The sequence below is a fragment of the Poecilia mexicana genome, unplaced genomic scaffold (assembly GCF_051168715.1).
Source record: "Poecilia mexicana isolate PSO_F unplaced genomic scaffold, ASM5116871v1 scaffold_3, whole genome shotgun sequence".
Taxonomy (NCBI): domain Eukaryota; kingdom Metazoa; phylum Chordata; class Actinopteri; order Cyprinodontiformes; family Poeciliidae; genus Poecilia; species Poecilia mexicana.
Window position 1 is genome coordinate 32038947 of NW_028263372.1, and position 288358 is coordinate 32327304.

The 288358-nt window shown below is 35.3% G+C and overlaps 2 protein-coding genes across 2 annotated transcripts; one reads left to right on the forward strand and one right to left on the reverse strand.

Moving 5' to 3' along the window:
- Positions 1-60242: 60242 nt before the first annotated feature.
- Positions 60243-209048, reverse strand: luzp2 (leucine zipper protein 2). The gene is made up of 12 exons (XM_014978974.2): positions 208571-209048; positions 137119-137236; positions 132380-132450; positions 127465-127546; positions 122229-122291; positions 97517-97579; positions 85786-85848; positions 81292-81366; positions 80427-80594; positions 70696-70800; positions 68695-68766; positions 60243-61153 (listed from the first exon to the last, which is right to left on the reverse strand). Exons 1-12 carry the CDS (start codon positions 208630-208632, stop codon positions 61046-61048), a joined length of 1050 nt encoding a protein of 349 aa, XP_014834460.2. The 5' UTR covers positions 208633-209048; the 3' UTR covers positions 60243-61045.
- A 38999-nt stretch (positions 209049-248047) lies between these two features.
- Positions 248048-250411, forward strand: lingo1b (leucine rich repeat and Ig domain containing 1b). Its single transcript, XM_014978985.2, has one exon. The coding sequence runs from the start codon at positions 248048-248050 to the stop codon at positions 249893-249895; it is 1848 nt and encodes a 615-aa protein (XP_014834471.2). The 3' UTR covers positions 249896-250411.
- Positions 250412-288358: the final 37947 nt, after the last annotated feature.

Sequence of the window (288358 nt, forward strand, 5' to 3'; positions counted from 1 at the left end):
TTTCCAATTTTTGACCAAGATTTCCTTCTACACATTTAACCTTTGCACAATTTTGACTACCTAATATCAGGCACTTTTTATTGTCATCTTTGGTTCCAACTTCTATCCTGCAGTGTTAAGCTTTCTAAAATCATTGAGCTTTGCATAATCATGTCACTTACAATTATATTCATATCCCCGTGTTACTTAAAGTGTGGAAGTAAAGCCTATTTTAATAAGTAACCCAACACTTATGTTGATAATCACTGCTGCATTTATATTCTTCCATTATCTTCAGAAGCAATTGTTCCCCTGGGCAACATTTTGACTAGATGTTCAACATCACTGTATAATATAAAATATATATATATATATATTTTTCTTCGCATACATTTTGTATAATTCTGTAAATCTCAATGATACCTTCATTTCTGTTTTGGATTAAGATTTATACAAGTTTTATTCTCAATTCTGAAATGTTTACAACATTTGGTGTTTTTGATATTATTCACCTTCAATCACTACGGGATAGTGTCAGCAATTAATTCTTTATCTTTGTACTGTACTTTTTTTTTTACCCAGAGATCTAGTTTTATAATCAATGTTAAAAATGTGTTTGATAATGTATAAAGTAAAGCACTTTGGAATTCTCTGGAAGCCTAATTTACTTGCTACTTACTTACTTTTTTGGAGGAGTGAAAAGTTACAAGCAACAAAATTATGTCCTGCCCTTTCGCCTTAACCAAAATGAAATGTTGAGTGACTGACAGAGACAAAAGAGGCAATGGACAAAACCAGAACCACACATCACACTTTCTACCAGGTTTGAGAAATTTTCATTTAGAGTCAGGAGACATGAGAAAATAAACACACACAAACACCTGCACCATGTGAATAAAAATATGGAAGTTCTTGTTCTGAGGGGTCAAAAAATTCAAGTGGTTAAAAATGGAAAAGACCAGAGGGCAGGAACAGCTTAGGTTAGATAGCCGTGGGCTAAACACAAGAAGGGGAAAGTTTGAGACTAGCCCAGAAAGAGAAAAGCAAAAAAGGAAGAGTCTGTGTTCAAGGATGACACCCAGTAAATGATCTAAAATGAAACAGAAAGCTCGCAAAAATAAAGGGTAGGAGAAATAAAGCAGCGTGAGTGACAGGAAACAATTTTTGTGAGGAAGAGTCAACTGAAAAATTGAACAGAGAACACATCAGAAAAGTAGATCAGACAGAGAAGAATTGAAGTGGCAATATTTCACAAGTAAACAAAGACTCGTTTCATGACACTGGCAATGTTCACTAGTGAATGATGTCATTTTACTTGCAGTTCTTAAAATATGTAGACCGACTCCTTCAAAGATGAATCTTGTGTTGGATTTTTACTTAATTATTAACATTTCCCCCAAAAGATACTTGTACCAGGAATTCCTCTTGCTGACTGGTCTTACCACATCGTTTGTGCCTCAACAGGTCCATTACCATCTAAAAATGCTGCAGTGTACTAAAAGTTTTCAGTTCGTACTTCATCAAAAAAAGATGCAAATGTCATCTGTCAAACCTAACACGTGCACTGAGCTATGCTTTCTGCAACTTTACTTACTGGACGTCCACAAAGCCACTTCCATGAGATTGTAGGTCCTTGTGGAACCACCCATCATCCTGTGCATACATATGTTAGATGAAAAGTACAATACAGTAATAATTTGAGTTTGAGACTAATTTCATTTGTCATAAATTTAAAGATTCAGACATGTAAAGGTTCACAATAAATTAATAATATGCTCCAGAATTCAAAAAGATATTTTTTAGTAGAGAAAATATTCCTCTTTCTCATGTTTCACATCACTCTCTGTTGACCAGAGCAACACAGTGAATGTTTCTTTTTTATGAAGTCATTAGAATACAGTTTCATTCTATTAATTTATGTAATAGAATTAATCGAATTCTATTAAATAAAATAGAATTACATATTTCTACTTGTAAATATAGGAGTTAAAAAATCTCCTATTAACCAAATTTTGCTAATTAGTTTCAGCTAATTACTTGAAGCTAATTTGGATTGTCACCTACCAAACTTATCTAACACCAGGAAGCTTTTTGGAATTGAAAGATTTTTTTTTTTTTTTTTTTTACACAAAATTTGACAAATACTGCAGAGATGTAGTGAGCTACCCATTTCTACCCATTTCTTTATCTTTTGGTGCAAATTGTGCTGCTGCTGATTTTTTGTGTGAAACTACACTGAAGCAAGAACTGTTCCAAACAATTACATGCAGGCAAACAGACTCAAAAATAGGATCAATAAATGTAAAATGAAAACATAACTTCAATAGCTTCATACAGTTTAATTTTCTTGAGAGTTTTGATATTGTTCTATGTTCAGAAAAAAAAAATGTAAATCTGCAAGAGATTGGTAGAAAAAAGTAACAAAATACCAATAATTTTGAAAGTAAAAATGATCCATTCAGGGTGATTTCTGGATACTGAGAACATCTCTGTCACCTGATGTCGCAGTGGTTTGCTGGATAATCAGAACAGTTGTAACTCACAGATTGAAACACAGAAGCACGTTTCAAGGTGATTTGTTGAATCAGGTTGGACAAGGAACTTTTAAGAGATTCTGACAAGGATTCTAAGCCATTTTCATTCAGTCTTTCTGACCTTTTCCTTGAAGAAAACAACTAAGAGAAGCAGAATACAACTAAAGTAAGCATTCTAAATGAAAGTGGCTCAGCCTTATGTGTTTGAGCCAGATTAAAACTGTGACAATCAAAATTTTCATTTATAGATGCAGTTATAAATGAGTCATTTAAGACTTTAGCATTAGCAACAAAGTACAAAAGCAAAAAAGAACATATGTGAATGACAACTTTTAGAAAAAACAAATACATATACTCTGTTCTGCAAATTCACCTTCTACATCATATCTCAGTGACGTACACACTGCAGATGTTGATTTGATATAGGATATGAAATATGGAGTTCAGTTGCGTGCAATGAGGTTGACAGCTGGTGAGGCAATGACTTAATCAGATTCATAAATATAAACACCTTGCATGTTTGTTTACGTACAGAAATTTTGCGCATGTGCACAACACTAGAGGACAGAAAGACTATATCTTTACATCTCATCCATAGCCGCACTGCCATCATAGCACAATTCCATTAACTCAATGAAACTTGGAAATGTAGGTATTAATTCCATGCTATGCTCCACAGCAAAGGGAAAACCTGAAGTACAACCCGAAGCCACTTGTTTTTCGCTCTCTGTATCAGCCAAGCTACATACTGACGATTTGCCATAGCAACTGACAACAGTGTTTTAGAATTCAAACCAAAAATCACTAAAATATTTTGCACAAAGAACAGAACAGTGGAGGATTAGCTACTGCTCCTAATCCAACAGCAGTTTTCTTTTCTGAATTCTTTGCACATAAAAACTGTAGCCCACAACACGCACATTTAATTAAAAACCCAAAAAGTTACTGCTGTCTTACTTTTACTTATAAATTAAGCCCATGCGCAGCTCATTCTGCACAAAAATATCTGTTCACCCAAAGGCAAGTCTACCCTCGACATCACAAACGTGTTTACTGCGACTTGGTTTTAAGTATGAGTGGTCGACCGCTCATGTTTGGTGAGGCTTCTTTGCAAATTCTTTAAGTCACAAAATCCCATCTGAGTCCAAACAGCAACATGTTGAGAAAAGAATGCAAAGAAAGCAGAAAAGGCAGTTTCTAGAAGGACATCCACAAAGCCAGTCTTTTCTTGTATACCACTCTGTTTGAGAAGAGCAGTACCCTTCTGTTTTCAAGCAAATCTTTCAGCTCTGGTGTTGGTCTTCCTTAAGTTATTTCCTGCTTCAATTGAAAATCCACTTTAGAAAACTACAGTATTTAGGTGAAGAAATGTAGTCATCCATGTTAAAGTCGGAAGAGAGGAGAAAACAATATATTGTTGCACTTGACTTATTTACTGTATGGCTAGCTCACTGTCACTCTGCAGTTGTGGAAAATATCTGATATCCAAACCAATATATGGGACCATGAGCGCTCCCTCACCAGCTACGCTCCCCAGCATTTGAATGGAAATTGCGAAAACTCAGTGATTTTGAAGGAAAAAAATAATCTAAATTGGTTAAGCTAAATGAAAAATAAATAATTTATAGTACAAACCAAAGGGTGAAAATAATATAATAAATTATCTTTTATTATTTTCCAAGATGGCAAGCGAGGCTCTCCCTCATCTGCCTCCCCTGACCGCAAAACAAACTGAAAAACTAACTGGCATTTTGCAGGGAACAAAATCTCTAGCATGGGGTTGTTTTATTTGACATCAAAGACTGTACAATTAAAGAAACAAAATAAGCTAATGTTAAAAGAATGTAAAGGGCTTGGATATTGCAGCATATTTTGAAGTGCAGCTAATGCATCAGTTGTATGACATATTCTCAATATTCAAGTAGCACTGTTGAAAGCTTTTAGCAAGATATTTATAATGGTTTGGTGTCATACTTTCTGAAATGTTAAACTTTTATTGCAGGAGCATTAAACATCATTTATTTTTTAAATTCTACTGTTTCAGTAATACTCACATCGGGGTCCCTAGAATCCTAATGTTTGGCCAAATGAAAATTAGACTCCAACACCAAAGCAATAAATGACATTTTATTGTGTTTATTTATTAATAAGAGACCAAGGTCTAATTAGGAGCCTGGAGAAAAAGTGAATGGAAAGTCACAGGTTCTGGACACTAAATATAAGTTCAACAGCACTTCTGAAAATGTGCTTTTTTTTTGCTCCATTTCGTCAATCACTGTTTATTTTAATGAGTCACTTAAATATTTCCTTGTTACATGAATACCAAATACATGCATTTAGAAAAATCTTTAAATGTTGTCAAATATTGGTTCAGAAATATATATATATATATATATATATATATATATATATATATATATATATGTTCAAAAGGCCAGTTGAAAAATGACACGTGAGCCTAACTTTGTATGTTTTTGACACCAGAGTTTTTGATAAAAGCAGTAAGGCAAACCTTTTCAACCTGTGTGGATTATTTTTCGCAGATCCCCTTTGAGCTCTTTGGACTCTTTTTGGTTGTCAGAGCACCGAGTGCTGTCAAACAGCCTTTTTATGTCAGTCTGGAGAAGGTACCACAGCAGGCACTGTCAATTGTGATGACTAACAAAAAGTTAGGAACCAATGGCAAGTGAAAAGAAAAGAAAAAAAAAAACTTTTAGCACCATTATAACCAGTTTCTGAGTATACACATCTAGCTAATTTAGAAAATATTCATATGTATTTGTACAATGTTCGACATTATGTTTAAAAATGTACAGTAATTGTAACAAAATAAAATTGTATGCAAATTGCAAGAGCACAAACTTAGACCTAATGTTTTACCTAAGAACAACTGTGTGATTTATTACTTAAAGTTTACTTTATCTTTATTGCATCTTACTATAGCAATATATTGCATACTTATTTAACTGGCAAAACCTTATCTAAATGATAACAATATTTTCTACCTCAACAACACCCACCTCAAACACTTAGCAGCTTTATGGGGGGGGGGGGTGCATAATTAGACGCTAATTAGATGCTAGACTCACACCTGCTAAACACGCAACGACAGCGCAACACGGTCCTGCCAACATAAACTACCATTCAGATTAAAACCCAAACTCTGCTGTTTCCATTAATACCAGAATCACCATGTTATACTCACTGAACCAGCAGCCACGGAAGACAAAAACATAGCTAATTTCACGAAGCTAAAAACATAAATTTAGTCCTACCTTGTTGTGTCACGGCCATAATCCATGTTAGAGTAAATATTTCCACTGTAGGTCCTGTAATCCATTGTCCGTATCACATTGATGTGATTCCTCCCTATTTTCAACTTCTCTATCAATAAACTCAAAGGACTTCCTTCTCTTGCGCACAGCTGCCGCTTTCTCTAATTTACGGAAATACATTTTCACTCGTGATTGGTGAATGGTGTTGCGTTGGTATTTTGTAATACCCCCTGATTCTATTTGCTATTAGATGTGTCAATCACCCAAATCAATGGGCTGCAGATAATCTGCCCTGAATGTTTGGTTTCATCACTCAAATGCTCAATGCTTCTATAACCAGAGCTCCCAGGGCAGTACTTCATGCTTACATTGTTTCAAAAACCATTGTTATTAATTACAAAGAATATTTATGGAAATATATAAGTTGGGGGGGAGGGAAGGGTGAATAAATTAAAAGTGAGAAATGTGTAATTGCACACATGGTGCCAAATGTCCAAAAATGGCACATTTGGAATGTTCACCTGGAATTTTATCAACCAATACCGTTCCAAAATATCTATACTTAATTTTTTTTGGATTGACATTTGGTACAGTACATGGTCAGAACCTGTACTGTGAATTGCTAGAGGTTCTGGATTTCAAATGGCTTTAAAGGAAAATCCACAGTACTTAATATATTCTATCAGAATTTATAATTTCTTATTTTTTCACTGTGTGCCATATGTATTTGTATTTGTTCTTACTCGGTAATATGATTGTTGATTTGTAGATCTCTAGAGTATTCACTGGAATATTACCGTCTTGTAGTTCCTGAGACATATGGGATTCTTTTTGGGGTATCGTTTTCGAGAACTCTCCAAAAAAGAGGCTTGGTGTTCAAGGGGTTGACATTTCAAAATGCACTATTATGTTCAAATATAATCCATCCACATACATATTTGCTAACACTTCCTGGCTTAAAAATAAGAAGACATAAAAACCAAGATTTTTATGAACTTCATTGACTTTACTGCACTTGCACATTTCTTAATTTCTTGGCATGTCCCTTTTATCTTTTATAAAAGGAGTGTTAATTACCTTTTTGTATTACCTTTTGCTTGCCGAAACAGATAAAATGAGAATATTCTCATAAAACTATTACCTCAAAGAGCTTCTTGAAGAAATACTAGAACATTTTACTAAGGATTAAAATAACCTTTTCATACACTGCCAACTTTTTTAGTCTTTCACAGTGTAATATAATGAAACACTGCCTAATGAAAATGTACATGGAAAACCTATTTGGAATGTTTCATGTATCTCTTTATTTGATGAATGTATTTAAATGAACAAATAAAACACTATGGCGCCAGGCGTCACAGCACAACACAGAAAAACACAGTCAACTGGGAGGCATGTTTTGTAAAGCACCTTTTTTTCAAAATGAAAGCGGCATCCAAACTGCCACCCCTGAGCTGGTTCTCTGCCACTCTGTGACAGTGTGCCTGCCAACCCTCCACCACTCTATCACTGCTTCTCTGACACCCTCTGTTTAATTTCTGCACTCTCAGACACTGTGTGGCTGCCATGAACCCATTTCTTTCCCCCTTTTCCTAACCTCAGTGGAGTCCAGAGGTAAAGACAAAATATTTAATCTTGTAATAATTTTCTACATGGTGTGAGACCAGAAACGTGTTTGATCACTCACTCTGCAAACAGTCTAAGTGCTCTGTGACGACTTTAGTGCTGTTTGCAATTAACTGGGATTGATACAGCCCTTTATCAGTACGCGCAATTGGATTTTTGTACATTTTAAATGTCACCATTTTACATGAATTCAATCATGTAGATTTTTAATTGGAATTTGTCGTGATTTGTCTCTCAATTCATAAAACCTATTTATTGACATGAATTTGAGAGTACAAGCCAGTACTAACATGTGCTTCGATCACTTATTTTTGCATCTAACTGTTCTCAATCTTGAGGGGTTTTCTGCCACCTGTCATCTAACACCACTGTATCTACATGCATATATTATTAAGAATCGTATTGGGAAATTTACACAGAGCCACTTATGGCAATTGCCTATATGCATTTCACTTGCAGGATGCAAGTTGTTTTGCGTTTCATATTCACTGGTGCTTCAGTTGTAAATAACTTGATAAAATAGTCATACTTAATTGCATATATCCATTTGTATCAAGCAATTGTGAACAATTTATTGAAATAAACGTATAGCTTTTATCTTTTCAGAAGACAACGTCCATTTTGGACTAAGAAAGCTCTACATGCTACCTGAATCTACAGGATCACACCAAATTCGAAAATTATTACAGTGTTGAGGCGATGAAGCTACTGAATAGAATAGAGTTTTAGCTGTTTTATGATTTCCTGAATTTTTATTGATTTTCAGGAGGTATGGCTATTTGACCTTGTCAGTCCAACTGAATCCACTTTATATACAGTGCATATAAACTACACTGACCTTTGACATGCTCTGCCTTTATCCAAGAAGCCTTAGTGCTTCGTGTTATAGTTTACTACTGACCTGCTGCATAGCATTAGCATGCCTAAGGAGGTGATTTAAGATTTTGTGATGCAGAAAATGGGAGCTCTTGTTGAATTCTGTTTGCCATCTTGTGTTTGGTTTGATTTCCATTAACTTCTTTTGTTGTTTAATATTTTTTATGCATATTTTATATTATATATCATTATGTATTAGATTTTTTTAAAACCCATTAATTTTTTACCCCAACTCCACAGCCGTTATGCTTCATTTTGAGCAAAAATAAAATGCAAAGGAAATTATGATAAATACGAATAACGTGAGTCACAACAGTTTTTTCCATCTGAACAGAAATTTTAATGTTTCACCTTGACATTCAAACATACACAAAAAAGTAAACTTAGCTTTGCTTAACATGTAACATGTAAGCCGAACAAAATAGATGTTTTAATGACTGGAATTTTTCTAAATGTATAATCCAAGAAATTTCTCATCTGCACTGGATCCAGTAGCAATCAGGGCACTCAGCAATTCAAACTGAAAACAGAAACAAAAACTATTTGTCTCTTACCACTTCAGCACAGGTGTTCACATAACTCAAACACACTAAACCTGTGAAGGTCGTAGATAGTCTACTATTGTCTTAAAAGCACTTTTTTACAGCACACACACACTCAGATTGAAGGCAATTTGGGCCTTGGCTGTTTTCTCTAAAATCTTTCAACATATGGATTGGGGAGCTAGGATCAAACTTCCAACCTCCTGATTGGCAGACCACTCTTCCCCTTGAGTCACCACAGCTTTGATTCCTTTCAAAACTTGTTGACTGTTTTAAATTTCGCTTGCCAGAATTCAATACCTCTGTCTCACTAGATTTAAATGTTTTAGTGGGACTTTTCTCTTTTTTTAGCCAACACTATTGTTGGCTAAAAAAAAAAAAAAAGCCACGGATGTTTTCTAAAACAATAAAATCTGAAATGCTAAAACATGTTTAGTGTATCACATGGTTCCATTCATTTAAACATGTAAAAGGAGCACCTTTCATGACACTAAAAACTCACACAATAGGTACACTATAAATAGCGAAGACATTAATCTGGCTCCTGACATGGAACAAAAGGACAACATGGGCACAGTCATATTTTATCGTCCAACGTTTAAACCCCAAAAGAGGAGGGTTTTATCTGCAGACTTTTGTCTCCTGTCTGTCATTTTGCTATGTCTTTCTTTTTTTTCAGCCCACATAATCTCTGAAAAATACTAAATACCAGCTTTATTGCTTTTTTATAAGCCCACTATCTTTAATGTCCAGATAGATCTACATGTGTGTGTGGCTATTTGTGCTTTAGACTTTACTCATTATTGAAACAAAAAAAAGTTGCTTTTGCATCTCACTTTTTTGGGGGTATTTTATTATTTTGGAAAAACATTAGAGGCAATAAAACACTGTTCCAGATACAATTACCCCCAGTGTGGGGGTGGTTTGAAGAATGTCTATGATCACTTTGCTTGTTGATTTTTCACTTTGACTAATACATCTGCAGGAAAAAAATTATTATTAAAGTAGGATGGGTTCCTTTGCGAAGTCTTGAGGAAATTAAGAAAACAAACATCAGTGATGAATGGCTTTTGCCTTTAATGTCATTTTAATACAAAAAAAATCTGCACATTAATACTCAGTCCCACAAATGCACTCTGCTTCTTCAGTGGCGTTCTTAATCACCTGCCTGTGCTTCTCCTCCTATTTCAGCAAACCTCAAGATGAGTGATTGTAAACAGGTGCAGACTCCTTCAGAAAAAGTCCTCATTTTGCACAATGAATATGCAATTTTGTAGCACAAATCTTTAAAAAAAAATAAATCATGATTTGAATGCCTCTTCTGATGTGTGTCTCTCATGATGCTGAGAGTTACCAAAAGAAATTTTGCTACGTATGAACACATACTGACAACACAGGATTCTTAATTCATTTGATTCTCCAAGTTTCAGGAACAGTGTCCTTACTGGACCTTGTTTACTGAGTTCAACCATTTGATGAGTTATGTGAGCAATGCTTTTATATACACAGTAAAACATTGTGACTGCAGTCCAGCAATTCAGTTTAGTGTCCATTTTTATGTTTTTAAAATTAACTTTTTATTAGCACTATATTTGGTTTTGCTTTCAAATCAGCAAGGACATAAGCTTTGTCACAGTCTTGTTAACATTTCAAGAATACACATAGCAAAAAGCATTGATAATCATTGTATTTTGCTATTAAGATAGTTTCATTTTTCAAAATAACAGTTTGAACAAAGGATGGTTTGACAAATTTATATTTCTTGGGCTGCGTGACGTCTGGTTAACTTTAATACAGCACATTCTATCTGAATGTGTTAAGTAACGGTATCATGCACAACATTCAGGAAAGACATCATCACATTTTCCTATGTTTTGAATGACTGTTTTGTGACTGACAATCTGACAGTAATGACTATCATTTTCAAAAATCACAGTTTATGACCAGCTGTTGTGCAAGCTGCCATTGTCGCTTCTCAAATGGTTCTCTAAACAACAACCGACCCAGAAGCTTGTGTTGCTTTACCTTACATTTATTTGTTTATATTTTTACATTTTATTTATCTCAAAGGAAACTTTGGGCAAGTATAGCGACTGGAAATTGTACTTTATAAACCTGTCTAATGAGCTAGATTATAAAATAATGTAATGTTATTACTTATAATAATATATTTTCTAAATAGGATTAATCTTTTTACAACCTTACATGTAAACAACCCATTGGACTTTTCTTTTAAAATCTGGCTGGGTAATAGTGGAAAAATAATAAAAGCCAGTTTTCAATCTAAATTTCAAGATGAACATTTATGTTTTTCATTTTATCTAAGCCTTCCACAAGTCACCAACTGGAGCCAGATTGTTTCAGTATTCATATTTTCCCTCTAAATTAGTTGTTTTGTTTTGTTTTCTCAGTGAAACTGTACAAAGGTTGAAAATATATTGAGAAGATTTCTCATGTTCTCCTTTTAGTTCACAAACACCTGGCATTTTAACTATAAGGCCCAAATTAAAAGTATTATGTGAAAGATGCTCCAAGAATTCAATGAGTAAGTAACAGCCAGGTGCTGCTTATCTATACACAACTAGATAAGCAGCACCTGATCATCAGAAAGTGTATCCACCTGCAATAAAGCAAAAACTTTTTCAGTTTGCAGATTTAAAGCAGTGATGTCCTCTTTGATCTGAAAGAACTAAACAGCTGTTACTCATTGAACTGAGATGTATGATGAGGCCATTTCCAAATATAAGTCAGAAATAGTCAGGACCGTTTCATCTTCCAAGGAATTAACACTGAAGTCATTTTATCCTAAAGTGAGGAAGCTCAATGCTCAAATAAGTCCCAGTCACTCAACGAGGTCTAAAACTCCACAGGCCTCATATTCTATATTTCATGTTAAATTAAGGGCACGGATAAGATTAGGAAAAATGAATGACAAGTAACTTAACTGGATCAAGTGACAGAAGGAAGTTAAAATTTTTAGACTTGTAGATTTGTACTGTGATGATAATTAAAAATATGCTGGATTGTGTGGTCACCTCTCTAACAAGCAAGTCCAAAGAAAAGGAGGCTGAAAAGAAAAAAAAAAACTGGGCCATTTTGTTAAGCAAAAAGTGGCCCAGTTTATTTACAATATTTACATTGTGCTGTTAGGAATAAATAATTCTGTGTTTTCCTCTATCTGTTTTAGCTATTTGCATGCTAGTGTATATATACACACACAGACATAGAGCACATGCGCGCAAAGCTAAGGTTAAAGGAAATGACATGCTACGGAATGCCCTCTTTAGAGCGTTGCTTAGAGAGAGCCCGACAAAAGAAAGTAGAAACTACTGTTAGGTGCCATTTTGCTATGTTCGCCCATGACAGATGATAAATGGAATTCATGACTTCAACTTACTGACTCTTCTTCGACATCATACGTCAAGAACCTGAAATGTAGAAAGGATAATTATCCGACACTACCCATCAATGACACCTTTAAATTAGAGTCTAGGTTGGACCCTTAGTATGTAGGTTCTGTATAAACTGCTGTATGATATTCCAGTAATACAGTAGTAACAATTTTACATATGTTATTAAATAACACATTTCAAGGCAGTGGTATTACTTTGCAGTGTGAAGGGTAAATACTGATTAACTAAGGTTACACTTTTTTGGGGTTAAGTTTTGCAATTGGCAAAATACACCAGCACATAAAAGGGCTACAATAACAAATGGTCAGAAGGATTAAGGATGTTACAACAAGGCTGACTTGTAGATTAGCTTTTCATGAGGACTGGAGGAAGTCCAGCTTGTTGCTCTGGAAACAAAGTGCACATGCCAATGACCTGATTCAAACAAATAACACTGAATAACAATTATTTCAGGAAACTTTTTTCCCCCCCAAAAAAAGAATAAGCAAAGTTTTTTAGGGAAATTCAACTAACTGCAGTCAACCTGTTAAAGATTCTGGTGTATTTTTAGTCATAATCTGTAAAGTTGTATACTTCCCCATGTAAACACATAGAAAGACTTTTAGAGTCCCTTTGACAGAATAACAAGATAATAACTAAGGTCAAATGGAATGCATAAACAGAAATATCTACATCAGTTGTGTATGTAAAAGCATCATAGGTATGGACATTTATGGGTTATTTGCACAAGAATGACAGCAGAGCTAATTTGATTTTGCACAGACTTTTTCATCACATTTATTCTAGTTGGTTGCAGTCAGAACCAAAGTCACACCACATGCACTAACTTTACAAAAATCCTATTATTACACCTGCTGCTTCGTATTTGGTTGGGACAGTCAGTTTTTTCCTCAAGTTGTGAGATGGAGTGTTCAGTCTGATGTTTCCTGAGATGCACAATGTGTGCTGCGCTACAACTGGAGAACTGACTTACCAGAGACTGAATAATGTGTTTTCTCCATGTGTGAATTAAACATTTTGGCCAGGCTTCCTCCAAATAAGCAAATTGCTATGTGTCCTATTTTTTATTTTATATATGTAATACAATACAAGAAAAATGCCCCCAACCATGCCTCAAAAAAGAAAAAAAGGAAAATGAATTATTGTCCTTGTAAAGTTTCTTAGTACTCCAAATGTGAATGCATGGCGGTAGATACCTCACAGCTGACCGAACCACCGGATGAATTATCTGCCAGACTAAAAGTTATTGAAGGTTTTTATTACCACCTATTTTATGCTCTACAGGTACATCCACCTCCTGCCAAACAGCCAGAAATCCGTGAAAAATCATATTGGAGCTAGTCAAGTTTTAGCTTTTTAAAGTACAAACTGTAACAATCCTGTGCCAGTACGATGAATTAGTAAGAAAGTCAGTTCACTTTTTTAGAAAAATAAAATCAGGTAATTAACTTTTTTTTTTTTTTCTGAGGCACTACTATGGAAATCACTAACTGCAAATGTTAATTATATTGTGAAACACTGTACACATATAATTTTGCAAAATAACCAATTAATTAATTTGTAGCAAGGATGAGTGCACATTATTCAAATGCTGAGAAACAGAATGGATTAAAATGCTGCATGTCAGTGAAGAATACCCTCTGAGCAGGTTTTTGTTGGACAGAAAGAGAAAAGACAATATGTCTTCAATAATATGAATTTGAGTGTGAAAGGTGAAAAGAAAGTTGTAGAAAAGGATTTGGGGTTGATTAGCTAAACTAACCAAGCCTTACTTGCAACTCTGTGTGTCTATTAAATTTGGACAAAACCAAGGTGGTAGAAAAGTCCAACTTACAACATATTTTTTGTTGGCTAAACAAAGACAGGACCTGGACAACCCTTATTTTCCTTAAAAAATATCCATGCGTGTCTAGGTTTTGTTCTCTGAGTATAATGTTGTTTGATTTTGGGTTTTTACAAAAACACGAATGTTAATTCATGTTGTTTAAATACACTGCAGATATGACGAGTATGTATTTGTGTTTTGGTCTTTCACGTTAACCATTTGATGTACCTGAGAAGGTCATTTTCCACCTCTTGCCTGTAGACCAGTAGGGGGAGATACCTTCACCTGTCCACTTCCCTACCCTGAACCAGAGTAGATAAATGGGTGGACTACAGTGTAGTACATTGTACACTACACTGTACTAACCACTAAATTAAGCTTTATTATCAAAAGGGAAAAAAAAGCCCTAAAGCAAAATTGAAAGGAAGAAGTCCAAATTTAAGCACATACTGCCGAATTCTGGGTTGCTGCACACTCAACTTCACATTGTGGACTTGTTATAAACAGGTGTAGCGAGAAAATCCATGTAAACTTAAATGTTGACAATTTATTTCATTTTTTATATTATTGCACTCATGTGTGGCCAAAACCTTGTCAACACCATACCCTTCCTGGCATTTCTCTAATTTGTTACTTGGCCTTTCAAATGTTGGTTTAAGGGGACAGCAATGAGCAAATCATTTAATTTAAGTAGGACTGTAAAGCAAGTGTAGAAATCAGGCAGACAGGGAAATGTCCCAGATGTTATGTTTTAGATGATGAATATGCGGAGGGAGTGAGACTCCTGGCAGCTTGGCACAGGTTCATTGCCTGCTTTCGGATGGCCTCATTCCTGTCAGAGCCCCAGCCACACAATGTCTGTTTGCGGAACTAAAAATAGTGACAGAGGCAAAGGAACACTGGAGAATTGTGTTCCCAAAAGACTGACGCTGGCCTGAGAGCACTCATGTGAGCTGTACTGCCACACACCACAATGCTTTTTTAAACACCGTAATGTACAGGAAACAGTAAATGCATTCCTAGATTAGGCAGTGGGAAAAACAATACCTGTTTTTGCTGAAAGCTTTGTCTTCAGATAACTCCCTCTTGAACAATAAAATGGCTGCAGGTTTTAAGTTTTTGATGGTAATTTTATACCGAAGAGATGACTGTCAGGCTGTCAACCATCTACAGTCGTGACTGCCTGCAGCTCCCTTTCACTGGATTTTCACAGTAGTGGGCTTTCCTCCCATTGTTGCTGCTTCCATGCCATTTATGTACCACCTGCTCTCAAGTGTGAATACTGCAGACAGCTGTAAAATGTCCAGCCTGTCCAAGCATTGCTGCTACAGGGGGTTTTAGGAATAGAAGGTGCTTTTTCAGGTCAACTTAAGATTTTAAATTGGTATTCTTAACAGCAGAGACAGCAGCTTTCTCCTTGTTCCCCCCGTTTCTGCAGGGATTGTCTCTTTCATTGCTCACAAACTGTTTCAAGGTGCTTACCTGCTCAATGTTTGCTTGCCTATCTTATATAGATAAAACAAACATTTGGGAAGCCCTTAAGTTTTTTGCTATGGTAAGTCAATACTGTTCATCTTCACAATGGTACATTCTGACTGATCTAAATCGTGCAACGTTCTTCATGTTCTTAAAACTTAGACTAATATTTAGAATTATCAAAATGTACCAATAATCCTAAATGTAGTTTGAGAGTTAACTTGCGGAAGGTGTCGCTTTCAAAATCTCTTTGGAGAAATTTGAGACTACGCCTACAAACACTATGTGTGCATAGTGTGCAAGTAAAATAACAAAACAAAAACCACTGAGCTTAGCGTGAAAATACTATTATTATTCAAGAAAACACAAAAACATTTAGCATCAGAATATATACAGAGATCATCCTCCTTTGCTCACCATGCAGAATATGAAGAATTGCAAAATTCCAGCAAAGTCAAAACAAAATGCTTGACAGTAAACAAACAACAAGGATGAACAGAAAATGTGAAATATGAAACAGTAAGGCTCAGTATAAAGTGATTCCAAAGCTCTTTTTTTTAGTGTATAGAGCAGACCCAAAAGAGTATATGTGGTGTTCTTTTATTTTTTTTTTTGAGTGATGAATAATTCAGCAATCTCTCAGCATGATATTATAGCACATGTATTTAGGAACATGAAGTCTCTTTCTATTTTGTTGCATTTTCAAATTCTCAACATAGAACAAGGGCAAAAAGGGAAACCTCCTGTTGTTCCAATTGTGGAACTGGAATTCTTGATTTTTGCTCATCTGAGTCACACCAAGAAGGGTGAGATGATTTCTTTCAACCCAGAATATCATGTCACAGTTCAGCATGGCTGAGAAAATCTGACGGAGACAAGAAACAGGTAACCAAATTTACTAATTTAAACATAAAAAAAATAAAAAATAAAAAAATAAAATAGATTGATAAAATATGAGCACCACAAATATCCTTTACACTAAATGCCAACTGGCAGAATTGTGCTCCAGCATCTGTGAAGACAGCTGTGCACTTTCAACTGAAGCTGCCTAGTCTATATTAAACCGGGAGCCACAGAAATACTCTCAAGAGCTACAGTAAGTCTATAATGTTTGAAAACTCCATTTACCATATGTATTTTATTATCCATATGCAATTGAGTTCTTTTTCTCATAGCCAGGAAAGTGTAACCACCTGTTTCAACACCTAGCTGTGTTGCCACTTAAAATTACAAAAAGCTTTAATCAGCAGTGCTGCAGTTATTTTCTTTTTTTATCTGTACTGTGTGTTTTGGACTTTCTCTTTGGAAGGTAAACATGCCAGCACTGAAGACAACCTGCTTTCAGGCTGCTGTGGCAGTCAAGAGAGAGATGACAAGCACCTGAGACAAATAACTGAAGCTGACATAGTACAGTGCTTTGATCAAAGAAATGCTAGAAACATGTTGCTGGAAGGGCAGAGAGTACAACCCAAAAAACATTGTGCAAGTTAAAAATAAGTTTTATTCTGAAGTTTGAACTTATAATATGAAACCACATCCTTCTTAAAATGGCAGTATTGTCCATTTCCTTAGCACATAGTGGAATTTTAAAACACAAACGCTGTATGTGCCTAACAAAACTTAAAAGAAATTTGACATCACAATGTCATGTCTTGAAACTGTCTCTTTAAAGTTAGGGTATGTAACTTTTATGAAAAAATGTTTAAACTGTCAACATGTCCTGACAGTATGAGGAAAGAGCATCTGCTCGTTCTGACAGCCCATCATCACAAAGTGGCTCCATTCAGTTTTTACCAGTGCTTCACTGAGAAGTTCTTTTGTAAGATGAACACTGCAGATGCACAGTTCCACCAGGTGTCTGCTAATTGCTGCTACCACTAGTCTGGGGCGGCTGAGTGGGGGATTGGAGGAGTGGGTGTCCTCTATGAGGCAGAAGGTTGGCTTGGAGACTGCAGCTCTGGGGAGGAGCTGCATGGAAAAGACAGCGCTACCAGGCTACCAGGGGAGATTAAAGGATTTCTCAAACATGCATGGAAGAATGAAGGCAACACGCCAAGTGTGTTTTTGATGAGGAAATATGGTATAATATGATGTAAAGCTCAGAAAAGTTGATTTTACATAATACTGCTTCTTTGTCATGTACTCGTCTTATTATTAGCCACATCATACCCTAATTCTTTTATAATAATAATAATAATAATAATAATAATAATAATAATAATTTAATTTAAAACACACTTTTCATTAACAAAAATCTCAAAGTGCTTTTACCGTTGAACATAGCAGTAATAGAACTATGTGTGTACTGGTCAGCTGGCGGCTTCACCATTCCTGATGGTGGTTTCCCTGTGTGAATTTGTACCATGGTGTAGTTAATCAGGGTGGAGTTTATGAGAAGTGCATCTCAGCATGGAAACTAAGACTGACATGACATCATAATCTTGCAATCAGTACATTTAAACAGCTATTGTTAGCTGATGTTGCCTGGCATGTTTACTGCTTCACTGTTGCAGGTACTGTAGGCTTACTGACCTTTTTAAATCCCTCTCAAAAAATCTGATACTCGGATTGTCGTATCACTTGGCTGTGTTGCACTCACTCGGTGGCAAAGGTTGCTGATTTCCATCCTTTGTTGCTTCATGTTGATCTACCTCATAGGTCTCATGTACCAAGACAAGATCTCAAATAGAGAAATTCGAACAGCCTGCTCTTCCAAAGACCTATTTTTCTCTTTACTATGTGTCCCCACCAGGTCTGTCATCTTGGAACTCATTTCTTGTTTTATAGTCACAGCATTAATTCTGTCTCAAGAGCAGAATCAGTTTAAGAGTTAGTTTGAAGGTATGTCAATTTATCCAACAAGGCCTTTGTACTTAAACTTATTTCTGCTCTTCATTTAATTTGTAAAATGATTTTACACATATTGAAGAAGTTTCAAATTGCTTATCAGTCTATTTTTTGTCTGTCATAATAATCTTGTATTTAGGGAGGCATGCATGTTTTGAGGTCATCTGTGTGCTGGTTATGTAAACAAAATATCAGAAAAAAACCGTAGAAAGAAGTTAGAAGTGAAACAGAGAAATACAAGTCATACCTTGTTAACTTTCGAATTGTACAAATACGATCCAAATATGATTGCACTTGCATTATTCATTGATAAATCATACAACAAAGAGGTTTCATATAGGTAAAGTACATCTAAATATACTTCATAAAACCCCTCTGCAGCATTAACATGACTTATTATTCTCTGTTGCAGAATGTAATGATATGCATGAAGCAAATTCTGATGTTCTGATGCAAATCTAACTGGGCTTTTAGATAAAGATCAAAGACTTCACAACCTTGCATCAAATTCTCCCTCTCTCTTTCTTGCACACACACATAAACCGTGCATTTCATTTGATGCTTTGAACCACAGAGGGCCTCACACAGGAAAAACTTTAAGAAGGGCCTAAATATGAAGTGATGCAATTATCTGACACATCCTTCAATAGGTGAGACTTCACTCTTTTGCCTGCTTGAAGCTCCGTACTTGTGCCTCTCCGTTCTCCCCCAGTGCCGAATGATGAGGGTGCAGTGAGCATTAAAGGGCTCCTTTGAACAAAAAGATTCAATATGAAAAGGAATGAGATATTAGGCAGCAGGAGGGATCGTAACGCCACTGTTCCCCCTCCCTTGAAGCTGTCACATAATTAGATAAAGGTGACACTCTGTGGTGAGTCCTTTCCTTCAGAGAATTTTATGTGACCCACAGGTCAGCACATGAGAAGAACACCAGGCACCAAGTGTAGGTTGTTCCAACCTTTAAGTCAAGGTGACATCACATCACAACAATGGAGGAGAAAAAAAAATCAAAGAACACAAAGAATACTGTCCAAGGGAGATTTGATGTTGGGAAAAATTGTCACTAACAACATGCCTAAAATGTAAATGCCTGCATAAAATGTAAATGCAAGTTTCATTGTTTTCTATTATGTACACAAGTTCCAGCATTTTAAAAACTGCTGACAATTCACTATATACAATACATTATTTTTGCTAATTTGACCTGACTATAAAGTGAGAATTTATTTGTGTGAATTTTATGACAAGTTTATATGATGAACTACTCAGCTGAACTCAAGTGTTTACACAATTTTTATTTAACTATCTTATCACCAAATACATCTTTCATTCAAATCAGAAGCTTGATATGCTTCATCAAAGTCACAAAAATCACCTGACATTGTTGCTTTATTCTGACTTAAATCTTTCTTTTCCAAAACACTAAGTTATTTCATCCAAAATAACTCTCTTAACAGTAGATAGTGATTTATTTTCACAATTTCATTATGCTCCAAAGTTTAGCATAATTAAATTTAATCAAATTAAGTCAAGCTATTTTTTATCGCAACGCATGTTAAAAAAAACAAAAAAACAAAAACAAAACTCCACTTAAGCTAATAACGTTAGAACTATCAGGGCTTTCAACCCATTTAAAAAATGTATTACATGTAATTATTGTATTTTATTAAACACATTTTGATTTATTTCAGTCTTATTTTTAACTTAACTTATTGTGTACAAGTTTGAACAATGAAAAAAGTCTACATGGACAATAGGGTGTCGCTGAGTCTTTGATGCTTGGCCCTCTCTTAATGATCAAAAGCAGAAAGGCAGATCTGTCATATTGGCAAGGGATTGGGAGCACAGACTTTTCTGAGACTTTTCTAAGGCTTCTCCCACTGATCTTCCTTCTTTTGTTTAAAAAAAAGTTTTCCTAGTTCAGAGAGCACATAGAAGAATATGAGATCTGAAACAGAAAGATGTTTTTAAATGTTATCTAAAGCTTGAAAGTTAAAAAGGGAAAATAAGTTTACTTTAAGACTTTTACACTTGAATTAGGGTTTTGGTTTAGAAAGGAAATGCACAGCAAAAATAAAGAAAAAAAAAATATATTGCTTATCACTTTTTAGGTTATTTTGTTGAGGTTGCACATACTGGAATGTAATTTAAATATCCATTGATATTAAAAGAGATGAATGATGAAATACAGATTGATGATTTATTAAACAAAACTGAGCCAAAAACAAAAGAAGCTGGTAAAAGTAGTTAAACAATATAATGTAGCTCAACCATTTTTCCAAGACTGACTTGTTATTGAACTTTCATGTAAATGTGGCCATGTCATTGTAAGGCTTGGAAAAAGTGCTGCTGACAGGGATCACAACAATGTAAGCATACTTACACTGCAGATCCATTACATTGTAAACATGACAGGACTTGACATTTCACAAAATGTATGTTTTTTTATTGGGGTACATGTGAACAGTGACTATCAATATGTCAATATCATAAGAGACACTGTGAAGACAGCAGACTAAATTACCTTAAAAATATTAAAATTAAATACAGTAGATATATCATGTCAGTATGCAAAAACCAACGTGTCCTCAAAAAATGATGGAAAGTGTTGGGTAAATAGCGATGGCAAAGAGTAATAACTTTCTGAGACTCTGGCAAAGAAATAACATTTGAACAGTTGCAATCTCAGATGAACAAGACTGGCATAGCTGAATGGCAGAGCTGATGATGTGCTCTCAGGCTTCTTTCTATTTACACCCTAGCAGTATAGTTTGCCAAACATTCATTGGACAATCTGACATGCCTCAAATTGACGTGAGTCTTTGTGACAAACACTGTGACCAAGATTTTATTAGATCTATCTTGCACAGTGCCACACGCAGTACACTTAAATTTCTTTGCTGTGGCGCTGCTAACTTAAAAAATGCTTGAGGGAGAGGTCACTGTCACAGTTTTACAAAAAGCAATGCTGACTTTGGATAAAAGGAAGTGAGACTGTGTTCTGCTTTCACCTTTTCACTTTGGGTTCTGCAGATGAAACAATGTCCCTGCTGTACAACTGAACAAAACTTTATTTAAACAAGTGTGACACCTTATTTATTTATTTACTTATTCATTTTTTTAGACATGTAAGTATATAACTTAAATATTAGGGGAACTGCATTGCATAGCATAAACTAGGATGCCTTCTGTCGCTATCTCAAGCATTTAATCAACTAAAGACAGAGTGCAGTCTGGACAGGCCACCCATCCATTCCAAAAGGTTTTATTTTCATCTGATTTCTCCTGATCAAATGAACATGTAACAGCAACTTTTTGCAAAATTGCTGCACATGAAATGTGAGTCACAAAGTGCCTTCAAGGCAGTCTCAAAGCTGAGTTCTCATCCTTGTGAGCCAGGTTTCGTTCCAGTTTCCATGTGTTACGACACAACTAAAGAACTGCATTACATACACCAGCAGGAAGACAACGAGAAGGAGATAAATACTGCAGTTCCTGAAAATGTTTCACTTTTTAGAACATTTTGTCCATGTACACATGTACAACTTTCACAGATATTACTCTGAAAGTAATATGTTCTCTCTATGAAATTATTTTTTAGGGCATCAAATAAAATTTGTTGTAGAGATCATAAAAATTCAGAAAAGAAAGAAAACTTTGCAGAGTTAGAGTGATGTATGCAAGTCTTTTCTTATACTTCAGTTTCTTTTAACTAAAAGTTGTTCTAGACAGTTTTTTTCTTGTCTTTCTATCACTGACTAACAATATTGTGTTTTTTTTAAAGCTATGTGAAAGTTCTAATTATAAACTTTTTAATATGGTGTACTGCAGCACTGCAAACAGTTTGGAAGACTAGAAAGTGTCTTCTTAATACAAACCCCCTCTTCATCAAATTATGCTGAATAGGTCAGATATTTATGGCCAGAGTTTGAGGGTACTTTTTTTTTGGCAGCAAATGAAGAAGTGCTTGTGGCTTCAGCTGGAAATTTTGTAAAATCTATCAGGGGATAACAAAGATAGATGCTTCAACTAATCATTTGAAGCTACTGTTGCAACAGCTGAATTGTGTAGGCACTCTGAGTCTGCAGAACCAGGTATTTTTATCTATTTTACATTATTGAAGTGATTGTTTTCCCATACAGCCTGTGTCCCTAAATGCTGAACAGGCTCTTTTCAGACAGGGATTTAAGTTGTTCTATCGGTGTCCGATTGCCAGAACAAAGCCACTGTTACAAAGATTGATGTTGTACTCGTTAATAATTTTCAGTACATATTGGGAACCAAGTAGCCAACGTGGGATTCTGCACAGTTTTAGTATACTTTCTCTCATTTAGGTCATGAATCAAAAACGTGGGGGCTCTGTCTGTAATTCTGTGTGATCAAGATTTACTTCAGTTTTCAGATTAAGAGCAGATGCTGGCATTTATAATTCAAAGTTTCCCTCAGTGAGTTGGATCATAAGCGTATCTTTGTCTTTGTCCTGCAGCTTAAAACTAAAACTTAATGAAAATTAAAAGCAAAAGGAAAAGAATATGAAATGGTTTGTTTGGCTAAGAAACAGACATACCTAACATGATGTAAGAATTACATCAAGTCAATGGTCTGATCCTGTCATTTTAAATAAATCAAGTTTCACTATGTTTTTAATTTTATTTAGAAATGCAATTAAAAATGTACTTGGATCAATTTTATATATTTCTCTAGAGGATTTATTCACATTGATGGTTTCAAACATGCTTTTTTGCTGTGTCTTTGCTTTGTTTCACAAAAAGTGAGACTTCATAGAGCAAACCTCTTCTGGTGTAGACCAGAGCAACTACATTAATTTGGGAAAACTGGGCTGTTATAAAAAAGCGTACAGTCCTCTTGACAACACATGTATCTAATTAATGTATATTTACTTTTCTACAGAAGCTTTTCTTCTCAACAATCAGGAAGACGACTGCAGATGTTTTGAGTTTTTTGGATGCCCCTCTTCAGTGAAAATTGCTCTGTTCCTTCTAAACACTTTTTCCAAGGCTTCAACTTCATTATACTAAATGTTTTTGGTCATCTGGGTGTCAACTGCAGTATCTAGTAAGTTTCTAATTATTATAAATATCTACAGAAGTTCAAAAATTGAATCATATGTATTTATTCTCTATCAACTCCGGTACTAATTTCGTAACTGATCCGAAGAGAGTCAGATGAAATTAACTGTCTTTGTTGCAAAGATACTTCTGACTACTGTGGAGTTTATATTCCTAATGGTGACCACATTCAGATGTTAGCTGGATGGCCACTTCTTATTCAGTCACCACTCTGAACACTAATTACGCTTGCTGGTTGTCCAGTCCTGTACTTGCATGAGAATGAGTTCTCACAGTGGCAGTGGTATGCAGCTTAATTGCATACTTTTATGCAAATCAAGTTCAGCTCCAAACACTTGGTTCAACTGTGTGATTGCAGTAAAACTTTCACCTCTTGAATGCAAACTTGAAGCCCATTGTTACCCGTGGTTAACATGACAGCAGACAAAGCACAACATAAGCAGAATACAGAAGAAATGTGTCGCTGGATTTGTCTGTCCCAGAACTTAGAAGCTTTCTTTTCATCAAATGCTCAAACCATTTTGTAACTGAGCCACTTTAAAGCAGTCGAATGCCAAACAGCTTAGTTTTATTCGAGTGGAAAATGTATGGTTTGTCATATGCTTTTAGGATGAAAAATAACTTGGGAATGTGGAATAATTCATGGATTTCTAAGTAAGAATCATTCCTGGAAACTTTGATTGTAACAAAAACCCGACTATATTAAGATGGAAAACGTTCTCTCCTGTACTACATCACAACTGTGTGAAAGTATCTTAAAGTGCAGCACTTCATGTGGGCATTAGGTTTTGGATGTAAAATACACAGTCCTTCTATTAAAAGTGTTAGTTTTAATAATTTGACCCTAAATCACTTGATATTTTACAGGAAGTGTCCAAAATTCTAGACTTTGCTATATTACCTAGATAAGTTCACTGGTCTGCTGAAAACTACTTAAGAATTTGAGAAATGAATACATCAAAATAAAAGATACTTTGGCTCTTTTGGGATTTGATGTTTTTTAATGATATTACAAAACAATTTCTTGGGAACTTGAAACATTTTTTTTCTTATTTTATTATGGTTTTCCAAATTTCTTTAGTAAAATTCTGAAAATATATTTTCTCTGACATCTTTTACTGAACTACAGTGCAAGTAATTGCCTTCATAGCTCATCAGATCCAAAGATAAAATCCACCTCAAGAGATGTTGACAAGTCATATTTTCCAAGTTCAAGTCAAGTTTCAAGTCACCAAAGTACAAAATCCAAGTAAAGTCTGTGAAAGGAAAGTCTAAATAAAATCTTAATCTCCAATGGCTGAAATAAATGTATTCCCATCAAATCCTAGACACCTAGTGCATCTCTGACATTGCATCACTGCAGTTTACATATTGTTTATATACCTGTATACTGTTCATATACTTTAATATAAGTTAATGCAGTAATTTATTATTTTAAAATCTTTTAATTTCCATAAACAGTTATGTCATTTATCTAGGCATGCAGAAAATTGTAAAACCTTTCTTTACATCATTTGGAAAATTGATCAAATGTGATATTTACCCCATTAGAAATATAAACAGGCATTTCCTGTTGCTACAGCTTACATTGACAGATTGTTTTGAGCTATTAGGAGCCTATCCATGAATGTCATTATTTAATAATCAAGCACATCCAGGAAAACATGTAAGGCAGAGCATCACCTGTCAGGGTTGCAGCTTGCAGCTTACATACAGGTTTCCTTTCAATCTTCATACATTCTTTATTCTAAATCGTTACTTTTCAGCTTTGTATTATCCTGCCGAAGGGTAAACCACTACCCCAGTTTCAAATCTTTTGCAGCCTCTAATGACTTTTCTTCTAGGATTGCCCCGTATTTAGTGCTCATAATCCTATCTATTCTGACTAGCTTCCATGTCTCTACGGAGCAAATTATCCTCATAGCCTGATAATGCAAGCACGTTTCAGCGTAGTTTATTATGCGGCAAAACTGATGGTGGAATCGAGGACTGCCACAGGCTAAACTTGGAGGAACTTTCTGTCCGACGCACACTCCAAACAAACTTCAGACCACTTCTGCGTCAGGAGTGGTACATTTATTCTGTTTCAAATCTAAAGACATGGTGTGAGGATGAACCACTGACTGAGACACAGACTGACCAAGTCCAAGCAATTAATGTGGTCCAGGTACGGCACCATACGACACGGACAGCAGAAAACATGACATCCACCAAGGATGTCATGTTTCCTCATTCAGATAAAGTAGGTGTGCCAGAACGCAGGCCTCCATACCTCGTGACATACCCCCCCCCACACACACACACACACGCAAACACATCATCTGCTTCAGTCCCATTGCTGAGCATTCAGCTGTGACATTAGGAATCATATGGCTTCAACACTAGGGATGGTCTGTAGAGTGACATGCAGTGTTAGCATTTGCCCCACACAGCGTTTTGTATGGATAGCGAAAAGATGATCTTAGGTCTCCTCTGACCAGAGCACTTTCTTCCAAGTGTTAGATATGTTTTTGATATATAGCCAGTATTTTAACTTCACCATTCTCCCATAAAGACTAAGTTTTAGAAGTTAATAGCTGTCCTTTCAGCAGACTTTTGTTGGTCTCTGCAGCTCCTCAAACGTTACCACAGTTGCTTCTGTGATTAATACTCTCCTTCCTGTTCAGTTTAGGTGGATGACCTTAGTAGATGTGTGTTTTTTTCATTTTCAGATGATGGATTGAACAGAACTCTGCAAGCTCTTCAAAGTCTGGTATATTGTTTTGTATCCTAACTCTTTAAACTGCCCCACAACTTTATCCCTGACCTGTCTGGTGTCCATGTTGCTGTTTATTCACTGACACCCAATCAGGAATTTAAATTAGTTTTTATTTATTAGAGTCTATATTAAAGGAGGATGTTTTCTGAATTTTATTAAAGGTTGAGTAAAACGTAGATTAAAAAAAGTAAATCTTCTCAATTTAAATATGGGCTACATAGATATTACAGATGCCTTAAATATTAATATTAATAGTAAATAATCAATATGTTAAACAGTGAGATGGAAATATTTATTTCTTTTACAATTGTAGAATTCTTGAGAACTATGATGTTTTTAAACATTAGTAAGTTTAAATAGTTGTTCTTAGTAATACAGGAAAAATCATGATAATGGTAAATTTAGAGGTGTGTAAAAATTTCCTGGAAATAAGAACCTTTTATTATATAGCGACCAGAAATACCTTTGTTATTACTGAATAAAACCTTTAATTTACTGTATTGCCAGCTAGACAATGCTGCATTTCTGAGGCTGCTGTAACAGGTACAGGTTTGCACTGTTGTAAGGCTGCAGCACTACGCAAGGAGCCCAGAAGAGTACACTCCTTGTTTCTATGGTAACCATGAGAGTGTGTGAGTGAAGAGGAGGGGACCACGGTGAAGATGCTCGAGGTGAGATCATGATGCAAAATGACTTGACCATGTAATATTCTTCTCTTAATAAGTGGGTTGGTGTTTGGCATCTATGTGGCCCGCAGTGACTCCGACTCATTTTCTGTTTTTTCCTCCAGTTTTGAACCACGCCTACTGCACAAACTTCTCTTGGCACACTATAGCCAAGAGAAGTAATTCTCTTGGCTATAGTGCCAGCAGTACATGTAAGGTGGGAGACTGACAGGTCTGGTGAGGATATCTTTATGTTTTCTTTCTTTTCTCATTATTTCAAAAAGAAATGCTTTGAACTATGAGAGAAGGCCACTGGGGAATTGAGAAGTGCGAGAATGACGCATAACATGTTTAATCTTACAGTAGCTTCAAAGTCTCCATGGACTTCTTTGGAATCTTGTATTCTTTCCTATGACCCCCATAAAACTAACATGGTTATTCCATACCTTAGGGACTTGTGGAATACCAACACTGTAAACAGATCAAAGGTACAGGATTAAAATAGTGCCGCAAATGTAGACTGGAGTGCAGTGGTTAGAGCTGTCACCCCTCACTAAGAAGTTCCCCAGTGGGTTCCCCTGCATGAATTTAGATCTGGCACTCTCCAGCAGCCCATAAGCAGGCATCTGAAGTTAAGTGGTTATCAGATACAGGAGTTAGTGTGAATGTGGATGTGTTTTTGTCCCTTGTCTCTGTGTTGGACCTATGAAGTGTATAACTGTCTTGCATGTATCCTGCCTACTGAAAAATAATAGCTGAGACAGGCTCCATATAAACCTGAGCTGGGTGCATCATGTGGGAAAATAAATGGATGAATGTGGACAACATTTTAACTAGCATCCACTGACATTTTGTTAATAACTCTTTAATGTTAGAGTATTTATATTGATTTTCTCACTCTATTTTGAACTGAAAAAAATTAAGTTAACGTACTAGTAAAATTCAGATGAATTCAGCACTGAATTCCTGTTTGCTTAGAAGGTCAAGCACGCCTTCTTGTCTGAGCTTACTATTTTTTGAGAAAAAGAGGAGTGTGACAAAAAGAAAGCGTAAGGATGGTGAGATGGTGAAGGCCCGGAGGGAAGAAATAGGAGCACGATCACAAGGGAGAGACTAAGAAGAGCATGAAGCATGAAGCAAGCATGAAGAAAAGAAGAACAGGATAGAGGAAGACCAACTACATCAAATAGTATTATGTTCTACACTAATCAGCTATGTCATAAATTATGGACTGAGGATGAGGGATGCTAGTCTGGAAGTTTAAACAAGTGCTTGTAGATATACAAAGGTATAAGTCATTTAAACAGATTATCAGATTTATATAAAAAAATGTTTTCTGCTTCCAGTATAGTAATTAGTATCTTACCTCATCAACACTTTAAACCATGTTACATTTTACAGTATGTTTGTATTTTTTCTTTAGTTTACATAGGAACTCTAAGGAAGCTAAGTTCATACTAACCATGCCTGAGCTTGAGCACCATCATAATTGTAAGATAAAAATTTTGCCTAAAGGAACAGTGTTATGTAAAATTGACTTGTTTGAGCTTTACATTATGTCATATTGTTATTCAATCAACAGAAACCCGGAATGTTTCTGATGGTTATTCTTTTGTGGATGTTTGAGAAATCCTTTAATGTCCAGTGGCAATGGTTTGGGGGCACTGAGTGCTGCCTTAAAGGCCTAAGTTCCTCGTTGGAGCTGCAGATTCTAAGCTTCAAAGTATTAAGAGCACTCCACCCACCATGACTCCGCCACTCATGTCCATCAGACTAGCCAGCAGCAATTAGCAAACATCAACAGAGTGTTTGCTAATTGCTGAGTTCATTATATGAGCTACTTCTCAGTGCAACACTGGTAAAAGCATTACTAAAAGTTTAATAGAGGATGTAGTAGTGATTTCGTGAAGACAGACTGTCAAAAATAGCAATAGTTTCTTAAAGAGACACAGGTCCAGTATAAAAGGAATTTACTTATAAAGTCAAATTACTTTTAAGTTACATTTGATATAAACAGCATTTTTACAAATGAACATAGTAACTTGATTGTGCTATAAAATGGCTGGAAAACATACTACACTTTATATAAGACCTATCTTACAACAGGCAGGCTTTAAGTTCTCAACAAAAAAATCATACCATATTTTACAGAAATTTAAGAACAGATGAGAAACAGAGTGATTGACACCCAAAATGTGTTAGAACGAAACCGAAAAACCTTATTCACAAACCTACATAAATGTGGTGAACCATCCTGAGAGTGTCTTGGCATCAAAATCAGTCAGAGGGCATCCATAACTCATCCAGGAGGTCAGAAAAATCTAGAACATCTAAAGTACTGCAGGTCTCCCCTGGCTTCTTAAGGGTCAGTGTGCATGATTTAACAGAGAAAAAAAACAATCTGCCACAACAGCTTTGATTTGTTAAGTCAACTGATTGCAAGTCAGTTAGGATATTTTTTTTTGACACAGGAACATACTGTCTTAAATGCTGCCTGTTTGAAACAAAATCCAAACTCTACTGTCTGAAATGTCTCTACAGCAGCAAAAAACACTCATGCATCCTTAATGACAGATGTTGCTGCCAAGGGTGATGATTACTTTTTCACATTGGACCAGGAAAGTTTGGATAGCTTTTATCCCTTAATAAACAAAATTATCATTTGACACCTGCATTCTCAGGATATCTGTCTGTCTGTCCCATTTCAAAAATCACGAAGACACCCTGAGTGCCAAAAGTGTTTGGGGCTTTAGTAGATTGTGAAAACATTTCGCAAACAGATTTGTTTGTGTGTTCTGCTAATTATGTGTGTAGTCGTGCTGAATTACTGAGTGATTTCTGCTTTAAAAAAAATGCAGAAGCAATCATGGAAAACATATTCTACTTTTGAACTTGGGGTGGGTTTGAACTTAACCCTCGTTAATAACTTAATGTTTCTGTGCTTTTAAGATTTTCTTTTTCACAGAAGATTGAAAAAAAATAAATAAATCATTTTCTTTGTTTCATTTAGGGGGTCACTAGCTAGAAAGGTTAAAATTCACTAGAGAATTAGCCTCATGCCAATCAGCTGTCAGACACCAATGGCTTGCCCTTTAAGGTTCACTGAAATGCTGCGGTTTCACCCTTAGAGCTTCTCAAGAGTAATTTAGCTGTGCCTTTGATTTTTTTTTAAATTAGAGCATGGTAAATTAAACATGATTTCCCCACTTCTGTTGTTACTTCTGCCCATGCTGTGCAACAAATGTCCAAGTTTATATTGTACCTTTGTAGAAGAGCAATAGGATTTGCTTTACAAATATGGGCGCCTTGATGAACGTCAATCAGTCTTAGCAAAGAAGCCTTTCCTCTTGTGAAACGAGATCACATTTAGAAAGGTCCATCAGGAGCTAATGTAGCATATGATGATCTTTGCCTTGCCATTTGAGAAAAGACTGTTTCACACACCAGACGCAGCTAATATTTTGTGCAGAACTGATTGATTTGGGCAGGTGAACTAAGATCAAGGACTTCGCAATAACTCAGCCCTACAGGAATATGTTAAACAGAGTAGTAAAAAAATATTTAAAAAGTAAAATAACTTTCATTTTATTCTCTTTACACCTGCTTTTCTCTTCATTCCTTCTTGAGTAACAAGAATGCTGCCGACTGCCCTCACTACCACCCACTCACATCACAAGATATGTGTTATGTGCTGTAGATGTTTATGTTTATTGTTCTACCTGCTGGCCATATAGCACTAAAAATGTGTAACTAATCCTACAAAAACAACAAAAAATCCTATTTGGAATTCCAACTAGCATGTGCCCATAGGACTATACAACAACAGTAGGCATTTAATCAAAGACGGTGCTAGGCTATTTGGTGGCAGTGGGAATTTTATTCAGCATCATAGTAAAAACAAAACCATTGTGATCCATCTTTTGGTAAGTTTTAAAATCATTATGGACTTTGCAGAGTGATTTCATTACCACCCTGACCAACAAACAGCCTCATTTTAAAATGGAAACAAACAATAGGCCTAAAGCAACTCTGCAACTGCTACTCCTTCTTGGCCTCATTACAGGGCAAAATCTACACACAGGCTCCTCAGATAATAGAACATAATAAGTCAGATGAGACTTTATACCTTAGATGCCGGAGGCCTGTATTGTTCTTTTATGTTGTCCTTGGCCTTAATTGTGCCAATGCAGATAGATTTTTTCTCAAAATTGTTGAATGTTATTGACCAAAACCGAAAAAAAAAAAAAAAAAAGAGAGTAAGAACACATGGTCCTTGATTCATTTTTTGAAAACATCCATTCTTATCAACTTTGACAGGCCTGTAACTAAATATTGAAGCATTTAACTCTGAGAAATCAACGTTTTTTCTTTACTCTGGCCCAAAACTTTAAAACTTTTCAGTTTGAAACTTCAGTTTTCGTTTCTGCTTCCACTTGCTGTTTTGTTTTATCATTAAGAAATACCTGGCCTGGGCAGCAAAAAACATTTGGTGCCTTGTCTCAAAGCAATTCCTCTGACAGTGTATCCTTTTCGTACAAAGCCTTTTTCTGGTCTGCCAGAGATGAGTCTTGCTGCCTCTGCACCAGACACAAATTCTGACGCAAAAAAAAAAAAAAAAAAAAAAACTTCAGTTGAATAAATTACACCAAGTGTTGTAAGGAGTGTCACAAAAAGCACAATTTTTGTCTGCCAGCATACAATGATTTTGAACTGGTTTCTCCTTTTTCCACCAGAACAGGTCATGTTGGAGGTACGTGATGAATCAGGCTCTTTGCTCCAAATGCCAGACATTTCTTTTCACCTTACAGTTAAAGTTATCTCAAGTTTTATTATAGCTTAAGGGGTGTATTTTAGCAGCCTTGGTTCAATTACATTATCAAATCTGTTTTCTCCCAAAATCTTATCCGTATCACAGCTCTACTGCTTTATACAAAAAGTTGTTAGTGAGTCAATGACCAAACTTTCTTTGGCACGCTAATACTTTTTAATGAATCAAGTTGAATACAGCTTTGCTACTCTTTAGTGTGAGGGCTGCCCTGACTTGAAGGTTCTGGTCCAACTTGATATGCAGTAATTGCCTGCTGCTTTCATTAAGATCATTTTATCAAATTTGGCTGTCTCTCAAACACCGAGAGAAATTTCTTTAATGTTTTCTTTGATGATTGGTTGTGCAAAGGAATTAAATGTCAGGAAATGGTAGAAATATTTCCTAAAATTAAAAGAAATGGTTTACTTGAAGACACAGCGTCTTACCTAACTATGAAATTATACCATGCTTTTTATTGTTTGATGTTTTTTTAATGTTGCTAGTAGGAGTTCCTGGCAAAAGTATTCACACCCAATGCTATTTTTTCATTTTGTCACAGTACAGCCAAAAACTACAATGTACTTTATCAGGATTTTTTTAGAACTGACTGACAAAATGAAAACACTTTTGAAGTAGAAGAAAAATATTTAAATTCAAAATGTTTGCAAATAAATAAGTAATCCACTGTTACTCTGAAGCCACGCATTTGCTTTTGGAAGTGATCTAATTAGCAAATAGTCCACCTGGGAGTAATTTAATCTAATTCAAGTACATATTTTCTGTAAACAGGGAGACTGCTGGAATTGGTCAGAAGATGAACACACATACATTCAAGCTTTTGAAATACTATTAAAAGTTTTGTTATGCAGAAAACCTGATAACGGTTGCAAAAAGCTAGAGAACACGAGAGATTTACAGTGGCATGACCTTAAATATATAACAGAGTTGAAATAGAACGGTTTATCAGGGATGTAACGTTCCAATGGGGTCCAACACATATCAAAAAGCTGAATTGACTCCCCAGGATGCAATCTTGTTGGGCAGAGTCCTGCTAATTTGCTAATTATTTCATTCAGCGGCGTTGGAGCAGAAACACGTCTAAAGATGAAGAAAGTCCGGCCCATGAACTGAGAGTTTGACACCTTACGCATAGATCAAAGCTCATGTCTTAAATTGGCCCAGTCATATTGCAGAACTGGGGATCTGTGGCAATATTTAAAGTCGATGTTCACAAGTGCTCTCCATTCAATCTGACTGAGGTTGAACTGCCTTCCAATGAAGAATGGGGAAAGAAAAAAAAATCTGTATCCAGCTCTGTAAAGAAGAAAATTTCATATCCAAAAAAATGTAGAACCATCTTTCACTGCAATTAAAGTATTGATTCAGACCAGCTTTGTACAAATGGATAGAAGGCTTTTCAGGTTTTTATTTTTAAAAAGTTATTAAACCCATACATAAAAATGTACAAGGATGAATGGTGTTGAAAGGCTGTAATTATTAAAAGACAAAATACATACTCCTTACCTTTAAAAACATTTGACACAGCCAAAAGATCATGAAGAATTACTTTGAATGACCTCACTTCACATTTAAAATGTTCAATCAGCTTGTAGGATGAAGATCACCAGTTGCCAAATTCTAATAAAAATGCATGTTTACATGCCCTCTTCTTGTAAACAACCAGGGATTAAATTTGGATTATGGCACTTTTGTAGCTTTAAAGTAGAGCGGCAAAAACATCTGCTTGCTAATGTTTTGAATCATCCCCAGCAGCTAAAAACAAACCAGTATTCTCCAAGGGTTCTCATGACTCAGCAGCGGTCATGCACTTTCTTTCCTTTAAGCTATTTTTCTTACATTTTCAGGTTAACTGTCTGCAGTTGCTCTTATTTTCATGAATTGTATCCTAAAGACAGTGTTTAGCTTCACTCCCTTCTTCAAATGTTCGTTGGCACATTTTGTGAAAGTAACATAGGGTATGTTAGCAGGGTTACAGGAAATTATGTTCTGCAATCCAGTCAATGGAAAAGATACGTCATGTTGTGTAGAAGTATTTTTCTCTTAAATATGTCTTCTATTTTGTTGTGTTTTTTACACTCAAATATTTCAGATGAAACTAAATTAAGTCTTGGTAAAAATAAATATTGCAGGTAAAAAACTATAATTCTCCAGTACATTATAGTGATGATGTACTGGAGGTGCAGTGTCGAAAGAGTAGGAGCTTCTTAAAGAAACAAAGGCTGATTTCAAGGAGTAAAACTGCAGTCAAATTTCTTTTAAGTTATGCTTGACATATACGATATTTTTATAGAACCTGAAGATAAATGTTACTTGATTGTGCCATAAAATAGCTGTATGTGCCTGGAAAATACATAATACCATTCCTTTAAGAGTGTGGTTTACACAACTTGCGTTTTTCAGACTCGCTCACAGTCCATATCCCTTTTCCCCCACAGTGAAAAACAACTTCTCAAATGATGATTTTGCAGCAGAAAGGGAAGAGTACATTACACATACAGAAAGGACATAGCAGTGTTACTTAGCGACAGGTTTTCAAACCAATAAGAAGGCAAGTGTGAAATTGCATAAATTATCAGGGTGATATGACCTCATAGATAATTACTCATAATTATGTATAAGTAATTTTATTGATTTTTATACACAGAATAGTATAAACATCTAAGTGACTTGCAGATACTGCAGTTTTCATTTATTTCAGTAAGTTTTTCCACTGAAAAAAAGGATACATATTTATGTATTTCTTATACTTGATGTTATGGACTTGTTTTGATATTTCCCTTCCTTTCTGCATGCATAGATGAATGCCTGAGGCATTGGAAAACCAAAGCACTGAAACCTGACACCAATCAAGCTGAACATTGTTGGAAACGAATGAGTCAGGATGAATTACAAAAGCAGCTTTCAAAGTCAGGTTAACAGTGTATGAACAAGCTTCTTAGGCAAATCAAGCAGCTCCCTGTGACTTCATTAAGAGCTACATGTATTCAAAAGATGTCAAGGTATCTTCGTTTAGCCGTTTATTCAAGCATGTATTGAGAAATCAGCTGTCATTATGTATCACATAGAAAATAAAATCAAAAACACATTTAAAAATATGAGTCTATGAAACAAAATTAGTCTATGGATGCCCTTCAAATATGTCTTTTCATTATGACGCACTGAACTGCACATGTCTTCGAAGACATAGTTTCACAGTTTTCTCAGATTTAATAACATAGAAGCCAAGATTTTCAGTGTCTGCTTGTGAACAAAACAGACTTGGCACTTCTTCGTCTCCTCTCCCAGCAGCTGTGTTCGACCATGTCTGCAAGAGGTCACCGCACATCAGGGGTATCACAGAGCAAAACAGTTTCTCAGAGAAATAAGACTCCATTTCCACGATTGATTCACACTAGTTCCATTCTGAAGCCAAGAAGAACATATCCACACCTCCGCACACAATCTTTTTTCTTTAGTAAAGGCTTCACCACTCAGCTCACCAATCCGAGTCACTGTCATGCCGCCAGATGTGAGAGACTGACAGACAGATAGTTGACTGACAGGTGGATGGAAACAGGACACATCCACCCATCCATCCATTTTCTCTAATATTTTTGTTCTGCTAAGGGTGCAGAGGATGATCTGGTACAGCCTGGCCAGGCTGGCAAGTTCATTGCAGTTCCAAAAATGTGGACACAACTTAGAGGATATAATCACTAATTAATCTAATGCACATTTCACAGTGGGAGGAGCCTCACAAAAACTAAGTAGAATACAATTATGTTATTATTATTATTATTATTATTATTATTATTATTATTATTATTATTATTATTATTATTATTCCAATCCCCTATGCCCTAAGTTTCTTCGAGTTTCTTTAAGTTCCCCCTATCTCCTATTTGGCAGGAGGGAAATTTCTATGAGCTTCTTATGAAATAAGCAAAAATCATAGCATTTTATCAAATGACATCATAGTGTCATTATATAATCATCAAATGCACATCAAATATTTTAATCAATGTTCAAGTTCTTAAACAACTGGGTTTTTAGCTTTGTTGTAAAGGAGCTAAGTAGTTTGGCTCTTGTGCAGTTTTCTGTAAGTTTGATCAACATTAGTAGAGCATAAAAAAATAAATCATACGTCACCATGTTTGGTACTGGGAATGCTGAAGACCTGAGTGGTGTGTTTAACATATAAAAAATAAAACAAAGTTGCAATGCTTAGTGAAATGTCGTGCTGACCTAATTGTATGACGTTTATTGCTCCTAAAAATAGCAAATGAAAATCTGAATTAGGTTAATCCTATCTCGTTTCTTTACAGTGGCTTTGATTCTATAAGCAACTGAGGCATGCTGTGCATCATAAATGTGTTTTTAACTAGTTAAATACCTTCATTCCATGTGAGCACAACCTTTTTGTCAGGCTGTGAATATTTAACAGATAAGAATGACTCAAAGAAAAAAAAATATTTTGCTTCCCTCTGTGTTGGAATCCAGTCCTGAGAACATTTTGTTCTACCTTACCATAAACACTACTGCAGGTAACTGAACCACAGCTACAAATGTAAATGAAAGAAAGAGTTAAAAGTGACATGCCAAAACCTTTTGCCTGGACATACACAGACTGTGATGTTTGTGTGGAAATGATGGGACGGATACAACAAGAGTCACCGTCAAAAAGTTGACTTTTAGTTGCTTTCCTCATTGGAAGCACAGCAACACTAAAAAGCGACAGCTGTGTAGAGTTGAGAGTGACTAAGTTAGACAGGATCAGACAAGAAATGACACAAAGGTGGGCGCAGCCAATTGTAGTTTCAAAAAAGAGGAAAATGTCAGCAGCTATCTGAAAAACCGCTTACCATTCTGCAAGGTTCCGATTGTTGCATTCTAGTAAGCCTATAGCACACATTTTCAGTTTAAGTGTGTGTGTGTGTGTGTGTGTGTGTATATATATATATATATATATATATATACACACACTTAGTTCTAGTGTGAATTCACATGAAATTACAGAGTAATTACAGAGTATAACTTATGTATCACAAGAACAAACCTTTACAAACCAAATCTGTAAATGTATGTAAACTTAGTTTTACTGTATTTGTCTAAGTATTGAATATTTGTTTTTAGATTCAAAGTTTCAAGTTTAAGAAAGATTATTCGGCTGCATGGCTGAAGAATAAATCAAATTTTACAAGAAAAGCACCTTAAAATATGCAATAAAAATGTTGTGCTTATTGTGTGTTTATTGTATATGTCTGTAATTGGGTGTATTGTTGCAGCTGACAGCATTGTTTTATAGTTTGTTTCTAAAGTTTAAGGTTTTGAAAGAATAATAAAAAAGATTCTGACTGAAATGTCTCCTTAAAACACAAGGCATGAGGAGCAACAAAAGAACTTAGACACTGCCTGCTACTGAATCGATTAAACTCGAAAGAAAATAACGATAGAAATGATCCATGTCATACTGAATCATAACCCAGCATAGATATTTAGATATTCAAAGAGAGTCAAAATATGAGTAAGTAGTGTGCCCTGCTTTTAAACTGCATCAATTTTATCAGTAGTTTATGTACAAATAGAGCAGCAAGCATACCTGAGGTATTTTAGTTACTTGCCTGAACATTAACTCATTTGCTTTTTACTATAATAGTGGTGGAGTTAATTCATTTTATTGTATTTACTTTGTTAGTGTCAAGAAAAGCAAGAGAAATGCTGTAATTCAGCAAGGCACTACAGCTTTTCTTCTTTCTAAGCTCAAAGTTTATTTTGTTTCTGTACAGGTTGTCTTGGAATTATTTCTCATTTTTGCCAATCTAAAATCCCACAAAATTGATACATTAAAAATAGAAAAGCAAAAACTAAACACAAAATAAAAAAACTGAAGATTGAGGAGAACCCAGAGACTTGAAAGATCCCTTGATCAATAAAGACAAACCATTGCAAGCCAATGTATTTATTTTATTTCTTTAATTTAGATTGCAGAATTTTAAGCATTTCAGTGTTAATTTTGAAGATGTTCAAGTTATTTAAATCAAACACCAACCAACAAGTTACAGAAAAAAGGAAAGGGAAAAAATGCACTGGTTGAAATCTGAAAATGTATGCATTATGTTTGGAGTTTGTCGAGCGGCCCCAAAAGCAGCAGGCATGTAAAGTAGAGTTAAGTCTCTTTTATGAATTTTAATGAAAAAGTGAACAAATTTACATCATAGCCCAAAAGGCTAACATGATAGCTTTTCTATTTAGTTGCATTTATCTATTACAGCACTTCATCGGTGCATTTCACCACAGGTGACATTCTTTGACACATGCAGGTACATCTTGGTAGATTGGAATATGCATTCCAGTGAGTCTCATTTGTCAGATTAAAAGAACCTTTTGAAAATTATAACCTCTAAAAAGGTAATTAAAATGCTTTTAATTAAGCTTATATATGTATGTTGAAAATGCTGCTTACTGGTCGAATGTAATATTCTGATGGTCAACAAAATAAAAAGCAAAGTTTTCATTTGCTGTAGGCAAAAAAAAAAAATAATAATAATCATAACTTACAAAAGACAACAGCCTGCACAATTCAATTTAACCATGTAATTATATATGATGTGTTTTACTTAGTGAATTAAATCCTTTCAATAATATTCTATTTTATTAAAATGCACTTGTATGGATGGATAGATGGATGGATAACTGTATTTTAATCTAAGACACACAACTGTGCACTTGTGTGTCTTTCAGGTTACATATATGTCAAAAAGCTTGACCTCCTCAGGCAAAAAAAAGACTTTAACATACTGGGGCTTTAGCTATGGCTTCTCCGTAGGCTATGCACCATACTGTATGATATGTATAGGGCTAATCTGCACTATGCCCCAAAACAAAACATTTGAAGGAGTGACAGGGGTATTTTGTATTTTCTAGACACATAGTGCCATTTTATAGCACAATCAGTAATGTAACCCTGAGTTATAAAGATGCTACATCAAACATCATCCATTTTCTTACACCCCCATCCCATTGGGAGGTGGGAGTGGTCAATGGGCGAGAGGCAGGGTACACCATGGACAGGTCTTAAGTCTATCACAGGGCAACACAGAGACAAACAATCATGCACACACACACGCACACACACACACACACACACACACACACACACACACACACACCCCCGCGCGCACACACACACACACACACCCACACATACACACACACACACACAGCCACACCTAAGGAGAATTTAGAGAGATCAGTTAACCTGAAAGTCATGTTTTTGGGCTGTGGGAAGAAGCCGGAGTACACTGACTGAACCCACGCGCGCACAGGGAGAACATGCAGAAAGACCCCAGACCTGGAATTGAACACAAGGCAACAGGTCTACCAACTGCACCACTGTATGTCTAACATGACTCCAATATGACACTTTTACTTCACAATTTGATTCTTTGATATTTTGTCTCTTTAAGAAGCTCCACTTTCAGAATGTCATCACAATATCCACCAGATAACACAAGCCAAATTCAATACTCAAGTCTTTGCAATTTTGATCTAAATTACTAGTTTTATTAATAATTGCCTTAAGCAATTATATTTTTTCTATCCAAATTTGACTTCTATTAAAGCACAATACTTGGATTGAGAAGTTAAGTAGTTCATATGATAAACCACTAGTCTTCATAGTAGTAGTAGTCATTCAACAATTTCTCATAGCAACACTTCAGGTATTGCTATGAGAGAATAACATTATGATATTATTTAAAGCTAAAGAAAAAATACTTATTTTACATTACTTCTGGAGTGCAGGTTTTGGTTTTAAGGTAACATTCAACATGTATGTTTGGAGTTCATTTAAAAGATTATTGGAGCATTCTTCCCATAGTCTACCATAGAGTGTATGCCAGATATTTAGAATCTTAATGCACAGTTGCCAGGATATTTTAGACTGAGACCAAATAACCCTACAGAAGCTCATATTTAGTCTGGAGCTAACTGAAAAATAATGAAATTTACATTTAACGGTTCAATGAGCATTTAATTGGGATTTACTGCCTGGGGCATTGCCTCTTGACTTTGACACCTACCGCGATATAAACATAGCAAGGCTATGCTTTGCAGTCCTGGCCTCTGCAATTGGCAGAAAAATGATGCTTTTGTTGCACTTAGAGTGGCTGAGAGGCTACTAGAAGTGACTGATTAGTAGCATAATGGGATATAATACATTTATATATTGTGAATCATACCATAAGACAATACATTTTCTGTCTCCTCACAGCTGGTTGTTATTGCTGCATTTGAAAATAAAATGCAATGCTTACCTAAATGTGTTTTTTTTATTTTTATTTTATTTTTCTTTTGTATTTTTGTGCAGTACTCATTTATAGAAAAAATTGAGATAAAAGCCATAGGAGAAAGGGACTTTAATTCTGTCAAAATAGATAAAACCAGGCAAAGAAGGGGCATTAAACAACTAGCTCTTAATTATCCTCACTTACTTGATGTGACTTATGCAAGACACTTAAAAATGGAATAAGAAACGACTAAAAACAGGACATCTGTGCAGGCACCTGTTTCAGGTCAGTATCACCTGTGCATGTCAACCTTTTGTTGGTTAATCCTGATGGTAAGAAGTCCCAGGGGACTGTCTGCAGCTTGAAAAATTAGTTGCTTTCTGATCAGAAGTACAGCACAAAGTAACCATATTTCACCTGTTTGACAGCCTTCAGTTACCAGTGCACTCAGATTTTTGCTACTGCCTTTATTTTTTGCTCGGAGTTGTGCACTGGAGTCAATCAGATTATGTAATAGGTGTCAGACGTGTATGGTCAAAATAATATTTGTTTCTTTAGTTCTACACACAAACATTCTGCAATTATTAAGGCTCATAACAATGTTGAATTCATTCAGTATAGGTGTGACTACATTTTTTAAATCATTTTTGTCACATCACAAAATATAGTTTAGTCACATAAGTTGTTAAACATTGGCTAAACAATGAACCAATAAGCAGTAGGAGACTTTTCGTGTATTATTTTCTAGTAATGACCTTAAGATCCCTGCCATCACCTTACATTTCTATATTGAAGACATTTGGATATTTGAGCTGTGACATCAGATATGAGGATATAAGGATTATGGAGGAAAGATATCCACCATTTCCAGTGACCTTGAATGGTAAAAAGAAACCTATATCTATTTTTGTTTCTGCACCAGCTTTACAAATCAGTCAGTTTTTTCAAGGAGGTTAAGAGTTGTCATCAAGAACCAGAAACCGAATCTGTGTGCCTTTCCACTTGAAGATTTCCTATGTTTATAAATGTAAGTAAGGAAATGCTGATCTATAGCTTTTTATTTTCTGTGTTTTTGTGAATGTGAATGTGCGTGTGCGAGTGAAAGATGACATTTGGTGTAACCTACCTCAAAACCCTTGAGCTTCCTGAGTTGAGAGCTCTTCCAGGACTAAATTAAAATGTCAGTAGCTTCTGACCAGGACGATTATAGGATCTGTTTTTGACCTGGTCTGGTGCCAGTGGCCCTCCCACAACTAATAAAAATGACCTTTTAAATGCAATTTATCCCCAAAGTATTTTGAAAGGTTAAACATCTCCTCTCTGCTTACTATTCTGTGTGTGGATTCTTGACTATTTGCCAACTCAAATGAAATGTGAAAGTCAAAGCTGTCTTTCATTGAGCCAATTTGATGCAGCTTCTTTTTGATGAGAATGGGATGTGGGCTGTAGTTGTAGGATTTAATAATCCATCAAAGGTAAGAAATTGAATCCAAAGATTGTCAAGGGACTTCAGAGAGAGGACAGAAATTTGCATTTCATTCACCTGCAACAAAAGACAGAAAAACAAATATGCAAATACATAACATAGTAGCATAACTGAGTCAAATTTATGTTGATTTAAATCTCATCTAATATTTTAAGCAGCATTCAGTAAATCCAACTGAAAGTTTTTTTGAAAAGAAATGTTATTTAGTTGTAGCAATTTATGCATTTCATCAAATCCTGATTTCTTTAAAATAAGTATTGTGGTGAGCTGAAGAACTATGTGTTGGAATGTTTGCTACGTTTTCTCTCTCTTACTTTTAAGAATTTGATCCCAGATTCCTTATAATAGGTGTTCTCTGTATATCACAATAAAAATTTAATCATCAGGAGGTTTCTACAATGTCAGCATGTTGCAGTTATTCTGTTTTTGCCTTTCTGGCTTGGTTCCGCTCTCTGCTTTTTTCAGAGACTTGTGTTTGAATATAAACATTAAAAACATAATAAGGAAATCTTATACTTTGGACAAATCATTTTTGGTCAGCCTTTGGTTTTGATAGCATAGAAAGATACACAATTTATCGTAGATAATTCTCTATTTGTGAATGCCCAGCACATGCAAGTTCAGAAACATTTAAAACAAACTTTTTTATGCACATCAAGTGGGTGATGCAGAAAAGTGATGGAAACAAAGGGTTATGAAGGTTACCTCTTGCAGCTCAAGAGTAACCGCAAAGTAACCACTCTGACACTACTCTTGGGCCACAGAGGCCTTCTGCTCCCTGTAAGGGAAAGAGATCTTACAGAATGCCTCTGCAAAGACATTTGTAATCTAAACCTCCCTGCTTGTGATCTACTTCCATTGGGCTGTTTTATCTCCTCTTCAGTTGAAAGTCAGGTATTGCAAAAAGAAAAATAAAAGGTTCTTGGATATGGTTCATTATGCATATTTAAAAAGAGACCCTTGTTCTATGTTCTATTTCCCAGAGGATCCGGACCCTCGGTTACTGAGAAACATTTTTGCTGGAGGCATAGACTCTATTGAAGTTTTACCTAATCACTAATGTTTGGCTATGACGTATACAATGTGCCACTTTGACTGTGAAGTGAAAAGTGCGAAGCCGAATGAGATGTCAGCAAGGAAAACTGACTGGCTTTGCTCATTTCCTCGCTGCCATTACCAAACTACAGGCAGACTACAGTTCAGGCCAGTTCAGAAAATGTATGTCATCTTTCTAAAGTGCTCCTTTTGTATGCTGATTGGCCTGGTTGAAATTCAATCAGAGAAATTGTGTTCAATGGGAGAAATCCCAGACAGAGCACTGAAGAGAGATGAGAATAGACTCTATGCCATGCTGGCCTAATTTCTGTTTGAATCAACTGAAATTTTAATTTCACAGACTAAAGACAATCAAACTATTACTCCAAATGATCATGTGGGTAATCAAGGTACCTACTCTACATAGTGCGTTGCTTTCCAATCAAAAACACTTTCAAAAATAGAACTTCATCACTAGGTAAAAACATACAGAGTAGCTACATCACAATTCAAAAGAAAACTATCTTAATTTTTTAAGTTCCTTGGAAAAGAAACCCTTCAAAAGCAATTTCAGCTCTTGTTTAATTTGACATAGTTTGTCTTTTTCCTTCAGTCATTACTTTCTCCAGCTTGAGTTTAAAGCTTAATGGAACCAGACGTCAGTTTGATGTGAAATAAACAAGAATTGTTTCATATGTTAAAAGTTTTTAAGAACCTTGATTTTGGAAGGCATTGTTTCTCACTAACAAGTCAGTGTAAGTTTGATTGTATATTTTCATTGAAAACAAGATGTAATAGAAATGTTTATCCTGCTTTGTGATGTTTTAATTTATTCTCAGAACACTTCAAACTAGAGACATTCTAGCCTGGGGGATGCTGAGCAATAAGATGTTTCAGACCTTATTTTGTCTCATTCATCCAGTAAAAAGGGGTTAACATTTGAAACAGCAAATAATCATCTTTGTTTATTTGTTTTCCACATACCTTCTAATGTGACACTTCAGGGCTGCAGGCAGGCCTGTCAAGAACCCATTAGCTTTTTCTTTACAGCCAGCAAAGACTTTGCAATGCAGAAGTCTAGAATTCATTGTTGAAAAAAATATCTATACTGAGGTGAAATCTTCTGCTCTTAAGTATTATCAAAATGTACATTAGTGCTGGCATCAGAAAAATGTGCTTTACAAAGAGCACTCGTCAAATCCCATTTTATTAGATCTTAGCTTTTGGGTTCTTCCACTGGCAACAGTCTGAGAGGAACGTTTTCATCTCGCCTTTATTTTTTATTTTTCAAAAGGAATATGGAATATTAATTTAGCTAACCATAACACAATTCCACAAAGTGAAAGTCCACCCTGAATGCAAACTTCTTTTTACTGCAAGGCAAAATCTAAATTTGCATTTGCAGATGTATCTCTATTATTGAAGCTGATTTAATATGCAATTTAATTTCATTTTGCTGCTCTTGACATTTATAGACTCAGGTTTTCTGGTTCAAGTCTACTCTGAATCCCCAGAGTCAGATCCAAACATGGAGAAGCAGCATTCAGTTTTTGTGTACCACAAATATCTGGAACAAACTTACCACAAACTGTAATGTTTGGAGTAAGTGCTTTAGCTGTAAAACAGCTAAAATTCTGTCCTTTAGCTGTTAAAAAGCAAAAAAAAAAAAAAAAAAAAAAAAAAAAAAGAATATGTGTAGCAGTATGTGTACACATAGGTAATATCCTATTACCTATGTGATATTCTATTACCTATTCTATTAACTATGTGTAGGTAATAGAATATAACTGAATAAAGTAAATAAGATATAAGCAACTCTGCCTCTTTAAATTTGATGCAATACACCCTCAGCATATCTTTAACTCAGAGGGGTCTAAAGTCAATCCTCAAGGGCAGGCATATTGAATTTCTTTTGTTCTCTCTGGTTCAACACACCTGAATTAAATGATGGCTCGTTAGCAGGCCTCTGCAGAACATTGATACACTGAGGAGGTAGCTACTAGGTTGTTGAACTAAAACTAAAACATGCAAGTTGCCAGGTTTGGACGCTCCTGTTTTGACATCAACGTTTGAATCTGCGTCTAACTTTCCATATTGAACCCAAAGTACACAAAGAAAATGACTGAAGTTCCAAAAAAAAAAAAAACATTTTAATCAGCAATAGAGGTGGTGAATCTTTTTATCGGAGCGCTTAAAAAGTAACTCAGATTAAATAATCTGAGTTACTTTTTAAGCGCTCCGATTCAAATGAGGCATATTGTTTTTTCCTGCTTTTGGTAACTTGTGATTTTCTCTATTTGCTGTACATATTGTACCATCCTTTGACTGAGGGCTGTACTGACCCTGATGACTCTTGCAGAAAGCTTGAGAGAGAAGACAGTGAAAAACATTATTGAAGTCAACGGTGTTTACAGACTCAGTGAACCCATCCTTCTAGAGTCCATCGTGTTTCAAGCGAGTCAACCAACCAAACTCAGTGATTCTGCTACATTTCTGAGTTCTCTGTCTTCCTCTTAGTCCACATCTTTAGTTGCATCTTTTTCTTTTTATGTAGGAGACAGAAATATAGATCATCTGTAGTTTGACACCATCCTCTATAATGCCACCTACTTGTATGTTCATTCGGTGGTAGATACTGTTCACTGTCGATGGCTTAGTAAATGTTTCAGCTAAAAATAATGTAGCAACAGTCAGCATTAGGATTTAGGATCCAACTTAAGGGGGACCTCAGACTCATGATTCCTGAGTTAGCACAAAGGCTCAAGTAATTAATCTCGTTGAATGAGGAAACAGCCAGCTTTGATCAACATGGAGATAGCAATTTGGTTTTCCAAGTGCTAGATACACTGTTGGCTCAGAAAGTGAAGTTGTAAACAATGTAATAAATGACTGCAGTAACAAGCCTCTCAATTCAACACAAACAATTTCTGAGGAGAATGGCTGTATTTCTTCATTTTAAATTATTATTATTATTATTATTATTATTATTATTATTATTATTATTATTATTATTATTATTATTATTATTTTATATAGCTTTTCCCCCCAGAGTGAATCTGTACTAAAAAAACAAAAAAAACAAAAAAAAAAAAAAACATTTTTCTTGCGCTGCTAGACGGTGTCCTCCCTTAGGATGCATCATTTATGATAATTGTGTTTACCCTTTTGGACTTTTGAGTCTGCTTCATCACTCTCATCTCTCAGCCCTTGCGTTGCCAAGTACAGGATAGTTTCAATTATCCTCATTTCAAGGGTCTTTCAATTATTAAAGAGGCTCTGAAAATGGAGGTTGGTTCTACAGAGCCTTTGATGTTAGGGCTACATTTTTTTCCCTAATGATGCTTATGTACCTTTTAGGGTTTGTTGTGGTGTAAGATGTGCTAGAGCTGATGGCAGACAAAACCATTATTTACAGCCCACATGTGAGCTGCTTGTATAAACCCAGATGTCATAGAGTGTGACATGTGGCAGACATGCTACAATACTCTCTAGTCATGTTTAATCTCCCATCTAGGGAGACTGCCTGAACTCATAGCCATTTCACACTTGGAAAACAAAAACCCTGATACTGTCATCAGAACCCTTTTTATTTTATGCACTTTAGCTTTTTGCTGCCAGATTTTTAATGTAACTATTACTGAGGTCAGCATGAAGAAAACAAAAATAAACAATCTTTCTTGAAGGCCAAATAAATACATTCAAAGACACCATAATCAAATCTACACGACAAAGAAACAAAGACCTTGGCTTTTATCCACACCTTCACAGGTGCAACTGTTTAAGATAATTAGGATAACTAGCACCGTTAAGCACAACAAAGCTCTTCCAATATATATGACCTTCAACCATGAGGAAATGTGTACCTGATCTTTTTCAACATGTGTCTCTAAACATGTGTTGGAAAGAAAGCTACTAACCAGACATTTCTGGAAAATCAATTAAATTCATTTTGGAAATGTTTGTCACGTATAAACCAATGTGTTATGTTCAGTTTGTGGAGTTGTTTTGCTGTTTCATTGGAAATTAATAAAATCTACCCTCCCAAAAACAAGCCTCCACACAACTCTGTTGAAATATCATAAGACACAAGGCAACTGATTAAAATTCTACTAAATATCCATTTTTGTTTTTCCTGTTTTTTTCTTTTTTTTCCATTTTATTTGCATTATTTTAATCTTTAAGAAGTGTTCAATTGTATTCTGTATGCCTGCAGTAAAAGTAGTTAGCATGTAACTGAGGACACTGCTTGGATTTTGAATTACCACAACTCATCAAAGCCTTTATTTGGGATTACGAGGGCATATTTTACTGATAAGGATTTTCACTGAACATGTTAGGTTACATTAAATCCATATGCTCTGATCAATGTGTTCCATTATGATGATTTTCAAATCCCCTCAAAGTTTCCTGCAGAGCTGCAGGATTGTTTGTTATTTCCGCTGAAAATGACCAGCAGGCACATAGACTTATTACATGCCCAGTGGGGGGTCATTGGAGTTGAACTCTGCCTCAAATATAAAAACTTTGAGCCTTTAGTAACTCCAGTGCAACTTGAATGTTTCAGAACTCATGTCAACATTTGTCAAACGTTCCAGAGACACTATGGAATTCACTTCACTAATGCCAGAAGACTGGGTAGTTTCTTCTGTCATCTTTTGATATCAACCCAAATACACAATGAAAAATAATATTCTTTAACTGTAAATTTCTATTTTCTTTTAACAAACTTTATACCTGTGGAAAACCCTTCAGTGTATGTCCATTATCAATTGTTTAGCTGAGTTCATATTGACAGTGTGTATTTAGTGAAAAAAGACACCAATCAGCAGTATCAATAAAATTGTCTGGATCACAGCTTAAAATTATAAATTTGACTTATGAGCCATATTTTCTGCCAATTCTGAGTTTCCAGAATACCTGAAGATATTTCCCACATTTCCCATCCAATGAGGAGACAGATTAAAGTATAAATTTCAAATATGGAAAACTGTAGAGCTAAAATGTAAAAGATGCAAAGAAGTTTCCTGTTTCCAAAGAAAAGACTTTAATTACTACAGTACCAACACATCGAATCCACAGCAGTATCTTAATTTTGCTATTTGGAGATTGTCACTGCTGTAGCTTCAAAGATCACTTGATGGTAAATGTTCAAAGCATCATGGGTTACAAGATATCACAGAATTCTAATTATACCATTGACCAACCTCCTGCCACTTTTACTCACCTAATTTTGTTATACTTTTCTAATAACTCAAACAGTAGAAATTCCTTTGCAATATTTCTACTGGTTTCTGTAACGCCAGCACGTTTAGAATAATATTCACTGGGCTAATTTCATAAATTACATGAGAGCATGCTGTGTAGATCCACAATACCAGTGGGTCTCTGACATCCTTTTATTCATAACTGCAGTATAAAGAAAACAAAGTTAGATGCATGGTAAAATTATGCAACACCATGCCGTGAAACATCTGATTATGTCTAAGATTCAGATTAAAGAGAGGTAGGTGGGCTTTGTGTTGTTTGTTCTACTTTGATTCCAGTATGTTTACTGCTTTTAGAAAGGAACATGCGTTAATTGCAAAAGCTTAAATAAGAGAAATAATTGAAAGGCATGTTTTATTATATCAAATATCAATTATGGCAAAGGGCTGATGTTGGACTGCACAATCATCCTCTTCACAGGTTTTACAATGTCATCTTTTATTTATTCACTTTTCTTAATATTTACTGCAGATCCATTCAGTAAATTAAAATACTATGGAAATGTTATCATTGAAAAATTGCATTAAATAAAAAAAAACACTGTTCCAAATTCAGGCTTACACTTTGAGGAATGTACTGGAAGGTCACTAGTTTTTATTTTAAATGCACTTATTGAGTGAACCTTTTTATATGTAGACATATGCATTTGATTGTTTCTGCTTTACATCAGGCCAATAAGGGTTATACTGAGCCAAGATTAGTGGAAAATGTATTTTCATAACTTCAGCATTAGAGGAAATGGTGACAGTTGCTATATGTTGAGAAAAGCTGTGTGCTTTAATGAGCCTTTTTATGGCCTCTAAGATAGAGGTGGACAATTTTAAACGATGGCCCATGGAGCTTACTTCTAAATTATTCAAAAAGTGGTGTTTTAGCAGTATCTTCTTGTAGAATCCAGTCTATTGTTTATAAAACATGGTGTTCATTCAAATTTTAATGGTGCCCAGTTGTTAACTCAGAATATTTGAGTCTGCTCTCAGCAAGTGGGTGATTGTGCAACACTTTTTACTGAGAGCAGGCTTTCTTTGTAAGCTTTTCTGAAAGCAGACTACAAATTTGTCCTTCCTCAGAGGAATTGCATGGCTTTAGGAGGCAAATTACTCAAGGGCCGGTCGATTACAGAACACAAATATCAAGAAAGTAGTAGTCGGAGGTAAATTACACTGATTTATGCAAAAATGAAGCAATAAAGCATTTTAAGACTTTGTTCATATTATTTATATTTGTCATTGTTCAAGGTTGTTTTCAAATACAGAAACACACAATATCTGCCTTGCTCTGAGGATGATTCTTCTTTGTTTTGTTCTTTACTGGTTTCAGAATTTTTTTCCAGAACATTGATTTCTGTACAACTCTAACTTTTTACATCATTAAAATAGACCAAGATGATGTGAGACAGAGTTATAGAAAAGCCTTAAGCACCAGTGTAAAGACCGGAAAATGAGTGTTGTCAGCCAGAAATCTTACCCGTCTCATTGCTATTGATCAACTCTATTCTCGCTGGGCAGAAATATTAAGGTCATTTTGTGCTATGACGCAGTAAAACCTTGAATGATGTTATTTGATGAAAAGGCTGCCTCAGCCCTGTCAATGTTCCTGCAGTGATTTGGTCTCTAAATGAGGGTGAAACTTGTCTAACTTGATATTGGGCTTTGGTGCTAGAGCTTTGTCACATAAGAACAACTCCTCAGATTCCTCTTTTTTATGAGTCAATGCTTTGTCTTTCTCCATGATAATTTGCATTTTTGTTCCCCTTTTTCTTGTATGTCATCTATAACTGACTTTCTAAGTTCAATAACAAATATAACAGAATAAACCTCTGTGGCTGAACATATCTTAATGTTTTGGATTTAGGAAACCTAATACTGTTATCGAGCTCTTTCTTATGTTTAGTTCTACTTCTAATGAGCCTCGTATCACTCTTTTTTTTTTTTTTACCAAATATTTTTATTTGTGTTTCCCTAATAGCAGATCCTAACCATTTTCACTCAGAGATGCTTCTTCTGATTAGTCTCATCTGTTCCTCCCAAGTCATTTGTTCCTGCCAAATAGTATACCTTGCTCTTAAAGTTTCCAGATAATACCAAGAGATTAAAAAAAGAAGAAAGTAAAGTCAATGCTTATCTGTGATGGACATCTAACTAAAGCACTGATGTACTTGGGTCATGTGCTCCTTATTTTGGTATTCAAAACAACTTTAAAGCTATCTCCACCTGTTGTTTGACCCAGGTTTTCTTTCCCTGGGTGCTTAGAATTGATGGGTGTGTAAGCCAGGTCTTCCATCACAAGCCTCTACCTCATTAAAATCATTTACTCTATCAGCACATTAACAAGCTGCACTTAAAGAGCTGGGGATGAAAGAGCAGATGAAGTGGGTTATCCTGACACACTTGTGCATAGTCTGTAAAGATTTAGCAGTCATTCGTGTGTGTTTCAACGTGGCATCAGCCCCAACAGGACAAGTTGAGAAAGAAGTGGCTCCAGGCTGTGTAATTAGACTGAGAGCTTAATTAAGTTTGTGTATTTCAGTAGAGAGGGTCCTTCACTGTCACATTACAGCTGACCTTTGCAATTGTGAAACTTAGCTAAGGATACCCCCCACCCCAGTTTTAACTATACACTAATGTAATTTTTGATATAAACCTGAACAGGGAGGTGTAAAGAAACACTTTTTGAAAGACTATCGATGCTAATAAGACATTGTTTTATATTTGGATGAAGTGAGAAAAGAACTGATTTTATAGGAATTTATGAATAACACAGAGTCAGATCTAAATTATGCTGCAAGTGGACCAACCTGGAATGTATAATTGTATCATTTTTATAATCAAGGGATTGAGTGCATACTGGTTGAATTGCTTTTAACCAGCATCTGACTGGATGCAATTGTAAGAGAGTGATTTTGATTGTACTGTATATGCTGAATGTTAACAAAGAAAAGATTCAAAGAGATCATAGAATAACGCCTATTTTTTTTTTTTCATTTAAATAAATAGAGCAATCTCATGAAATAAATTAAATTGAATCACATTCAAACAGATTCTCCTCAACACAAATGAACAAGGTAGAAAGCTTTATACAAAAGATTAACACAAAAAGAATGAGCTCCTACAACAATGATTGTCTGTGAGAGTGTCATGCACTATGTAATGTGGGAATGCCGTTTTCATTATACATTGATATTTTATTAAACATAAAAAAAACAACACTTTTGCAACCTCTGAATTAATGGGACGTTCAATAATCTGTATATAATCCATTCATTTATTGCCTTTTGCTTATTTTATACTGGGCCTCTGGGGTAACAGGTCTCAATAGAAACACTCTTCAGTTCATTCTGGAGGATCCCAATGCATGTCCTTTCCACAATGAATATGCAGGCCCTTGTGTAATCTAGATCTGCCCTGTGGACCTCAGCTTGGTGAGACATGCCCAGAAAACCCTTCCAAGAGTTGTTGGGGATGTCTCAGAAACCCTTCTGATGCATGGTGGGCATGCCTCACCAAGCATATCTATTTGGTGAGATATGCCCAGAAAACCCTTCAAAGGGAGGCACAAAGGCTTATAAAAAAATACAAGTTCCCTGTTTATGCAATTCCTGAAAATGTTAGTCATTACCTAAGAAAATGTATAGCCAGAAAATCCTATTTGAAAACAATATAAACTATAAAACACAAAATTTAGATATAACCATTAAAATGCAAATACTGCATAAACAACAAAACAACATCCATCCATCTGTTACCTTGGGTTATCGGAGGCATGTGGCCTGTGTACCAGGTCCAGGAGAAAACGTCCCTCTGCCCAGCAGCACTCTCCAGCTTATTTTAGAGGACTTCAGCGTATTTCTATGCCAAAAAGGATTCTTAGTTACTCCAGCAGGTTTGGAGCCTGTCTTGTGGTCTCATCCTAGTGCAAAATTCCTGGAAAATCTCCACAGTGAGGTGCAGAAGGCATCCTAAACAGATTCCAGAACCGCCTCTGACTCCTTTTGAGGAGGAGCAATAGCTATAATTTGGGATCCTCAGAATAATCAAGCTTCTCTCCCTATCTCTAAGGTTGATTCCACCTGCCTTTCAGTCAATGATTATTTTATCAAGAGCTTTGCGTTTTGTCTCAGAACCCTCCTCCTCGCAACAAACTACCCACCTTCCTGCAAACAAGGCTCCAATCCATCCTGCCACTAGTGAGCAAGGCACCTAAGCCACTTCTTCATTGTCAAGTCAACTGCTCGGAGTAGAGCCTATTCCCCAACTCAGATGGTGCAGTTCACTTCTTTTCAGTTGAGAATCACGGCCTTTCACTGAGAGGTGTGGCGTGGTAAAGAGAAGTCATCACTCAGACTTGCCTGTACAGCAAACAAAGCTGGTTTATCGGTTTTCACAGCAACTTTCAAAATGACAGCCTTTCCATCAGTCTCTTTGCTCCATCCAGGAGTTCAGCTATATACACACACTTCAAACTCCACCTTCTCAATTCAAATCAGCCTATCACTTCAGGCTGATAGGCTGATTCTTGAAAGAACAGGAAAAGACAACATAGAAGTTGACGTTCACATGAGAAAATATTACTTCCAATAATGAAATATCAAACATCATATGTCTGCATAGTTTAAGTCATTTTATTATTTTAAATATTTAAACTTTTTTCAGACTCTCAACCAATTTAACTCTGGCTCTTATCAACTCACTTCGTCTTAAGAAGCTGGAGTCATACTGTGTTTCAGCTAAAGAGGAGTGTTTCTTTAGCTGAAACACGGTATGACTGCCACAGAAAGACATACCACAAAACAAATATCTCAGCAGTGCATTTACCCAGAATGTTCAAATTTACACATTGAATTAAAATAAAAAGGTTAAAGATGAGTGTAGTGCTTCCTGACACCTGGCCACTTCACAATGAGATGCCAACCAGTGCAGTCTGCAGATGAAGGCTTGAAGATGACTCCTTTTCTCAAATCCAGAGATCTCTTTCCATGACTATGCCTTACAATTCTACCCATGCAAACAGCATCACCAACACAGTCCTTAGAAAAACAAGGAGAAAACTGTACAATGGGCACAAAGCTAAAAATCAATATTGCATAGTATGGATTTTAAAGTCCTGAGATAGCATTAAAACAGACATGACTCTGCAGAGGAATTCATTTCATGGGCCCAGGAGCCAGTAATACCAGCATTTTTTCAAATGTTAAAAAAATCTGAAGTTGATTTCTTCTTCTCTCTGCACCTTTTCATTGTTTGATTAAGTTTTACTGTTGTCATGACTATAAGCATGACAACAGTCATGCTTATAGTATTATTATTATTTTATAATAATACTACTTGCAGTCACATTGTTTGTTGTTTTGGTTTGATATGAAAGCTAATTTTTGAAAGGCTGACAAAATTCTCATTAGGGGAAGTTAATTATTCAGAGTTAACAATCTCTTTTCTTCTCATGCATCCATTTTGCTTCAGACACAAGCAGACTCACAAACTGACAATGATCCTGCAAAAAAAAAAAAAAAAGCAAAATCTCAAAACCCTATATGTTTTATCCATTTTGTTCTTCAAGACATTCTTTAGAGCCCTAAAGTGTGTTTGGGTTCATCTTCCAGCTGGAGTCTGAGTCATGAAGCTGCAAACCAGGTGGTGCACCATGTTCTACAGGAAAGAAGCAATATCTCACTTCTGTCAAGACAGAGTCAATTTAGTGCAGGTGTCCAGCACAAAAATACGAAAGGATGGAATTATTTCTGCCGCCTTGTTTTATTCATAGTTTAACTAACTGCTGTCAAATCTGTGCTGTCAAATCTCAATCTTATGTAGACTCCTTTTTTGGTTCATCTGTGAAAAGGCTTGCAGATTATTCCTGGTGAAACATTTTTTTATATTGCTTCCCACTTCATTACTCTTGTCTTTGACTTTGTATAGAAAGATTGTGCAAAAAAAAGACAATTTTTGTCCACGAGACAAAACAATGCTCCGTTTTGCTGATCACTGCATTCCTGTTTTAGCATTTGTGTGAATGTCTGAAGGTGTTTTTTTTACACACTGAGAAATAGCTTGACATATTGGATTTCAAATAAATAATTTCTGTTACTAAGTATATATTCAATAATATGAATCAATGTTTATAGATACATATATATTTAATAACATATAAACGTATAATTCAGCACTGATGTTATTTGAACATCATTGCTGTGGAATAACAATTTTCTCAATATAAACTGAATACAAGAGTTTAACAACAAAATTTTATTCAAACTTTTACCATATAGTTAAACATGTTAATCGACAAACTTGCTGTGCTAATAAGAAAAATATAAAAGAATAATGACAGTAAAACTATGGAAGATTAAACAAAAACATATAGAAATCGATAAAGTGAAACCAATAATAAGATGCAATCATGTCACAGTTCAGAAAGAATTATGAATATTGAATTATGAATATATTGCATCAAGGGTTCTGAATGAAAACAGGATAAATGTTTATTCCTTCAACTGAATGATAGAGTCACCTGTTTGGATCCAGAGCTTCTGGGACCTGGAGTGGATCTTCTCCCCACCAGCAGGGAAAGGACTTTATGTGACACGCTGTGTTCCCGATGTTGTCCTCCAAATGAATGGGTGAAAAGAGAGACATCCATTTGTTTTAGTCCTTTATTATAAGTTCTCAATGATCACAGAGTTTCCTTCCTGAAACTCAGTACAGTGCATTGTTGAATCAATAGTTTAGTTATGCAAGTCCTTCATGGCTGGAGATCTAAAAAATATAAACATTCCAACTTTGGTACAGCTTGTAAAATAAGTTTTTTGAGTGTTTTTATGTGTTTTCAGCAGCAACTTAAAAATGTATGACTTGCTGTCCTGTTCTTTCAGGGGGTGGAGGCTTTCTCAGGAAAAAACTCTTAGGAATAAAACTAAATTTGTTCAGTCATTTTCAAATTTTACTGTCACAAAAATGTAAGATTCTAAAGATTGAAGAGTCTGAAATGTAGATTTTAAATTTTTCAAATGCATTATATTGCCCTCCACTTGAACTTCCGGGAAGACTGATCCAAGGTAAATTTGGTAACTGTCTGTGTTGGTTTTTTTCTTCTCTTTGCATCATTTCATTGTTTGATTAAGTTTTACTGTTGTCATGACTATAAGCATAATATTTTATAATAATGCTACTTGCATCTTTCTCACAGTGGTAAATTGTTTTTTAAACTGGTCCAGCCATAGCCATGTTGATGGATGCCAGCTACTTCTGTGAAACCTTTGCAAATCCTTCCTGTCACTATGCTGATACACTCCTCATTGTCACAGACTTGCTGAAGTGCTTTTCATACCTGCTGATCATCAGCTTGGTCAGTATATTGGCAAGACAACACTGATGTTCAAGTTCTAAATTCCTAATGGAACATACTTCAGTCAAAGTATTACATTTTTCAGACACTACTGTGATTTTTTGTTTAAAAATTGTCTCTCCTCTCACCCAATAACTGCTGGGATTCTTTCCAACCCTGAATAGGATTAGTGAGTATACAAAAAGAGATAAATGGTTTAATATACATCATTATTTATTGGAGGTTGAATATAAAGAGGTGGTAAAAACCACATTATTTTTTAGCAGTAATCATATATGACATAAATCTATCACTGTATGCTTGACCTCAGTCGTGCTGAGACTACAGTCTGCAAAATCTCCAGCTCAGAGTGAATAATACTCAAAAACTAATGAGCAGTTTACTTGTCATGACCAATCAAACTTGCAACAGACTTCAGTTACCAGCATGAACTGCCTCATCGGAAGATGCATGTTCATCCACTACCTACATGTGGTGTTCAAGAGTGAGAAAAAGGGTGGAAAAAAATATTACAGCAAAAAAAACCTAGAATACAACCTTTTCAAGTGTTCCTCAGGGGCATGCACTTCAAAATTATATAAACCATGACTACCCAATCCTGGAGCCGAGTCTGTCTGTATGCCATTACCCTGAAGGTGCACTCAAGTGAGAACACTCGTGCATCAAAATATCTTTTCCATACAACATACAGCATTACCATTTGCTTCAGCAAAGATGGTTTAAACATCTTGCACTTACTGGGAATATAAATTATATGAATATACTTAAAAATAACAGGTTCCTCATAAATTCTAAGACTTATACATAAAACAAATGATCTTGTAAATTATTTGATAATTTTTTAATGGCAAACAAATTACAGATTTATTTTATTGACACTTATCTGCTGTTGCATTGTATTAAGACAGTTCTTCTAATCCTATTTACTAATGATAACCTGTAGGATTGTGGCTCCAGCTCTCTTTGGGTCAATGACCAAGTTCTCCCATGTAACCTTTGTCATGATCATTGACACGCCACAAGGCAAGATCTTCCATTCAGCTCCAATCTGAGACAGACTGTCAAGCCTCTTTAGTCATCATTTTGCCTATTGTCCTGTAGCTTTTTCAACCTTGTGCAGGTTTACAGTTTCATCTCTGGTGTCCTTAGACAGGCTTTTGGTCTTGGTGGGGAAGTCTGTTCACACAACTGATTGTGTGAACAGATGAATTTTATACAGGTAAAAAGTTCAAATGAGCAGTAAATACAGTGGAGGGAAAGAGGGCTTCTTAAAACTGAACTAACAGATCTGTGAGAGGCAAAATATATGATAATTGGTAGGTGTTAAGGCATATTTCATGCACTGAAAGGAAAATTAATATTTAAAATTCATACAATATGATTTTCTTTGTTGAGGTGTACCTGCATTGACAATTACAGACCTCTCCCTTCTTTGTAAGAGGGAAAATGTGAAAAATAAGCAGTGTATGAATTCCTTTAATTATCTTGCCACAATGTAGAGTACACAGATTTTCTTATTGAATAAAAGCTACCCAGACCTAAAAGGAAATCTGTGGAGCCACATGCAGAGTTTTTTAGATGTTTAGATGAGTTAATTTATGCCACAGTGAATCATGCTGCCTTTACATTTACCATCATCAAGTTGATCTTTGTGAAAACTGATCTCTTGTGCAACTCGGTTATGAAGAAAGTCTAACTTTGCTTGAAAAGTACATCATTATTACAAGCAGCGAACAGCAAGCAGTAAATGGAGATGGCATACAAAAACCACACTGTCACTTTGATCATATCCCAAGCCTGCGTGCTGCAGAGCAAGCTTGACCAAGATCGTGCTCTCCCATTGCTTTGGCCGCTGGTGGCTCTGAGCTTATGTGGCAGAGTTTGAAAGATATGCTGTGGGTCTCCAAATCCTGGCGACGATCCCCTTTGTTTTCTTCTCAGCATGACATAGAGCCAACCTGGCGAAAGCTCTCAAACTTACAAAAAACATGGATTATAGGTCTCAAAATAGAGTGCAGCACCTGTCGGCTAAAATTTATCAGTATGGGCACGCTGGAATCTGGAGAGGAACACAAATGTCAAGAAAAAATACTGAGACAACAAAGCTGCTTAGCACAGTGTCTTTGAAAGCACATAAAGAAGTTTTTAAAAAAAGAAGAGTTGTTTTATCTGCTACAATGGACACAACACTAAACAGCAATCTTTGTCAAGATTGTACATTCAAAAGTTAACAAAGTCCAGTTTTTAACATGTTAACAGATCTGATTACATTTATGTAGTACTTTTATTGGAAATATTCATCTATAACTTCTTTAATGACACATTTAGGGGTATCTGACCACGATCTGACCTTCAACCTGTCTTATTTTTCTTTACATTCGGCATGTTTGATATTTATACTTGTTGGTTCACTGAGTAGTAAAACCGACTGTACTAAAATAATTTTTTGTTAGTAAATATTTATTTTTTTATTATTATTATTTTAAGGCCAACATTGTTCTTGTCAAATATAATTTTAATATTTTCTGAAGCAATCCAAAACTTAAATGTATTCAGTCATCAAAAAAAAAAAAAAAAAAAAAAAAAAAAAAAAAAAAAAATTATATATATATATATATATATATATATATTACAATATATATTTTACAATTAACTTGACACATGTGACAGATGAAAGTGGACTGCCAAAATCAAAGAGGTAGGTGAAAGTAAATGGTTTAACCAAGAACTTTAGCAAACTATGAAAAGATACATAACAAATATTCTAAAAAAACAACAACATTTTGCCTACATCAAACAATTTCTACAAAGTGAAATTAGTTAACACAGATATTTTCATATTGCTTCCAGTAAGTTAAAGGCTTTTGCCTCATTTACTGATGAGATGAACTGCCTCGTCTGAGGATGCATGGTCATCCACTGCCCACTACCTTACCATCCCACTACATCAGTTATGCTGGTAAAAATGATATGCACATTTCACACTGCTTGGTTTATGCTCATGTTCTCAGTTTACTTCACAATTTACTTTTGCTTATAGTTGCTATTTGGTTAGAGTTAAACAGCCCTGTTTCTTGATGTGACTTAGACACAGATTACTGTATGGCTAAGCCAAGCTATGTGGTAAGGCTATGAGAAGTTACCATAGCCAGAATACTTCCCATAGTGGTAAGTATTCTGCTATAAAATGTACCCATCAACAGCATTCAGTTTAGCACCGCATAGAAAAACATGGAAATATAACTCCCATTTACATCTTATTTTTCTCTTAATGTTACTAGCTAATGCTAAATTTTTTTCTCTGCTTCAAAATTTGATGTCACTTTATGGTTTAAAACATGTCATAAATTATAATCATGTAAAGTAATGTAATGTACCAGCAACAAGAAAAAACAAACAAACAAACAAACAAAAAACAAAAACAAAGAAAATTGCTAAGTGCTCATGCGTGTTTTTTTCTATGTCAGTGAATGTGAGGTATGGTTCTGCTGTAGCAGAGGGACAATCTGTAAATATTATAGGGATGGCCTCTTTATTGGAATCCCTGGTAAGACATGTTAAAAAATTTAATATATCTTCATCTTTTATTGTAGCAGCTTTATTGTCCCACTGAAAAAAAAAAAATAAATAAATAAATAAATAAACCTTTAATTTTAGTTCCTTTCTGAAGCCAGAGAAAAAAAGTCCCACAATAATAAATAATTGTTTTAAGAAAAACTGCAAACATAATTAAGCTCTAACTGTCTGCTAGTTTCTAAGATCTTTCTCTTTTCATATGATATGATAGATAGGCTTGCTTCTTCTAGGCCACTAAGCTGGATGAAAGTCTGAATTTATCTCGCCACCACATGCATTGAGCCGTAATAAAAAAAAAGAAGACAAAAGTCCCCAAATCTCACTGTTAGAGAACTGCAGTATAAAGCAGCTTTATAGGTCGCTATTCTTTTGGAATTCCAACAGGTTATTTGGGGGAAAAGCAATTTTTTTTCAATATTTAGCAAACATTTAGAGGTTGCTAAATTAACTAGAGTGGTGCGTTTCTGTCATATGAGCCTACAGCAAACATTTCAGTCCAGTATGGCATGAATATTTAGAAAAGCACCTGATCCCTATTGTTAAGTGTGGCTTAATATATTTAACAATTTAGGTCTGTATCTCCTCCAAATGTCACCAATGACAACATAAGTTATTTAAAAAACTAACAGTATAAAGAAAAAAATCTAAAAATTTCTTAGTAAACTTCAGTTCAATTCAACTGAAAATATTTTATTTTCAAAGCCCTGATTTACAACAAATGTAATTTAACGGCACTCTACAAAACAAATAAACCCAATTTATATACAGATAGGACATTGGCATGTTATATGTCATAACAATTTGTTAATGTTGTAGTTATAGCCTCATCTTAATAGGCACATTTTAGTGCTGAAAATATCTGAATAAAAGCACTTTACAGTCATTTATTTACCTACTAGACTTTGTCTTTTTCATTATGTTGTAATACCTACCTTAAATGTGAACATCTTTACCACTGAGAACAAAGGTTTTAAATGTAGAGTTAGAAAATTGTTTCCTTATCATTAAAATTTCTCCAACTCTTGAAACCCTATTTAGTGTGGAAATAGCTCTATGGGTAATAAGTAGACAATATGAAGACAGAAATAAACAGATGTTAATTCTGTCATTACAAAACAAAAATGCTCTGATTCATTCACAAATTCAACATGAACTTTCATCTTGTGTTCTTAGAGTATAAATGCCTATCTATGCCTAATTAGAAGCTTGAGACCTGACTCTGAATTAGACACATCTAAAAGTTATAGGATGCTAGAGCTCAAGGCCTGGCTTTGAAGACTCCTGGAACAATTCATTCTAAAATGTTTTGAAAAAAAATCAGATTTCCTTGACTTTGTTAGGATCATTACTCTGTATTTCTGTTTGAAAATATCTCTGAATGCTGCACAGTTAGACCATTACCATTTGGGAGAAGCGGTGACACCTTCTATACAAGCGCTTTTTAGCTGCATGCAAGAAAGTATGACATGCTGTTAGTATGCAGAGTGTGCAAAACCTGAGCCTGGATTCATTTATTGGATCACAAACAGGCTCACTCGTTTCTTTCCCACAAATCACCGTTTATTCTTCACACATTTACTGAAAATTACAGTTTATTTAAAGGACACAGGAAGGTCAGATAACACAGATACATGTAGCTAGGAGTTACTACTCAGTGCATGGCACATTCTCAGGGAGACGACCCATTGTGAGTCTTTGGCTCTTTGCCTCAGGAGTGTTAAAGGCAGAAAGAGTGTTGAATATTAAACGTTGAACAGTTGGCCAGCCAACTTGAGCCATTATATTTCAAAATGTGGAGTAAATTAACCTTGCTACAATGAGTGACAAACAATATTCTAAGTTGGGTAGTAGTAGTAGTAATAATAATAGGCGTACTTTTTTCGTCAATTGATATACTTATCACAGGAAACAGTGTCAGACCTCACCAGTGCAAAGGGTATTTCTAGAAAGATCACACATTTAGAAAGCAGTGTCCTCACTTATAATAAAACTCAGAGAATTAAACAACAAATGAACAATCATGAAACAAGTTACCAGTGCCACTGCTACCTTTGAAAAGAATATCTAAACGCATGCCATTTTACTATGACGGTTGTCAGATGACAGTTTGAAATTTGTTGACAGTTCCAGTGTCTCAGCTTTCTCTAACAATGCTCATATGCATATGTCTTGCTATTTGTGTGTTTGGTTATGTTTGTGTGTGTGTGTGTGCGTTTTAAAAAGTAAGCGTGTAAGTCAAAATGTGTGGGCGCACGTTTTTCCTTGTAACAGTGCGCAAGTGTGTGCTCTTAGAAAGATCCTCCAGGCGATGCAGGCTGCTCTGCGATGACATGCCGTCTGCTCAGTTGTATTCGTGGAGCTTTGTCTTTTTGCTGCTTTCGCCGTCTGCATCCTTATTGTCGTGTGACAGCTTTGTGTCAAGTTGTTCACTCTGCACCTGGTCCTGTTGCTGTTGAGTTAAGAAAAAAACGGTTTACATTAGAAAAGACAAAAATGATTCACTTCTCCAGAACAGAGGTGAATATAGTGTTGATTACAGGATAAAGAGCTAGAGTCAGACTCCTCTAAATAAGACTTGGAACACTGTGAATGAGGGGGAAAAAAACATATCAGGCTGCAGAGATAAATCATTTAGAAATTCCATGCTACCAAGATGTGAGGTGGAAGAGAAGTTAAAGCAGACCTGTAAAATAAAGGCATGTTCTTCTGTGAACAGAATTCTTAGAATAGTCCTGAAATGCTCTTGTTATGACCTAGTCATACCAATTACAAACATCCAGCCCTGATGTTTACAGGACATGAACATTACATTGTCGTTTTTTTTTGCTGCCAGAATTCAACTACAAAACATTCTGGAGCAAACTGCAGCAAAATCAGACCCTCAACATCTGAAAAGAACAAACCTTAATGTACAGAATGATGTTACAAAAAGGCAGATCTTGTTACAAAACTGGATTTCTCTGATTGTCTCTTTAATTACATAAATGAAAAAAATAATTTGTCCACAATTTTCTTGCGAAAAGGGGCACAAATCTGTGTTCTTTGCCATTTCAGTTAACTTTTAGTTCATCTTATAAAACTGATGAAAAGAAAAAAACATTATTTTGATAAAATATTTGATTCTCCATCAAAATCTTTTCTGATATGATTTTTTTAAAGATGGAACTTAAAGGTAAGAAATCAATCTTATCTCTTTTAAAGAGCTTCAGGAAGTGGGGTATTAGGTAATTATATCTATATAAAGTTAAACAAAACCTAGATGACATAAAACAAAAACAAAACAGACACTCATCATTTCACAAGTAAGGATGAATAATTGCCACAGACATAGATGGGTCTGATCTTTTGTACAGCAAATAAGTAGTTATGGATTCCTAAAAGCTGTCCTAAAATTTGTTCACAAATTTTCAGGAGGAAGACATAACACTCATATTTTGGACCTGATTGCAAGCCTGGAATGCTCACAATCTGAGAACAGTCTCTAAACCAGCTGCCAAACTGGAGGCTACAAATCTTTTGCCAACTTCATCTAGTAAAAACAACAGAACTAGCTTGATTTCCATTCATCCTCAAACCCTGACTTGAAGAATACATAAGAAAAGTTAGCATGCACCTTTCAAACACATACCTGTATCTAATTAGGTAAATTAGAAGAGAAAATCTAAAGGTGAATTTGTTTGATATTTTCTTAAAAGGTTCCATGGTTAGTTGTAACAATAGACTTTATTTGAGAAATATTTATTTAGATGTAAAAACAATACAGTAATAATACTGAAGGTTATTTAGTTGTTATAAATTTTAAGAAAATATTGTCACAGGAACGTCGCCATGTTATTCACACTGCGATGCATTCTGGGTAAATGATTTGTAGTGGTCCAACTGCCTCCCTCCAGCCAAATCAGTGATGAATAACATTATTAAGCCTTTTCGATTTGAATCGAAGCTCTTTGAAATCGACCGGAATGTAGAAATCACAGGAGGTGATGATGATGAGGGGGACCAAATGGAGGAAGAGGACAGAGTTGGTCGTAGGAACTTGCTGCAGCTGCTGCCTTCAGTTTCGTAAATGAAACAATGAATGACCGTGCACCTCTGGTTGGACTGTGTGATCCGGTAAGTAATTCTGTAGCTCTGTGTCAGTTCGGCAGCAGTTGTTTAGGGTTACTTTGGTCCAGTCGGATCGGTGGTGTCAGTACCATATACGGTATAGCTCCTGTTAGCATCTCAAAAAGTCTTTGTCAGTTTTGCTGGTACAATAAATGTAGAGGGCACAGATTAAGTCCTTCGGTAGTTGTTTTCCGCTCCGTCTCTCGCACTGCACTCTTCTTTCTTTCATGTGGGAAATTATCCGGATTCGCCTCCCTTTTTCGTTTCTTTTCTTTTTTTTTTTTAAATTGCAGCCAATGGTGACACATTGTGGAATTGTCTAAAATGACACCAGGCAAACGTGATATGATAAACTACTAAGATAAAGTTAGCCTTACTTTGTTTACTCTGTAGACTCCAGTACAGAATGGAACATTATGCATCATCAACCCATAGGTGAAAAAATGGCGACCTCTATGGGTGAAAAATATAACAAAAGATACACATTTGTGGAGTAATTATGAGTTTTGGCGTACCACAAACACCATTTTTTTAGTTAATACTGAAATTACAACGGGTTCAACCAGTTGTGGATCCCTTTAAAAACTTGATGATGTTTTGTAATGTCTGGTTTTCCATTTAGTTACTCTTAACTAAACACCAGGTACATAAAATTATTTAACTATTTTATTGTGCTTGTTAGGAGTTGTTTTGTTGGCTTACTGCATGGAAGCAAACCAACAGAAAGCACTCTCTTCTTGATAGACGGTGAGCGAGTATGAGAGGGAGAAAGAGACAGAGAAGAAAATGCTGCAGTAAAGCTGTTCCTGAAGGTCTGTAGGATGTGAATTACACAATTGCATTTATTTAAAAAAATAGGAAGAAATTAATAATGAACGCAATAGATGCTTTAATTAGTCTGATTCCCTATCAACCTTTCTTATGTATATATACGAATCTGTAATTCTGTTTGAGTAGCTTCTGCTTAGACATTACATTTTCATTTGATGGAATCAAAACGCTATTGATCAGTGCCTCAAATCTATGAGGACACATGAGCTAACAGGGCATTTTAGCAGGTTTCCTATAATTGTATCTTGAAAATTAGAGTAGCAAAGACATTTTATTTTTCTAGTATCGTAAAGACTGAACTGAATGTACTTAGTGAATTACACAGTCACATTACTCAAAGTTTTGTATATTTCAAGTGTTAATTAATTTGTAAATGAAGAGATCCAGAGGAAGATTCGAGAGGCACAGGACCCAATCTGCTTGGTATCAAGTATAAAGTTTCTATAGGAAATGATGATTTGGGGAGCATTAAGACAGAATATACTTCATACCTTCATATGTGCTTTGATAGCCACATGTTCACTGTACTAAATTCCCCAGCAAACTGACCTTAACCCCAAAAATAATCTATGGGGTATTGCGAAGAGGAAGATGAAAGGCACCAAACCTGAAAATGTAAGTGAGCTATTAAAGCAACCTGGACTTCTTCGACACTTCAGGAGTCCCAGAGGCTGATGCACTACAGTAATTCATGCAAATCCAACCCTGTCCAAGTATTGAATGTCTGTATTGTACAGTACATTTATATACATTTCAGTAAGTCGGAATTTCTGTGTAAAAAAATATATATATACATATATTTTAATATTGGTCTCATGTTAAAATTTTCTGAGAAACACAGTTTAGAATTTTCTTTAGCTATAAGCCAAAACCATCAGCACTAAAGCAATACTTGAAATATATCACTCTGTGTGCACTGAATCTATGTCATTTATAAGTCTTGCATTCCAAAACAATTTACTGAACCTTACACTGCTTTACCTAATGTAAATTATAGCATGGGCTGTTAGATTTGGACAATTTATTTCTCTTTGCTTCTCTAATTTTGCCATGTTCAGCAGTACAATGGAAATTTAAATATTTCTGAAATGTAAAGCAGTTTTTAAATATTAATTCAGGCTCTCTGATATTAATTGTTTTTTTGAAGTATGCATTTTAGAGCTTGCATTGATAGGCAGCATATAGGGACTGATCTCTCTCGCAGCTCCACATCAAGGCCAGTGGTATCGTCTCCTTTTGGTGAATGGCTTCCTTAGATAAATAACAGTTTGTGCAATGCTGTGTACTTTACTGTGGAGGGTGAGAAGTGTTTCACCCATAAATTATTGATGTGGAAACTCTGGCTGCTCCGTTTTTTTATTTTTTTATTTTATTGTTTGCTGCTTGTGTGTGTGAATGCTGTGCACCCAATTTAACCATCACATCCTCTTAGTGAAGGATGGAGGCAAACTTCCAAGCTGATGATGTGCAATTGTGTTAGGTCTTCATGTTATAGTTGTTTTCCTGGTGTGCTATGAAAAATCATAAAACTTGCACAAAATAGTGTTAATTCTGTTGAAGGGTTTTAATCTAAAGATGCAGTTATGCATGGACTTAATCTGGTTTACTGAAAAAAGAGGTCACTACTTGCTGTGTATTAGTGAACAGAACTCAAAGTTCTTATTAACGGATGTAACATCTAAACATTACAAATAAAATAAGTCACTTTGAAAACATGTGTTTCTCCAATTTGTGTCTATCGTTCACGACGCATTAAAACTGAATCTTTGTATTTTTGTGATTCGAGTTCAGGATCCAGAGCTGCCTTCTCTTCCATTTTAATAATTTAAGTCATCTTTGGCAGTGACAGAGATGACACATAGACTCTGAAAAAGAAAATTCTCCAAGCATCTGTTTAGTGCTCACCAGTGTCACTTCAGAGAATGCCTTGAGGCTTGCTGACTGCTAAGAAACAGAGTTACACACAGCTCTGCTTGGCAGTAGACTATAGATTAAATGTTCATCTTGAAACAAAGTGCCAGAAAAATGGCAAACAAAAATGAGTAGTATAGATCCTACCAAATGATACAAGCTAAACAGAAAAACAAAGAAAAAAAAGTACATTTAATTATCACATAACTGTATTGGAAAATTGGGCATTTCACTTAGTTATGAGGATTCCTGACAACAAACGGCCCTGTGTGCTTTGGTATTTCCTTTTTCTCTATATGTCTCATTTATCAGCAGTAAAACTCCCCCAACCACACCGGCGTATAAGTAGCTTTTTTCATTTATTCACAAAATAAATACACTGCAAATCCACATCGAGTGTGGCTTGTACAAAAGTATTCATAACCCTTTGATGATTACAGCTTCATTACATTTATGCAACACAAAGCAGCACATAACTGTGATGTGAAAGTAAAAAAAAAATCTGGAATGTGAATTGTGCATTTATTTTTTGCCCCATAAGTAAACATTTTTTATAGAGCTAACTTTTGCTGCAATTGCAGCTACAAGTATTTTGTGTGTTTCTCTATCACCTTTGCACAACTACAAACTTGCAGTTTTGTCACTTCTGCTCTGCCTGTATGTTTAGGGTTGTTCCCTTGCTGGAAAGTAATCCTCCATTTATTACAAAGGTCCTTTGCAAGTCCTGACTTGTGATTTAGTTACTTCTGAGTAACTAAATCTGGACAGAAATAACTTGGAGTTCTTCTGGATGCAGTTAATTATACCGAATCTTAGATAGAGATAATATGAGTATAGCTGGAGGCAGAGTGAAGGGGTCTTAACTCAGATACATGCTTCAATTTACAGACTGGTATTGATGAATAAAGAAAATGAAACTTTGTTTTCTCTTTTCGCTTCACAAGCAGGCCCTTCTTCTTTATAGTCTTCTAAAGTCTAAAATCTGTAAAATCACAACAAAATGCATTTTAGTTACCAAAGATTTAAATCAATTTGGAAGCAAAAAGCGCAAAGTTACTTCCAAAGTTATCATCACAAAATAAGGTGATGCCAAAAGTGTTTTTATTTTTTTGTTAGTTTTTTTCCCCCCTTAAATCATCTTGCAAAAATGAGGTGGTGATTATTTTTTTAGACTTAGGCCATTATTTTGGGAAAGTGACATAATGTTTCTGAGATAAGGAACTGCTGACAAATGCTAGGAAAATGTTAAGACTCTCAAATTCCAACCCATTAAATGGGTAATACATTTTACTGCAAAAGACTGAAGGCATTTTATTGTTCAAGCCAATAACACATGTATCCTTACAGGCAATTCATGCAGAATAAAACTCAAACTGAAAAAAATTATCAGAATTTTTATTAGTAAGAATGGCAAGTAGTTTATGTGGATCTTAAGACTAAAATTCACTCAATTTTATCTAGTCCCGTGTCACGCTATGCCATTTTTCTTTGTCCACCCTTCAAAGAACATCTTCACATCAAGCTAGGAGCCTCTCAAGTTTTCAGTCTCATAAATTGAACATGAGGACACATAATGAAGGTAGACTGACTGAAACGAAGAGCGCCTTGATGCAGATTGATCCGCAGGGACCGGAATGCAAATTACGACTAATCACATTGTTTACTACACCCTGAATGGCAAAAGGGCTGTGAATGAGGGATGTGGGGAAGGAGTTGATTGTAGGCTTGCTGTGGTAAGCCAATTTGAAAAATTTCCCATGCAATAAAGGAAGCACTGGAAAGGTTTGGAAAGCAGGGGAAGATGTTACGCATCACTTTTTCAAAAAGACGTAGGCATTTATATTTGGCAAAATTAGACTTTTAATGAATAGATATTTCTTTGGATGTTGTTTTTGACTTATACTAAAAAAGATAAACAAAACAGAATCACTTCATGTAGACTGACTCGTTTATGCTTCTGCATCACATAAAATAACATCTCTTTCTCCACACCGACTACCCAGGCTCCCATGACATGAAGACAACAACAACAAAAAAAAAAAAAACATGTTTTCTAGTATAAATCAAACCAACAGAGTCAAATGTGTCCATTGGAACTGTGTCAAAATGTTCTTGAATTCTAGGCATGTGTGTTCTAAATATGGACTTCTGCCACTTGGAATGGGAGACAGTTGCTCAGTTACAACGTATTGCACTGCATTTAAAATGAGATGCATTGTTTTGCCATCTGCCAAACAGGTGTGACTCAGTTCAATACTAGATTGACGGAGACAACTATGCATAGAATTTGGCAGACCATTGAAAATCACACTGCATAGATGTCACTGACACACTGAGTGTTGGATTTGACTGGATTGGTTGCCTTTTCTTAGCAATATGATGTAGGTGGTGTTTCTTCTTTTATTTCAGTATCTTTTGATTAGCGGTTGTCATCAATTATGTAGTCATCCTGCTAGATACGTTTAGGTTGTCTTTCTTAAAGAAGTCTTTCGAATTGAGTTTAATTGGAATTTTTGATCTTTGGAATTATATTTTTGTGTTTTGCTTTATTTTGGTATTTAACTTCTACTCCCACATTCCTTTTGTGTTCTGTCAGCCATTTCTCCCATTTCATCTCATCTCACTTCAGCTACTTGTCTTCCCTCACAGCTACACCTGGTTTCTAATCAACCACCTGCTCCTTGTCAGTAATCAACTCTCCAGCTTCAACATCTCTCATCTCATCAAATCCAACTGTTACATCCAGCATGTTTCCTGGTTCATGTTTTCTTGTTCAAGTTCTCCCAGGACTTTGAGTTTTTGATTTGTTTTTCTTGTCTAAACAGTTTAATTTTGGAACAACTTGTCTGATGTCTTGTCTCTACATTTGGGTCCTTCTCTTTACAATTTTTATGATAATATCATCGTCATGTCCTATAAAGGTTATGATGTAAATAGCCAACAGCCTAAATATGGAGGATATGCAATATAATAGCCACAAATTACCATCTCTCCTCTTTAAATAGCAATTATAAAAAAATGCACTGACTAGGCTACTCAATGATGCAGTAAATTAACCCAAAGCATAAAATAGTCTCTGTAATTAATAATTAGCCAAGTTTTCTATGAAAGTAATGACAGATGAAGTATTGCACAGCATACCTGAATGTCTGGTAGGCTTTTGCTTTCTGGGGCTGATCCATCCGTCTGATTCTGGAAGCATTCACCTGCGGTCTATTAGAGAAAAGCAAGAGCATATAAGTACATTGCAGATAGTGATTGTATCATCTTTCTGTTTAGATTAAAAACTAATGACGTGAGCACAGCCATGTCAGTGAGCAAAATGTTTTAGCAATCATAAACACTGATTGATTTTTCTTTCACCAGATAGAACTTTAATTTAAGAAAGTAGTCAATCTGTTGGAAATCTAAAATTAAATCTACAAATAATTGATTTTACAGCAGTCAATGTCTTCAGTTTAAAAAAAAAAGGTTGTTGCTAATTACAAAATACAAATGGACAAATGTATATTCTCTTTATTAAAATTAAAACAAAACAAATAAGAAGTGAAGGACATAATCTAAAGGAATCTAAAATCATCTTTCTTGTTTAACAGGGCTATATTTTATTGTATTATTATTATTTTCCAAGCTCAGTTATAAAAGGAAAATAGAAACAACTTCACAGCACTTGTGTTTGACTGTAGGGATAGTATTATATCTGCAGCTTTCTTTCCTCTACACACAGTGTAGGGAATTGTGGACAAATAGTTCAATCTTTGTTTCATCAGAAACGAGAATTTTGCCTCACAGTCTGAGAGGTGTTCAGCTGGCTATTGTCAAATTCCCAGTGGTCTCTCATGTGTCTTTACTGAGCAATGGCTTCTCCCAGGCCAATCTAACACAAAAGCCTGACTGGTCAAATAATGCATCAATGGCCATAGGTCTGTGAGGTTTCCCCTTCTCCACTGTGGGAAACCTTTTCACTCTAATTACCTAATCTGGCAGGGTAAGCAGATCTATTAACTGTTCTAGATTTATTTTGATTTCAATAAGGCACATTTTCTAGTATTCTTTTGAAGATCTGGACCTTCACACGGTCTTCCCCACGCCAATTTTGCTACATCACAGCTTGATTGTAACTCTGACAGTCATTTTCAGCTGTAAGATGTTACACAGGTAGGTGCCTGCCCTTTTAATTGTGCCCAATGAATATACAGAAGGGGACTCCTGTCAAGTTTAAAGAACAAATGCAAGGACTATTGACAAAAGAAGAGCGCTTATAACTTTTTGATGCTGGTTATAAAAAGATTTCTCTGGATTATCAGGGAACATACTGACCAGAGTGCAAACCCAATTATTCCCAAACAGGGTTATTCCAAATAAAACAATGATTGTGACTTTTTTTCTTTGTTTAATTAAGAGAGGCTGTGTGGGAGTAGACTTAAAACATGTCATTTAAACATGCGACGGTCTTATTTTCTCCACAGTGACAGGCACTGTTCAAGAGGAAGACAACAAAAGCTGGTGCAGCAGGACCCATAATCAAATAATAAGCATATAAAAAATGGATTTTTCTCATGACAACCTGTAAAACGATGAACATCCTTTTCCCCAAGGCAAAATAAACTGCTCATTAGAAAACGATTGAGTGCATGGCTCACTTCAGGACTACATTTACAGTTCTGATAATGTCAACTATGATTATGAGGTTAGAGCTTTTGTTTTTTACATCCTTTCATGTATTGTGTATTTATATTGTGTTTATATGTTATATTTTTTTGTCTACCTTAAGGACTACAGATGGAAATCAGCCAGTAACTAAATCTAGTGCAGTGCAACTCTTTTCTGATGAGGTTAATGTTCTTGTTTATGGTCCTGAATAAATACATTCAAACTCGACCATATGCAAAAAAAAAAAAAAAAATCTACCGTAATTAATCTTTAACAGTTTGAAAGAATTTCATGACCAAGGTGAAACTTGCTAAAGATCTTGTAAGTTAGCCAATTTGGCCGATTTGCTAACCCTAATGAAGGCACTTGAAGTAAATTGGTTGATCTGATTTCTGATGAAGGTGCTTGAATTTCATGAAAAGATGGAGCTCATGAATACAAGGCCTGTGGTCAAATAGACCATTACCATTAATTACTCCAAAAGCTCACCTTTTCCATCTGGCACTCTTTAACTCCAACACTCTCTCTTCTTATTTCACTGATGTTCATGGGTGATTTACTGGAGGAAACAATTCTCTGAACCTTGGAGATATCCTGAAGAGAAAAGTAGACACCTCTTTATGTTAGGTTTAGAAAAGTACATAGACATTTAACAGCTCTGATGAAAAGGATTTTGACTTACTTGACCAGAGTACTTACAATATGTATACTATTTAAAGCTAAATTTTGCCATTGCAGGTTGACTTGAAGTGGATATCTAACCTCAAAATTTCACAATACAATGGAGAGGGAATAGAGGTGCAATATTTCACAAAATCCACAGCTCAGTTTGCTTTAGTTTCAGGGTACACTTTTCAATTCAGGTTGTATCACATATTTTTTTTTCTCTTTTCTGTTTGGTCAACATTCCAGAAACGCCATACAACAGCATTCGATAATGAGCTTTTTTGTTGCTGCAAGAATGTGGGCTCCCAGGAAAATGTTTCAAACTCTGAGCCTTCACAGCAGCCATGCGAAAAAGCAAAACAGCTTCCTGACCTGGCTGTTGTGCTCTGCTGCTTCAACAGGTTACAAGTATAAGACGCTTGACTTGCAGGTGTGTTGAGCTAACATACACATGTCCCAAAGTGAGACAAGCCAACCAAAGATTAACAGCAAGACTATAGACATGCAATCACAACTGGGGTTTGGTGACCCTTACTGAATTTAACACAAATTACATATGGGAATGTTGAAAATGTTGCTCTTTGTCGGAGCAGCATTCAGTCATACACAAAAAAAAATATGTACAATAATAAGTGTTATTGAGTATATGTTGACCACAAACAGACATTTCCAGCTGAAATGAAGCTAGAGGGAGCATCAGGAAAAGGTAAAGTCAAGTCAAGCACATCCAAGCAACGGGGCAGTTCAAAGTGCTTTACATTATAAAATAGGTGCAATAGGGTGAAAAAAAGCACACATCCCTCTATACAAGGACACACTCCAGGCTAGAACGGGCCCCTGTGTCAGGTTTTCCCACTGCATAAACCTCCAAACTGTAAACCTCCAAACTGAAACTTGCAGAATGCATCGTGATCAGATGCCTGAACAACCTTAACTGACCTATCTTGACGCAGAGAATGAGTGCCTGTATGGCTCCTATGGAGGAAGCACATTTTCTTCCAATCTTAGTCAATATCAAGACTATTTGTGAAGTTATGAGGGTGAGACTTGAAGCCAGAGTGATAAATTGAGAACTTAAACTTTTTGGGCCAGCTCTAAGACAAACCACAGAAGCGCCTGCATTTCTGCAGATGAGGCCATAGTCAGTCGACCCATCTCCTTCTCCATACTACCATCATTCATGAACAAGACACCAAGATACTTAAAGTCAGACACCCTATCTGAAGGGAGCAATCCACTTTCGAAAGGGGACTTAAAACAATTTGGTTTATTTTTTTTTAATTTTTTTTTTACCTTATACTACAAGTTGTGTGGTGAGGACAAAGATTTGTGCTAAAAAAAGTAATTTTGGTATTCAGTATTTGTTTTCCAAACAGGCATACAGTTAAAGTAGGTCAGGTTTGGTCTCTTGAGAGCTTAAAGTAAGATAGCTGCAAAATGAAGGGAGGCAGTCTTTGCTTGTCACTGCCAAACCTCATTCCGACTTTGTCAGCTGAAGTAACATCCTTTTAGCAGGTTCAGTGGAAATGACTTTACTTGAGGAAGATACCACTTTTTAGCCATTTCATGCATAATTTTAAAACTTCTGACAGGATCTGTCTCAATCAGCCACAGTTTTTTGAAATGCAATGGAAAAAGGGAAGAGTTTTGCATGTCATTTTCTTGGAAGTGGTCTTCCAGTAAAAAAAAGCTGATGTTTAAGGTGAGAACATTTATTATTCAGCAGTTTCAAAGTAAATTGAATTCCACTGTAAAATCTAAAAAAAGTGAATAATGTGATATAATTTATAACATAATGAGTCAGTCTACATCCATTGGAAAAGCTGACTGATGCTTTTATAAATGGCATAGCTTGCAGTTATATTCACTCTCTACAATGGGTCCAGAAGTGTGTGTGCAGGCCCCAGGATCAAACTTCACACAGTGAGAAGTCACTCTTTATTCACAAACTAAAGCAGAAAGTAATGAAAATGTCAAACTGGGAAGTAAAACATTTTCCACTGTTAGAGCCTTTATACACAACAAAGCTGGAACTTATTTTCAGCATTTAAATGTCCTTCTGGATTTTTTTTCTTATGTTGAGAGGTACTTATTAAACAAATCAGAGTTGCCAGAGCTCTGCATTTTCAACTCTCAAGGATGTGAAGTACTTACGTGTTAACAATAAGGTCACATTAAAGCTGACCTTATTATTATTCAATGCTAACTGAATATTTAAGAAAGCAGACATTTTGGATCTTCAGGGAATCTGCAGGTGAATTATGTTGAGCTCTCAATCCTTATGTCATCTATAAATGACAAATTATGGATGTTTAAAAATTGTAGACAATTTCACTTGATAAATGTTCATCAGGAGGATTTCTGAGAATCATTTTATTTTTAAAAAAATGTATATATATATATATATATATATATATATATATATATATATATATATATATATATATATATATATATATATATATATATATATATATGTGGTTTATTTGTTTAATCAAAGAAATAATCACACCAGTGCACAGAGGAGAGCAAAGCAGTGGAATGTTTGAGTTATCTTCTCTGGCACGGTGCTCTCAGCGTCTAATGAATCATCTCCCATCACTTTGATGAAAATTGCATACTATTGGACCACAAGCCTTGGCTCTCCCCCCAAGACTGTTAAATATGAAGCAACTTCCATTTGAATGTTGCTGATCTCTGCATCCTCGCACGAATGAATCTTTCACCAGCTCGAAGTCTTCATGTGTGTCCGTGTGTGATTGTTAGTCTTATCTATGGAATTAAGCCAAGCTAAAGGGTTATGTTTATTCAGACTATATGATTGGAGCTCAAACTGGAAAGATTGATGGTACAAAACAAACATTCCTTCATGAAATGATTTTAAAGCAAAATTAGATTTTAGTTAGACAATACTCCCAAAAGTGGAACATCTATTTCGTCCTTGATTTATTTTACGTATTGCAATATAATTTTACTTTCTTCTGGCCTGGAAATACCTTGGAAGTCCCCAGGATTAGGGAGTCACTGGTTTGAGAAATATCTGGGTTTCCCATCCCCCTTCCACCGACCCGATATAACAATACATATATGGAACTATCAGTGATTTTACAATAATATCACTTTTATTTTAATATATGTAACTGACACATAGAAGGACTTGTGTTGAAAAGCAGCAAATGTAACACACAATATTCACAAAGTGCTGGACAAAATGAGCTCTCTATACAATAATCCATTATAATCATCCGGATGGTTAATTTAATATAAAATTCAGTGTATGTTGGGTTTTAACAAATGAAATGAGTGTTGACTGAGGAAGCCATTGTGTGATGCATTATGGGATCATAAAGTGCAGAGGAGTTTAGTCTCCACTGTATGAAAGGCTGTGCACTTATCACTGCCACAAATTGTACTCAGCTTTTTGAAAAGGTTTTTGTATGAGGAGGCTATTGGGATTGAATTGTAACCAAGTAACATTCTTTTCCATTCCATTGAACCCTAATTTTGAGACTCTCCAGATAAGACTCAATTCAATAGGTCTAGGTGTCATTAGCATATATAAACCTGTGTCTTGATTTGTTCCCTTTTGTGCTTTCAACTCCTCCACGTCTAGAACAGCCACAGCAGTTGACACAAAATGCTTACGGTTACACTCGGTGGTATGGGGTGGCTTGGTGCAGTTCGTTTAGCTATTTCCACTGCTAGTTGGACTCTGTCTAGCCAGGTGAGATTAAAACCAAATGCTTCACGAAGTTATACAAAAACAGTTAAACTATTGTATAAATGCAATTTAATGTGATAACTCTTAAAAATTGCTAATCACAAATGTTTTTTCAGAGAATGAGGTATTTAAAAAAAAAGAATTTGCAAAAAAAGAAATAAAAAAGTATTATCTTGATGTGCTATGCTGGCTAGAGACAGACCAAGAAATTGACATTGATACAAATGCAAGCCATATTAAAAAAAACAAGCAAAGAAAAAAACAACAAAAAGCAATTGATTTATACCTATTCATACCTAGAAAGTACAGTATTTCAATAAAATACTGTTTCGTTATACTTTTTAAGGCACTGTAGACATGTGTCAAGTGACATAAAAGGACACAGCAGTCTGGGCTACATTTATTTAGTTTGCCATTTCTTGTGAAATCTGCTCATTGGGGTTTTAACACCAGACAGGCAAAGACAGTTCAGAGTTGTTGTGGAATGTAAGCAACAACAAACCTCTTTTACAACATGATTTGTGATCCACAGTCTGAAAGCAGCTCTGTATGCCTTGGAGATCACTTCAGAAACAGAAGGTTGGACATCAAGGTTGATTTTTTGCTGTTATGGCTCTTAAGGTCCTCAGGACTTTGTCACTGAGCCGTAATGGTCATGCTAGGAATATCCAAGTCAAGATTACTGGACAGGAGGGATGTACAAATTCTTTCAGCAGAATCTGATGCATATAACCAAATGGTCAACAAGATGAATATTTTTTCTCTGAAATTTGTTTCCCTATTCTTCAGTTTCCTTGTTGATTTTATGATTAGATACTATTTTATGCTCTTGCCCTCTTTTGTTCTAAACATATACTCTCTTGCCTGTTAGATTATTTGAGTTATATTATTTTTGAAATATTAAAAATGCTTAAACTCATCATCTTAGAGTAACTTTGTTGAGTTCTTCATAGCTTGTAATAGGAAAGTGATCGTGTGATAATAATCACAAAGTCAAGTTCTGGACATTTGTGACTCAGCTGTATGTCACTTGGCTCTTCTAAGCTTAGTAAGTATTGTTTGTTGTTTTTCAATGCCTAATGTGAGTTAAATTTGGCAGTGATTTAAACGAGGCCTGACCCACCTCCACATGCACAGGCAGAGTGGACAGATGGAGCACAGCAACTTTTACAGTGGGGGTTAAGTAAGATTTATCAGACAGCCTGTCAAAGTAGCAAATGCTCACAACTGAAATTCTGCTATTTGTATGCTAATGAAGAGGAAAGTAATAACTCTGTTAGCATAAAAATCAAGCCATTGCTTTCTTGAGTTTTTCTACGTATCTTTGCTTTTTTAAGATGTTTATTTTTATCTGGTTTGAGCATGGAAAGGAGGATGATGGGGAAATATGATCTTTTCTACTGTATAATGAAACCTTACATTTTGCTACCAGAATTTACATGTACACAGCTCCTCAATTAGAGGTTACTGTGATCTAACATGCCACAACAGAGGAGCAGCAATGCCGCCATGGTAGTCATGGTGAGATCTGAATGATTAAAGATAAAGCAAACTTAGAAGGAACCGTTTAAGTGGTATGTCAAATTTCACCACCCACGAAAATAAGCACACAGTGAATTGTGGCAGCTCTGAGGGGGAAAAGCCTCTTAAAGCCAGCAATGCTCACCAGGATCATGGCAGATAAGACACAGCAATCCTACGGCCTGCTTGATGATTTCAAAGTGAATGCTTTTCAAAAATAACAAATAATACAATCTTTGTTTGAAGTTGACGTGGCTGCTTGAGGGGAACCAAAACGTCCACTGGAACCATGAACTGAATTTTTATTAAATAACAACTATATGTATATTTTTGTTTCTTCTGAATTGTATTTTTATATCAGCCAGAATGGGTATTTTTGAAGGCCCAATGTTGCTGCATGGATCAAGCCTAGACAGCTGATATTGGTCGTAAAATGTCAGTGTTTTCCAGAGAAAACAAAAAGCAATATCTACACTGAAAGCTAAATCCTATATTTACTATGACTCCCACGGCAGTCACCTTGTTTTATTTCTAAAAGGATTAAATCCTAAAGCCCCAGTTGAATCTGCTGTGACCTTGACTTAAAGAGACTCCCAACAAAGACTATTTGACAGGGAGTAATTTTCATGGCGCACGAACATAGCAAAACTCCCATAATGCTTGAAAGTAATTGTATTTTATATTAAAAGCTACATCACCCTCTACAAAGGCAAGTACAAACTTCCAAACTGCTGCCTGAGTTAGACATGCTATTATTCTGAACACCACTGAAATCATGTTGGCCCAACTCTTATATTCTGTAGTAATTATTTTGTGGCCTATTTCTCTCTAGAGAGTGATACTCAAGGTACTAAATTCACAAATAGCCACTTGAAGAAGAGGTTATAATTAGCTAACAATTTTCTGTTCATATGGCATCTTGTATATTATGTACACACTGATGTGCAGTGAAGTAAATGTTGTAGCAAAAAGGTATATTTCTTTATGTTCCAAAGCTCACTGTTTCAATTTGAAATTAATTTTAGTCTGGATGAATCTAAATAAACAGTGTGCAATGAAAAACGTAAAATTGACCTGCTGTAAAAGCTTGTGGGAGAATTTTGTACACAAAGACACACACAGAAAATTCTGCATATCTCTAACTCTGATCTAACAGACAAGAGCAAAGATTATTTTTGAAATTTGAAATATTTGGCAGGGACTTTGCACAATAATTAAAATTGCTATAAATGTGCCATTTGGGTTTTTCTCACGTGTTGTCCCTGAACATTATTTATTTATTTTTTTTAAAGAATCAAAGCCTTTTCTATTATCGGTACATTTCAACACAAGAAACCACAAGTATAACAAAAATCTAGTAAATGCTTTTACTATTTACACAAATCATAGTAAAAGCATTGTTACTTATAACAGAGCAATTGAACATGCTTGTTTAAAATCTGAAAGCACTGCAAAATTATGGGTAGTTTTTTTAACTTTTGTTATAAAATTAAATTATGCATTTTGAATCAAGATATTGAAGAGAAACAAAATGCTGATTCCATTAGTATAACTACGACCAGAATATGCAACTCGTCATGCACGAAGTATTTGCAAAAAGTTTTGCATGTTAATGAACAAGCAGCTCTTAATGCCTGAATAATAAAAACCAGGGCCCTGATGTATTAAGTTTTGCAAAGTTATTTCACTAAAACTATTTTGAGGAAAATGTATTTTTGCTGTCTTTGCATCAGATTTGTGATGTAAATGTATGCATGTTTCCCTTTGACGAAACTTTGTCACAAGGCACTTGCAAATTCTCATGTCTGGTTCCTGTTTTTAGACATGAACAGGGGATACAGGAAAATGATTGCAAAACAAAAAGCATGGTGGTTCTTTTCTTAAAGAGGTTTTGATCCAACCATGCATTTTCTTCTTTTTTTAAAAAAAGAGAAAACACATTTTAAAGCCAAACCCCTTACAAAAGCATTTTATTGTGTTTTGTTTTAAATGATGTATTTCAAAATTTGGTTTGAGGAAAAAAATATACAGTCCCCTTGTCATGTTGTTGAGAAACAATTGCTTTCCTTTTTTAATGTTGACTTGTTTCAATTTTCTTTGAACAAGCACTGCTGTAGCTAATCATACTCTGGTCTGTTGTTGCATCTCACTGATTTAGTAACCCATCACTAAACCTGTTTAACGATTATTGCTTTTCACACAGGGCCACTAGCAGAGCTACTCCTGCCATTGTTTTGTGTGTTCAGACATTTTTGCTAAGGGAAGCTCTCTCTGTGCATGTTTAGTGTTTTGAGTGTCTGCTGTCTGTCTTCTCAAACTCAAAGTTGGTTGCAGAAAATGGCTTCTGAAACATAGACTGATTCTGACTGGGGCTTTCTTACGGTGAAAAGGGAGTGACTTTTCATTGCTGCCACATGTTTGCTCTGTGTGAGAGATTGCTGTAAAGTCAATGACTGGATGTAACTGGCTATGTTTCCTCACACAGATAACTTTTAACTACTTGTAAACTGAATTAGATTATCTTGTATTACACTGCAGATGTGACGGTGAATCTTCTCTGTCTATATGAATGTGTTGGATTGGTATGAATGTAATTCATTGCATATTTCTGTATAACTGGAAATTAATTTAATCTGTTTATCTTGCAAAGTGCCTTCGGATGACGCTATGTAAATAAAAATCTAAGGTCTAAATTCCATGCATAAAGAGCTCAGTTATGCGGGTATTGTCTATGTTCATCCATTATATGTATCAGTTTTGAACTTTTTTTCAACAATATTGTCAAGACTAAGCATTTTCCAATACTGGCATTAACTCAATATTATCATGAAATTTGAATTTTAAATGCTCTTGCTATAAAAGGCTATTCTAAAAGCGGTGGTTGACTAACTGATCACAAAAAGTAAAGGAACAAAAATGCCGATATATCAATGCCCTTGACAACGCTGCTTTTACTGAGTGCATGTTGTTGCTAGGATACAAAAGCTATTGTTGCTGATAGTCGAGATCTATCTCTCCTTTGCTATTGGTGATTGGGTTCATATGGTGGGTCCTTCCTCCCTCTTGATTTTGCAATGGCAATGAAGGACAATAAAAAAACTCAGGAAATGTTGCAGTTCAACTATTTTTGACTGAGAACAATGTGAAGGCAGAACTTTTTTTTATTTTTTTTTCTCAGGGACCTACAATTTGTGAACTGCATTGAGATATACTTTTTATTTTCTCCTGGCAAGCATTAAAATAGCAAACCTGCTTCAATCTTTTAGTAAGATTTGGTCTTCTTGGCCAAAATTATTATTATTATTTTTTTAATATTAATGCCATGAATGGATTAGATACTTAGATAGAATGGTTTATTTGTGTTTCTCTGCTTTGCATACTACAGGGTCTGCAAGTTGTTCAAACCCGTGTTTGACCATCCATCCATCCAGCACAAATGATTACACTCTCTCGTGCCACTCTTCAGCTCTTCATGGGAAATTTCCAAGTCATTCACAGGCAAAATATATTTGAAAAATATTCAACATAAAAGTTATGTGTCAAATGTAACTCAGGTAGGCTTTGAGTCTACTCTTAAACCAGGACAAGTACAAAGTAAGGAGCCTGGTTGGTTTCCAAATCAAAATCTCAAGTCACCAAGTGGTTTCATTTAATGTGGAGATGTTCTAGTTCTTCATTTTCTTGTTTTTTTTTGTGCTCCAAAAATATGGTTTAAAACAGTAAGTTATTTAAGAATAAGTCATCAAGTTCATCAGTCCTGTTAAGGATACAATAATTTAAAAGGACAGTGTAAAATATTTAAGGAAATGTTGGACAATGACTTAGACACAGTGATAGATAAATGATATTAGGAGGTAAAACACGTTTTTGTAGTGAGAAATGTAATCAGTCTAACTCACTTAATGTTGGACAATGAAGGAAAATATTATTTTTACAAGTTTTCTTGAGCCTTTGTGTTATAGGTCTCCACTGATGAATATTTTATACAGTAAACAGTCTTTAATGTATAAAACACTAGTGAAAATAGCAACTTGTAATCTTAGAATGTTAAAATTCTAATTTTCTTCTCTAGAGTGAATAAAACGATTTATACAAGCCAGTGTAAAAGACAGCTTGGCAGAGTCTATATTGACATCTGAGAAAGAAACATCCTGCTCAAGGACAAGTGGATCTCATCTACAGCAGATGTAGGCTCAACAGAGCAATCTCTTTACTCATTCATCAATTATAAAAAGGTTGAGTTTCTTACAACGCCCAGGCCATCTCTTGGAATAACATTAAATCAGATGGAACTGTGTGAAATATTGAATACCTTAGCATGTGGCTGCTGAAAGGTGAGTCTGGAGCTGTTGATGAGCGATGAGTATCTGAATAGGTGGCTGGGGGAGGTGGGGAATCTGTGGCTGCTGCTGGGCTGGTTGTGCAGGACAGCTGAAAAGCAGATGTGAACTGTGTCCTTCAGTGCCTTCAGCTGTGACTCCTGTCCCCGCAAAAGATTACACACAGAAGACACCTGAATCTCTCCTTCCATCCGCATGAAAAATGTACGTGAGCCGTAAAGCCAGAGGTCATGCACTAAAGTGACTGCCAAACACCTAAAAGGCATTGTTAGGTAAGACACAAAGAAAAACTCGGCATAATAAATATTCAGTACAAAAAAATCATTTACATTTAATCAACAATAACAGACAGAATTATACATACAATTATTTTACAACAGCCCCTGATGTCAGTACTCCAAAAGATGAAGTGCAAAATTACCTTCTTTTGTAATCTGCATTTTTTTTTCTTTACGCAATTTCAGCTCATCCAACTAAACCCTGCTAACAGTATGTCAACAAACATATGTGCAAATGAAAAAAAAAAATCTTACCAATTAAACTTGAAGCATGTCTCTAAATGACTGAATCTAAACAGTATGAAAACACAATCTTGGGTGTGAAAACTAAGAGAAAAATCTGGGTATTTACTCCTCTGTTCAGAAACTACTTCTAAACAATGCTGCTTATTTTGGTGCACATGATTTATTCATTCAACAATTTAAATGTCATTTCTTTAATTTCTTAATTGCTGCATTTGAATGGATCAGATTAAGATATTCAAAGCTGCTTCAGACATTCAGAAAGGTTAAATAGGTATTATTGAGCAACGTAAACATCAAATCCTTATTATATCACCTTATCAAGGGCTGTCTTCTCTAATTCCTCCTTGGCGATAGTTAGCTTGTGCTCCAAGTCCAGAAGCTGTTGCCCCTGCAGAAATATATGACCTTAGAATAGGATTTCAGATTTTTCTGATTTCTGATTTTTAGCACAAATTATCAAACAACCACATATGTAGGGAAAAACAATACTGAAGGTCTATGAAGATATTGGAACTGTTATATTTAGCATTCATCAATTGCTACACAAAGCTATGATTAATTTGACCTCTACAATTAAAATTGACTTGATAATTCCTTCTCCAAGAGTCCAGAACTTAGTATGATTTAAAGAAAAATTGCTATAAAAACACAAGCACACACACACACACATATATATACATACATAATATACATAAAGACATAATCATTACGTCTGCCCCTCTTTGTCAAATACAAGAAATACGAGTTAATTCTTGACACTTCTAAGAACAGAGCCTTTGAAATCTAACCAGTCCCATAATGATCATTATTTTTTTGACTATATTCCCTGGATGGAAGAGAACACACAAAAGGGTCATATTCCATAAATGAGATGATTAACATGACACGAGAATCAACACCGGTTCCTCTGAGGAGTCTTTTATTATTGATAAACTCATCAGTAGGGCAGAAAAATACTCTCATTTTAGGATAATTTGCATGCAGCGTACGCTTGACCGGCCTTGATAGTGGACTTTTGAGCCATGAACTTTTATTGTGTGTCTTTTACTGGCCTTTCAAAGTGATAAACTGTATAAGCTTACATTCTGGAGCATCCAAGGTCAGATAGCACAACAGATAGTAATGGCAAACTCTGCAAACAGTCCATGACGTTAGAGATTGAGATGATGAGCCAAAATGAGATTTTTTTTTTTTTTTTTTAGAATTTTATCATTTTTAAAGACAGGTCCATCCATTCTACCATTTTTTCTTTAATAATCATATTCATTTTTTTTTTTTTTTTAGGATCAGTCATTCAGGGATGATAAATTATGATATATTATTAAATGATATTGAATTAAATTCAGTTCAGTTTATTTACCCGAAAGTGAAAATCCCCAGTATTACTCTTAAAAGTATCACATATTTCTTCCAGTAGGTCTCCTCTCACACAAAGCAGAGTTTGGAACTATTACAAAACTCATTTGTTACTGTTGTGCTGAAGAGAAAATCAGAGCTTATACATCTTCAGGAGCAGTTCTTTCATAACACACACTTAATTTCTACATCATGGGAGGGGGAGGGACTTAGATATTTTAGCAAAGATTATATTTTTGAGATTGAAAGATATTTAATTAGATATTTACCACTCCAGTCCAGACAGTGTTGGTCTAAACATTGTTCATGCTTAGATCTTCATGCTTTACATATCTTCACTCTTGCTTAAACAGTAAAATTATATTTAGTAAAGAGTACATTTTTGCAATATGTACTTTTGGTATTGAACAATGAGCTCACTATATATTTAAAGGATATGGACATTTTGTAGTGTGTTTTTGTGCTGTATCACAGCACACAGTGATTACATCTATTACACAGAGCATCATCACAAGATAGTCCATTGGGGAGGATGCATGCCTGACCACTCACCCAGAAATGCTGACTTCCAGGGTTAGTGCCTCCAAATCGCAAGCTTCATATTTCTGTGCTGAGTCCATTATAGAGGTTTGAGGTCAGTGGGCCACTAGCTTTTCGGCTATATACAGCATGCAGCTCCATCAGGCCATCGTTTTTCTTTAGCCCTTTTTCCCTTTCTACGCTCGAGGAAAAACAGCTCTGGGGGCAAATTTAAAACTGGACTGATGGAAGAAAGAAGATATGAAAGCCTGAAAAGAGCTCCTGCTCCAAAAATACTCTCTCAGGGAAATACTGCAAAGGCACTGGCGGTCCTTTCAACATTTTTGATGGTAAGTGTGAGCAGGAGAGGGGAGACCTGCGTCTTTGAGCTGTTTATAGCTGACACATGATGTAGATGCTGAGTTGGATTTCTGTTGCTGTCTTGAAGTTCTACATTCACAACAAAACCACATTAAGTGCAGAACTTCTAACAAGACAGTATGTCCCTATTGTGAATCTGCATTTCTCAGATTTTAAAAACTGAGTATTCCGTTTTTATAGCTCCAACTGTGTTACTTTTCAAAACATAATTCCACTGTGAAGACCCAATAGCGGCTTCACATCGATCGTGTTACAACAAATCTAATGATGTTACTAAACTGTAGTACTGTGTGTACACAATTGATTTAGCTGAAAGCACCGTGTCAATGAGTTGCTTTAACATTTTATAGAGAACTTTGAACTTAACAGGGTAGTTTTCAACATGACAATCTATTTTAGTAGTCTAAGAACTTTGCAAATAGGAGGAATTAAGAAAATATTTGTTTCAATTCCCCTCAGATTTTGAGGTCATAGTGACTCCTATGCACCTGATGTGTGGCTATTAGCTTCAGGCCATCGCAAATTTAAATTTTTGAGTAAATTTGTTGCTGATATATGGCTCTGATCTCTCTTAGCATTATAAACCTGAATGGCGGTAGAAGCTACGAAAAGTCGAGTGGTAGTTACTACATTATAAAATAATCAATGGGTGAACTGGCTCATGATATTTGTCGAAAATATTTTAAAAGCTAAACAATGTGAGCTGTTTCATGTTATGGGCATCAAGTTGGTTCAGAAAGATTAGGAGGTGAAACTAGTTCTTGCTGCAAATGGAGTTTCTAGACATCAAGGAAGGCAATGACAATCCTAAATGGTCAGCTTGTGAAAGGGTAGGATGGAAATGTGACACAAAAGGTTTGCTGTAGCGTTGAAACACAATCTGTGTGACAAGCTTGCACTTGAAGCACTGAATGCATTTGAAAGGCCAGCAACAATTTCAAGGCAAACTTCTTACTTTTATTGTTTTGACAAAGATTATTAGCTACACATTTTGTGTCTGGTGCCACAGATTAAGACTGCTCAGTTATATACCATGAGCACTTTCATTCCTTGGTGCTGGCTTCATTGTTCAAGTACACTTCATTGCAGAATACATTTGGCTCCACTGAAGCATCTGATTGACCAGAGACACCTTTAAAGTGGGATACATCTTTGCAGCCATATCATGAAGCTGTAATGTAACATAATATAACAGTCCATTAACCCATAAATTAGAATAATAAGTTCTGTTGAGTTCCTTGATCATTCTTATCAGCATGCACTGTGATGTGCTGCAAAATGCTCTTTGATATGGTACAGCAGCTGTCATAACCCATTCAGTTGCTTTCTGCTGGTAGGTTGACTCACATTCCCTCTATGATGTTGATGACATTTACATATCTCAAACTACTCTTTGCCACTTTCTGCTCCTTTGTTGCTTGCTGGGGTTTGGATTGTAGCACATAGGAATTACAGATGAGGTTTCAGCAACAGGAAGATCAGGTTCAGAAAAATGTGAATCATATCTGTTTGACCTTCCCACATGCGGAAAAGAAATCAGGTCGTACCATCAAACAAGGCTGACTATTTCAATGGAAAAGAAAAAAAAAATGCCCAAATTACTCTCTTGCCTTTATGATTGCAAACCACGTCTTCAGCATAAATATTAAATGTTTGACATTGAGAAATAAAGTTCTTTTACCTGAGTGACTGATCCAGTTTAGAGACAGTGATTTACAAGATCTGACAGGAGCTAAACAAGTCAATACATTCATCATTCACGGAACAAAAGCAGACCTAAAGATCAGAACACCCAGCGACAATAAATTCAGCTTTAGAGCTAATAGAAAATGTAGTCTGCTATCAATTCACCTTTTTTTTAAAATCATATCTATCTCCATATATTATAACTTTAAAGCATCAAAATGCACATTTATAAGGAGGCATTACAGGCCATTTTTGCAGAAATATGGACTGACATTTTACCACTGCAAACAAGGCCGGAAAGGTCAGTTCGTGTACCTGTGAATGCCGATAAATATTACGTGCTCACTCAGATATGAGAACATTTAGTCCTCACAATACAGAAGAGGCAGACAAGTAAGTGAAATTGGCCACCAGTTGTTTTTTTTTTTCTTTATTTACCACTGCTCATATTCTGCTAACAAAGGTAGCACACGAGTAATGGATATCTGATTCCTTGAAACAAGGGCCTCCCAAGGAAATACAGGAAAACATGGTGTCATATGTAATTTGGGTCAAGAAAATTTTCATTTATGAGCTTACGTAATTCTGCATTATCATCTGTTGTCGAGAATGGTCAACCACAAACCTTGTTTGATTGAAAGGGATGAGTCGTATCATGCAGAGGCAAAATCAGAGAACAAGATTTAGCAGTATGTGGTTTAAGAGACGGCCAATTGACTTTGCAGGCTGCTGTCTGGCTGCAGGCAACTTTGTAATTGCCAGCTGAATTAATTGGAGTACCGTCTGTGATGGGATCATATTTTTTTCAAGGTAAGTGTTTACCCCTGGTCTGTTACAAAGCCACCCACCTTCAGTTTGAGCTTACCTTAAAAATTAAATCCTTTTTCCCGTACCGCAGTTCTTTCAGTTGAGCCTGGATTTTTTTGGACTGCAAGGGAAAGATAAGAAAATAAGTGTTAGCTTATTTAAATAGCAAAACTGGTTTGAGATGTAGCTGGATTCTGCAAGCTGCAGCAGAAGAGTCCTTTGTGAGTGTTCCCTGGGCAAAGCTCTGGCTTAAAGAAAGGCCCTACTGAGAGGAAGAAAACATCAAATCTGCCCTTCACTGAACTGCATAGTACACAGAATAATGCAGTCATGCAGTGGCTTCTTGCCCACTGTCTAAGTCTGAATTCTTACTGCCCCCACACATGCGACTGCCGCCGTCGCTACATACTTGCGGGTTTTTACATTGTGACTGGGTCTGGCCCATTATTGGGTAGCAACACACATAAACAAAGAGGTTCTTCACTGCCAACTACCCTCAGCATGAACAGCGTCCAGAGCTGCCTGACATTCACTCTGCTGTTTCACATCACTGGGCACAACCTAACACAGGGGCTGTCTCTTAGTCATACTGCCATCCTCAAAACTGCTTATATTGTCAGGACACTGAAAGCCTTCAAATGGAGCCCTTTGGTTTCTGACAACAACTTATGACACCAAAATATTTTTAAGTTAGGTATGCACTGTAAACTATGGAAGGCCGAGGAGGCAAGTGTGAAAAGAAATTAAGGATCACTCTGACAAAAATGTTCTTTTTCTCACAGGTATAAATCATTTCAACAAGTAAAGAGTTCTAAAGGAGGGACCATAAGTCTTTTTTTCTAAACTTAAAAATCCTTTTTTAAGCCAAAAAAAAATGTTGTAAGATATAAATTGAGAGAAATTGCATCCATTCACAGAAGACCTTCCAAGTTCTAAATCCACTTGAAAACATTTGGGGATGAATGTAAATGAAGATTAAAAAAACAAATTTCAGTTGCAGAAAGTGAATGCTCTTTCTGAAGCCATAGTTGCGTCATGGAGCAACAGTTTGAGCAGCCTCCCGCAAACACTTAATATAAAACGTCCTTAAACAGGTTTTTAAAGTAATCAACAAAAACAGCAGGACTGTTCATTACTGAATTATTTTATTGACATACTTAATTGCATGTTAGAGGGATTTTTTTTTTCTAGAACCACATGCTTTTGTTTCATTCTGCATTTCAGAACTGAGAAAGAGGATTTGAGAAAAATCAATTTGCTTCTTTCAAAAATGAAAAAAATAAATTCTGCAGAAAGCCAGAAAAGCTTAAAAACGAAATGAAAGGCAAAACAGACTGGACTCAGAAGATGAAAAATATTATTTTTTTTCCTGCATGCATTTTAGGGCCAAGCAAAGCACAAGTAAATAATCTGTTGAGAAAAATGTACCATTTTACCTCAGATATGCAAGGAGTAATTATTTTAGGCCTGTTACAAAAAAAAGAAATGCTGCAAAATTATTTGTCTTTTTGTCAGTTCACTGTGTTGCGATGAGCTCAGTTGCAATGAACCATAGACATCTGCACCGAGTCTTAACTTATAAATCGGAAAGTCTGAATATACTGAGTTTTCTGAATTGTTTTGCCATCTCCTTTACCCTGGAGAATTACAGCAGTATTTTCCTTTATTTTTTGACTAAAATCCTTCACACACGAGGCCTGCATTCTCAACAGTTTTTCAAAAACAGTCAAAATACAGTGACACTGTGTTTTGGAGCTTGTTGTAGTTTAACATCTTTCCCAAACTTTTTTAAGAGAAGTCTCACGAAATGTGTCACTGTGAGTCATCATCCCTGGGAGGTCGATGACAGAGCTGTTAGATTTCAGCAGTCTGTCCAAAGGACAGACATAAACAGAACAAAGTGTGTCTTCATCTCTTTTCATCCAAAAGGTTTACTGTTTAATAATTAATTACAAGCTCTCAAATATGGAGACAGTTGTAGAGTTTAGTAATATCATTAATTTGGATTGTTTTTGGTGAAGCACTTATTGTTGTCTGTTCAGCCCCAAGGTTACAGGCTTATTAGGAATTGTTACTATAAAATCTCTAGTTTTCTGAAGCCACCCACTACAGTTATTTTTGTAATCAAATTAACTTCTATTACATTTTTTGGCACCTCAATTAACTCATGCAATAATGGTAAAGGAAACATTTTCCATTTAGTAGCTCTTTATAGGTTGTTACTTTTAGATATGCTTTTAATTTGACAAACAAGCCTCACTGGGATGTGTACTCTAAATTATTGAAAACGACTGCAGCTGTAATTAAACTGTTGCATTAAAGATGTGCTGGTAGTCCTACTCTTACAGGCTGTAAACCAGCCCTTTTTAAAGCTTTGATTAATATTATTACATGCAATTATAGATGTCAAGGATGAATAAAGTATGTATTTAATTGTTTTGATTATTTAGAAATATGTGTCTTTGCTGGAGACCATCCAACCATTCAGGTAAAAGCAAAATTCTAGCTGGAATTCATTAGAAATGAAATTGCAAAAACATGAATTTTTATTTACTGTGGAACTGGACCAGATTTATAAAATTCACCCAGTGGAAAACATTAAGAACAAGCAAATGTAATTCTGGAGGGTCCTTCAAGGTTTTACAATCAGAAATCTCCTTTACCTAGCAGTTTTAATCAAGCTTAAAATAACTGCTAAAACACTTCCCACATTCTATTTCATGATTGAAAACTTTGCAGATTTCTGAATTTAGTTTATATTTACATTTAAGCAAAGGAAAGTCATGTTAGCAAGTCTCTGCAGAAATGTTAGAAGGATCTAACAGTTTTATTTTTGATGCAGCCTCAGAAAAGCTGTTTCTTAAAGCGTTCTCCAGTATAAGCAGCAAAAACGGATGCTTTTTCTTTAAGACAATAATGCTTATTTTTTTCTATTGTGACTCACAAAAATGACCCAATTTTAGTTCATCCGTCTGAAGATGAAAAAGAGAAAAGAAATACTGTGAAATGTCCAAAGTACATCCTCCCAGAAGTATTGTGACTTGTCAACATTTATTTTAGGAAACTCAAGTCATACTCTTTTATGCCTCTAGTTCAAAAGTGGGGTCTTGCTGGGTCTTCTTCCTTGGAGCCCACTTTCATTCAGAAAGCAAAGAGACATTGTTGTTCCTTCATTTTGAAGTTGAGATTGTGTCTTGTTTTGAGGTTTTGTGTGTCTGTTTTCCAACAATTTAAACTATTCACTTGGGAGGCTCTGGATACAGTTTTTTTCTCTTGTTCAAGGAAGTAATAAAACAATGAACTCACAACAATAAATTCAAAGTGTTTTACATTTAAGCCAAAGTGAAAGCACAAACATACATAATAGAACAAAGATCACACAAGCAACAAAAAAGCAGAAAAACTGATAACCATTAAAGAATAATCTCAAACAAATTTACTATTGTATTGTGACTCCATGACAACCAATTTCAAATCTGTAGATTGTGGTGCTGAGTTGCAGTGTTTTTTTTTTCCTGCTGATCACAAAAGACTCAAGGTATTTATTTTACATACTTCTTAGGACCTTCTGTGGGGCTCAGTTCTATTCTACTCATGTGAAGGTCTCTATTGGTAACACAGCAAGATTTTAATGAGGTTGTAAGTATGGTCAATGCAATCATTTTAATTTCTAACATATTGCTTAAAAACATGAACAATAGTAAATTTGCAACAGAATTTACTTTTAGTTTGCATTGTCCTTAAAAGCTGAGAATAATGACACTAACTGAAAATATTTTGCAGGGAGAATGTTGTAAACTTAATGACTACCAGTGCATCTTGTTTCTCATGGTTGCTCATGATTAGTTTTTGAAAGTTGTGTCTTATAATAAATTGTATTTCAGAAGATGGGATTATAACACTTAAAGAAGACTACATGTAGTTTGACCCAAATATGTTCTATTTAATAAGGTATGAGTTGGGTTGGTTCGACTATACACAATATTCCTATTAGATGTGAACTAGATCAGTTTGTCTTGTTGGTGCATTTTGATTACATTTGCTGTGCATTTGTTCAAAATGGCACAGTATTAGCAAATGTTTTCAATCAATATTTTTGAAATGCTTGACATTTAACAATCAGATGATATTTACTGAAATCTATTTCTCAATTTTTGTATTTCTAGAATCATCAGGGGTCTTTATTTTATACAGAAAATTGGCCAGAGAGAAAAGCACAGCAAATGACCGCAATCTAAATCTCAAATTAGGGAAGGAAATATTCTAGTATCTATTGTGTCTAAAGTAGGACGGCATGACCAAAGAAAACCTTTCAGTGGTGAAAATACTGGTGAATATTGTGACAAAGACATTACTTGCCGTTTAAGCCTATTTTTGTGTTTTCCCTCTTTCTCATCTGTGCCTCTATTGCTCTGGGGCCTTTATTATTTTGAGCATTGTCATTTGTGTCCATAGTGAGCATCTGCTTCCATGAAACTGTCCAACTGAGTAAATATAATGTGTTGGCATGTAAAATGCAACTGTATCAGCCTGTGAACTATATAAAATGCATTTGAATTGTTCAGGTTATTTATATATCTTCTGTTTAACAGAATCTATGGTTTCCAAAAGTTTTTTTTTTCTTCTGTATCTTTCATGATGCAGTACCCTGGAGATGTGGGCCTTATAAAGCCGACAGTAATTATTTCTAACATGAATGGCTGGAAAACAACCACTGTCAGCAGGATTTTACATTATGTTTGAAGGCTGTCTTTTAGAAGTAAATGCGTTATGTTTCACATTCCTCCAGTGAATGCAGTGAGGTATGTTTTGTTTGTATTTCATTTGTATTACAAGCCTCTGTTCTTTTATGTGAATATGTTTTGTTGTTTTTTTTTTTTTTTTTTTTCAATTTTCAAGGTCATCCAGAAGACTTTATCTGTAATAAAGGGAGATGCTGAAATAAAAAGCTAAAAATCACCTATCAAGGCTTTGCTAAACTGTCTTCATGAGCTGGGGGTCTGATACAGAAAGTTTATTACACTTGGATTATACTGCCCAACAATTATTGCAGTCTAAACAGTCCTTTGTAAGATTAATATTGCAAACACTTATATGGCAATACTAGTATACAATATATTGTGTAGTTCAATTATCCAGTAAATGTTTTGTTCCTTTTATCTACACACAAATGTGTATACATTAACATAAAACATAAGTTTTTCCCTCAGTACACTTTCTAGAAAGAAGTGACTTCTCTTATTTGAGTTTGTTTTACCATAAATTGTCCATGTGGAACAACACAAACAATCCCCATGACAAACAGATCCAAAGGTGACAGCACACAAATTGGCAGTGGTACTTAATCAAAAAATGCAGTTATCCCCACCTTATGCTGAATTTTTAAATGCAACAGGAGTGCAGCATGGTCATAGACCTACACAGTCTAGCAGTGAGTAGCTGACGGCTAAATGCTCACAGACTCAACCATTATACTTCAATCATTTCTGTCAGAGTAATTTGATTTATTCAATATGAATAGTAAATGAGGTAGACAACCATAGCCATACATTTATATTAACCACAGATTCAGCCTTTGTACACTCCCTACGGATGGACAAATTGCATTGCAGGATATATCATACGGCAGTGAATGCACATTTCCCAAACAACGTGCTATCAAAGCTGCCAAACATCAAACAAACCATGGGAAGATCTTACTGTGATTTTCCTTTCCTGAAAGAGGCCTGGGGCATCCTAATGTTACATGGCATTTAACATTATCACTTATCATCATGTTGGTGCCTCCTGGAAGGCTTAATAAATCTGCAATTGGGCTAAAACTTGAAAGTGCAAACACACACAAAAACCCCACCTAAGACATAAATGGGGTAATGTGATTGACATGGATACTTATCCATTAGAGTTCTTAAATCAAAAGCAGAAAATGGCTGCACTATCCACTTTTTGTAATTGCACATTTTAATAATTCCTTTCAGCCATGTGTCAGAAATTAAATAGGTGTTAGTCTGAAAAAAAAACATACATCAGATTTCTACCCGTCTACCTATAAATTTACTGATAAATTACAACATTATTGGCAAATTAATTTATTTAAACTTTTTAAACATATGATAGATTCATTACTCACTGAGTGATTTTTTAAAATTGTTATTCTGATTTATATCTAATACAATTTTAAAATCAATTTTTCAAAACATTTCAAAATAAATCACTGAATACAATACATTTTTAATACAAAAATGATATGTCTCATGAGCAAGACTACTGACATGATTCCACTCACACCGTCCACAAGGCAGATAAACTTAGAAGTTTACCAATAAATAAGCTGGCTGCTTAGAGAGAAAGCTTGGGGGACATTTACAAGACTTGAACCATGACTGGAGTCGATCCCACAAAATTCACCAAACACAGATATATTTGAGCTGTAAATGTCTCAATCCTTATATTAACTGCTAAACCAAAAAAAATCATCTTGTGTTGGCAAAGCAGAAGTAAAACTAGATAGTTGTTCAGTGCTCCAAAGGAATCTTTTTAAAATGAAAGTAAAGAGAAAAGGAGGACACAGATTTAGCATTTCAACTTGAAATTCATTATCCCAGAGCCTAGAGGAGATGTAGATGGCACACAATCCAAGTTGCTTGCGGAGCAAATGTTAATCTCCATGATACATTAGTTTCACTTATTGCATTGAATAACTAAAACCAGTTAATGTTTTCTGTTATTCAATCTTATTGAGATGGAACAGTTTTAATGGAATAATTCATTGTTTTCTATCAATCGTTTGACAAACAAAAAGTAGTTTGTAAAGACCTTTCTGTCTCTCTGACAGTTATTCACCTTCTCTTTTTAATAAATGTGCTAGGAGCATTTATCAAAAAAAAAGTTTTGGGACTGGAGAGATTTTCTTCAAAGCTCATTAATTGTCCCCAATATCTAAAATGATAATGACATGAAGCTTCATTCAAAAAGCCCTGCAGAATTAATTACACAAGGCCATTCACCTTGGAATGTGTCATTACATGAAATCCTCCTAAATCTGCAGTTTTATATTTTAGCCCTTTTGTTGAAATAAGTGCTGTTGGATGGATGGATGGATGGATGGATGGATGGATGGATGGATGGATGGATGGATGGATGGATGGATGGATGGATGGATGGATGGATGGACAGATGGATGGATGGTTTCCATGGATGTTCCAGTTAAATCCTGATGCATGAATTCAACGTAATTTCAGTGATAACAGCTCTTACGCTGAAGTGTGAAAACATCATTCTTCACCATCATGACTGTGCAGCAACACCATAAATTTGACAGAGGAGGGAAAGGGGTGATAAATTCATGCAGATGTGAAACAGATTAAAGGGCATCTCAAATGCCATTTATCTCCCTCCTTTAGCAAATGGTTCTAACTTTGACACTGAATCAAGGTTTCTCAGCTATCAGATGTTTCCCTTGAGCGCATCAGCAGCACTTTGATATGTTCTGTGACATTTACATAATGAACTGATAAAACGCAAAATAGTCAGAAATGTATAGCAGGTAGTGCTGAATATCCTTGAAGGTTTTCTTTCCAGTTTGAATAAAGGAGCAGGATTTGTGGTTTTATGTGATTGCTAAAGTGAAATAACTGATTCAGGCGCCTGTGAGTGGCTTTCTTCGTTGTGTCTCTTTCAAATTTGGCAAGAGTTCTTTCTGACTCCGAGTCAAGAGATTATGTTTGAATACCATCAATTCTTCCACTTTGGTTTCAGAACTAATCATGAGTAATATATCAATTAAGTATCAGTTTAGTGCCAACACATTCATAAATGATCTTTCCTTTTGAGAAATAAGCATTGCTCAAATGTTCACAACTTTAGAACAACACTTTGTTTAAGAACCTTTTTTTAAATAACACCATTTTGTCTGGTATAAGTCTATCACCATCCCACAATTTGGCTTGGAAATATTAATTCATTTGTCCACAGCCTTTTTCATGTGATCCAACAGGTTTTGTGTCTTTTTTACTTTTTTGTTTAGGTCATTCTAAGAATTTAATCTATTTCTCATTAAGACATTTACCTGATGAGTTGGATGTATGAATCTGATACCAAAATATCTAACCCCATACAGAATAGTTTGTTATTTTACCAATCTTGAAAAAATAACCTCAGTTCCATTTAAAGAAAATAAAACAAAACGTATGATGTTGCCACTGTGAAGATTCCTGGTAATTATGATGCCCAGGCTTGTTTGTGTGGCAGACATACATCACTGAGTGGGAAAACAAAAGAACATCCCATGATGAGCATTTGATTAGATTCACTGTCTTTGGTTAAATGTGCAAACTCAACTGGACATCACACTTAATGAACATTTTACTGTTACATTATTTCACTCTACATTCACTTGTGCAGGACATGTGTCACATTAAAGCTGGAGAAAGGCTTGAAATTAGTTATCAAAGTGTTATATTTTAGCTCACATAGTGGTTTTTGTTGTTGTTTCTATTAGATGAATGGGTGAGTAAAAGGTTTATCCATGTCCAAATGACGACTCTCATTTCTTGGAGATGCACTTGTAGTCTTTACATTACTTTAAGGATTTTTTTTTCTGTTTGCTTTCATTTTATTTTATTATTTGAATTGATTAACTCTAATGCCTTGACAATATTCTCATTTAAAATTAATTTAAAATGTAAACACATAGCACCTAGACCACAATGTATTCAATGAATATAATAAACATGTAGAAGTGGCACTATGAACAGATGGTACGTAGCCAAAATGTGGTGTTCTAGTAGGTGTAGCTCCTTGAACAGCTCAAACAAACTTGAGGGAAAAAAGGTGTTGCTTGTAATTACCTTTAGCAATTGTTTTTCAGGCTCAGAGACCATCTCTTTCTGTCAGTCTGTGGTAATTACAGTGTGATTACAGGTTCAGTCGGTAACCCTTTCCCTTAAAACATAAATAACTTTCTAGGATTAAAGTCGAAGCATGGAACAATTTCCTCTCACTGATTTACTTCAAAAGCCAAAGTCTGGTAAGGGAATTGAAGACAGTGACCTCCATCTACCTGTTTTCAGGAAAAGTCTGCAAGCTATTTGCTGCCTTAAAGACCTTAAAGTCCAGCAACTGTGACTAGAGTTCTTTTGACAATAATCAGTAAAATACAGAGTGATTTTTCTTCATGATATCAGTTGAATAGACATTATCTGTATTAGCTACAAGGAAAATTTATCCCTTTTTCAACCATTTGCCTAACAAAAAGTTGGCTCAGTAAATAATGACCCGCAGATTCAGTCAGAACTTTTCCGTTGCCTTTCTACTCTTTCCAACACTTGAAGTGTTCCAATCAGCCGGGCTGCATCGCAAAATGTGCTATCATCTTCTCAGGGTTTGAATATGTGATGATAGCAAAGATAAGCTATCGCTGGCAACATGTCAGTGAGTTCAGCTTGAAGATTTTTGAAGGAAAGAGGCCAGAATTTTTAACTCCAATTTTCCATGTCTCAGTGGGAGTGTGGGAGCAACCTTAGCTTTGGAGCTGACTTCAGAGCTGATGAAAAGCTCCTCAACATCAAAAGCTCCCAAACTCAGTGTTCTCTTTGAGGGCTTTAGAGATCTAACTTCACGTGGTGTTGACTACTCAGATTAGTCCATTATTGCTGATGCATTTCAAGCCAAAGCAGGATTTTCCAGTCATACAATTCCCAAGATAATACTGATGCATGACCCAAAATTAATTATCCCCTCAAATTCCTTAATGCAGTGAGATGTGACTGCCACGATGGGGAATTGTAAATAATAAAAACATTTTTAACTCTAGAGCAAGAGTTAATGAAAAATATACCAGAAACCTACGAAGTTTCATTTAATCACTATAGAAAAGTTTCCCTTTTTTCTCTCTATTAGAAAATACCAAATTTATTATGAGTCACTAAAAGTCCAGCAACAATTTTCTTGTGATAATTTTTGATGAGTTTATTCAAGTACAAACAATTTACATGAATGAATAGAGAGTCACTATGCCTTGTAAAAGTCTTAGGATCCCTTGAATAAATTTCTCTTTTTTATGTAATCATAAAATATGTTTTTCAGATTATTGCTTTCAATGTTATTTTATTTTTTCACAAAGAAAAATATGAAAAGTGGGACATGCATTGATATTTAACTGCTTTTACTCTTTTGCCACTAAATAAAATTAATTTCAGCTAAACTCCTTCAAAGTTCACCTATTCAGTAAACCAAGTCCAACTGTGTGAAATGTATTCCTTGGTAAACATGAAAGAAAGTGTTCTGGTCAGACCAAAACTGAACCTTTGGCCTACATGGAAGAGAATATGATGGCTTAGGTCAATTCACATTCAAGTTTAAGTATGACCTAGTTAAAGTCCAGCCAAAAGTTGAAAACTTGTGTTTGCAGAAGCTCGCTGAGCTTGAACTATTTTGCAATTAAAGACGGGTAAAAACTTGTATGTATAAATGCACATTTTCAAAACTGTAATTGCAGTAAAAAGTTATTTTATAAAGTATCACATCAGCCTTTCCAAAGGTAGATATTTGAAGGACTCTCATTATTTATGAGTTTTTTTTTTTTTTTTTTTTTTGCACACTAACATCAGCAAACTGGTCACAATTAAAAATCGCTCAAACTTAGATTTCACTTCAGAGGTCTGACCTAGAGTCTCTCAGTTACAACAGCAGTTATCAAGCTGCCCACATTATCGCTGTAAAAATTTAAATAATTCCATAAACTCTACAAGAAAAGGTCGGGAGTTTCAACAAAACGACCATAACTATAAATGCTGCGATTACACAGCAAAAATCAGCAGTGATGTGAGCATGTCATCAGGATGCCTGCCAGACCCGCTGTCTTGTACAAGACTTCACGGCTAAATTACAGCATAAGCTTCGGTCAGCAGGAAGGTAAAAGGCAGCAGTCAAAAGCTCAAGGCTTCAATGAGGATGTGAACTCCCTGGACTGTGCTGACTATGGCAACTGGCAGCAGAGTCGAAGCACGAAGAGATGAAAAGTGACAGCGAAAATGACACAGACGAACCTCACTCAAAGCTGCTCTCGCTGCAACTATAGCTCCTCAGATTGCACTGCGCAGCAATCAAATGGCTGACAGTTAGGTACAAGTTGCTCTGAAATTCACTAGACAGGCAAAACCAAGCAAGTTTATGTCCATGTCTGAACTCTAGAAGAATGTATAAGTGACAGATAGAAAGAACAGAGTTAAGAGATGTAGCACTTGCTGAGATCGCCTGGAAAAAAAGACTGCAGATGCAAACAAGTACAAATTGTTATAAAACTACTGTTAAAAGTTACATTGTAAATGGTCTGGAGAGCAGCAATTTGAACCTAACTTCAGCTTTTATGAACATTCCTTCCTGAAAATGTGATTATGGAGCATGTTGATGTAAAAACAAACCTTAATTTTAGCAGCTAATGCTGTCAATACATAATGCTCACATTTAATATCGGTGGGTGGACAGCCAACAAAAAGTATGCAGATGTTATCCAAACAATAACATACCCAAGGCTGAGTAGAACCTCAAAAGAAATTCACCAAAAACAGATTTTTCAAATTTGTTTTGTATATATATATATTTTTGTTTACATATCTTAAGCTTAAGTTTGGCTAATTTTAAAGCTGTTATCTGTTTTGTTGTACTGTTTGCTTGCAAGAAAACAAGTACTGATCATAATCTCTTTTGAATTCCTCTAAGTCTGTTATCAGAAATAATAATATGGAGCTCAGAAATGACTGCCTTTGTAAAACAGAAAAAGCCCTTACCTCTTCAGCATATGCATCGCAAAGTTTGTTTCCAGAGAGTAGTTTATTCTTTAAGCTCTTGTTCTGAAAAACAGAAAAGAAAAAAAATGGCATTAACTTCTGGACAGTATGTTCTTTTAGCTTCCTTTTTTTTAGCTTACAAAAGCACTTTGACTCAGTGTGCTACCATTTGTCCAGACCCACATTTTGCTGCAAAGAAACTTTGGCAGCAAGTGCTTGGTTAGTTCTCATTTTCAGGCAAGACCAAAGAGCAGTCACAGATGCAATTGCTTAAAGGGTTCACAGATATAAAAGCTTTTGAAAGGAGGAAGGTGTAGTTCAGGGTTTCAACCTAGTTCAATCTAGAATTAAAATCATTTGCAAACCAGAGGACAGATGAAAGATGTGAGTTTGAATATTAAAATCTTGCAGTATCACATTGATGCACGAGAGCAAATTACAAAAGATTTGTTTCAAATATGAATAATCCTTTGTAAATTTCTGTAAACTTAAATAACTCATAAACATGTTGAGCTTTTTAATTGTATCCACCACCATGCAATGTGTGATTCGCAACAAAAGAATGCAACCCAGTTTTTTAAAAATGTGACTCTTGACTTTTTTTTAAATGTGTTATTTTCTCAGTTGGAATCATAGTAAAAACAAAAAAATTCATAGTTTAGTCAGGAAAGACCCTGATTTTGAAACAGGAAGGTCACATGTAAAGACAGCAGAGAATTCTGGCCACAGGCTTGATGTGAGATGACACGCCACTAAGATCTTTTTCTCTGAAGTTGGTCTGAAAAGATCCGCTCCACATTCTTTAAGGGGGAAATTTGCAAATGACACAGCTGGGAGAGAGCATGCTGAGGCAGAAGAAAATAAAGCCTGAAAGTGATAAGAGCAATTTAAGAGGAACAAAATTTTCCTTTATAATTGTTAGTATGAGTTTTGCTTAAGTAACTTAATGCTTAGCCTAAAACACATTCAGATCTTGAGATGACAATGACCCAATAAAACAGCACAATCAGCCATGACAAAAACTTCACCAGGGTATATGGGGAACTAAAATTGGACTGTTCCCAGCATCTGCATTAGGGAGAAAGCCTTTTAGACAGTCTCTGTTGTGATTTAAAACTAAACTGACTATCCCTCAGAAATCTTAGGAAAGAATGCTGCTTGGGAAAAAGAAGCACAATTCAGGAAATATGATATGTTAAACAAGCTTTACACTTGTTTATTTTTTCTTTAGTCTGCAGATAAAAAAACAGAAGAATAAAATCATATTACATCTACAAGTATCTGCATGCTTTTATAATTTTGATGCATTCTTTGAATGCTCTGTTACTCTTCTCTTTCTCTTGGTTAAAGCTGAAAAAAATGTCCATATGGATGTCTCTGTGGTGTTTCTGTAAATCCTCTAATTACCTTCTCCTAGTTAAAGCCCTTTTGTAGAAAAGTATGGGGCAAAAGATGTTGGGAGCTCTTTTGTTATTGTTTAATTCATCTCTATTCATTTTAATGTAGTCTTTCTGTATAGTGTGAAATTATCGCACATTATATAAAAGGCACAAATTCAGTTTATATACATAACTTTAAATTATGCATATAAACTGTATATAAACTGTGCCTGAATGACTGAATGAATCATACAGACAGATTCAGTCAATTACAAGTATTCATATTTGAGTCTAGTTATAAAGCACTGCATTCAAGTTCACTTTATTATGTCAATATGTAAAACATTAGGAAATCCAGCTGATTTCATAGAGTTGCTGATTTTGCAAACAATCCCTCCACCTGAACAAAAATATGACAACAGTGGACTGCTGTTTCCATCAAGTCATTAATTTTGCAGCAATATTATACTGGACCTTTATATTTTGACAACGGAGATGAGAAATAGGTTAGATTCATGTAGTGTCTGTTCATTGTTTCTCAGTTGCCAGCTTCATGCCAGCCTCAACAGCATACAAGAGATTTAGCATATGTGTTTCAGAACTTTGGATCTTTTTCTCGCTGAAGTGAGAGGGGTGTGAATAAAAACAGGATGTTAAGATGGCATCTACACACATACATAAAAAAAAAAAAAAACACTCAAGAGATTTTCAAATGTTTGTGTGAGAATAAGGACATCAAATAGAGCCTTTGAATACAAAGGTGAGTTGGATAGACATGCAATTGTGTTTTTTGAAACCACAGGGAGAAACAATGTTAAAAGAGATCAATTTGCCCCTAGAAATGTATATTTGACTGATGTGCTTTAAAGCTGTATACCACATGGACACAGCTACTCTGACATAAAATGAACAGTCAGAATCAGACTTCTGGATGAAACATATGCAGTAAAAATATGCTCTTGGTGGGGAAAGTGTCTAGAGATAGAGAAATAAATAAACCTTCAAGTCACAATTCCCAACAAAGATGAAACAGTCCAGTGACACTGTATTTGAACACACACACTCCTCACCAATATGTGCACAGATTTTTGGAAATATTAACAAGCTTCTGGAGAAAATTGAGTCTAGCTTTATCAATGTTAGGCCATATTTTTTTGAAGCTGTCATGCATATTGCACGTGACGATTTTGGAATGCTTCATCACAACTACACACATACGGTGTACCAGACTCCTCAACAAACACACTAGAGGCACACTGAGCTGAGGTAATGAGCTGCATTGGCAGCTGTTTTGTGATTCAGTGAGGCAAAACTGCTCAAGCATCACTTCCACACAGGACTACCTTCTATCGTCCCTACAGTGGGACCACCATCTGAGGACACGTGGAACTGGCAGCTATCGTAAAATGTGAGGTAGCTTAGCCTCAGGACATACCGAGAGTGAAAATTAGATCTTTTGGAGTCAGAAAGTCAAAGAGCATTATGCAAAATAAAACACACCGAGCTGCATGTGTCATAACGTGTTATTCTTTCAGCACTGCCATCCTCTGGATCTAAAAGATTTGGGTACTGCTTGCTAATTCATTTATTTTCTCTGCTATCTTTATCTACTTCAGGGCAACTGTGGGGTGGCGGTGGGATGTGTGTGCATATGTGTGAAACATATCCCATCTGTCATTGGGTGAAAAGCAGAATATATGGTGAACAGAAAGCCACCAGGTCACAAGACCGAGATAGAAGCACATGACACAACTTATTTACAAGCATTCAAAGATTAATCTAGAATCACAATTTACATGCATGGATTTGGATTGTTATGGAAAAATAGAGTAAGGACATGAACTCAATTAATAAATAATGGTCTTGCTAAAATATTGACTTGCAAATTCTTGTGCACAAACCTTTAAAAATGAGCATTTTCATGAATAGTGTTAACTTTTTGGAGACATTGTGGGAACTTATAAATGCTTGTTTTACATGACAAAGTTGATTTATGGAAAAAGGGCACCTTTAAGGTGAGAGACTTCAATGTGGGAATGTTTTAGCATGAGTGTGGTTCAGGTTGTCAGATACACAATATTTCTGTGAGGACCGGTTACTGATAATGCATGCTTCTCCTTTTTAAGTCCTCATTTAAACTTCTCATAAAACAACAGCTCATACCACTGGCCATCAAATCTTCCCAGATTATGCCGAGATGTTATTGTGTGGGAGCTTGATGCAGGCAAGAATTTAGACCAGTTGTGGAGTTGGAGGTACAGCACAAACAAGCAGAGGAATGAAGCCACAGCTAAATACATTGTCACTTCTAACTTGTCTCTCCAACAGGCAAATGTAGTCATGTTGACAGTGCAGAAGGTTTATTGCTTCATGTGAGTGACAGTTTTATCAAGAATTGTTTTTAACAAGAATTGTGACATTTATTAAAGAGGAATACCAACCGTGTAGTGCTTAAAGGGTGGCTGGAATCAAAAATGTAGATCTAATAGGGTAATCATAAAGGAAAGCGGTGTTGTGCAGAATTTACTATTTTGCGCTGCATATCATGTTCTAATATTATTCTCCCATCAAATACATACAGAAAAATTGTTTTGATTCTTTCAAGCATGCATGTTTGAAATATTCTTGAATTTCTGGTTCACTGTAGCAGTGCAGAACTAAGTGACCTTTGATAGTGAGCTACACATAACTTATTATCACCATAGTATGGTGATAATAGTATGGTGAATTTACCAGTAATTTGTCTTTACAGATTATAAAGTTCCTAAGTGTTTCTTACTGATCTTTCCAGTCAGATTTCACAGTGATCAACACTCATCAGTGTAGGGTCCTTTCAGCTTTACTGTGAAGTGTGAGAAAGTAACTCTTCAACAAACAGGTTTTTCATTTAATCTCAGTCAAGTTGTTCTGCCATTCGCACCACTGAGTGTGAAAGTCGCACGCATAATAAATTAATCCATTTATCATTTACATATTAAACATCCCTTCAAAGCTGTTTCCTCACAAATGTAGAAACTTTTAAAATATAAACACAGCTTCCCTGTGATGCTAATATTTCTATTTTCAGCAGTCAAATTCATACTATCGATGGCATGAACCTTGGTTGACATCACTTATGAGTGCCACAAGCGAGGCGTTTTTGTCACAACACATTTTCTCTTAAAAGGTCAGAGATACAGGAAACAAGCCTTCATCAAGATGTTTCTTTTGCTTTAGTGACTTAAAAGCTTGCATACTATGAAAATATGCCTTCATTATTCATGTCAATTAAAGCCAAATTAAGCACTGAATGAAAATGTTGTCAAAGTTTGTTTAGGACTGTCAAGCAAAACTTTTCCTTTTAAATGGCAGATATTAGCTAGTATGTTTAAACATTACTGCCAAGAAAACAATAGGCAGAAAAAAATATTATTTAACCAGACCTAGGAATCTTAAGCTGTTTACACCATGAAGTACAGCTACAAATTCTGGAAACAATAAAAACAGTAATCTGACTGTGAAAACCTGAGTTATTCTGAGAAGTATATAGTGACATTCTTAAGTCTTTGCAGAAACATTTCCTGGGCTATGTTGAAGGACCATAAACACTCTTATCATGCTACTGCAAAAGCAAAAGAGAGAATGTAGATCAACAAAACATGTGATTTGTATAAATGATGATCAAATGTTTAATTCACAAAATCCTAAGTGCTCCTTGCTAGTCTTTATTAGTAACAGTGAACAAAACGGTTGTGACGCCAGTGCAAGTGCTTTGGAGTGAGAGGTGAAAATGCTGGCATGCAATAAAATGGATGCACGACCAATGGTTGTCTTGTAGGCAGTAAAGATACATTTTATGGGGAATGGGCATCTCAGTTGTTTTTTAAGTTTTACTTCCTAAAGACACAGAGGATGACTGTATTGCTCTTTTTCAGAGTTCTCAAAGTGTTGATTTACTGTACTATGTTCCTTTCTCATCTTTTTTAATACTTCTCATCAGTTGCAAAAACAAAAACAAAAATGTTTTGCTTAAAATCCAGCAATAATTTTGGCTCACACAGATCCGACAAGTATTAATCTATTGGGATTGACTGCTTCTCTAATCAGTGTCCTCTTTGCCTTGTTTGTAAGTTCAGATGGAAGTTGTGGTTTATCAAGTTTTTAAAACTTCCACAATTGCTGCACAAGCCTGCTTTAAACTTATCTACAACTTTAAGGTTGATCTTCCTGGTGTGTTCCCAAGTCTTTGCAATGAGACTTTCACAGGGCAACTGTTTATACACTGATAATGAATTCCAAGCTTGTGGACTGTGTAACAAATATTTGCCTTGCAATTTATTAATGATATCATGGGGTATTTTTCAGATCTTTATTTGTAAATAAATACATAAGGATAATCATTTCTCATTTTTTCCACCGGCTACTTAAGAGTAGCTTTGTGCTGACCCATCACTTAAAATCCCAACACATTTCAGTTTGTGGTTGTAAAACACTGTGCGTTACTATTGTATGGCTTTTTCAATCCACTTGCTACTTGATATCTTTATGGAAAAAAGGCTTCCTTCAGGTGAAGAAAAAGCTCTTCTGAAGTTCATAAAATGATTTTAACATTTACATTTAAAATGGGTTTTCTTTATGCACAGCATGCTAATAAATAGTGCTACTGTGAAGCAACATCTACTATGAGGAAACTAACAATGTGACATCTTTTACTGATAAACCTCATGTTATGTACCATCCATCCTCACAATTGATATTAAATAAACAACATGTTTACCTAATTTTTACAGCCATGTATTTGTGTATGAATAAAGAGATAAGGAATCACTTTCTTCAGAGATGGGGAAAAAATCTATATGTACTGGTTCTGACATCTAAATAAATGATATAAAGCAATTGCTGTTATGCTTCTGATATGTAAAACTGGTGAGAATGACCTTATCCTTCACACTTTGAAAGCCAGTAAGAGTAATAATTAAGAGCAGAGAGATAGAATATTGGATGAATTAGCAACATAGCTTAAATTGAACTACAAGCTGCACCAAGCTGTGGTTAAAATTATTAACGTTCACACAACCTTTAAGCTGTCTCTCTGTCCTCAGTTGATATTAACCCTTCATCTTTTTTGTCTTCCTTTTCATCTTTGCTGTTCCCTGAACTTCAATATATGCATGTATAATTAAAAAAGAAACATGCAAAGTTCTGCCTGTTTGACAGCATCTGTCACATATTAATGAAGAGATTTCACACATAACAAAACCAATTACAATCTATGTCACTGCAGACCAAGAACCAATCCCAAAGCATTAAAAAATAAGACCCTCACAATGCAAAAAAAAAAAAAAAAACTCAGATGAGGCCCTCAAGTAGCAATGTATTTGAAGAACCCATCTAATATAGATTACTAACATTAGCAAAGCAAATGTTCGGAAAGGATAACCTATTAAAAATGACACATCTCCAGATATCTAAGAAGACGTTTGTCAGCTTCACATAAACTTATCTTGGCAGTTCCTTAAGGACTCCAGAGGTCAAGGGAGAGACTTTGCATAAGAGACGGTGCTTTTCTGTCACAAGTCCATTATTGTGGCACAAAACTTTATATAGGCATAGAGTTTCAAAACAGTTTTTTTTTAAACATAACCATTTTCACTTTCATTTTACTTCATGTATGCACCAGCAAATAGACTAAGGAAAATGAAAACATACAGCGCTAGTAGCTATAGCTTATTTTCAGCTTGTAAGGCCAGTTCAAACCATTTCATTACTTTTTCAAGTATATGTTCATATGCGCCATATCCCCATTAATATGCATTACATTCTGATTTGATGGAAATATTTCTCGCATCTTCCTTTGGCCTGACCATATGTGTCAGTTCCATTTTTTTCTGTATCGCCTTGGTGAAATTCTCATTTAATGAGTTCCAGTATAAGACATGCAACAAGGCTTAGGGCTATTCAAGAAAACAAGATAAGATGAACTGAAGTGATCCTCTTAGAAACATGGAGATGCTCGCTTCTGCTCATTCCTAAGCTGGCACACTGACCCAAACACTACTCATTCTGATCAATTTACTCGCATTAATCTTTACACAAGCTAAATAAAAACAGACTTCTGTGGGATTGTCTCTCCTTTTAACAGACTTTCTCTATTTAAATATAAATTTGTCATTCATAAGAGACATGAAATCTGAAGAAAGCCTAAACAAATGTGAATTAGTTTCATAGTTTAAATTGAACTACAAGCTGTACGGTTCAAATCCCTGCTTGTTGGCAGTGGTCAGAGGGCCTTGTGGCACTAATTAAATGGCAGCTCTGCTTCTTTCCTTCTACTCCAGGGCATCTGTGGCTGATAGGTAGTTTGCCAGCATCAGTGTGTGAATGTGTGTATGAATGGGTGAATGACTGACAGTAGTGTGAAGTTCTTGGACTTGACAAAGTGCTACACAAATTTACCATGGTAACATTTGCTGCTCCACTGTTTATTACTAAGAAGTTTCTATGAAAATTTAAGTCTTAATGAATAAAAGTGAAATTAAAATTAATGTAAATGTAACATACTAAACTCTGTGTTAAACCAGTACAACAAATTCTATTGGTGAAAAACATCTACAAATGAAAGATAAACTAAATTTTAACTCTTTAACTCTATAAGGTAAACAATTTATATTTTTCATATAAATTGTTGACCTAATTTGAGAATTTTAAAATTGGAGTCATTGCATACAATTCTGTCCATCTGTGTATACAGACATACATACAAATATACATATACTCTGATTATCAGATCAAATTTAATTTCCCCAGCTCCTGAAGGAGAATTGTAAGGAGTTCTCGGGGCCATAAGGGAGACACAGATAACATCTTTTCTCTGAACCAGAGCATTGTTAAGGAGGGAGCTCATTCTAGCGGTCGGGTCTCTTCGTAATCCCACTGAGATATGGTCATGCACCATGTCTCATGAAGAGTGGTGAGCGTTGAGACTTGGACTTGTAAAATAAAAAATAAAAATTTGTCTTTTGGCTCATCTCTTTCTTCCACATGAAAGGCTACAATACACCCATTGTGGGAAAAAAACAATAACCTACTCTATCTCTCTTTCCAACATACCATCATCGATGAAGGCCTTAACATAGGTAATCTACCTTACTTGGGACAGAAATTAATCCATCACCTGCTAGGAGGATTCCGCCTCTTTCCAGTTGAAAACTGCAGCTTTAATCTTGGAGAACCTGATTCTCATCCCACCTGTTTCACACTTAACTGCAAACTGCTCCATTGCATAATAATGATTGTGAATAGAAGACACCCACAAAATGGAACTTGAAGCCAGGGTTTTTAAACTCTTAATGTCTGTACTTCTCCATAAAAGCCACAAAATGAGCAAGGAAACAATGGCAGAATCCAAATAATCCCACACAAAAAGCTGGACTTTGCACTGAAGAAGTGGAGACAGCATTCTCCTCTGAGAGTATCCAAATCTGAAAATGATATATTCACATAAAAACCCACAGCAGACATAATTTTAAGTTTTCTTAATATTCAGATGACACCAGCACGTCTGTAAGGCTAAACAAAGTGGGTTCACTGTTCCTCACCCTTGGTGAAAGCAACTCTGCTTCCAATTCATCTAAGGTCTGACAGTTGGTTGACAATGCCACATCAATATTTTTGTTACAGGTTTCCCAACAATTTTTAATAGCTGTGATAAATACCGTTTTGATGTACCACATAGCTACAGTCAGTCAATAACTGTGGAGTGCACGACTACGCTAAGGTAGCAGTATTAACTGTAAGTGTGCTATGTTTATGTGAAACATATCTGTAGTCAGTGGGAGTAATATCAGCCGTCTACATGTTGCAGGTTGTTGCCTCACTGGCTTCTGACTCTAAGGTTTTCACTGCACTTTACGTAACAAGCATAGTTGACAGCTATGTCTGTTGACTTTGTGCTGTCCATTACTTTTTGGGTGTCCACGGTCAGACAGAGTGGGAAAATGTAGCTCTTGACCCCAACTGGAGTAAAACACTGCAGAACCTTGTTTTGTTCAAACACAAAAACAGCGTGGGGAGAAAAAAGGCTCCAGAATTTTGACATTTCTGTCATTTATTATGCAATCCAATCTGTTGGTATTGTAAGAGGTAGTTGTTAGTAAAGTAGATGCCAGTAATGGGATAAGGTTAATAATTATGTTGTCTGAATAAAACAAAAAAATGCAGACAAACAAGTAGTCACTAATCTCTTAGATGCATTTATACAGATTTATGTGGTGAGAGCAGTTATTTACATAACCATGGCACATCAGCAATTGATGTGCCATTAATTAATCTTTCCAACTATTATACATCTGAATTTTACAGCTAAAATACATATAATTCTTTTTTTTTTTTTTTTACTATTTTCTAACTTGACACTACCTCATAGTTTCAAAACAGTTTAAACTGAAACAAGCTCAGTTTTAGCCAAACGCTGGAATTTAATTTTATTTATCCCGAACAACAACAAAAACCACAATAAATCCGTCATCAGTCTCAATGGACTTAGATGTATTTTCACACACACAAACACACACGCACACACACACATATATATATCTATATATATATATATATATATATATATATATATATATATATATATTCTTTATGAAAATAAAGAAAACTTTATCATCCACTCTGAAATGTCACAGTTGAATATGAAAGAAAAAAAACTGGTCACTTGTCTAGAAACTGAAGGCCAAAAATCAATATCCGTGGCAGGCTGTGAGGAATAAAGCTGCCAAGTGACAGCATGACACCAGCGCTCTGAACACAGGGAGTCCGTCTTTACCTCTTTCAAACAAGTTTCTAAAATCTGAGTTCAGCTGCAGTTCCCAAGAATCAACCAAAGTTTAAAATGTAGTCTCAGTAAAACAATGTGCAGCATGCCACAATTGTAATCCCACTGAAGAAAGTGTTATGCATAAATGTAAGAGTTGGCAGCAGGTGGCTGCGTTACTCAGACACCCCACACGCTGAAAATGAGGGAGTATGATTTTTCACTTGATGCTGATGCAAAACTCACAAGTACCTCTTTGATGGCGGGGGAAGTTTGCCGTTGATTGTTTTCCTGCTTTTACTGAGAAGTTCAGGGGTTGCAGTGACTCACTTTGCTGTGAAGAACAGCTGTACAAACATATTCAATCTAACCTCTGCATCAGAAATCCTGACAGCTGATGAAACACGTCAACAAATTGTAAATTAATAATTTACCATGCACACACACACACATATATATATATATATATATATATATATATATATATATATATATATATATATATATATATATATATATATATATATATATATATATATATAACACCAGAGCAATGAGCAATAGAGGCTCAGATCTACCACACCAGACAAGACCCAAGGTGTAGGTTGTGCAAGGAGGCCTCTGAGACAGTCCAGCACATAACAGCAGGGTGCAAGATGCTGGAAGGGAAAGCGTACATGGAACGACATAACCAAGTGGCGGGCATAGTGTACAGGAACATCTGTGCAGAATATGGACTGGAAGCCCCGAGATCAAAGTGGGGAACACCCCCAAAGGTGGTGGAGAATGACTGACCTAAGATCCTGTGGGACTTCCAGATCCAGACAGACAAGATGGTAATGGCGAACCAACCGGACATTGTGGTGGTGGATAAAGAACAGAGGAAAGCCATTGTGGTGGATGTAGCAATACCAAGTGACCACAACATCAGGAAAAAGGAGCACGAGAAACTGGAGAAATACCAGGGCCTCAGAGAGGAACTGGAAAAGGCCTGGAAGGTGAAGACCACAGTGGTGCCTGTGGTCATCGGGGCCCTCGGGGCAGTCACCCCCAAACTGGAGCAGTGGCTCAAACAGATCCCAGGAACAACATCAGACATCTCAGTCCAGAAATGTGCAGTTCTAGGCACAGCCAAGATACTGCGCAGAACCCTCAAGCTCCCAGGCCTCTGGTAGAGGACCCGAGCTCAGAGGATGAAAGAGAGAGACCACTCACGGCCACTTTCATCAAAGCATAGCTTTTTTCATTCAAATTTGGGAGTGATGATTCTGGAAAAGTCTCAAAATAAGACAGAGGTCTGAACACATGGACACAAAAAAGTAATTTATGTTATTTTAAACAAGTTGGAATGTGGCAAAAACCACAATGGAAACTGTAGACAGCCCCTTTACGCATAGAGTGTGATGAGTGGGCTCAAAGGAGGAAAGAAGGATGCACATAAAAGTAATCTTGCAGATTAGGTGGTTGCTGGATGACCATTAGGACTATAAGATTGAGTTTTGCAGGCTGCTGTCTGCAATCTTTTAAGAAGAGGGAGAAAAAGCCAATACAGATAGGTGGTTTTAGGTTTAAGCCATGGCCAGAATTTGGAGAGTTTGGGCTTGATCAGTCGCTTTCCCTCAACAACTGATTCTGAAATAACTTATGATTTTGTAGTGTGTATAGTGACAGGCTGATAATATAGCAAATTAAAGATCCAATTCAAGATCCAAAAGAAAAAAAAAGTAATTTTGGTCAACATTTCTGATATGAGCTCTCAAGCTGCACAACTACACATATACTTTGGGCTTCTTGAGTGTAGTTAATTCTGATTATGATGATTCCACAGTGCATGTAAAACACTACACGCAAAAAACATTGTTTCACAGTGGAAATCCTGGGTAATAGCTTATGTCACTTAGATATGTGGTTTTGTGTGAAGGAGTTAAGTTCATATTTGACCCTCATCTGAACTCTCCTTTCCGTGGGATGAAAACGTTAAGCTTTACTGGTTTTTACAGTATTCAGTCACATTCAGTCAGTAACTACTAGGGATATATTTGAGAGGTTTCTGATCACCTCCAGCAGTCCAAAAACATTACTGTTAGTTTAAGTGGTCTCTCTAAATTGCCCTTGGTCATGTGTGTGTGTTCTTGGTTGTTTGTCCTTTATGACTCTGTTGATGGATTGGTGGCCTGTGCAGGGTGTACTCTGCCTCTCACCCAATGATCGCTGGGGATAAGTATCACCCCCCACAACCTAACAAGGACAAGCGGGTATAGACAACAGATGAATGGATGGAAAGCAGCTACCCAAGCCAACCTTTTTATGTAACAAAATACATCTGTTCATATTAAACTGAGAAGTAACTGCTACTACTCACATTTTCTGTCTAACTGGAAATGTGACTACACCGCAGAATGAAACACGCAGAATAAAAAAAAAATCATTATACCTGTCTGAAAACATGAAGTAAAAGATCTCAAAATCCTACCCCTCACTCTCTGATCTGAAGAAATTTAAGAACATATGAGAAAGAAAAAATAACACAAAGGCTACTAGGAAAACAACAACTTTCCACATCTTGTTTGGGAAATAAACATCTTCATGATCTCCATTGTTTTTGGGAAAATATTGCTGGACTAATAAGAAATAAGTCTACCAAAACTAACACAGCAATTCAGCAAACAGTATCATCTACAGCTGCCTCAGTTTTGAGGACCTGGATAACTAGTTTGAAGCCATGAATAAAAAAAAAACACACAATAGCTTTGGAGAAGTTGTTGCCACCAAGCGTAGAACAAGCAGTTTTTAACAGTTTTTAATTTTAGAAGGGCAATCACTTTATCACATGGTGCCAAATTGGAATAGACAAAGAAAACAAAAATACAAATGTTTTTAACTCAGTAAGAGTTCAGAAATCAATATTCGGTGGAACAACCGTTAGGTTTTCAATGGGTTTCAGTGCAGGGTCTCTTTTTGAATTTTGAATTTAATTTTGTAAAAGGTTCATATGGCTTTTTGTGTCAGAGTATGATGACAACTTCACATTATATGACTAGCATTGTCATGTGATTATATTAAAATTAAGTTTTTAAACACTCACTCTCAAAGACTCTGGTGTTTCTCAGATCTGCTATTTAAAAGTTGGTTTCCATTTTACCCTAAAGCGGGACAAACATTTGGGACTTAAATCCACAGAATGTGGATTGGTCAGTAACGATAGTAAATATATTTTCCTTTTCTACTTTTTTTCTGTTGAATATTCCAGACAGAAAACTTTTTTTTTTATTTAAGTATTTGTTGTCATATATAGAACCCAATCTTTTTTTGAAAATAAAGTTCTGTGATGTTGTAAAAAATATTTATGGTCTGAAACTAGCTGGGTAATCTGTGGCTATCAGCATTATGTCCAAAGACACTTAAAAAAGATATATTACCTGTAAATGAAACTGAAACTGCTGCATAGGCTATTTCACAGATGGTAACTGCAGTTTGTCTTTTTGCATATTGCAGCACTTTGGCAGCGTTGGAAGGAAATGCAGATTTAATACAAGCTGGTCTCAAGGTCCCAGAAGGAAAACATACTCTTGTTACTATGTGACACTGAAACCACATAATGTGCTTGAAGTTATCACCAATCAATGTAAACTTAGCATTGACAACAGATGGCAAAAGTACTTTATTCCATTATTTTAAAAGTAAGTATCATTTTTTTTACAGATGTTGTTAGAACAGTTAATTGTGTTTGTGTACAAATTTACTATCTATAGAAAGCTGTCCTCAAAAGGGGTTTTTAATCAGATCCAGCGAGAGCAGTTCACAAAGTTGCTTATTCTGACGTCATCTGTTATATAAGTGCCCCTGCTGATAATAAATCTGCAAACAAGAGTGCCAGAGAAGGATCTCTAGTACAGCACAGCAGCATCTACTTTAGATGTTCAAGTTTGTAAATTTACTCTGATCACAAAGAAAGTCTTTTAAAGCCTGCTGCAGGCAATATGAATCTAAAGTGTGTGAGCTGTGTGTTAGCACACATATAGTGCAAATAAATATATACACAGTGGATGAAACAAGTATTGAACATGTCAAAAAATTTTTCTCAGAGTAAATATTCATACTAGATGTCACCAACAACCTAAATCATACAAAGAAATCAAAGCACATTAATCAATAAATTATGAGTACACAAATGGAATGACATAAGGAATAAATAAACACAAAATGATTTACTAAAAAGCACAGACACAAACCAAGAAACTATCTGAAATCTGTCAGTTATCAGAAATCATCAATCTGTTTATGTGCAGTTATGTGTAATAACCTACATATGATTTCCCATGTTGAACAGTGTTGTCAGTGGTGAGACAGACCTTCACAAAATGTCTTACAGTGATAATGGTTACAAATGCATTTCTGACCTTCTGAATGTCCCAGTGTCATTGTAGCCAATGACTCTCACTTGTAGAATAAAGAATGATGATGAAGCTTGTTCAAAGTTTGCTGTATAGGAGTTGGACTAGGCTATGATATACTGGGACAGCATGGTAAGGTCAGACAAGGCCAAAACTGAGCTGTTTGAATGACATTGCAAACACCATGTTAGGAAGAATAATGGTTCTGTACAGCACCCCAAATATACCAAGCTTATAAAAGTGAAGGCTCATACTGGCTGACTTCATCTGATTTAAGGATGGATGAATGAGGGAATGACAATGAAATAAGACCAGATTTTCAAGCAGGACTATCAGTCCCAAACACATATTCAAGGAAACTCTTAATTGGTTTCAGACAAAGAAAGAAAAATGACTAGGATGCACCATTCAATCATCTGTCAGTTATCCACTGAAAATCTGTAGAGAGAACTGAAGATCAGAGTGCCTAAGAAGGACACCTTCAAGATTTGAAGACAGTTTGTGTGACAAAATGGCTCAAAATCACACCTGTAATGCATGAGACTATTTTCTTCAAACAGAAGACATATTGAGGCTGTCACTGCCAAAGAGGCTTTTCCACAAAGTATTTTATATTTTTCTCTATGTGCGTTCGACACTCATTCCTGAGGCATTCCCATTTTTTTTTACACATTACTTCACTTGTGGACTATTCTGTTTTACTTGTTCGGCATGTGTACAATAAGTAGGTTGTTTCTCATATCTGGTTTAACTAATGACTTCATAGGGAATATTTAAAAAGAGAAAAACCTTAAAATGTTCAATATTTATCAATCCTTACTTTGCCTGTTCGAAAGCTTAAGTGCGAGTGCAGCACAGAACAATTTATGAGTTATGATAAGGACCCCTCCCTACTGTCTTTGACCGCCAGAGGAAGTCAAATGATGAGCGCGGCACAATTTAATGATGTGAGATGATTAAATAAAGCTGGATAACATATCCCACCACAAGCTACTTCTTAGACATGCCTGTCTCATTTCTTATCAAAAGCAAACTTTTTGATTGATACCAGTAATGTAATGTGTTCCCCTTATTGTGTGTGTGAATACATTGCAATTTCTTTGAAAATATAAACACAAATTGCTGTACAGTGGACTCAATCGTGTCATAATAACTTTAGCACACTTACAACTAGTCTGCTGCAATTCATCCACAAAATGTCTTTGTGTGCCTAAAACACAGGTCTGTTTCCATTGGTGTATTTCAAGCATGTCAGATTTGGTTGTCTTCATGTTGTAACTTTGCACTGCACCACAGTTATCTGTTTGCATGTGTTGCAATGTATGTGTTGCAAAATTAATGAGTATCTTTTCCCAATTTGCTTGTGTTTTGTCAATCTGAGTGTGTGTGTGTGTGTGTTTTTTTTTTTTTTTCTAAGTTGAAACACACTGAGCTGATGTTGGAGCAGCTGTATATACCATTTAGCCCCAGTCACTTTATCTTGGAGAGGTGCTCTTTTGTAATGTTCATGCTGCCCGTTGTCCAGATTAATTTTTTTCTCCTCCTCCCATAATTTGAGAGCTTCTTTTTTCTACAACATTGGACAATGAGAGCTAGCCATATTATGCAGTGAAAATGGGGGTATATTCATGACTGGCTGAAAATTACTGAATGGATCATTTGAAAACAGACATCTATGTCAAAGAGGAGTTGAATAAGATTTACAGTAGTGCAATGAATAAGGTCTGAAATGTGATTAAGTGGATAGACATGATGGTTTGTTGAGAAATACTAAGGCAGTTCATTCAATTGAATTCATGATGTTCAATAGTTTATTGTTTTATAATTTGTCTTTCTTTAGTCCATAGAACTTTTGAAGGCAATTTCTAACCGTTTAATGAGGAACTTTGATAACCAGCCACAAGAACACCAACTTAAAGAAGAGTAGAGGATTTTCAAAATCACCACACCTCCAAACGAGGCAAGCAGGGATGCCACTTTTTCACAGCGGTAAGCAGCTTGAACATCAATATTTTGTTTTCATACAAACACATGCTTTACTTGTAAGAAAAAAATGTGCTTCTTCTTCCAACAACAAATATGAAAATATATTTGTTACATTGTTTAGCATGAAGGGTTTTGTGGCCCTTCATGCAAGCTAATTTCAAGTTCCTGGAACATTCTTTAATATTTTGCATGTACATATCAAATTAATTACTTGTTGAATTAAACTGCACAACATCTTGACCAACAATCTCTGCACTATGTAAAACTAATCATATCAATTGCATTGAAAGTAACTTTTGGATACAAATATCATCCTTTACCTGCATAATGTCAACTCTATTTGATGCAAACTGAGGCAGAATTGGTAACTCTCTTAAGCTCTGTTGGTGCTTGAATAGCAAGGTGTCATTAACTGAAAGAATATGGTCTTAGCATGAAAAGTAAGAACAAGTGAATCATAAAATTGAATTAAGCATGCCCGACACTGAACTTGAAATGTGCAATATTTTAAGTGAATTCTTAAGTATTTTTAACTTCTCAAGTCAGATTTTTTAAAACCATTCTGTCATTTAGCTGAAGTAAATCCTAATCAAAATTTTTCTTTGCTAATCAAAGGCTCATTGAAGCTACAAGGAGATCTAAATTTGTTACTCAATAGATGCTGATTGCATGGGAGGACATTTACCAGCTCATCAATCACTGCTGATTGTTTGTTTCTTATAATCTTTAGCTAGTCCTTGAATAAAAATACACATTGCATTTGGCATTTTTTATGTATTTTAGCTTATCTCTCCTAAATAAAAGGTGTGATGGGAAATCTGAGTTTTAAACATTTTCAATAGTTTTGATGTTCTTTTCAAGTAGTCACTATTACTGCAATTATTTTCTTGTACTCTCTGATATGTTTGTATAATGTAATTCATAATATTCCGTAGCAGATCTGCATTCATGAATTTGCTGCATCTAATCAGAGGTTTTTATAATATTTCAAACCACAATGTCTGTAACCTTCATACATGAAGACATTGTGACTGGACGAACAAAAACAGTCAAATTTGAACAAACATCCTCTTCTACTTAAATTGAAAACTCATCGCCTACATCAAACTGCAGAGATTGGGAAATATATGCAACCTTGCTTGCATAGGTTGCATATATAGAGTTATATGCTATAGAGTTAAACAGTTAAACAGTCACTTACCAAAGTAAATCTGAGAAAAAAAGTGGATACCTTATTTTGAGACTTAGGCAACACTATGAACCATATTTGTCCGTGTGTTTGCTTGGGCAACACAAAAATATTTTTTCTGTAAAGGAAAAATTCTCTTTTCATGTTGAAAATCATCCAAAGTTAATCACAAAGTATATTCATGAAGGCTGAGGAAAGAACGTAAAACTTTATTTCACATTTATATGTGGAATTTGAGCGACGCATATAAGCTCACTTAGGTTAATCATTTTCTTGAAACTTCAACAGTGTTATTCTTGCTGAGTTTCTTGTCAATCACCACTGCGGAATAATAAGTTAGGTCTCTTGTCTCGGATACATGAAAGGAGCAATAAGGTACAAGCCCACCTGTGCACACAGAGCAAACTGTAACCTACATGCCATCTAACCTCTCACTATACCTATGATTTTACCAGCTGAGATTTGCTCTTAATGCATGTCAACTGTAAAATGTACATGAATCAGGGTTGACAGAGTCTGGATGGGTTATAGAGTTTATATCTGTAAAGTTGCTATCTATTTATTTAATTTTCGCCACACAACCCTAGACAGGATGAAACAGGTTTGGAAAATATATGTACGTATGACTCAACTCAAAAATTGCGACCTGCCATTCACTAGTAATGAATGGCCATAACCATCTGATTTCTACAGACGGTGTCTTCAAAATTAATTTATATTCATCCCATTGATGCCATATTATACAATCACAGTAACCAATGTACATAACTAGGAATTGGGAGATGTCTTATTTTGTTTAGTAAATTTTGTTTCACACTAAACAAGTCCCTAAGGGCTTGTAAAATTTAAATTGTATCATGGTATTTTATTCATAATTTGCATCAATTAACTATATGTATATGTATATCATTCAATTATACAATTTTTTAAACTGTTTTGTCCAAGGCTTCCTCAATATGCATATAGGATACATATTCAATTTTCGGCTCACTTCATTTTGTCACCTTTTTTCCTGGCATTAGTATCACAAAAACATCCAGTAAATGTTGTGATGCCAGTAAATGTTTTTTTTCTCTGCCATTTACCCAGCAAAATGACATTCTGAAGACATGAAAGGAGGAGGACAATGATGTGAAGCCATTTTAAACCAAAAAAATATATCAACATCAGCAGCTCTGAGCTGGGAGTGTGGCAAAACTGTCTATTACAATGCTCTTTGAGAACCTGATGAGTCCCAGCAGGATCCAAGTCAGCCTGTAAATCATTCTCCCGCAAAATACTCATAATAAGCCTTGAAAGCAAATCATTGATGACGGCTTGACAGTGAATTGCAGCCATAAAGCTTCCCCAGTGACACCATAACAGTCCTCACAATGATATGCAACATAAAAAGACATTCCAAAAGCGTGGACTGATGTAAACAAAGGGTATTGTTTGCTGTATAGATGTTCATTTCAGCTTTGCCAGGAATTACTATGAACTTCACAACAAAAATCACATTTCTGTAACAATGGCATTACACAAAATGTTTTGAGTATGCGTTCCCAGAAGACAATATTGTTTGAAAATCTGTCAGTCAATAATGAAGAACCAAAGCTTATTGCTTCTATTAACAAAATGTTAATGTTTCCTTGTTTTGATTGTGTGATAAACCAGGGCACATACACTGGCTTGTTTAAAACATATAACATGTTAAGAAAGTTGTATTTTATTTTATTTTATTTATTGGAATACCGTTATCTTTTGGAGTGACTGTCATGATTGTTGCTGATGTTCTAAGTTAGGAATGGAAGTGGTCAGATAGTAGAACTTACATGTGTCTATACAAGTACAGTGAGCAATACTTTTCCATAAATATAGCAATTACATTCTTTAAAAAGTTGTTAGCTTTGCATAGACAGTTTCACAGCCTGATGAAGACTTATTTTCCAGCTGTAGGTCTTTTCGGAGTGAGATAAACATCAAAGAATAATATGTTAAACCTATTTAGTTTCAGAGTCCCCTCATTAAAAATATCCAAATCAACTGTCATTGGTAGCCCTTTGAATTAATGAAGATTTTCATTAAAAACAGGAGTCTTTTATCACCTGTCACAATTATGACCAGTGGAATAATGTGAAACTGTGCTTTATAAGTGTCAACATGTAATATAATGTCAAAGCATTGCTTCTTTATTTGAATATAACTTACAACAGCATTACTTTAAATTTGACCTTTTATGTAATATTATCTAAGTGATCTTGTCAGTAGAACTTTGCAATTCAACATTTAGTGGAAAATAGCTATAGTGCACATCCAATTAATTCATACTGAACATAAAATATTTAGGTGCAATGCCTCCTGTAGAGTACACATTCAAACATTACCATATTTAATGTCATGGTAAATCAAAGGGATGCATGAAGAGCTCAGCTCGAGAACAAGGTGCTTGAGTTGTTTGCTCATAACTATTTTTAAGTGTTGTCAGTCATACCGTCATTAAGAACAGATAACAATCTATGTAATTAACAAAAGTCATTAACAATCTGAACATTTTTCTGTGACTGACACTGTCATGCAGTGTGACTCAATTAACTTTATCTGTTGTACTGCTCCTCCTCATCATTTGGTGACTGCAATATGCATCACTTCTGAGTCCTTCCACCCCCTCTACAGTTCTTAGAATACTTCATGAAGCACTGGGGTGAAATGGGTTAGCAGTCGGGCTAATCCATAAAAAAACACACAAAAAAACAGTTTACTTTATAAAAAACAAATTACTGTCCAAGTATTAAACAGATAAAAACAGCAAATGGTTTGTTAACCTGTTTATGTTTGCATTATGTCCAATTTGAATTAACTGGTTAGCCATGAGGATACCTCAGCTAACTACTGTTGAACATTAATTTGTCAACAAAATAATTTGTCAAAGTTTGACTTTACCATGCAAACTATTGTTGCTAAGTGTCCTTGATGTCCAAAGGCTTCCATGAATCTCCTGGATCCCCTTGCAAAGTAGAGGACCAGCAACACATCACCCTATTTTTAAGGCTGTATTTTGAGATCCATCCATCCATCCATTTTCCTTCACCCTTGTCCCTCAGTGGGGTCGGGAGGGGTGCTGGTGCCTATCTCCAGCTCACGTTCCGGGCGAGAGGCGGGGTACACCCTGGACAGGTCGCCAGTCTGTCGCAGTGTATTTTGAGATATTTGCTAGAAAGAAAGTTGGCAGTATTTGGATTTTTAAACTTAAGAAAAAGCACATATTACAGGAAAAGATATACAAGGAAACATCCACAACTGACAATTGTCTCAGAATAGTAGTTATATTCAAGGAGACATATTCTGGCTTTTGTTATATTTACAATTATGTCGTACACACAGCAGATAAACAAACATACATGCACACACGCACCCCTCGTGTTTTTGGTCATGCATGGGGATAACTCTATGCATGAAGAGCACAGGCCAGGATTCTAACTCAGTGTTTAGGGTAGCTAAACACTGCTACATCATGCAGCCTCAAAACAATAACAGATACAGGAAAATGTTCTCATATTACTCTGCATGTATATGTGATATAAATGTCAACAGGATACATATAAGTAGTCATTTGACTTCTATTGACCACAAACAACCTCTTCTGTGATTGCAAAAGCCATCAAACCTGCACAATATTTAGATGTGTAGCAGAGAACACAGACCTTAAAATGTCAACAGTGATGCAGCAGTGAGGACAACTGTGTATTTATTAAATCATTTTCCCTCTGATCTTTCCACTGCTTGCTGCTTCAGCCTCTTGCCAACAGTGTAATTGTGAGTAAGTAACTTTGCTGTAGCACAGCATTTAGACAAGCTTTCATTAAAAGGGGCTGATAATTTGCTGTCTCACTTCAATTACAGCCCAGTTAACTTTAAATCAAGTCTAACAGTTGCCAAAGCTGTTTGCCAGCTCTTTGTTTTGGCCAGATTAGTGTGTGCATTGATGACTGGCTTATGATAATGAGGATTAGTGGTAGGACTGGGTTCAGAACATGTGAAAACATGGAATCATACAAAAGCTGCAGTGGCTGTGACCAACACTCTGGCACTTTTATGCACCCTCATTTCTGTTTCTGTAAATCATCCAAAATGAGATGTTATGTGGAAGTTAAGGAATCTCTAATTGTCAATCACAAAGCTAAATCATGGTCCTTTTTAAGGATTATTTAGTCAGTTAAACTGATCTGCTGCAGAGTATTGCAGATGTGTGCAAACTCCTGCTGTGAAAATCACTTGATTGATTATTGAAGTGTCTCTGCATTTCCCTGATTACTTCCAGCAGAGGGACATCCAAGAGCAAATCCAATCCATCTCATCCTAGAACACCCATACCAATGTCTTAGTATGTTTGATATCACAATGAAAGTGCATTAATACACAAGCATTAATATTCCACTTCATGAGGCCTTTAGGTTGTACCTGCAGTGATGACTCATGATAGAATATGGATTTGTCATGGAGGTTTCCCAGAATCAAATCCATATCATTTGCAGCAGAATGTAGCTCAGCGCCACAGTGTGAATTACAGGGTAGAATATGAAACCAAGTGTTTCCATCATAAGTGGAAACACTTATAATAAATCTCAAAGTACTAGGTTTTGGGGTTTATGTAACTATTTATTCCATGTTGCCTGTGTTCATGATATGGAGAAGATAAAAAAATAACCTTTGAAGTCAGTGATTAGATATTATTGTCTTTCCCATACTGTGGGTGAGCTGCGATCGTCCGTACAACAATATAGTTAGAAAATGCCACACCTTTTAGATATGTATCTTTTTTTTTTAAAATAAGACAATTTATGCATTTCTTCTACTTCACAATTATGTATTACTTTTGCTGTTTTAATCACAACTATAAAGTACCATTAAATACTATGAGGTAAATAGAAGTGTAAAAATGTGAAAACAGGAGAAAGTAAACAAGAAAAATTAAGAATGTCTTTTCAGTGCAGTGCTTGCCAATGGGAGAAAACAAGAAAACCTCTGGAAGATCTTAAAAGCTTGGTGTACTAAAGAACCTGTATTGTATAGGTCAGCTTTTCCGTTCTGAAATAAAGTAACCTTTCTTACAACTGTCACATGATAGCTTGTGCTCAGTCTAATTTCATCAAAAGACAAATACAAATAATAGTAAGAAGAATAAATAAAACAAACAAATCATGAATTCATGTGGAATGACTGCATCTGCTTTCACTGTTACAAGTGAGTCATTTTAATATCCAGGAGGGACTGATGGAATTATTCCACTTGGTGATTTTGGCCCTTTGTACCCAGCTAAAGATGGCAAGGTGTTTCCTCTAGGCAGAACACTGGCAACTGTTGATCAGTGAAATATTGTGACATCAAGTTAAAATGTTCCAAATGTGCCATGTTTCTAGAGGTCAGAAAATCACGAATAGCAAAAAAAAACAACAAAAAAACAAAAACACAGCATATGTTTCAATTGGAAACTGCATAGCAGACTGTGACAAATGATGTCACTAACTTGTGAGTTGAAGCAAATGTCAACTGCAATTAAAGGTGCATAAATATTAAACCCCCATAACATGTAAAAGAAAAAAAGGTAGATAAAAATGGAAATTTGTTTTTTTAAAGCATCTTGAAAAGATGACTTATGTGCAATAAAATTAATCTGATTCATCTGCTGTGATTTACATTGTTTGTGTGTATCTTTGATAGATTCTCAGAAACCTGCACAGTGACAGGTACTTCTCAGAACAGCTTGACTCCAGCAATTTGATGTCATTATGTCATTGTTCAGTTCCCAATATGAGTCACTTGATTGTGTTACTCAACAAAAGTTTAATCAAAACTGGTCTCCAATTAATTTGAGCATCTGCTGAAAAACTACTTTTCATAGTGAAGCTTTGAGCAATATTGTGTGATTTTTCAGAATAGTTTCATCATCTTGCTCTGATTTAATTTATTAGCTTGATGCAATTGAAAACATTCTCTGTTACTGTATTACATAAATATTACACTTTTTTTTCCATTGCCTCAATGTTTAGATCTAAAAACCAATTATGAAATGGGTTTGTATTGATTTCACCTTAGAGGTTTATCTGCTAGAAGAACCTTTCTCCATTTGTAAAGTCTTGTATATTGTTTCAACCCATTCAGAATAAGCTTCCATAGATCCTTATTGATCTGTTAAAAAGACTTTTTGTACTTATAAGCCTCTGTAAAATTAATTACATGGCACTGTATGATTTTCATTTCAATTATCAGTACTGCTCTGCAGGAGTCCCCTTATTTTCCTGTCACATAATAACCTAAACAACCCTTAGGCAAAGATAATAAAAGAAAACTCCAATGTATGGGCATAAAACATCTTTAAAGTCTTACATGCCCAATATAGCATGTTACATTAATAGGTAGATGTTATTTCGATTTCTTTTATACGTATGTGAATCTCGTTCCCCCCCTATCCCCCCCATTTCTGCCGATAACATAGACAAAGTTCAGTTGGAGTGATGTTTGCTGAAGTTTCTCCACAAATGTTTAAGGCATCGACAGTAAAATTCATATGGTTGTGTAAGACCTTCAGACTGAAAGTTTTCAGCTCAACTTCTTTGCACTAATATTGACAACCATGCACAGGGGTACTTTGAAAAGAGACCAAATTATCATTCAACAATTGCAATCATGGCTGCAGTGATGATCAAAGAATGCCCTCCTGTGTTCACAAAACATTTGAAACAACCCTTGTGTTCAACCCAGTGTATGTCCACCTCTGATTGAAATTAACAAGGCCTTTCCTTGGTCCCCTCAGATTGTCAGAAGTCATTTGGCAAACTCAGAAAATCATTAAATCAAATTGATCTGAACAATGCAAGGAGGCAGAGAACTTTGATGGGTAAATTACGACAAGATAGGTTTGATACATGTACCTTATGAATGTGTATTGGGATTCTTGTCAGCATTTGATGATACTTTGATGACTCACCTCTTGTTGTAAATCCTTGATGATTTTTGTTTTTTTCTCCATCTCCACTTTCAGAAATTTTATCTGAGGACAAAAGAGGAACAAGGAACATAATCAGAGAAGCAAACAGCATCTAAGTGTGTATCTTTTTAGTCAGGGAACAAGGCAAAAAGCACAAACAATTAAATGGTCAGAGAAAACAATGTTAATAAATTCTCTATCCCAAATGTGAGTTCATATAATAAAGATTTAATTGTTGTGCGAGGAAAGTTAAAACAAATGTCTAAGAGACAGATGCTTCAGACAAAAAAAAAAAAAAGATGTTTTTCATGATGCTGCATAGCTATATTTTTAAATCTAAGGCTTTAACTTCTTTTTTAGATGCTCCAGTGGGAAACAAAGCCTCTCGCATTCACATTAGAATGCATTCGTCAAACAAAAGAAAAAAACAAAATACAAAATGATGCTACTGAACTGCCACACAATGACAACATAGTCCGGTTAAAAATGGGTCACAAAGAATCAGGAAAAAAAATGTTACTAATCTTCTTAAACAGCTTTGTAGTCTAGCCTATAGCAAAAAATTACTCAAGCCTTTGGGGAGAACAGTTTTAGCTCCAGATTACCACACATTTGCTTCATTACACATTTGTCGCAAGTAATATTGAAAGAAAAAGAAAAGAAAAACTCAAACTGGAATCAAATACTATGGATTTACTGTAGGCACTAAAAATTTATGAGTTGAAAGAAACAGAAATGCTTCTATTTTTTAGTTGATTGTTTGTTTGTTTTTCTTTCCAGTGAATAAGTCCAGAACTTACCAGTTGACTCACATGGCTACACAGGTCTTAATTACATCAAATGCCACATTAAGTCACTGTCACTGCCTCTAAAAATACAAAGATAGAAAAAAGCACCACATTTGAGCACTAACTGTTATTTCATAAAATTGATTGTGACACGGCCTCTTAATTGCTGATTGCGTTCTGATTGCATGCAAACACATGCTCATACAGGCATGAGCATGTTTGCAGCTATAAATAAAAGTGAATATAAAAACAGTGACAGTGAATAGAAATAGCTAAACACCTGCGATACAATGTAATAAAACTGATATAAGTCATGTCAAACTTCACTGTGATTTTTATTTGTACAAATTCAATGGAAAAGAAAACAACACTCTCCAAGATAGAAAAAAAATATATTAAACAATTTTCCCCTCAAATGTCGCACCATTTGAGGGAAATTGAACTAGCTTTCCAACATCACAGAATCTGTTGCCAACAAGCACTGCCCCAAAGATACATACATGAAAAAAATAACAAAAAACATTTAAGTTTAATGAAACAAAACTTAAATGTTTCATCTAAATTTCAGAATGTAAGTTTAGTCCAAAAATAACATTTCCCATATCCAGATGGAAGTAGGTCTCATTTTGACTTGAAACCTCCATTTGTTTGCTCAAAAATTGAAGATGAAGATGGATTTTGCTTTTTAGTATTACTGTGAGTTCAAGCATGGGCTCAAACTGACAAAAGAATGGCTTCAGATAGAGATTTTAAAGTGACCTAGAACTATATCTGACAGATGATCTCAAAAGTTCTGCGGACTACAGGTCCTTATAATCTGACACATTTGGAGAAGTTTTGCAGAGACAAAGTCGGCAAATATTGCATGTCAAGATGCTAACACAATCTTATCAAAGAGGACGGAAAATATTTAGTCTATAAGTATTTAGATATCCATTCATCCCAATGTAAAGGCTCTTTTAATTCTAACGAAAGCTGCCACATAAGATATGTCACTCAAGTTAGTGCTGTGTGTAGATTGGAGGTATGTTTGAGTGCAGACTTCCAGAAATGTGATACACTGACACATTTATTCCCAATTTGCTCCCAGTGCCCGACTTATTGGTTTATATTTTTATTACGGCAGGGTGATATCTTTGTTTTTGGCAACACTTTTATCAACAGCTCAGCATGCTTTCCCGGTACAGGCGTGAGCCCTGTGAGTATGTGCTTATTTCAGCCAAATGGAGGTTCAAACACCAACTGCAGATGGCAAACTCCTGCCATGGGCAACCAAACAAATACATTTGGTGTGTGTGTATAAGACAGATAGGCTGAGGTTTGGAGTTTGTCTGTTTTTTTTTTTTTTTTTTTTTTTTCCCATTCCTAAAAGAGTATTTTTGCTTTCGCAAGTGTTGTGTGTCCTTGGGAGAGGTCGTCAAGATAGTCTCGGGGACAAAAAGGAAAAGATTCATAGGGCTGGTGACCTCATGCCAGGTATACTCCCCAGGGAATAGTAAACTAAGTCTTGCCAGTTGACTCACATCCCCAAGCAGCACATGATAACATCGAGGTTCATGTTTGAGCCTTTCAGTCACTGCCACAGCCTGAGGGGATGGTTAGAAAAGCAGCAACAAGAAAAATACTGGCATTGGGTTTTAAAGGAATAAACAGCACAACATAACAAACCTCTTTTTCAATATGATGTTCAAAGGCTATTGTTTTAATTACTAAGTTTTAGACATTTGTGTATAAATTGTAGATTTTTTATGAATAAATTAGGAAATGTTTAGTTTGTAGCACTTGTAAAAAATTTTGACTTTGCTGACAATGTCTAACATACTGATCAGGTTTATTGTACTTGTCGGACTTAGATTCTGCTAATAAAATGCATCTAAGTATTGAGCCAGTGTATCTGCTGTCAGAAATGCATTTCTTAGAACAAATACAGAGGGTAAATATGTGAAACTGATTAGAATGACCTTATTTTTTTCAAATACAAGGCACAAACAAAGTTTACCATATAATTGAGCTAAATATCATGGTATTTATTTCATCCTGAACAAGAGGATTTTATTCTAATCCTATAAATCAATTGTGGAAATTTACATTACTTCAGTTCTGACTGACTGGGAAGAAATTGCATATATAAAGTAAGAAATAAAACACCCAATCAAAACCACAGTGGTGTTTATGACATAGGTCAAAGCAGCAAACAAAGAACATAAACTGGTACAACAGAGAATGCCTTCATCCTTAGTTGGCAACTATTTTATTGTCATCTAAATGGTAAGAGGCAGTTATTTAAGACAGTAATTTCTATGTTCTGGGCAGAAAAAAAAAGCGTTTGAAGGTAATGTAAAAGTGGAAGAGAACATGTATCAGCATCCACATCAGTGAAAACTTGACATTCCAACCCGGCATTGCTTAGCCACAACTTATGCCATGCAATTTAACATTTTTACATGATAAATTGGAGAAGAAGCCACCCAGAGGTTCCAAGAACTCACATATTGGCTGGCTGGGTGGATGAGATTGTGCCATGGCAGTGATTACTCACACAAAGGTTAAAGGGGTAATGCATGACTTTAGGAGGCAAGCTTGTGTCACCCTTTAGCATCAGCTATGTTCAATGTTTCTGACAGCTCATAAATCTCTTTATCTTGGATAAAACATGTAAGTCAGGTGTCGGATCTCTCTCTTTGTGTCAGACTTTCAAGCTACAGAAGAAGAAAACCAATACATCCACTAGAGGAGAAGAGTGTTTCAAAATGTGGCTGTGTATTTTCTCAGGATATCTGAAGGCCTTGGCATAAAATATGAGGCAAAGGAAGACTGTCTACCGTTGTAAAGACATAAATGCCTTAAACTATCTTTACATAACAAGAACAAGTTGAATCTTTGAATAATTGGGAGTGAGTCAGTACTGAAGTAGCCTCTGTTCTTTTTAGTACCAAACCACATGCATGCAGTGAGTCAGTGCTGCAGTCCAATTTATAGCAGAAACACTATTTTATTTAACAAGTGAGAAGGAATTGTGGAGGTAAGTAAGTTACACAGAAAGTATTTATTTTGACTTAAAATGTGAGAGCTTATTATTACAGGTATTGTATAAATGCAAATCAATCTTTTTGCAAAAGCTGGAAGTCAAAACTACTAATTTAGAATTTAAATTACTTGTGTAAAATTTGTCCTTGCTGATATGACATCAGGATTAAATTACAAGGTATTTGCACCCTAACAGTTTTTTTATGTGTAGGTTTCAGATCCTCAAACAAATGTTAATATCAGACAAAGAAAATATGACATTAAAAAATAAAAAAAACATTGTCCGAATGATTTATTTTGGGAAAGTAAAAGAACTATTCAAACCAAACAGACAATACGTGATAAAAAACAAAAAAACAATCTCCCTCTTATTAAGTCATGTATGAACACAAAAGCTAAGAGTAGTTTCAAACACCACACCTGTACCTGATTACAGCCAATCTTGCAAAATCAAAAATATCTTAAATATTTTATATATAGCCGGGGTATACATAGCCTATCACTAAGCTACAGGCTATCAATATGTGTATTGATCTCTAGTAACTGTCTCCTATAGTTGCAATATCAAAAACCAGATAAGTCTTTACATCACAAGAAGGAGCTTTAGCACTAAATACATGAAAGTGAGTCAGTGCTGAAGTGACTTCTTCTTATAAATCTGAAATAGGAATGAATAGTGATGCTTATATTTATCTTTGTTTATCCTTCTTAAAATTGTGGTTGTCTTCAATTTTGGAAGTAAAAGGGAAAGTCAATGTATCAGTATTAATAGCATTTAGAAATCATAAACTATATAAGAAAAATAAATTACCTTTATAAATGCATTTGACTTTTTATTTAAAGTCTGGGTAGTTTTAGCAATTATGAAATATTTGGATAAGCACACTATTAACTCAATTTCAATACTTTGCAAAAGAAATTAAATAAACAGCAAAAACCGTCCATCTGTAATATTATTTTGTAACCTAAATTATGTACGGTCACTCTTCACTTCCCTCTGAATAATGGCAGTGTATTCCCTGCATATCTAATGGCCTAAAAATGTGGTTTAAAGTAATGATGTCATTTGCTATAAGTAACGGGATACATTTAAAAATCTGTAAAAATCTGACTAAAGAAAAGTAACTTTGTTGAGTAAGTTACTGAAAATAGTCATACGACCGTCCATTTAAATGAAAACTTTTCATCAGCTTATATCACAATAAACACATTAGATCAGGGTTTCAAAATTGGAACCAAACAAATAAGATGTGGCAAAAGGTTTTCTCCTGCTGTGTCAGAGTTTCAGTTTAGAGTTGTGAGACGGAAGAAAAAGCCAGCTGCTGCGTAATGAGCGTCGATCACTGAGGGGGGCTGTGTGACAGGTGACGGGGCTGGTTAGAGGAGACCGAGCGCTGATGGTGAGGTCATCTCTGTCTTACCGTGGCCTGCTGCTTTTCAGCTTTCTCATTTGCCTCATCCAGCTGCTTCTGCAGGGCTGCCTGGAGGGACTTCATCTCCTCTCTGTCAAGTGGCAGGGAAGTGAGAAACACCCTGTTAGCACATCGTCCTTACACTCTCCGAGCCCTTTACTACTCTACCTCTAAATGGTTTTCTACAGCACACTCCTTTGAGAGAAAATAGATTTTTGTGTAGAAACAACTACTACTCACAATAAAATAGTTTTAATTTTGTAGAAAATTAAAGAAAAAGCAACACTTGATTTAAGCTAATTTATTCAGAATGATTTTAATAGTGGTAGATTTCCTTAACAAATGTTTGTTGTCAATCTTTGGGGAAGAAAATTCTCTATTTTGCAGTATTATTCCTAACTAGTAATGAAAGTGCAAACAGTTGAGCCATGAACTGCTTTTGACATTTGTGCATATCAAAACAAATTAATTTCTTAATTATTTTTTTCTCTGCTCAAAATACATATTTACTATTTTGTTTTCTTACACAGTGTCTTGCAAAAGAGTTCAAAACCTATGAATGTTTATATTTTTTTTACAGTAAAGCAACAAATTAAAGTGTATTTGTCTGAGATTTATTTATGAGACAGAGCAGCAAAGAGTAGCAAAAGCCAAACAGGAAAGAAAAAAATTAACATTTTCAAATGTTTTTACTAATAAACCCTGAAGTGTATGTCATGTATAACTATCCAGCCCTTTTATTTTTATCTGCATCCTGGTTTCCAAAGGAACTTGCCAACTAAAAATCAAAAAGCTTACACTTTAAAATTAAGAGCAGTGTTTCTTCTTTTTGTCTTCTTAAAATGTCCTGGTGCTTTTATGGATTCCAATAAGACAGCTGACAAGAGCAAGAGGCAAACCTCATTCGGATTAGGGAGACTTGGGCACTCCTCTGGAGCCAGGCTTGGGCCTTGGGGCTCAGCCTGAAGAATATACAGGAAGTCCCCTCTCTGTGAGCCACCACATGCAGGTAAGAACGGATCAGTTGCCATGCAAGTTGAATGACAGGCAAAAGCATGGTGGGGATTCTCAGCCACCGGCTGAGTGTCTTGATTGAGTTTTCCACGGTGAGCAAGACAGATGCCCCTTTGTGACTTGAGGTTGGAAGAAGCAAAGGTTCTGAATGTTGTGTGCAAAGGTTTTTGAATGTTGTCTGTGCTTATAGTGCTGGCAGCATAATCTGGTTTTAGGACATGGAATGTCACCTCACTGAGGTGCCAGAGTTGTTGTGTCGGGTTGAGTAGTCCCAGCAGGAAATAACAGGACTCACAGCTTGAGCTCTGAAATCAAACTCCAGGAGAGGAGCTGGACTCACTCCTCCTCCGAAGTTGCCCAGGGAGAGAGGTGTCAGGTGGGGTGGGGATGCTCATATTCCCCTGTCTGAGTGTCTTGATTAAGTGACAGGGTCGCCTCTTTGCAACTTCAGGTTGGAAGAAGCAAGACTCTGAAAGTTATCTGCACCAATGCATTGAACAGTAGTTCAGATTTCCAGGCCTTTTTGGAGTTTCTGACCAGAACCCAAGCAATGTTCTAATGATAGACTTGTTGCTGGAACAGAATTTCCATAATAAACATTATGTTTGAGCACAAAGTGGTTCATACCAGGGGCCATAACAGGGCCTTCATTAATTGGCAAGAAGAAAGCAACAGCACCCTTAAAAAATGCTGACTGCTGTTTGCCATAATCATTGTATGGAACAAAGCTCAGATAAAATGAAAGCAAAACAAAGATTTTTAGTCAACATGTAATAAATATATGTGTGGCAGAAAACAAACTCTGCACATTATCTTGGACATAGCTTCCACTTGATAAGTTGGCATGTTGGCAGTATTATGCATTGTGGAAATTGTTTCTTTGGCATAGGGAGTTCAACCTCACAATTGTTATTTATGCCATTTGATTTGAGAATACAAATCCTTAGGAAAATACACTGAAGTTTTATTTATTGAGGTTTTTGGTTGTAAGAAATGTTTAAAAGGGGTCTATAATGCAAGGTCCTATACATAATCCTTTTTTTCCAATTCTTTTTGAGCTGAAAAGGATATATTCAACTCAGTTCTTGTTGTCATGAACTACTTGCATCATTTACATGAAATTCGCTGTAGTTAACATACACAGAGCTTAGTTTTGCATTAAAAAGCCTGGTTAATGATATGTGAATTTGGACACTTTTGAAAGATACTTGATTTTTGCTTTTTCCAATGACATTTTATGTATTCTCTGGAATGCCCCACATATTTTTTAGCCTGCTGTGTAAAAACTGTTTTTGCATTTATTATACATCTAGCATAAATGTAAATGGGTGTTATAATGCTGAGGCTATTTCTGTACTGTTTGATTTTCCCGTGCACAGATAACAGCAAAGCACAATGAATTATATATTAAGTAGGCTGGTGATGTGAGTCCTTGCTTTGAAAAATGCTTGTAGAAATCACATCACAAGAGGCAGCCAAGTTAAATTCAAAAAGTCTGCTAATATGTCTAAACATGACTGTAAATTTAAAAGTGCATTAGGCATAGGGGAAATGTGGTGTAATGGATCTGCAGTACCTTTCAAAATAACAGCAACGGTCACTTTGTAAAGGATGCTCCACACATATTTCAGATGCCAATGGTCTTGTCTTTTAGTGTAAGACCAGTAAAACATATTTTCTTTAGAGTAATCAGCATAATATATATGCCTGTATCCAAGACAAGGAAACAGTTTGAGGCACAAACAAGCAAAACACTGACAAAAGGGATGCACATCACTCTAGTGAGCAAATAGCACATGTTTTTATAGCAGGTTCAATCATAGTCGAGTTAATTGTTGATAATCAAAACATGGAATGTTATGTTCCAACCATGAGTGTCTGTTCTGTTGGAAAACATCTCTGTTCTGTCACAGTTTGGGGTAAAATTATTTTCAGAAAGCAATCAAATCTCTGTTAAGAGATGTCAGAAATAAATGACTTGCAATGAATCACCTGTCTGCATCTGCCATAATGGAGTCAGCAAGTAATTGCTCTTGGCAGCCGTGGAAATCCAAAGGTGGATTAATAACACCCTGAAAAAAACTGTGCCTTCCAAAATGCTAGGTAAGCAACGCTGAGCCAAACTGCTGCTTTATGGTTTTTAGCTTGATGACATGTGGGAGCTGCCATGTGATGGACTATTGATTGGCGATCAAGATCCTGCTCACAAGACTTCTATAGCCTTTCAGAGAGCATGTGAGGCGACAAGTGATTCCTGATCATGAACAGACTCATTACACACTTTATTAATCAGACGATCCTAACTGGTAAAAAAATAGAAGAAAAAAAAGAAGCCCTAAATCACAGATGGCTTTTCATATGTTAGGAGAATAAAGACTGAATAATAATGTTTTACACTAGGTAGTTTATTATTTTTCAACTCCTGCTTGCTTCTTTCTCTAGTATAAATAAACTAGACCACACAATCAATTATAGTAAACAGTATGCAGCTTTTTTTTTTTCCTATTCATATTTAGAATCTTCTTGTAAGATTAGGGAAATGAAATACACAAATGTCATTAAAAAAGATTCTGTAACTTTAGAATTTATGTTTAACATGTAACATTCATCATTCAACTAAATAAAATCTGATTTTGTAACTGTACTGTTTTGTTGGCATCGCTTTTCACTGAAAATTGGAAAAAGCCAACATGCTTCAAAATTACTGATGCTGAAAGTAGTTACTAAGTTACTACTCCAAAACCTGAAAACCAAATCAGATAACGAAGTGGAAACCAGACAAAACCACCGGCTGAATAAAGGATGTTTTAAAGATTGCTAGGACAGTCTATCACTTCACCAAGGAAGCTGGTTGTTTCACCCACTTCGTAATTTTGTACTGTTGCATCTTCAATTATATACAAATTAAAAAGGGGAAAAAAAAAAAAAACAAGTGATCTTTTACAGGAGGTTCTGAGACAACCAAGCATTGGTTTGTTGGGGTTGCTTGGAATCAGCTCTGATATCTAATTCACATTTTGTTATATAATTCAATCACAGTCTTTTAAAAAAATAAATAAATAAATATGTAAATAGCCTCCACCAGTAAGAGGTGATTCATGGTTATTTTTGTTTCTCTGCTGTCATAATGTCTCATATTTAATAAGAGTAGACTAAACTATGATCAGAAGTCGTCCAATCAATAGAAATGTAAGACCTCTGAAAAATTTTTAGCAACATGGATCCTGATGGACTTATATTGTTTATGCAAATGTGTTTAAAATAACATCAAAATGCAATTTTTTTTATCATATACGTGTAATTTGGTTAGAGTACTTAATAAAATATCCTAACTTGTTTAAGGACAAACCAGCTTGACATTTTGAAGGGATTCAACATAAAGGACCAAAACATAAAACAAAATCAAACTGCAATAGTGATGTACTTTTTGTATGTAATTTTTCTATAAATTCCTCCTCTGTGGATCAGTGTTTCATGGCTTCTGTTAAAAGCAAACTAAAGACATCTATTAAGTTGACACAAGTTAATTCTTACAGGTTGCTTAAGTACATAAAACAATGGTTAGACAAAAGAAACATATCAAATTGACCAGAGGCCATTTATGAGGATGGGTTCAGACTTTAATGTTTTGATTCCAAAAGAACTTGCAAAGCTATCTTAGAAATTACACTGTGGCTGAGGTTTCAGCTGGCATATAATATGTATATAAAACTGAAACTTTAGATTTTTAAAATAAAATACCAGAAAAAATAAGCTCAAGTTCTTAAAATCTATCTAATTTAACATATTATTATTTTAATGATAAATATAAACACAATTTTGCAAATCATAGCAGAAAACATTGCAAATTAGGAGACAATGATCAAGATACTTTCTAAATCCTCCATGGTGCCATGATGCCTCGTTTTACCTCTGTTTGTGGCTGAGCTCCAGAATCCTTTGCACATCCTTCTTGGCCACTGACTCATCATTTTTTAGGGACTGAAAGAAAACAAAAGACACTATTTTTTTCTCAAGCAAAGGCACAGTTTTCTATATTGCATGGCAATTCAAAGCATCAAACACAGTGCATACACATTTGAACTGGCTCGCTCTAGTACATGTTTCCTACAATTCCAAGGGATTTAGTAAAGATGGACTCGAATCCAATCGGTGTGAAAATTATCTGAAATGATACAATAATTGAGGAAAGTGTTAAAATAATGTGCAACAGATGTGGAATCCTGTTGATGTCCCTTTTCTAAATTGTATTGCTTTTAACAATCTGTTGATGAATGTCCTAATGAGCGCACACACAGATCCACAGATTGGTTTCTGCTGGTGGCTAACCAGATTCCTGATGGGTAATTAGGAATTAGTGATATATTTGATTGCCCCAAAAGCCCTTTGAGATCTTATATTAGTTCAGAGTGGAGCCGAGAAGCGCAGACTTCTGGGGGAAATCTGAAATCAAAGGGAGAGTTTGTTTTTAAAATATGCTTGAAAGTCTGTGCTAATTAACACAAGTCAATACAAACTGACTGTCTTTTTTTTCTCTCCCAAAGGAGGAGAACCTATGCACCCAGAGCATACAAAACTATGCTAACGATATTGATAGAAAAATATAAAAATCCAGGCAAACAGATGCTGATGACAGTGGTTACCAGAACAACCACATCAATTATTTCTAAACGAATATAGCTGATTAATTTCTATGTAATGTTCTGATGGGGAAGTTTTGAGTCACATGCGCTACATGCCATCAAGACTTCAACACACCTACCTAAATAACATCACAGCCATTGAAATGACCTCCAAATACCACAGTCTGACTGAGCTTATACAGCATGACCCACAAAGGTGGCACCCTATCTTAATGTGCAGACTGAAGACTGCTGGAAACCATCCAACTTAAATAGCAACTTTTTGTCTCTGTCTCTCGCTGCTGCCATCTGTTCTCATTTCTGTTTACAAGCAAGGCCAACTTGATCTTGAATAAGTGTACATAGTTGGGTGTTTGTTTGATTTATAAGTCCTTCATAAACGTCTTTTGCAGGCCACATACAAGCTCCATTATTCCTGGTGGCAGTGGCCTATTTTTATCAGAGAAAACATCCCCACACACTGCATGATTTACTTATTGTTGATAGAAGAAAATCACATGAATTTCAAGGTTTTGATAAAGCCTCAATAATACTTAGATCTTAGGACGACCCGACAATTGTGAGATTTTACTGGAAAAAAATTCTGGTTCAAGAAGAGCAACACAGTTTGGTGAATTTAATGGATCTGCTGCAATCATCTTGGATTCTGTTATAAAAGTACCCCATTAGAGCTTTTACTGTGGCAACTTTGCTTTGACAGGTTGGTTATTATGGTTGAATCTATCCAATAGCAGGGAGGAAATTTGCTCCCCTCCAAAGCCTCTAGATAATACTAAACTGGTGAAGAGACACTTATATGTTTTTTGTTTGTTTGTTTGTTTTTCTTTTGTACTTTGCTCAAAAATTGCTTTCATTACATCACAACTTTAAACTGTTTAGACATTAAAGAGAGGTAAAATTGTCTATCTCAAGATTGTTTTAGTTCTACACCAGGACTAAATCTGAACATTTATTTCACTTTTAAAAATAAGCAAATTTATTTTCTGTTAAAATAGTTTAATTTCTTAGCTTATTTGTATAGGGACTACCAAACAACTGCACCTGATAATTTTAGCTAATTTGGAATATTATAGAGGCATGCTTTTAGTTAAATGAATAGCATGAATAATATTACAAAACATTTAAGATGCAAATACAAAACAGAGTAAAGCATAACTCTCATTAAGAACGGTAAAATACAAATTGCATAACACCACCACATCCTGTTCCACCAAACTGAATTCAAAACAGAGGAAATTATTCTTGACGACTGTGGTCTTTCCAAAACAACTGAATATGTTTTAGTCTTAAATAATGTCAGAATTCAGTAATTATCTGCAGGTAAAATGTTTTACTTGTTTAAGCAAAACAGTACCCAGTTTCACTCTCCAAGAATAGTGTTGTCGTAAAGTCTCTTAGGTAGTTTAATGGATGATTTTTATTTAAAACAAACAGCATGTTCGAATTGCATCACAGGTAGATTGTAAATCATCTTATAACATCATTGTATTATGAATAAAAATTCACTCCATGCAATCTTCTCTTTAGAATCATTGGAGCTTATTCAGTCTACATAACTGGGTAATAATGTTCAGTCATACTTTATATTGCAGATAACGCTAAGAAAACGTGACAACATAAGAACTGCTTTGAACTCACTTAACTTCTTAACAACATCACTGGAGCATGCTGCCAAGCAAAACTCCCACTTGTCACAGAAAGTTTAATTATTGAGGTTGCTGACCTGGACCTAGAGGCCAACTTGTTAGAAAGATAAGCATTCGCTCATTTGTCTTTTGAAGAAACATAGCACTGCTTTATGCTGCTGACATTGATTTTGTTTAAAAAGTTAATGATATTTATGGAGATGGATCCTTAGCTCTAAAGCATAGATTTGTTCCACAGCCCACTAATTTAAATCTAACCCAACCTCTGCCCTGCCCAACATGCAGGAGCAGGTTCCAGGGCAAAGATGGGTGCCAGCTCTGCTTGCCAGGAGAGAACACACATCAAATCCTGTCCTCAATGACGGTGGCCAGACGACCTGAGTCTTTACAACTTTTAACAGACATATGAAAAGCTCATAGTGGAGCTGGAAATACACACAATTCCAAATGGACTACTCTTCGCTGGTTATTAGTTGTGCCAGAAAATTTTAAAACATCAACAGTAAGAGAACCGTGATCTACTTATCAAGGTAGGCGGCATTTTTTCCACAAACGTTTTTGATTTGATCACTGTGACTGAAAAATGTGACATAATTAAATTAAATTGTATAAATTAATTTCCATTTACTTCAGATAATGAGCTTAGTCTTAAATAATTATCAGAATTTGCTATGCAATGCCCTGGCTTGAGATAATTGTGTTATGCAAAAATTCTCAGAACACTTTAACATCTGAATACTGAGCAATTTTAAAGTGTCCAGGGTTCTTTTATATTACTCAACCAACTTTTTTGCTGAGATATGTCCAATGTATCATGTCGTTTTCTTTCCTGCAGGATATGAAATCAGCCTAAACATATAAGGTTTTTGTTTGTTAAGTGATAGAATATTAAGAATATGCATCCATTCATTTATAATTTATCCCATCTTCCCCTTACAAAGTTGCTGTGCAGCTTCAAAGTCAAAAGTTTGCATACTAAAATTACAAAATCTTCAGAAAAACTCAGAAAAGCACTGATGATTACATAATGACTTAGTAAATTTCCTCTAGGATGATAAAAAAAATGGAGGTACAGCTGTGGAAGAAGGAACTGAAGTAAAAACAGAAACAAAGCAGAACTAATATAAAAGACTAATGAACACTAATAACAAAATCCAAAACCAATCCTAAGACTTTGATGATAGCTTGATACATCTAAATGCAATACCTGTTGTAGAAAATATGACAAAATAAGGAGTGGTAGTTTGAGACGTTGAAAATCCATTAGGCTCCTAAATATACTGAAAAGCCATTGGAGGTCACTGATTATTAACAATAAATTAAAATGCTATTGAAATCTACGTCTTAATTCTGTCATAAATACTGAATTATCTGATGTTGATTAAATGTTTATCAAATTTTAAAACTAGTAAATATCAGCTTTCAACCCATCTGTATGATAACATACATTTTTGTCTTATTTACTTCAGGAAATGGGTGACACTCATAACAAATGAAACAGTTTCAGAGAATGCTCTGAATTTGGATACTAAACTATTACTACGTAGTTCAACTCTCCTGACAGAGCAAAGCAGAGGAACGTCGTAACTGCAAGAGGTGATTGGGAAATCCAATAATTTAATAATTCAGGAAGAGCTAGCAGATGCAGATGTGGCAATCTGCTAGCTATCTGCTGCAATCTGGAGCTTTTAAAACTGAACCCGAGGCAAAGGAAACCCCTCGTATAAAATAAAAAGTTATGAAGTTTACACTGTACAGAGCTGATGTAAACAACAACAAACATAAAAATAAAACCTAAACCTAAGAGAACAACAGGAAAGTACAACTATCCAATGAAATCTAAAGAACACAGTGGAATCAATAATTGCAACTTAAAATAAACAAAAAGTTGAATCTAAATACTTATGATTGCAATTAAAACTCCCATTGGAAATATGTTGAGAATTTTGAAGAACAGATTGTGAAAAAATCTTTCTGTTGTAGCTCCAACGACGTTTTCATTTATTATCGTGTTTCTGCATGCCAAGCCCACACTGTTTATGTAGTATTGGTGTGTATTCTGCATTTAAAATCTCAGATGCAGGAATCTAATTCTTTCAGTCACTTTCCAAAGCTTGTGGCCATAGATGAGGGTAGGATCATAGATCAATCGCTAAATTGAGAGCTTCACCTTTTGGCTCAGGCAAAGCTCTTCACATATTTATTAAATAATAATCAGTTGGCTTACAGTATAATGATCAAAAAGCTAAGATTTTATTTATTTATTTATTTATTTTATCATTGACCTACAACTCAAAACTACCAGCTGGAACATGATGCTTATCGTGCTGAATTATAAAGAGAAGCAGTATGTTTCTCACCTGAAGGTTGCCTTTTATGCTGTCCAGTTCCTTTGATGTCTTTGAGAGCTGATGCAAGATGCTGCTTCGTTCACTGAAGACTTCTTTTAGCTTCTTCTCCAAACCATCGTAGCTTTGTCTATCGAGAGGAGAGAGATTTCACGATTTAATGTTTGCCATGAGCTGAGGAAATTCAATCATCAGAGAGCTCTTGAGGGACAGACGTGATTCAACATGCAATAAAACACTTACTTTTCAAATAAAAGAACATCAGAGAGAGAGAAACGAATATCTATCCAGCAGAAAAGTATTGAATAATCAAAACTTTATATTTTGTTTTCTATTTAATGGAGCTTGAATTCAAAATAAATTAACTGTAAAATACAAATCACTGGGTCATTGATCAATTAGCTGTCACACTGCAACATTTTACAGACTTATTTCAAAAACTGGAACATTGTGTAGTGATCTGCACTAAAATGTTTTGTGCAAAAACATGTTTAACAAAAACAATTGAAAGTAACTAAGCATGTTTATTTTGCGATATCTAACCAGCAAGCTTAAGATAATCCTAAATGCTTTAACAGAAAGCAGCTTTACTTCCTTTCATGGTTGTTTGACCTAAAAAGCTTAGACTCTGGAACTATCTTCTGGTGACCAAAGCTGCTGTGGCTATGTTCCCTATGTTGTATGGCATGCCAGTCTTTTGAAAAAAAAAAAAAACAAAGCTATGTTGCTCAAAAAGTTACAAACAAAAGAGATTTTGTGAAAGTTAAGTTCTGTCATTTCTTTGAAGCATGAGTCAAATGTCATGCACTCCTGCTCTAAATACTGCATGTATACTAAGAATAAGAGGGTGAACTTCACAGTGTTCCACTTCATCACAGTCAGGCAATGTTCTGTGTTGTCACCATCTATTTTAATTTCTTTTATGTTCAACTGACAATTTAAGAAGAAAATATTAGTGGTCTAAGAGTGCCCTAATTGGTTAGATATTTTTTCACTGAATTATTCAGATTGAGGACGGTGAATTAAGCTGTCGTTTCAGAATACTGACATGAGTAAGCTATCTGCATAATTTAATGAGGTTAAGTGATGTTAGTATTGTGTGATTGCTGTGATATTTAACTTGGAGTTCCATTGTTTCCGTTTCAGTGATGCACATGTGTATCATCCATGCCATCTGAGAGCTGTGGCACTTATGTAATATAATCTTTCAACATTTCAAAAGAATCTGCAGTAGGTCGGCTGTGTTGTGATGGAACTGAGCAGGTTACATGGATAAATGCATATTAAGGTTATGTAGAAGTGTAATATTCCTGTGGTATGGTGTCTTTCAATGCAATTAAAACTAAAAGAAAGTTGAGAGAGTTCCAAGGTTAAATTCTAATATCAAGAGAAAGCTGAAAGAAGATTGAAAAGAAACTAAATAATCTGTTTACTTCCTGAAATCAATCAAATATCTTATTGATCTGAGCTTTTTATAGCTTAATAAAGACAAATGGATAACAACTTTTTTATATGGGACGTGATTACCTGAATGACAAAAAACTGTACTGGCATGAAGACATAAATTTAATCCCACAAAAATTAACAGATTTGACTAAACTGATTCCAATGGTTAATGGATACATTTTTGAAATTTTAATTAACAATCCACGACTCTCTTCTAACTCTTCAAAATATGAAACAAACCAGAACATGTCATTCAAGTAAGGCAGATGTGTGTAGATCTAGAAAAAGGTGGAAAACTGCAACAAGATATGACTATAATATGAAAAATAAAACTGCCTAAGGACATTTATCTAACAGGGAGTAATTCTGTTTATTTTACAGGTTTTTCCATACTTTTACCAGGAATACCATAATTGTCAAATGTCCTGAAAAAGAAACTCAGTTTCATCATGTCTTTGTAATAATTGAATAGAACTTTATTTGTTGTTTTCTTGTTTTTGTTTTCACACTAAGCAGAATATACGCTTTTTACAAATTAGTCTATATCTAATTAGTTTGATTTTATTCATCTTCTCCACTCGGGATAATTATTTGCCTTGATGGTATATTTCAGTAACATGGCAGTTCAAAGTTCTATCTAAGCATCAAAAAGTTATGAAGTATACTGTCAGCTTGAATAAATTCAAACAAAAACCTATTTATAACTAAACAAAATAAAAACTAAAAAGGCATTCAAAACCAATTAAATGGGTCTCTATTTTTTTTTTCTTTGTGGATAAATTGGCAAATTACTTATATCTCTTCCTAATAATTATTTCTGCTTACTTCCTCTTTTTTAAACTCATTAATGTGAACCAGAATTCGCCTGCTTCCTTTTCCGGTGAATAAAAATAGAAAACAAAAACGCTTGTGGATGGAGCTTATAGCGCCACTGAATCTGAAACATTATTCTGAATCCATGGCTTCAGTTTAGTCTGGGCTTTCTTCCAAAAACCCTCCGCACCCCGTGTCATAGATCCCAGCAGCAGATCATACACAATAACACATAAATCACTAACAGAAAAGCAACACCTGGGAAATAAATAAATAACACAACGTACTAAATTCCACACTTGACTTGCTACCATATGGCATTGGCGGGAAATTTATTACAGGTTCATGCAACGAGGGAAGATAGGGTGAGAGAATCCTCCCAGTCGGCCGTATTATTCATTACCCGATGGAATTGGCCCTGGGGTATCCATGAAATGAATAAGGCCTGTAATTTGAGCCTCACTGACACAGAAACATGTATATCAGAAGGACTTAAGTATTTTTATTTCAGCAACCCAATTCACTGTAAATTCCTCATTAGTGAAAACAAATAGTAACAGCTGCATAATTGTACCAAAGAATTCAGTACTCCAGCATCCTCCGTCTAAACAAAGCCTATGCTTGTTTGAGTCAGCGATGTTGATGACAGCTAAAATGCCCGACACGAAAAAGCTTCTGATCAGAAATGGCTCCACCAGGCAAAAGCCCATAAAGCAGCAGTGATGAGATAATGAAATCCTCTTTTTTTTTTTTTTTTGGAGCTGTGCGAATGGATCCCTGGCTGTCATAATGAAACTCATCAAACTCCAAAGATTAAGAGGGAGGTATCATTTAAAGAAGCAGATTACAGAGGACAAATATTTCCTTACCCTTCGAGTCATAGCGGATTTCAGAACATTTTTCCCTGCGTACCCTGTAGTGGAACTAGAACTGCTGATGCCATTTGAAGCACAACAGAAAATGAAAGTTGATTTGCAGACAATTAAGAAAGGCAAGTCTTAGTTTTATATACAAAAAAATGCTTAAGATACACTGACCTCTAAATACCTGTAACTATACTTTTATCACAGTTAAGGATACCAGACATGACTTGAATTTCAATGAGCTGCCTTAGACTAGAGATTTATTTGAAACACTCCACAGCTTCTTGCACGCTAGAATTGAAAAAGTTCTCTATAGAAAACTATTTTTCTATGATGACTTTCATAGATTTGGGTCATCACTCTTTGTGCAGACCAAGCGCTAGTTTGGTATTTGCCTGTCTTATTAAGGCTTTAAATATTGTCACCTACCGAAAATAATGGCCAGAGTCATTTTTTTTTTTTGCCAACTGTGATTTTGGAAAAAAAATAAATAAATGAAAAAATACCATCGCAGGTTTGCCAAAAGTTGATTTGGGTCTAAAATTCAATTTTGGCAAACAAAATTACAAAAAATTAGGGCATTATTTTGGGAAGTTGTCATGTACTAATCATCCCTCCCTCTACAAAGACTTTTGGGCTTTGTATAGGGAGATGGCGCTTTGGTTCTTTGTTTTTAAAATTACTCAGTTGTCATCCCAATTTTGCCTTCAACATGACTACATTTAGAATCTCTATGCAATTCAACATTACACTATAAGGCATTAAAAGGTAAACTTGACCTGGGCTGTTGGAGAAGTAATGTATCTAACAGTTGAAAGCAACTCTCAAGGTCAGGACCTGGACATGCCTGGTTTTAACAAAGCTGCAAGCTAAAGGCTCAGGTGGCAACATGTTGGATGTGGTACAGGTAAGTGCACGAATTAAATAGCCTTTGGCATAACAAGAACAGTAACTCTAAAGCAGGGTGTCTGGTGTCAAGCAACTTTTAGATGTTTTGTTTTTCTTTTGTTTCAAATATATTTCCCAGGTATGTTTAAAAAAATAAGTTTTTCAACCACTTCCATCATAAAAAATGAAAACAAGTCTGTTTTACAAAATATCTCAACATATTTGGACAGAGCTTTTAGTCTAGTCTCTGCATGCATCCATCGAAACATTCAAGGTCACACTGCATAATGGACTCAGCTCATGGTTAGCTGCATTCATATAATCAGGATCAAATTAATCTTTACATCTAATGTCCATATTGCCTCATTATTTTTACACTTTGCTTAGAAGAGAGTGGGGCTGGGAAATTATTTCCTTGCCTGTTTTGAGACAGTATTGGCTATTGACTTTAAATTATGCAGTGACATTGAAGATATTCCCCACCATAGAGTGCTTAGCAATTAGCTGCAGTAAACATGAGAAGCTCAGTGTGTGTCAGCAGGTTGAGTAACCCAATGCCTTCCGCTCCAAAACATAAGCATAGCTATTTCTGGAAAATTTACAAGAGACGGACAGCATTTTAGACAAGGACAAATTAAAGGATTCCCTGGGGCTCAGTGCCTTTGGAGGCCTCTCCACTATGAGACCTGTCACTTTAATACCCACCAACAGCCTCGACTGAGCTCTATCAATCACGCATTTCAAATGTCAGCTGTGCACATAATTCAGTGAACACACAGACAGCAAGCTGCTATCTTTTAGGCATAACCAGATGTTTTTTTTGGACACAAAGTAGCTTTCCAGACGGAGATATTTGAATATTTCCCAACAGCTTACAGCCTACGAAAAAGAAAGCCTCACTTTCTAATTGAGTCAGACTACCTTGAAAACATGAACACAGTGAACCAAAAAATTACAATCGAACGCAAAGTAACTTTCCACACTGAAATATTTGTATATTTCCCAAAAATATACAGCCTACAAAAATTGTATAATTTCATAACTCAGAGTACCATATAAATATAAGCATTTATAGGGTTTCCATCAACACAAAGTAACTTTCCAGAATGAGAAAATTTTATATTTTCGAGCAACTTCCTGAATATGGTAATCTGATTAAATAAATCTGACAATTGTTTTCAAAGCTTGAACTATCAAATGAAAACTCAAACACTGGCTGTGTTCCCAAGGAGAATATTCAAACTTAACGTAACATAGTTCAAATTATGAGATCGACAGTAAATATCTAAAGTTTTTGAAGGCTGAATCCACACAAATTCTACCAGCCAGTGGCAGCCAGTGGTTTAAACTGTACTTCCAATTTCAGGCTGGATTAATTATGCTGTTGAAACTGGGCAAATAAATGCTTTTAATAAGGAGGGCTGCCCAAGGCCTGTCAGCAAATTAATATATTCTTCTAGCAGAGCATGACCACCATAGAGCATCTAAAACAAAAGTCAGTCATGTTTACCAACTGCTGTATAAACAAGGCAGACAGCAGGGAATATTAATTGCATGCATGTCAGGGGATGTCTGACACTAAATCTGCCTTAATTGTTTAGTCAGGGGAAATGATGAAACAACTGGTGATGAGGAAGCCAATTTTGTTTGGTTAATAAAGGTCAGTGCAGTTTAGAGACCTTGAATGTCTCAGTATGTCAGGATATTAGTTTTAGATGTTCACTTGATTTTTTTTTCTTTTTTGTAGTTTTATAATATTCACAAAAGGCAGACATTAAAATAGTTACTGTAGCATTTCTCCACAAATAGCTTCTGTTTTACTAATTTGTGATAAATATTGTGAATGTGCGCAGTTTGCAATAACTGAAACAAAGTTTTTTGTCACTTCAGCACAGTGAAAATTTTCACTTTGATGGGAAGCCGCTTTTTCATGATTATCTTTTCTGCCATTTCTGCAGATCCTATGTTAAAACAATTTAAACAGACTCTACAATAATAAAAGCTGGGTTGCTTTGTCAGTAAGTCCAGAGTAATTTCAATTACATATTTATGGCTCAAACTGATAAAATTAAGCTAAACCAAACCAGTTTTTCACATAGGCAATTACTGGAGATATTAATAATCTTACCTGTTTTCTGTTTTCTCACCTGTATTTCCAACAGATTGTACATTTTGATAACAGCCTCCATTAAACGATCTACATTTCTCAAGTCACTATAGAAACTAGTGAAAGAAAGTTTAAAAAATGTACAAGATCCTTTTAATTTTTATCCCAGAAATTGACTTCCTCTTTAGTCATTTTTTAAGTCATGTAATTTTCAACCATGAGAAATTTAGGGCATTGAAAAAGAAATACTTAGCATACTAGATGAATAATTAAATGATTACTCGCAGGCTTTTTAATGCATAAGTAGGAGACACTTTCTGTGCCTCTGTTTATTGCACCCTACCTCTCGGCATATAGCTACTAAGAAATAATCACTACTTTTAGGTAAGAACCTCATGAAAAAGGAGGGAACATTTTCAATGCGGAAACCCCCATCTCCCTTTACTCACATGAAAACACATTTACACACAAACCACAAAAAAGTATAAACATACAGCTGGTTAGAAGAAAATGTCTCATTGTACCAACAAAAAAAAGCTAAGCTTATACGGCCTTGAGTTTGACTGGATTTGGTCATTTTCTATCTTAGTCTTAACAATTCGCTTGATCCACTTTGGTCACTACATTGTCAATAATTTTCACTGTGACATGAAATTATCTTGATGATGCTAATGTTTCTATTGGACATTTTGGAGTAGATTCTCACACTGAGAACAATAACCACTGAGAATCCGCATGCGAGGAAAACCTAAATGTTGAAATTGCAGCTGATACCACAGTGAGACTCATTCACTGGAATGATGATCTACAGCAAGGAAGTCACATAGCTGCAGGGCTGGTGCAGAGGCAGTGATGTGGACAGAACAAATGAGAGGATCATCAACTTCTCAAGGTCCTGACCTGAGAACACACCCCTCAGCATCAGCATCAGTACTGTGCAGTAGGGAGTATAGACACCATTAAATTCCTTGGAGAGATCTCTGACCTCACCTGGTCGAAGAACATCATGGTGATTGTGAAAACAGCCCCACAATTTCAGAGGAAACTCTAACCTATCAGGCCCTACCAGCATCCTCTCAGCGTTCCAAAGAGGTGTGGTTGAGAATGTGTTGACAAACTCTATCTCAAAGTGGGAATCCAGCTGCATTATGGCAGACAATGGTCCTGCAGAAGATATACAGAGGAGTGGAGAAAGTCAGTGGAGTGTCTCTATCGTCTGTCCAGCATCTGTTGCAGAGTTGCTGCAGGAAAAGAGCACTAAATACTTTCGGAGACCCAACCTGAACTGCTGCTATGAGGCAAACACGTCCATATAAAACTGCTGAACTGTAATGTTGAGATTAACTTATTTGCATCAATAAAAGTAAAAATAAAAAAAATAAAAAATACAAGTAGAAAAGCAGAGCAGCAGTAAACAAATTCAATTTCAATTTTGGGGTATAAATCAAGATGCATTAGTGTTCAGGTTTTTGTATCAATAAAATTTGTTCCATTTAATAAGATATTCCACATTTTTTATTTACAGACTTGATCCCACCCAACTATTAGATTTATGCGGATTATTGCTTGTGAGATAGTATCATGTTTGACTGTATTTTCCTATCTATGTTTCTCAAATAAATCTGATCATTGCAATTGTTGAGACACGTGTCATATTACCCAAAGACCAGAGACGCACAACCGAAATGAACAGCTTTCAGCCACAAGCTGTTAGAAAGCAAAACTCCAGACAGGATTATGCACTTTGCATTATTGGATCTATGCTGTTTTTTTTTTTTTAATTTTGGGTAAGTATTCATTTAGTTTTCATCTTTCTGAGAGAAACTTTTTAACTTTGGGGTTTGCTATTAGATGTGCAAGGAAATTATTTTATATCTGGTCTTTTTTTCTTGGTTTTTGATGATGCTTCTACTATCTTTTTTTTATCTACAGAAAATTATATTGCTTTATTGAAATTATACATTTACAGTTTTCCACAGGGGTGGGTGGACTTATTCTTGGTTCCACTGGCTTTATCCCCCAACTAAGAACTACTACCACGCAAATGGCTTTAAAAGCATCCAAAGAACATCTAACAACTGCAACCTTCAATTAAAGGTAGAATTTGAGTGCATCTAATGCACTTTCATCCATTTGTGGTTTTCAAAGCAGATATTCTAGCATCAATAATTGTTGTGCTATTATAAAGCTAGATAGGCATTTTTTACTCTAAAATGGCACACTGGCAGACTTCACCGCTCAGTATCTTGAGTGACAGAGTGTTTTTGTGGGTGGGTTTAACTTTTTTTTTTATTATGTTTTCACAACGTCTAATCAAGCTTTCATTCTAGTGCTCTTGGTCAATTCTATGACAAAGAAAACATCCAGATATTTGGAGAACTAAAATGCTATGTTTGTCTTATTTTTTAGGCTTTTTGCAGTAATAATTGCCTTGTGTGTAAATTATATCTTGAAGCACTATGGCCATATTTATAGCACATTCTTGAAGAAAAGGTAAATGTCTTCTTCTTCACCACAAACATTTATTTTGTAAATTTGCAGGTATCATGCTCTTTGCAGTAGAATACTACATGTAACTGATTTATGTCATAGTAATAAAGAAGCACAAAACAACAAAAGATCCATCCATCCATTTTCTTACACCCTTATCCCATCGGGGTTGGGAGCGATGCTGGTGCCTATCTCCAGCTGTCAACGGGCGAGAGGCAGGGTACACTCTGGACAGAACTCCACTCCACCGCAGATGATAAAAGATCATTAGAGAAAAATAGTAGAGAGAAGCAGCTCTTAAGCAGTTGTGCTTAACAGTACTAAGATCCAGTATACTCCCCATTTTATTTCATGCTGCAAATATTCTATCATCCTATCTCCCTGGAATATCAACAGACCAATTCTGGACTGTACCTTCTGTTTGAAATAACTTTTTTCTGCCATGCCGAATGTATAGAAGCACTTGAGAACTGTAGCACATCACAGGCCATGTTTATGATGCATAAGAAACTAAAATGGGAAGACATGCAATTATGTATCCAGTTATGAAAAACTATTATTTGTAGCACAGTTACACCAATAAAGACGAAATACTAATATTTAGAATTTAGAACATCTGTTTATCTATCTTCACAATTACTCCACAATGCATTCCTATGGGCTGTGGGAAGAGCAGTTTATGTAAACTCCATCCAAAAAAAGGCCAGGCCAGACTGTGATTAAAAACCCAGAACTGAGTTAGTGTGAGGAAAAAGCTCAATGCCCTGCACAACAGTGCTACAATTTTATTAGATTCAGTTTTGTACAGTGGACGCCCATCACAGACAAAAATAAATTGTTGTGCTTGACAAAATGACTAAAGGATTAAAGTCACTGTCTAAACCTTTAATCCGTGAACACTCAGCTGCTGTTAAAAGTGGATTTCTTCACAGATTTCCATTTCCCTCAGGAATGATCACAGTTGGTTGGTAAAATTGTTTCTGAAATGTAACTGTCAACACAAAGACACTCAATCTATTATCTATGGGACATGCATATCGTCACCTTCCTAAAATAAAGGCCAAAGTCATTTTTTGCTAAAACTCACTCTGGTGCTAGTAAGCCTCAGTTATCTGTCTAACTCCAAAATTTAACACCATTAGAGGAGGTGAATGGCTGAACTTGCTCTCTGCTCTGCAGCTCCTCCCCCACAGCAGAACCTGCTGTGAATGCACAGAATAGTGAGCATGGCCACAGACAACAACAGTTTGTTGCTCCATTAGTTTATGCATCCATGATTGACAGTGCTAAGATCCTCCTTCTGACACTGATTGGTTGCTTCTGATTGAGAGTGGTGTATTTCTAAAGATGGCTATAGAATTGCTGGGAATAGGTAGATTCACTATGGCCATAGTGCTTCATTGCTGACCTGTATTATGTTATACTGTCAGGGCATAGTGACAGTTTTAAGAAATATTTAAAAAATACATTTTTTGTAAAAGCTACCCTGTTTTTAACAGTATATATGTGCACATATATATTGAGATTAATTGATAGGGATTAAATCAACCTTAATCTCAAACATTGTAGCACAAATTACTTCAACGGTGTCCAATCACTTTCTCAAGTATTTATTAATGAGGTGAATACTAATTGAAGTCATGTGCATGTGGATTTGACCATACTTAGCAATAATATTTAGCTCATGCATAGCAGTTACAAATTTAAAGTGCAAGAACTCAGTTTTGGCATCAGAACTCAATAACGAAGAACCACATAGTTTAACTTAATCTTTACTAAAACACGACAATCTTCAGAGGAGTATAAGATCCAACAACTCGTTGTATCCATTGTCTTTTGGCTCACCTTTGAATGCAATTTGGTAAAAGTTCAAGAAAAATGACTGGTTACAATGATTTGTACAAATCAAACAATCAAAAATGTTTGTCTCACAAGCTGAAAATGACACAAACACAAATGGAAGTCAATGAAATATTTGACGTAAATACAATAAACAGCTCTTGTCTCATAAAATGGCCCTCACCAGACTGCTGTTCCTCGTTTCTTCTCATCTGACCAGTAGCTATTAAGTTGGAAACTGGCAACAAACCGGCATTTGAAGCTGATTCACATCAAGGGCAATCAGCGAAGCCTCTTCTCGACTTCCAAGTGTCTCTCACGGAAAACACAAGAGGATGAGTTAAGCCAGGCAAAAGAAAAGGGAGGGCTGGTGTGTGAGGTGGAGAATTTAAAATTGTCTGACGGATGTGATTTGATTACTGGTTAACTATCCTGCTGGTGCACCACTCTGGTCTGGGGGAGAAACCTGCTGGTAGCTGGATTATCAATTTGGAGAAGGCAAGACTATTAGAATGTTGTTTCACTTTAGGCAGACTGACAATGGGGCCACTGCCTTTCTCTCTACTTGAAGTTGTCTTTCTGGTTGTTATTTGCCTCAGTGTTTTGCAACCTAACTAAAAATAAATGTTCATGTCAAACATAATAACGAATGTGTTTTCTGTTGGTGTGCTGTAGCACCTGCGTCTGCCATGTTTCAATTTTCGCACGAATCTGCCCACCATTATAAGAGCGGACACAAAACACCGCTCTACTTAAGTGCATTGGTAAAAGGGCTAAGTTTGAAATTCATAATTTTTTAGAAACAACCAGCAGGGAAGTGAGAGCTATATTGATTCTCTTATAGCCTCTTCAACATATGGACTACTCTTTGTAAAATCATATTTATAATATCCCTCAAGGCTCAAATGTCAAGAAACACGGCCCTAATTCCACATGCATTTACAAATAAACACTCATTTTTCTCATGGATACGGCCTGTGTTCAGGCTGAAATTTAATTCAAACAAGTTGTGGATAAATCAGATATGATCTGGGTTATTCACCAGTTGACAAAAATGGTTAACTCAAGATGGCTGCAATATAAACCCTGGGATTTCTTTGCTTTGTTTTTAAAAGTTATGTCCCTTCAAAAACAAAATATGTCATGTTCCAAACTGTGTAATTGTATTAAATACATGTTGGGCCAGCTCAATAGGTTATTAAACATCCCAAAAGAAGGAACAAGACAAAAATGGTAGAAATTCTAATGACTAATAGTAGTTTGTCTTTTTTGTTTATTTGATGTATTTTACTGATTCTTTTTTTTTTCTTTTTCAGAGTTCACACAACATTCTATGCAGAAGGATGCAAGAAAACCTTTTGTCATGTAACACTATGTAATAGTGTGCAAAAAAACCTCAAAAAGTCTGGCAGCCCTCCTTAATGAATATTAATGTAAATTGACTGAGGTCTATAATGACACAAACAATGTATTCAGTTTAGATTAAAAGTCAATATGTTTGTTTTTAACTTTATTTCTGAAAAAGTGCTTACCACTTGGAAACTTTGTCTTTGTAGTAATCAAAATCTGACAATACATATATCCCCCATTTCTATTACTAGTGTTCCCTTTTACTTATTTGTAATAAATCAGGTTTTCAAACACCCAAAATTAAATCACTATTATATTTGATCCATTTTTATTAAAAGAGCTCAGCTAGAAAGTTGTGTTCTCCAAGATCCTATCCAATAGTGTAAGTTAAATGTTTCTATTTTTAATTTTTAAGATATTACATTAAGATTACTGTTTAAAAGTTATGGAAAGCGTTATTCACTATCATATTATTCTGATAGATATTTGTTTGAGGATGCTCTTTCTCTGATGTTACTAATCTTGAGGCCAAGAATCAACCTACACAAAACTTGGAGGAGAACGATTTACAACACTAGTACAAGGAGTAAACAGCTATTCATGTGGCGTCAGCAAAGGTTTTTACAAATATCACTTAATAACCTGCTGAGGCAGTTCATAAGAGTTGAAGATGCAACTTTTTAACTTCTCACAAGACACTACGTTGTCTGAAACATTTCAATTTATGATTGCATAAAACCACATTATGCAATAGCTTTTTGACAGGTAAAAGGAAATCATTGGAAAAGCACTATATAAAGAATGCCTCAGGGGATCTAGTCTGGCAGTTCATACGGAATCTGAAGTTTTATAAAACCTAAATTTATCTTCATAAATTTAATGATAACTGAGCAGGTTTTGAAATACATACATAAGGAGATGTGCTGTAGGAACATTCCTCCAGCTGTTGCATTTTTGTACATACTAAATGAAACGTGTACAGAAGGAGATAAAATGGGTCCTTGTCTTGAAACCCAACATTTTCATATTAAACTTTGCTTACAGTGTTATTAGAAGTTCATCAGGTGAGAGAAAAACATTGTGTGTGTCACAATGATGAACTTATTTTAATTTCCCCTGGTTTTGCCCCAACAATATTTTTTACTTTTTTTTTTTTTTGTTTTGTGAGTTTTGTGATCTCAATAATGTTGAACATAATATTTAAAACCTATTCTGTGGTTTATCAAAAAGATTTGAATTCAGCTCTATGTCATGACCCCTGCATCCCTGCAGTGTGCGGAGTGAATACAAAAAGATGTTTCAAGTACAGGATGAACAAGATGACAGATGGCAGCATGCTGATATGGTTTCTGGAAGAAAAAAAACTACAGAAGATCAGGATGTTATGTTCATTTTCAAACATAAATGTTTTCAGCTACCAGAGGCTTGTGCGCCCTCCTGCAAAGTCAAGATTACCAAATGATTTTTAATCTTGAAATTGATAAATCACCAAGCTAAAACATGGTACATATCTTTACACATCACAGGGACAAGGCAATGATCCTCTCTTTAATCTGCATGAGTTGCATATCAAATTTGTAATTACAGTTATTAGCATTTTAAGTACAAATGCAATCCTAATCTGGAGCCCATTTACATTCCTTTCACTGAACTGTGCCACATTTGACTGTACTGAAATGGATATTATCTCTAGTGCTACAAATAAATCCAATCTGAAGAAGGACTGAAGTGAGCCAAGGTTAATAGAGGTCCTCACCCCTAGTTGATAAAAATAAATGTGGGCAGCTGTGGTCTTTCACAAGAGTGACAAAAAAAAAATCATTTTGAAATTAGATTCTTCTTCCTCCACTCTTTCTGAGATAATTATCCTGTTACCATAAAGTATTTGATGCATTCCTCCATATAACAGTGTAATCAATGAGCAAAGTGTTAACAAACTCATAGTGGATCAGGTATAATTACAGTAACAAAAATATAAAGGAAATTTTGTTTTTTAATTGTTAACTTATAGGCAAAGAGAGCAAATATAAAATCAAAGATTGCATAAAAGTTTGCCTTTTAAAGAAGGAGTATCACCTACATTTTATAGCACAATTCAGTAACTATGTTAACTTCAGTTGTTATAAAAATGCCATACATATATAATATAGCGGAAAGGAAATTTGAATTCATCGTCTGAAAATTGGGCCTCTGTCTCTTTAAAAACTCCTGCTCTTTCTGAAACTTTGCCTTTAGAAAGTCATCACAACATCGCTGCTTTATTAACTTTTTAATAACGTTTTTACCAGCGTTGCACTGTAGTTTTTATACTCCTCCAAGGAGGAGTTGCATCTCGAAGCGGTGCTAGGTCAACCCAAGTGGCTGCCAAGACTAAAGAACTTCTCAAACATGCATGAAAAAAAAATCCAGCCGACACTCCAACTATGACTTTGATGAGGAATTCACATTATAACATAACAAGTATGTATGTGAATGTACTCATTAGTTGTAATTTCAGTCCCACCTAGTTCATAAATATATTTTTTGTTTCTTGTTAAATATGTTTAACTCCTTAAGATGCTTAAGTTAGATTTTCTTCTTTTAATAAAGAAACTATGTTTTATTGTGTTGTTACTGTTACGCACAAGAGCTGCAGCTACTTCAGGGTCATTTCTCCTTACCTTTGTATTGGTTAAGCTCAGCGTCTTTTGTACCAAGCTCTGTCAGCAAAACCGTCAATCACACCTTTGTTGTTATGCCCCAGGTACCCGGACTCGCAGGATTTACCACTTGTTAACATGCTTAATGTGCTGAATTCTCTTTCAACTTGACCCTGTCTCAAACACCTGCACAATGAAAAGACAGACACCTTTTTCTCTTTGCCTGCCTCTACATTTTTTTTCTTTTTTACTTCCTTAACTTGTAGTAAAAGTGCACTTTTAAATGTATCAGAAAAGTGTTGGCTAGGGGCATTATTTCATGGTGGGACACTTTGAAGTAGGTTCATCATTCATTTCTTGAAATTTCCTTCAACAGAAATACTTGTCAAAAATATTTGAGTAAGGACTCGCAGCTATTTTGAATAGCAATAAGGTAAGTTATATGCTTCATTTGCTCTAATCAGGCATAAAACGGGATTATAAAGATTTATTTCTAAATGGAAAGAACATAGTCACAGTGATTTGCAAATTTCGACTGAACCCACTCAATGAAGATCACTGCAGATTAGCGTTGTAATACCTGCATGTCTTTATGCAGAAAATATCATCTATAACCCTGTCATTTCAGAATCCACATATGCCAAACAACATTTAATACATAAACATATGCACAGTGATTTTGTTCAACCAAGTGCACAATGCAATGTTCTGTAGAGCAACTTTAAAAAGGGACACCAAAACAAAACAGAGAGGATTCCCGGCTATCACTAATCTCTCCAATTTGCAGCTACATTTAAAAAAGAAAAGACTATGTATCTTTGAAAAGCAATAAGGCATGCAGCTGGATCTGCACTTAATTACTCATTTGCATTTGAAACATCATCAAGCTGAATGCAAACAAAGAGAAAAATCTGCTAATGTCCAAATGGCTATCTGTAGCACCCAATCAGCCTAAACGCCATACATCCAGTAATAGGCAAGATGGCAAAATCTCTGCTGATAAAAGGTGATTTTACCAACAGTTGTGCATTGCATTCAGGTACAGCTGGAACAGTAGGTTACTGAAATATCAAAACAACATCAAAGTGTTTTAAACATGATTAAATCTAAAATATGAGCAAAATCTTAATAAAAAAATATACGTTAACATGAATCACCCTCAAGTAGCTATAATGTTGTATAATCTGTGTATTATACATTAGTTATACATTATCAATTAGTTATACATTAGTTATACATTATTTATAATGTATCACATTACACATACTTTAGTTACTGAAAAAAATCTTCCCAAATCTCCAGCTGGTTCTGTACTTTTTTTTCTGTTTTAGAACTTTAGCGGTCTAATTTCTGAGTTTGGTGTAGATTACATATACTAATTAATATGTTTTTAAAAAACTATGTCTGTTCATATGCCACTTGACATTTTACTCTTCATAATTTAGCAACAAATGTATGGAAAGAAAAGGTACAAAAAGGGAAAATACTGTATCCATGTACTGTTATAGAAAAAAGTCTGGATGAGATGAAGCAACACATTTAGTAACAACTTGCAAAGTAAAAACAAAATTCAGAGTCAAATGAGTCTGTCGAGTCTCTATCAAGTAGTTTTATTCTGGCTGTCTTTTATAGATTTTAGTCAGCAGATCTTGTGACAGCAAGCTGGCACTGTTTGTGGGTGTTTCCCAGCAAAAGGGAAAAAAGACTGAGTTCATTGAACTATAGGTATGAAGTTGTGGATTGTTATGCACCAAGGATATTGTGGAGCTCAGCACAAGTGGTCTTGGGGTTGTGTTTGTTGTTAAGGAGGTGAATATTTATGCTATCACTTGCTTATAGTCTGCATTATTTTGTAGAAATTAGTATTTATTTTGACAGAGTTTTTTGTAAGGGTAAAAACTTACAAGAGGATGAATATATTTTATAGGCAATGGATATGCAGTTTACTGCTCTCTGTTGCATTTATCAGCTTTTATAATTTAATCTGCAGTCTCATGAAAGACATCTAGGTAAAATTGATTATCATCAGTTAATAATAGATTATATATGTGGTTGCTGTTCGATGTTGGAATAACTTTCCAATATTAATCAGGAGTGCCGTCACAAAATATATTTTTAATACACAAACTAAAAAAACATGATTTTTCTCTATATTTTAACTGGAAGTAATGAATTTAGTTTTTAAGTAACTGATCTGCCCTATTTAGCCTTTGCTTTTTGTATTTTGTTCTTGTTGATTATTTTATTTGTATAACATTTTGACCAACCCTGGTTTAAATAGTGTTCATAAATGTAGCAAATGTATTTTGAAAAACACATTTGACATATCTTACATTTAATTTAGCATGGACAAAGATGTTGGCAGACATGCTTGTTTTTCCCATCTGAACAACCATAACTATGTTCATACTATATTAAAAAAAATCTACTTTTAGTCAGACATCTTTTTGAATTATACTTTTTAACTAACTTGTCATATGTATATGAAAAGCAGTCAACTTTTTTTCACATCTGAATGAAATTTTCTTGGAGGATTAGGTTACTTAAGAGCTTACAGTAGGTGAGTAGCTGTTGCAGTTGCAATTACTATGTGTGTGAAAACTGTGCTTAACTTCTTTAATTGTTTCCACGTGCTTATAAAACCCAGTTCTGCAGTTCAGGGCAAATAAAATCTATGTCAAACTTGTGCAAGAATACTTCTAATTCAAGATATCTCTACATCCTAACTGATGACTATTTTTGAAATCCATGTACAGGTAATAAAGCAAAACGTGGGAAGGGGAAAAGAAAATATACCCATATTCCTGAAATACAGATTGATTGACAGCTCTGCTTTTCCTCCTAAGCCACTGGCATTTCTCCAACCAAAGCTTTAATGTTTCAATTTGTTTGATTCTTGTTTGCAGCTCAAGCTTTTACCTGGGGTTGTTGCTTGTCCTACTGCAAAAAGTACAAGATTGGCTTGGAGCAGTAACTACAGTATGAGATGTACTATTGAGGGCAAATAAATTAGAATACTACATGAGTAAATAAAAAAATAAATAAATAAACAAACGATGTGACTTTAGGGCTATCCAGTTATATAATCCAAAAAGACAAGACCCTTGAAGGATAATGATTAAAATAATAATAGACTTGATGAATAATGCACATAATTATCAGTGTAAATATGACAGTAGGCAGGACTTTGCAGATTCTAAAGGGGTCACAGGTAAGTTTGGGTTGAGTTTCTTTCTCTAAACTGTCTTAACAGATCAGCAGCTGAAAGTGAGGGCTGTGTGCAACTGTGAAATCTCTTATTTAAATCTTGTCTAGGACCTTAACTGCTTGTCACACTATCTCCCATCTTTTTTTGTACTATGAACTGTATAATAGAGCAGAAATGCCATTAAAATGGTCTTTGAGGGGGTACTTATCCAGAAATGCCACAGGGCTCTGAATATGCCCCTATGAGACCTGAGAAGTCTGCTTTGAAGATTTGCAAAGCATTACATTGATATGGTTTAAGAAGGTACGGTTCTACCTATCAAGATTAAGCGTAACACAGAACATCATTTCTTACAGAAAGCAAAGTCGAGGAGCAGCCATTTCTTTTATTTTCTTATCATTATGGGGTAGAAAGTATATTAAATGTGACTGTCATATTAGTTTGCACGTCAGGAATGCAAAAAAAAAAAAAAAATCAGTTCAAGTAAGTAAAATATTTTAACCCATCAAATCCATAGTATTTCCATTATAGTTCAACAAATTTCCAAAGTAGCTTCAGAATATCTCTACACTGAGCAAAATTATGACTCAAATGTTGTAAATAATGTATTATTTATATTATACAGGTATTTTAAATACATCTATAAATAACTGTTCCAAAAGTCCTGTCAAGCATAAGTGTACTCAATTTCTGTTTGCATTACCTGCTTTTCTTGTTCAAACCTGCTAATCGACATCATAGTTAATTGGGGACAAAATCTATGTTCTGCTAATAATTACCTCATAGCATGTTTGCCTCATTTGAACCCAGTGTGACATATTGACCTCACTTGCTTTGTTTTGTCATCTGGGCATGGATTAAAAATAGCTAGTCAACTTGCACACCTAAGATAATTGCATGTGGAGAAAAAACATGAGAGGAGAAGAGCTTTAGAAAATACTCGGTCATCCATCTCACCAATCGTCAAATAAAATGTCTCATAACAGGTTCACAGCTCTTGTTTTCATGTCCAATAGATGTCCTTTCATTTTATGGGAAAAATTCTTTTGTTTTTTATGGGAAACAGTGTGCAAAAGGGAGCACTTATTTCGATTTAGAATCAGTTTTTAAAATACAAGTTGCAATGTCATGTTATAAAAACTGTAAAGCTGGCACATACAGAATTTAAGCGATTCTATCTTGGTTTAATATCCAAGGATGATAGTGCCAAAGGACATTTTTGCTAGAATTATAGCATCCTTGAACTATGCGTTCTGCAGGGAATAAACAGTGAAACAGAGTCCTGGCTTACTACACTTTAATTGGTATAGAAATTTATGTTAGGTAGATGTAATATGTTCATTTTTTATTTTATTTTATTTATTTATTTATTTTTTGCGGATGCTCAGGAAGCACATTCCATCTAACAAGAAAACAGAAGCAAACTATTTGATTAGTGTTGAAATTCCCAGTGTTCTTTGAAAGCAGCATGGTTTCACTTTATCACAATGCTGTGTTGCTAGACTGACAAATGGACTGTATCAGTTCAGTGATTGATATGCCCACATCAAAACCCTGCTTGCTAACCCTGAGAGCAGATGTCTAAAACAAAGAAAAACCAACCAATCATATATTTCCTCTTTCTAATCTTTCTAATCATAACTTCTATGACAAGTGTAATCTGCTATAGGGGCCACCAATCAGAGCTTAGCCTGTATGTTATTGTAGAATTGCTGGACTTCAGTTAGATACAAGAGTGTGATGGCTGCCATGTTCAACAATCTTACAACAAGAAGGAGATACCTGATCAGTGTATTCTGCCATTGAAGGTAGATTAAAAACAGTTTGGAAAATATATGGCTAAAAGACAAACCTTTGCTCAATAAATAAATATGCAATGTGTCATTTGAATTCTAAAACTTGATTTCAAACTTGTTTGGTTGAATGCCTGCTGTGTTGATGGGTTCACTTCATGGTGCATGTTGTGTCAGACCAAATTTGTTTCTGGGTTTAATTGTTTGAGAATTAAGACAAGATGCACATATTTGTTGTATGTTGGACCAGTAAATTTGCATTCATACATTTAAAATTTTAGGCCTCTAATCCTCCCCTCCTACACAAAGCATTTCTAAAGCCATTGCTCAGAGAGCTCAGTAACCAGAAGTGTAGCCTTGCCTTTCAATTCTAACCAGTTGTCATGCTGGAAAGGATGTTTTTTTTGTTTGTTTTTTTTCCCAGCAAATAAACCTGAATCCAATGATGTTTAAACTCTACACAGAAGTAGCCATGAAACCCTGTCTTGATTGGATTTTAGAGCTGGATGAGCAAAGCAGAAATGCCCCCATTTGTTATTTAGTTGCCACACTTTTGGAGCACTGCCCAATCAAAATATCCCAAGCACAATTTAACAGCACTTGACAATATCTTGACAGTTGTATTAGTCACACTCATGGTAGAGATCAGCCTGTTGTCGGTGCTTCATGCATGCTCACTGGACCTTGGTCGAAACCACTGCTTGGACAGATTCGGTTTGGATATTGAGTGCAATATCAAACTTTCTTTACAAGAAATGTCAAGTTGTTAAATTTGGTCAAACTAAAAAATAACTTTTATTTACAAAGCAAAACCACTCCTTCATCCAATGAGACTTGGTGGCCATAAATGAATAAATGTAAAAAATAACTAAATAAAAAATCAAGTCAACAATTTTGCATAAGCCTGTACAACTAGATAAAGAAACAAAGACATATATGACATGACCTTCCAAACATGAACACAAGGCTGGTTGTCATACAAGAGGAAAATGAATAATAGCACTGACTTTCATTGCCATTGTTTAAACTGTCATTTTACTGTGGAGACCCATAATATGTGTGTCTACAGTGAATGGTAATAAATTTGACATATGCTTGATGAGCCCTATTTTTCCTCTCAAATTGGACAAATGGAGGAAGAATTGCATACTGGCCACATGAGACAATTTCATCACAGATAAGTCTTTAATGATGCCTCATCTGCATTTTTCAATTTATGGAGTGCCAAAAATAGATTACTGGCTGGGCTTTGTTAAAATGAGTCATGTTAAACGGAGAGCAGTGCAATATTCACATATCAAGTTTCCGTGTCTATTTTACCAGTAATTCATTTCTGTGATTTTTATTAAAACCATTGCTAATAAATGAAGATTACGATGATTAATGATGATTGCTTGTTCAGCTCACTAAATACCAGCTGGAGGGCTTGGTTTATTTATTCAGTTATTCTCTTTCATGGAGAAGAGAGAAATGTGTTTATTTTAGTTCAGAGAGCTAAAACAGAAACCACAATAATGAGTAATGGTTTTCTGAAAGGCTTATCGATCCTAAATCATTGGTGGAAGAAAAATATACTAAGCAACGGATATTTACTTCAGTTTTTAACTTTATAACTACTCAGTAACAGACTGCATGGATATATTCTACCAATGATCCCATCTGCCAAATATATTGCATTATGCAATGAAATTACAGCAAACAGAAAAATAAGGTAGAAAGTAAAACGTACCTGTCTGGTTTTATCTTTGAAACAAATGTTAGCACAACTTCAAAAACCAAAATATTTCTAGAATTTCACAAATCACTGCATTTCATTCAAACAGAAGCATAGGCAACGCTGCATCATTCATGTTACAAGAAGGAGAATACGTTACTGATCACAGATGAAAATCCTGTTATTTTGGTTACTCAGTTTGAGTTTATATCTGAACTATAATAAACAAATATGACACAAAGAATATGAAAAAAAATGAAAAAAGACAATATCTTGTTTGAGTGAAGAATTAATTAGAAACTGGACCATCTGTGAAAAAATTTAATCTTCAGTTATTGTGGTGCATTTCTGAATATTATTTTATTGCTTAAAAATTCAAAAGATTTATATGCTTTGGAGAAAGTTATTGCTTATTCCAACAAGACAATATTGGAATAAGCAAGTTGTTGGAACTTAGAACTTGTAAGTTCTAAGTACTAGCAACTTATATAAATGCCATATAAACCACACATATGCAACACTGCTACACATACACCCACCAAAACAGAGATACAGTCATAACATTACTTTATTTCATGCTACAATATGGAGATACTCTGTTTTCAGACTATCACATTAAGATCCTCTGTGCTGATCATGCACTTGACCCACTATCTGATTAATTCTGCTAATCATTATTTGACCACTTGAGAGTCTTGACCTTTGATTTCCAAATTATAAACTGTTTAAAAAAAGAGAGACAGCCCTTTTAAGTAAATTTAATGTAGCCATCCTAATTATGTTTGAATGCTACATCCTTTATTCCAATAAACACTCACTATACAAAATATACAAGCAACACACATTCTTCATAGATGTGACAGAACTTCCAAGTTCCAACAAATGTGTCTCATAACTTCTAGTTAAAGCCCATCTAAAATGTTTTAGATACACCAACATGTTGATACTCACAACTGTGTAAGCTAAGCTTACTATTTAGATATAGCTAATCAGTACAAATCCATTCATGCTGACTAAAACTAAAAATTAAGTTTTTTTTTGGTCATTAGGAAATCCTCTCCTCAAATTTGCTGAAACAGAATCAGTTTAGATAAATATTTTGTCAGAACTAGTTTTTGTGCATAGATTATGTGGCTTTCCACAAGGACCCATGTGCCCTGCTAAAAGCTGGGGCAAAGACTTGGCCTTGGACTTCAGAGATTGGCTGAGCTATTGACAACACAGCCTCTTTTCCTGCATATTCCAGCCAAAACCATTAGCATTTGGATAAATTTTGATAAACGGCACAGGATCATAAGCTGAATCCTGTGATGAAGTCAGACAGATAATGGCAAACGATTGCACCATATTAGGGATTCAAATGTCTTGTTTGCCACTACTGATCTTGCATTCTTCTCTCAACGAGGCTCATACTGTATATCCTCCCAACTGTGAATCCTGATCTGGACAAAAGCAGAGCAAGGAAAGAAAGGGAACCTGCTCCTGCTCACCTCATCCTATCTAACACCATCGTGTTGGCTCTTATGTCTCTTTACGTGAGTGTCAAAATCAGAATAATCTGTTAGTGTTGCTGCTATGGGTTCTCAGCTCATCTGTGACCTTTAAGATTTAAGATGAGACACAAAGTGTTAGCTCAGCGGTCCTTTCTCCTCATTTTATTTTGGTTTGGTTCTGATTAAATATTTAGAATAGTTTCACAGAAATACAAAATGGCGAGAGGTGCAAATAAAAAAAAAAGCCTGTTGATAAGTCAGTCCTAAGAAACAGTGTGATGAATTGTTGTCATAAAAAAACTTGGATAAAAAATTACTCCAGTTATATTGCTTCAAGCACTTTGAATTAAGAGATGATAGACATTAGGATGGTTGCTACAAATCACAAAGCCACAACACAGAACTGTGGCAGAGATGCTGCTGGTGAGCCAAAACAAAAACACCATCTTATCTCAAGTTGATTTTAAGACTCTTGAGGATTATACAGGTCGTCTGTCTGCTACATGTTTCTTCAGTTTTTGCTACATGTTGATTAGTGTGATTAGTTGTCTGATGTGTTTATGTGCAGATTGTATGATGCCACACAAATTGATTTTTATTCATCTAAATTCATCTAGACATCTACAGGAATCGAAATGTAGTAAAATTCCTAAATAACACACACATTTCATAAATACAGGTCATTTAAAGGTTTCAGTGTTACAGTTAATTAAAAGATGGAATAAAAGATCAATTTCCATTAGAGTAGCACTCTGTTTAGCCTGTTTATTTTCAGTTCAGAATCCTTGTATTTGACATACCAAGTATTCAGGGATTATTTAAGACAATGGTAAATGGATACAAAATAAATATTGAGAAACTTTTTTTTTTCTTTGTGCTGCAGGGGAAAATTATTAGCTTAAAATGCAAAGCTTGTCAGTATTCTTTATTTTTTGGGATGCAAGCTTTTAACTATATTGTTTAAAAAGCAAAATACCTAAAAAAAAAAAAAACATTTTTTGGAGAAGAGGAACTGCTTAGAGCAACAACAGATGAAGAATTTGCACAAATCTCAGGTAGTGTTTGAATGCAAAATATTATATGTCACATATTCAAAGGAAGGCATAAACTGTCTCTGCCTAAAATACACCCAAATCCATATATTTTATGTATATTTTATGACAAATGGGGCTTCAAGGGTATTTTGAAAGTCATAAAATTATACTGCAATTAAAATGATTTTAGAACCATGATTTAAACTTGATCAGAGTACAGACACAGGGCACCAATTATTTACTGCAAGCGCTGATTGGAAGACATCAGTTTGGATTGGTCTTATTAATTCATTTTGTTAAGCTTATCATTTTAATATATGTCTTCTATCTAAAAGACAGATGGTTAGTTTATAACACTGATCACTGCGTATTTCCTACCTCGCACACAGCATGCATCTAGTACTGCACGCTTATAAGCCTTGAGGCTATATTGTGAAGATTATTACAGTGTCAGCCTAGAAAGCTTTCTTGAGTTAATCAAAATGTGAAATGAAGTACAGATTATTGGTAATAATGCAATGTTCTAATGGTAAATCTCATATCATGGTTTCAATATAGATATTTCAAAACATTGCTTCTATGCCAAAATACACTGTGTGAGGGGAAAACTGAACAGTATGAGAACTTCTGGGGCTTCATGAACATCACCGTCAGCTCATCATGTTGACCCGCCTTGCAAACTTTAGTGATTCTAATTTGCAAGACCATTTACAAGATCTGAAAAAACTAAAAATATGTACTTCTTGTGTCCCATTGGACTACAACCCCCCCAAGAGGTTCAAAATATACGTAGGTGCCATAGCTGTATATACAATAGTTCTAGGGAATTTACGCAGAGATTCAAACTTTGTCACATGAAGCTCATACAACCTCAAAGTATGAATTGCATTTCTCACACACACACATCAAACAGCTCAACCATCTGCCTCAACCCCCCAACTGGTTGGGGCAGATGGCTGCTCTCCTTGTGTCCGGACCTACTTCAGATCTCTTCCTGCTGAAACAGAGTTCTTCCTCTCCACTGTCCCCAGTGGGCCCACATGTGTTCAGGATAAAGGACTTGTGAATTTTAATTTCTTAAATAATAGCTGCATGTACTGTTTATGTGTTTGATTAAAAAACTTGTATGAGGATCAGCTTCGGCATGAAGTAATATGATTAATTTGGTAGAATTTGAACGGTACTAATCATAATATATTAAGTGGATCTCAACTAATCTTGCAGTTGTTTTTATATCTACAGTCCAGTCATATTTATTACACTAAACTTTTCTTTCTGTGCTCAGTCTCCAAACGTTTCTCCAAACAGCAAAAGCAGAACGACGCCAACACACCAGTGCTACAACTTGTAGCACTGGCAAATAGAAAGAGAGAGAACAAAATAACATACATGATTAATCCTTATTCAACATTACATTGCTGGTGTCATGAAGAGGTGATTGTGAGGATTGACGCGGAGACCCAGGTTGTGATGAAGTTGATGATGAATTTAATGAAGAAAGCTCAACAACAGTCCAGAAACAGGCGGCACGGCAGAGAGTTAGCACACAGCTAATTACCGGTAGCAACTGAAAAACTGAGGACTGAATAAGATCATGACAGCTGGATTCTGCTGACAGATCTGTTTACAAAGAACAGATAAAACTGAGCAACAAGAAAAACAAATATGAGTGTTGTGTCCAGTCAAATATATCCTCTTTTGCATCATTGATTTATAATGGATAATGGGAAAACATGACAATGGCTCAAAGGACAACGTAATGAATAAGACATATTCCATAAAGAATCCAAAATACAGCAAAAGAATCGCAATTATCTATGTAATGTTATGCAAATTACTCTTGGTATTTTGACTCAATTAATGTTAAGATTGTTTATATATATAAATTCACACATTTTCTTTTACGGTGTAAATCTGTCAAATTCCCCACCCCCCCGACATCAATAAAAGAACTGAGTCAAATCTGGCCAGTAAACTCCCTAAACAATACCATTCTGTTGATTAGAGTGCATGAAATCTATCAGAATATTATCCTGCTGTCAGAGCATAATGCCAAGCTAAGCTGATCAGCATCTGGCCACTGCAAACAGCCACCACCTTTCTGCTTTCTCCATGGCTAATTTACATAAATACATATTTCGTCTTGCTTCTTGTCTTGTCAGAAGTGTGACCAGACAAACATTCATGAGGTACAAGTACACCGTTAACACCTGTTTGCAGGCTGAGTAACTAATTAAGTGTTCAGCTGCAGCACATTTAGCAGCATGTGGCCAAACCTGGAAATGTCACTTTGGTTCTTCGATTCTTGCACGCACCTCACCCTTCAGCTTTACTGAGAAAAATGAGATGTCTACCCATCTGTCAGCTCTATAACTTGTAGTTAAAAACTTTTAGTCTGCTTCTTGGTTAACCCTTTTTTCCCCCCCAAGAGGTGCATTTTCAAAGAATTGTCTATGGTTTAATTTGTTGAATTTCCTGTTAATAGAGTTAATTTGTTCTATTCTGACAAATTACTGTGAAGCACTTTCTCATTCTACAATAACATGATATACCATAGAGAAGTAAAGTTATTCATGATCTGTTTTATTCATCCTGCACCTGGGTAACGTAACCAGCTTGTGAATGTTGCTTCTCTATTATAACAAAATCAGCTTTTGATGACTATTTTTAGTCCTGCGCCATAACATTAACTTTAGTCTGTTGGCACATCTGGCATGTTGAAAAGTTTTGAAAGAAAGTGTCTATATGTTTTGCTTTCAGTAAACATTTCAGTGAACCATCAGTAATGTAGTAGTGCATTTCTCTTGTTTTATTATGGTCTTTAGCAGATCTTACAAACAGAAAACTTACTGAGGGAGTGACCGTGACAATTTTTATATGCAGTGCAAATGCTACATACTTACAAAATAATATTTAGGAAAAGTGACAACAATTTGTATAAACATACACCACCTTACCTAAGCAGCTTATCATAAAGCATAATGAAACCCAACATAAACTTTGCAACTCTTATATTGTAGGAAGATATATAAATAATGCTTAAGCAGATGCTCATATTCAATTCTTAATTTAAAAATAGATTCTACAGCATCGAAGTAATATATGTGATAAAAGAGAAAAACAACTAAATGAGCTCCTAGGAACATTTAAAAACGTCCTTTTAGTACAAGAGGAGGTCTACAGAAGATTACCTGTTGTATGTGACTCAAGTGACAACAGTAGACACATTATTCTCATGTGCAACCTTGTGTTTGACCTTCATCTGCCTGCACAGCTCAAAAACAGCCTGCCCATTTTGATCATTTTATCTCTAAATGGTAGGCAAATCTACCTTCTTGAAAGACCTGTTTCATCTGTCAAGAGATGGATTTCAGAGCCAATTCCAATAACTTTCCTTAATGACACTAACCTGTAAATCCAAATGTTACACTGAACCACATTATGTCTGCTTTAAATGAAAAGTGGTATATTTTCCTAATATCAAACTGTTAAACTGCTACAAATACATAGTCAATAACAAACACCCTTGTGTAGGGGTACGACCAAAATACCTGGAATGGTTTGCTCAGCTGCAGCAGCCTCTGTTCAGAGGAATGTGTTGATAAACTACATGCATTAGGCTTTGTTCATTTTTTACATTAATAGACTACAGTGAGGCATAGACCATGCAGTCTTGCACATTTACAATCTCAAGGGAGCTGACAATATTGGTTTCTAGAATTGCGTGTGTAATATTTTGTTGCAGAAAATAAATCTCATTGCAGTATTTTGCCAGAGTTTCTATAGCCTTTGGAATCACAAACAAAACAAAACTTGCCCAATATCCATAATGTGATTTGTTGCAGTTGGCCAACTTATTGCTAAACCAGACAGAATAAATAGAAACAACCACAGATCTGAAATATGCCATAATACTCCTTCATTCGTGTAAGAATTCAAAGCACAGAGCATAAGAGAGCTTTCCATAGAAACCAACAACTGTTTTACAGAAGATCTGTTTAGATACATCAATGACAACATTTCCAAAACGGTGGAACTTGACCTAATTGTTAAAGCTGCAGTCAAAAGCTTTAACCAGCTCACCATTGCTATCATTAACCTCATTTATTTATTTCTTTTACAAATCTCTAGCACATAAAAGTCAACATTTAATCTTTTGAAAAGGCTGAGTTAAGAACTGTAATCAATTTATCCCCTTCCCACTGACCTCATTATAAGGTGTCAATATTCACACCTTACAAAAGTGCACCGTTTTGACTGGAAGTAGAAGTTTAGTTAGCTTGACAAAAAACAAGATTTTGATCAGTTGTCATGGAAATGGTTGGATTTTCTCAGTTGTAAAGACATAGTTGTTGAACCATGTAGTAACTAAGACATCACCATGACAACTGGCCATTTTCTCTCACTAATAAAGACTGCAAACCAGCCATAGGGAGAAATAAAAATACCTTAAATAAATTTCTATCTTTCCTGAAACAAGGTCACAACTTAGGATGTTTAAATTAACATATTGGTTGAAAATACAGCAGCAGAATCTCAGATTTATATCAAACCTTGTGTTCATTTGTTTAGGTCTGTCTGTGTAACATACCGTATCATTACTGTGCTGATGGCCTGAATTGGGCCTTTTATGATTCTTAGGAGTTTATTTAAATAAGCCAACAAACATCTGGCAGGTCTTAAACCACCTGCTAAATGGTAAGGAAAGAAAATAAAAATGACCCTCAAAATAAAGGAAAGCAGAATTCAGATCAGAATCCTTTATCTACGCTGTTAATCTTGGCAACATTTTTTCCTTTAAATTGTGAAAAGAAATGTATTTAGAGAAACTTCACATTTTTTTAGCCACATAAAAGACGCATCTTAATATACAATGCAACATATTAGAATTAGAAATACCAAACATGACCTGTTACTCTCATAAAATTATGTTTTGCTTTTTCTTTTTTTCAATTTTATGTTGTGCTAACAATGGTCTTGGACTAACCAGGGGTTTAAAAAAAGAGACAGAAACACAAGCAAAGGCGACACATGGCCAGAGGGAATGTGCTTTCATCAATCTGAACACAGACAACTACAAGTGACAAGCAACAGTCAAAGAAACAAGTCTGGGCACGCATTCTCAGGTGAAATCACAGATACATTGGTGTTCAGACTGGATTCAGATATGCTCCTGCCTTTTTGCAATAAAGCTTGTACCACAAATCTAAGCCAGTTAACCATGACATCAATACAAACTGAAAACACATGTATATTTGCAAACTATATAAATAAATCTTTATTTAATTGAACTTTCATTGCAAGGATTCATTCATTTTAAGAAGAGGCAAACAGTCAACTTTGTGTTGTGTGTTGAACTGACCAATATTACGGTAGTAGATTAAATTAGTCTTTAATAAAAATGCATTTATCATCCACTCTTTAGCCTGGAAAAGTTAATAAGGTGCAGATTGAGGTTAAAAAAACAGCAGTGAAACAAACAAGCCACCAGATGAGGGTCTAACGATAAACAAGGGAAGAGCCTACACTCCAAAATAATCAGGAGCTTAAAAAAGCTTGTTGGGCTTATTATTTTTAGTTGATTACCTGGCATCTTTCAACTAACGCAAGGTGTTATGCATCCTCTTAGTAATTTGCATAAACCTGACAAAAAAATAAATATGGTGCAGTAGACAGGAAAAGCTTCAATTTTCTTGGCTTATTAGCATTCTTACAAGAAAAAACTTTTGTATTCTTCATTAATTTTATTTTATTTTATTTTTATTTATTTTTTTTTTGAGTCTAGGAGAGTAAAACTGATGCCGCAATCTCGATTCCTGCTTGAGTCTCTGTGTAGTGTGTGGCTGCATATCAAGTCTCATTTTATTTCTGCTAGAAAAAGCCACCTCCCGTCAGTCATCCCTCCATGGTTAGAAAAACAACTGCCAAGACTTGAAAGTTGCCCAAGTCAGATAATGTACTGTGGTGAACAGAAAGCCCTAATGTGCTGTTTTCTTTTTTCTTTTCCCTGAGTCTTCCTTTGCTTCACATAATAGCAAAGAAAAAATGCATTCAATTTAAAGTTTATCAGGTAAAACTAACTCAAGCAAACGTAACATTGGTGCAATAAATCTGCCACTCTTAAAGGGCTTTAGGTATTGGGTACAATGTGGCAGTAGGTTTTGACTGACAATTAATTCTTTATGTCACTTTAACCTAAAAGCCGGAGAAAGCCTCTGGTAAAGTTTAAAATGTGAAAATCCACAATTTCATCATAATGAAACATGTTTTTGTAGTTAAAATTGTTCAAGCACAAAGACAATTAACTTTCCAAACAGAACATATTTTGTTAAAAAATGTGGTAAATTTTATCTTTCTGAAATAATTATGCCGGGATTTGTAATGTTATTTAGCTTTATTGTAATTTTAATATTAGTGCAAAACATAAAGTTGGACTAAAGGGGATTCAGTAATGTTAATGTTAATCTGCACTCTGAATCTGTGCTCTGCTGCCACAATGGAGACTGAAATTACAAGCTCCACTTCAGCCAAAGTTTTTGAATCAAGGAACATTTCTAAAATTAAAGTGACCAGAAGCTGGCAAAAGAGAGTTTTCCTGTACTCACTTCATTGGGAGGAAATCCTGCAACCCAAAGCAGTGGCTCAACTGCACCAGACACAAATCTAGGTCAAAGATGATGCTGAGATGAGAATATTTTAAAATGCTTTAAAAGTAAAGCTGATTTATTTTTTCCCTCAGCTTCCTCGGTGACAAGAGGGTACAGAAGGAGCTGCATAGGACAATAAGTAACAAGAAAGTGTCCTGCCGGGTGTCTGACAATGGCCTTTTCTGCCATCGATGGAGATTTATTTTCCGAAGCAGCACTACGCTCAGTGCAAACACAACCAGGGTCAAAGTACAATAGGACCTGCAGTGTAAAAGGCCTTTAGTTGGTCTGGGATTCTTGAAATAGTTGAGACCTACCCACAGCTAAAACAGAAATTGGCTTGTACTTGGCTTAGTTGTAGTTGTAAAAACTTGGTGTGAGAAGATTTCAGAGAGGTTATGAAGCCAGACTTTTTGTGCTTTGCCAACTCCATAACGGTAGGGATGAGGAGCGATTGACCTAAGCTATAGTCAGGCAGCATAACATTTTTAGTTTCTCTGCTACTCATATTGTTCTTTTTGGGGTGTAAAAGTCAAATGTCTTGGGCGAAGAGGGATTGTCCCCATCACTGTTGCTGATTTCACAAAGGTTAGCATGGAATCAGGCAGTGTTTTCAAACCATCACACTTCTCACCCTATCTAGTTCTTCTATATAAGCTTAACAAGAGTAGGTAGGGAGAAGGGATTTGGACATATCTGATCAAGGTACTGAGTTTTGAATAAGGGATGAAGGGCATGGGATAAGGATCAATGGATATATATAGATGGATGCACAGAATAAACCACATTTCATTGATTTTTATGGTAGAAACTTTGAGTTCACATGAAAATAATGAAAGCCATTGGGATTTATGTTTTAGATATAATGGCATTCATTACTCTAAAGGGTTAGCTACGTATTAGTTTAGGAAAAAGCAAACAATATTGAGTCTTACTTAAAACAAAATATAGGTGCATCATGCACAGAAAAATCCAGGAGACATGTAAATCTGATGAAACACTTATAAAGAGTCCAGAGTAGTTGTAATATTCTTCAAAAGTGGCAGGTTATCCCTGAAAATATCGCCTGCAGTGAAGCAAAGAAGATTCCATGGCATATTGAGCATGCAGTGTATATTGATTTTCCACCTCCGTGCACATGTGCACTGCTGATTCTCACTTTTCCATTGACTTCAGGTAGTTTCTGAAAGCCCACAGTGTTGTCAGAGAACAGATGTCTGTATCAGAGGTGGAGACAAGAGGTGCAGTTGTTCACACTGCAGAATTAGAACTGAGGCTTTCATGAGGTAAGAATTTCAGCTTCACATACATTAAACCTATTGATCATTTGTTACTGCGTAAAATCACCAAGTCAGCAGCTAGAAAATCATCTTACTATTATTCTCCGAATCTTCTGTTTTCATCCTCTCTCAGTCAAATCTGGTCTTGTTTTTTTAGTTCAGGGGTGTCTGGTAGCCACTCCATTATCCTCCTGACTACCAGTAGTTCATTTTTGTCCTCTGTAGAGGACATTTCTAAACTTGAATATCTCCCACCCTCTGCATTCTACTGAATTAATTCCTTTTGGTATCTGGAGAGGACATTTAGGGCTTTTCAATGATACCACATATGAAGGGGTGGGATTTTTGTTCGTATCTTTTTCTAATACATAAAAATTGTGTTCATCAGTAATAACACATTTTATGGGAAGAGACAAAGTAAGTGCATAAAACCTTTTATTACCTTACAAAGAATGTGGGATTTAAAAAAAATGGTGATTGGACAATATTTTTTTTCCTGGTAGTCAGGAGGATATAGTCACAGGATAACAGCAATTTGGCCAATTCAGTCAAGTTGGCTCTGTTTATTCATACATCTAATCGGGCTAAATATTCCCCAGAGGTCTTGTGAACAACCTGATAAACAAGTACACTGTGAAGTCACCGTCAATAAAACAAAGTCAGCAGGAGGTCACTGAATGTAGTTTTACCTGGTATCCAGTGGAGGACAATCTATTTTTTTTTTTTTTTGAGAAACTGCCATAAGCTGTAACAACACAGCTCTCCCCATTAATCTGTTAATTTACTTTTCCTTTCCTGTGTTATTATAGTTGTAACTTTTGTATTTGTGGATTATAGATTTGTTTCTCAAATAATCAACACTAGATCATATGATTTGGTGAAGGGCTTTATGCGATACACTTTATACTATATGAAGCCATGACATACGATCTTGCCAATATAACCATGGAAAGCCATATTAAAACTGTGAAATTGAGTGAAATGGGTAGAATTAAACTGAAATGAAAATACTAATTGAAATTACTGATGCAAGAAAAAGCCTGGTTGGGGTTGGATACATACAATTCTGTCTGCTCTGACTTTTTTTTTCCACAGTTGGATGATCTCTTTGAAGAGTGTACAGATTACTACTTAATAGATTGCTATGTTACACCTGTCCACTAGACAACCTTAGAGACTTTCTTCTGTATAGCACAAGAAAATGCATGATTTGCATGGTCATATAGTTAGTGTAGATGTCCACTCCATTTTTTTTTTTACATCACTACCAGCCTGTAAATATGTCAACTGGTGCATGTACATCGATGCACATGTACTGGAGTTTCTTGACTTATGTTACTTTAATGCTCTGACCTTAATTGAAAGCTCCCATAAAGCAATGTCAAAAGACATAAACGTAACGTTGTAAAATAAACCACCCATGTGAGTATTGCCTGAAAAATGTAAGTGAACCTGCTGTGTTTCCCAGTAATACTGTGGGTGATACAAAAGTTTATTTTTGAATACCGTTGTATTGTTTTATTAATGTGCTTTTTTACTTAAACCACAAGGCAGTCATTTGTCAAATGAGGCTTGCAGGTCTTTACGGGGAAAGAAAAAGCAAAGTTGCAATCCCTGACAGACTGATGACTAACTGTGCTGTCACTAAATTAAACTAGAAAGAAACTATAATAATTCAAGGAAAGTCACAAAAGCAACAATGTTGGACACTGTGTTTGTTCTGTAGTAACAGCATTGTGAGTAAAATTTTTTTTAAAAAAGTGCACCAGTCCAAAATGTTCTTAATATGTTTTTGTTGATCTTTTTCTTTACTCATTTTCCATCTCTTGGATTCCGCTGTTGCTGCCCAAATCTCTTAAAGAAATTGGCCATTAACCTTGAAATGGTGACTGAGTGTCTATGGGTAACAAGCAATTTTTTTTATTCTCGCTGATTGATGAGGAGGCAAATGGCTCCAAGTTTTACATCTGTCAGATGAAAAGAACAAATGTTAAGAATGCAGGATTCTGAGCATTGGTGCAAAGGAAACTTACAAATCCTTATCATGGGGGACTAACATGATAAATAGACCTGCCAACCTTGATGAAAGTCTCGGAGGACTTGTGGTTTTAAAAACAAATTACATACCAAACCATGATTTTTGTGTACAATATATTCTTAATATAAGTACAGTTCAACAAAATTGAATACTGTTACTAATATCGGAGTCCCAAGTCATATACTAAATAGATGCAGCACACAGAGTGAAATATTTTAAGCCTTTTTTTTTTGCTTAGACAAAATAAACTAAAATTCTCACAGAATTGTTTTTACATTAAGAAAAAGTTACACCTTACTTAAAGAAAGTCAAGTGAAACGAAAAATTGTGTTAATAAAAAGGCACAGCAACTGGGATAAAAGCAGACTTGAGAGGATTGTCAATCAAAATCCATTCCATTGGGAGTTTTACAAGGAATGGCCTGAGGGTTGAGTCAGCACATCAAGAGCCACTACACACAGATGAATCCTACACATGTGCTACAAATGTTGCGTTGCTACTCCTGAACTAGAGACAAAGTCAGAAGTGTCATACATTGGCTAAGGAGGAAAAGAACTGGACTGTTGCTCAGTAGCCGGAAGTTCTCTTTTCAACTCAAAGTAAGTTTGCATTTCATTTAGAAATCAATCTCCCAGAGTCCTGAGGAAAGTGGAAAGGCACAGAGTCCACATTGCTCAAAGTTCAGTGTGAAGCTTCCACAGTCAGTGATAATTTGGGGTGCAATGTCCTCCGCTGGTGTTGGTTCACTGTGTTTTCTAAAATCCAACACAGCCGTCTACCAGGAAATGTTAGAGCACTTCCTGCTTCCTTTTGTTCACACACTTTACGGAGATTATGATTGCATTTTCCAAAAGGACTTTTCACCTGCCCACACCCCCAAGATCTGGTTCAATTACCATGGTAATACTATGCTTGATTGGCCAGCAAACTGGCTTGACCTGAACCCAATAGATACTCAATGGACTATTGAGTATCTATATTCTTGAAAATTAGATTTTTCATTTTCAAGCAGCTTTTATTATTGTTAACGAAAGGTTAATAATGATTTGAGTTTTACCCATGTCTCTTTATAACATAGCCCTAAAAACTTAAAGGACAACAACAATAAACACGCTACCATTTAGTAACGTTAGAGCCTCAATAGGTTTTTAATTAAATGTAATGAGATAATTGTAATGTGCCACAGTTCTTTTGAATGTCAGCTCCTGCGAGTTCAGTAAAGGACTGACCTTCAAATGGCCTTTAGAATCAATAAATAAATTAAATCAAGCAGTGGTAGTGGAGATCTAAAACCTGGTTGAGTTAAAAGACAACACTAAGATTTCAGGGTGATCTATTAATTAGAACTTACTATGGTCAAGTTTGTTTTTAGGTTCAGTATTAAAAGAACATGCATTGCTTCCTGTGTTGTAAATTATGAATACATGGGGAAAAAAAAACAATGGATAGAATGAGAAGTGCTTGAGATACACCCCCACATCCCCCACGTCTGAGGTGACTTGAGCACCTAAATTTTATGGAGGTATTTACATGCACATGTTAAGAAGGTCCAGTTATTATTCCAGTCTTCCAAGTCAAAGTGTTGATTAATGAGGCTGACAGCTATGCACAGTGTGAAAGCCCTTTGGCTCCATCAGTCATTAATCATGTCCATACTGTCATAAACACTAGTCATGTTGGTGTCCTGAAATTTATGCAAGATCTATGTAATTTCATTTGTCAAACACACTCAGGGCAGAAGGGCCAAATGTTACCAAGAAAAACTACCTCAGAGTGACATTTAATAACCTGAGATATATGTAAAGATTGCAAGTTTATAATCTTAAAATATGACTGGGAGTGATATAATATATTGTATCTGGTATCTAGTTATAAATATCTTGGAAAAAAAAGATCTGACTAGAACTTTTAAAGTCTAACCAATGGGTTTTTTTCTCAAAATGACATGGTTTCACAGTATGGGTAATGATGTCCACAACAAATCTCCAAAGTGTATTTTGCCTTTTTGCCATCTTTGAGCTTCTAATTATTAAAAATGTGATGTTGAAATTCTCCAATTTGGATATGTATTGCTAATGGAATTATCATTTGAAAACTGTTTCGTAGGCCTATTATTTCTAGTAATATCTGTCCATTTGTTTGATAATCTGAATAATTTAAGTAAATTAAATAATGAGGTTAAAACTAAATTTGTATGGGGGAAAAATACTTTTTCACAGCAATACATATGCACAATAATGCTCACTCAAGTCCCCACTTGCTTGGTCAGAGAACTTCTTGTTTCCAAGTCAAACTCTGTTCTGCAGACTTGTTATTTTGATCACATTCAAGGCATCTTGTCTTTCTCGTCAGTTTTCCAAGACAGCCACTCTATCAAGTATCTCCTTTGCTGCATCTTGCTAGATCCTCTATTAAGAGATTGCCACTCCAAGGTTCTTAACAAGGCTGAAGCATGTGATTTCATTGGAAGTCTGGGAGGTAGTCAACACAGTATTGGATTGTCAATACACATTTTGTGCAGCACTCAGCAGCTGATCACCTCTAAGCGGCATCAGTGCGGGGATTCCATCTACCCAAAATGAGATCAAAAGGCAGTGGTTTTCAGTATACAAACTGATAATTTTTTACTGCCTGAGAAAATTTCATTTTCTTATGGATCCATTTACTGATATTCTTCTCAGCGAACTTCAAGTTTTTTTTTTCTTTTGTGTTTAGAGATTGTCTTTAAAGTCAGCACCTTATGCCTCGACAGCAGCCTGTTGTTTTTTTTTTCTTTTGTCCTTTCCTTTGTTTTTCTTAGCATTCCAAGTAAGAATGAATACAATAAAAGCATTTGTAGCTCAATAGATATATTATTAGTAAAACTATTAGTTAGGGGTATGGTCCATATTTTGTGTCAACATGGGAAACACTTTGGCTTTCATTAGTCTTCATGACTTAGTCTCTTAGAGTCTTAAACAACTTTGTGAGTAGCATTTGCTTTTATGAATACTTCTTCCAACAAAGAGATTTAATAAAATATGATTTGTGTAGCATATTGTTTAAACTGGAAATGGGAGCAATAACAGAGATAACTGATTTTGACACAGTAATAGCTTTAGCAATGATGCACTGTCAACACTTATGAGTATGACAGTGATTCAGATGAAAAAAACTACATTAGAAACAGCTTAGCTAAGTCTTTGCTGTTTCACTCTTGGGGGAGAGACACAAAACAAACTTGTGCTTGAGAGTAAATTGTAGTGAGTTGTAGATTTTTGTGGATTTTCGATGGTTAGTTTTTACACATTAGATGTCTGATATCCCACTTTTTGGAGCAGAGCTGAGTAACAGCACACAGACTGAAGAAGACAGAAGAGAGCATCCGTAAGATATACTTTATGCAGTCTTATTGGTATGGAGAAACATAATGGGGCTTTTCATGGATTCATCATCTATAATATGTATAAAAAAAGAATGTTCTTCTTGAAAAATTGAATATAACTATAAATACATTACTGTTTTGCTCTTTATGTTCACTCATCAGTGAAAATTTTCTTTTTTCTTTTTTAAAGAAAACCTTCAAGGTGTGAGTGTTTTCTGGCAGTAAAAAATTTAATCAAAATCTGCCCAAAACAAAAAGATCTACATTTGTTGGTGGTAAAGATTTTTGCATTACTGTACATACTACTTTTGTTTTATTTGATTTATGTGCCTGCTTTTCCTAGGAAGATCACACATCTCTTATTGACATAGTTCATATTTAAAAAGATCTCAATAGATCAATGAATGTCTGAAAATACTTGCAGAGTTATGCTAAACTATGGAGATTTCACCAAAGCTTTAAATTTGGTTAGAGATAAAATCTAGATTGCCTAGATTGAAGGCAGATTTTCTAGTTTATTTCTTGCTCTTGGAACCACTCTTGCAAAATGTTCACTGAAAGAAATTGCAGTTTTCTTGTTTCTATATCAAACACTAAGCAAGAATGAATTCTACATCAAATAGTAAACCAGAATAAATTGTACCCAAAATGATTTTGTAAATTAATCGACTATTCATGAAAAATAAGTTATTTAAAAAGGTCAAACAAACTTTGTAGATCTTCCTAATAGACTTGCAATTATTCAAAGGTGGAAATTGAATAGTATAGGTTTTACCTAGAATATGAATGTCAAATGATGTAACTCCGTATTTGGAAAAAAAAAAGCCAAAAGATAATGTCCAGTGATCAAATATCAAAGAAATAAAGAAATGTATTACAATACTTGCTCAGAGCTTATATCCTTCCCCCCTGTATAGTCATTTTAATAAAAAGCATTGTTTTTTCTATAGCACAAATGGGAAGTATGTCAAGGAATATAGGTTTTATTTCATAGCCAAATAGATTTAAAAAAATAAAAAATAAAATCTATTTATGGCAGTTCCACTCCATATGCTACCCTATTTCCTTTATGGATAGTTTTTGCTCTAATTGCTGAAAGAAAAGTCCTTGCATAAAACCTAGAAAGCACAGGCAACTCATACCTTGATGTTCTGGAAAACACATGGCACAACACATGCATTTATCCATGGTTTCTTCACTTTTCTTTCAGCTTATCCTGTGACTGTCAGTGACTTAACCTTTCTAGTGCCATATACTTTGTGCATAGTTTGGTGTTTTGGTAAAATCCTCAGGTAAGGAAAATGAAAAACTCAAACTCAATGCAGGCTTTTCCAATTAACCCAATAAAGTCCCTGCAGATGGTGACAGCTAAAAACATTATGATGGATGCTCTTCATTTCTCCATCCTCAATCTATATCAATCAATCAAGGGGGCAGTTGAGGTCAGAGTGTTCTTACACCTGTCTTATTTAGCCCAGTGTTATTTGTCTGGGATTATAAGCCAAACCTAACCATTTCTCTAGGGGAGGTCTAGATGATGTGCCAAGTACAGGCTAGGGGATAATTAACTCAGCTTTCTAATTAGGACAAAGCAATCCACTGAGGATACAAGTAGGGAAAGGATAAATACTAAAGTGTCAGTGGAGGAAGAGGAGGGCAGGACAGGCAGACAGATGCATGGAATGGGAAAAGGAGAAATGGACTGATAAACTTTAAACACTTTCTAAAATGCAACAGTGATTGATACAATGTGTCTTTTTTGCAACAGTCATCCATTCTTCTGTATGTTGCCATAATGTTTGAGGTTTGAAAATGTAACAAATGACTTTGTATCTCCTGCCTACTTGTCAAAGTGAAAAATACAGAGACTTAAAAATGTGTCACAATCTGTTTAGCTATTAATCAAGTATTTGCTTCGATAAATAATCCTGCTGAGAATTGTGCAGGTTTTTGTAGCTGCTGTCGTCTACAGGTGACATTGTGGTCAACAGATTGTAAGGTTTTTAAAAGACACAAGCAGGTTTCAGTTCTCAAATTCAGAAGTTTAAGTATTGTAATTCCAAGAACGTTTTGAGATTTTGTGACACCACAACCACAATCTTGAATGTATTTTATTAGGATTTTTATGTGATAGACCAACACAACATTGTGAATTATCATAAAGTGGAAATTAAACCACTCATGGTCAGAAGTGGTTTTCAAATCAGAAGAGCTTGTCATGCATTTGTGTCATTGTAAAATATAATGCAGCTTGTAGTGGACTGTTACATAAGACGCCAACAAAATGCACTGAGGCTTGTGGTTATGATAAAATGTGGAAAAAGTTGAGGGGGTGTTAATACTTTAAGTGTGCGGTACAGTACAGTATTCCCAAATGCTAATGTAATGAAAAGTTTTTGAACAGCAACAATATGGGATTGCAGATATTTTTACACTAGCCGATGGCAGGTTACAGATGCATAAATACACAAGTGTGGCAACTGATTTAAGCCCTCATTTCACCAACACGGGCTTCTACGCAACCATGCACATTCAGCTAACGCAAAACTCAATATAAAATCTGCCTTTGAGGCACCGTCCCACAATATTGCCCAGAGACGTAAAAGTGTTTTACGCTTTGCAATGTTGCTGCTATGAAATATTTGGAGTTAGATTTTATTACTGCCTTATTGCTTTGCGTTGTGACTGATTACTCTGTTTGCTTTTAACTTATCTGAGTGCCTCAACAGTTACAATTACCAAACTGGAGAAAGATGAGTCAAGTTTGAAGTACTGTATTCAATCATTGCATATATAAAAATTAGACTGTAAAAATGAAGCAATGGTGAACAGCACATTTTTGAGTGTTTTTCATTTTTTCAGAACATGCCATAGAAAACACATCTTGAATATTCATTTTACATTTTCGTATTAAAAACTAAATGTTGTTAATTGTTCTAGTTTTATGCTGAGTTTGTCTCATATTGTCATCCATGCAAAGGCAATCATTGTCACAGGAAGTGTGTTAATTAGAGATGTTCATTTGAAAGGACTAATTTGCTAACATCTCAGTACACTGTCACCACTGTTGTGTTTGTTGGGTTTTTCTAAAGCAATTGTATTTGTCATCACCTAATGTGACACACACACATATACACACATATATGCACACACACACACACCTACACACACAATAATAATAATACATATATATTTACTAAATAAATGTTTTGAAAAATAATTTATTTTTAAGTTAGGAATGAGTAAGAGAATAAGGAATTATATTTCACTTAAATCCCCAACAGATTTTGTGTCTCAAGAGCAGCTCATCTTGTCTTATGTCTATATGATTCCATGATTCTGTGAAAGAAACTGTAAGTTGAAATCATCCATTGTCTGCAGGATAGCCTCTTAAGTAATGCAAATTTTGTAGTTGCCTAATATACTGACTCTTTAATCTTTGTCTCATGAATCAGCTGCCTGGGCCACTCTAATATCCCCTTAAAATTAAAATAAAAGATGCTGACAAGGCAGAAGAGGGCATGGAAGTAGAGCAAAATGTTCTCAGGTAACTACTTGGCTATCTCTTCATTTCACTGGAAAACTAAACAGATTAGATATCATGTCAGTTTTTTAAAGATGTTTATCAGACAGACCTGTACAGAGTGCCGTATGGCATCACATTTTAGGTGTTTTATCAGATTTGGTCTTTAGCCTTTAGAGGTGCTTTTCCTCCCCATTAACCCATCACTTTCAGACATGACACCAAACAAATGCAGTCCTTTGTGAAGTAAGGACAAGTTTAATAGAGATAATATGGTTTGTGGGACCCTTTCGGTTTCAACTGGACTTTGTTTAATAACTAATATGTTAAAAAAGAGTCAAATGTTAAAAATTACATTTGTGTAAATAAAATCAAAATGATTTGACAACAGATATTTTCTTTTACACTAAATGTACTGGAGTAAGGCTTACAATACCCATCTTGACCTATGTCAGCTGTTCAACAGCCATGCTGGAGCAAATTATGGATTCACCCCCAGCTGTCGTTGGCTTTGTTTTGCCAGCTGAAGCCGATTTATTTATTTATGGACATTCATCATCAGATGAACAACTTGTGACAGTGGCTAAAGGCAGACAATCCTCCATAAATGAATTGTATGTACAAATTGATTATTTAACAACACAAGCTTACAAGTCAACAAGTATTAAACTGAGAGCTATACAAGAGTCTGAGCAGTTGCATAATTTATTGCCTGTGTTGAAATTAAGTTTTTATTTCTTGATGCAATATGTTATTGGTTACACATACCCTCACGTGCATACATATTCTGTATTTTATATAAAGTTTATTTGGAATCTTAGGAATAAATGAACAAAATTATTCAGGCTTAGTCATTCTAATTTTTCCTATTACAATTAGCAATTTCACTTTGACATGCTACGATTGTTCTTGACTAGTTTTTTTCAACTTAAGTGATTTTTTTGAGTTTTTGCATTCTTATCTTAGAGTCCAAATAGTGCCCAAACACAGCCTTTACCCCAACATATTGCTGAAACTTCATTACAAATTATAAATATTTCAGATAAATGTTCATAAGCCAGTCTTTTCATACTGCATCCTTCCAAGTAGCAGCAATACTATTTGTGAGTCGATGAGCTGCCTGTCACAGACGGGGTGGACAGATAAAATGGGTTGCCACATGACACTGAGGTACCCTAAGGGTGGAAGTGAATATCTACCAGCCTGAGGGCTTAGCACTCTCTGACAGCTTATCAATGTTGATTTTTTTTGTATTTTTTCTTCTTCTTTTAGTTGGTAAGGAAAGCATTTACACATTATAGTTTTCTGTCACTATTTAGGAATTAAAGGTTTAATTTTGAAATCACATCTTTATTATACTTCCCACCAAAACTGAAGTGGTTACAGTAACATAAGAGTTATGCTAATTATTCACCTGTAGTAAATGTTTTTTTTCTCTTTGTCTCACTTGGTAAAAATACCTCATTATGCTCTATTCTTACTTCTGTGGAGCAGAAGAAGTTTCCTTTGTTACATATTTAAGTGAGCAAAATATTAACCTAACACAAAAGTGTAAATCTAAACATGAACCATTATTATCAATACCGTAGACAATTGTAGAGAAGCAAACTGTGGGTTGCTGAGTGCAAATTGCGTTTTGGAGACTAATAATGGATGCATTACTTTCATGGTATAAGTTGTGGTTTGTGTTTCAATAGGTTAAAAGATCCATATTAGCAGTATTATAAGCAATAGACTTCTGACACCTCATCCTGTAAGCTAAAGGTCAGGAGCAACTCTGTGCATCTGCTTTTAAGCTTGAAATGTAAAATAATTTCTTTCAGTAACTGAACATTGGAATAGCAATTTGTCACCTTAAAGCAGCTTATACCTATAACTAGATCGTTTCTAAAGATGCAGCTTCAATATTTTGGCACAATAAAAATATTCCCAAGCTTTGTAGTAAATATTAACCATACAGTTTCAACAAAATTTAGCAGTGACAGGTTTGAATCTGGTTGATGTACAAAATGCCAAACCTGCCAAAGCTGCATGAGAATTACAAGCATACTGAAAAAGACAAACACTGATGTTATCACTGAAATTCCCTGCATTTACTTACTCTAACTTAAAATATATTGCTTGTGACAAATTGCTCTTGACTCTGGGCCAGGGACATTTGAGACACTGTACCAGAAATATAAAAGTATAAAAATGCTTTTGTGTTTGACAAGACAGTGGGTGTTAATTGGTTGCTTCTGCAAAAACAGCATGGCCTAAAACACTCAAGTGTAACCCTTTCAATATTAAATCTAAGCATGTAGTGAGTTTGACCTTTTGCTGTGAAAATACGGAAAAATATGAGTGGAAATTACCTCAATGCAAAAAGTCAACACCCTCTGTTTTTAATTTAAATGTATTTAGATCAACAATGTTATGTTTCTCAAGAAGTCTGAAGATGTAGTCAAATCACATATTTTTTTTAAATGCTTTATTTTAATTTTATTATCTGGATGCACGTTAACATTTCTATAAAAGAGATTATTTCACAGCTGTGACTTGTCCTTGAGAGCCTTGAAGCATTTTGAAGCTCAAAGGAGCTAATTTATAATAAATGTCACACCAGAGGGGGGAAAGAATGTCCTCCAAAACCATAGATTGTTTCCTGCCAATAGAATTTACCACCTTCCTGTCTACACTTCTTTTTACATCAAAATTCATTTCTGTAATTTTCACTCAGATAAACTTTAAATTTGCATTCATGTTTTCATCAGTTTCTCATTCATGTAACAGTTAACTTTTGGCACTGCAAATGTCAGGGAAGCGTGGGAGGAAATCTTTCTTGTTTTAACGTGGCTTTTATGAGATGATGAGCTCTTGAGAAATCAGGCACGTCCACCCTTCACCTTTGTTTCCTCCAGGAAGACATTTTAAAACAGTTGTCTTTGACAAGCGTTTGACATTGTAAATCTAATTATGTAAATATGATTGATTGGGGGGGTGCTTTTAAATCATCGGGGTGGACAGTAAGGTCAAGCTGATAAACTAATTCAAAGTGAATATGTGTTGTTTTTTTATCTCTTGAAGGTGATGATGCAGGCAGATAAAAGTCCTGCTGGGGCCACTATTCACTGTCACTGTCTGTCTCAGTGGCCTTCCATTGCATTATTTGTAAGGACAGCTGTCTGTGGCTACATAAATATGCACCCGTTAGGGGTCACTGCAATCAATGACGACTGACTGACATATTAGATGTTGGGTTAAAGGCATATGTAAGTGAATGGAGTTGACTGACCCACGTACATTGATCCAGGGTTTTTGGTGTATGAAGGACAAGGACGATGACGCCCACTGATGCTAGACTGCTATAACATTCTTTACAGGGAACATACTGCCCATATCTATGTGAATAGAATGCAATACAATATCTCTGCATGACACTCCTAGATCAGGGGAGCAAGAACAATTTCCAAAACCTAACCACACAATAAGGATGCAAACAATATAAATAAACTGCAGGCATCCTCTGGAAAACAGACGTTCCTGTCGGAGGTGCCTGTAACAGGGTACCATATGTGCTTGCTGAGATAAAACGGAAGGGATGGGCACACCCCCTGCAGGTAAATACTCATCAGACCAGAGTATTGGCTGCTGTGTTTCCAGATTATTCCATCATTTGCTGGCAGTGCCAGTAAATGTCCTGCAGTCTTTGATATTCTCTGAAGAGTCTGGATGCTGGTGAGCAAGAACTGGCTCAAAAGGAACCTCTCCATACCCCTGGAAGGTGAACATATGTCTTGTTTAACATATGGGAACCATTAATCATGCCATTTTTGTTTTTCTTGCCTGAGCCACATCAAATCTATTTACACATTAAAGCGTTGTGCTATGGCACATTGCCTTTTGGAACCATTTATGCTGTTTTATTAAGGGGTATCTTATTAAAAAGTGTTGAACTGAAATGAACACCACACTTTTAAATTTTTATTCATAATACATTTGGAAAACTATATGTGCTTTTTCTTTAACTTCACAATTAGGACCTGCTAAGTGTTAAACTATAAAATCCAAATAGCTGAAGCCCTTAAAGCTTGAGGTTATAATGTGACAAAAGTGAAAAAGGTCAAGAGGGTTATATTATTGAGACTTGCTTTATGCATTGTCTTTATGCGGTTATATGATTTAAGATCTTGTCTAATCAGATATGTTGTCGTCCTTTTCCATTTTAATATATGTGGACATGTTTTACTAATCAAAGCTGCACTGCAGTCACTGATCACATCCAGGCACTCAACATTCACAAACCATTACATCCCATGTTTGTACTCTGTGGACCATGGGTAGCCCAGCTCTTTACGTCTCTCCCATAAAAATGCAATTAAAAGTAAATCCAGTCTCATGCATAGTACATTGGCTTGTTCAATGAACTTCAATGTAACCGCCGTGGATGCAATGAGTTTTTCATGGGCCAATGACAATTTAATAATAGCATTTCAATAACAGACTTTGGCTTAGTCTGCTCTCCACAAAGATAAGTACAGCACTCTACTTTGAGATGAATGAAGATGAGATAAAACTATCTGCACCCTTCAAATGGCCATTTCATTTCACCAACACAGGATATTGTTGGCTGTTACAGCTGCAGCAATGCTGCTTGAGCCTCTTTATGACTGCTCGGATTATAATGTCACAGAGGTGCTCTTATCTGCTTGGGTGTGTCAAATGAGTGACATAGCAAAAATCTTAGGTGCTACTCTTTGTGCTCGGAGATGTACAGATTTGTAGTTGGTACTACTGGAAGATCGAATTAGCTTGAGTCTCATCATATGAAGAATTAGGTGTTCTGTTTTGAACTAAGTGACTAACTTCAAAAGCAACCTGAATGAACAGGCAACAGAAACACCTTAAAAAAACAAATGCACTTAACAATTTATATGAATGCTATAAGCAACCCAGCTTCTGTTGGAGATCAGTAGAAGAAATTGTTGTCCTGATATGAAACAAACATCAAGCAAGAAAGCAAAACCCCCCAAAAAAGGCTAACAAATATCTCAGAAAGAAAAACAAATAGAGAAAATCATCCATCTTCAGGAAATGATTTTCTCAAGCCAGTCAGGGTAATTATTACAGATCTTGGAGCTCTGTGTCATTCACATATGTTAATTGTGCATCACAAGAATGCAAATATTCTTGCATTCTTAAGATTTTATTTTTGTTTGGATTTGCAGTTTAACCATTTTCATAATTTGGGGAGGGATTTTATTAAGTACAGATCCATTTAATTTCTATTGCCACCACTAGTACAGATTTGTGACGTCATCAGAAATCCAAGAACGAGTAGCCGGAGCAGAAATAATAAACAAAAGCTAAAAGCCACCAATTTCTCTCTTTTTTATATTATTATTATTATTATTATTATTATTATTATTATTATTATTATTATAAAAAAATAAAAAACAAAAAAAAAAAAAAAAAACACTTTAGCTCTTTCAGAGGTTTTAAGAGATTCTGGAGTAATAATCTGCATTTTCTTTTGGGGTGAGATTCATAACTATTATTATTTTTTTTTGTTTTTACTTTTACAATACATAGTGTTCTACACTCAGATCTGGGCCTGCCCAGCGCAGGCCCAGATCTGCATTGCTGTGGCTGTAATGATGACGATATGACGGCGACCACATGGGAGAGTAGTGATGTGCTCCGCGGTGACTAGCTAGAATACCTAAAATTACTTTGTATTTATTATTATCTTCCACTTATCTGGGATTGGATTGGAGGGTAGCCACCAAAGCAGAGGCCCAGACTTTCTTCTCCCCAGCAACTTGTGCCAGCTCCTCCGGGGGAATCCCGAGGCATTCCCCGGTCACCCGAGAAACGTAGTCCCTCCAGTGTGTACTTAGGCATGGCCTAATTCTTCTAAAGTTCAGGGTTCAGAGATAACTCCATGACCAAATCTCACAAGACAGAAGCTCACAGCCTTTTTGGAAAATAGAACAAAATCTGAAAATTTTCAAAAATATATATTTCTAATTAGATTAGCCAGAACACAACTCACTCTTGTCTTCACACGTTCCCATTCATATGTTTTGACAGTCAGTGCAGAGGGGTGGAGTTATTTCAAATTGATGTGAATGAACAGCCTATGTCGACAGCCCCATGTGGCTGATCAGGTTTAAGGACAATTCTTTTGAAACTTTGAGGTTTGTTTTCTCACTATTTTTACATCACTCACTTTTCACTCTGTGTGGCAGCAGGATAAACTTGGGTCTAATCTAGCCGATGATTGTTATATTTCTAGCAGTTTCTAACTTTTTTAGCATAATCTAATTAATAAATTTTTAGTATTTATTTTCATAAATGGGAAAATTTAAAAAAAACATGTCAAACTTGAAATGTAATTTCTGTCATTATCTTCTGTTTTTAAGTGTTAGCATTCTGTCATGTCACCTCTACTTTCCAGGGAAACATGAAGTTATGGATCACAAACTGTATAAATTAACAAAGATGTTTACATTTATTTTAATGAGATTATTAGGAATACCAATAATTGTGACATTAGTGATTTTAAATTAATGTACTCACTGAAAATTAATGTTTAAAATTGTGATGCCAAATAAAGTCATTCTTATCTTAGGAATTTGAAGTTATTTCCCATACAAAAATGTTAATGTTATTATGATCTCTAGGACTGAGGCTTAATATTTAAATAACATTTTAGGGAGCATATGGTAGAACATGAGTGTCAAAGGAAAAACTGAGCTGTCAGACATCTTACTGTAATAATGTGAAAATGTAATTAGTGGCCCTCTGCTGGTAAAGCTATGTGACACTAACATGACATGAACCTGCTGCAGGTGCTGGAAATTAGAATACAGTTTAAAAAAGAAAAAAAAAATATCTATACATTAACCAGCAATAGCACAGACTCAGCAAGACTTTAATATTTCCAATGATCACCAAAATGATTAGGTTTGCAGTTATGGTATCGTATTATGCTAAATAATTTATATTGTGTGAAAGAGAAAATCACTAATAATATAATCACAAGGATCATAGATTCACAAAGAGAAATATACAGTTACTTAAGTGGTGCCTTAGACCCAAGAAACATTGGAATTATTCAGATGACAGACTTTCTACAAACACTGAATAACTTTATTATAGTAAAACATATCACACTTTGAGACAATAATTTTAAGTGTTGTTAAAGAAGCATGTCTATTCATCAAACAAGTTAATATCTGTCCAATGTGATGTCATTTACAGAAATGCAGCAATAACTGTGTTTTTATTCCCTTTCAACTTCCCCTTGTTTCTTTGAGTCGTTATTGATTAGGACTGCCATTTTTTATTAGTAATGAACAGAAGCTTTGTGCAATGAGCTGACTGACAGCCTTTCACTCATCAATGCCATCCAACAGCCTGTAACAATGCAGAACTAAAAACAGTCCTGTAAGTGGATGCAGAAAAGAAGCAGGTTTCATTTTATTTATAAGTTACTTATAAAATAAAAATAAAATGAGTTTCTGATGTTTTAATGTTGGCTGTTCAAATCTTTAGATATCCCATTTGAACCCTGTAACATTACAGTCCCCAACACTGATTAAAACCTCCCGGTTCAACAGTTATGGTTAGAAAGGTCCTTGTACAACCACAATTATGGTACTTCTTGCTCAAAGTATCATCCTAACTTTACTGTTAGAAAACTGGGTGGATGTGACTGGAATCCTAAGTAGGTCTTTCTGGTGAGAGATATGAATCTGGAGTGCAGAGATATGCAGAGTGCAACTACCTTCGCATGTCAAAATAAGTTTTCAAAGGTAATATTGCTAAACACATGCTGAAGTCTTATAGATTCAGAAATGCAGTAGATTGAATGTTACTCTATTTGGGGTTTGAAAAGGAGGATAGAAGCAATGAAATGTGACATAGTGGCTTGCATATTGGTCAAAGATTTAAGGTAGGAGAGACATCATTATTAAATCATGCTTACAATGATTTATTTTTATAAGAGGCTCATCAGACATCATATAAGATAAGAAATGAAATACCCAGAGCATACAATCCTAATAATGCAACATGAACCATCAGCAAATACAATTTATCAACTGTCTATGCTTAACTTTGTCAATCAATATCATAAGGATGTTTTAAAACACTACATTCTTTGACATCTTTATCAATTTTTTTTTAAAAAGATTACTTTTATTACAAATACTTATCATTAACATACTGTTGTACAAATTTATCTCTAGGAACACAAAAATATTATATTTTGTAATTGTTAGTGATGTAGATTTATCAGTTTTTTTTCCCCTTAACCTCAATCTAACAGTGCAGAAAATTCCAGAAATCGTCTGTGCATTCTAGAGCACTCAAGACAGCATCCACACTTCTGCACATCACACTGAGAACATACATAATAGACAGCCATCCAGACAGCTGACTGACAGATGGAGGGAAAATAAGGAAGAAAAAATGTGGGGTTAAATTCATATTGAAGTGATTTATCTTAAACAAGTATTAAACTCCATTTCCATGCACTATATTAGTATGCTAAGTCTAGTGTTTATTTGATTTGGGGCTGCCTTTATGTCTGCTGTTATGTTTTAAATAATTTTGTAGATGGGGCTCATTTGACTACAGTAAGATGTGGTTCCACACCTTAAGGCTGCTTTAGAACATCTAGTAGGGAAAACAACATAAGGAGTGATATTATCTTTATATATATATATATATATATATATATATATATATATATATATATATATATATATATATATATATATATATATATATATATGGTAGCATGTGAGAATTTAATTAATGTTTGAAAAAGTACATTAAGATGGTACAATTTTTCAGAAATAAGAGGCAAAAATAATTAGCTCCATCATCTTCTTCATCAACATTTAAAGATCTCTTTGAGATCCTGTGTTTTTTTTTTTAGGGTTTTTTTTCTCAATGGCAGCTCTTATACTGCTTAAAAGCATAAGTCTGGCAATTTAATTATGGCAGACTTCTGATTGTCTCTCCTTTTTTCCAGAGGTGGGCAAAGGTTCAGCAATCAGTTTGTCTGGTTTTATTTGAAGAGGAACATACAACTGTAAACAGAAAATGTGTGTTTTAGAGGAGTCAACTACAAAAAGTCTGGAAACTAGATATCAAATCAGTAACTGAGGGGATGGAGTGATACAAAGCAGACTGCAGAAAACAATGCATAACGTGCCAGGTCTTTGAATGAGGGAGGACTTCATTCTATATTTTATTAGTTTTATTTTGTGCGTGTATTTATGTGATGTCTGTACCTTTTAAGTATTGTTTTGTATACCGTACACCAGTGTGCCTCATGGCCAGGTCTCCCTCTAAAAAGAGATTTTATCTCAATTTTTATCTCATGGCTAAACATTTAAAATGAATATGTTATTACCCACCTCTGCCCAAATGTCAAAATATGAAGGGATATAGGAGCAATCTATATGTTTATCTGGGAAATTCAACTTCAAAAATTAAGAAACTGAAACACACTGTGACTACATTATTCTTGTATTTTCTATGTGGACAAAATATGCAATTGTTATATCTAACAAACATTTCTATAAGTATTAACTTGTTGCATCTTTATATTTTTTCTCCAGGCATCGTTGCCCACATTTAAATCTCCTTGGTATTGCCACCCTCAAATCAAAATTCCCCATTAAAGAACAGATTATATTTTTCATGTAAAAGTTATAATTCCTACATTCAATTTTAATTCTTTAAATCTTATGACATTACTTATGTTCCAAAAACAGCATCAAATTACATCATTTAGCTTTAGGCACAGAAAATGAACCTAATCATTTCTTTTACTTAGGGTCTTGCTTAAGAAAGCAAATTCTTATGAAACTAAAGCCGGGCAGTTGAGAATGCACTGTTCAGCCCTTCAGTTCTGGTTGCTGATTCTGAGTGCCTTGCACTTTTATTTCATCAGCATTTTCAGCTATATCAATTCTACACACAGCTTGCATTTACCAATGCACAGCATTCCCCTGATGACCTAAGCGGTGCACTTGGCATGAGTAAATCAGCTGTACAGTGAGGTGTAGCAGTAAGTACATAAACAGACTGTTTTAAAAGCCCTGCCTTTTCCCTCTTTTTATAACCACCATGCAGTTATTATTCCTTCAAACATTGAACATAAAGTTCCACAAATGAAATGGACTTCCTCAAAGCCAATGTATATAAAAAGTGTTATTGTAGAAAAACCACCGCAACAAATTTCCAAGAGCACCTGTTGTTAATCGAACAGGGTCCGAAGTAATAATTTATTATTAGTCCTATTCATTTAAGCAATGGATTTCGCTTGCTATGTAGCGAAACATTTTCTCAAAGAAACCTGTTATCGCCAAAGGTTAGGAAACTGTTGGATTAATATAACACATTTCACAAGTGAGACAAACCAAAGCATTCTTTTACAGACATAAGTTGGTGTAATCTGTTATTAGTGACAATGGGCTGAGCTTAAGTTCTCATTGTAACACAAAACATGTTTAAAAGGATCGTAAAGCCTCTTTTGCATAAAGGGTTTACAAATGTGTGCTGCAGTACTCTAAATTTGTCCTTTTCATTGTTTATCAATCTCTTAATGCTGTAGAGGGATTTAACGCACTGGGCTTTCAAGCACCTTCTTGACTTTAAGGACAAAATCAAATGCCAGAGTTGTACCTACTGAGTTGTGGGCAATGCGGACAGCAGGTGATACTGCAGAGCCTTTTGTCTGGATTGAAACTGATAAGGAGAAGACGGACAAGGTCATGTTCACCAGGGACAATTTTTCTCTCCCACGGACGACCATTGTTCAGGTCTTTATAAACCTGTCGGGGTCCCAGCTTGGCCAAAAATTCACTTACTGGGCACAGTGTGTGTAAGTTCATACTCAAAGCATCCATTTATCTTTGAAAGGCTTGCACCACTAAGACCTTAGGTAAGAATATGAAGCACTAAGCACAAAAGGACAATTATTGGATAATAGGAATTGAGTACATTTAAAACCACATTGTTAATATTTCATCAAATCTTGTTTTCTTATGAAAAATAATTTTACAGTGAAATACATTTCTAGTGCACTAATTTTAACCACATATTCAAGTATATTTTTTTATGTAATGCTTGATATTTTCAGCACTTGCACAGTCTATATATTTTAACACTGTGGATAACTAGTTCTACTTAATATTGTTGCTAGGCACTTGTGAACGTTCGGCATAATTATTTTTAAAAAATGCCTGAAGAAGATAGATAACAAAACCTAGCCTTAAAGTAGGAGTGACCAAAATGGACTGAAACTTTATTTTAAAATTAATATCACTTTTTTTTTATTGTTCTCATGACACAAAGTATTAAAAGTCATCAGTCTTTTTGTCTATAAATAAAGTAGTTAGTTTAGAATATTGTACATTTTGCCTCAAAAATGAAGCTCAGGCAAAATCAAACAGACTAACAATGAAATTAGATGGTCAATTATTTGTTTTTCTTTGTATGTGATAAACGAGCACAAAAATAATGGATAGTTGTGAATAGAAATTAATACAAACAGTTTTTTACAAATCTAAAGAGCAGGGGAGGCAAATGTCTTATACACTTGTTCTGTGAAAGATTCAGAGGTCTGTTAGAGGACATTACTGAACAAGATATTCAAGTTTTCACTGAGGTCAAGTTATAAAACAATGAAAAAACAAGTATGGCAGAACAATAAGCAAAAAGTTATTCATAATCTTGCTTTGGGTATTCTCTCCTTCACCAGAGACAAAGAAGCTAGTCTGACATGATGAAAAGATAGATGGAACCAGTTTTGGAAGAAAACCTGAGCCCACAGCCCAGGACACAGCACAGTTTCAAAGATCATGTCACACTGTGAGATCTCAATATCTCAGTAACCACTGTCACAATGCTTGATGTAAGATGCTGAACTTGTTTCTGCATGCCAATTTTATTCATAATAAAGTTAATAGTGTTAACTGTCTATTGCACCTATTATTAGAGTCAGGCGCTGAAATGAGGGAGAGGAAAAAGAAAGAAAAGAAACAGCAATAGATGGCAAAAGAAAGAAAAAAAGTCAGAAACCCGTCGCAGCTGCAGTGACACTGAACAGTTTTGCCGGAAAATGTCCGACACTGCTTGATATTTGTAATTTCTTGCTTTTTGGGGGACAGCTGAATTGGTGACCAGTGCTTCTGATACGTCAAGTAAGTGAAGGCCAAGATCATGACCGGATATTTCCTTACGTAAGCACAATATTTTGGCAGATGGTCAGTGAGCAGACAGCACTGAACCTGGTTTTAGAAGCTGCAGAAAATATTGAGGCCAGGGCGGCAGTGGAATAGTTTGAACTGAAGTATATGCATCTCTAAGAATAGCTCAGGTTCAAATCTAATTGAGCCTGAGCTTTTGTGCAAAGAAAAATGGGTAATGCGCAAACCTGATTTAAAACATGCCCGAAAGACCTTCAGTTGCAAGTACAACATAACGTATTTTCCAATGTACTACATCATGAGGAATGACCACATATAGATGGCAGACGTCAGATTTTTATTAATAAATAAAATGCAGTTTGTTGTTTAAATACTTTTGCAAGGCATAGCTGCTGGAATTTATGTCATCAGAATGCCCCTATCTATGCATGTATTCCAATGAAGCAAGCCATTATTGTTTTGAACATAAAAGTTGAATTGTATATTTATATCATAGGTTCATTTACATGTATCACAAAATGCTAATCAGCCACTCTTTAGTTATACATTCACATATAGTCAGTTCCTATTCAGGGAAATTCTGTATCCTTGCCATCACATGTGGGCTTTTTTTATAATCTGCAACCTCAATAAAAATTTCTCAACAACAAATGTCACCCTCCTACCAGTGTGCCCAGACCACCAGATCACTCTTCCCAAGATCCCCATATGATTTTGACAAAGTGTGATACAACCAGTGGGCAACCCAGAGGTTCTACAGTATCTTGTGCTAACATTCCTGTTCAAAATAGTTCACAGATAATCTAGATATTATATATATATATATATATATATATATATATATATATATATATATATATATATATATATATATACATATATATAAAAATTCCCTTCTCACCCTCCGCGGGTGGTCTCTCTCTTTCATCCTCTGAGCTCGGGTCCTCTACCAGAGGCCTGGGAGCTTGAGGGTTCTGCGCAGTATCTTGGCTGTGCCTAGAACTGCACATTTCTGGACTGAGATGTCTGATGTTGTTCCTGGGATCTGTTTGAGCCACTGCTCCAGTTTGGGGGTGACTGCCCCAAGGGCCCCGATGACCACAGGCACCACTGTGGTCTTCACCTTCCAGGCCTTTTCCAGTTTCTCTCTGAGGCCCTGGTATTTCTCCAGTTTCTCATGCTCCTTTTTCCTGATGTTGTGGTCACTTGGTATTGCTACATCCACCACAACGGCTTTCCTCTGTTCTTTGTCCACCACCACAATGTCCGGTTGGTTCGCCATTACCAACTTGTCTGTCTGGATCTGGAAGTCCCACAGGATCTTAGCTCGGTCATTCTCCACCACCTTTGGGGGTGGAGAATATATATCACATCAACAATTATAAGCAAAGGTAAGAAAAACAAGTATACTTTTTGATATTTTACCATCAACCTTTGGGGTCTTTGGTGGTCTTTAATGCAAGTAGAGACATTATTTTAGATTTTAATGGTTTCAGCAGCATCTTTTAAATAAGTCATCAAAATACTCTGCCTTTTGCCCATGGGAATTTTATAAAGCCTGTTAAATCAATGTTAATCCAAGCACCTGTCATCACATACTAATTTGCCAAAACCTTTAGGGAAGGTTGTTTGGTATAAGGCATTTAGCAGGTGAGGGTAAGATAGTACACAAATTTTAATGTTTAGCCTTTAGATTCATGTCTGCACAACACGTTCTTTGTAGCCTCCGTGGTTCTCCAACTCAATTACAGTTTATGAATCTCTTGGAAACTGTGTCTTTACTAGACGGATTATAAGATTAGAGTCAAAGTAGAATGCTTCTCTAATCCAAAGAGCTGGGTCAGGAAAGTAAGTGCAGCCAAACAACTCAGGTCTGTGTAAATGTTAGTTTACACAGACATTTTAACTACGCTGCAAGCATCACAAATTCCACATGGCAGCTAACTGGAGTTGGAAGGACATAATTTCCTCCAAAATTTTTATCTCCAGATAATACAAACAATAATGGAGCGTCATATGTTACTATGCAGCCGTATGTTTCATATAAATATCCATTACACCAGAGTTTGTATTTTCTTCCGAACGACAGCTTTTCTTTATATGTTTTGGTGGGTGAGAGCTTCAGTGCTTCTGGGAAAACGGCGCTTCGCAGCCAAATTGACATTCACTGGAGTGTGCCACCCTCCTGTCATTTTGTCAACACCATCGCTGTGTGGAGTTCAGCCAAGCAAGACATCTGACAGACAGTCAAACGGGGGTGGTGGACTTCAGCAACATAACACCCTCTCGCTGCCCTCTCTGCCCAGCGGTGAGGTTCAATGCTTACACACACACACACACACAGACAAACGAAGAAAGGACACATTTGCAACAAAGGCTTACATTTGCTCTTTGGCCCTCTATCGGCACATTCTGCAACACAGACCTCTTACCACTTTTTCAGAACTAAGGAGTCAGACAGGCACAGATTGATCAGAGAGATGCAATCAACAAGAGAGGGGACTGCATGAGTGAGTTTACATCTGTAGCCAAAAAGTAGTCCTGACAAAGGAAATTGATTGGAAAGTACCAAAAGCCTCTTAGTGCTGAAAGCATCATTGGAAGATTACTGCTTGCTGCTCAGAAATGATCAGCGCCACAGGACATTTACATTTCTTATTCAAAGCTATTTAGTATTAAAATCCAAATAAATTAATAAGAAAGGCACGAACCAAAACCGAACAAAAGTCAAACACATCTGAAAAAAAAATAATAATAAAAAAAAATAAAAAAAATAAATAATATATATATATATATATATATATATATATATATTAGGGCTGAAACGATTCCTCGAATGATTCGAGTACCTCGATTACTAAAATTCCTCGAGGAAAATTTACCTGCCTCGAAGCTTCGTTAATTTATGTTTTATTAGTTAGCGCACCGTGTTCCGGCCGGGACTTCATTTGCGTTGCGCGGAGCTCTCACTTCCGCCTCTGAGTTGTTGACAAAAGCTAAGTCTCAGCGACATAAAGTCCAATCTTCAAGATTGGCCCGTGGGGATTTTATTGATTGATGATAATGCCCGACTTTTTATCGTTTTTGGGGAACCAATAAGCATCCTTAAAATGACTGGGGGAATGCCTGGAGTACGGCAGCATTTCTCCTCCGGGGCTGCTGGTTGAAAGCGAACGGCGGGAAGAGCACTGAGGTGAGCGGATAGCCTGAACAGGGCGGGCGGCTGAGTAGCTGATGCTTACCGTGTAAATGTAGCTTTACCGACGAACCGCACAATAAATTTCATATCCCGGTCTGAAGAAACGGGTGGCGGAGCGCATCGTACATGGCTGGTAGATGAGTTTCTGAGTGTGACCAGTGAAGGTGTCGTAAATATCCCGTATTGCTTCCCCCGTGTTCGTCCCCCGGTCTAACGGTTCGTCAGTCTGCTGGTCTATTTCCTCCCCTCCACCCCATGTTCGTTCATTCGCCCTCTCCTCCCACTCCAGGCGGCATTTCCCGTATTTTCAAACCCAAAGCGTGACAGGTTAGGTGGCAAGGTGAGTTTAATTAATCTATTAAACTCACTGAAGATGAATACATAAACTAAAAGCTGGATTGTAGACATTTTTTATAAGCATATTTATGAGCCTGCCTCTTTGTTATTAAATTCAATAGAATTTCAGATTTTTCTATAACTTTTCTTCTGGTTAACTTAGAAAGTGAGCTATTATTGTTACAGGTTAGTTTTCTAAACTACAAAAAAGCAACTGTTAGGGATGCTCAAATATGGAAAATTGGACTGATACTGATATCTGATAGTAACACCGGTATTATGCCAGATTTACCAGTATTTCATTTTATAATTTTTTTTATCCGATTACTCGATTAATCGTAAGAATAATCGATAGATTACTCGATTACTAAAATATTCGTTTACAACAGCCCTAATATATATATATATATATATATATATATATATATGTGTGTGTGTGTGTGTGTGTGTGTGCGTTTGTTTGTAATACCTTGTGGGGACGATTTTCCTGACATATATTACGTTGTGGGGACCAATTGCTCCTTGTGGGGACCTGAGCCTGGTCCCCACGAGGGGAAACCCTGTTTTTGGGTCAGGGGTCAGAGTTAGGGGTAAGGTATGAATTGAGTTTTGGTTAGGGTTAGGGTTAGGTATGTGATGGTTAGGGTTAGGAAAAGGGTAAAGGTAAGGTTTAGGCTGTAGAAATTAGTAGAAATGAATGGAAGTCAATGGAAAGTCCCCACAAAGATAGCAAAACAAACGTGTGTGTGTGTGTGTGTGTGTGTGTGTGTGTGTGTGTGTGAGAATAAATATGAACAGAAACAGCACAACAAGGAAAAGATTGTACTGATTTCTGCAAAAGGAATATGTGCTTCGGCAACCCAGCAATCATTTAGATAACATAGAAATATTACCTTATGTAGCAAAATATTTGGTAAGATTAATATTTAAGTAAAAGTACAGTTGTATGTAATTTTGTCCATAACAATTTATTCATTTCCAGTCCCGTACCTGTCAATTTATTTTTTTCATCCTATTTTCTTGGTTGGGTTAGTTAGGTTATTATTGTTTCTAATCAACTTTTATAAGTGTCTTTAAAAATATGCATTTAAAAATCTTCACTTCACTAAAAAATTACTTGGCCTTGTAAAAACCGTTTTTTGCTTCCCACATTGGCTATTGAGAAACAATTTCTTACAGGCAGAGGACAGACAATTGTAACACAGTGCAGAAAATCAGCATCGTCATTCAGAACTCTTTTACTGATGAGGGTTGAAATTCAGCTGGAGGAATTGATTTCATTGGGTGAAATCCCAAAGGGCCAGGCTAAGTAATATGGTTTGTTAATCTTGAAGTGTGCATCACATATATTGTTTTCTTACAAAGATCAAAATTGATGTAACATATTTTATTATTAACCATGGCCACTATTAAAAATACTCAATTGAACAAACAAGTATAGGGTGTAATAGTGAGTTTCTAACAAATAAATGAATGTAGTCTATATAGTTTGTCATGTTTAATACTTCCCTGTTATTTTAGTATAATTAGGTACAAATATAAATTACTTCACAGTCTATTGAATATCCCACTGAAACTGCATGCAAAGATTGTTGTTCCAACAATATTTCACTATACATTATAATAATGCCTAGTAGGATGAAAATGATTATGATTTTTATTGTGGGGCACATTTTTGATGGATGCAGGTAGAAGACTGGAGGGGAAAATCCACTTTTTTATTAAGAAAAATTGCTTAGACATACACATTCTGAAAATGCAAATTCCATGTTTGACTTAATTAAATGAGTTTTCCACGGTTCCGCTGGATAGCTGTTATTTCAATTTTGCATATTTTTGAAAGTGACAACAAATTTATATAAATTGTCTTCTTTGACCAAAGCCTATGAATTAATCACATCTCTGACACTTTGCCTTTCCTCAAGACACTATTTTCTTTTGCAGCGAATAAGCAGGGGTCTCCTCAGTGCCATCAACTACCAAGGTCTGCAGGCATGAAAATATGAAACAAAAACCATTTACGAGATAAACTGCCACAGTGGGCAATACTGAATGACTTCTCTGTATTAAATGCCAACTGTCACTGCTGAAACTCATCCCTTCTTAGGCACACACTGAACAACACACTTATCAGTAAGGTGTCATGGCAAAACAGTGGAACAACAGGGAGATTGGGGACTCGCATGGAACTGGCGCTTGTCACCCAAGATGGATCCTGACACCAGAATATGCTCAGGAAATGATTAGATAACAATAACAGAATCCACACAGGCGTCTTTGAGGAGGTGTACTGGTGCCCGATAAAGGATTCAGATTTATGTATCCTTCACCCAAAGAAGCAGATATGTTTCTTGAAAAATGGTACATGGAAGCTTAATTTGATATACTGTACAGTTTACTTAGCAGAGAGGAAATGCAGAAGGGTTAATAAAAGACAGGAAATGAAAAACAGAAGCAGTTTGGCAGCTTTATGTGGTGTCTTTAGAAATCAATTTCATCTCATGAACATCTGCTTATTTGGTTTCTCCTTGAACACTGACAGCACAAATCTGCCAGACAGTATTAGAATGTGCAATATGCCTGCGTGCAGTACAAAAAATGTTCTTTTTTCCTTAGGTAAAGTGGAATAATTAGGTAAATGGGTCCCAGATAAGAGGTGTTTTGTGAAATAGAACGCAAAGCCGCAAACAGTTTAAAAACAAATTCTGGCAGCTAAGCCTTTCATCCAATGTGTATACGTTCAGCACTGATCAGGCCTCAATTACTCAAAGACATTGTATCTGCACAAAAGCTGTACATTTACAGCCTTGTGCTGCACCAAATTTGAAATTTGCACTGGTTCTAAATGCTAAAACCTATTAATAACAGTTCTCCCAAAAGAACTTAGACTGACCCACAACAATTAAACTGCACAAAGTAAAAACATATCTTACAGCTGACTGACCAAAACAAATACCTTTTTCAGGAGTAACTCCTTCAGCGGGATTCAGATGGGAATCCACAATGAATAAGCAATAAGTTAATCCCTCCTACTAAATTTATTTCAGGTTTTTCCACACCACTTTTATTCAACTATAACTATATCACAAAATCAGGTATTTTTGTTTTCATTTTGTGTGACCAGGCACCACTTAGCAGTTGGCTAGAAAACTAATCTTAAGCTGGTAACATTTTAAGTGAATAACTGCATATGAAATATCTACCTACTGAAAAGGGTAAAAGCATATCCTGTATACTGGTGACTTTAGAGAGAAATATCAAGATTAGAATCAAATGACAAATGGTTTGACTGAAACTTTTTATTTGAGTTGAAGTTACTGTCAATGTGCAGGTTTTTGTAAGACTCAATACCAGTGTTGCACAGTGTACAAGTGCTTTGTTAAGAAGGGTGAACAGACTGTTTCAATGGAACTAACTGTTCTGTATCAAGGATTATTCAACATCCTGTAACCTTTAAAGTTAGGCATTGAGAAGAGAAGAGAGTAGCGAATAAATACAGAAAAAAAATGTTTAGGCTTGGGGAAAAAAGGAAGAGTGGTACTTTTTAACAGTATTTTTTTTTTTAAAAAAGAGTGTGCTTTTACCTTGCTTGAAAGATGTTCTTTCAAACAAGGTATATATTTGTATATTGTAATGTGTGAAATAATTCTATACTATGTAAAGGTTTTGCTCTCAAAAAAGAAAAAAGGAGAATACCAATAGAGCTTGTGAACCTGAATTTGTATCACAGATGTTTAACTAAGGCAACATTTCTATGCACAGGTGTCGCTGGCATGGTGCCCAGTGCTTCAGCTGGAATAGATACATCACATTTATAGAATGTTATTACATAGTTATTATAATTAAGGTGTTTATACATTTTCACATAATGCAAAGGTTCAAGCTCATTTGAACATTTTGAGTGAATATGAAAAACATTTAATTTCAAAAGCATTCATCACTTTGCTGGTTAAAAAGAAGTGACTGTTGATCTTATCTACATACATGTAGATCTTACATGAAATTTCAACTTGGTGAATAACAGAAAACTATAAAAATATTTACTACTAGAAAAAAACTGAAGCCTAAGTGAAAAGATCAGGAAATGAAAATAACTCAGCAGTGGGTTAGGGTTAGGGTTATGATGACATCAAAACTAATCATCTATATTCTCTGATATCTCCAATGTTCCAGTAATCATGCTTCTGAGGATTCCACTTCAATCTGTACTCAACCAATTATGGGCCATTACACTGTGGAAAAGGATGAAATCAGAGAATATGCAGATTGGTGATTCAGCTTAATTATTGTTCAGGTATTCCCTGATTAAGAAAGGAATCCCATGAAAGCTCAGGAAAACTGGGATGAGTAATGTGATTAAAAAATATTTCTACGTTCATAACTGTTGCATAGTTAATCTGGTCTTGCACAACCAATGGAGCTAACAAAAAACCCACTGAAGGGATGTGGAAGATCACACTGTGAAGGGCAGTATCTTGGTGTGCAAGAATACAAATGAATTCAAATTTTTGATGCGTTTCCTTAATATTACTTGCAATTGACGCAGGCAATACAGATCTGGGAGAGACATACCCCAAAAGACCTGCTGCTATGAGAAGTGGTTCTACGAAATACTGACTCAGGGAGGCTAAATATAAATGCATATCAAACCTATTTACTTTGTATAACAAATTAAAACCTTCTATTATTTGTATTCTGTTTCACAAATGTACACTCCCTTGTGTTTGTCCAGCACATAACTGCTCAAAAACATCCACTGAAACTTTTCTGCAGATGAATAAATTCAAAGAAAACATTATGTTTTTTCTATGCAAGCAGTCAGACTGGAAACAAGCTGAAAATATAAAGTGTATTGATCATGCACTTTAGTTCAAGCCCATGCAGTAATGTCACAGCTCTCTAAGTGCCACCAAGAAACGACGCACTCCCAGGCTTATTTGGCTGAGGAGCAGCAAAGCCTTTCTACAACAATCCCCACAATGAATACTGACATTTCATATGCAAAGTTACCATGACAAATAATGGTGCACAGCGTTTGTTTATTATGCTTATACATCTTGCATTTCACTGTATAACAAAAAGCTTGGACTACTAACAACTCATCACTTAAACAACACAAGCAGCATGTTTACAAGGACCGAGTAATTAGCTGTCTGCCAATTACAGCTGTGACTAATATCTGTGCAGACAAAATCAAGTTCTCGAGGATGCAGTGATTAAGACTCATATAGCTTCCACAACTTGATCAATATTTCTGTGGCAGTGCATCAAATGGCAAAAGTGAGCAATATAGAATAAAAATTAAAAGTAAGATCTCCATAAACTGCCCAGCTCAAAGTCTTCAAACCTGTAACAAGTCATTGATGCAGAACTAGATGCACATTTATGTGACACTTTTAACATCAATAAAGGTTTCAGTTTGCAAGAGTTTGACCCTTGCCACAGTTTTATTAATTATATGTTCAAAAATCCACTAAACTGAAAAATCATAGAATCACTGGCCTTTTTAATTTGTCATTAAGACAATTTCTGTCGTTGCCTAATAAATATTTTTTCTGTCATTCCGATCTGGTTGCGTTTGTATGTTTTCTTTTTATCTTTCTTTGAGAAATATCTTTTGGAATCTCCTCATTTTATATAGACCTTGTGAAAGGTTATAAATGAAAGGTCAGGTGTATTTTAAGGTGGGTGGGAATAGGGTAAGGTCTCTTTCAAAGATGCTTAATATTTAAAAGTGCAAAAAAAAAAATCAATTTTCTGTGCCACACATCTTTAATGTGAATTACACTTTTGTGATAATGCAAAGTTTCATTTTACATGAATGATTTTTTTTTTTCCCTTGCTTATCTGGAATCAATTTCTCAAGAGAAAAACTACTCGGAGTTTCATTTCTGAAGATTAAATATTGCACTGCTGTATGCTGTTCTAGTTTGCTTTAAAGATATCGGAATTTAACTTTCAAAAAGGAAAGAACTTACATATGCCTTGAATTTATATGAGAACAGTGTGAAGACTTCAAAACTACATAGGAGAGTTGTGATTAAAAATAGCCTGACATTACACAGGGCATGTATTTTATAAAACTTCAGTCAGCTTTAAAGAAGCAAAATATATCTCAAGCAGGCAGGCCAGTTTTAATTGGAACTTTTTTAAATAAGAAGAATTAATAAAATATACATAGCCTCACAATTATTAACTAAATCACCATAGTGCTTTTTATGTACCTTGTATTAGTTTCATACCCAGGAAATGTCTCTCTTTATTTTATTAAAAAGGAAAGAATTATTTATTTTATTTTGGACTAAAATGTTACTAAATTACTAAGTTAGATGCATATTGTAATATGTCTAATATTATATGCTTAAGTGCTTTTTATTCTGCTGTTCCATAGTCTCATAGTGCCTTTTGATATTCCACCTAAAACTATTTACTTTTTAATTTAAATAATCAATAGCATTTTTTTGTTGTTGTTGTTGTTGTTGTTTTTTAAGTGCTTTGGTCTGCCTGTTTGAATATTTTAAAGGATTTTATAAATCAATACATGAAATAAATATATTTTTTAGAAAGCTGAATACATAGCTCAGTTGTTAACATTTAAATTACATCTATGAAACATGCACAATACTCTAAAAATTTGTTTTAAGATGGCAAGAAAACACAATCTATATGACTAATATGACAGACGTAGGGCTTGTATGGTTTGTTTTTAAATGATGCCACTAGGCTAGGTGCAAAACACACTTCAGATAACAATGCTTCTTGTATCTCTCTGTAGTGTATAAGGAAAAGCATAAGGAGAACTCTGGTGAATGGAAAATTGAAGCAGGACATGGTGAGTCAGAGAGCAAGCACAAGATGTCGACAAATACCTGGAGGGATAAAAAAAAAAAAAAAAAACGTGTTGCAGTGCTTAAACCCTTCGTTACAAAAACGGATGCACTTTTGAAAGTTCAGTGGTACAAAAACCCCGGGCAATGGTCTCAAGAGATCTAGAAAAAGTCATATGGTCAGATGAACCATGCTCCTCTATATTCCTGAGTGGTCAAGTCCATGAGTGTTGATCATAAAGAGAACAGCTTGAATACATGAACCCTGACTGTGGGGTTACCTAGTCATGTCCTGCACAGGAACAGGTCACAGAAAATTAGTACTTACATTCATCTAAATGATCACCTTTATCCTCTTATGAAGCATTTCTATCCTGATGGGGTTTGTCTTCTCTGTGACAGTGATGCCCCCAATTTAGTGGGCAGGAGCAGTAATTTAATGGCTTAAAGTGTATTGAATGGATGTAAATCATTGGCTATGGCAATTACGTTATTAACCTAAGTCAGCACTTTTGGGAGATTTTGGACCAATGTGTTAGAGAGCACTTTCCCAAATCATAATGCAACACACAGAACATTGTAATATCTTAGAAAGAGCAACTTACATTCCTTTCGATAGTTACCCAAATAATTACTGCATAAATGTCAAGACATACTGGAACTGAGAAAAAAGAAACAGTCCAAGTTTGTATTTTTTTTATGTTATCTAGGATCCCATTTGGAAAAAGGATGTACACTTACACAATATTTTTTATTTATTTTTTTTTTCACTTTTATAATAGAGCTGTAAAGGATTATTTTGATGACTCAAGAGGGCCATCTCCAAAAACTTTGAGATAAAATCTCTGACACAATGCTTTTATTTCACACAACTACTCACTTTTCAAGGGGCCATTTGTTTCAAAGGAGAGCGGTTATAGCAGTCACAACATAATTATGTTTACACTAAATGTGATGGAGAAAAAATAAATAAGACAAAAACTGGAGAAAAAGAACTGCAATGGCAAAGGTTTGGGGCTGTATCAAACCAAGCAAGCAAATATTCTCGTATAAATGGAATTAGCTTAGAACAATAGTGTAACATCACCAATGGCTTTGTAGACAGATGCATTTTCTGAATCTGAAAACTGCATTACTCATGGACACAGTAGTCCTTACTGTCAGAGGAACAGCCAGACGCAGCAAACTGGATCATCTTGCAAAAACTGAGCTACATGCAAAAGTTAGAAAGATGTAAAATTAGGACCTGTAATAATGAACACCACCGACTGAAGACTCCTGGGCATATTTATACATAGACTTCAAACAGCTTGTGATAAGAAACAAACAATGTTGACTAAGGCTATTGCGAAATGATGAATTTGGACCTTCACAACTTAAAATATCCTTCACAAGAACAACTTCAAAGTGATTAAGTCTCGAAGAAATATTTCAAAAGAGCACTATGACAAAGTGGTTCTAGTGATGGGCAGATGAGGCCTCATTGGATGTATGCCACATTTCCCAAACTCTCAACACTGTGCTGAAACTCTGTTGCTGTATCACTTGCAGTGATATCTGCTGGATTTAAGAAGTCATTGCAGGCAAATTCAATAAAGACTGGAAACAGACTGAATAAGGTTCATTCACATGTTTTTATTTAGAATAATCGGTTGCTGTATCAGCGTTGTGCCAAGGTGATTGCGCCATTTACAAACCATTTCTCCTGCTTTTGAGAACACCCTTTCACAGGACACTGATGATGACCGTGTATATAGAAATTTAATTGCAAGTTTGTATAAGGTAGGGTAAAGGAGTCTTTGCATTTCCCAGTATTGTAGAGGTGATCTTGGTGTGGAGATGCATCTTTGTACCTCGATAATGGCTGAATCGGTGGTGACATTTGACTTGGCCTTGCTCTCTTCGACTTCCATCTTCAGCTGCTGCCACAGGTTGCCATCAAAGAAAAAAATAAAATGCATCTGTGTTACTAATTCATTGTAATTACATGGAGTGATTTACAAGAACATTAAAATATAAGTAAACACAATAAACAATCATGACAAACCTGAAATGGGAGCAGATGGTCGCGTTAAAGGTCCAGTTCAATCGCCTGCTTTCTGGAAACTTCAGGGTTTATCATGGGACTGTTAACATAAAAGTTAATCCGTATAAACTAATTCAAATATCCTATAAAAAGGAAATGGAATAAGCCGAAAGAAATATGATCAAAAGTGGAAATGAGAACGGAATAATAATTTACCTTATTCTTCATGATAAGATCAAATTGATGCCACATGGGGAAAACTTCCTTGGTTGATCCATGCAGGTATTCAAGTACAAGCCAAAAACCAACGCAAAGCAAAGAACACCAGGTATGTCCATCCAACAAAACAATTTGGCGCGTTTACCACCAAACAACACAGGAACTGTATTGGTCACGTGGTTTTCCTTAAAGTGATAGGCGCACCAACATGGGGTTTCGTCTTGTTTGTTCAGCACATGTTCCGAGGTTTCTGTCGTCTGGCTCACCACTAAGTGGTTCAGTTTATATTGTCACTTAATCTTATTTCTGATTCATTTACTCTCTATAGTTGGTCATACTACTTTAATTTAAACATTGCTGTTGCAACTTTGCTTCCCTCACTATCCCAGGTGCTGGCAGTTTACATTTATGTACATGTTTTACTTAAAGCTAACACTGGATAAATATGAATGTTTCTTTTGTTTCAAGGTACATTTCTGATAAATCATTTGTTTTTCTGTTTTACTCAACGTTGTTTGTCGCTTTTAGATGTTACAGCTGGAGCAGCTTAAGTAGCTGTATGTCACTGATTGCATTACTGGGTTCTACCAAAGAGAGGGTTTTCTTTTTAGTATTGTTTTTTTCCCCCTTTAAAGTAGTCTTTTGAGTTGCCCTGTATTCAAATTTTTATTTTGCACATCATTTAGTTGCTCGTTTTGTTCACCTGTTTTGACCATTTGACTACACTAGCGATGTAGTGAAATGGTCAAGAACAGGTGAATACAGCAGACTACTACTGCAGTCAAATGGTCAAGACAGGAGAATAAAAAAACAGCATCAGCCTTCAGTTCCAGTTCTAAAAAGTAACAGTTAATACAAGGCAACTCAAAAGGTTACTTTAAAGAAAAAAAAAACAGAAAACCCTCCATTTGGTAGAACCCAGTGATGCAATCAGTGACAGGTAAGTAATTGCTATTGAATCATAAGTGATTCAATACTTTAGTGTGATTTTATACATTTCTCTTTTTTGGTTAAGAGTTCCATGTATCCACTGTCCAATACAATTTATTTCTTAGAATGAGATTTTTTTTTAAACTTCACGACCTTAAGCAACTGGTTTTTGCATTTTACATAAAGTTAATCTATCAATTTTAAATTAATTTCAATAAGGACACTCGCATCATTGTCCACTTCTGCTTGTATCAGCATTGGCAATGGTGCTAGCCAAGTGTTATAGTAAATGTAATCTATGTTGTACAGTTTCAGTTTCCAAAGTCTTCACAGAACACATAATCTACTATGTGGCCTTGAATATAAAACACATGGCTACTTTTCACCCAGCACTGATCTTGGTCCTTTTAATTACTTTCTCATTTGTTGGAGCCACCCAAGGTTCTGTTTATTGTGGCCCACTTCATTACTGTCATGAGGTGGTGTGGTTGCCATGGTGTGACCATTACGCCTCATCCTTTGAATTTTAATTATCATTCTCTACCTGATTTGAGCTGCGGACATTCCCAGCCTGAACAAATATAATTTTGTCTCATCTTGATGATCCCACTCTTGAAGGTTGTGTTTTTGATTGTGGCTGTACAATAGACGCTGCCTGATGATATGGTAAAATTGGAACGCAGTAAATTGGTACGTGTAAATCACTTTGATACACACAAATTTATTATGATGCATGAGTCAAGTCACACTCACAGTTATTCATCAGAAAACTTTCTCTGTGATCAAGCAAATGGCCATTCTCCCACGTTTTTAGTCACTTTTGACACTTTACCCATTTTCCACCAGCCTGCCGTTCTGTGACATGCACAAATGTTTACACAAAAATATAAAAAATGTGAGTTTGTTTAGATGATGGAGCTCACCCGCTTTCAACTCAAACTGAGACAAACGGCAGCATAAGTATAAGTTGCTGACTTGAACTAGAAATGTCACTGCGCTCTGACACTAAATTCATAACACTTGGAGAGCTAAACTATGGAGACATAGTTTAGCTCTCCAAGTACTTCATCTCTACTTTTCTAAGAATCCGATGGCTGAGTTGAAACAAGACAAATTAAAGTGTGGAGTTGGAAACCTGTGTTGATCACTGCCATCTTTGCAGCTGCTATGAAACTTCTACAGAGGTCGGGTTTTGAGAAAGAGCTAAAGTGCACCAGGAGGACCTTCAATTCATATTAATGCAAAGTTAGATGCTGAGTTCAAAGTCTTTTCAAGGTTACAGACTTTTGAATTTAATATAATCTTAATAAATTGATCCCTGTAATCTGTTCTTACTTAGGTAAATGGAAAATCTACCCAGAAAGAAAATGTTGGCTAGTTTCCATTTTATAAGTACTGCTAATCATTTTCTGTCACATTTGATGTATGTGATTTGCAAATTCAGTCTCAGTATTAGTATCAAGAAAGCTCCAGTTTCTCAAAGCTGCTCTTTGTGTTTTCAGCCTGGTATTTAAGGCATTACACACAAAGACATTCTCTGTGAAACCTGCACAAAGAAGTGGTAACAATGGAGAAATTTGTTTGCTGCACAAGTGCATAAAACAGACAGATGTACAGAACATTATGAGTTACTAAAGCAACCTGACTGAATTGTGTAATAGAGGTCTTTTTTAATTGCTGTCCAAAACATTCATAAATATTTGACTTTCCAGGGATCCGACCAGAAATCACCATTTCCAAGAAGAGTCTGCTAAGCTAACAGACATCAAAAGTGTGTCAAGTCAATGTGTCAAATATGTTACAAGAAAGACCTTAAAGGGAATATTTGAAAGTGTAAAAAGGAGGACCTGTTTGATCCTAAAGGTGAGAGAAGGGGAAAAAAAGCAAAAGAGCAGAGTTGCTGCTTTAGCCTCCCAATCTGTACCAAACAGTGGACGGTCATATCTCAGGGGGCTCATGTCGATGCAGCCTTGTCTTTAGTCTAAGCACAAATTAATTACTGCAGAGACACATGGCTATTCACCACATACGCATGGCCTGTGTAACCAACTCACTCCACAAGTCAGATATTAAAGCAAGCAAGAATGAGTAAAAAAGAAAAAATATACTTGTGACAACTTATGCATCATAAGTTGTCAATATTATAAGTGAACATTCATTTTAGAGATAGAATGAACTGACAATTTTATCAGTAAAAAAATAAATGGTAGGTCTAAATTTTAAAATCTCAAATGTTACTTGCAGACATTGTAATTCATTCTGACAAATATATATATAGATCCTGTTTTCAGTAATTGTCATTCCTTAAGGCAATGTTATCAGGTCAAACAGTGAAGGTTGACTGCATCATACAACATGGATTGTCTTACGTGCAGCAGATAAGATGACAGTAAATCAAGACAAGCGTAAAAAAGCAATCTAAAGACTAGACGACTGAAGCTACCAATCATTTCCCTGCCGCCGAAACACCTCTCAGTCAAGTTTGTCCTCTGTAATACCATTACAGCAAAACATAAGGATGTCACAGATAATGAGCATGGTTTGGATCCATGACCCCCGGAGTGAGAACAAAACACATGGCAGGTGCCTGAGAAAACAATCAGCACAAGAAAGGCTTCAGGTATCTATTAGATCACAAACAAATTCAGTCTTAAGAATTTAATTAGTACCCTGAACAACAAGAAAAATGAAACACACAGATTTCTGTCTGCAGATTTCTGCAGACAGAAAGTGTTTGTAAATGTGATGCCACAAGCTTAGCATACGCATCATTAGGCAGTTTTTACATTATTCTTTACAGTATTCCTCAATTTCTATTATGTGTGATGAGAGATGTCTGTACAGTAATTTTTAGATCTCTCCATTTATGTTCAATCAGATTCAGGTTCTGAACTCTGGCTTGATGACAAAGAGTTGTTCTAAAGCAATCGAGATCTTGGCCATGTGCTTTGGGTCATTGTCCTGCTGACAAATGAACCATCATCCCAGTCTAAGGTCAAGAAGTTCTGGACCAAGTCTTTAACCAGGATATCTCTATACATTGCTGCTTTTATCTTTCCCTCTATCTTGACATGTCTCTCAGTTCCTGCTGCTGCAAATCATCCCCACAGCATGACGCTAGCACCACCATGCTTCACTGTTCCTCTAAGCAGGACGCCTGACATTTACACCTTGTCTAATCTGACAAGAAAATTTTGTTTCTCGTAGACAAGTGTGTGCCTTTCATTATCAAGTTAGATAAACTCAATTTACCATAGGTGGACTCTTATTTAAGTTGTTAAAACATCTCAAAGGTAACTAGTGGAAGCAGCTCAGTTTTGAGCTTCATTGCAAAGGCTGTGAATACTTACCTAAAATGTGTTTCAATAAATTTGTAAAATTCAAAAACTTTTTTCCACATTGTCATAGTAGGGTTTTTGTCTTGAGGAAAAAAAATAATTTAGTACAATTTGGAATGAGGCAGTAACATAACAAAATTGGGAAAAAGTAAAGTGATGTAAATACTTTCCGGATGCACTGCACAATTACCTGTCCATATCATGTGCTTCCATAAAACAATTCAAAAAAAGCAATCGTGGCAATGTTAATCGCTTTATTACCTGACACTTTGTAATTTATTTCTTTGTTTAAAATAAATACATTTCAAGAACTCAATAATAAAAAATTAAATTACCTGGATACTACGCCTTTAGCAAACATTCCGAACTCTACACTGATTTTTTTTTTATTTTTTATGTTGAGTTAGGAAACAAACTACGTAATAAAACACTGATTATATCTGTGTGGTCTGGTAATTACTTTTCATGACATCCTCCCTCAAGAGGTAACAAACAATCTGTGCTGACCGACCAAATTACCAGCGTAATGCCTCCCTCTCCAATTAGTACCTCGAAAGATGATGATGGCACACAGAGTATTTACAATCAAGGCCTGAGAGACAAAGTGTGTTTTAATTATTCAAAACGAGACAAAAGCTTTAATGTGGGTGAATCATCTCATCATAGTAGGAGAAAACTGCATGTTTCGAACAATCACCCCTGCAGGTTACATTCGCATTTTTGTCTTGTAAAGGAGTAGTTGTGGGTGCTTAATTTGCAGAATGCAAACAGCTAGAGGTTAACACTTCAATGCAGCCTGTAGTTATGTGACTCATGAATCATCAGTGAACCCCAAAAGGTATTGACATAAATATCAGATACAACCTTGCTTTTCGCCACGCTGTAACTCATGATGCGCAGAGAATAGTTCTTTTGTTTTATGCCTTTCATTGTATTTAACATCGATCCGGAACAATGAGGATATTTTTCCATTCGGTTAAATTCCAAAGCAGGAACTCTCGACTTCAAAGCCATTGTTCTCTAACTGTGTGCATTTCTAAGTAGCTGTAGTTTACTCGTTTTAAAATAAGATCTAACCAAAAATTGTTTAAATGAATGAGTTGAAAATAATAAAAAAAAGAACAAGTTTCAGAACGCACGGCTTCCTGTAATTGTCCAAATGCTGTGTAGTCAAAGCCTCGGTTTCAACGCGCAGCTCTCATTAAGACAGCGGTGTCGAGCACTGACAGAGAAATCCGCGGATTTTTATCAATGGTTCAACTAATCATTAAAACTTCCTCGGCTCATGTGCTTATCTGTACTTCATTTCTCTTCCCCATACCTCCCGTTGCTCCATTTTCGGCACCTGATATTGCAGATAAGTACAGAAAAACACGCACAGGCACCTGCTTCTTTATCATGCGCTGCAACACAAGTCGCCTTGTCCCTTTCTCGCACACTTCCTGTCACTTTAACTTCCACCCTGGCCACAAAGCAGCAAAAAGTCGCCCATTAATAAGCGATGTCACCGCTATACTGGATGGATCACAGGAGGAAAATCCAATGAATCACCCACACAAAAGGACAACTGTCTCTCAGTCTGCCCCGAACTGAGAAAGATAACAGCCCAGTTGAACAGATAAGCCCAGCCTTCCTCCTTCAAAGTCTTTCAGCATCCAACATGCTTAGCACACAAAAAGCCTTTTCCAGGAAAACATAACGATTTAATAAACGTTAAGACTAAATGGACACTCAGGTTAGTGATCAAGATTTTCAAAAGGCGTGCTTTGAACCATTTCTGTGTTTGTTTCCGAGTCTCTATCAGCTCAAGACTGAAACAAACAATAAAGCTCTTATTTTGTATCTTACCTGCTGTTGAGGGTCAAAGCTGGAAAGAGAAGCAGTAAGCAAATAGCCTGGATGAATTTCATAGCTGTCTCACACTCCCGTTCCTGCTCCCTTCTCAGATGCTTTTTGCCTTTCCCCTGTGTCTCTCTCTTCGCTCTCTAGCTCTCCCACTGGCTGCCTGGGTTTTTTAGCGCACTTTCACACTCCCCCTCTACACACACACACACACACCGGCACACAAGTAGCGAGGCAGACAGATGCAACACAGTGGCTTGGCGAGAGAGGGAGGATCTCTGGCTTTAAATAACACAGGGACACAGACTGACTTGGTAATGGAAAAGAGCGGGTGTGGCTAAAATCAAGCGAGGGAGATGTGGGAGTGATATGATGTCAGCGACCATGCTGCTTCAGCTATTGGTGAAAGGCATTTTTTTTTCTGCTTTTGTTTGGAGCTTGTTGTGCTCACAACAAAACACCTTCCCATTCATTTCATTCATTCTGCCTCCTACATTTTTGTGAAAATGCAGTCAAACATTTTGGGGAAAAACAGCCAATTCCAAAGAAAAACAGCCCAGGTTATAAACCGGTGACTACAAAAGTCCCAACTGAGTTGAAGCAAGACACAAGAACAGATTACAGTATTAGTACTATAATGAAGATGCAGTGTGGATGGAAAGAAGAGGAATGCCATGCTGAACAGTTCTGATAATGCTACTATCAGGCTCTGGATGGGAAACCAATCAATGAATTTACCCATTCTGATGGGAAGAGATTTGAAGTGATCATGCTGAAACCTTTATGTGTGTAAAGACTGAGTGATCAAGATACAACCTGCTAAGGGACTTATGGGCCACACACATTTAGGTGGTGTCGCATGTGTATATTTAAGCTTTTATGTGTAATGTTGACCACGCCTGAAGTAAAGGAAAAAAATAAATAAATCTAAACTTGTTCACCTTATTTCTGTCTTACAAAATTATTAAAAAATATTTGTTGGAGGATTATTCTAAAAAAAAAAAAAAAAACAAACAAACACCAAATGCATTAAAAACAGGATATATATGTCAGCATTTTTGACATTTTGAATGCATTTAAACTCCTGGTTTGCAGTGCATAGAACCATCTTTGGTAATAAAATTTTTCTTCATTTCCAACCATTTCTAATGCATACATTCAGTTTATTTATATAGCACTTATCTCATCAAACATTGTCTCAAGGCACTGCACAGGTAAATGTATAACTGTTAAAGAAAAAAAATGTGATTCTTGAGAATAGGGACAAAACAGGTCCTATGGATAAAGCATGAAATTTGAATAAAATATACACAAAATATATTTTTTTCAAATATCTGACTAAACTAACCTGGGTCATGTGAGCACAACAATGTATATTTTTCTTTTTTTTTGCTGAATATTTTTTATTTTAAACATTGTAGTCGGTGGATGATGCCTGTAAAAGCCCTTGTCCAGGAGCAGAACTCAACACATAATAGTTTAAAACAATTAAAGAAATACTAAAATTATATATTATGACAATTAAGTATAAGTAGTCATATAAATAATTATAAAAGTATCGATAAATTGAATTAAAAATAATTTTTAGATATTTTCCAACTCCTTTGAAACTTGTCCTTAGTTTTTGTCAACACCGTCATACATGAAAAGAATGTAAATAAATCAGGCATTATTGGGGGGCACCAGAACTTCTGAGGACCCCATGACGTCGTCTTTTCTCTTCCTTTGCTGAGAGGGCTAGTTAGCTCCGGTTAGCTTAAGTTATTCTTTAGTTTTTTCTTCTGTTTTATTCCTAAGTTGTTTGTCACAACCATGATGTGTCAACTCCATAACTGATAATTTACAAAACTTTGATGAAATTTTTTGAAATAAAAGCTTAATTTTGGTATAATGTAAAGATTTCATGGACCTGACGAGCTACAATATGACCTCCTTCAGAATAACATCATATAAATTGAGGTAGTTTGGCATTTAGTCAACTCCGTCATATGTCAACTCCATCAGAGTTTTTCTGACTCTTTCAGTGAAATTGTTGTCAAATCTCACTTAATTGTGCAATTAATTCATTTTAATGTATTTTACATAAATTGCATTACTTCGTATCAAGTTTTTCATTTTACTCACTAGTTTGTCACCACCTTCAGTTCTGTGTCAACTCCGTCATGCACTGTCAACTCCGTCAGATGGACTTTTTGTTGTTTTTTGTTTTAAATAATATTTATTTTATTTCTTGAGAAGCATTTGTCTGTAAAACGAGTAAAAATATCACTAATGGGGTATTTTAAAAATCATTTTATATTTATTTTTGTCAGATGTTGATGACAAAGTTCTGGGTCAGGTCGATTAAAAATGTAATAAAAAAAATAAATAATTCGCAACTGGGAGCCTGTACCTTAGCATCTTCACATTTTCTAAACATTATTTGTCATATTTGCATACATAAGGTTGAGAAATAATAAAAAAAATATGGGAAAATTAAAACCCATTTTGTCCCTATTCTCAAGAATCACTGATTATATATATATATATATATATATATATATATATATATATATATATATATATATATATATATATATATATATATATATATAGATTATGTTATAGATAGATAGATTCATCATATAGATAGATGCAAAGTCAGTTACACCCATTTCAATTCAATCCTGTTAATAAAAGACTGAATTCCATTTCAGTGTTCAACTACTTCTTCTGAAATACAGTGTGGCTTTGGTAAGGTTCTTGGGAATTAATGTATGCATTCATCAGTCAGTCACATTTAGACAAAGACTTTGCAGCATTGCGACACCCTGATGTCTGTTTTAACCCAATTGGTGTAGGTTTGCTGGTGTGCAATAGATCCCTGTCCTGCTGAGTGGCCTAGTTTCTCTTAAACTTCAGTCTTGGACATATGGTCTAACTCTCTTACTTTGTTGTACAGAGGAGCTCATTGTAGATTCAATATTTGCAAGATGCCCAGGTCTCATGGTGCTGAAACAAACTGAAATAATCAATTGTTCCCCACTGTTCTTTAAAGGTGGTATAAGTTGCTTAAATTCTTTTCACTTTTCACCAAACCTTGCTCTAAGAATCATGATGGAGCATCTTCTTTTCACTTGTGGTTCTTCCAGAGTCTCTTTGTATTTTAAAGCTAACTTTACATGTACTCTCCAAGAATGAGAGTCTTTCAAAAATCCATTTTTAACTTTTTCTTGTTCAGTTACGTAAATATTTTATAAGCACTCTAGCTCTGACAAACTTTGAGGCTATGCTCAAAGTTGTTTTGTTTTTTTTCTACCACATGTCATTTAGATCATGGTGTGATCTTGCTGGGATGTCCACCTTTGGTAACATTGTCAGCTATTATGCATGTTTCCTTAGATTTTTTAGGAATGGTTTAAAAAAAAATCCAAAAATTGATGGGTCAAAACAAGTTATTTCCATAATTTTTGTGTTTTTCTTTCTCACACAAGTCATACATGCTTTTGACCAACACCCCATCACAACCTTTCTGTTTGCACAGATGTTTTATTTTTTATTTTTTTTATTGATAGTCAACATTAACAAGGTACAGGAGTGTATTTCACTTTTCTCAAAGGTTTTCACATTTGCCTGTTACCTGAAGTGCTTTAAAAAACAGTGAGTTAAATATCTTCAGCCTAGTAATTCAAATGGTTTTTATTCATATTTATTTAAGATTCACCTCAGTGTTGCAAAGTAGGGCATACACTTTTCATTTCACAACATTAACCACTTTTGATATTGGTAAAAAAAAATGTAGAAATATGTGGCAATACAATCATCTTTTTCCACAGTTTTACTCTGCATACTGTTCTAGATTTCAAGGTTAATCTTGTGAACGTAGGAGCTTCTTAAGAATAAAAATTGAGCACTGAGAGAATATTACATGGCAGATTTCAAGCTATGAAGCACAGGTAGAATATTAAGCAGCTTATACAAAAGGTGGAGGTCACACACAATAACCATGATAAATTATTTCTATTCCAGATTTAATAGAGTTTAGAGTGTATTGTACCCTGTAGTAGTCCATTTCCATGCTGAAAGACTTCCACTCATTTATTTGGTCTAATTAGAAGCTCATGCATGAAAAGCTGTGCGGACCAGTTCTGATGACTACGCTGGACCACAGCTTGGCTTGGTTATCAACAAGTGTGTCCTTGGGAGACCTGTGCCATCCATCTCAGTCAAGTATATCAGCTTGAAACTTGCAGCCACAATGCACTCTGGTTCAACCTGTTGAATTTCTTATCATATTAAGGAATAATCACCATGAAATGAGCATAAATTGTTGACATTATGCGAGGTTACAGATGAAAAAAATCCCCATAGCTAAGCTCAAATATGTTTTGATTTGTCATTCACAAATGCAACTTCCTCTCCCTCCCACAACCCGCCAGCAGAATGCTTTGATTTTGACAAACCCACACGTCACTTAATGTGTTGTTGTTCTAAACCTTCTTGAATCAAAAAACCTTTCTTATATAACATGTTTTATCCACAAATGCATTATGTATATCATTATATGTTATCAGTTCTTGAAGCAAGTGGTGTGTACAAAAAAAACATTTTTTCTTTCATTTATGTTTAAACATACACATTTTTATTCTTTTCAAATCCCTAAACCACTACATCAAGCTACTCTGCCAGCTTCCCCCTTAACCTTACATTTCTATAAGCTGAGTATGTTGCAGTATACTAAAGATCCAGACATCTTTCTGAGCTTATATATATATATATATATATATATATATATATATATATATATATATATGTGTGTGTTATATATATGTAATCCATGGACTTGCATAAGGAAATTGTACAATTTCTAGACTACTGATTTTAAGTAAGAGTAAGTAAGAAAGGGGAAAAAAGTCTCCAAATTCACATCCTGTTCCCACCACAGATACTGCAGGGAAATAATGAGTATTGGACTGAAGCCGCTAATCAGGCTTTGGACACAAGTTGATCTAACTGAGATTAAAAGATGCTGATTCACTGGTTTTCAGAAAGAATAATGTTGGTGCATTGATTAGCACTAGTATCTCAGGAAAAGAAGATTCCTGATTATAACATTGGCTAGGCTCCATGGGGAGAGTTTTCATGTTCTCTACTCTCACCAACTTTTGCAATGTAGATAAAATTTATGAAATCAACAAAACAGTTTCAAAATGTAACACAATTTCTACAAAACAAGCTAAAATAATTCATCCCATTATAGCATGAATTAATGCAATACATTTGGTTGGGTAGTATTATCACTCAAAGCAGAAGTCTGTGCTCAGGCATCGTTTTATGAAAAACTTTTATAACTCTGCATGCATTCAGTCTTTCAAACATGTGGCCATTTCTCACCTTGGCTAAAAGGCAATACTGTATGCACTGTGATCTGTTAACCAAATGCCTGCAAGGTGCTACTAACTGATGCCAACGCATTATCAGCCTTAACATTAGTACCACAAATGTTTCAAAAAGCAAAATAAAACACACAGTTTAAATTAATTTTTAAAAAATCACTTAATTGAAAAGGCTATCTTTGTTGTAATTTATATTATATAGAACTTTGAGGTGCATATTTATTGCAGTTTGTGCTCCTCTAACAGCGAAATGTATTTAATCCATCATTTGTGATGGAGTAAAACTGACACAACCTTTCATTTAGTTAGCAACAGTGTGCAAAATGTGTTCAATTTTTTCACGTACTGTAATAATTAACTGTCGAGGGACTGCTCAGTATGATTCAACAAATATGGTTCTTATTTTATCTCCTTCAGGTTACATGCGCACTGTCTGCAAAGGGGTTTAATATTACCAAAAGGGATATATATATATATTTTTTTTTTTTCTTGCAGGAACATTACCAAGGACAGTGATGTTTACTGGAAGAAGGCTGAGTAAATCAGAATAGTCTGGCAGCTATCAATACTTTTTCAGTGATAGAGATGCTCTGAGAAATTTTTTAAATTTCATTTTTATTTACTCTCTGAAGGGTATACTCAAATATTCTACAAACCAAAATCAAGACACTTTAGAAGGTTAAAACATTGAATGTCTGCTTTGTATTTTTATAAAGCCTGCAAATGAAAAAGAAACCCAAGTTCGTAAATACATAAAACATGTTTTTTCCCTTTAGAGACTGAAGAAAAGCTGTTGGCATTGAAGTAAAGCTTAAAGGGGCAGTATGATGTATTTTCTGGGCCATTTTGTGCCAAATGGAACGTTGTTACATTCATTTGATATAATAATGCTGTATATAATAACATAATAATATAATAAATATAATATAATTCAAAATAAATTTTTCTTCACAATTTAACACTTTGAAATTGGGTCTCTGTCTCTTTAAGTCCATCTTCAGCATATCATCACAAGAACAGTTTTCCAATAAGCCATTTACAAATGTTATTTGGAGCATTGAACTGAGAAATAGTTCATATAACAAGCTCCACAGATGTGGAGTTTCAACAGGTGTTTTCTAATTGCTGCTGCCGTTAGTCTAGAGGAGCTGAGTGGTGAAAACATGGGGTTGAGCTCTAAGTGATGAAAGCTTGGCAGCTTGGGGACTGCAGCACCAAGACGAAGCTATGTGGAAAGTGTGGCACTTGGTGAGAGCAAGTTGCTGTGGGAGAATTAAAAAAAAAAGATTCAACACGCATGAAAGAATCAAAGCAACCCCCCTGGTATGTTTTTGATGAGGGAATAACATTGTAACATGATGTGAAGCTCAAAAATGTTGATTTTACATAATACAGTCCCTTTAAGTTAGTAGGATGAGGATGAAGGTGAAATAAGCTTTCATAAAGCATGCACAATTCAAATACAAGTCTTACCTATGAGGTTTTTGTTTGGTTCATGTGTTGGGAAGGACTTTACAGATATCAAATTATCTTTGTGCTACCAATTTCATGAAGGACCAACGACTAACAACAAAGGACAGAAAAATCCAAATCTGACAGATGATAAGTGCTTTGCCCTTTTCCAAAACTTTAATTACTTTTTTATGTTAAAAAATACAGATCAGATTCCAAAATGGAGGACGATTAGCATGATTTATGTTATTCTTACACAAGAAAGTCACGTAATACCAGGGTTGCTATTACTTTTTTTTTTTTTTTTTTTTTCAAAAATACGACTTGACGCTCATTGACACATATATGACGATGCACACCAAAATAGTGTGCACTGTTATGTATAACAATATGTTCTTCTGTGTGTCAGTTCATGACCAGAACAAAGTGAACAAATTAGTTATGCCACCACAGTAGCACCCTCAGAAGCAGCCTCTTTTATCAATTGTCCTGAGTCACGCAAGAGTGTCCAAAGGCCGGATGTGGCTGCAGAATGTGCAGCATCACATGCTCTCTTTTAAAGGATTCTGCTTTTGTTCTGCAACCTATCTGAGTGCTTTCAGTATAAAAGAAATTGAAAGAAGAAAGAAAAGAAACTGAACAACAAAAGAAAAAAATAGCATATATTTATTTTTACTAACTTTTGCAAAAAAAAAAAAAAAAAAACTGAGTGAAATGAAGTAAAAGAGGTTGCGGTACTAACAATATTCATACTAAGAAAAGGGGGGAAAATGTATCCAGTGTGACTGTGCATGTATTATGTTATATTTCTCAATATGTCAATACTCATAAGGTTTATGTACCCTCCATTAGTTTTAGGTTTTGTTGGAAACTGAAAGTGTTTGAGCTCAAACACAAGTATTACATATTTCTGTATATAACATATAGATGGTACATATTTAGCAAAAGTAGGAAAATCAAGAGACAAAACACAAGGTTTTTCATGATGAAATGTTGATCTCCCTTCTGTTAACTGGTGTTAATATCATCATTAATGAACTGTGTAAATTATAGCTTCAAAGACACTATCGCAGTATTGATGTCATGGTTCGATACACACAGGGAGAATACTGCTGTGAAGATTGATTAATCAAATGTGGAAGCAAACTGCACAAGCATCATTTGCACCTAATGCAGTTCTGATGCATCAGCTGCAAATGCATGCCTTCAATGTTGAAGTTAGTTTTCTGGACTTTAAATGATCACATTATTAAATCAGTTATTAGAACAAGACAGAAACAGAAACTCTGTACATTAGTACTCTGGCATTAGTACAGTAACTTGTATTCCTTTGAAAATGTTAATCATGTAACCCGTCTCTAAATCAGAAGATATAGCATTTGGCCACATGCAATTTAAAAAATAAAAAATAAAAAAAAACTTTTAACTTTTCTATTTTTTCTTCACTAATTCTGGTGAATTAATACCTTCCAAATCTGATAGATTCACCAGCAACGTATGTTTTTAACCAACTGTAAATAATACAATTGCCTGAGTCAACACCAATATACCAACAACAGTCGGCCAAATGCTTGGATCCTAAATCTTCAGAGCCACACAATTACCAAATGGCACTGAGAAGACAAGACACAGAAACTAAGCAGTGCCATAAGGTTATTTGTGTGTTGTGATGGAACAGTTGAGGATTTGTACAACACAGTGTGGAGCATTTTAAAATCCTGTGCAATTAAGAGCAAAAGAAACAAAGTCGGTTATTGTTGTTCAGCTTTGGTAATTCTAAGCAACTGCTATGTTCCAGGAAAGACTTTCTAGGCAAACACTTGGCTGTAAACCATAGTGATGCCGCCACTGGAGAGGAGCATTTGTGGGGGATTTTGACTGAGTGTATTGTGTCTGTGGGCTTGTTAACCACTGAGCTACTTATCTTACATCCCCTAAGAACAGGCCAAAACTGCTTAATACCATTTCCTATAAATTATTCACCCATGTTGTAAAAGAAAAAAAATAAATAAATCATTGATTAAATAAACTACAAATAATCAACTATAAATAAGCACTAATTACACTTTACATTCAATGCTTTGGTTGATAAGCTCACTGAGAGTAACCAACAGCAAAGAGAATTGGGATAAAGGAGCGGTGGATAACAAATAAACTGGTAATGTTTAGAATCAATACTTCTGTATTTACTCGGGGATTATTTGGCCCAAGAAAATCTGGAGACAAAGAACAAGGTTTAACATTGTAGGTGCATGTTTGCAAGTGCAGGGAAACTGTAGCTTGATTGGATTACTAACAGTGTTTTTCTGCTACGAAAAACAGTGCAGTACTGTGGCTACATTATAAGTCAAATACACAAGCCATCTCTAAGACTGCTTATAATAAACAGTTTAGTAGCACAAACTCTTCCATTCCTGTTGGCATTGATATTGTTGAACTTTTTTAAAAACTGCAAGTTTTAAAAAATGTATTCCCCTGTCAATAAATATTTTGAGATATATCTTATTCAAACACCATTTCTCAGATAACTTGTACCTAAAAATTTGTAAATATTTTTGAGGGGCTTTTGTATCATGACTTCCGCTGCTCTGTCTGCATCATTGCTGCAGGTAGTAACTTTAACCATACACTAATCTGCAACCACACATATAGTAAGCAACATAAAGGTTGAACAATTTACAACAGATGTTGCCAACAACCTAAATATTCCATGCAAGCAAAGAAGTTAAAAAAAAAAAACCTTAAGCAAAATATTTCACATATAAATGGGTAAAAAAAATTGAATTAGTTTATGTTGTGGAAAAAAACAATATTTCCAAGCACTTTTAAATGAAATCACTCAATAAGGTTTATTATTTTTCCACAACAGTTTGTAAAAAGTAAGCACTTATAAAGTAGTAGTAGTAGTAAACACAGAAATGTACAAAATACTTGGTGAATGGAAGCTTTCTTCAGTTCTGAAAGGGTCGGGGATCCTTTTTATCCAATCGGATCTTCAGTTCTTTCTATAGTCTTTTATTGGATGCCAGTCAGGTAATTGACTGGGCCACTCGTTGTTTTTCCGTCTTTCTCTCAAACCACTTTCCTTGGATATGTGTTTGAGACTATTAACTTGGTTCGGAATCCAAACTCATTTCATCTTCAGATTCCCATCAATAAATTTCCTTGTACACTTTCTCTTTTAACCTTTACTTCAGTTAATTAAAGTATTTTAGCACCATAAGCTGAAAGATGACCTACATCATGTATTTCCTACCTGCAAGCTTCACTTTTCTAATTGGTTTTTAGGGCTGATGTGTAAAATAATTTCTCCTCCAATCATAACATATGCAAAAGCATAAAAGAAATTCAGCTTTGGGCTCATCTCAGCAGAATGTTTTCTCCCAGAATTGTACTGGAGTGAAGGCCATTGAGGTTGAGAGCATTACTTATTTTTACAGGAAAATCTGCCATTTCCAGGATTTTTCTTTTTCTGAAGCTCTCTGTGAGTGCTCTGACTTTTGGTAAAAACTTCTGATTATGGTTTTGACTCTTCTCTCAGAAATATTATGAAGGGCAGCTGACCTTTGATGGTTTTTGATGAACTGATTATTTCACTGTCGGACTATGATTCCAATGGTGCGAACTGAAACATTCCAAAATTTAGAAATGAACCTTTAACCACTGCCAGCAGTATGAATGCTTTCTAAATACAAACTGATTTCAGAGGTTTTTGTGGTTGCCTTTGAATTTTCTTCATGTGTTTCTTACTTATTTCCTGGAGTTAACTTTAGAACAATGATATTAAACATGATTAAACAGAATAAAACCTTGACACATTCTTCTTTAGGTTTATTAATAAATCCCCATGTCTGTACCTCTGGGTTATATGTTTGATTGCTCTTATACTAAAATTATCAGTTTGTGTTACTTTAGAATAGTCAATTTCTTTATTTCAAGGTGAAAAGTAAGAAACAATTGCTATACAAAACCAAAAACTATACATTTTTGTAAAAGCCTTTGCCCCACAGTCTCATAATTTGAATTCTGCCAAAGTGACATATTCGTAACAGCCGACATAAGAGGTGGGAAGCATTTTGGTTCTTTAATTCTGTGTATTTTATGTCAGCAATAGTGATGCACTGTATGGGTTAATAATGTAAAAACTGCACATTCTCTGACATTGTTATTGTTGCTACATCTGTCTAAATATTGAATGTTGTTATCTGCAGATGCAAGATAATTTTCTTTACCCAGGAAATAAATTCTTCTTAGTTTTTATTTTAAAAGGCACCTGAGCTGGAGGACAACATTTTTATCTTTCACAATAATGGATAAACGAACTGAATTTTGTGGGATGGTAGTGTTGACAGTTCTCATAACCTAAAGTTTTTAATAAAACTCATTGATGGATTTTTACTGCCACCCTCAGGCTGATACATAAAAGTGCAAGTAACAAGACTGACCAGTATGGAATCTGAAGATGTTTTTTCCATTCCTGTTGTGCTGAATAGAAAGAACATTCCAAAATTTAGAAATGATTTTGGAATATTCAAAATTGAATTAAAATGTATTTTTCTCTAAATAAAATTCTGTGACAATTATTTCTGTTGACCACGCAGCTTGCTGTTTTGTTCATGTTTCTGTTCAGAAACTGCTGAGCCGTCTTCGGTAGGAATTGGGGCACATTCAAAATCTCACAGTGTTCCCTTTGTTACACAGCTGCTGCATGACCTGGATAAACAAGATGAGGCAGGCAGGAGTATTACACAGTGTGGCCTTCAGATGTGTTGTGGGCCAAAGCTCAGATTAAACTGTTTCAAATCAACAAAAACACTTTTGAAGTATTGGCAATTATAGGACGGTATTAATTAGTGAATCTTTACATTGCATGTTAAGCTGGACTGAAATGTAAAACATTTTGCACTGTAATCACCAAAAATATAAACAAACCAAAACCTTAAAAGTTAGACCTATGTTTATGCGGTGAGTCTTGCATAATGTCAATCTTTGGCCGCTTATTTGTTGTTTTATTCTACTTCTAATTATGTGAAGCACTTTAAATTTTCTTTTTGCTACAAAATTGCCTTTCCTTTGCTTAGACAAAATCTGGATTTTGAAAACCACAGATCCAAACACACTCAGCAAATTTCAAGCCAATCAAAATGTCTTTGAGGATTTTGATCAAATGCAGTGGCTAGAAATTGCTAGATATCCATCTTGCAGTTTGTTGTAGAACATGGGTCCCAAAAGTGTTTTAGTAGGTCTTTTAGAAGTACTAAACGTGTATAAAATTACATAATATTATATGGACATTTTTATGGGGTTCTATAGGGGTCAGTTTAGGACCTACATCTAACAATTTGGGTAATTGTTTTACAAGTGCAACTGTACATTTTTATGCCGATGATTCAGTAATTAATTTTGTACAAAATCTATTGCCTCAGTTTTTGAGCACTTCTAGTCAGCTTTTGGCAGCTTTCAGTCAATTATTACAAAGTGCTGTTACTGAATGCAAGAATAAGGTGCCCTCATTTTCCCCTTCTATCACCACCACCACACGGGGTGTGCCCATTGATTTTGAAACATCTTACAAATATTTTGCCATCCCACAGAAGAAAATGTAACTTTCAAAACCCACATTGAAAATCTGTTCAAAAACTTCCGTTAAAACTAGGCTTTTCAAAACATTTTTTTTATCAAACAATGCCAGGAAAAACTTGTTTCTGCGACTTTGAAGAATATTCTAGACTTAGGAAATAATATGTATATGAAGGCCTCTACCAGCTCTTTACATCTCTTGGTGTCGTCTATCATAGAACAGTTGGATTTATCACAGGAAGCAAAGCCCTCACTCACCATTGCACCTTACGTCCTTTAGTTAAATGGCCCTCTCTACACATTTGCAGTCTCTTACACCGGAACATTTTCACTTACAAATCTGTCCTCCATCTGATTCCATCATACGTGTTATGTTATATTTCACAAAAAAGCAATACCACTTTTGCTCTCAGGACTTTATTATATTCAGTGTTCCATCAATGCGTACTGAGCTTGGCAAAAAAAAAAAAAAAACAACACATTCTCCTTCTCTGACCCTGACACCTGGAACCTGCTTCAGCAGGCCCTGAAGCTCCTTTATCTGGTTACACTTGAGGATTTCAAAGTTCTAATAAAGTAGACTGTATTATTGTTGTTATTTTATTTGTTGTAGCTGTATGTAACAGATCTCTCTTATGGACGATGGATCTCAAGAGGAGGATTATTAATACCATCTCTTTCATAAAGTAAGGTAAATGAAGGGGATATTTTGAATATTTCAAGGGGGCACTGAAGAGTTTTATATTTTGCTATTTTTTATGAATCCCTTGAAATGCTTATATGTCAAACATTACAGATGCTTGTGCAAAATGTTATGAATTTTTGTATATAGATTTAAGCCTCCAAAAAGCCATTTCATTTCAAGGGAGAATAATAAACATTCAAATTCCAATAGACCTTTGAAGAGCTTTCACTGCTCGGGCCTAATGAATAGCTATTAAAATTGAATTTGACAAGTCATTTCATATTATTTCCTAAAGTGAGTCACATATCCTAATTGAATGGAAAAGCCAAATGTCTATCATTCCAAAGTGGACTTGCTCCATTTCTGACTAAAAGATGTGGAGGATATTTTGACATTGCCCCGGATGTCCTAACAACTGGCTGCTGGCTGACTGTGACAGGTTCCAATTCTAAAGCTTGGCAGATCCCCACTCCAGTTCTCTCAAGCTGTCAAAGGCCTATTTGGTGAGGTGGGTAGGGAAATATTTGGAGCAAGTAGCCTGAAGCAGCTGTCATGTTTTCAGCAGGTGTTAGATATGGATGGTGGTTTGTGAGCATTATTGAGCCTTGCCTTTCTTGAGCATAATGAGGAACAGCAAATGTCTTTTGTTCCAACGGAGCAGTAGTCAGTAGTCATGTTAAAATTCTCAGCTTTTTTAAATGTACAGGTGCTGGTCATAAAATTAGAATATTGTGATAAAGTTCATTATTTTCCATAATGTCATGATAAAAATTAAATTGTCATATATTTTAGATTCATTGCACACCAACTGAAATATTTCAGGTCTTTTATTGTTTTAATTTTGATGATTTTGGCAAACAGCTCATGAAAACCCAAAATCCCTGTCTCAAAAAATTAGAATATTATGAAAAGGTTCTCTGAACGAGCAATAAAAATAATCATCTGAATCAACAAAGTAACTCTAAACACCTGAAAAAGATTCCTGAGGCCTTTAAAAACTCCCAGCCTGGTTCGTTACTCAAAACCGCAGTCATGGGTCAGATTGCTGACCTGACTGCTGTCCAGAAGGCCATCACTGACATCCTCAAGCAAGAGGGTGAGAAACGGAAAGAAATTTCTGAACGAATCGGCTGTTTGCAGAGTGTTATATCAAGGCACCTCAGTGGGAAGTCAGTAGGAAGGAAAAAGTGTGGCAGAAAACGCTACACAACGAGAAGAAGTGACCGGACCCTGAGGAAGATTGTGGAGAAGGGCCGATTCCAGACCTTGGGGGAAGCAGTGGACTGAGTCTGGAGTAGAAACATCCAGAGCCACTGTGCACAGGTGTGTGCAGGAAATGGGCTACAGGTGCCGCATTCCCCAGGTCAAAGGTCAAGCCACTTTTGAACCAGAAACAGCGGCAGAAGCGCCTGACCTGGGCTACAGAGAAGCAGCACTTTGGACCACTGTTGTTCAGTGGTCCAAAGTACTTTTTTCAGATGAAAGCAAACTTTGCATGTCATTCGGAAATCAAAGTGCCAGACTCTGGAGGAAGACTGGGGAGAAGGAAATGCCAAAATGCCAGAAGTCCAGTGTCAAGTACCCACAGTCAGTGATGGTCTGGGTGCCATGTCAGCTGCTGGTGTTGGTCCACTGGGTTTTATCAAGGGCAGGATCAATGCAGCAGCTATCAGAAGATTTTGGAGCACTTCATGCTTCCATCTGCTGAAAAGTTTTATGGAGATGAAAATTTAATTTGGTCTGGAATCGGCCCTTCTCCACAATCTTCCTCAGGGTCCGGTCACCTCTTCTCGTTGTGTAGCGTTTTCTGCCACACTTTTTCCTTCCTACTGACTTCCCACTGAGGTGCCTTGATATAACACTCTGCAAACAGCCGATTCGTTCAGAAATTTCTTTCCGTTTCTCACCCTCTTGCTTGAGGATGTCAGTGATGGCCTTCTGGACAGCAGTCAGGTCAGCAATCTGACCCATGACTGCGGTTTTGAGTAATGAACCAGGCTGGGAGTTTTTAAAGGCCTCAGGAATCTTTTTCAGGTGTTTAGAGTTACTTTGTTGATTCAGATGATTATTTTTATTGCTCGTTCAGAGAACCTTTTCATAATATTCTAATTTTTTGAGACAGGGATTTTGGGTTTTCATGAGCTGTTTGCCAAAATCATCAAAATTAAAACAATAAAAGACCTGAAATATTTCAGTTGGTGTGCAATGAATCTAAAATATATGACAATTTAATTTTTATCATGACATTATGGAAAATAATGAACTTTATCACAATATTCTAATTTTATGACCAGCACCTGTATGTCCAGCTCATGTATAATCTGCTAGCTCAGATGGGAACTCACTTTTCTTTTACTGTTCTACCACAGACTTTATTGTTATAAAGTAAATTGTTCAGTATGTAATAAAAAAAAAATGTCTCCACCAAGAGTATTATTTGTATTGATAAGTATTTTATTTTGGATTATAATAATTAATGTTAGCGTGATTTAATAGCAAGTAAAAATTTAAACTTGTTTAGTTAACAGACGAAACCTGATACTAATCCTATAGTTTCACACTTTGTCAGTTTCTGTAATTTCTGCCCTTTCTATGTTATCCCAAGGCATTTTTTATATCCACGTATTATTTGTTGGCGTACCCTAATCATCACCACAGGACAGAGCTCTAATGATGTCCTTTCAAGCTATGATCACACTGTCAAGGAGACTAATGAGAATTGTTATGTCACTGATTACTCTGAGCGTATCTAATAAAATACCGGCGAATGGGCCAACATTTTAAATGGGTTGGCTGGCTGTGTAAGATGAAATGAAGGTTTCATAAAGGCTTAACTAATTTATTACAATGCATTTAAAGTGTAAGGTAGCTACCATGTGTCATTTGTAGATTTCATATTTTAATGTAATAAATATATGCTTTTTGTAAAGTATTTTGGAAGATTCTGGTACTGAGATTTCTGTTCATTGGTGAGAGAAACCATGTTTAACAGGGGAAATGAAATCATCCTAAGTTAAAATACAATTCAATAAAAGCAAAGATTAAAAAGATCTGAATATGTTGTCAGCATAACTAATTTTGGCCTACCAACAAAAGCATTTCAGAAGTTGATGTTAAAATGTTTGGCTGATACATATTAAGAATAAATTAGGTTTTCTAGTTTCTTTTATTATTATTATTATTTTTTCAATTACAGCATCTTTGGTTAATGAGCTAATTGTGTATTTACAAGCAAGCACAAATTTTCAATTCCAAGCTAGGAAAAAACAAAACAAAAACCAATTAGGGAAGTACGATACCAAACTGGAAAAAGGTACTGGTAAAGCATTAACAACCTGATTTATTTTCAACGGTAACTGAACCATGACATTGGATATTAGGATATGTAGCTAGTAGCAAAGCAAAGCATGAGAGGAAGTGTGTTGACTTAGTATCTGTGAGGTACAATTAATGCCTTATATTTTAAAGCTGTTGTTGATGTGGTGAGCCGGATTAATCTAGGGAATAAAATATACTTTTTCCATAACAAATTTAAATGACTCAAGAAATGCCATATTTTTAAAGGTAAAACAGGGAAAAATGTCATTTTTAGCTGCAACTACTATAAATATTGGTTAAAACTGCTCGGCTAATAGAATCAGAATCTGGACTTTTTCTAATGTCATTTTGAATGAATAAAGCACAATGGAATTTAAAAAATAGCAACTCTCAGAGAAACACAAATCCAAAAACTGGCATTAAGATATTGGAATTATATGCCTATATGAGTGTTTGACTTGACTGAATTGATTATAATTCTGTAAAAACCCTAGATCTGTTTGTCTTGAAATGATGCAACATTTACTGTGAATCTGTGTAATATAAATAAACTGAACTAAGTTGGTATCAGACGTGAACTGAGCACACCTGATGCTAATAACCAAGCAATATTTAAAGTCAACTTAAATGGGGCATCACAAACAGGCCATTGTGATGCCCTGTTTGAACTTAATCTTTACCATGACTTTATGCCTAAAGACAATGAAATCCTGTTTTGCGATTAAACAGGCATAACTCATAAAAAGGCCAGTGAATGTATCTGTATGTAGGTAACCTATTTTTAACCAGGTATACATCACTGAGATTAAAAATCTCTTTTTCCAAGAGACTATCAGTAATACATCGACAATTACACATCAGTTTCTGTATAGCTGATTAATGTTAACATTGTTGATGTTTAGTGGTGTAGTACATTGTGTGTGACTTTAAATGTATAGTTTTAAGAGTTGAGCCCAGTAAAACTACTGTACCTTAAATTCTTCCACCTGTTTCTTTTGCATAGAGTGCAAGGCTGTTTAATTGGGTATAATATTTATTAATTTGATGCTGAGTACCAGGAGATATTAGCCTTTAGAATCTTCCTAAATGTATCAAACTAATGAGCTTTGCCCTTTAGTTTGTGAAACTATAAGAAGCTTTGCTTTCTAAATTTCAAAATATTTTATTTAAAAGAAAAGAAACATGTCAGTTTCTACAGGAATTTTCTGACTTACCACTGTGCAATAGAGCAATTTTATGTGTTTGTACAGCTTTTGAGTTAAAAGCTCAATGGCTAAAACCAGACAATCCAGAAGGATTTTTTCCTAAAAAAACCTAAGGTCTCAGGAAATGGTGCATGACTGCCAAGCATGGTAGGTGGACATGCTTTATAGCATATGCAATTATGTTCTCAAGACAATGAATGCTCACTGGATGTTTCTGCAATTTTAGAAACACGTGTTCTCCTTGTTTTTCTTGTTGCTTCACTGCAGCAGAAAATGAAAAAAAAAAAAAAAAAGAAGTCTTCAGCAGATACATCATGCTCGACTACAGCATACATTGTCTGTTCCGGTGACATGATCACAGCACAGTCAGCATCATGCCAGAGAAATTAGTTGTGTTCCTGCTGTTCTAAGGATTATTCACTGTGCAACAGCTGCATGCAATTGGCAATAATTGCACTTGAACCAAATCTTTTCCTGTAAATGTCTTGCACTGACCCTTTTGGACAAGTTTAAAATACAAACTAAAATGAGTTTCAGACAAAAAAATGTACATTATTTGCATATGTTCTTATGTTACTTTGGGTCATGTGCAAATATAATTCTTTGTCCACAAAAATGACAATGTACAAATTATGTTCCTATAAGAAAAAATTACATCCTGAAATTGTCATTACATCTCTGAGCCACAGGATGGCAGTCTCTTATAAACTTTGAGCAGAAAATATATTTTATTAGTTGTCTAAATAAAAATAACTTATTGATCATAATTACATAATGAAATATTAATACAAAATCTTTTACATGTATAGATCACACCTATTTTCTCAACATTTATTAATAATTAGTAGAACTAAAATAATCAGTTTAAAAAGAAATGATTAAAAATTATTCACACTCTCTTTTTCACTTTAGTATTTTTAACAGGGAACAAAAAAACAAAAACAAAAACGTATTGCTTATCTAATTAAAAAAAAGCTTTGATTACCAGTAAAGGTCCCAGTTTATCATCAGTATCAGTTTATCACCAGCATAGTAACGAGTCATTTCATAGAAAAACAGAAATGCTTTGTAACATTTGCTGAGTAATAGATATCATTTCAGGGATGTCATTGTAATCCTTCATCATATGTGATTGTTGAGGAAAGGTTTCTTCCACTTCTCAAAGCTGTCATAGTACATAAAACATCAGTTTGAGAGAGCAAGTACTATTACGGATCAATCTAATGCTGGTTTAACTTCTGCCTGTCCATATAAGCAGAAAACCTGGATAATGGAGAAGAACAGCAGGATGCAGAAGTTAAACAAAAATCTTTAGACAATTTCATTTAATCCTCATTGTGAAAATGAAAACATTGTTTCACCTTTTGATAGGACATCTTGTGCTTTGATGATCATCATTTTCTTTCTGCCTTGAGATTTAGTTAATTAAACCCTGAAAAAACATCAGCCTCTGTATTTCAAGCATCTTATTGCCAATCATCTGTCGTCCTATTATCCGGCTGCATCATTGCCATTCTTCACGCAGTCTTAGTCACCATCTGCCAAAATCTGAATAATGAAGCATCATTACTACATTTGCCACCCAAATGCTGGCAAAGTCTTGTGAGGGTTTGCTAATTTGCCTTTGTTGATCTCCTCAGCTCTCAACTTTTAGAATTACAGTCATTATCACTGTAAAGAGTGAAAAAAAGGAATAATTACTGTCATTTTTACATTTGAGTACATATTCTGCGTATTGTGGTGTTGAATTTGTCATTTTACTTAAGATCATTTTAATCCAATATATGTAAAGTTTTTTTCAAATAAAAAGAACATGTAAAATCAATTTTAACAGACATTAGACACCTTCTTGGAGGAGAGTAATCCACTGACCTATTGCTGCCAAGAACTTTCTCCGTCTATAGATGATAAATTTGGACTTCTCTTTCTCAGTTTTGCAGTACATATTGCTGATCCACCTAACTGCATGCACACTCTTTTTAATCCAGTTAGTACAGCTGGTTTAGAGGTTATCTGTTTAGCTGTTTTTCTCTCCTGGATGAAGCTGGTGAAAAGCTACCACATCTATTAACTAGATGACTTAATCTCTAATACAATAAAAACTCTAGGAGAAGAGATTCTGTGTTTTTGTGGTTGTGCTCCATCATCTGAAACCACATTTGGTCACAGCAGATGGGCACACATACTGAGACGTGTTTTGCTGGAGGTTTCTTCCTGTTAAAAGGTACTCAGACATTTCTACTGTCACCACGTGATTTCTCAGGATAGCAGATTTTTGCACACGATAATGTCTTGACGAAAGCAATGCTCCAACAAGCCTGGCTTCCGTAAATAGACATATTTTTACTAGTTAGAATAAGAGGTAATATTTGACTGTACTGCATTATAACTGGAATCATATCAGAATTTAGTTAAATTTGCATCAAACTACAATTGAACAGATTTGATAATATATTTCTGTATAAATTTGATCAATTTATCCTGGTAAAAGCCTTGAGATAGCGTTTGTTGCAAATTAGTGCTATATAACTACTGGATTGAATTAATCTGCATATACTTATACAAACATGGGGACATAATAGATTTTACTTAGACTTGTTGAGTGGATAAGCATCATCATATTTTACGTGTTTTATGCTCTGGTTACAACTTTGACTTTGTTCTTAGCCTTCAGTAATAAAATCTCCATTTTACTAGCTTTTTATCAATGCAGCCGTACGCAGTATATGAGACCAATCATCAAATAATAAATAAATAAATAAATAAATAAATGGAGTCCATCTGTGTGTCATTTAATCTCATTGTAAATACTCCATTTTAGTAGTGAAGGCGTCAGAAGTTTGTTATAGAGCATTTGTGAACAAGCAATCTGTTGTTTACTAATGCTGTGGAGAAAAGCAATGGATATTAATATGTATGAAAAGTCATCTGGGTTGTTCTAGATTTGAAGTTCACAACTTTTTTTGCAACAAAACAAAAAACAAAGAAAAAAAACCCTGCAGTTACTCTTTTTGAATAAGAATGTTTTTAGAGCATTAGACCAAACTTCTATTAAATCACTGAGTCAATTCGTTCCTGCCTCCTTCAATTAGCATTTTCCATTTGAATCGTCTAAAAGGTTTTTTTTTGTGTGTGTGTGTATCTAACCATCTGGTGAGCAAGCTTATGTCTCAGTTGAAAGCATTAAAAAGCAAAGTAAGTGTGGCTAAACTACTGCAAAGATATTTTTTGTTGTTTGCTTTTAGTTGGTAAGTTGCTAAGAGCTTACAGTGGTCATACTGATGGAAATGTGGAAGCTGAATATGACAAACTCCAACTTGCTTTCATTAAAGCTTCAGAAGAACTCTTTGATGTTTTCAGACTCTGTTCCTCCAGTCAATATTAGACATAAACAGAACTCATGCTGCACATGTGTGGGTGTATTTTATTTATATATTTTTTTCAAAACATACCTCTTGCATAATAATTTGTTTTGTCTATATTTTACCAACAGAAGAAAATAAAAATAAAACTGTTGATATTTGAGAATATTGTTTTTATGATTAAATTGTTATGTGATTTAGTGATTAGAAGTGGTTTACACCCCTTAAAGACAGCCCTAAGTATGTTAAAACCTAAATGTGTAAGCAGCAGAAGCCCCTGTTTAGCTGACCACTCAAATTGGGCTGAAATGATTTACCAATCTGGATACGGACGTTTTCTCAATAGACAAGCTTAAAGTGATCCCGCAGAGTTTATTTTGGGAAACCGTTCCAGATGTTCCCTTTGCATAAAATTTAGTAGAAAATACATTGTCTTCGTTATAAACACCATGGACATATGGTTGAAAAATGCAAGGTAAGAGGTGACTGATTATTTAATGTATTTATTGACATCTTAAAGAGTTTAAAATAGATTTGATCAAAGGGACTGAGCATTTCAATCTCCTTTTTTGGGCAAAACAGTCCGGTTTTCAATGTTTCTTATCTTTGATGAATAAAGACAACTGGTTGACCAAAAGTAGCTTAAAATTGACTGCTGAAGTCTTAGCAGAGCGAGATCCTCCATTCCAAATGTGACTTTACAGCACAAATGTTTTAAAGCAAGTTTTATATTATACGTAATTTTGTCATCTATTAGGTATTCAAGAATAAAGATATTCCTCAACACAATTTTCAGGTGAAATGGGGTGAAATTATCCCATGCTGCGACATTTGCAATGATTGCTTTAATATCCATGTCTTAGGAAAAATAAAAACTTAAAACATTCTGCAGGTGACTGTTATAAAAAAAACAACATCTCATAACTCTATGACATTTTTAAGCCTATGTGGCAATGCTTTGGAGTTTAAGTCTTCCACTAAATGTATAGTGCACAGTCTACAGTGTTTATATTTGGGGATAATTTGTTTACCTTGAGTAGGTAGCTGCCTTGTGAATTGACAGGAGTGACAGCAGCTTTCCTGGATTTGACACTAAAAGTCTGCAGTGCTTTCAGACCAGAGTTTTGGGGGCTTACTGGGGGTAATGGGCGATGGCGTGCTCCCCGGATGACTACACACAGTTAAGGGCTTTTTCTCTGGTTGTGTTCTCAGAACATAATGTAACAGAGAGATGATGTAACCATCAAACTGACAACCGTTCATCTCTGCAAATAGAAAAATTATGGCATGTAATTTACATCATAAAAAAAATGATAAAAAAAGACAGTAGGTGAAAGGAATGGGTTGAGAAAAAAGAATGCATATGTAAATTATTGCAAATGAAGAAATAAGCATAAAAGCAAACAATTTCAGCCTCAGTCTTTCAGTTCAGTTTTTGTGTGTACTTATCAAAAAACCTTATTTCACAGAGTTCTTTTATCAGAAGGAGCAGCTGCAAGCAGTCTGTTATTCATGTAATAAACATGTGAAGCTGGCATCAGCAGTCAGCCACCTGCAACACATAACATTTTTCATCAACATTTAAAAACTGCTTGCAAGAATTTAGCAGCATACTGTGGCGGCACCTCTAGAAATGGGGTGCCACTGATAATCACAATGAAAACAATAAAAAATCAAATAATTATTTTGGATGTTTTGCTACATGTTATTTTGGGTGAAACATGAAAATTAAAGCATGAAAATTAATCTCTCAGTGTCCAAGTTATTTTTTGAAGAACCTTTTACAAAAGAAACATTCATCCGTTCATTTTTTATCTATATCCACTCATTTTTGCATTGTTGCAATGGGGAATGTTGGCTACCTTTAGTAGTCACTGGTTGAAAGTACAACTCAATCATCAATATTGCAACTTATTTAAAAAATCCCACTGCTTTCTTAAACTGATGTGTAAAAATTGTTCTGCATATTACTCTATGAAACCCGCATGGCCTAGCCTGCCTATCGTCTTCCTGTGCAATTCTGCACTGAAAAAATGATTGCATCCAGCACAGTGAGGATTGTCCCCAGTTGATTTTTGATTGGGCCAATTGCCAAACAGAAGGAGGAGATGTGAACTATAACATTGATTTTCACCGCTGTTTTAGAATTGTATTCTGTCTGTAATTTTAGCAATGGCAGAGGAGGAAGTGAACGAAGCCATTCAGTCTGTGTTGGCCTCCCTTTTAAATATTGAGTTAACATTAACAGCTGCCTCATTCGGACACTTATTCGACACTTCTTTCTTCGCAGTGGAGGACGGGTGATTACAATGCAGGCAGCTTTTTAGCATCGACTGGTACATTACATATGTCCTGAGAAAACATTAGCAATTGGGTAAAATTTCAAACCTTGCCTCCAGGAAGTGATTATTTCTCAATAGCCGAGAAGCCAAGCCCTCTGTATGAAGCAAAGTGTAGAACAATGGGTTGGTTTTTACTAGGCTGTGTGGCCAATCAGACCAGATTGATTGAGTAGGCTCAGTGGAGCCTACTACTAAAGCCCTTGCAAAAACGTCAGCTATTCACCAAAGAACCCAACCTTTTTTTCCTTAGGTCCTGATATAAACAGTGAAATGCTATCAAAATTATTGTAGTTTAAATGAAAACGACTTTAGCTGGAGAAAGTTAATCATATTATGGTGCGAGATCTTCACCATTCAAAAAATTACTGTATCTTGTCAGGATGCAAATCATATGCAGACATTAATTACGGGGAATAGAGATAGAGAGAGAAGGACAGAAAGAGGGAGAGAGAGGAAGGGAGAGATAGAAAACTTGGATCTTAATTAAAAAAAAGGAGCTCTCACACTTTTTAAATGTCTCGGGGAACATATCCACTTGCTTAATATAGGTTTAAAGTCACATGGTTGTCGTCGAAGATGAAAATTCATAGCGCTATTGAATGTAAGTGCAGTGTCATGAATCAGCTGTTCAATCGTTTTTTAAGTGGCCATAGATGGTGTAGTCTATGTCTGGTTTGGGTCTTTTTCCCTCAAACATCTTTTGAATTCCTTCAGGACCACCTTACATCTAGTTTTATTTCTTACATGGGGGATAACTCATTGCTTTTAGATTAGCTTGTAGTTGGTAAAATGAACCATAAATTTATTTTATGTTGTACTGGTGGGGAGTGCGTCGCCTTTTCCGTCTGTCTTAATAACTCTCATCCTTCCGGTATGTTTTATTGTTCAGCATAGGTGTGGCACCATTGGCTGTCCCTTGCTTCATAGGCTGTTGTTTGTCTAAAAGACAGATTGACTTTACCGTGCAGAGTACATCCTATCACCTCTTAAAAGCTTATTGAGAATACATCACATTAACATCAACAGCAGAATATTCAAGTAAATGGGTGTTTTTCTTTGGTTCATATTTTAAAGAAAATTCAAGCCTTTAAATTTGGCTTCATCCATTCATTCCCTCAAACCTCGAATAGCTCTAACACACAGAAATCACCCACTATTGACCATATTACGAACACTGTGTGATTTCAATGTCTTACACATGGACACTTGAGATCTATTTAAGCAACCAACCAACCTTCCAACTGGAAGACAACTGCTGTACTACCTAACTCAGGAATAACCTTGCATGGCAGATGGTTTGTTACTCTGGAGTCTTTCCGTCACCTATCATTTTGCGGCCAGGAGCCCTTCAGGTCCACCTCCACTCAACTAAATCATCACCTTCTAATCTCCTGTAAACACTTCCTGACTGTGGGGCCTCCTTGGCACTGCCAATGTGAGGGTGTGCCAGCCCCTCATACCCATTACCAGTGTTAAGCCTCAGCTCCTCATCCCCAAACTTCAATCCTTGCAGCAAAGCTGAGTTCATGTGATTATTACTTCGCCTTGCGCCGTGTGTCAATAATCCTCTGGCAACAAATCTTAAAAAACAGAAAATCAATTCATTCCCTTCCACAGCCGTCTTCCTTTGCAGCCAAGATTATATACATCAGAAAATTTTGCGTATTTATTCCAAAAATATTAATACATATACTTTTTTCTGATCTCTGTTATGACTTGATTAGTGTTTATATATATATATATATATATATATATTTTTTTTTTCATGTTTTATTGATGAGTGGACTTTTGGAACAAACTTGCAATTATTTGCATATTAATAAACACTAAAAAAGGAAGGAGGGGACTAAACAAACACACAAACACCTTTGTGAATAATCTAAACTGGTAGAGAATTCATTTTCTTCTACCCAACTCTAAACAGTACCCCTTCTCCTGCAGCAGCTGGAAACAAAGTAAAGCACCAGAGCAGACCTTAAAAGGAAACATTGAGTGAAAAAATATCATTGTTGCAATCAGAGAACGTTTCTCTTCATCTCTTTTCAGCTCCCTGTGGTCTATGCCTCCTATTCTCCCAGTCCTCTCATTTTCCCAGTGCACTGCAGCTCCTCCTTCCACCTCTCATCAGTTGCCCCTCCCTCTTCCTCTCTTTTCTCTGCTAGGTGCAGCATGTATGTGAGCGTGTGTGAGCCAGCAGAGCCGCCTGTGTGTTTACATGTCAGCCTATCAGTGCTGCCGGATTTAGCGCATCTGGAGAGGACGAAGGCATTTCTCAAATGCCCCTTAGACGAGGGATTCTCATCTCTGCGTATGCCATCCTTACCCATCTTAATCTAGCCCGTCCTGAATCCGTGCAGCCCTGACTCCATGCTTTTGGAGGCATTTTGAATTTCCTTGGCAACATGGAGCTGCCTGAATTAGAATTCTCTGCATGACAGTCCTGGTAAGTACTCTGTCTCTATGGTGGGCTTTGAGCACTGAGTCACTGGATCAGATTTATTATGGTGCAGTGGTGGGGCCATGGGATCGGCAAGAGGCAAATTATTGTGAGGAAGAAAAAAAAAACTGAGTACCCTAAGCAAATGGAGGGGATGTAAAGGAGACTTATGCTCAGATGAAAGCTCTTGGTCTTATTTGTGCTTTGTCATCCAGAGAGGCTTTATCTAGCTCCTCTGCCCTAAAATCTTAAAATTGTGAAGGGACCATATATAAATGATATGTGCATGTCATTAAAATATACATTACATTGGTTAGATACTTTTTGTTGTGTTTACACAAATGCTTGTGCTCTGTAGTTATGTTGTGTCTTTGCATCTGTACAAAATGGTCTTGGTGGCTCCTTTTTATGCCACACATAAAGGTGCAAATGAGAGCAAAAGTGTCCTTTTTATGCCTCCCACCCCTAGTGTTTCTTTTTTTTTTTTTGCCAGGGTGGTTTGCTGTTGCTTCCTAATCTGCTCATTAACATTCATGTTTCTTTTTCAAAATGGTAATAAACTCATCAGGACTGACACATATTCTCATAAAGCGCTTGCTGCTGGCCATTTCCTGTGGCAAAAAGGGATGCTGTTGCAGGTGTTTGATTTGCCACAGGTTAGACAGATGGATGGCAGTAGTGTTGATGGCGAGGGTGGGCATGGGGGGATGGGTTGTGGTGGTAGGGTGACTTTGTTTGATTATTTATGGAGGCCAAATGAACAATATCTCATAGCTCCATTTTTTATTGCTTCTTTATAATCATGGCTGATGCACTCCAGCAGGCAAACGGCAATAAAGGGACTGTTTCTCTCTCTTTTTTAGCAGTGCAGCAACATCCACTGCAAGCAAAAGACCCCCCCCCCCCCCCCCCCCAACAGTCTCTGAGGGAAAAGGGACTGTTGTTTGAATCCAGATTTTATGAACTATGCAGAAGCATTTAATTGGGACCCACTTGTCAGGTTATGATGGCTGACTGGATTCTCTTTCCTGAGTTAGTATTCATGCACATCATTGTGTCAGAGCATCCACAGATTCAGATTAATCAAGCAAAATTCTGTGACCTGAAGTTGGAATCCATGTTTATGACTTTGAATTTTCAAATGACAGTTATTGAAACGGTCACTGTTGCTGGGTAAACGGTTTCTTGAAACTCTTGAATCATTCTTTGCTTGTTAGTCAAAATCAAATCTGTTTCTGGCTTGTAGGTCTTTGTATTCTACTGTCTATATACAATTGCAAGGCTTATGTGAGAGAAAAATCTTTTGCTCTTTCCCATAAAATATTTGAATTGAAGACTTTAAAAATGTGTACCATATTAAAATTTAATATAACTTGTCAGATAAAGATCAAGCAATTATTTTGACAGGATCTTCTCCTGCGCTGTGAAATTTCATTTTATGGTCATTCACCTTAGACATTAGCTGCTGGAGGGCTGGGGTTTGGGCAATTTCCAGATTAATTTGGTCTGCTTAATTTTGTCTGGCTCAACAAAAAAAAGTGCAAAATCTGGATAATGTTTGAGCTGGTATTTTCTAAGACAGCAGAGCAAACAGAAACTGCAGCAGCTAGAAGGATCTCTGGAGTCCTGGAAACATCAGCTGTTAATTTGGGGCCACCTTTGCTTGTCAGCTTTGCTAGTCAAATACACTTGATTAATAGCAGCAGGGACAAACAGCAAAAAGGTAAACCATACATACTAGCTCAGAAGCTAAAAAATATAACACAAGAACAATAAAATCTGTCCACTTCATTTCACTAGAATAAAGCCGAGTACAAATAAAGAAAATGTATTTAAGTCATCCTTGTTTTGTTGAATTTATTCATTATTCTTTTCTCTCAAAACATATTGCTGCTTCAGTTTTACTGAAGGGATTAATAAAACAGAACAAAAAACATGCATTGAGTGTAGTCAGTCAATCAATCAAATTTTATTTGCATAGCACATTTCATCAGCAAAGCATTTCAAAGTGCTTTACATAATTAAAAACAGAAACAGAGTCATGCAACATTGAATAAACAGTAAAAAAGAGAAAGAGATAAAAAAAATACTATTACAAACAATAAAAATACCCACTAAAACAAAATACTGATGTAATTTGGAGTCAAGTGTGCTCCAAATTTGGGCAAGTCTCCCTCTTATCTGCACAAAACATAAATGTTCAACTCTTGAGTTGCATAGACTTTGGCTGGGTATCAGTTCTGCATATTACAGTTGTGACCATTTTGATCTGCTGAACTTCAGATCTGTATGAACTACTATGCTAGCTAGTACTAGCTGATGTCACAACTTGAACAGGCCATGAAAATGTTGAGTTATAGACCCTTTTCACAGTGACGTCAGACAATGGCCGCCATAACTCAAACCTGGGTATCTTTACTTCCGGTGTGATTTTGCCTTGGGAACCAAGCTGAAAAATTCCCGCATTCTCATAATCTTAAGGATATAATAAAAGGTAAGTTTAATAATAACAGCATTTAAGTGTTAGATAGCTGTTATTAATCATTGTAAAATCACCATTCTCTAACTGTGTATAAAATAAACAGCCTCCGATCGGAGAGTAAACCACCTAGCAGCAGCTTTAGCCACATTTAGGAAAAAATATACTCTGTCAGCGCTGTAACGTTTAGAGGTTCACTTTCTGTATTTTATAAAACAGTGTTTACGTGTTAGATAACCGTTATTAGTCATTGTCAATTTACCATTCTCCAACAAGCCTCCGATCATGAGTAAACCAGCTAGCAGCAGCTTTAGCCACAGTTTGGAAACATATACACCGCCGCCTGTCAGTGATGTAACGTTTAGAGGTTCATTTTCTGTATTAATGGAAAATAAAGGACATAAAAATAACTTTAATCTGATTACTGGAATTGAAATACGAGCTCGTTAGATTATTCGTTACCGGAAAAAGTGGTCCGATTAGAGGAAGGCATTACAAAGCAGCGGCGGCACCGGACATCTCTGCTTATAACAAACAAACCCCTATTTTATGGGATGAGTGGCAACTCCAGTCTATAATTTAAGAATCTGATCAAGATTAGAGCCTAAAACGTTATAGTTCAAAAACAGTAAAAAGTTCTGGTTAAGGAACAGTTATGTCACGTAGTTAGCTAGCTAACAAAATTCACTAATGCTAAGCTAACGGTTACGCAAAACAAAAATACCTACCTTCATAGTCAAACAGGTATTGTTCGGTGAAGAATTTCTAGCCTTTGTCTAATTTAGATTTTGTTGTCAGAGAAAATTGGTTTGCAAATCGTGATATATCTTCAAATCTTATTTTAGGCAAATGTTTTAGAGACCGTGTAAACTCCATGCTCCGGTGTTCTTGTCTGATCAACATATGCTGTCAGATATATACATATATATATATAAATATCTAAATCTCTCTTTCTATATATATGTCTATATATAGATATATATGTGTCCATTTTACAAATATATATATATGAAATAGACAACTTTATCGTTACTTACTATGTACACCGGAACTAAGGATACACAGCTTCGAGCCAAAACGGAGGTTGTGTGACGTCATGTGAAAAGGGTCTATACTCTAAAAAGTTTTTATATTTTCTTTAGAAAATGCTTCTTTGTGACAGTTTAATGGGACATATATTCTACAGAACATTTACCATAAACATTCCAGCAACTATTTCTGATGTTCACATTAGACGATCAAAATTAGTTTAGTGACAAAAAGCAAATGTCATCATTGGCACATTTTGGTTCTAATATGACAGAAATACACCCTAGTAATTTGAAGAGGGTGATTAGTCAGATATACTGTAAAAAGGGGCCACACAGAAAACTACCAAGAAATGCAACCAGAATTTAAAGAAGACAAGTCAGTTTGTTTATGGATTACAAACATCGGAGAAAATATGCGTTATTTTTTTATGTAAAGTTCTTGACTTCTTTTGAATCCAAAACAATCGTTAAATCAATCTACATGTTATTTGTTTATAAAACCTAGCAGATATTGGAAAACAAATTATGAAATAAAAATATTAATGGCCTTCACTATGATAGCTCAGTGATAAATAAATCCACTACTTATTCTTTTTCGTTTTTGTACATAGGAAACATGGTGTAGGCTGATTTTGTTTTAAACTGAATGACTGCAAGCCTTTAAGCCAACCCATGTAATCTTGAAAGCACTAAGAAGTTTTCTTAACTTTCTATTCAAAATGGAAATTATTAATAAACCAATTGAGCCTTAAAAATATCATTTGACAAACTGCTGTTAACATAACAAAATAGCATATATAATTGACATTTCTGCATAGATGTATTAGGGGGTTTCTCCAGTAAGCATAATGCTGTATTACTCTATTTTTTCCTGTGACCTTTTTAAAGCACCAATCTTTTCTAGCTTTATTTGCATTGAATTGTTTTTCCACACCACTTGACTCTGGCAATATTTGCTTTGAAAAGCTCAGTCAGTTCTCTATGTATATATTATACACTATAATAGATATCAGCATTGGTTAAAGGACCAGCACAAATCATCACATGGATATAATAGTGGACAAAAACAGAATAAGAATTGTGGTGCCATCAAATTATTAAATATGAGTCAAATGGAGAATTTGATCTCTATCCCTTATACTTATTTAACTTTTACCTTAAATTTTAACTTTACTTAAAAGACTGGACATCATTGAAATAGTTTGAAATCATTTGAACTGAATTTGGATCAATTTGGACTCTAAAAATTTTGTTGACTTGTAAAATGTCCAGAAATTATGTAACTTAAATAATTTGGCATTTTATAAATATGAAAAAAAAAAAAAAACAACTAAATTGAATGTGCTTAATTACTTATAAATTGTCGTGACTTTGGATAAACCTAAAATTTGAATTAAATTGTTCTAAATTGGATCTGATTATGACTATGTGATTAGATTTGAGTGAAATAATTTGAATCAACTCGAGCTGTATTTGGACGAATTTGGATTCTGGACAACTGACCAACAACTGGACTATTTTGATAATATTTATTGTAATCCGAAGCTAAACAAATTAAGAAACTTAATTTGACAATGTGATCAACTTGTACAATAAATTTTGGGTAGATACTTTAAGCAAATGAAAACCAAAAGTCAGTTTCAGTTTTGTCAGAAGCTTTGCTAATGTATATAGTTAAGTTGCACTGCACAGATTATTATGAGAAATATAAGCTCCATTACTTTCAATCTACTACTCTGAAAGCTTACAGAAAATAAAATGCTATTAACAGAAATATTGATGCATGATGCATGTAAGTAAGTTGTAAGTAACAGGCAGAAAATAATCGGTGCCTGGCAAAATTGTACTTTAACCAAAATTTGAGACCGATTTATCCCATTACCTTAAAAATTAGGAAAACTATTGAAGGAGATTTCAGAACAAACTTGAATGCAAGCTTAAATTGAAACTATAAGCATTGTTGGTCTATAGCCATTCGTAATAACACTTGCCAACTTTTTGTTGTTTAATTTTAGGCTGTATTATCTTGACATTTATAAATAACCCATTTCCAACATGGAATCCATTAAAAGGCTGTATCAGATGTGTGTTCATTGTAGTTGTAACTAATGGCTTTAGTCTTAGAGAATTGTAAAAATCAATGTAGGTGCTAATATGTTGACACCCTTCAATTCTTGTAACAGAGTTTTAGTTGATTGCATTAATTTGTATGTACTCAAATTATTAACACAGCATTAGTTATTATAGTTACAAAAACACAAGAGATTGGAAATATTATATTTTTAGTTTTTTACATGGCTAACTGTTTCTGACATGACTGGTAGGTATGCAGCACAGAGGGATGTGCCTTCACGTTTTATTGATGATCTGTCAGATAATCAGATAATCCATCCATCCTAGACAGACAGCCAGTCTATCACAAAGCTACAAAGAAACACACATGCAGTTATTCACTCATACGTAAGAGCAATTTAGACAGACCAAAGGACCTAACAGTCAGGTTTTTGAACTGTGATAGAATAGAGTACCAGAAGGGAACCGACACATGTGAGGGGAAAACATCCATTTTCTATGCAGAAAGAGCCCAGGACCTCCATTCTGCAAGGGAACAGTGCTATGTGTGTATGCAATGAATATCAACATATACAGAGGACTTTGGTATTTGCTTGCAAAAGAAAATAATAATAAAAATAAAAAAAACTAAGCAGAGAGAACATATTCAAGGAACATCTGAAGGTATGCTACAGAGTCTGGTGGGGTATAGCAATACATTATTGAGAGTGAATTGTGAGGTGGAGTCTTTGTGGATCAGGTTTGCAACCAATAGATGGAATCAGATCCAATCCCACTGGTGTCCAGGGAGTTTGAAGCCATATTGAACAGATCAGACTGTAGGTTGTGGTTTTTATGGCAATTTTAAGCATTTTCTGTTCAGTTGTGTTGGAAAGGAAAGAATTGATAAGTGTTTTCATGATGTGGGGGTTGGGGTGGCAAGATTGATTTGGAAAGATGCAGGCTTTCAGAGAAGAATATACTGTTGTAATAAGATGAGCAATGCTACTCACTTTACCAGTCAGTGTTCACAATGGAATGTCTGGTCTGAATATGTAATCAATTTAATACACTACTTATTTAATAAAGTTGTTACTTTATCCCAGATAAGCCAAATAGATAAACATAGGTGTTACTTTCATTCTGACATATGTAACTGCTATATAAAATTCTCACTATAAATTTGGAATCAGATCTAAGTTAACTAAATGCAACAGCATGAGAATCGACACATCATAAATTGCTGGAGTTTGAGCAGCAACACTTTGGGGAAAATAAAATATGAAATAGAAAACACTGAGAAGAATCCATTTGGTCAGTGTGGCTGCATTTTTATATTTAGTTCTAATTATAGGCCATTTTATTTACATCCATAATCAGGGCACTTCTGCACATAACAGTTCATTTGTGATGGCCCAGAAATAAGAAATGGGTGAACCAGCCAGAAAACATCTGGGATGTTGCTATTAAAACATTTTCCGTAACAAGATCTGTCTTGGATACATATGCAGCTCCATAATGGGCAACTTCAAAGGAAATGAAGGAGCAAGATTGTGATAAATCCTCCCAGACTATGAGTGTTTATGCAATGTCTGCTGGATGGAGAGGTGACAGTCGAAGACAGATCTGTCACAGGATACTCAAATATGTGTTCTACAAATGTATTCAGAAGGTCATAGTCCTGCTGCTCTGCCGTATCCTCATTTAATTTTAATAACAGATTTACGCAAAATATGAGACAGAGGCTATAGTAGTGGGACGGAGGACTCAGGCTGGCTCATTCTTGAATGCTTAGGTGGTTTTAAAGTCAGCCCCGCAAAATTTACAATTATGGAAAGTGGAAGGTATAATTTTGCATGGATTTTGTATTGTTATTAATCTTTTTTAAATATGATTTTTTATTTTGAACATGATAGAAATATAAAAATCACCCACATGAACAAGGAATGTAATAGACACACATATTTTGTCTTAACCTGGGGTGGTTCCTACAATCCTTATTTCTTTGTTGAATGTTTGTATGTTGGGTTCCTGATTCTCTGACTACTATTCTTATGACAGTTTTTTTTTTCTTTTGAGGCACAAATTTTAAAATTCTATGAAGAAGTAAAGTAAAACTGGCTCTATACCACAGAAAGAACACAAATAATTAAACCTATTTCTTTTTATTTTTTGTCTGGTTTATTATGTGTAGTGAGATAAATAATTAGGACTGAATGCACTTGCTGCGAGCATTACTGCCATTCATTATTGAACCAAAAAAACAGATATGGATGTCACAGATGCATGCAGTGTACAAGGGTACAAGCAGGATCTTGTATCTGGTGTTCCATCAGGGATCTGACTGACTGTGTTCATTTTAAACCAGAGAATATGCAGAAGCATGCAAATACCAGGGTTTCAAGTTTAAAAATGAAGTGTAACTCTGACAAGTTTTATTTCTAAAAAAAGATTATGAAAGAACAGCCTTGCTGGTATTTCTGTGAATTTGCATTTGGTGTGCATGCCTTGTCCAATCCCGACAGCTTTCACCGACTCTTCAACTAAAAGTTGTAGGCAGCAATTCCCAGCTCAGGACCGTTTCACAGATTTTCAACACACTGTACACTCTCTAGTCAGTACGAAACAGAGCAGATTATGGAAGTTTTTTTTTTTTTAAATAATTACCTGTATAGATGGTATACCCAGGTAAAGGGACAGTAAATTTAATATAATTTAGACAACATCATTTATCCGTCACTATGCTTGGCCACATTGCATGAAGTGTTCAATATTTTAGAATAAGACTTTGGTAACAGCAAAGGATACTTCTTTGCTGTTATTTTTGCAAAAGGAGAATCTACTAAATATTAATGTCACTTTTCTGTTGAAGTGCCCATACTTTTGCACCTGTTAAATTTTGTGTTGATGCGTAGACTACTGCACATTTTTTTTTTAATCCAATAAACCTCATTTCAATACTGAAATATTACTGTGTCCATAAGTTATTGGTTGTATCAAACTGAAATAGCTGTTGCAAACATCCAAATATTTAGAGATAAAAACAAATAAGATTAATAGAGGTGCCCAAACTTTTTCATATGACTGTAAATATTATAATTGGAAATATAAAAACAAATGGAATTTGGTCTAAATCAACATTGTGGTCCTCATGCTGTGACACATGCAAATATTTTATTTGAGATGGTTATGCATTTTTGGCGTCCTTGAGTGAAAATCCACTGGTTGACTAGATTGTTAAAACTATAAAACATGTTTTAGTTTACTCACTAGAAATTGAAATGCTAAGATCAAAGTCTTAGCATCTCAAAATATTAATCTACACATATTCATATGAATCAAACATACTAATCTAAATACTGCATCTAATATTTTAGTAATTGAGAGCAGTTCACATTTTAGCACAAATGTGAGGGTTAGAGAGAATTAGGTAGGTCTCATACAGCTCAACAGCATATGGAGTAAACATTTGAGAGTGTTGCATTCTTTACTGTTTTGTTATGGGAACCTGCTCTTTACCCTTCAACAAAGCACTGATCTGCAGTAGTTGTGTTGTTGGAGGCCTTATAGAATGTGTCTTCCCCCAAAAAAAGCACTGGGTATCAAATTAACTAAACCTTTCCCGTATTTTGTGTTCAAACCTTTAATCTTAACTAGTCAGGTGTATGCTATTTTTTGTATTACATTATAATTGTAATATCTTCCAATGGATAAAACCACAGTTTGAAATTTGAATAAGAATTTGGAGATTCAGTAAGTATTACAATATTCTTGCAAATAGAAGCCAAGTCACTGAGCCTTTATTGTGTTAGTCTTTTTATACAAATTCCAGCAGATACTGAAGCATTAGTATTCACACTGAGCTGTAGCTTGTCAGGTGACAGTAAAGATGAATGGTCTTTAAGATGAGATGGGGCAGAGAGTAAGCATAGCTGTTCTTCTTCTATGCCTAAACTTTACTAGCTATAGATGGTGTTACAGAGAAAAATAAATGTACATTTTCCACACACATTTCAAAGCAGCTTAAACTCAGACTGAGAGAAAATGATAAATTAGGGCTGACGAAAATGGGTAGAGTAGCCAAAAAGTGACTCTCTTCAGTATTTTTACTCAAGTAGAAGTAAAAAGTTATAATAAACAATATGTTCAAGTAAAACTAAAAAAGTATTTGGTAAAAATGCTACTTCAGTACCCAGTTCTTGAGTACCACTGTTTGTTTCGATTTAATTAAATTGAAAAATTGTAATCGTAATTTAAAAAAAATGTAACATTGCATGCATATTCCAATACTTTTACTGATAAAATAACAATAATATCAAATTTGAAAAGAAGAAACACACATTTCCTAATTTCAATTTTCCCCAACATAAAGCTTTTGAAACCAATACTTACAGTAGGTAAATTAAGCATGTTAGAACAGTGCATAGTACAACCAGTGGCAACACCATTTCCTGTAAATTCAGTTGACCTCCAAATGGCACAGCAGCCTAGAAAATAACAGAATGACAAAGCTTAGTGAAGTGATAAACACACCAGAAGTCTCACCTTTGCACAAATTGTGTGTTTCTGTGTCTGATGCCTTTTTGGTTATAACATACTTTTATGTCATTCAGTGTAGGAACTCGAGGAGAGTAAAATAGCCAGAAACTGTACTCAAGAGTAGCATTGCTTCAGTATATTTGACGTACTGACCATAAGTCATAAAATATAGCATACTTTTGTATGTACCATTATCAGAATGCATAATTTTTCAAACTTAAAACATGCAGGGGGACCCATAGCGTGCAGCAATGCTGTACACACCAAAAATCAAAAGACAACATGATTAAATTTATGATTATAGACATAGACTCTAGGCTTAGACTGTACCATAGAGCCCTAAAGACATTAATGGGAAAAGACAAAATCTGTTGATAAATGACAAAGAATTCAGTAGCATCATGATTAGTTTGCAGTTATTATTCATAAACCATTTCCTTCTTCCAGCATAAAAGGTCCAATAAACCTGCCACTTAATTCCCAATGTAAATATTCTAATAAGTTTTTCAATATTATGCCACACAGCAAAGGTATTTAATAACAGCTGAAAGGGACAAATGCACTGATGCATAAAGCTCATTTGTCTGTATAATGCTTGAGACATTCATTGACCCATGAAGTGCACATCTTACTCTTAGTTTCACCTGCATGAAACTGTGCAGCCTGTTGGGGCATCAAGAGACAGACATAGGCAGAGACGGGTCTTTGGAGAGACAGGGTGAGAGGTCCCCTGACATAACACAATAGTCACACAGGGCCAGTGTAGAAAAGGCCTGTCCATTCAAATGTTCACAAAAATAATGCAGTTAAAAATGAATGGGGTGAGTCAGAGAAGGGAAAAATAGGTGACAAGGTAGACTGAGGTAAATATTTTCTCTAACAAAGACTATTTCAAACATTTTTTAGGCCTAGCCAACACACAGAAAACTGTTGCTAGGAGCAGCAATAAGTATTCTTGATTAAAAACATGCAAGTCAACTTAAATTTAAAAATAAAAACGTGAATAATTGGAGAGTTCCAATGTGCTAAGTGGTTAGAAGTCATTGAAACAGGGTTTATGTCAATTTATATCTAATAAGTGTAAAAACAAAAGACACAAATGATTCTACACTATTGTTTAAAGCAAAGATTACACCAAAATGGGAAAACTGCCTGTAAAAACACACCTTTGTTTTCCCCATAGGATTTAAAAGTGAAAGTAGTAGCCAGGAGCCGTCAAAGGAATGGTATCTGTTATAGGTCATCAGCATGTGTGATCAACTCTTTGAAAGTGGGTGTCTAATTCTTTTTAACTGGAAATCAAAGAAGTCTTAGCATCTGGGAAAACTGTCTTACCTACTGACACTAGGGGGAGAAATGAGAAAAATACCCAAAATGTTCCATTTCAGACTCCATAAACCTCAATGATCATGTTAAATGTCTGCTAAATTAAGCTGGATGTGGTTGACCCTACAACAAAGTGCCATATTTGGAGAAAACAAAAACAGCTGATGTCAAGCATGATGGGGTGATGATTTGGGTTGTTTTTTTACAACACTTAAACCATGCAGTCATTCACAAAACATGAATGTATCACATTATGCTAAAGTTTTGCTGGATCAATTGTAAACCCATCTGCCTAAGACCTAAAGCATGGCTAAAAATGGGTCAAAAAGAAACAGGACAAGGATCCCAAACACACCAGCAAATCAACAACAGAGAAAGGCTAAAAAAAAAAGGAAAACAAAAAGATGTTGGAGAGGAACAGTGAAAGTCCAGACTTATTAGGGTTTGAAATACTGAGGGGACCTTAAGAAAGCTGTGCAGGTTTGAATGTCTGTGAACCTCAATGAGTTGACCCAATGCTATAAGGAAGAGCAGGGCAAAAATTGCCCTGCTCTTCCTTATAGCATTCTAATATATGAATTTATATTAGACCATGCTCATACTATGAGCATGGTCTAATATAAATTCATATGTGAGGAGTCCTGCAAAGGAATATTTATGCGAGCATGAATCCCAGATATAGCAGATTTTCAGTTTTAGTTTGAAACGATAAACCTCACTTGCCTAATGTTATGCATTTGTTTTGTTATAAAAGCTGGCATTCTTGCTTTGTTCAACATAAAAACAAATGAAAAAAACAACTAAAGTCTACAGAACAAAAACAGAACCAAACTCAGTAACCAAACTAAGTCCTCAGCACAGGTTGGCATTCAAAACAAAAGCTCCTCCACCTGGATGGGATAATGCTATTTCTAGTCTTAGTATTTGTCCCGTTTTTGAGAAACAAGTGAAAAACATAAAAAAAGATAAATACAAGAGCAACAAAGACATGAGAATTTATCCCTTGTTCAATTATCCTACTTCAAGAAGGATTTACTCTGGTCATCAATGTTACAGTCTGTTAATCTAAAATAATAATTTAACCTGAAAAAGATACGATTTTCTTGTTTTAATAATCTCCTTGTTAATTCTCATATTCTTATTCCAACAGCTGTTTATATGATGAGTTCCAGTTCTGTACAGGCCCCATTGTTGCATTCATTGCACTTTATTAGTTTCCTTGTTTCCATCTGAAATCTATGGTCTTTGAGAGCCTTAATTTTCCTCCACCAATTATAGAAAAATGCACTGAAAAATTCCTGTTGCACCGGGGATCTTTTTGGCGGTGAATGGTGTTGGAACTATTGTACTACAAATGTAAGTCTCTGTAACTGAAACATAGCTCTTTAGTCACTATATATATTTTCTATATTTCAGCTTCTCCTTTCGAATATCTAATTTTCTATACCTTATACCAAACAAAACTTAAGCTTTTATTCCATCATTATGTATAAAAGCTCTAAATGCAGTGTTATTTAGATACATAACACTGCATCTAAATTGTTTAATAGATGGAAACAACAGTAACCAAATTTGTGATATTATTTTAATAATGCAACAACATCAGAATATTTACAATTTTGTATCATCATATGAAACTGTACTATGTGATAATGGGCTGCTTGTGTCTGCTTGTCCACAAGCAGACACAACGTGTCAGTGGGATTGATGGTAATTGTTTTCAGCATACTCAGAAGTCTGCAGTATAGCAGGATAGTTGCACAGTATGGCCAAGCCCTTGCATTGATTGTCTGATTCTATTACTTGTGAGGAACTTCACCCTAACTAAATTAAATCCAGGGGAAGGGAAAGTCATTGAACATTTGAAGTCATGTTGATGTAAAAAAAAACAAAAAAAAAACATTTTCTGTTTTACTTATAAAAAGGTATTCAAGTGCAAGAAGTAAATTTGGGTTGTAATTAATATCTTATGTATTTTAGAGTCTCAACCTACCTAAAAATTCCTAAATCATAAAATATAATCTTATGGAATGGTGTTTTTTTAACCATAGAAAATCTTCCCTAAACTTCAAAATAACATTTGCATCAATAGAAAATATGACGGCATAAAACCCTGTAGACCTTGCAGAACAATACTTTATAAAAAACTCCAATGCAACAGACTCCAGTCTTAGCATTTTCTCTAATAATATGCACATCTCCCTAGTCATAAAAATCTATTTAGTGAAATGAATTTTTTTCTTAAGGTTCAAAGCATATCAATATTCTGTATTTTTCTGTCTCCCCAGGTAAGCAGTAGGATGGTGTCTGGAGAGGCAGGAGGGCACAGCTACTTGGTGGCATGTTGGCAGCCCATCCTGATCCTGATGCTGGGCACCGTCCTTTCAGGCTCCACCACTGGCTGCCCTTCAAAATGTGACTGCAATGGCCAGGAGCGTTCAGTCGTCTGTCATCGAAGAAGGCTGGCAGCTCTTCCTGAGGGCATCCCCACTGAAACTAGACTGCTAGACCTCAGCAAAAACCGTCTGAAGACTCTAGGGCCTGAGGAGTTCATTAATTACCCTCAGCTAGAGGAGCTGCAACTGAACGAAAACACTATTTCATCCATTGAGCCGGGGGCTTTCAGTAACCTAATGAACCTTCGAACGCTAGGCTTGCGCAACAATGAGCTAAAGCTCATTCAGCTTGGAGTGTTCACGGGCCTGACCAATCTCACACAGTTGGATATAAGTGAGAATAAAATTGTTATTTTGCTCGACTACATGTTCCAAGAGCTGTACAACTTGAGGGCTTTGGAAGTTGGGGACAATGACCTAGTCTTTATATCGCCTCGATCATTTCATGGTCTGAGCAATCTTGAAAGCCTCAACATTGAAGGGTATAAACTGGGCTCAGTTCCCACTGATGCCCTTAGTCATGTACATAACTTGCTATCCCTTCGATTACGCTATCTGAACGTCACTGATATAAGAGACTTCTCCTTTAAAAGGCTGTATCGACTAAGAATACTGGAGATTTCTCATATGCCTGCCTTGAATACTATGGCTTCACAAAGCTTGTATGGACTTAACCTCACATCACTGTCTGTCACAAATTGCAATCTGTCTACCATCCCCTATGAAGCCATCAATCATCTCAGATATCTTCGATTTTTAAATCTATCTTTCAATCCAATTCATACTGTTGAAGGTAACCAGCTTTTCAGTCTTCAAAAACTCCAGGCATTTCACTTGGCTGGTGGACAATTGGTGGCCATTGAGCCTTACTCATTCCGTGGACTCAACCACCTCCGTATTCTTAACGTGTCAAGAAATAGCTTGAGCACCCTTGAGGAGTCCGTTTTTCACTCAGTGGGAAACCTGGAGACCCTGGCTTTGTATGAAAACCCTTTGGCTTGCGACTGCCGCCTGCTATGGGTCTTCCGCAGGAGGTGGAGGCTTAACTTCAACAAACAACAGCCCATTTGTGCTTCACCTAAGATTGTGCAAGGAAAAGAGTTCAAAGATTTCCCAGACGTACTGCCTCCAGACTACTTCATCTGTCAGAAATCAAAGATTGTGGATTATAAGGTTGTGGAAAGCCATGTTGATGAAGGAACTACTGTTCACTTCACGTGCATGGCAGAGGGTGATCCAGCTCCAGTGATAATGTGGCTATCCCCCAAGAAGGAGTACATTACTACAAAGACTATAGGGTCAAGGCTCTCAGTATCCAGCGAGGGTACACTGGAGGTACGCTACGCCCAAATTCAGGACAATGGCACCTACTTGTGCATTGCCAGTAATGCTGCTGGCAATGACACCAAAGCTGCTCACCTTTTTGTACACAGCTACTCCCCGAATTGGCCACATCAGCCAAATAAGTCATTTGCTTTTATTTCTAACCAGCCAAGTGATGAAGGTGCTAATGTGACCAGAACAACAGTTCCATTTCCATTTGATGTAAAGACACTTATTGTCGCAACCACAATGGGATTTATCTCATTTCTTGGAGTGGTCCTCTTTTGTCTTGTAATTTTATTCCTCTGGAGTAGAGGAAAAGACAGCACAAAGTCAACTATTGAAGTTGAATATGTGCCACGAAAAGAGGAAACAGAGGAGGCCAGTCCAACTGAGGCACCTGTACAATTCAACATGAAAATCATGTGAACTATTAAAGGAGGTCATGTAAGCTTACAAACTGCAGCCAGGATGCATACTGTTCTTGTCAAAAATATGTAATCAGTTTGTGAGCGATAGCACAGCAGCAAATGCATCTAGACAGTATACCTTTGACATTTTTTACTTCAGGGACTGAATCTTTAAAAATAAATGTTAAACAATTGTTCAGATTTCTGTACATGTATGTACTGTACAGTATGCTAACATGCACTTGATTACATGATTTCTGTGTGGAACCAAATAAGGGTTATATATGAAAAAAGCACAGTAACAGTATATGACAAGCAGGCTAATACAGATAAGCAGTTGATAATTATCTTAAGTAGTCTTTCTTTTGTGAAAAACAAAAATTATGTGGATAATGGATAATGGATTTTTTCTGTTGGCTATTTTTTTTTACCTTTGATAGTTGTTAAAAGCACACCTGTCACAAGCAGATGTTTTCTTGCCTGAAATACTGAGATAAAAATAATTTTCCTTTCCCCTCATTTAGTTATTTTTTTATTTTTCAGTCAAGAGAAAAGTATGACACAAGTACTTTCTTTTGAGTTTATTATATTTAACAAAACATACATTTACTTTTCAGAAATTGACCCAATCATTTCTAAGATAATTGTTAAAAAAAATAATAAATCGACAAAATAGTTATGGTTTTTGTGGCTAAATATAAAATTAAAACTTTGATTTTATTTGGTAATTACAGACAAAATAGTCTGTTAACACTGGCCTTTCTGATGTTTTTTTTTCCTTTGTTAAATCCTTAAATCATTTATTGAAAATTTTGAAGAGGGGGTAATCTGGCTAAGGTTAAATTTGAACGTGTGCATGTTACCAAACTGCATAGAAAAGCCCGTTCTTGCTCCTCTCTGCCAGCAAAGGAAGATTGTCATTAAATGTATTTAAATGTTGTGATATACATATTTTTTTCTGTATTTTATTCCTCTGTGTACATTACGCTATTGCATAATAGTAATGCTTTTGATAGCTGTGGGTATTGAGCAAACTGCAATCCAAAGAGCAGATTAAATATACAGTAAACATGTTTTTGATGTACTTAACTGAAAGAGAGTGTTATTGATTTTAGAACATAACGTCGCCCTTGAAAATATTCTGAGCAAAAATCTCTAAAATACTTTACAACCTATTTGACTGTTTAGTAAGGTTAATCACTGTCCTAGAATCCAGAAGGCACAACGTCACTACATATTTACAAGTTAGTGACATTATTTATTTGTTGCCTTAAGAACCAATTTTCCAATTTTCTGCTAAGCAATACTCAACATTTCTATGTAAAATGGAGTTCCAGTTCTCAGAATTTTATGTTGTCCAATTTATTTCACAGTCAAGGTCTGCTCTGAAGATAATGTGTTCATTAACTTCTAAATGCATGTTTAAAAGGGGTGGGTGAATTGAAATTCTATTAAAATAAAGGACATTTTACACAACAGGCTATTTATTTTATGCTAAATGGGAAAGAAGAAGATGATGCTGCAAGTATATTTCACACAGGTAATTTCATTTATAATAAGGTTTCAGTAAGAAAATATTTCACAATACCTTGATAGCATTTTCTGGTATTTCTATGTTGGTACATGTGACTGAGCTTGTAAATTTAGATTCATTTCAAATTTCTGAAGATACATATATATATATATATATATATATATATATATATATATATATATATATATATATATATATATATATGTGTGTGTGTGTGTGTAAGTAATGTAACATAATTTTAAATATGTTCTATAGCGCTTAAAACATACAGTCCTCCCCTCAAGAGATGTCTTTTGTTTTTGACTTTTATTACATTTACATTTCAGATTTTCAAACATCATTCTGAATGTACTCTGACAAAGATGGTCTGACTGCATCCAGAGATGCACTTATCCAGTAAGCAGTAGTAAACCAAACTGGGAATTACTTGCCAGTGTTTCACATCACTATGGAGGCTTTCTAGCACCTTTTCTTCCAGAATTGTTTCAATTCAGCCACATTGGAGGGTTTTTGAATATGTGTGTACCGTTTAAGGTCATACCATTGTATTTCAATGGGCTCTTTGCACTTGCGGCGCATCTGTATGTGCGAAATGCGGCTTTCTTGCTTCTGTTTTGAGTTGCCAGGACAGCTAGAAAACAAAGTCCTATTTCAGAAGCAAATAAAGCAATATAATGAACATCGTCGTCTTCCTTATATAATGGGCTTTTAAGTTTTAAAAGGGAAAGTAGTACCTTTTCCCATGGACTCACTTATCTATTCAGCCTGAACAAGCAAGTTTATGGGAAAAAGTCAGCAGACTAGATAGAGCCAGATCGCCGAGTAACTGATCTACCTGTACATACTGCTGTGAACACCACCTTATGTGAGCTCTTCACAAGAAACAAGCAACACGGAGACCTTAAGGAACACGGCCATATTTTTCTAAAAGCAACAACTTTGAACCTGAACAGGCAGCTGAACTAGAACTCTGACAATTACCAGTGCTGCCCTACTTTTAAGCTTGTGCTTCCTCATGCTACCTCACGGTAAGTAAGCAAAAAGTCCGAACCGTAATCTCCCCCGTAACTTGGTCTCTGTTTTTATACCAACAAACACACACATAATATACTTGAAAATAAGTACAAAATATGGTTAAAACATTGTTCGTTAGAAATAATGATGACTAGATACTTAAATAGCATATTTTTATAATGAAAATGTCCGAGAATATTGCCTATTAGCATAAGCTAAAGTTAATGTTAGCCACAAAGTTTAAAGAAAGCAAAACTTACCTTCATATCTGTGAATGTACAACGAAGTGTACATGTTAAAACCTTTCTCCAGCTCACTTGTTGAATCTTCGGATCGATGTGCATCAGTAATTGTTACATTGGGCAAGCCCTGAAAGCACCTAGTGTAAGTTGCCATTTTCAATAAACCGGAAGCGACGAGCCGCTTATCCCCGAACACGGAAGCTGACGTGCAAAGAGCCCATTGCATTTAGGTATGGACTTTTAAGAGGCCATTAGGGTGAGTAAAAATATAGTTTTTTTTATATTAATTAATTAATTAATTAATTAATTAATTACACATTGAAATGTGTGTTTTGATCATTACAGTGGCCTAAAGCATTGGCCCTTAGAGTTAAGGTTTCACACAGATGGCCTGACATACTTCTGGATTTTCTTATAGAAATCACAATGTATAGTTTTACCAATTACATCAAGTCATCCAGGATCTTTAGACGCAAAGGATCAATTGTAGGTGCTACAGTGTTGCAGGGGTATTGTAGTAGGACAAATCACAAAATAACTCCCAATTACCCAGTGCAGAACATTGCTGATTATTAGGCTAAAAAATACACTGAGACTTTTAAAAAGTACCCAAGATTCACAGCGAAATGTAGGCAAATGCATTTGGTGGATGCACAGTTTTTGTATTATTATGACACCAATCTGAGTTGTCTGCCAGTTTTGAATGAGACATAATTTGTTAGCTTGCAGTCAGGCTTGTTAAATCAAGGTTTTAACTTTGCAATTCAAACTGTCAGCATCTTACAGAGCCCAGCATTTATGTCAAGCACAACTAGTCCTAGAGCTCAGCATGTTGCCTCTTCTAGGCAAGCAAAGAAGACACTCATTTTGAAAACAGCAATTGTTTACTTTCTACTAGCTTTGTGCATACTCTGCTGTCTTCTTTTCATCTAATTAGAGCAGGTGTGTCCTGCCGGTCTTACATGTGTCCTTGCTCCAAGGCAGCTGATTCAAATGACTGAATTACCCCCTTAACATGTCTCCAAGTCTACAGAGACCTGCTAATGAACCATTAATTTGATTCAGGTGAGTTGAATTAGAGGAGCATTTATTTATTTACTTTTATTCCAGGCATACCATAGGAAGAAGCTTTTTGCTAACATGTTTGAGGGCATCTTTGCTCTACAAAAAGGATATGGGGATGGTATCTAATTGAGTGATTAACTTTAATAAATCAGGGCTGCCTCTGACATCAATGTAGACAGGTTACATAATGAAATGTGAACCTCTGTTGGTATGACCTTTGACCTTCGGGATTATGTATATGTCAACATTTACATTTCTGTGTGTGTTTGTGCGTGTGCAATGGATATGTGTGCTAATTTGCCACTTGAGAAGAGTATGAAGCTCACAACATTTTGCACCCAAGAACAGCAGGCATTAGGGTGAGGGTCACCGCCCAGAAGTCGTAGCACTCCCCGGCAGACAGCCACCAAGCACCTCTCAGAGCAGCTATCTGCCTGACACAGAGGTAGGTCAGCAGCACCCCTCTGGCTAGAAGCACAGAAACAAAAAATGGTTCTCTATATAGACAGTTAAAGTAATATAATATTATTTACAATTTGCAGATATCATCCAAAGAATGTATTGCAAATGTGAACGATCCATTGCTTTGAAATTATCTAAATACTTTTGCTTTGTCTGTTTGTTAATTTGTTTTAAAGTTAAGACTTAATTCTAAAACCTGATTGTAACATTTATTTTGTGTTGTCTTTTTTGTACTTAAGGACCATCATAAAATAAGAATGGAAACCATTAACAAAAAAAGGAACAGCTTTCAGTATTGTATATAATAGATCTTAGTTATGCAGCTGTCTAGCAAACACATTGCAGTGTCAGAGTCCAGTGCATCTGTACTGGGTGTATGACAGCTACTGAAACACTTCCAGTTGCTGTTTTATTCTTGGCATCTGAAGGAGAAAATTTTATTTATGACTCAATTTCAAGGAAGAAAAACCTGTGCACCACAATTTATAGAACTACAGCTGTACACTGTCTTATACAGTAAACAGACATAAACTGTAAAGATCCAAACATTGCTATAGACAATGTAAGCACTGAAACTTTCAAATTGATTTGTTAATAAATAAAAGGAACAAATTGTAAAAAATGAACCAGTTGGGTGAACAAGTTATGGGGACACAGATGCATTGCAACTAAAGGCTTCGAAATAGATTATCTATACTGTAAATAATAAGGGGGCTGCAATAAACTAAGCAAAACGTTTGAAGTTTTTTCCATAGCTTGAAAGACAGAGGGTGTGAAAACCACAATAAGACCAAGTAGTAAACTATAAAGGTTTAATTTATAAATAATTTTTGACATCAGCTTTGGTACAAAGAAATCTTCTGCATACATAAAATACTTTAAAAGCAAGATCACAACTATCCCTAACTAATTTAAAACTGAGGCAACTAGCATGAATAAAAGAAAATGAAAGGATAAGATTTTGTTCACCTTTTTGCACAACGTTTCACTGCCTGTTTTGCTCTGATGAGTGCTAAAGAGATGAAACACTAAAAATGTATTCATACAGCTAAATAATTTCAGTTGCTTAAAATTTAAAGCCAACACTCTAATGGGTTTTCCCATACTTACAACCAAGTAAATGTTCTCTAAATCCTCAGTAAGCAATTAATGTCTCAATGTTTTCTGCAAAATAGTTGTGCTTTTGGAGCTGGATACAGATTCTTGTCAGGCTCCTTAGATGTCTTAAAGTTTCTAACAGCTCTTAAGCCTCAACAACCAATTCTGTTGTTTATCTATGGTTTGAAATAATTAAAATTTAAAAATGAGACATTATTACTTCACTGATATAGACATGAATTGTATGTAGTTTGGTCAGTTTATTTATATTATAAAAATTCACAAGAAGTCATACTAAGAGGCAGTTAAATTACAGTCCGGTATGCCAATGCTAAAATGTGTTGAAGAAAATGTTGACTAAGAAAACCAGCTTGTATAAAATCTTCATTGGGATTCAGTCAAGTATCCTTTGCATGCATAGGGTGACAGGCTTCACTGAAGCAGAAAAATACTATTTTAACAGGAAGCGACCTCCAGCAGAACCATACTTAGTTAGGGCTGCCATCTGCCCCAACAAGAGAATGTGCCTCAACTGAAAGCAAGTAAAAGCAAATAAAAAAAAAACTGAAGTCCAAATGGATTCCACAAAATTTGTATTGTGATGTAGAAAGCTGAGCAGAGAGGCTCAAAACCTGTGAAAAGGAAGAACACAGATGAATAGGAAAAAAAATAGTTAAGAGTGGATACTGTCTTAAACTGAAGCTCTAATTCACTACGCTTCATGTTCTTTTATATTACCAGTGCAGTGTTGGGCAGCAAGGCAAGCTGAAGACTTTATAACCTGAACAGAGATGAGAACAAAGAAAACAAGCAAAACACAAGAAGTAATCATTTGGAGTGTACCCTTCAAAAAACATTTCTTAGATGGTAAATTATATCCAAACATGCTAAAAAAAAAACCGTTGTCATGCCAATGTTTCTTTCTGTCTGTCTAGTTTGCAAAATGTGTAAGCTGCTGCCTCATTTTAATTTGCACATATTGTATCCAAAATGTGTTTTTGCTTGGGTTTAAATGTTAAGAAATTAAACTTGCCTTTTATGAAACATGAAGCTTGGTCACATCTTTAAGGATGTTTACGACATGTGATGCTTTTCCTTTGGTTTTGTGTGTATTAAGATGAAGGGTATCCAATGTGCATTCGGGCACTGGACTAAGAAAATGTTTATTTTGCCAGGTGGCAATATCTTGCTTTTTTTCTGTACTTAATGACTGCCTGACTATCTGGGAATGGAAATTCAATTGTTTAGACAAAGTAGTCTAAACAATTGCCTCAAAATTGTCTAATAACTATTTGTTAAGTATTAAGAAAATCGATTGGTCTATCCTCCAACTGGAGAACATTTGGTTTTTTGAGATGAACTTTTGGTTATGCTGTTATTGGGTCATTGTGTATGACAGAACTACTGGGTAAGGGTATATTCTTTGATATTTCTGGTGTAATTATCAGATTGGATGCTTGTCTGCAAGTTAATGTTGAGCATGTTTTAATTTTATTATGTTTTGTCTATGTGATATTTATTGTGCTGCAGAAAGCTTATGTCACCACCTCATTCATGAATCCTCTACTCATTTTTCAAATTTAGTAGTAATAAAACAGTGAGACTGAAGAAAAAGACCAATACATTGTATTTGAAAAGCAATGCCCCCTTTTAAGTACGAAGACTGAATCATCCAACAGATTTTCCATTATTTTATCAATCTTTCTCAGTTGAAGACAGACATGTCCACTGGGATGGCAGAATAATGATCAAACAGAAGCCCAAAATCAAGCAATAAGATCTGAAGAAAAGACAAACCTCACTGTCTGTTCTTCATCGCTGAGGAATTAATTCAATAGATGACAGTTTGATATCATAACTGGATCATTCCTCCCTTAGCTTTAAGAACTGCAGGAAATTTTATGTTTACATGTCATAGCTGTACCTTTCTTTTTTATATTTTTATATATGTTTTGCTTTGTAGAAAGGTCCACCCCAATATTGGACAAACACATTAAATATTAATTAGTGTTGCTGTAGAATTGATTGTGGATTCACAAAGATAGCTGAAATGACCAGAAAGCTGCCTTTTTTGTTACCTAATCTTATGGAGTGAGTTGTAATTTTGAAGTATCTTGTTTGCAGTGGTTCGGTGGTTCTTGGTACAGTGCCACCACAGGCAAGAGGGTGAACAGGTTTTTAATAGGGTTTGGTTCATTTCACACAGTGCAGTGTGAAAGCAAACCACAGCAGCTGAAAACGTAACAAATGTTGCAATTTTGGACCCCAATTGAACCCGAGCTACTGGGTTATCAAGTTTCTAAAATTCTTCTTTTATAGGTTGGAATTATTCATAACATAGAAGGACATACTGTGACACCAAAATCCAAAGAAATAGTACATCTTCAGGATTTTATTCATGATATTTCACTGTAAAGTGTGAGATTACAAGTGAAGACAGGTGACAAATGTTTTATTTTTATTATTATTTTTTTCATTGTTCAGTGTAGTTTATTTATTAGATTTTTATTAATTATTATATCATATATGTTAAATTTGCAATGAGATTAATGTGCAAGACACTTTACCTATAAGAAATCTATATAATTCATAAGTATGATTTCCAGAGGATGTGAATGGCAGCTATTTGGTGGAATGGCCTATAAATAAGGTAGATATGGTTTAACTGAGGTATTGTTTCAATCATTTTAGGGGAACATTAACTATGATGTTCACGTGTATTTCTACTGTGTCAAAATATGGCTTGAAATATTTACAGTAACCAGTATTTACACTGTTAACATTGCTAGGAACACTCCTTTTTAATTATAATCTACAGTACCTAATGTTTGCTATGACTGACTTCTTGTTTCTGCATCCGGTAGCTCTTCATCACGTGTGACTTCTCTTGTACTACACTGACTGGTGCATCAGCAACATCTTGCGAGCATTGTAAAGATAACCGATTTTTACCCCACAAATCTCAAGCCAAGGACACAAACAAAGAACAAGCACTCCTGCACTGCTCATGCACAAGGGTTTTCGTTTGCTCATTTAGGATATTGGACAAAATCCAGGATGAAAAAAGAAGAGGAGAAAATGGAACATTTGGCGCATAGCACAGAGGAACAACAAGAAGCCAAAGCAGATAGATTATAACAAACGAGATGATAGGATATCTAAGCGCCATTGGAGATTAAACAACAAACAACAACAACAAAGAGCTGGGGAAGGCTGGACCAGTAACATATAGAATTTGTAAATAAGCACAGAAAGGAGGACAGTCAAAAAAAAAAAAAGAAAGAAAATGTCTGATTAAGATAAAGAATGAAGCAGTGTCTGCAGGAAGCAGTAATTACTTTTTAGTTAATTAACTTAGGAGGGAAAACAGCATGAGGCAATTGGAATCATAATAAAAGCTGTCTAAGAAGTATTTGAATTGGTTGTGAATACCTATTCATTTGTGTAATGTGTTTCTTTGATACAACACATTTCCTGCACTAGAGGCAGTAGACTGGGTAAATAGAGGTTGCCATGCTTATGTTGTGGTAAGATTTATATAATACTGCAAATTTTAAAATTATGTATGTATCTATCACACATCTACACGGTCATATATTCTATACAAAAAGACTCTTATGTTTTGCTTTACACTTGTCAATCAAATATCCAATCATTTTTTATGAAGTGTTGAACTGGACATTAAATACCTGACATGTTAAATTTTATATTTTTCTCATATAAATATCCATCAAGGTATTTGCTCTTAGATGAATAACAGATGAGATTCTGTAATTACTTTTAATGTATTTAGCATTTTACAACCTTTCTGACTAAAGCCTCTGCCACCTGATATAAAAGTCAGTATTCAGGCTGTTTTGAACTTGTCCAGGTATAGTCTGCTAATGTTTATTTTTTATTTATTTATTTATTTTTTAATCTTGAGTTATATTCCGCAAGTAGCCTAGTTGAAAGACAAACTATTAATTTGGTTTCATCATTACAGTCTATTTTACCATTAATAATGTGGAATGACAAATTAATCTGGCAATGATGTTATCAAGCAGCCTTGGAGAAAGAAAACATGTCTCTTGTAAAAACATGAATGTACCATCTATCTGTTTATTTACCCTTTTATCAATTTAAATACTTGAACTCTTGCTCAAACTGCTTAGATCTGTCTCATTTACTGTCAAAGCAGTGAAACATCACTGAAGAATGTTTTCATTTGCTTTGTAGAAAGTGGAGTGAAGAGAAGTTACATTATGTAGAATGCAGCTCGTTGTTTTAACTGCAGCTCATCATATTAACTTCCGAGAGCATGTCAAGAGTCCAGGTTTACTAGGCATAGGCAAAGTATAACACCTACTCAAAGTAACATTTTTGATTAACTCAATGATATACCTGTGGCTGGAGGCTTGCTTTTTTTTTTTTTTTTTTGAGAACAGGGCCCAGATTCTAAAAACATCATCTTTCATAGCGTCTTGTGTTTGCTGATCAAATTCTACCAGAGAAATCCACTTCAATGGGAGAAAGCTCAGACGGAACTGTGAAGTGAGATTAGAATCGAGTGGACTTGGGTAGGAAGACAAGGGCCACGCTACAGTACTACCAGTTCACAGGAGGTTAAATTGATTTATTTACATTTTTACTCAAAAATCTGTTTATCTACAGATGCTGCCTCCACATAACATTATTACAAAATCAGTTTGTGCACAATTACACTTTCAAAATATTATTGTTTCTCATGTCAGATCTAATAATGTAAAGAACTTATGCATCGTTAGTTAACAAACACAAATACAGTATTTCACTGGGTATAAAAGGCAGTGATAAAAGGTGCCAAAGCTGTAAACACAGACTCTGACAAGTTTCTGACAACAGCCCCTAAAATATCACATAGTAAATTCACAGTAGAATTATTGTTTTATATACAATTACAACAAAAGAGGGCAAATCGTAGATCCCTGATCAGTTTAATGCTCAAAGTTTTTGTTAGAATAACTCCTTTTTGAGACAAAATAAATAAAACTTCCTGTCTAGAGGTATTGGAATGTACACAGAAAGACAATGGTCCTCAAACCAAAGGCGCTTCAACAACTATTTGACATAAGTGAGTGATTTCTTCACAAAATTGCAAATATATAAGAAAAGCAATCTTTTTTATGGTGAACAACAAAATTATACAATCCTTCCAGTAAACTGTGCAATCACAAAATGTGCCACGCTAAATCTAACTTAGTGTGGTAAGAAAAAAGATGTTATTAGAATGCCAGCTCATCCCTGCAGCCTAGGATCTCTATAAAGAAGTGTTGAGACTACCGACAGCCAGTCAGTATTCTCTACACTGGCAACCAAAATCTCAGAAACAGATTCCCTCAGAAGTAGAGGACACCCTCAAGCACAAAGACCAGAAAAAAAAAAATAAAAGTATTTCCACGGTTATAACAAGTAATTTGTAAAAGGTTCTAAGAAATGACCTTGTGAACAAAATGCCATCATAATTGTGATATCAAGTATTATCAGAACCTTTCTGTTGTTGTTTGTGTTTCTATAGTAGTAATTTTTCACAGGAAAAGCCTCAGGGATGTGCACTTTCAGAGAAGCACAGTGTCCAAGGGCATACCAAAGCAGAAACCTTATCAAGTCATTTTGGTGTTTCTGTGCTTTGGAGTTATTTTCCTGTGTGAGAAAATGTTCAGTGTTCTGTTGTGATGTCAGTGTGTCTAAGAAGAAGCTATTTACCTCAGTATAAATGGGAACCTCAAATGCCCTTTATTATTTCTTTAGTGCATTAACACTGCAGGAAAGTTTTCTTTTTTTTCATGAACCAGGGTAATTTTCTGGGATCATTGCCAGAAAATGGTCCTGGTAGGAAGGTTGTAATATTTTATGCACATCCTGAACTATGTATCTGCTTCTAGGAGAACACTAATCAATTTTTGCTGATTAGACATTCCTACTTTTATTAAAATTATCTCCTAACTTCTTTACAGTTCCTAATTCATGTTAACTTCAAATGAACCATGAAATTCATAGTAAATACTAGTGTTTATTTTATTATTATTATTATTTTTACAAATAAAATTAGCTAAACTTTATGTAAATAATAGCATGAAAATATCCTGGTAACAACAGCCTCTTGTTCTATGCTTTGCTTCGTACAGAAGGTCAGGACCCTCTGCTGCCAAACGATTGCTTGCTGGAGAAGTGGACTCTGTTGAAGTTGGAAATTTTACCCAATCGCTAAAGTTTGGCCGTGATGTACGTAATGCACCAGTTCAATGCTGTGAAGCTTACCAAATGTTGTCTGCACTGTAAACCATCCTCCCCCATTGTGGAGAGAGAAATACTGAGCCAAGCAAGATGGCTTTGTGGTAAGTCAATATTTGGAAGCATGACCAGCATGGACTGAATGGCTCTGTTTGCTTCCTCTCCTGCCATTGCTAAAGCTACAGGCAGAGTGCAATTTTAAAACAAGACAGAAAATCAACATTGTTCACAACTTCTCCTTCTGTCTGCTGATTGGCATTATAAAATTTTACCCGAAAAATCCATTTCAACAGGAAAAAGCCCAGATAAAGCAGTGAAGGAAGATTAGAATCAAGCAGAATTGCATAGGTTGCTAATGGACAGGCTAACATGAAATTAATCAAGCACTGATTTTTTCATTCCACCTGTAGAGGAACACAGAATCAAAGTAATTATTAGAAATTTAAACGTGATGTGGCCGTTCTTTTTCAGAGCTAATGTGAATTTAAAATTATCACAACTTTTCAACTTTGGAAGATAATGCCACATTTGTGGTTACTGTTTCTCCAGGACATTTCACAAAGTTCTTGTTTAGTATAAATTCATGAAATTTTAATTAATTTCCTAGAACAGGTTTTTATTTAGCTTCATACGTAACGGTTGTGACACAATTACAGGTTTTTCTTAAGATCTTCAGATCACCAAATTGTAATGGTGACCAGTACGTCTTTGTTTTTCTTCTAGATGAGAGCACCAAAATATTGAAACCTTGAAAGAGAGGTTGTGTTACCTTCATGTGTGTCTTATTGTTTAAACATGATTTGCCATTTAATCTGTTGCAGTAGAATTTGAGCTTGTTTTATGATCACCGTCATGTTTAAAGTCAATTTTGTAACTACTGCTGGCATTTACTATATGAACCATCTGGAGCAGGTCTGTCTCTCCGGGCTCGCTGTGATCCATCAATTTGGAGGCATAGGGATTTCCAGATGGCCCCACCACAATCATTAGAGAAGTTGAGAAGTTTTGAACAATATAGTTGAGTAACATCTGCCCTCAGTATGGACTTCCTGTTCATTATTTTTATGTTATCATATGTTATCATTTTATTAGCTGTGATATTTATTATGTAGAATTAGTCAGCAACTCTATCTAAATATGTACAATATTAAAGGTTGGGGTTCATATTACACATCTTGAATAAAATTATCAGGATTTTAGACGTACTGTGGTTTTAGACTAACTCAACAGCTTAAAATTCATTCAGTAGATAATGCACTTCTTCACCTCTTATGTTGTCCATCCATCCATCCATCCATCCATCCATCCATCCATCCATCCATCCATCCATCCATCCATCCATCCATCCATCCATCCATCCATCCATCCATCCATCCATCCATCCATCCATCCATCCATCTTCTGGTGGTCATAGGCTTTTTTAAAAGTACTTTTATGATGCAATAAATTATGGTGGTATTAAGATTTTGTCTGTTTTTGTTAAAAATATATATGTACATATTTTAAAAAATCATTCTATTTATTTTTTTAAAATATTTGTAGAGAGCACAGTAGAACCTGAGTAAAAATCCTTGTTTGTGTGCACAAAGTTACTACAAGACTTCTTTATGAAGTGTACATTATATAAGCTGCTAAAAAAATTGAGAATATGTTGTCAAGATTGATCTTGTCTTACTTCCTGCGAGGGCTGAGTTTACTTTGAGTGCTATCTATTGCAGATAAGATAATTGCCACTTTCACATAATACTTTCAAGTCAGGTCATAGATGTGTTCTTGCTATTTTGAAGTCGTCTATTTTTGTAAAGACAAGGGCAACGTGGCAGGTTGAAGCTAATCAACTGCTGCTTCACCTCTGAGCTGCAACAGGAAGAAGTTACTGAGCAACATTAGTCAATTTTAGCCCCATGTTTTGTTTACATCTTTCAGCAAGTGATGGGTACAGTTACTACAGGCAATGCTGAAAATGTCTCTGTGAAGATGTTTGTTGTTAAAATGAAACAACTCACTTTCTTTTTGTGGATTCATAGTTTTCAAAGATAGTAGAGCTTTTTTCTACAAACAATTCAGCAGTATAACAATATCCTTTCTGTAGAGCCAAAAGCCAGACTAATGGACATTGTAGCTAATGAAGTCACCAGCATATGTTAATTGTAGACTTAAAAGTACCTTATGATTTAATTTAAGTTACGACATGCCTTGAATGTTACAGTGACATTAATTTGAAGAGATAAATTATGATTGTAGCTAACCCTACCCAAATAAAATACACATATATTTACTTAAATAATCACATTTATCAAAATATGTCTATTTGTTGAGTGTTCATGTTGTTAGAAAGATATTTCTATTGCAATTAAATCAAGCTTTTGGAATATTAATCTTTCACTGATTTTCACTTTACAAAATATTTCAGCTAAACTCTATATGTGAAGGCTTTCATTGTCATGATTTTTATTCCTTATATAAAACAAATGATTTATGAGTTAAAGTGTAATGCATGTGGGATGTTTGATAATTAAAAAATTCAATAAATGTTTTAATTAGTTGGTGGATGTAAAGGAACATGCTCCAAACCTTGACAGGCACTTTGCTTACAAGTGTGTTAATTATTTTCAGCATTTGTTATTGTGTAAAGTGCACAAAATGAAGCACAGGACTACTACTAGAAGTGTGTTTTCACATTTGTGTTTTGTAAAGAGTTTCACTTCCTAGAAAATTATGAATACCCCAGTGTAGCAATTCTACCTTGTACAAAATCATAACTCATTAAGTGTACACAATATTTGGCTTTTATGTGTAATCAGTAGTCGTTTTCCACACTTAAAAATGCACTTAATGCATCTAAGCCCATTGTGTAAAAAATTAAAGCTGCACTGGTGTATAGATAAGACAGTCTGACACTTTACTATCCACTTTTAAAATCAGAGATTTAATAGCTCTGGATGGAATTTAGTTTCAGACAAATGTGTTTCATTTCTATAGTGGCTAGAGTAGAAAATAAGACATACAGTATATATTGTAAGAGAATTCTAGGGGTCAAGCTTTACTGTTTCATGCCTGCTACAATCAGTAGAGAATAAAAATTTGATCTGAGAGAAGCATAGCACGTGTGGGTGTTTGAGGAGGTGGGGCTGCTTGTGGACTAATCTGTTATGACACGCAATGGACATTTCTGGATACTTTCATTTCATACGTCTTAGTGGGATAGTAATCAGGCATAGGCAAATGTTCAAGCTCCTTGTTTCCATGGTTATTCATTATAACTTAACGAATGTGGATTATGTTGTCTACTCTTCATGAAAAGAAAAAAATATATATATCAGTTAAAGCCAACTATATTTTACCCATGCACTTCAGCAAGGGCATGGGAAAAAAAGCAGTTCTTAGTGAGAAAATCCAGTTTTCTTTGTTCACATAAACTTCATTTTAATTTGGCAGAATCCTCAAGAAAGTTGTTCTCATTCACATTTTTGTTTTTGATGTTTTAGTTGTAAGAAATTCATTAAATAGAAATGTGTCTATTTGAAGCTGGATTGTTAAAATTAAGATGTTGGGGGGGGCTAGATGAGGCTAAATGTCATGACTCTGCAGCAAGAGAATGTAAAGTTTGTGTGACAAGTTTTTCTGCTTACATCTTCTGTTCCCTCCAAATTCCAGGAGAGCTGTACTCAGTTTAACTTTGTGTAATAAAAAAAGATCATGTCCAAATTTTTTCCAAAAATGTCAAAGATATTAAAAAGGTGACATCATAAGAGGTAGATGATGCTCATACATTAGTTAAAACAAGAGTCTTTTTTTTTTGTCCTACTTCAAAGATAACATTTTTAACTTTAAAATAAACTAGTTAACATTCAGGCATAGTGAAGTTGGGAGCCTTCAAGCTATGTTTGGTATTTTCATAGGGCACTGATATTTTACTCTTTTGTAAAGTTCTAGACCATTTAAATCACTGAGTGTCTGCTAATGAGACTGAACAAATTCATGCGTTATCTTTGACAAATGATCAGCGTTTTTTTTTTTTCCTCCCAGCATCAGTGAGTAAATGTATTAGCTCAAAATGTGCTATTCTGGGCCATGTTGTACCATTCACTTTTCTTTTCCTGTAAATAACTTATATGGTTATTAGTAGTAATAATATTTATGAAGTCTAGAATCCTCAAGAGCACATAGTGTCCTGGAGGAATCCTCATGTATTATTATAGATACATCTAACTGATGTAGACCATGGTATGAAACTCTGGATATTTAGAAATAATAAAGCTTTTACCTTCACAAAAGATACAAATTTCAGTATTCCCAAAGGTAGAAAATGAATAATAAAAAGAAGATTTACAAGCAACCTTTACATAATCAAAACAATGATGCTAAAAATTCAAGAGTATATGAGACAGACTGTTTTGGGTTTTTATCTGAGCAATTAATTACCCATGAGGATTGTTTTCCATACAGCTTATTATTGTTTTATATTTAATTTGTGAAGTATTACTGTGTGAAAACTTTAAATTAAATCTACGAGCAGAAAAGCATGGCGCTAACTTTGTGACCACAGTCGCAGAATGGATGTGATGGAATCCATTAATCATTAGAAACCAGCAGGCATGTGACCCACACCCAGTATGCCTGCTGCAAACTCTGTTAAACTAATACCTTCACACATGGATGCAGAGATTATTAGGTTATGCAAATATAGATGTGCCAAAAGGAATAAGATGGTGTTTCTGGCTTTTTCAATTCCAACCTTTTTTTTTTCTGTGTCAGACCCACCTATGCTGCTTCAACATGCTACCCTTTACTTCCCCTTGGCGCATTGTAATGAGTGCCACAATTTGTAATATGAGTGGCCCAATTCATAACAGCAGAGCAAGGTCCAAGAAGGAGAAATAATTCTAAATGGAACTCATTCCCCTCAAGCAAACATCATAATTGAGAATGATAAGACGTGATTAAATTCAGAAATTAAAGAGTGGAATACTTCTGCTCTTAATTTCTGAGTTACTTTGCTATTTTCATTAAATGCAAATTATGTAAAATTTGTTGTTTCATCTTTACTGTTGTTTACTTGAAAATCTATTTGTTTTTTGATTATTCGATGACATAGAATTTGATAGACTTTAAAAGTCATTTTATGTCAGATAAGTCTCCCTTTTTGTCCCTGTGCCTGCAGGCTTTAGCTATTGAAGAGAGAACCTTTAGAAGATCCTCTGAGTTTTCAGTAAAACTGAAAAGCATTCAAGATGATACAGAGGATTCCCAAAAGAAACCTGTGTGTCAGACAACAAGATTGGCAGCTTAGATCCAGAAAATATTAAATGTAAGGTAGCAGATGTTTGCTTCCTTCATTTTTTTTACCTTCACATTCTCTTGTTTTTTTAATGGAAGTAAATTATTGTGAAATGATTTCTTACTTCTGTTTTTTTTTTTTTCAGTAAACATGGTGGGTCACAAATAGTGACTAAAATTTAATTACCAATCTAATTATACAGGTGCAATGTTATAAAAATAAAAACGCTGTTTTAATTTCCATTGTTGAGACGTGTAAGACACCTGAGAATTCACAGCTCTGCTGCCACAATACAGCAACAGTATGGTGAGGCTTGTGTTTTAAACATTGTGAAGGCAGAGAGAAAAAAAAAAAGAAATGTTCTCCATAAGCTCCAAGTGATAATTGGTGTCTCTGAAATTGCATATGTGTTTGCTTGTGCCTTGCTGGTTGCCCTGTGTATGTTCTTCTTGCCCTCTGATAGTCTGGTGATACATTCAGGATGTGACCCGCCTCTCACCCAATAACATGCTGGAGATAATCACCAACCTAATTGAGTTCATTTCAAAAGGAGTGCAGTTCTTTTGTCTGTGCGGGTAGAGTTTATATTACTTTGAAATTATAGTGCAACTGGATGGAATATAAGTGATAACTATTATAGTAAACATAGTGACCAAAAATAGAAGCCAAAAATAACCTCACATAAAAAGTTTTATTGCTTCCTTAAAGCCATAAAATGTTTTTTTTTTTTTTTTTGACAAAATATTCTGTGATGTTTTATTGCATTATAGCAAAATGTATGGATTATCAAGTTGTCCGGGGTGTAATTTGTAATTTGCCCCCAATAGTAGCTTGACATATTTATTTACTTAGAAAGTAGGAAAAAAAAGAAAAAAACAGTGTGTAATTATTTTACAAAACAGACAAATTTCTTAGCTCTATTACGTAAAAGCTTGAAGTTTACTGGTTGAATGCATTTATATGCACAGTCTACCTTTTGCCTTTGCTATGTTATCTGTGCATGCATGACATAGTCCAAAAATCTATGTTAGGTTAATCTGTTATGTTAGGATAATCTGTAGCTCTAGAATCGTCTCTGGCTTGATTGAGTGTCCCACTACTCCTCGCCTATCGTCAGTTGGGATCGACTCCTGACACACCTGAAGGAAGTATTTAACTGGTAAACCTCCAAAAAGAACCTTTCAAAAATGTGATTTAAAATTAGTAGTAACAGCCATACTTTGAGGCTTGGCTGGATTTATTTTATGAAGAGTAAACCGTACTTATTAAAGTAAAACAAACCATAAAACATACATGATTAACATAATTTACTAATGCCAGAACACTTAAGAGATTGGTCATGAAAAATCTAAAACAATTATGGAGTAATTTAGAACTTTTTCTACTTTGCAATTTGAATATTTGATAATCCTATTATGGAGCTAGAAGGATTAATGTAATTAAGTTTAATGTGGTCTGCGTGGTTTGCACAATTATGAGGCTACTGTGGTCATTTATTGACGGTTTAACTACAACATAACCAAATTATTCACTTTCAGCCCAGCTGTTTCCCAACTTCAGCAAAGCAGAGAAGGGTGCAGTCCTCTATGTAGCTGTAGTGGGGTTGATAGACATTTCATCTGGAGGTTCTTCCTCTTATGCAACGCTTCAAGTTGGTAAGTGCATGCCAGACTAAACTGTAATTGACCTCTTCCCATTATTACATTCACTTTAATGTCAAACTAGTTGTCAGTGTTTGTACAATTATGGTTATTTGCTCTTTTTAAAGCTATTCCTCATAAACATGCAAACACATGATGAGGAAGTGGTACATGACACAGGAGTAACCTGAAGTGTTATTACAGAGATCAATTTGCATGAATGTTTTGGCTTGAGGTTAACATGCATTGGTAAGCAATGAGATTAAACCCTGCCTGATTTTCTACAGATGTATCCAAGGTCAAGAACAGATGGCTCTGAATATGAAATCACTTTGACATAACAGCTTTTTTGTGTAAAACATCTGTCGGACTTAACCCAGTCTGTTAAGTGTAACGACCTCAGCCACAAAACATCCCACAGCTGGAAAATAATAAATGAACCCTGTCTTTAAATGGGGCAGGCCAAATATAGAGGAAGCCTCTGAATAAACATCTCTGTACATCTTATTTGGAATTTGCAAAGAGCATTGGGAAAATGAACTGGAGACACTGAATCAATTCACCATAACTATCCTCCGTATTTCTGGTAGATGATTCGCTTCTATTTTAGAAAGATGTAACTGTCACCAATAGCTACAGTTGAAAGGGAAAAAAACAAAGAAATGAATATCTGTACTCATTAATCTAGATTTTCTCTTCCACATAATATGCGCAGAAGATTAATTCAGCAGCATAACCATTTTAACTTTCACTGGGACTTAATTATGACTGACAGAGTTTTCAGACTGACAACTCAGGTTCAAATTATGGTGTTTGTTCTCAGGGAAATAAAGCTTGTACATATTTTTAGCAGCAATGAAGCAGAAAGACGTTTATTTCAATCCTTATCTTTGTTTGGGAGAGATGAAACATTACAATTTCTCTCAAAGGATCTAGTTAACATCTGTGCTAGAATGAAAACATTTTAACTTGTAAACATTAAGCCTGCTTATCTGTCTTTACAGGCCCATTCTAAAAATTATGTCTTCACAGTTTAAGTCTACATGTAATGATGCGTCTCTTTCTGTCTCTTTCTGTCTTTTTTCATTTTAGTGTACAACACAGTACAGAATTGTATTTATTACAGAGAATCCAATTCAGTTAAATTCCATTCACTTTACTTCATGTATGTATAAAAATAAATAAATGCATAGCATTGATTCACAATAACTGTCTCCTCAAAACAAACAGGCCCAGTTCATATTCAGAAATCTGAAATCAAATCAATATAACACAACAGTATTCTCTATTACACATGATTTATGAACTTGTTTGTTTCAATTTCTATGTGGATCACTGTTGTTTCAAGCATAGCTAAGAATGTCATTTCCATCCCATCATACATACACGTCAATTAATCCCAGTTATCAAACAGTTCAGCTCATTATTCAATGTAGTTCAAAAGTTTCCTGTCTAAAGAAACCCAGCAGAATGTATTGAGTCATTGATGAGCAGCTTTCACTCCTCCTCGTCGAGCTTGTGGAAACCTTAGACAATCGCATCTCTAAAGTCATTGGCTTTACAGCAATCGCTCTTACTGATGCCCCTTCCAGGAAGTTACTACAGCCAAACAGAAAGCCAGACCAGATGTAGCTTCTATAGAGAAAGAGGAAAAAAAACTGAGAATATGTAGAGTTAGCAGCCGAATTATTAATTAAGAGTTGAAGAAAGTTACATAGTGAAGAAAAGTGGCCAGTTTGAGCTTCAGCAGCCTAAGCCAATGGCAGCATAACTAGTGAGACAGTTTAGGATAACCTAACTCTGTAGAATAAGGCCTGGTTGAGGTAGAATCAGTTAGAATCTTTTTACCACCCAGCAGTGGGACAAACAATAATAGTGTAGAAAAATGTTATTCTGTTTCCACATAAAGAAAAAAACTTCAAAATGGAAAAAGTGGTGTGAAAGGAGAAATTAAGAGGAACAAAGGGACTCAAAATTAAGAAAACTGAATTTCTTCTAATTTTAACAATGTTCAGTTTCCTTATTTCCCCAGATTTTCTTAACTGCTCCTATTAATTTAAAAAATTAAAAACACTACTCTACACTGTTATTGTTTTCACAGAGAATCTGTCATATTGAGAGGTAGTTGTGCAGAGAGAGGGAGGATTATTAATCTGAAGGTGGCACAACACATAGTGATGAAGACAACAGGCATTGAGGTGATAAGTGACAAAGGACCCAAGTGAGTCTATTTGATATGAATAACAGCTCTCTGCTGCTATTCACTTCTGGGGAACACAACTGGAAGGACTGAGCACAATATGACTAAAATGACCTCACACAAAAATAAACAGGAATACTCACAATAATAACCAAACAATAGGCTAACAAATAAATGAATAAGAACCATTCATATCTGAACTAAATAATACATTTAATATGTAACACCAACAGTAGCAAACAATATCATAGTACAGATCATGATTCTTCTTTTGGATTATTTTGATTTATTGAAAGAATTTGAGAATAAGAAAAAAAGTTGGACGTGATATTAATACATTGTTCCCAAAATACTACACAAAATAAAAGAAAACTACTAACACTCAATTTTTTGCATTTCAAAAGATACATTCTGGCACATGCAAGTTTAACATTAGATAATGCTACTGATGTTATTTTGATTTGAGAAGGTTTCAAAAAGCTTCATGTTTTTATTTGACTTTCAAGTCATTAGTATCACACAAGTGAACAAACTGAATTATGACTATGACTAGAACTAATCCTGAAGCAATTTGGCAAACTTGACATGATTCTTCATGCTACTTCAGTGACTTTGACCGGTGTCACCCTTCTCAGCCTAAAACAGGCTCTCCACCATTTGGTTGTCTGTCCTTTTTTCTCTCAACCTGGTCATTATCTGTCAAAAAAGGTTTCCCGTAAGAGAGAAATAAGGATGACAAATGAAAGAAATTGTGATGGCACATAATGTTCACACTTTTTGACAGCAATGATGGACATTTAGAAAGGACAAGAAGAGCAGAAGGTCGCCTTAGCTGACTGTCAGCTTGACACTTACAGGAGACAATTAGATTTTGGTTTCTTTGTCTTTATCATCACTTTTACTGAAGTCTGTCATAGTAAAAAAAAAATACATAAGCAACTACTAATATATGTATTTTTATACACACTACAAAGAAATATTCCCAATTTTGAATCACCATGTCAACAGTTTTTGCAGATGTTCATAACTCGCAGCATAACACTGAGGTGAACAGATTTTTTTTTCATTCTTACCACATTAAGAAAATAGCAGGCATAATTCTATTTCTAATTTAAAACAAATTTTGAGAAAAATGATGAGTGGAATGCTTTAAATTTTTAGAACAGTTTTTCACTGTGGTTAAATTTATGAATAAAACAGGACAAAAAGTAGCATCCTTAAAAAAATTCAAGCTTTACAGATTGCAGAAATCTGTTGGATCAGGACATTTTTATCCGTTATCTAACATATGCTAATCTTTTAGACAAGTTTAAAGGCTGGAGTAATAACTAATAAAACATTACGTGAATGATTGGAAAGTTCCAGTTACAATTCAAATAAATGTCAATCTCAGATATTTTTGACCAGGATCCTTGCATTTTGCATTTTCTTTATTCATTTACAAGTAATTGTTAAGTAAATGAGGCCAAAGCATACACTTCATTAATTTTGAAGATCATCAAACATTCTTGGGACACCTTTTGAATTTAGCTTGAAAAATAAATGCAGTAAAACACATATGTTTTGTTTATCTGAAATATGTACTGTAAGCAGAAAATCAACAACAAAATGAACATTATAATATATATTTTTAAATTGTTAATTTGAAAAGTCAACCTAAAAACATGTGATTATAAGGGATACAACTTATGCAAAAATAAATTAAATGCAGGAAATTTGAATAAATTTTCTTTCAGAAGTTGCGCTCTGCATCTACAGAACAGTTTTTTTTTCCCTTCTCCTTTTCATGACTAAGGATCTTACAAAAAAGAGCAGTGGGAACAATAATGGTGAGATTTGCAGTCTTGCAACAAAATCCGCAGTCTTTTAACAAGACAGTGAGAATGTTAACTCCAAAAAACAAATACAAACACATAAGCAGTATGGGCTCAGATCCCCTGTCTCTCTGTCCACCAGGAAGGTTGATGATCCAAGCAGAACTGCTGGAAGGACTCCTGCGTGTGCAAGCAGAGGGGGGTCCATCACTATATCTGTACTAAAAGAAAATTAGTGTGATCTTAAGGTAGGCTTAGCTGTCACTAGTTTAATAAAATTTCCTCAGCCCACAGCTTTTCTATGTTTCTTTTTGCTGTGTTTACTCTGAGTTTTTCCTTTAGTTTTTCTCTTCTTTCTCTGCATACACACATAGATGAACAGCATTTCCCCCCCCAAAGACTCACACATATCTAAGAGCCTCATAAAATGATGTAACTGTCCTTTGCAATTCTAACTTCCCTTGGTGATGAATTGTGGCATATGAAAATTGTTTCAGTCTGTGTAAAAAATGGAAATATAATGAATTTAATTATTTTCCCTGCTGATCTCTGCAGGTGTCACTTGTTTCTTGAGTTCAGAAACAAATATGGCTAATTACATATCAGGTAGGTCTACACTTAAAAGGGTGCTCTAAACCTTTTATTTTTCTCTCCATAATTTATCATTATTAGAAACAATGTTTCACAATTACTACTTGAGCTACATATTTCTACTATGTACATCAGAGGAAAAGAAGCAAATGAGTGAATTTTCTGTACAAAATTTATGGGTTTCACATTAAATATTAAAAAAAGAAGGTGCAGAGAAAAAAATAAATTACACTCCAACACAAACCTGAAGTAAAATATTTAACAGGCATATTTTTATTAATTGCCTCTGACATGAATATAGATAACTAAAACCAAGGAAGATTACGCTCTTCATTTTATGGCTTCATACATTTTTATTTTGCTGAATTAACCAACTAATTGTTACACAGTCCATGGATGGGTACCATGAATAAAGCATTTGTAAAAGTAGATCATAAAAAGCTTTACAGTGGACACAGCAAACATGGTAAAAAACATTCTCTGGTCAAATTAGACCAAAACTGAACTTTCGAGCCAACATGCATTCCATGTGTGTCATTAAACTAACACTGCACATTGCTCTTGGAGAAAAACATGTGTCAGCCTCATGTTTTAGGGATGCTTTTTTTGCAGCATGCACTGAAAGCTCTAATCACACAAATTATACAAAGGTAGTTTTGTAAAGAAAAAAATATAGAATAGCTATAATAAAAGGATGGAATAAAAATAAACAGGATCTCACTATTTACACAATTTAATACAATTTCCACAATGTAAGCAAACTATTTTGATTCATCCCATAAGTGAATAGACATGCACTTTCTATCTTCTGGTGTCCAGCCTAAAAATTTCAAGGAAGAAATAAATTGTTGCATAAATAAAGATTTTATTGCTAATTGCAGATAAGGAAGCCAGTAAGAAATGTAATGTAAAATGTAACAGCTAACACATTTGGACAACTCGGTGTCCTGAGTGCAGACAGCAAGGGGCCAACAATCTGGCAGCACACTGTTTTATACACAGACTAAAATTATTAACAACATGAAAAACATGTAATGAGTCAAAGAAGATTAATGTTACATTTTAACATAAGTTATTTAAGTATTGGTTAGAAATAAATGACTTTAGTTGTAGCATAACTGTAAGCTGGAATGATTACACCAGATGCGCTCCGGGCTTTCTGATCTTCTATTAATCTTCATGACTAACTGCATAATTGCACATATTTTATTTATTTATTTTATTATTATTATTGGAAGCGCATTGCAACATCAGGGAAAATATTATTTTGGTTACTCCTATGAGAAGATAGAAATAACAGAATCCAGACAAGAGTTTCCTGCATGACATGCAGCCAAACTGAGCTGTACTCATTTTTTGAAATTCTATTCCGTTTGTGAAAAGCCATTTACACTAGCTATGCTTAAGTGATTATTGCTGTTACGTCGGGCACCATATCCTTGGTCTCATGTAACAAAGACTTCCTTTAAGACCACTTTAGAAAGTTTTCTTCTTCCCTTCAGTTCAGCATTTCCTTCATTTTTGACACTCACTGACACCTCACAAGTCTTATGCAACTTCTGCTAGAGGCATCACTTATAGCTGTACTAAAAATCTGGGGCGTAGAATGGGAACAAAAACAGAACAGTTCCCTTTGGTGTGTTTTGTTAATAACCACAAAATCACACAGGGAGCTGCATAAGCTGCGAAAAAACACCCAGCAACCTTGAAGACAACAGTCATGTTGAAACCCATTTGGAGCTGGTTTCCACTCAGCAGGAGGATTTAATTTACTAAAACTCCTATAAATAATCACTAAACACAAATCTGCTATGGTCCGTGTGAGAGTTATCATGCTGCCGCATGTGAATGAGTGTATCATCTACACTTATCAACAAGGCACTTTGAATTGCCTTGTTGCTGAAAATGTGCTATATAAATAAAATTACCTTGCCTTATCCAAAGGCTCAAGAACATAATTTCTTATTTGGTCTTGGGTTGTTCCCATAAACTTTGCTAAATGTGACGTCGGGACTAACGGTTTCTTAGACACGTTTCTGTGTCTAAGAAATGTGATCACTTTCTTAGACAGACATTTAAAAGGCACTGGTATGCCTATCCTATTATTATTAGAAAATATGTATCACTGTCAATCAAACAGTTTAGAAGCACAAAATTTCAAGATCCTGAGTATATTTTTGTTTAAACAAGATGACCAGACTAAAACTGAAAAAAAAAAAAAAAACACTTGCATAATAGGCTCACCCTTTGTAAAACAGTTTTGCATCTCTCCACTCAATTCTTGGAAGGTATTGGTTTCCAAAACCTAGAATTATTATAAATTACAAATTCATAATATTCTATGAATTTTTTGATTGTATTCATTGTCTAAGCATATTTTACATTGTTTATGATTGGAATTTACTTTTATTTCAGACAGTGACTGATAAAACCATGTGCTGAGAACAACGTATAGGTCACCTTATCATCATTCAAAAACAGATATATGGTTAATAAAACACATGCTGTTTTATTAACCACAGTTACAATGACTGCTCTCATTGTGACCTCAGAATGAGTGCAGTCAAGTAGTGATCTCTGCAAATAGCACCTGAACATCATCTCTATCTTAATTACAGCATAAAGAGCAATTCTCCAGTAGAAATTCAATGTGCACATAGTTCACCACTGCACACATTACAAAATCGATACCTCTGCTCTGTTTGCAACTGTGTTTTTATGGTAGTTATGAGATCGCTGTGCTAGCATGTGATATAAATGAGGTGATAGACTAAAGTAAATGAATTGCATATGGCTGACATGCACATGCACAAATCAATCAGATGAAAAATAAAACAAATTAAATCTGAATAGATTCCAACCAGTTTAACTTCAAATAAGATCACTATCCTTGCCATTACTTGTTTAAGCCTCTAAACCAGTCTTTCTCAAACTGTGATCCCGGATCGATAGTGATCCGCGAGGTACTGCATGTAAACGACCGTTTATTTGTCGTGATGTGAGTTCGAAGTGTGACACTACACCTAGCTTTCCAAAAGGATTGAAAATAATGATAGAAAACTGGCTTAAAACCGTGTTTGTCAAAAGAAAAGCTGCAGATACCGGTGGAAAGAAAACAACTCCAGGAACATTAAATGATCAGAGGAATCTAAGTCACAGCTGCTGAGTGTTGAAGTGTTGTTCACTAGCGAATGGATTCCTTTGAACGTCTCTATGCGGTGAGCTGTAGTAGGACCTGTCTCAGTTAATGAGAACTGTTCTTTTATTATGACTTTGCTTACTCATGATGCTCTGCTTACACTCTAGCTGTTCTATGTATTGGTATCTGTATTTAATTAAAAGTGATTAAATTAAATTAATTAAACACAATAAATGAATACAATTGATAGAAATTAATTATTTTTATATTTAATGGTGCAGAAAATTATTTTTTGTTTTTCCTTAAGCAACTCAAGTCTATTTTTCTTTAATTGTGCTTCTAAATCACAATTTAGAAACACAATTACATTGTAATAACATATGTGCAAACATTATTAATACACATAACACTTGTTAGTAAATAACTTCTTTTATATTTCCATGTGTTTGATATCATTGTAAGACTCAGACTCTACACTTCAGAATCTGTAAATAAAATAAAAAATGCCCACATGCATTCATGTTCATGGCTTTGTCTCAGCCAGTCACATTTACCAAACAGCACCACTCTTCTAATTAGGATGAACAAAGAAAACAACAATACATGAGTTAAGAGACTAATATTTTAATTTCTGGTTGCATGCGTTGTCGCGGCAGCAATTTCAGGTTACGTGGTTCGTGACTGTTTGTTAAATGGGTTAAGTGGTCCTCAGCCTGAAAACATTTGAGAAACACTGCTTTAAACCTATGTCCATCACGGCTAGTGGTTGAGTTATTATCGTGGCTCATCCTGGAGTGCTGGTTGCAGGCATGCTTCCTGTGTGAGAGATGTGGCATCATGTAAAAAGTCTGACTGACTGGATGGAAATGCTTCACAATCCAGTTTGGAATCTATCAGTGCTTTGAAAGCAAATCACCTTGAAACTGAGATCCTTCTGACAGAACAAATGTTGTCGTGAGCCACAGATGTTTACTGCAGAATCACAAGGCTTTTGTCTAAAAAACAAAGAATTGCAACTAAAATGTTACAACTCTTGAAATTATTATTTTTTAGAACTGTTTTGCTGAAGATGGAAATTGTCTATAAGAGCACAAAATAACAAGGCTAACAACAAAAATGTACACATCACTTAAACATTAAAGACAGCCACATTAGTATTATGCAACCAACCAGATTTAATAAAAGTTTATTTTAAATGCCAATACATAAAAAACCCATGAAGTCAGTGATGATTAAAGAGCAAGCAGACAAATGATCAAAATGTTGTTGTTTATGAGGAGAATTTCATCTTGTTGCTGAAGACAAGACTGGAATTGTCACTGTCTTTTTCTGCTCTTCATGATCTGCCACATATTTTAAGTCAAAGACAGAACTAGACTGCAAAAGGCCAGTCAAGCATACCAATGTCCAGCAAAAAAAAAAAAAGACAAACCTTCTGAGAATAAATGTCACTTTGATGACAGCAGATGTCTTGTAAAATTTCAACTGGTGATTGTGATGTAAGGCATTCAGCCTGTGTAAAAATATTACAAATGCATGATCATTTTATGATTTTATGAATGGTTTGAATGACTTATTTTGTTCTACAGCTCTAAATAAAGTCATAGATATCTGAGAGTTTTGGGCATTTTGGTGCTTGTGTTTCACCAAACCTCTTGGATTTCCTCACAATGTTCGGTATACAACATCAGAGCAGGCTGAGGAAAGAGAAGGAGGGGATCCTTCTTTAGACTGAAGCAGAGGGCTGGAGAAAGAAAAACAAAGCTCAACACCTGGCACTGTACTTGGTCTGTTCCAATCAATAAACTATTCAACAGCTACATCTCTAGTTACATTTACTTTGTGAGAACATAGTATGTAAAATATTGTACTACAGAAACACATTTTCAAAGTACATTTGAGTTAAAATAGTGTCTAATGAAAACAGTTGCACATTTTGTGCCTTGCAGAAGAGTAATGAAATGTGATAAAGCCACATATGAGATGTCTCAATGTCAAAAAAGCACATAAAAGCATAAATGGTATACGTTGTGCCTCTCTGCCTGATGAATTTTTTTTCTTTTAACTTTACTTTGTTGAAAAGTTTTGTAGATTCATCAAGTGCATGATTGTTTTTATTCCAACTGGAGTAAAAAATAATTCTCTTGCTGAATCTGGGGTCGATTACACTTTATACAACTGTATGACCCTACAACATTACTCTATATACTTATTTTCTCTGCAGTTTGATTTTATAGCTGTTTTTACAGCTGCTATCTTATGTTAGGAAACTGTTATCTAAATAAAACTATCTCTGTGCTGTAACTGTAGAAACTAGTTTTACATTAAGCAGCCTAAACTAGTCAATAAATCAATATGTCTAATTATATTGGCTTAGATACTTAACTTGGTGGATGAATTTCTACAGCATGCCCATAGTGATTATAAAGAAAATAACATGATTTTGTTTCTACAATGGTTCGGTGAAGAAAATCATGTCAGAGGTTTCTATTTGAAAATGCATACAAACCAAAAGAAACACTAAACTATTTCATCCAGGATTCTCACAAACCACAAGGGTACCTTTAATATTTGATGAAAACTAAAGTGCAGCTAAGTTGATCTCTAAATTGAATGACTTATAAGATCCTAACAGACAGCAGCAGCAGGGAAACACACTGCATTTCAATCTTAAACTAAAAGTAGTAAGAATGTGTCACAATGAGGGACTTGCCCCATGACTTCAGGACTTAGAAAAAAAAAAGTACAATAAGATCTCAGAAATCTCAATAGCAAATGTATATGTAGAACTTAAAAAATAAAACATCCTTCTTTGCCAGTGACTGAGGTTTGAGAAAGTATTGAATTAAAGATTTCTTATTTTAATCCTATTCTGACAACTTTGGCAATATTTAAGGTTTTCCAAAAGCTCCTACGTAATTTTTTTTTAAATTACGTAGGAATTCATTCTAACATGCATTAAAAAGGCACAAATCCCAGCATCTTTCAACTTCTGCATGTCTAAATGGCAGCAACAACACAAAATATAAAATGTAAAACGTAGATGTAAAATTTCTGGAAAACATTTTAAAACTTTTATATAGCAATCTAGAACTTGAGTACCACTGTCTTAGTAATACAATGTCAGGTATGATGTTTTTGAAAAGCTGTCATGGGGTTTACAGAAGTGCTGATGGCTGTTTTTGACATGTTTACACCTTAAAACCTGAGACTTAACTGAAGGTTTGGGTTTAACTATTCAGAGTATGAAAGCACAACCTTTGATAATACAAAACTCTGTACTTATTCTTCTACCAGTATTTCTCTGACACATGATAAGCAAGGCAGGTTCACCCACACAGCAGAGATATTCTGTAATATCAAGGGTGACATTGTAGCACTTAAATACTGGCAATTTTGTTTTGGTACTTGTTAACATAAATATATTAGGATCTAATTTGCTCTGGAGAAAATATCCTTCAAACTCTTCACCTCTCTTGTGTAAAGAATATGTCTGCCAGGTGTGAATTTTAAATTAAAACATTCTATTGCTCTGTTCGCACAAATTGTTCCTTGCTTTAAAGTTTTTAATTAATTACATGAAGAGATGACTCTTTGTGTAAATGGATTGTCAGCTGCACCAGATATTCATCAAATGTTTTTTTTTTAGTAAAAGTGCAAATCAAATTTTGAGACCCCTTACAAAGAAAAACAAAAACTTCTTATGGCAAATCTCTATAGGGATTGGGACCCCATGTTTTTTGAACACTGAAACTTGAGGGGAAATTATTGCCACATGTAAGAAGACTATGATGCTGTCATGTCACCGGCACCCCAAATATCCTTGTTCCTGTAATCAGGTCATCCTGGAGGAAATTCAGTATCAAAGTAATCTGCAGGTGCACCCTATCAAGTGTCTTCTAAAGAAGTGCCAAAGACATATCCTTTATAGATGAAGACTGGTTGATGAATTAGTCACAGATGGCTCAGAGAGTGTTGCTTCATTTTTAGATGTTTCTTCTCACCTTGACTTTTCAGACACTTAAAAATACAGCAAGCACATACTATGACACCAGAGGGAAGGATGAAAGAGGGAGACCGAACCAAAGGATACAGGAGAGATAATTCAAAGGAAGATTTCACAAGAACAGGAAGCTGCTCAAGATTTCCGTGTTTTATTTTATTTTTTACAGATTTTAGAAGGCGATATCAATTCAGAATAAAATATCTTTTTTTTTTTTAAATGGAGGGCTGAAATATATTTCCAGATTGCATTATTATCATTATGCAGCACTGAGAAAAAGTATTTCCCCACAACCACTTTTCTTTTGTTTTGCATGTTTTGAATAAACTTAATTAAAAACCAGATAATGGTGATCATATTTACTTCCCCCCATACTACAATGTCTGTACATTTTCCTCTATACCTGTGCTGTATAAAGAAACAGTTTGTTGTATTTATGCCTGTATTTCTACTCTGTAGATAACAACTGCAAATAAATGGTTTATTTATTAGTGTTGTTGTGCTAAAACAACACTAATTGCACTAAAAAGCAATCCTGCTTTTCTTCCAAGATTGCACTGCATTTCGCCGTTTTTCCTTAGATGTGCCATACAAATAAATTTGACTTGACTTCCATCAACTCTGACCCAGTTTCTTATTTTTGCTAAAGAGAATGGGATTTTTTTCCTCTAATTGAAAGCACATTTTTAGCAGTTGTTAATCATCCTGTTCCTTTTGAAAAGGAAAATTCAGCATGATGCTGCCAACACTATGGTTCATAGTGAGGTTGTTATGTTCAGGGCGTTCGTTTTCTAACACACGGGGCATTAGTTTGATGAATAAGAGCAAAAATTCTACATTCTACATGTTTGCTGTTGCCCCTACTTGGTGTCACAGTTCAAACTGGTATTAGGCTTCACTGGTGTTTTGGTGTATGTTTACTATATGATTATGGGAAACTTTTTCATATAAAGTTGTTGAAAAAGAAGTAGGGATATGAAGAATAAGGAAGACTTTTGCAAAGCACTATATATAACAGATAAGTCTAAGCTGATTGAGCTGCGACATCTTTTCACCTCTGCTAGCTAAAGACAACTGCCTGTCATTTTCATTCCCAACAATGCTCTGAAGAAAAGGCTAAAAACATATGCTCGCATTTAAACAGCAGCTTTACTGCTTGTTGTATTCCCATGGGCTGTGCGTGGCTCATAATGTGCAACAACACTTATCCCCTCCCCTCCCTTGCTCCATAATAAATTGTAGCATGTAAGAAAAGCAGTTTATTGTTACATCAAAACACCAGTTTTGAGAGGCAGAAATGTGCCTGTTTTAAGTCTGAACATGCTGGCAAAGACCCGTGAAAACACAGCTTGCAGCACTGACAGGGCAGATCTGGAGCTTTGGTGCTGCACTCACAGCTGCTTTTGTTCACTGTCGCTGCAGAAATTAACATAAAGCGGTAGGTTTGCAGTGAAAGACATCCTGTGTTTGTAGCTTCTAACAATTTTAAATATTTATTTTAAAAGCTAACAATCAAGAAAGTATTGCACCCAAAATGTGCTGGTTACAAGCAGCAACTATTTCTTTTTTTTCTGATCCAGGATAAAGTTATGTCTATACTTTTTCATATAGCGCTTCTAAACAACTATAATGTCTCAGTGCATTCTCATTGTGTCATTGTATCCTGCATACATGGATCAGTTTTAGATCTGATCTACTTTGACATTTCCCAGAAATCTAAACGAGGCTTCAGAGAAAGCAAACCCTACCACCTCAGTGTTTCATTAACAAACAGCCAACACAACAACAAAAGAAAAAAAGTGATTATTTTTTCCTAAGAAATGGCAGAGCAACAACACGAATGAATATATTTGACGTTATGATCTTGGCTTCAGTGCACTGTAGATGTCAGGCTGTCTTAAAACAGACCAGAAGCATATTTTTTAGTTTACATTAGGCACACTTTGACACAGAATAACATATTGTTTTGCTGCTGAGTCACAGTGGCATGATCTCTTCCTTTTGTTCCACACTCATTAGCTGCACTATGAAGTGGGACCTCATAGGAACCACTGTACAGACAATAGCCCAAATGGATTTGAGCCTTTTCTGCTGAGATTAAAATGAAGCTATCGCTCCAGGAAAAATGCTGAACAGTCACTGCGTGAGCGCTACTGCATGCCGTCGACGTGAAATCCAAGCACTGCTCTTTTCATCACAGCAGTAGATCATAATCTGTCAGTGAAAGCATAGCTGCATTGCGAGATGTTACACTTGACTGCACAACATGCATATAAGGCACACACAACTGAGGACCAGATGAGAAAAATGATGAAGTCGATTCATGGCAACAAATCATATTTTAACATGAAGATGTCTCTTGTTATATGACTTCCACATTCAGCATGAAAAATGTAATTCACTCTGGACATGTGTCAAAGGTTTATGTGCACAAGTCATTGTGAAATGAAAAATTAATCTGTGTATTTTGCTTACATGATTCTTCTATGTTACTGCAGTATGTATTCAATATTGTATATTTAGATATGACTTTGACACTTCTGTTAACATTGATGATTCCAGAGTTAACATGCACACTACGACAGCCCAACTCTACTTCTACCTTTATGTATTAAAAAGCGCCGATATAAGACAATTAAAATAAAGAACATGAAAACATTTTAAAACTGGTGGTAATAATTCTGTTCACTTTCAAGAGGAATAGTAAAAGTTACTTCTAAAGTCCATGGAGTTTAGTTATTCTTTTTATACCGCTCTACAAAGGATTTTTTTTTTCATTATACCCCAGAACCTAGTAAATTATACCTCCAATCTCCCATGGCCTATTTTCAGAGACGTGGACTCTAGTTTCAGCCACACCTGGGTTGCACTTATTAGTCATAATAATAAAGACTTCAAACTTTATTTAAAATTGAACCCTAAAGACTTAAGACTTAACATAGTGTTATCTTCTTTCAAATTAGTCATCTTAGCAGTATTTATGTAATTTAGTGAGATAAAGACTAAATGACACTTAAAGAACTGTGGTCTCTAAGTAAACTACATGTCTGCCTCAGTATGACTGTGTGGTACGATACCTGCACAGTACAGGACAGAAAGGATGTGGCCTGGGTGGTGAAAACGTCCCAGCGTATCGTAGAGACGTCGCTACTTCATCTGGACTCATCCACTGGTAGACTGTAAAGGAAGGCCAGTCACATTGCTGCTGATCCCACCCACTCAGAACAGAAACTGCTCATACCACTGCTATCCAGGAAATGTTACAGTCATATTAAGACCACCAGCACCAGGCTGAGGGACAGCTTCTTTCCAAGAGCTGTGAGAGCCATCCGTCCACCCCACCTTCCTGCTGCTTCAACTCTGCTCCCACTCGGCTCCCCTGCAGACACACTCACACAGACTCATGGACCCCCTGCTCTCACATTCATACCCATTCATTGCACCTCAAAGACTGCCAGAGAGTTTTTACACTAACAGATATTCTCACTGTTACATGCTCTTGCTGATGTTGTTCCTTCTCACCCTTGGCCATTCCTGTGGAGTAACTACAAATGTAACATTAAAAGTCAGTACAGCCCATGTTATCTGCATATTGTCTTCATACTTTTTACATTCTTTTTATTCCCCCCACCCCCCTCTTATTTTTACTTTTTTTAATCACTGAGGGCACCACCGCAATTTTGTGATGGTCTAGCAATATATTGACAATTAAAATCTCATGTCTTAATTGGCAAAGTTTTACTGTTTATCAATTAAAAAAAACATGCAAAGCAGCTCATTATGTTAGTTTGCATCTTGAATTAAATGTTGTAAGTTTTGGTGACCATTTTCAAATGTTTTATAATTGAGCTATGCTTGTGGACAAACTGTACAGGATCCTTACCCAGCAAAGGAATGTCTGTTGGTTTTTAGCACTTTGTGAACAAACATATACTCCTAAAAATATCTCTCCTATTATTGTGGCATTTAGCAAACAGAAATAATTTGGAAACAGAAAAAGTTAAGTCTAATTTAATATCAGATGTGTGAATATTTCCAATGTATGGGAATGTCTTGTTATAACTTTGAGTGATTTACTAATTATTTCCACTCCACTATTCTACTTCATTCACAATATGGCCATTATTATATAAACATATTAATACCCCATTTTCTTTGAAGATGATTTTAGAGGATTGTAGTTCCAGTTTCATTGTTTCTTTTATAACTAACCATGATTTCTATGAAAGTTGTAAAATAAATGCTCTTAACTCAGAGAGCTGATTGGTTTTGAGGGATTACATTTTTTTTTAAAGATTAATAAAAAATAGACTATTCAGTCATTATGTTAATCCATGAATTATTTTTGTCCTCGATAAAGTCCGTAATAATTAACCCTGGATGCCACTTTTATGGTTCAGTTATAACTTCATTTTTGTGTTATCAGCAGGGAGCCTGCAGGAAGGATCCCGTCTTTTTGAAGGAACTGAAATTTCTCAATTCTTGGATGAAAATATGCACGCTTGGCAGAAGGAGCTAAGCTTCCTGAAAATAAAGAAGCCTGTGCTAAATTTCAAGCCACATTATGCCGCTGCTGTAGCTGTCAGGGTGGTGGAATGTCTTTGGTTAGCTCTGTCCTGCTCCTGTCTCAGTCAGAGTTTCATCTCATATCACTTTAACCTCTCATTTCATGGCAAGCGGAAAAGTGAAGTCAACTCAGAGGAGCAGGAGCGCAACCCTCAAGCGTGCAGCAAAATTCTCAGATGTAGGTATAGTCATATGATGCTGTCACATCCAATCTGGCACTGGAAGAGCACTCAGACCTGAAGGACGACAGATTAGCATATGTACAGATTAAACTGTCATGGTTATTTTAATGAAAGGCAAGTAATTGTTTTGTGTTTTGTTTTTTAAAGCAAGAGTTAGTTTCTTTTCTCTTCCCAGTCGTGTAACTCTGTCCATGGAAGCCTTTTAAGAGACTAAATTAAATATCAACTAAGATATTTGGGGGGGAAATGGATAGTTCTGTAAAGCTACAGCTGCTGCCATGACACATAAGAACTGCATTTTGCTCCAATCTCTTGAAAAGGCCATTGTGCCACATTAGTATTCCTCAGAAGGTTTTCAAAATTAGATGTCCTCAAGTAACACCACTCTGCTAACGACAAAACAAGTGTAAACCTTGAAAAAAAAATCTGAAAATTATGATTAATTGAATAATGCATAATACCAACTATACTTCAGCTAAGCGTCACCCTATAGGGTGTCCCAAAAGAAATGCCAAAATCCAAGCAGGATGTGATTTCTGTTTTTATTACCCTGTTCACATCATTTATTAATTCATCTCATATCTATGGATTTCTGTCTTTTTAAATAATCATTTTGCTCTGAGAAATTGCTTAAATATTTCCTCATAGTAATAACAAATGTTTTAAATAAAATGTGCGATAAGTTTGACTAAAAACTATTTTCAGAAATGTATTATGGTTAGCATTAATAATTTATGGCTGCCCAGCACCAACTTAGAAAAACTGTGGAGGTGATTAATATTAATTAAATTAACCCACTCAGGAAAAAAAATACAGTAATTTTTATTAAATATTTATTTTCCTTATAAACCACACATATAAGAATATGTACAATACACACTCCATTCATGTACATTGTCCATACATGTGGACAATGACTGTGATAATCATTATACAGGTTTATTTTTAGTACTGAAGAACAATAGTGAACTTGAACAGGTTTCAGGCAAATCCTTTTGTAAAAACAAAATATGACAAAAATAAAAATAACTTAGACATTTTTTTTTAAATTTCTATATAAAGACATTTTTTCTAAATTAATTTGTCAAGGCTCTTTGGGGGGAGCCTATAGCAAAATTATTTTTAATAATTTCACATTTAACTTCATTTATTTATGGAACAAATTTTAATGATACAGAAAAAGAGCTTTACAAAGGCCATGCAGAAATGACTACCCTCTAAATGACAATTGTGATTAAACTTGCAAATCCTGCATATAAAGAAAAAGATCTTGATATTGCTGGATACTTGGAAATGCATAATTTACTATTTTACAGTTTTTCACTCCAGTTTCTAAGTACCACCTGTTCTTCATGTTTTGGTTTCTAACTGCTCCCACACACTTGATTCAAACTATCTAATTATCTCATCACAATGTCAGAAAGTTCAGAACAAGTCTGATAATTAGTCAGTTTTAATCAGGTGTGCTGAGATGGGAAAACATCTCAAATATGAAGGACAGAGAATCCAGAGAACTGGCATCAAAATGAACAGATTTTTGAAACAGTCAAAGAGTTAGTTAATGTTAGTCAAAGTTGATCAGAGTTGCTAATAGGTCACTCTGAAACTTGTCACCACAAATTGCCCATGTTGCAGGAAAAAGATAAAATATTACAGATTTTTGCAGTACGGTGGATTTATGCTGTTCCAAAACCTTTAGCTATGCCTTTCTCTCTACCTTTCCACCAACATTAGGGTTCATGTTGAATTTCTTGTCCCAACATTAAGTGTTTCACATGTTATTTTATTCCCTTATTTCTCCATACTTGCATGGGAGGATATGTTTCTATATTTTCTTTCTTTGAAAAATATCCACACACGCTCTAATAGCAAGTCAGGAGTGCAGGCAAACCAGTTCGATACTCGTGCCCACTTTTTCTGTAGTCGTGCCTCTGTTATCAGCCAGAATGTTATTTTGCAACGTCTTGTTGAAAATTGCATGGGTGGCCCTGGAAACCAAAGCGCCTTGAAGGCAACAGTTTTGGGCAAGGAGTCTGACACACGCTTTTGCCAAGCTAAGGAAAATAATAGTTCATAATAAATTGAAATTTGGGCCACAAGCAAATATCTATCAAAGAAAAGTAGAAGCTGCTGAGTTGTCAGAAAAAAAGAAAAAGAAAAAGACACTTGTGCTGAACTAAGCTGTACAGATTCTCTTTTGAAGACAGGTCAAAACTCCAGTCAGGGCTTTCTGCTGGTTTTACCTTGCTCCTCTGCAATATTCCCATTGGAAAACATGGAACATGGTTCTGTTTTATAGTGCTGAAAATGTATAGATTTATTTGTAAAACATCTTAGTTTTCTTTTTTAATCAAAAAGTGCTTCACCCAAAGATACATCATTATGAAGAACTTTCTCCCTATTCGACTTCAGAATAGTACTTGAACTCCATAGACATTCGTTGATTTATAATTTTCCTTTACATTTCGTTAAGACCATAATTTATCTTTCATGTACCCACAGTAAAAGTTTCATTTTCTCAGTTTCTGGCATTGCACTACACACCTACCAGTCAGATTCACTGTCATATCGTAGGAACTAGACTGGACCAAGCTTCAACTGCCAGATGGATTGTCATAAACAGGGGGAAATACCCTTGATGCTCTAGACATGTATATACAATGTCTAGAGCATTCTATATACAAAGTCTATGAAATTAGATTTTTTTTTTCCCCTCACTGTTTTAAATCAGACAAAACATTTTCTGTTCGATGTCTGTTGGCCAAAATAATTTCTATTTGACAAATGCCAGAATATTGAGAGCAATATACATATTTCTTTTGTATTACTTTCTTCAAACTAAGAAGGTCAAAAACTCTACGATTACAATGATTTTAAATAATTTGGTGAACCCCAGATAACTGTGTCATCCTGTTGTAAGCTTCTTGTTAGGTTCTGGTCACCATTATTTCCTGTCATTTTGACTTCTAACTTTATTTTCTCTCGGTTCTTTTCTTTTTATAGCTGCTTCATCTGGTTTTGTATTATATTTAGTTGTTACACCTTCCTGCTGAGCTACTGCTGCGATCAACTTAATGTTCTCCTTCTCCTGCTATTATCCTTTTACTTATTTTTAACATAGAAAATACTTGTGGATCAGTGCTTCTTGTTTGTGCGCATGTTCTGTCTTCTCACACCTCCAGTCGATCATGACAGATGACTGCTCCCATTGAGCCAGGTTCTACCAGAGGTTTCTTCCTGTTAAAGAGGAGCTTTCCTTTCAACTGTCACTGCATGCAAGCTCGGTATGAGGGATTACTACAAAGTCAATGGCACAAGCCAATCAATTGCTCACTCTGGTTACCTGCATGCTCAGGATGAATGAATGCTGCCAGTCAATGGCTGGATGTATTTGGCTAC

What these genes read in the sequence shown, in the direction of transcription:
- lingo1b (XM_014978985.2), top strand. Translation starts at nt 248,048, where the DNA reads ATGGTGTCTGGAGAGGCAGGAGGGCACAGCTACTTGGTGGCATGTTGG.
- luzp2 (XM_014978974.2), bottom strand. Translation starts at nt 208,632, where the DNA reads ATGAAATTCATCCAGGCTATTTGCTTACTGCTTCTCTTTCCAGCTTTG. An exon ending in GCGATGCATATGCTGAAGAG is followed by an intron (nt 85,849 to 97,516) that starts GTAAGGGCTTTT and finishes TTTCCCTTGCAG; the next exon opens with TCCAAAAAAATCCAGGCTCA. An exon ending in AGAAGACAGCCCTTGATAAG is followed by an intron (nt 80,595 to 81,291) that starts GTGATATAATAA and finishes TTGCGGGGACAG; the next exon opens with GAGTCACAGCTGAAGGCACT.